This window comes from Diabrotica virgifera, chromosome 3, assembly GCF_917563875.1.
Source record: "Diabrotica virgifera virgifera chromosome 3, PGI_DIABVI_V3a".
Lineage (NCBI taxonomy): Eukaryota > Metazoa > Arthropoda > Insecta > Coleoptera > Chrysomelidae > Diabrotica > Diabrotica virgifera.
Window position 1 is genome coordinate 11,540,988 of NC_065445.1, and position 205,817 is coordinate 11,746,804.

At 33.0% G+C, this 205,817-nt stretch overlaps 2 protein-coding genes and 1 non-coding gene across 46 annotated transcripts; 1 reads left to right on the forward strand and 2 right to left on the reverse strand.

The window, feature by feature from the left end:
- Nucleotides 1–14,859: 14,859 nt before the first annotated feature.
- On the reverse strand, nucleotides 14,860–56,520 carry LOC114324158 (uncharacterized). Its single transcript, XM_028271908.2, has 6 exons — nucleotides 56,125–56,520; nucleotides 34,541–34,755; nucleotides 26,842–26,960; nucleotides 24,831–24,952; nucleotides 17,537–17,675; nucleotides 14,860–15,232 (listed from the first exon to the last, which is right to left on the reverse strand). The coding sequence occupies exons 1-6, from the start codon at nucleotides 56,329–56,331 to the stop codon at nucleotides 14,934–14,936; spliced, it is 1,101 nt and encodes a 366-aa protein (XP_028127709.1). The 5' UTR covers nucleotides 56,332–56,520; the 3' UTR covers nucleotides 14,860–14,933.
- Trnav-uac (transfer RNA valine (anticodon UAC)) lies at nucleotides 18,598–18,670 on the forward strand. The gene has a single exon. It is a non-coding gene; the product is annotated as a tRNA-Val (tRNA).
- Nucleotides 56,521–62,444: 5,924 nt separating the features above from the next.
- LOC114349448 (uncharacterized) lies at nucleotides 62,445–203,115 on the reverse strand. Of its 44 annotated transcripts, none has more exons than XM_050646299.1 (43): nucleotides 202,905–203,115; nucleotides 194,793–194,918; nucleotides 187,675–187,865; nucleotides 183,526–183,834; nucleotides 182,094–182,313; nucleotides 174,649–174,948; nucleotides 171,788–172,099; nucleotides 165,575–165,898; nucleotides 159,495–159,812; nucleotides 157,391–157,708; nucleotides 156,948–157,274; nucleotides 156,508–156,834; nucleotides 156,071–156,397; nucleotides 155,633–155,959; nucleotides 155,195–155,521; nucleotides 154,770–155,096; nucleotides 153,184–153,426; nucleotides 152,655–152,741; nucleotides 152,213–152,542; nucleotides 151,770–152,099; nucleotides 151,328–151,657; nucleotides 150,886–151,215; nucleotides 150,444–150,773; nucleotides 150,006–150,332; nucleotides 139,376–139,699; nucleotides 130,740–131,057; nucleotides 126,906–127,229; nucleotides 122,908–123,222; nucleotides 117,415–117,738; nucleotides 115,933–116,256; nucleotides 115,020–115,361; nucleotides 112,305–112,484; nucleotides 107,272–107,415; nucleotides 105,110–105,286; nucleotides 99,502–99,663; nucleotides 98,537–98,716; nucleotides 95,692–95,847; nucleotides 87,805–87,978; nucleotides 83,446–83,601; nucleotides 69,024–69,206; nucleotides 67,773–67,896; nucleotides 67,120–67,215; nucleotides 62,445–62,840 (listed from the first exon to the last, which is right to left on the reverse strand). In XM_050646299.1, exons 1-43 carry the CDS (start codon nucleotides 202,969–202,971, stop codon nucleotides 62,594–62,596), a joined length of 11,004 nt encoding a protein of 3,667 aa, XP_050502256.1. In that variant the 5' UTR covers nucleotides 202,972–203,115; the 3' UTR covers nucleotides 62,445–62,593. The 44 variants fall into 44 exon arrangements, with proteins under 44 accessions (XP_050502256.1, XP_050502253.1, XP_050502244.1 ...); XM_050646296.1 differs by having other exon boundaries at nucleotides 150,444–150,530; nucleotides 150,973–151,215; nucleotides 152,655–152,984; nucleotides 153,097–153,426; XM_050646287.1 differs by having other exon boundaries at nucleotides 152,655–152,984; nucleotides 153,097–153,426.
- Nucleotides 203,116–205,817: the final 2,702 nt, after the last annotated feature.

A 205,817-nucleotide genomic window follows, 5' to 3' on the forward strand; every position in this document is an offset into this window, starting at 1 on the left:
TGAATTCGAGGCCAATATGCCCGTTAAGTTCAGACCCAAACGATCTTAGTGCGTTAACTCCAGGACATTTTTTGACCATGGAGCCTTTGAGTGCTCCGCCCGAAGAAACGTTGCTCGATGTTCCGCACAATCGGTTGAATCGTTGGCAATTATTAAATAAGTTGCACCAACAGATTTGGGAACGGTGGTCTAAGGAGTACCTCCAAACTCTTCATCAAAGGGCTAAATGGAATTCTCCGTCTCCAAACGTCCAACTAGGTACCTTAGTGGTAATCCGCCAAAATAATATTCCCCCGCTACAATGGCCTTTGGGCCGTATAATTGAGGTTCATCCTGGATCTGATGGTATAGTTAGAGTGGCCACAGTGAAAACTAATAGTGGTATATATAAACGCTCTATAGTAAAATTATGTCCTTTGCCTTTTGAGCCGTAACAATACTGCGTATTGTGGTGGGCGGTTGTGGTTCGTCCACATAAGTAGGAATAACAATTTTTAATTTTCTTGTTTTTGTAAAGAATATTTTAATTCATTTTCTTTTCAATATTATGGGACACCCCGTATATACGAGTAGGCCAATACCTAATTCAGTGAGTATGTATTAATTTTTATCATTATTTTCAAGTAAAAACCTTAAAGTTTTTTGTATGTAATTACCTGCCTACTCGCCTCATTTTAAAAAGACAATTCGCCAACCAACTCTCTTGGTTAACAGTCACTTACAATCATTCCGAAAAGTGTATAGAAACTCAATATAGTCCTCGCGAGTGATTTATACTTTATACTACTCAGCAATAGCAGTACGAAAAATAGCAGGCCTGCTCCAGCTTGTGCAACGAGAAATGACAAGGTAGGAAATATTTTTATTACAATTTACTTTAAGGTCTGGTTTTTTTACTGTTATTTTTTTTATTCTATTTTAAATTCACCCTATGCTAAACAGTCCACTAATAAAGCTCACTGAGTTAGTAATCTCCTCCAAGATGATTTAGCGATTATAATCAGAATAGGGTCGTAAATTTAAATTTCTTGAAAATGATTCCTGAATGCTTAAACTGCTTGCTGGCAAGTTTCGTTTTATCCATATAACTTTTTTATATCTGAGTGTTACTAGATTAAAACAAAGAATTCGTTGGATAGTTTTTTATCATACAAAGTGTAATTTAATCTACTTTGGGAGCGTTCAGGTTCAAGTATTACGTAACGCAAGTTGGGGGGAGTCATGTAAAACGTTACGGCGCGTTACACGGGGAGGGGGTAGGATGGTTCGAACAGCGCATTACGTAATAGTGATGTAACAAATGTCATTTTTTGAACATTCGCGAATGCGAATGCGAATATCTAATAACGACATTCGCGAATGCGGATGCGAATGCGAATGCTCAGTTTTTTTAATTTGTTTTTATTTTTGAAATGTTTTCTAAGTTTGTAATGAGAAGTTAATTGATATTTAGTGTAAATCAATCTGAATCTTAAGCTTTATTACATTATGCCAAATAATAAAACAACGTGAAGGCTGATAATCTGATTATACCAGGTTAAGTTACCTTTTTTTAATAAAAAAGATGAGAAAGAGAATGCATTTTGATTTTATTAATCTAACTTTATTTTCAAATTATTATTTCTCTTCTCTGATATTCATATTCGCAAAACATTCGCACAAATTTTGCGAATGCGAACGCGAATGCGAATATGCAAAAAGATGCGGATATTCCCGAATGCGAATACGAATACGAATATTCGTTACATCACTATTACGTAACATTGTTTTTTTAACTTTAATAAAAAAAAACTACCGAATCACAATCTTCCACCTTTTCAACTTTCGTTTATATTTTACATAGAACCCCTGGATTGTATTATATTGCCCCCTCACCTCCGCTCATGTTACAATAGGACAAAATAGTATTCGAGTGAAAAAATCTTAAAATTTGTATTTAGCAGTCAAGCACAGTAACATGTGTTTCAATGGACAGCTCAAAATAAAATGATTTGGAATTTTTATGACTTTCTTTTATTAAAAAAGGCATTTAAGGGCCAGTTAGAAAAACATCTGGTTACATACCAATCTGCTAGTTCACTCGAAAATACAATACAAACGTATTGCTGTATATTTGTTGGTATTTCTTTAAAATTCAAAACTAACCATTGGGTTATTAGACCTGGATCCTGCGTACCAAAAAAAGTTGATTAATAGCAAGCCGAAAATTTGTTAATAGCTTAACGGTGCCTAGTCGGACAAACTTAGATGTACGGGAACACTGGAACGGTGGAAGTTTTAATTGTGGAACAGTTTAATAATTTGGAACGTCAGATTACGAAAACGTCCCATGTATTTTGTCGGACAAAACATCCAATTGATTTGTTACCCTTTCATTAAACTCTCATGCAAAAATCAGACTGCTATTACTAACCAACATGATTCCTGTCATTTGACATGTTCTTCATGTTCCACTCATTAAAATCCCCAGGTGGTGATAAACACTAGTCTGATTTTTGCATGAGAGTTTAATGAAAGGGTAACAAATCAATTGGATGTTAATCAATCGGAAGTTCTATCCGACAAAATACATGGAACGTTTACGTAGTCTGACGTTCCAAATTTTTAACCTGTTCCACAATTAAAACTTCCCCTGTTCCAGTGTTCCCATACATGAAAGTTTGTCTGACTAGACACCGTTAATCTATTAACAAATTTTCAGCTTGCTATTAATCAACTTTTTTTTTGGTACGCGGGATCCAGGTCTATATGGTTTTACCTACATTTATCTACAATTTAAATTTTTTTCGGAGACAGGCTACAAATGTTGGGTTTAAATTTAAAAAAAATTAATGTATAAATATGCATTAATAGTATGGTATAACTTATAACTAGACCCAAACGCAGACATCCAAAGTGAAAGTTATCCTCCAACACCAAATTGTTCTATATGGTCCACATAATGGTAAGAAAAAAGTCACACACACCATTTTCAGCGTTGGGTTTGGGGGGTGAGGGGGAAGAAATCGGTAAATTCGGCGATTTTTACGTTTTTCGTCAATATTTCTAAAACTATGCGGTTTCTAAAGGATTCTACATAAAATTTAAAACAAAAAGGTCCTATACATATATGTTATAAAATCAACGGTTCCAGAGTTGGGTGAAAACTGGAAGTTTTCGATACTTTTTATATTTTTTGGGAAATTTATAATATTATTATACTGATGAAAGAAATTTTCTTTAACAGGATTGTGTTTTGTAAATAAAATTTGCTATTTCAGTGGCATGTTAGTGATAAGCCCTCGAAGAAACGTCAACCTCACCACCCAAAATCATCATCAATTGCCCAAAAAATATAAAAAATATCGAAAACCTCCACTTTTCACTCTCCGTAACTCTGGAAGCGTTGATTATATAACAATTATATATAGGACCTTTTTTGTTTTAAATTTTATGTAGAATTGTATAGAACATTGTTTACGCTAAAGTATAGTTTTAGAAATATTGACGAAAAACGTAAAAAAAATACTAATTTACCGATTTCTCCCCAATCTCCACTTTAACCCGGACGCTCAAAATGGTGTAAATTTTTACTGCACAATATGTGGACCATATAGAACAATTTGGTGTTGGAGGAAGACTCTTTCTTTGGATGTTTGGGTTAGGCCTTTTTTTGACCAGTTATACTATACTACCTCCGTAACTTTGGAACCGTTCATTTTAGAAGGATTATGCAATGGGCCTTTTTTATTTCAAATTGAATGTAGAACATTTTTGTATAAAAGGTTGTTCATGCTAAATCGCATAGTTTTAAAAATATTGACGAAAAACGTAAAAAACTACGAATTTACCGATTTCTCCCCCCTCTTCCCTTCAAACCCGACGCTCAAAATGGTGTGACTTTTTTCTGAACATTATATGGACCATATAGAACAATTTGGTGTTGGATGATAACTTTCACTTTGGATGTCTGGTTTATGCCATTCTTTGGATCAATTGTATCATACTATAAAACGCTATAAGCTTTCTTAATAATTATTATCCTAACTGGAGCGCTTATTGGGTTTTATTTGTCTGTCTGCGGTTTAAATATCATATCAGCCAATACATTTCTGTTTATTGAAATTTGTCAAAAAACTTTTTTTGGACCTTGTTGGGATTGGGGGATTTCCCCTACCCCTCCCCCACCCATTACTCCCCCCCGTTGATCCGCCACTGAACAAATAAACACGTTGCGTAATATTCAAACTTTTCAAACTGTTTGAAGATGTTTGAATTCAAGTCAAACCTAAAGATATCGAAATCAAGTCAAGTCAAACTTTTTTATACAAAAAGTTTGATTTTCAAGTCAAGTCAAGTTTGTTGAGTAAAATCAAACTAGTTTGACTTGATGCATCTCTAGAACGAGTAGACCAATCTGACCAATATTCATACCTTGGAACAATGATCAACTACACAAATGGTTACTTCCAGGAAATTAAAATCAGAATAGAAAAGGCTAGAGCAAATTTTTACAAAATGAGAAAAGTGATCTGCACAGGAGATTTGAAGTTGGAGCTACGAGTTTGTTGGCTAGGTGCTATGTTTTCTCGACTCTGTTTTATGGAATGGAAGCTTGGACATTTAATGCGTCATCAATGAAAAAACTAGAATCATTAGAGCTAGAAGGTGTACAGAAGAATTTTGATAACATCGTGGACAAAACACGTCACAAACAAAGAGGTTATGAGAAACATCAATAAAGAAATGAAAATATTAAATACCATGAAAACAAGAAAACTAGAATATCTCGGACATATTACACGTGGAGAGAGATACAACTTGCTCCAACTCATTATGCAGGGAAAGATTCAAGGAAAAAGAAGCATAGGGAGACGCAGAATATCGTGGCTGCGCAACCTGACAGAATGGCACGGATGTACATTAAATGAACTTTTTAGAGCTGTCGTCTCTGAAGTCCGAATAGCTACAATGATTTCCGATTTCCGTCGCGGAGATGGCACTTGAAAAAGAAGAAGGTGATGATATTTCCATCTTTATCGTTTGCTTCCGTTATTTATTTTTTGCCATTTACTATTTTCTCCTTAGAACTCTGAGGCTCTTGATATTTTCAATCGTCTTTTGGATTTATTCACTTTAATGCTGTCGGTTGTCCGTTTTAATAGATTTTTGTATTCTTTTAATTATCTTTTTGGTATTATTTGCTTCTATTACTTTGCATTTTTCTGTTCTCTTCCATGAATGCTTGTGTTTGGGGACTTATTCTTTCATTGTATGATTTATATTGGCAATGCATCTTCTGGTTCTTTTCTATAGCTTCTATTATAATACCATTCAGGCAGTTAACATTTAGGTCTGTAATCAATTTTATATGATTAGGCTCTGTCTAGGTAGGTGTAGACTTCTTTTTGATCATGTGGTATCTCGCTTTCTCAAGCTCAATTTCTATCGTGGCTTTTACCATTCTGTGGTCGCTATCTACAGTAGGAAAAATGAAAGAATACCTATGAACGAACATATAAAACACGCTGTATTTTCCTGTCACCGTGTCACACAAAAAATTGGCCAGCGCAAGTACATGTAATAATTATATTATTACATGTACTTGCGCTGGGCAATTTTCTTTGTGACACGGAGATAGGAAAATACAGCGTGTTTTATATGTTCGTTCATGGGTATTCTTTCATTTTTCCGACTGTATTGAAAACTAGTTAAGTACTGTAACATCTCTAAATATTTGCCCCTTATTAGTGATAATAAAATCGACCTCGTTGATCTACTCCGTCACGTCCATCTCCGATGTTCTTTTTTACAGAAAAAGTTGTTAATTTGGAATAGACTTTTTTCCAGCAGGAAACTAAGTAAAGTTTCACCGTGATGAAATCTTCTTAGTGATGTTTCTGTGTCATCTGCCTTTCACCCCGTTTTAGCGTTAAAGCTATTTAAAAAAGCTATTAAAAATTAAAGCTATTTTGCTATAAGTCTAAGATAATAAACTTTACAAGGGATTATCTATAATTGATTATCGTTTAACATAAAACTATTTATCTGAGTTATTTTCCAAATAATTCAGAAATAAAAAAATCTTTATCTCAAAAGACAAAAACACATAATTATATTGCATTAGGTACTTTATTATCTAATCACAAGTGTACAATAAATAAATATTTCGTTATAAAATATCGAATATAAGCTATGCAAAAATTTATAATTACTATAGATATAGCCTCGATAAAGTGACTATTCATATAAAATACAGACGACTGGAGCACGTGAAATGAGGATCACATTAAAAAACACTAGAAAATAATACTTGAAAAAACTGGTACAGTAGGCGACACTGCAGACTAGAGCGAAGCCTCATACTATTTTTTCTGTATTTTCAATTTTGTTTACAAGTTTTTTCGCTTTAAAAATAATATTCAAGAATTACATAAAACCCCTGTTAGTTAATAACGTTCTTATAGATTTTAATAAAATTGAAAAAGTTCACATGTTGTATAACGGACTCCCATCGTCGCGTAAAAGCTCTCTTCGAGAATCTTTTCTTACAAACAGCTGGATACGGCCTCTCAAAATATGTTTTACTGGTATGGGCGTTGTGATAATGTTTCAATAATCCCGCTGAAAATGCGAAATTCCACAATGTTGACAAAACTAATTAAAAAATATTCATTTACAGTTTTTTTACAGTACCTACTCTGGATTAAAATCTCTTCAGTAACTACTGTCGAAGACTGTCTAAAACATATGATCTAATGAAATCATGGCTAAAATTACACAGGTCGACAAAATTTGACCAATATTCAGAACCAGAGATCAAAATATACTTTTTCTAAGGTTTTTTGTGTGCTGAATCCGATCGTGCTTCAAATTGTCAAATTGCTTTTGTTTTCTGAAATATCCTAACCTAAAAGTGTAAAATTACCTGTTTCGGGCAGTTTTTGAGGTAATGTAGCATAGTAATATAATTTTTCTCCCAGAAAATGTTAGAACTACTATCTTAAAGTATGTCTCAGTCTTTGAAATTACGTTGAATTTACTCAGATATCTTCGTTTTTCGCTGAGCTATCGCATTTTAAAGTTTAATAGTTTTAAAAAACCTACAAATCATATGATTATCCCAAACCAAATGGTTATCAAAAATCCCAAACCATTTGATTATTAGAAATCCCAAACTCACAAAACCAAATCACAGCATAATAAACGAAACCAGCAAGGACACTCCCTGATGCCGCCTTTGAAGTTGAAAAGTACAGGGTCGCCATTTTTCGCGTAGTACATCTCAGTGGTGATGTGATGTGTTGGTTCATCAGTGTTGCCGATATCACCAACTTTATTACTCGTGAGAGATTCTTTTTGAATAATTTCTGGAATTTATGCAAAAGATTAACAATACAATCGCCATTCATCGTCAATATTTTGTGTTATGTCCCAATTATTGACATAATTCTTACAGGCATACGTATAAAATTATGTTAAAAAATATTTAATATTATCAGAATGTCATAAAAGTTAAGTAAATCTGATAATTATGTACAAATCGGCAACACTGTCGATTTTCTACATTGTCTGGTACTACGCACAAAATGGCCGACGATCTGCGCCGTAATAGTGCGCGAACTTTTCCCGCCTACTAGTGTGTCACTGCTGTTGCGTTTTCTATGCTGTGACCAAATCAAATAAACCCAAATCCAACAATCTCAAACCTGCACCTCAAACCCAACCAACCGCTAGAAATAATCCCTTTATAGAAAAACCATAGAGACCGCAAATAGATAGGTTAGGTACCTTATAAGAGTAGATAATAATAGAACACCTATTTTAGTACCCTTAGTCAGTGGCGTATTAAGACGATTGGGGGCCCCTGGCGGGAAAAATTTCGGGGCCCTTCGACAAAACCGAATAGCCTTAACGATAACGATTTTATGGATCTTTTAACTTGCCAGTAACCAATTTGTCTGCAACTAGCAGTCGTTAGTAGGTGGTTTAAAAAATACACGCATGCGATTTTGAACGAAACAAAATTATGTTTATTCTGAAAAAAAAACATTTACAGTAGGTAGTATGTACATATGACTTAATAATTACTATTGTTATATAATATATAAGTACATACACTTTCCCTGAATATACATACGCATTTCAAATGAATTTACGCCTTACTTTTTCTTTTGAAAATTCATCAATTATTTTGTCGGTCTCAATTTTATCCAATATATCTTGTTCTATATACAATATAGCCATATTATTTAAACGTTCCTCCCCCATCGAACTTCTTAAATAGTTTTTTACTCTTTTTAGTACAGAAAAAGATCTCTCGCCTGATGCGTTCGAAATTGGTATCGTTAAAAATATTTTTAAAATTGTCTCAACATTAGGAAAAGTCGATGACATTTCTTTGGCAGCTCGGTACATATCTTTTGCGGTGGTCATTAACTCGTTATTTTCCTGCAGGAAGAGTAGAAATTGGTTTAATTCGTCTTCGAAGTTGGACACATCAATATCGTTCTTGTAAATTTCTTTCAGAGAATTTACTGCGGATGTTTTTGATTCGTCTGACAATGCTTTATCAAAAAATACCATAAAATGCTTTAGGTTTGCATCGTATGTCTGATTTCTCCGAGTTAACTCTGCCTTGGTGTTGTCACATATAACGTAAAATGAATTTACAAGGAAATTTTCCTTCTTTCCAAATTCGTGTTCACCTCCTTTCACTTCGTCATGAAAAGTTTTTCTCTTAAGAGGTCGTCGACTTTGTCCGTCTTCTTCAAATGTCAGGCCTGACAAATCAGTTGCATCTTCTTGTACTTTTTCAAATTCATCTCTGAAATTGTCAATAAAATTGTACAGAGACTTCAGGAGAGATGAACCTTTTGACAATTCACACTCAACTGATTGAAGTGATTTACTCGTAGCGTTTAGTCGCTGTAGAATCGTGTTCCAAATCACTGTCATCAGCGCGGTTTCAAATTTGCCCATTTTTTTCAAAATTGAATTTGCCTCGATAATCGTGACTTTTTTCTCTTCGCTCGAATTGCAAATCTCAGTTAATGCCGCTTTTATATACGTGTACCCAAGTCTTATAGCTCGTACAGCATCCGCTCTTGCTGACCATCGTGTATCTACGAGTCTCTTCACCGAAACGGCATTTTCACATTTATTTAACTGTTTGCACAAAATTTGCCAACGATGAGTTGATGAAGAAAAAAAAGTAAATAAATTCTGCACAAACATAAAATATTCAATCGCCTAGTTGCAACTTTCTGCTGCAAAATTTCCAATCAAATTTAACGAGTGGCTGGCACAAGGGATATATGCCGCACTCGGACTGTGTTGTTTAACCCGCGCCTGAAGTCCCGAGTATTTTCCTGACATATTGGCAGCATTGTCAAACGATTGCCCCCGACAGTTTTTAATATCTATTCCCAATTTGTCCAACATATCCAATATTTGTTGTTCCAAATATGAACTTGTATGCCCTTCTATTGGTATAAATCCGACAAATTTTTTTCTGTTCTGGCAGTTTTTCATTTTTAAATGTAGCTTTCTATCGCGATTTCGGGGCCCCCTGGAGGCGTGGGGCCCCTGGCGGCCGCCAGGTACGCCACCCGTTAAACCCGCCACTGCCCTTAGTGGAACTACAGTGAAACGTCTACCAGTAGGAAGACAAAGGAAGAGATGGATAGACGAAGTGAGGAAAAGATATGTTTGGGCATTAAGAAAGGCCAACTTGGGCTGGAGCGTCATTGGAGAGACAGAGAAAATACCTACCTTTTGTATATTTTTGATTTGACAAAATCAAAAATTTAAAGCAGGAAGAAACACCACCAATCCACAACTATATACTAAAATATTACCTCTATTTTTTATGTTTTCTAATTATTTTTTTATATGCGTTAATTCTCAGGGTTGAGCAAGTAAGTCTGCTTCTGGTTGATAGAGGTGGTTTCTAGGGATTAATATTAATTTTGCTATTTAGACCAGGGCGCATCTGTAAAAATATTAGTACATTTGGACGTTGAGAGGTGACTCAAATTTTTTTGCAGATATTGCTTGAAAATAACTCAAATAATATTATTTGAGTTATCCTCCCTCTCAAAAAGGTCCGGAACATTGTTTAAATAATCAAAATGTCAAAAAATTAAGGAAAAATTCGATTTTTTTCTTCGTTTTTTAATTATAACTTTAAAAGTATTCATTTCCGAGAAAAGTTGTACTAACATAAAAGCTGTGTAATTAAATTTCCTACAATATAGAATTGGTTAAAAATTTAAAAAATAGTCACCCTTGTTGCAAAATAGCAATTATTGTGAAAAAAACATACAAAAACAAGTATTCGTATTTTACGTTTTTCAACCATTTATGCTACACTTAGGACCTTCATATTTCATCCTGAAAAACTTTATGATACAGTAAAACAATACCGTAAATTTCATTAAGATCGGTTCAATAGATTTTGCAAAATAAATTTTGCAATCCAGCTTTCGTAAAAAAAATTCATTTTTTCAAAATGGTCAGGACTAAAAATAAAGCAGATAGCAAGTTGAAAATTTTTTTGCGTATAGAAGTGTACTGTACCTTTCATTCGCAATTTTACAAAATTAAAATCGATTAACACCACGGCGGCAGGAATTTTTTTAAATAAACATTAATTATTGGTGCTACGCGCAGGACAGCGGATAGTTTGCTCTGATTGGGCATTCCAATGACCTTTGATAATGATTGATACATTTTAATTTTTATAACATTTCGATATAAATAAATAAATTTGTTTATTGCAAAATAAAAACACATACTCTATCCTTTGATATAACAATTTTATTAGCAAAAACTTTCTTTGTTCATATATTTTAACTTAAATAATAAAAGTTTATTATTTTTAAACATATGCAATTGTTTAAACAATATTTCACAAACAATAATAAAATTAGTTTGATTTTTGTGGAATTAAAATATTAAAATACAACAAAATATAGAGTAAGAAAATAATATTAGACGAAGATTGGAAGACATTTTGGTGGAAATCAACTTGTGTGAATCGAACACCGCTGTTCTGCGCGTAGCACCAAATATTATTGTTTATTTCAAAAATTTTTTTCTGACACCGTGGTAATTAATCGATTTTAATTTTGAAAATTGCAAATGAAATGTACAGTACACTTCTATAAGCAAAAAAATTTTTAACTTGCTATCTGCTTTATTTTCAGTCCTGTAACATTTTGAAAAAATTAATTTTTTTTGCGAAAGCTGGATTGCAAAATTTATTTTGCAAAATCTATTAAACCGATCTTAAAGAAATTTACAGTATTGTTTTACTCTATCATAAAGTTTTTCTGAGTGAAATATGAAGGTCATAAGTGTATCATAAATGGTTGAAAAACGTAAAATGCGAATACTTGTTTTTGTATGGTTTTTTCGCAATTATTGCTATTTTGCAACTAGGGTCACTATTTTTTAAATTCTTAACCAATTTTATATTGTAGGAAATTTAAATACGCAACTTTTATGTCAGTACAACTTTTCTAGAAAATGAATACTTTTAAAGTTATAATCAAAAAACGAAGAAAAAAATCGAATTTTTCCTTCAATTTTTGACATTTTGATCATTTAAACAATGTTCCGGACCTTTTTGAGAGGGAGGATAACTCAAATATTATTATTTGATTTATTTTCAAGCAATTTCTGCAAAAAAATTTGAGTCACCTCTCAACGTCCATCTCAAAACAGATCCGCCCTGGACTAATTAATCTTTCAAGTTCCTGGTTTAGTATATTTTTCTGCTTGTGGATTAAGAGGAATGGAGATAACAAAAAAAGTAGTTTTTTCTACGGCCGTGCTAAAAGAGCCACTTTCCCGCACGCATTTAATTTCCGAAGGTTGCACTTTCCCGCACGGCGTGCGTAAAAGTAAATTTTCCCGCAAGACGTGCAGGAAAGTAAAATACCTTGTAATATGGTATTATAATATATTATAATACATGCAAAGAACTAATATTTAGATATTATTTAATAATTTATTTCAAATTTATCTTATTGTGTTCATGTTTTAATTAAATTAGCGCGATTATTTCATTCATAGTAGATTCTGACCAATAGAAAACTACAAAAATAAAAATTAAACGGATAATTTTTGATATTATCCCGTCGTCAAGTATATTACGTCAGATGCCCTTATTTGCTACGAAAAAATACATTCAGCGACATTAATGACAATTAATGTTTTAAAAATTATTATAAAAGTGATGACTTTCAACCGTCAAATATTTATAACAACTGTGTGTTTAATTGTACTAATTTGTACTTACATAAATAAATTACATTAAAATTTTGGTTTTGAACAGTTTTATTCATGAAATAATCGCAAGAAATTGAACTCGATCTCTAAAATTATTATCGAATTTTTGCCCTCGTGACACTTTGACATAATTTTCCTCCCCTTCGGGTCGTGAAATTAAAACTGTCAAAGTGTCACTCGGGAAAAATTCGATAATTCGATGAAATAAAATTATTTTGACATAATATTTAAAAGTCAGATCAGTAGACAATTACAACGGTTTTGAATCATCGTCATGAAAACCAATATCGTCGTCGTGATTACCCATTATATTCAGGCGCGGATACAGGGGGGGTCAACGGGTTCATGGACCCCCCTATTGTATTTAGCCTATAAGTATTTTCTTATTATTTATTATTTTTTTCTGTTAACTCTAAACTTTAAGCCATCAGTACAACACTAAATTACACGACAACCGCTTCCAAAGAATTGAAAGAAGCCATAAAATCTAATAAAACACCCTTCTCTGAAAAATAATCTGCAGGCGCGTTTGTTTGGGTACCGGTGGAACCATAAACAACGGAAATATTTTTCTCAATTCAAAGAATAATAAAAATTATATTTTAAAATGCAAATATATTACACTGGGTATAAACCTTATCTCATGAAAAGTCACGTTTCAAATTTGCGATACAATAAAGTTATAAAAATTTGTATTTTACTAGATAATCCATGGGTACCTACCCATTGATGGTAGAAAGGTTAATCTTTATCGTAAAGAACGACCAGTGAGATTAATAGTCGTGAATTGTCTATCAATCCTTTTGATACCGTAGGTATCTGGGATTATATTATAGTGTATTTTATCCTTAGAGTAAGTGTGAGTCGTATGGCTAAATCTGGAAAATATAATTGGTAAGTCTGCCCCCCCCTATTATGAATTTCTAGATCCGCGCCTGATTATATTGAAAGTTTGGTTTTGACAACCTTGTGAAATAATTAATTTGTGTATTTTCACTCCTAAATAAAAATTGGTATAACTCTATTTTTTGTGGCTTTTTTCCAAACGTACGGCCCTAGAAAAAATATTGTTCCTAACTCATACGGAAAGTTTCTTCCCCGCACTCGACTGCTTGCCTGAACTTCGCTATCGCGTCGTTCGGGCCAACGGCAGTCTCGTGCGTGAAAGTATCACTTTCCGCACTAGTTAGGAAAATAACTTTTAAAATTTGGGGGTTAGGTGGGTTTGCCTGCTTGTTGACTGAAAGGTGGTTTCTAGGGTGGATTGGATTAGGAGTATTTTGGTTTGACAAGTAAACTCTCTTGCTTAGGGATTCCCGGATTAGGTCTATTTGTCTGCTTGTGGAGTCAAAAGGGTACGTTCTAAGGGTTGGTTGGCTTAAAGGTGTATTGGCTTGACGAATAAATTGCCATCTAACTAGGTAGCCTTTCCTGGTTCTGGATCAAAAGGGGTTTTTGTAGGGGTTGATAGGGCTAGAGATGTTTCGATCAATAAACACAATTACTGTCTGTTATTTTATTTTGATGTGATACAATAAACACAACATCTTAGGGATCTTGATCAGACCAGTCTAATATAATAGAAAAGACTAACAGGTCAGACAGCAGTTTCTCGTCGGCCATGATGGTTGGATGTACACGCCATGAAAACATTTTTAATATGTTTGTACCGTTTTTGTGGCCGTTTGTTTTCTGTTTGGGGTTTGTACAGAACACAACTCTAGTTCATAAATGATTAACTAAAAACTTGTAATACAACTTTTTCGATGATGACAATTTTGTCGAAACCGCTTACCTAAGGAAATAAATACATTCTACACACTTTGACATAGGTACTATTTTTTCACTTCCTTTTTCCTTGATACTTGTTTCTATGATTTGCTCTGTGAACTGCAAACCATAGGATCCCTTCCAAACTTTTTTCCTTCTGATGGAACAAAAAGAACTGGAACTAACTATAGGGGAACTGAGAGTAACGTAGTTTAATTTTGGAATATGAATAAAGGATTTATTCCAATTTTTATGAATAAACTCATTCGGGTACTTTTCAAGAATTTGGTTATGTATTTCATATGAATGGTTTCCAAAAATTCAAAACAATATTTTTATCAAATATGTATATTCACACACAAATCTAATATCTATATAGAGTAAAAGTGAGCAAATATTATTACTTGTACAATAAAAATTACTCTAAATAAAATTAAGAAATAGGTAAAATACCATTGTATAAAAAACAATATAAAAATTATATCATTTGTAGCTGATCTATTGTTAGTGAAACACAGATATTAATAAGTGCAAGAAAGACATCATAAAAAAGTGTTTTTGTATTTTATTTCTATTTTTTAGTGATTAAATATTCTAAATGGGAAATAAGCCACAATTTTACTAAAAAATGATTTTATTAATGGTTTACTAACGATTTTTAATTTTATTAACGATTTTTTTTAGTTAAACTGTGGCTTATTTTCCATTTAGAATAGTTAATTACAAAAATGCCACAAGGAAATAGCTTCGAAACAATATTTTTTAGTGGTTTAAAAAGTTTGGGGAACAATTCGTAACTTATAATTTCGTAAATTTCAATATTAAATTTAATGTATTATTTAGGAGTAATACAATATCAACTACAAACTGTTTTTTTATAAAAACTTCTATTCAAAGTTGACCATCTTCGTAATGGCAACTGAAGGATTGGCGACAATTTCTTTCCAAAAGCTACTATTCCTGTCAATTTCTATTTTTCCTAATAAGGTTTTCTTTCCTACAATATTTCTTGACATAAGTCTTATGAGGATCTTCATGTCTTCCAAATTGTATTTGTCTACTGTGGCTCTTAAGGTGGACGTGTTGGCCTCTAGCTTTAAACTGATGGTAGGCTCAAACTTGTCGCTCTTCATTTTTTGAACGAGGTCCTCGTCTTCAAAAGCTGTGATTTTGATATACAGTTGGCCTGAAAAATATTGTAATTAGATATATGGTTTTTACTATTTTGAGAATTGAAACAAAAGCCAAAAACTACAGCCCCATAGCCTCACTCAGAATGGTATTATAAATTATTGGAATAGCTTCACCTCAACAGAATTAGTCACAGGATACTTGAAAATGTCCCCACTAAACCAGGCTTTGGCCCTCATCGAAGCTGTACGCAGTACGCACCAAGTCTTATCACTAACAACTTTCTAGAAGCTAGTTTTCAAAAGAGACAAAACACAGCCGCATCATTAATAGTTCTAACAGCAGTGTTTGGAGACAGGGATTAATATATAAACTGCCCTGCATTATTTCCTACAGAAAGATAATCAACTACATTGACAACATGCTGACAAACAGAATCTTCCAGGTAATAACGGGAAAGAATATGAGCAGACAAACGAAACTTAATCATGGCCTTCCACTAGGTTCTGTGCTTGCCCCTTTACTTTCAGCCTCTGTATTGCTGACATGCCTGCAACCGAATTTCGCAAGTTTAAATAAGCTGACAACTGGACTCTTGGACAACACGAATGATCCATCCATCCTCAGAGAATACTTTAAGAAATGATGAGTACAACCAAGTAGGCACTACAAAAACTGAAGTAATAACTTTTTATCTCTACAACAGGCTGGCAAACAAAAAATTACGAGTGTATCTATTCTAATAACAAACTATTGATACAAAATAAATACCCGAAATACCTTGGGGTTACTCTAGACTCTAGACCAGTGGTTTCCAACTTTTTTTCCATGATCGCCCCCTTAGACACGTTTCACGAGTTGTGAAATTGCCCCTCCCCAATTAAATTAAAAAAAATAATCAGTACAATATTTATTTATTTTTACATTTCGTAAAATTATAAGTAGTTAGTAATAATAATGGTTAATTTCTCCCTTGCCTGGTGTCCCTCACATAATTTCTTTATGGCTGGCTCAATGTTGGTTAATAGCAACCTTAAATCCCCTCTTTTTATTATGTCGAGCCTATTTCTTTGTCTGTTTTCAATACACATACAGAACTAAAACCTTTCTCCAGTAGATGTTGTGGGAATGTTAAAAAGAATGTATGTGTACTTTGTACGCACGTAAGAAGTTATACCTCTATTATATAATTTCAACGAAATAAATATACTTAACAGGTTATTTGTATTTTATTTAAATATTAAACTAACTTGCTTATCTACCACTGCGCTGATACATACGTATCTTGAAAGATTAGCAACGAACTACATACTGTCTGTGTGTGCATGCGCCCGGGATTATAAAATTTCACTCTCGATGGTAAAGAAGTATAACTTCAATAATAGTAATTTGATTGCATTCCACAAGATTGGATACACTTCTTCGAGGTTAAAATCTTTCATATCCACCAGGGTCGATAAACCAAGTTGGCATTGTTTGACTATTCAAATCTTGGAATCGAGACTGCAGATCTTCTTTCAATGTTTGAAGGTGGAGGCAATATGTTTGAAGATCCTCAGAATCACCACAAGAAAATTTCAAGTTGGGAAATTTGGTCAGACCTCTTCTCTGTACTTATATGTTCTTCAAAAATAGATTGTTTGTCAATGAATGCTCCGACTACTCCCTTCGCTTTGGCCATAATTATGTTCTCTTGTAGTTGCAGGTTCGTTTCATTTAATTTTTCAAAAATATCTGATACGTAAGCGATGTCATGTCGCTTCTCTTATAGTGCTGTACTCAGTGTACATAGCAGTGTACTCAGTATGGGGTCAGTAGTATTAAGAAATTCAATAAAAGTATCCATGGGACTGAAGAACTTCCGTAAGCAATTACTTTTAGAAACCCAGCGGACTTCCGTACTTATTAAAATGTATTACCTATAGAATTAAATTGTATCATGATTCATATACCACTATTACTAGAGATGTCTGTGTTATTATTACCTGCATTGGTATTGGTATACATATTTATAATACTGTTTATTATCCTGTGGAAACCCAATCGAAAGTATTATATTTTTCTCTCAATTACTCATTTCTCGTTTCTCGGATGCGAATCGCCCCCTTTTCTCTATCCCCCCATATCGCCCCCTTAGCTCTATCGCCCCCCTGAAAATCTCAAATCGCCCCCAGGGGGGCCATCGCCCTCCAGGTTGGGAACCACTGCTCTAGACTCTAGACAGAAGTCTCACATACAGAGAACACTTGAGGAAAACAGCAGAAAAACTAAAAACAGCTAGCAATACAGAAATTCTGCAGCACTACATGGGGGTCCACAGGGTCAACCTTAATACAATCGCATCTACCAATATATTTACCTCCAATTTTCTCATGAAGCTGCATTGTTTGTAAACTGCATCTAAATTTGGTAACTGTAACTTCGACTACATCGTTGGTTCCATCTTCACTTACGCCATATTGTAAAGTCAGTTCTATGCTACCTTTTGGTCCATCCCTCTAAAACATAAATACGTTTAATAATACAATGCTCAGAAGAAATATTCAAAACAGAGAGTCAGAAAATGTAACTTAAATAATTTATGATTGGTAGAATTTTTTATACAGCCTCACACGAAATGTAAATATCTAGTGTTGACAGTTGAAAGAGCTAACTGGAAAATAAAAAGACATTCATCAACAGGCATAGGCGTAACCAGGGGAGTTTTGGGGGTTATAAGCCCCCCCCATTTGGATGTACTTTGAGCTCTATACGCTTAACACTATTACTATTCCATACCCCCCAGAGACCATCAAGTAGTTGTAACCCCCTTAGGATCATCCTAGTTACACCTCTGGCAACAGGAAAACATTTCCTAGTACATAGTCAAGCTACAATAAAATGGTCTCCTCGGTCAACAGACTTCACTCCCTTAGATTGTTTCTAGATCCCCCATTTTCTTTTTCAATCAATAGTATTTTTGGTCAGGTCGTCAGGTTCATCTCCCCCATGTATATTGGAACAAGATGTACTTGTATGATTTATAGGTAGACTATGTATATCTAGTATTTAAGTAAAAATATTAATTTGTTAAAAAGTTTTCATTTATTTTTCTTATTATTAAGTAAATACTTATCAGTCGATTTTATATTTTATAAATTCGTTTTGTTAATGGCATTAACTTAAACTTAGTTTCAATTATTTATTTTTATATAGCTTTAATAATTACTAATTATTTATTTGAATAATTATTAATTATTTATTTTAATAATTATTAATTATTTATTTTAATAATTATTAATTATTTATTTTAATAATTATTAATTATTTATTTTAATAATTATTAATTATTTATTTATTTATTTAGATAAATATATTATCGACGGATTCACACCAATACTGACTACTTGACGTATCCATGCTGTTGAAGGTATTTGTATCGGTTCCGTAGTGTAGCGGTTATCACGTCTGCTTTACACGCAGAAGGTCCCCGGTTCGATCCCGGGCGGAACCACGTTTTTTGTTTTTCTTTCTTTTTTATCTTTTTAAAAACAATCTCAAATTAACCCGCTAATAACTCTGGAGTTATTAGGGGAGGTGCGGTTAAAAAAAACCAAATTAAAAACTAAATTTGTGATGTATTAGCCTAGATACCAGTCTAGAATCCCATTTTTTTAATTTCCCCAAATTTGAGATAAAATTAAATTGTTTAAAAACTATTGTATAAATCGTTTTTAAATTTACGTATTTGTGCACTACAATACAAAAGCCTTCTTTTGACTTAAAATTAAAAGTTGATTTTTGGAATATTATATTCGAAGTCCTATTATAGTCCAGGCGACATCTGCCGAAAAAGCAGACCATAATGGACATTTTCCATACGAGTTTATTTTTTTACTAGAAGTACTTCAGGATTGAGCTTTCAGCAAACATTGTGCTTACTTTTTTATTTAACAAAATCTGAAAAAATTCGAAAATTTCGCTTACAAAAAAATTAGAGAATGTAAAAGTTTTGTTTTTTAATTTTACATAATATTTGACCGGCTAGAAATTGAAAATTTAATGTTTATTGTTTAAAAAATACTACTAATTGAGAAAAGGTGCAAAGAATTAAGTTTTTCCTTAAAAAAAAAACAAAACTTACAGCCTTTATGTTCCGCCTAGAAAAACTTATAATACGACTGAAAGGTGTGCTAAATTTCGTTAGAATCGGTTTAACAGTTTTAGTATAATAATTTTGACATCCACCGAAAAAATTGCAAATTTTCAGTAGTAATTGCACAAGAGTTCTTAGGTCTGGATCCCGCGTATGAAAAAAAAGTTGATTAATAGCAAGCTGAAAATTTGTTAATAGCTTAAGGGTGTCTAGCCGGACAAACTTTGATATATGGGAACACTGAAACAGTAGAAGATCTAATTGTGGAACAGGTTAAAAATTTGGAACGGTCAGACCACGAAAACGGCACATGTATTTTGTCCGACAGAACAGACTTAAACTCTCTGAACAGAGAAAAAACTCTCATGCAAAAATCAGACTGCTATTTATCACCAAATGGGCGTTTTAATGAGTGGAACATGTAGAATATTTCAAATGACAGGAATTATGACAGGTGATAAATAGCAGTCTGATTTTTGCATGAGAGTTTAATCTCTGTTCGGAGAGTGTAAGTCTATTCTGTCGGACAAAATAAATGTGCCGTTTTCGTGGTGTGACCGTTCCAAATTTTTAACCTGTTCCACAATTAAAACTGACCCTGTTTCAGTGTTCCCATATATCAAAGTTTATCCGACTAGACACCCTTAAGCTATAAACAAATTTTCAGCTTGCTATTAATCAACTTTTTTTTCATACGCGGGATCCAGACCTATAAAATTATCGAATTTTTCCCGAGTGACACTTTGACAGTTTTAATTTAACGACCCGAAGGGAAGTGAAATTATGTCAAACTGGCACGAGGGAAAAATTCGATAATAATTTTAGAGATCGAGTGCAACTTTCTGCGATTATTTCATGAATAAAACTGTTCAAAACCAAAATTTTATTGTAATTTATTTATGTAAGTACAAATGACTACAGTTAAACACACAGTTGTTATAAATATTTGTGGTTGAAAGTCATCACTTTTATAACTTTTAAAACAGCAATTGTCATTAGTGTCACTGAATGTATTTTTTCGTAGTAACGAAGGGGATCTGATGTAATATACTTGACGACGGGATATTATCAAAAATTATCGGGTATAATATCACAAGAGAGTGAGAATAAATTGAAAATAATGCGACAGTTTTTCGAAAATTTGTTGTCTGGCAATAGACACGAGAGCCCGCAGGGCTCGATTGGCTATTGCCCAATGACAACAAATTTGAGTAGAAATGAAGCATTATTTTCTTATTTATTCTTACTGTCGTGTGATATTCGTAAGATTATTTTTTAATACGTATATTATGGATATTTTCTTAAATGTGACAGTTGTCAAAACTAGGAAACCGGTTGCCATTAAACAGAAACAATCTACTTAAAAAAATTCTATCGGTAATTTTCTACAGTAGATAATTCTCAGTATAATTTTAATCTGATTGGACAGAATTAAACACCTGATCAAATATCTTACTATACGATTGGAAGTTAAAATCATCAAAAAATAATCAGTTTAATTTTTATTTCTGTAGCTTTCTATTGGTCAGAATCTCCTATGAATGAAATAATTAAAATTATGCTTGGCCCAAAATAAACATTTTAAAGATGAATGTTAGAAATTTTTCTCCAATGCTTATAACAACATGTATACCATCTTGGAAAAAAGTTACGGGGCAAAAAGGAACATAGCGTTTTTTCGTTTTTTTTCCTCGCTTTTTGAATGTATTTTTGTCAAAAAGATTATTTTTGATAGAAAGTGATATTTAGATAGGGAAATTAAATTTTGAACCTTTTTTTTAGACGTACCTACACTTTGCGGCAAAATAAACAGTACTAAAATGAATATTGAAATGTTTACGATTTTATCTAGTATACATGATACAGCCTTGCAAATATTCACGACGAGGCACGTTCCCGATAAAACATATATTAAAGATGCCCTCTTTCCCCTCTGAAGATTTCCCCCGTACGAACATAAAAATATATATTTCTCGAAAAAATCTTTAATTCTGTTAATCCGCAATCCCGAAATGGCAGACGGTGGATCTGTCTGACTCCTTCAGCATTCCCTATATGTACGCATCTGGTGGCGTTAGTTCTGGTGAGTGGCAACTCCCAAAATGATCGCACAGTATTCGAAGGGCCTCCCTGGCAGTGTGGCAGGTTATCCTGTCCTGCTGAAACCATTGTTGATTTTAAGCTTGGACCATTTTCGTGACCTTTTCCGTATGACCGAAAATAGTACTCTACCATAAAAATTTTTTCTGCAAAACTGAGAACCATTCTTAAGCACCTAACATTATCACGACATTCACGTACTTTATAATGATGTTCGGAAGCCACTCGGTAATTTTTGGGCGCCTAACACATACAAATTTGAGGCGTGCGAATTTCAGTACTGTTTATTTTGCCGCATACTGTAGGTAATATATTATGTACGAGACGTGCATAGAATTCGCCCTAATGCACCGTAGGTCATAGTGACTAATTCTACTCTTTCTCAAAAAGGCACCCCTTTAAATGGTAGCACTCCGCGGTTTTTCATATTTAGAGGTCCATTGACCATACAAAACAATAAAATCCCTTTAAAGTTGTAGTTCCTCTTAGCCCCCCTTTTTTGAACATAATAAATAGCTGATAGTGTTATTTATTTAATCTACATAGAAATTTTCGATACCAACCAATAAAACTATCACTTCATTTTGCCCGTTTACTTTCTTATCACAGTTATCCGCAACTTTGTAGGTCAAGTGGGTAATTTTATGCAATCATACCAACAATACAATCAGATTAAGTCCATTAGTTATCCTCGTAATGTGCAGCATCCTTTTTTAATTTGCAAATGATGAAAATTTATCGCTTATAAAAAATGTAACGCGAAATTACTGGACTCACGTTGAAGGAGACGAATGCAAAATGAGCATCGCATTTACGAATTGTTGTAGGATGTTGGAGATTACATAAATACATAACTTCCACTATTTATGTCACAGATAAACCAGACTGAGTTGGTAATTTCTTGATTTAATTTTATCTGATTCAAAATTAAGAAATGCAGCACCGCAATTTGATATTGGGATCAATATGAGACACATAGAATACTATGGAATTGGACTTTAGGAATTTTTTTGTATTTAAAAGTATTTTGCAATCTTTTGAGTATCAATAATAAACAAAAGTAGTGACATTGAAGTGAAAGACGTAAATAAACATGCAGCTACTCTCAAATTTGCAGGACACAACAGTAGACAAAGACAAGGAAGATGGAATGAAGCGATAACCCACTGGCGACCTTGGGACCATAAAAGAGGAAAGAGCAGACCACAGATGAGATGGTCGGATGATCTAAAAAGATACGCAAGGACCGGATGGACAGGATTAGCACTGAACCGAGAAGAGTTGAAAAATAAGGGGGAGGCCTATGATCAATTTTGGACAAATGAAGGGCAATAGATAGATAGTGACATTGACTAAAGACAAGAAAAATTTTGCTCACTGGTAAAATCAAAGTACCTACAGTTATTATAAAGTTACTAGGAAATAGATACATTATACCGGTTGTAACTACTAACTACTAACTAATTAGTTTACAAGTTTACTATAAATGGGCCAAATGGCAAGTCCAGTGGTTTGAACCTCTTTAACCCACGCAGTTCTTGGGAATTGTCTAAATGTATGCAGTGCTACGTTTTTTGATGACTTCCTGTGCAATATCTATTTTAAGATCACGATGAATAATTCGGGTGTTGATATACCACGGTGCATTGGTGATAGTTCCGAGGAATTGGTTGGAAACGTTAAATGAGTTCGATGTAGGAGTGACTGGATGTTCCCGACCCATTGTTCCAACCCATATGTCCTGATTGCTCTAAAAGTATTGACTTATAGAGTAACAATTTGTTACCCAGGAATCACCTTGATGAAAGAACCATTAACCAATACATATTGCTGCATTGGAGACTAGTTGCTTTCTCTTGGTCCAAATATATTTCCTCCATATGTAACACTTCTGTCCAAATCAACACCAAGATATTTTACCTCGTTGGCTGAAAGTAATTGATGATTATTTTAAGTTACAAGTTCCTCTTCGTGTTGTAAATGTAAAACGAATAGATTTTCCTTTGTTGACTTTAATTTTCCATCTCAAAAACCAATCTTCTGTTTATTTACGCTTGAAGGGAATATGAGACAAAAATAGAGTTAGCAAGTGAGGCTAGGATTGCACTATAGTTAGCAAACGTTCCTAGTAGCATCATTTCCTCTGTAGATGGTCTCTCGTCTAGTGGTTTCCGAAGAGTTGTGTAGGTATATCTGTGGTAAACAAGAGACACAAGGTAGGTCCCAGCACGCTGTTACACCAGTTTTGATAGAATAGAAGTTAATCAAGTAATAGGTTTAATTAACTAACTCCTACCTGATGAATATGACTATAAAAGAATGTAAAAGTTGTGGGGTAATGTCCTTTGTAGCTTGTACAGGAGGTCTTCATGTCACACCTTGCCAAATGTCTGCCTAACGTCCAGAAACGCCGCTGAAAGTACCTCTTGGCCTCAAAATCGGCATTTATATGTTTTGCACTCTATGAACTTGTTGGATTGTGACTGATGAGACCGAAATCCAAACTGGTGGCCTGGAATTGATTTTTGATCTAGGGTTCGAGTCTTTTGACTAATAGTTTTTCGAACACTTTAGACGTGATTTTTCAGAGGCTGATTGGTAGTTTTTTTTGAGGTTGGCCCGGTTTTAGAATTGTTATTATCTGGGATATTTTCCATTAATTGGAAAAGTAACCTAAGTTTAGTATGCCATTAAATATGAAAGTTATAAGTTTTATGCATTTGGAGAGTTATTCTTTCAACACTTTTCCTCTGATCAACTGATCAAGTTATACCCTGGCTGGAGTAACAATTTAAATGATAGAAAAGCTCTCGTTGAAGGAGACGAATGCAAAAGAGCATCGCCTTTATGAATTGTTAGAATAAAATCACGCAAAGAAAATAAACTTTTCTTTTTTTTCGGCATTTCCCCATTATGAGTTTGCCGTATTTGCTAATGGAGGCAATAGCGACATCTATTTAAACAAACAGAAATCTAAAGTACAAAATTACTACAGACCTCTTACGCCCGAAACTAATAAGTTCGTATTATTTTGCTTACTAGACAGCTTGGAATTGGTTTGATTTAGAGCGGACCACAAAGCCGTACCGACGACTCCTAGAGAAAGAAACGTACGTAAACGGAAGTGTGCATCTCTGACGCAAATTAAATCTTAAGCTGTCTCTCATTACCTTAGTTATACTTTGAGTACTAGGAAGCAAAAACTCGTTGGATTTTTAGCTAGATAAATAGACGGGTTGTGGAATGCAATTGTAGATTCCTCCATTGTCTATCATTTATCGGTCCGTTTCCCTTGCAAATTTTAGAAGGTTCGGATTGGAGGTTGTTATCAAAATATTTGCTTTCTTGGGTAAGAGATATATAGTGCTTCTGTGCTTTAAATTTCTCTTTGTTTAATGATAAAATATAAATGACTTACCGGTTGCGTTTGTATTCCACTAGTAATCTCGGTAATATTTCTCCAAATATCTGGCGTGCTAATCTCGCCTGTCCTAAGTTTCTGAGTAAATAATTTCCTATCTAAATTGTAAGTCACAGCTCCTGTAAATAAATAAATCAATTCAAGTCACATATCAATCAATCAATAATATGGATAAAGGTTCGTATCTCCTTCGCTACTGCTGATCTATAGTACTGTTACTGAATGTTACTTAAGATCTTCAACACCCAAGGAAAAAAAGGAAGAATTAGAAATTAAGTTCAGAAAGATGTACTGGTTAATGGGGAAAAAATCCACTCTGTTTACTTATAACAAATTGTTATTGTATAAGCAAGTCCTTAAATCAACAGAATAAAGTGTTAAGGAACATCGTCAACGCTCCATGGTAATTCAGAAACTGTGATCTTCATCGAGACCTCCAGACTCCAGATGGATACGGTTAGTCAGACAATAAGTAGGTAAGTTCGTCGAGAGTCATGAACAAAGACTCTCCAACCATGTGAATGTCGAATCCATCAATCTCCTAGACAACGCCAACCAGATAAGAAGACTTAAGAGAACGAAGCCGTTTGAGTTAGTGCTAAATTAAATAAGTGCGTTAAGTGAAAAAGCAGAGCAAAGTGCGGCTATAGTGTACACGTTAGCTAGTAGTACTATTATGTATTAGAGCCTAAGGATTATTGCTGAATATGACCTTAGATATGTTTTTTGTAATATTTTGTAGTTAAAACAAACTAACTTGCTTATTGATCATTGATTGATCTATTGATCAGATAGCAATAATCATAAGATTCCTGTTGGAGTTTTATTAAATAAAAAAAGATCCTCAACGAGTCTTATTTAGACTAGACCTTCTTCCTTGTCTTTTCATAGTGAATAATATATTATTTGCATATTCTATTACAAATTTTAGTGTCAATCTTACGACTTGCACTGTCACGTTTTTCATTATTTGCGACTTTTCTAATCCACTTTCCTCCTCTCAATCTTTACTTCAGAATTCATCGAGCCCTTCATTCTGTGAAATTGTTAGAGCAGCTGTAGATGGAGACAATTTAGAATTTTTTTTAGGAGAACTTGAGGAAATCACAATCCTTAGTAATGGGGAAACGTCGGGGGAGAGTGGTTACAGGTTAGTAATGTAGCTTATAGGTAGTATGGGTTGTCGATGGTCATTATGCAATAAAACTCTGAACATTCTCCACTGATCCCGGAGAATGAGTTAGAGATTTAAGAAATAAAATCTTCCTCTGACAAGAAACTCTACTCTTATTATTCCCTAAGGCTTAGTGCAACGGAATCAATATACGTAAAGGATGTACGTAACGCAATTGACAAGAGGGGAAAAAGAGTTATCCCTACCATAACACTTGAATTACTTACAGTTTGGCAATCTGTACTACCACATTTCAAAGGTCGTGAGTGAGACTTTTTGATGATCCAGATTTCTGCAGCTTAGGTTGCGATAGAAAAGGAAGCATACCAGTCGTAGTTTGGAATTCTTAGTCATGTCCGTATCTTTCAAATTTTAGTAATTTTGACTACTATTGATCTGGCCATTGAAAGGCATCGACGTATTTCTTCTTTCCATCCTCTATTGTTTGTGATAACCTGATAACAGATCCCAAGTAATTTTAACGACTTACCACTTTATGTCCTGCTACATTTCTTATTTCGGCTATTTGTTTCTAGTTCTATCAATAATCATCACTTGGGTCTTTTGTGCAATAATTTTAAGTCCATATTCATGTCAGTTCCATTTCAGCGTTGTAATTCTTTTAACTGCGTCCGTAACACCAGTTTTTCTCCTATTTTATTTAAAATTCTGTCTCTAAGGATTATATTCAACATTGACCTCTCCATTGCTCTCTATGCCACTTGTATTTTATTGATTACGTTTCTTGTAAGGGTCAATGTTATCATAAGACTTACAAAATCAAATAATGACAGAAGATACACTGATACACAGTAGTAATATTAGTGGTCTTACCTACAGTCCTTCTGTTGCTCAAACTATTATTATAACTACTTCTTCTCTGAGAGCCAGATCTTCTAAAACTATTGTTCCTTAACGATATAATTTCTTCGCCATCACTAAACGAAAAGTACCTAAAAATAAGAAGAATTTTAATAATCAAGTTTAAAATTAAAAGCAAGAGCAAAATAATTTGTGACAATCTCAATTGGAAAATTAAAACAATTAGACCAGGGCGCATCTGTAAAAATATTAGTACATTTGGACGTTGAGAGGTGACTCAAATTTTTTTGCAGAAATTGCTTGAAGATAAATCAAATAATAATATATGAGTTATCCTCCCTCTCAAAAAGGTCCGGAACATTGTTTAAATAATCAAAATGTCAAAAAATTAAGGAAAAATTCGATTTTTTTCTTGGTTTTTTGATTATAACTTTAAAAGTGTTCATTTTCGAGAAAAGTTGTACTGACATAAAAGTTGCGTAATTAAATTTTCTACAACATAGAACTAGTTAATAATTTAAAAAATAGTCGCTCTTGTTGCAAAATAGCAATAATTGTGAAAAAAACATACAAAAACAAGTATTCGCATTTTACGTTTTTCAACCATTTATGCTATACTTACGACCTTCATATTTCACCGTGAAAAACTTTATGATACAGTAAAACAATACTGTATATTTTATTAACATCGGTTCAATAGATTTTGCAAAATAAATTTTGCAATCCAGCTTTCGTAAAAAAAAATTCATTTTTTCAAAATGTTACAGGACTGAAAATAAAGCAGATAGCAAGTTGAAAATTTTTTTGCTTATAGAAGTGTACTGTACCTTTCATTTGCCATTTTGCAAAATTAAAATCGATTAACACCACGGTGTCAGGAATTTTTTTAAATAAACATTAATTATTGGTGCTACGCGCAGGACAGCGGATAGTTTGCTCTGATTGGGCATTCCAATGACCTTTAATAATGATTGATACATTTTAATTTTTATTACATTTCGATATAAATAAATAAATTTGTTTATTGCAAAATAAAAACACATACTCTATCCTTTGAAATAACACTTTTATTAGCAAAAACTTTCTTTGTTCATATATTTTAACTTAAATAATAAAAGTTTATTATTTTTAAACATATGCAATTGTTTAAACAATATTTCACAAACAATAATAAAATTAGTTTGACTTTTGTGGAATTAAAATATTAAAATACAACAAAATATAGAGTAAGAAAATAATATATTAGATAAAGATTGGAAGAAATTTTGGTGGAAATCAACTTGTGTGAATCAAACACCGCTGTCCTGCGCGTAGCACCAAAAATTATTGTTTATTTCAAAAATTTTCTGACGCCGTGGTAATTAATCGATTTTAATTTTGTAAATTGCAAATGAAAGGTACAGTACACTTCTATAAGCAAAAAAAATTTCAACTTGCTATCCGCTTTATTTTCAGTCCTGTAACATTTTGAAAAAATGAATTTTTTTGGCGAAAGCTGGATTGCAAAATCTATTAAACCGATCTTAATGAAATTTACAGTATTGTTTTACTGTATCATAAAGTTTGTCTGAGTGAAACATGAAGGTCCTAAGTGTAGCATAAATGGTTGAGAAACGTAAAATGCAAATACTTGTTTTTGTATGTTTTTTTCGCAATTATTGCTATTTTGCAACTAGGGTGACTATTTTTTAAATTTTTAACCAATTTTATATTATAGGAAATTTAATTACGCAACTTTTATGTCAGTACAACTTTTCTCTAAAATGAATACTTTTAAAGTTATAATCAGAAAACGAAGAAAAAAATCGAATTTTTCCTTCAATTTTTGACATTTTGATTATTTAAACAATGTTCCGGACCTTTTTGAGAGGGAGGATAACTCAAATATTATTATTTGATTTATTTTCAAGCAATTTCTGCAAAAAAATTTGAGTCACCTCTCAACGTCCATCTCAAAACAGATGCGCCCTGGACTAAATAGTAATCAGCAAATAACAAATCAGATGTAAAGTAGAACTTGATGGCATCAGTATTGAACAAGTAATGGAAATTAATTACCTTGGAATTACACTGTCTAGCTATGGAGATTTGGACAAAGACGTAAGAGATCAAGACCTTTAACAATAAATGTATCTTATTGAGCGATAAAGATATTAGTCTAAGATACGCTATAAGGTCGATTGGCACCGATCTGTTTAATGGACAAAAATTATTGGATATGCAATTTAGCATATTAACAATTACAAAAAACAAGGGTTGCCCGATCTAATCCTGTTCTTACTATAATTATTAATTAATAATTAAAAAATGACATTTTTTTACAAATAAAAAAAAATTCGACCCGGTCAGATATTATTTCAGTTTTTTAGGTCATTCTAAACAAAAAAGGTCTTTTGTAATTTTTCTCTAAAGTTAATCGTTTTCCAGTTATAAACAATTTAAAACTGAAAAAAGAACGAAAGATGACGATTTTTAAAGCTCAAAAACATAAGTATAAAATATCATTTTTAAAATTACGAAGTACCTAAATTCAAGTTCAAACTTTATTCTATCAGTTCTTGATAAGTCTTTTGGACTTATTTCATCATGAAACATTGTTTTTTAATTGTTAATGCCCGTCTCCCCATAAGAAACCTTCCTCATTAACAATTAGAAAAATATGTTTTAGAATAAAACATGGCTAAAATTCTTATCGAGACCTGATAGAAAAAGGTTTGAACTTGAATTTATGTACTTGATGTAGGGATGGCGGTTTTTGACAAAACACCGGTTTTCGGTTATAACGGTTTTGTTTGCTTACGGTTTAACCTGGCTGTTATAACCGGTAGATCTGGCGGAAAAACCGGTTTTCGGTTTTTTTAATCCAATAGGTTACAAAGTTACATTTACAATACACTTTAGTTTGCGATACTCCATTCGACTCGATATCAATATGATCAAAATTAGTACTATCGAAAGAACATATGTATTACATTTAACACGTTTGTATATTTGTAGAATAGGTAAATTTTAACTCATTTAATACTTCCTGTATGAGTGTATCCTTTTGAAAACGTAGCGAAATTCTTGGAGATTCGTATTCGTAATCAGTAATTCGATATTCATAGTCAGAGCATTATTTTTGGTAATCAGAAAAAGCATTCACCCACTTTCAATGTCAAGAGTTAAGTGTGAAAAATAGATGATGTTTGCGTCTAATTCAACCAGATCACTTCTTATGTAAATATTATGATTACAAATACCTTTTCAAGGAAATATTATAATAAAACTTAATAATTGTTTCTGGCTGATGTGAGATTGCACTTTCAGTTTGCTTCTATTTATAAAATAAAATAAAATTTGAATTATGGTTTTGTTTGGAATAATTACTTGAAAATAATAATTATGATTGGGATCCAAAATAATACCTAACCTAATCCTAATCGTCGTAAAAACCTAAAAACCGGTTTTTACTTTAAAAAGAAAAAACCGGTTATAACCGGGACAAAAAACAACCGGTAAAACCGGTTATTGCGCAGTAAAAAACCGGTTTTAGGTTTAAACCGGTAGATTTTTCCCATCCCTAACTTGATGATTACAAAAATGATATTTTTTACTTGTGTTTTTGAGCCTTTGATACGTTTTTGAGTCTATGATACGCTATAAGGTCGATTGGCACCGATCTGTTTAATGGACAAAAATTATTGGATATGCAATTTAGCATATTAACCATTTTACAAAAAACAAGGGTTGCCCGATCTAATCCTGTTCTAACTATAATTTTATTAATTAATAATTAAAAAATGACATTCTTTTACAAATAAATAAAATTTCGACCCGGTCAGATATTATTTCAGATTTTTTAGGTCATTCTAAACAAAAAAGGTCTTTTGTAATTTTTCTCTAAAGTTGATCGTTTTCTAGTTATAAACAATTTAAAACTGAAAAAAGAACGAAAGATGACGATTTTTAAAGCTCAAAAAACATAAGTATAAAATATCATTTTTAAAATTACGAAGTACCTAAATTTAAGTTCAAACTTTATTCTATCAGTTCTTGATAAGTCTTTTGGACTTATTTCATCATGAAACATTGTTTTTTAATTGTTAATGCCCGTCTCCCCATAAGAAACCTTCCTCATTAACAATTAGAAAAATGTTTTAGAATAAAACATGGCTAAAATTCTTATCGAAACCTGATAGAAAAAGGTTTGAACTTGAATTTATGTACTTGATGTTGGGATGGTTGTTTTTGACAAAACACCGGTTTTCGGTTATGTATAACGGTTTTGTTTGCCTACGGTTTAACCTGGCGGTTATAACCGGCCAAAAGAACGGTTTTTGGAAAAACCGGTTTTCGGTTTTTTTAATCCAATAGGTTACAAAGTTACATTTACAATACACTTTAGTTTGCGATACTCCATTCGACTCGATATCAATATAATCAAAATTAGTACTATCGAAAGAACATATGTATTACATTTAACACGTTTGTATATTTGTAGAATAGGTACATTTTAACTCATTTAATACTTCCTGTATGAGTGTATCCTTTTGAAAACGTAGCGAAATTCTTGGAGATTCGTATTCGTAATCAGTAATTCGATATTCATAGTCAGAGCATTATTTTTGGTAATCAGAAAAAGCATTCACTCACTTTCAATGTCAAGAGTTAAGTGTGAAAAATAGATGATGTTTGCGTCTAATTCAACCAGATCACTTCTTATGTAAATATTATGATTACAAATACCTTTTCAAGGAAATATTATAATAAAACTTAATAATTGTTTCTGGCTGATGTGAGATTGCACTTTCAGTTTGCTTCTGTATTTTATAAAATAAAATAAAATTTGAATTATGGTTTTGTTTGGAATAATTACTTGAAAATAATAATTATGATTGGGATCCAAAATAATACCTAACCTAATCCTAATCGTCGTAAAAACCTAAAAACCGGTTTTTACTTTAAAAAGAAAAAACCGGTTATAACCGGGACAAAAAACAACCGGTAAAACAGGTTATTGCGAAGTAAAAAAACGGTTTTAGGTTTAAACCGGTAGGTTTTTCCCATCCCTAACTAGATGATTACAAAAATGATATTTTTTACTTGTGTTTTTGAGCCTTTGATACGTTTTTGAGTCTAAGATACGCTATAAGGTCGATTGGCACCGATCTGTTTAATGGACAAAAATTATTGGATATGCAATTTAGCATGTTAACAATTACAAAAAACAAGGGTTGCCTGATCTAATCCTGTTCTAACTATAATTTTATTAATTAATAATTAAAAAATGGCATTTTTTTACAAATAAAAAAGGGTTGCTTGATCTAATCCTGTTCTACCTATAATTTTATTAATTAATAATTAAAAAAATCACCCTCTATCGCCGGTAAAGAAGTATAACTTCAAAAATGACATTTTTTACAAATAAAAAAAAATTCGACCCGGTCAGATATTATTTCAGATTTTTTAGGTCATTCTAAACAAAAAAGGTCTTTTGTAATTTTTCTCTAAAGTTGATCGTTTTCTAGTTATAAACAATTTAAAACTGAAAAAAGAACGAAAGATGACGATTTTTAAAGCTCAAAAACATAAGTATAAAATATCATTTTTAAAATTACGAAGTACCTAAATTCAAGTTCAAACTTTATTCTATCAGTTCTTGATAAGTCTTCTGGACTTATTTCATCATGAAACATTGTTTTTTAATTGTTAATGCCCGTCTCCCCATAAGAAACCTTCCTCATTAACAATTAGAAAAATATGTTTCAGAATAAAACATGGCTAAAATTCTTATCGAGACCTGATAGAAAAAGGTTTGAACTTGAATTTATGTACTTGATGTAGGGATTGCGGTTTTTGACAAAACACCGGTTTTCGGTTATAACGGTTTTGTTTGCTTACGGTTTAACCTGGCGGTTATAACCGGTAGATCTGGCGGAAAAACCGGTTTTCGGTTTTTTTAATCCAATAGGTTACAAAGTTACATTTACAATACACTTTAGTTTGCGATACTCCATTCGACTCGATATCAATATGATCAAAATTAGTACTATCGAAAGAACATATGTATTACATTTAACACGTTTGTATATTTGTAGAATAGGTACATTTTAACTCATTTAATACTTCCTGTATGAGTGTATTCATTTGAAATTGTAGCGAAATTCTTGGAGATTCGTATTCGTAATCAGTAATTCGATATTCATAGTCAGAGCATTATTTTTGGTAATCAGAAAAAGCATTCACCCACTTTCAATGTCAAGAGTTAAGTGTGAAAAATAGATGATGTTTGCGTCTAATTCAACCAGATCACTTCTTATGTAAATATTATGATTACAAATACCTTTTCAAGGAAATATTATAATAAAACTTAATAATTGTTTCTGGTTGATGTGAGATTGCACTTTCAGTTTGCTTCTGTATTTTATAAAATAAAATAAAATTTGAATTATGGTTTTGTTTGGAATAATTACTTGAAAATAATAATTATGATTGGGATCCAAAATAATACCTAACCTAATCCTAATCGTCGTAAAAACCTAAAAACCGGTTTTTACTTTAAAAAGAAAAAACCGGTTATAACCGGGACAAAAAACAACCGGTAAAACCGGTTATTGCGAAGTAAAAAAGCCGGTTTTACGTTTAAACCGGTAGGTTTTTCCCATCCCTAATTTGATGATTACAAAAATGATATTTTTTACTTGTGTTTTTGAGCCTTTGATACGTTTTTGAGTCTATGATACGCTATAAGGTCGATTGGCACCGATCTGTTTAATGGACAAAAATTATTGGATATGCAATTTAGCATATTAACCACTTTACAAAAAACAAGGGTTGCCCGATCTAATCCTGTTCTAACTATAATTTTATTAATTAATAATTAAAAAATGACATTCTTTTACAAATAAATAAAATTTCGACCCGGTCAGATATTATTTCAGATGTTTTAGGTCATTCTAAACAAAAAAGGCCTTTTGTAATTTTTCTCTAAAGTTAATCGTTTTCCAGTTATAAACAATTTAAAACTGAAAAAAGAACGAAAGATGACGATTTTTAAAGCTCAAAAACATAAGTATAAAATATCATTTTTAAAATTACGAAGTACCTAAATTCAAGTTCAAACTTTATTCTATCAATTCTTGATAAGTCTTTTGGACTTATTTCATCATGAAACATTGTTTTTTAATTGTTAATGCCCGTCTCCCCATAAGAAACCTTCCTCATTAACAATTAGAAAAATATGTTTTAGAATAAAACATGGCTAAAATTCTTATCGAGACCTGATAGAAAAAGGTTTGAACTTGAATTTATGTACTTGATGATTACAAAAATGATATTTTTACTTGTGTTTTTGAGCCTTGAAAATTGTCATCTTTCGTTCTTTTTTCAGTCTTAAATTATTTATAACTCGAAAACGATCAACGTTAGAGAAAAATTGCAAAAGGCCTTTTTTGTTTAGAATGATCCAAAAAATCTCTGTGCGGGTCTAAATTTTTTTTTTAATTCATTTAAAAATGTCATTTTTTAATTATTATTTAATTATAGTTAGAACAAGATTAGATCTAGTAACCCTTGTTTTTTGTAATTGTTAATATGCTAAATTACATATCCAATAATTTATATCCATTAAACAGATCGGTGCAAATCGACCTTATATCGGATCCTCTACTATATCTACCATAAGCGAATACTAATGAAAGAATACTTTTAAGATTTCAATGATCTTTACCGTTTTAATATACTTTTAGGCTTTTCCTTCTGCCTTTGCTCCTCTTCTTCTTTTCCGAGAGTGGCGTATACAGTAAAGGAAATAAACTGGCCCTTAAAGAAGTCGTCGATTCTTTTTACTGGTAGGAGTATACAGGAAAATTCTTCGTTTATCGTTGGCCATGAGTCTTTCGCTGTTTTTGTTTCGAATTTTTGTTTACTTGGGTAGAAGGTTACCTGGAACAAAAATAATTTTAAGAAAATCTCAAAAAAACAAATGTTCTAGAAAATCTAACTTTTTTCAAGCATGCATGTCAAATTTTAGTGCAATGCGACCATTGGTATATTTTTGACAGCTGTATGAAGTTGACCTGTTTGAAAAAGTAACGCATGCATGTGGAGAAAAACGATTTTCGAACAAAAAGGCGAAGAAAAAAAAAAAAGAAAAGCTATGTACATATGAAAAGAGAAGAAGAAGAAGAAGAAGAAGAAGAAGAAGATGTATAATGGAAAAATGTGGTGACAAACCTGGATAGTCCATAGCGAACTCTAAGGACCTCATTCCCTTCTTTATGTATGAATAGGAAAAAAAGTTGTGACTGGCTAATTGACACCCAAATCTATTCCATAAAACCAAAAAAAAAATAATAATAATGCTAGTAATGCTTCTTCAGACTAGACTGATAAATTTTGGTTTCGCGAATTTCGTAATGGCCGTATATCAACATTGAATGAACCACCTACTGGACGACTCACCGATGCAGTTACAGGGGAAAATCTGAAGAAAGTCCCTGAAATGGTTCTAGCTGATTATAAAATGAAGATGCATAAATTGATGCATTCAGAACGTCTGCTCATAAACATCATAGAGAGGAGAAACACGGAATACCTCGGCCACATAATTAGAGGACCTAAATACAATCTACTTCGCCTTATAATACAAGGAAAAGTGGAAAGAAAGAGATGGATTGGTCGAAAGAAATTTTCATGGCTGCGTAATATGTATTAGACAATGGTGTGGTTTACAGACACAGCATCTAAATAAGAAGAAGAATTGGAAGAGGCCACAATTAGTAAATAGCGCACTAGTCATATTATAGAGGAAGTTTTAAATATGACAAAAATTATCCTGCCGATGGGTGCCGAGTTTGCTGACCATTTACCAAAAACATGATGGTGTGACTACTTACTACTTCTCACCAGTGTTTGTACCATATGAAGCGCAAATCGTCAGGCAATTCGTCAAACTTTTGGTTGATTGATAAAACTTAACTACTACATAACATAGAACAAAATGAACGCACAGCAGTGGATTGAAGACGACCAAAATGCTCCGAAGCAGCCAAGCGTCGCGCGTCGATCAATAAATCGAAAAGGTCATGTCGACTGTATTTTTGGAAGGCAAAATTTTTATCTTGAAAAAGGTACAACTATCAATAACCAATATTATTGTGCGTTATTGGACAAACTGAAGCAGGAATTCAGTGAGAACCGGCGCCATCCGGAGAAGAAAAATTTGTTATTTCTCCAAGACAATGCACCGACCCACAAAAGCGTGGAGCTGGGCTTCGAATTGCTTTCTCATCCAGCTTATTCTCACGGTTTGGTCCCCTTCGCTTATTATGTGTTTCCAAATCTGTAAAAATGGCTCGTAAATCAAAAATTCAGCTCAAACGAAGAGATATTTGACGAAACAAACATCTTTTTTGCAGAACTTCCAGAATAGTATTATTCGGATGACACAAAGAAGTTGAAAAATCGCTGGAATCATTGTATTGTGCTAAAAAGAGACCAATATTGAATAAAACAAAAGAATTTTCAGACCATCCTTCAATTGTCTAATTGTAGCCTCCGATATTCGCTGTCTGGTTGCAATAAATCTTTATAATACAAAGCCGTCTTCAAAATATACCAAAATATTTAGGAAAAACCTTCGTTTAAAATTAACTGGTCTGTAAATAAAGTTAGAAAACTTCTAATACCAATAAAACGTTTATGGTCCATAAAAGTAACTAGTTTCCAAAATTAGCAAGTTTCCCGTATTTATTCTGTTAGACGGAATTGTATAATATAAAATAAAACGTTTAATTATCTCGGAACACTGTCCTTCTGTTGCTATAAATAATTCTATATAGTTAAATTTTTTTATTGAAGACATAATTTTAAAGTGCTTTAAAACTATTCACCTGGAAAGGTTTTTTTGACAACGATTTAGTGTGAAAAAAATGTCACCAATCCAAATTACCGAGAAACTACTATAAAAACGAGCCAAATTCACGGAAGAAAGAATGTTGGTATGAAGCGCCTTATTTCGGTGGTAATAATCAGTGATATCATTTTTTTATACAATAAACACCAATAAGATGATTAAGAAAATATTATAATCTGATCAAATAATATGATCAATGAGCAACTTTTTCTATCCTAAAGGTAGCCTTTTTGAGCTTCTTTTTACTATTAAAAAAATATTAAAAAAATATTAAGAAACGCTTTTCTTTAGTACCGAGTAACTAAAATTAAACATATTATAAAAAAATCAACTAAACAGCAAAAAATAAAAATAAAATTGAAAAAATCTAACACATTTGTCAAAGAAAAGCGTGGAGCGTCTTCATCGAATAAACGGTTTTCGCACCACGCTTTTCTTTAACGAATGTGTTAGATTTTTTCAATTTTTTTTTATTTTTTGCTTTTTGCTTGATTTTTTTTATAATATGTTTAATTTTAGTCACTCGTAACTAAAGAAAAGCGTTTCTTAAAAATATTTTTTTCATATTTTTTTATTTTTTACTTTTTAGTCTTACACTTTTCAAACATTAAAATATAACGTCATGTTTATTAAAATATGTATAAAACATATGATGTACAAACATGAAAAGTAGTCGGAATCGGCAAAAAATTTAAAACTTTATTGTTTATTTATGAAGCATAACGTTAACAATTAACGTAAAAAGTGAAATTATGTATAGTTCATATAATTAGCTACAATCGGTAAAAGTTTCAAGTTTCTTCATTGTAAAAAATAAGAGAATTTAAGCAATTTCCGTTAAAATAGTTTTTTATTTAAACAATTAATAAACAAAAAAAATTGTTATTGACTATTCGTGTATTGTTCCCGCGAATGCATATGTCTGCAAATTTTTAGTCATTTGCATTGAAAAAAAGGCAGTCAAATTAACGTCCAAAGATTTGACCCAAACGATTGAACTAAAGAAAAGCGTTTAATTAATTAATACGACAAAACGAATTCTAATGTTAATTGTAGCACAAAACGTCTCTACCGGTGGTTTTTCTAAGACTACGATAAAAACACGAATTTTTTTAATTCGTGTTTTGGTTAAAGTTTTGTTTCGTATCGCATTGAAATTTGACACGAATAAACGCCGATTTATATATAAACAAATATATGAGCGTTCAAAATTTGAAACTTTATTGTTTATGAAACATAACGTAAACAATTAACGTAAAAAGTGAAATTATGTATAGTTCATATCATTAGCTACAATCCGTAAAAGTTTCAAGTTTCTACATTGTAAAAAACAAGAGAATTTAAACATTTTCCATTAAAATAGTTTTTTTTATTTAAACAATTAATAAACATAAAATATTTTTTTTATTGACTATTCATGTATTGTTCCCACGAATGCATATGTCTGCAAATTTTCATTCATTTGCATTGAAGAAAAGTCAGTCAAATTAACGTCTAAAGATTTGATGCAAACTATTGAAGTAAAGAAAAGCGTTTAAAAACACTAAGATTAAGGACAAACTCACTAGTATTCCTTAGGTTCTGTTAATTTATTGTATAACTATTAACCTGTACTCACCGGAGGGACAGCAGACGTTCGGATACAATTAGCGTCTCTTTGCAAAGACAATGACGTCGACTTTGCAAAGTAACAAGACACTTACTCAACACACACACACACTACACATTACTCCCCTGAGTTAGTGATAAGTTATACAATTACGTGGCTAAAGGTTTTAGTTCTAAACCAACGCCAGAATCAGAGAAAAAAAACTATTAACCTGTACTATCACTTGCACTTGCACTATACATACTCTGCTTTTCACTCAACTAACTCGAAGGGTTTCTTCCTCTTCACTCTTCTAGCAAGGTCCGTGTTGTCGAGGAGCTGGATGGCTTCAACATTGACTTATTGAGGAAGTCGTTACTGGTCGTCCCGAACAGCAGGAAGATACTGGATTCAATCAAAATAAGAAGACTACAATATTTGGGTCATATAACACGTGGTGACAGATTTATGAGCTCCTAAAATTAATAATACAGGGAAAGATTCAAGGAAGGCGCAGCATAGATAGGAGAAAAATGTCCTGGCTGAGAAACCTTATAGAATGGTTATGGATATGCAGCTCGGATATGGCACGTAAGGAAGAAGTCGTTGTTCTTGACTCTTGGCAAATTTTTTAGTGGTCTTGTTAACAGTATACATTTCTAGGTTCTTATGGAACTACTGCCACTGTTCCTATACATTGTACCAAAGAGTGTTGACCATGCTCTTTAGCACTTTGTTTTGGCATCACTGGATGATGTCTAACTAAAGTACTCTTACTAGCACAAGTCCGCAGCTAGAGGTCAGATGTTCATATAGGTTATATCTGTTTATACAAAATATTTTGTTGTAGATTGACATAGTGGATTGTCTTCCCAATAGCCAATACATTTTTTATACTTGATGTTAAGCTGTTCTCTTTTCTTTTTAACGTGGTTTCTCCAGCGTAGCCTAGAGTCTAATGTAATACCTACCCAAATATTTTTCGGTATGGGCATATTAGTCGAGGAAATGAAGCATTTTGGCTCGCAATTTTTTCGTCCAGCATGGATTTACTTGAAATTTTCACAGAAGGTAGGGAATAGTCCAAGGATCATTTTCTATATCATGCTGCTGTACGCTTAAACCTTGGGGATAGTTGCCACCCCATCTCGGGGGTGGGAATTTTTTATTACATTTTAACCATGTAAATCGATGTAAAAAGTCATTTTAAGAAAATATTGTTTTTTACATTTTCTTCGTAAAACTAATATTTTTCGAGTATTCGTGGTTGAAAGTAACAGTTTTTCGACGGAAAAATCGACTTTTTTACAGGGTTTTTTGAGAATAACTCGAAAAATATGTATTTAATCAAAAAAACTGTAGATATCAAAATTGTATCTTTTAGTAACACAAACGAAACTGTTTCTTTATAATATTTTTACGACCAATACAAACCGAAATACGGCATGTTAAAGGTTAGTTTTTTTCGTCAAATGCATAATTTGAAATAATCAAAGCCAAATAACGGGAAAACTTTGCATTTTTACAGGAAAACTTACATGATGTTTTTTCAAGCATATAATAAGATCTTTCAAAAAAAAATAATAAAAAGTTTCTAGCCTAAAAATTGAGCAATTTATGATCAAATAAAGTCGGTACCTATTTTTCTCTACGAAAAAAACAGTGAAAACAACCCCCTACCTACCCTTGTAACTAAAAATTCGTCTTCGCCTTTCTGTAATTCCTTTTATATTTATATTATCAATACACCCAAGAAGTTTGATTTATTTAAAAGGCATAATTTTAGAAAAATTAGAGTTTAAAAAAAATTGATTTTTTGAAATTTTTTATTTTTTATCATTTTCTTCAAAATACCTCCGAAAATACTGGAGATACGAAAAAAATGATGAATTACTAAATTGTAGCTTTTTTAATAGCTAAAATTTCCTTATGCATAGATTATTATTACAGTGACCAGTTAGCGAGATATAGCTGTTTAAAACATCTATTTACGAGCTAACATCCCCTTATTCGAGCCCTTTAAACCCACCTCAATTAAACATTAAGGAATCTTAGGCAGGCCGCACATCAAAGAAACATGAAACGTAAATTACGTTTCATGGAAATAAAACAGTGCTAAACAAATAAACGTCCGCCCATTTATGAAACTCTCTGAAAATAAAAATGTGTCATGAGCATGAATTACACTCGTTTCATTGGTAGGCGGACTTTGAGATTTGTTTAGCAGTGTTTTAGGTTCATGAAACATGTTTTTCGTTTCATGTTTCATGTTTTTCGTTTCATGTTTCTTTGGTGTGCGGCTTGGCTTACGGAATTTAATTTACACAGTCTTATTACTCTTAAAAAATCCTACAAAACTGTTATTGAAAAAATTTTTATCGCCAAAAATGAAGGAATGTTTATAAACCTAAATTCGAATAGTCCCCTTAGGCAAGCCGCACACCAAAGAAACATGAAACGAAAAACATGAAACATGAAACGAAAAACATGTTTCATGAAAAGAAAACACTGCTAAACAAATCTCAAAGTCCGCCTATCAATGAAACGAGTGTGATTCATGCTCATGACACATTTTTATTTTCGGAGAGTCTCATAAATGGCCGGATATAGATTTGTTTAGCAGTGGTTTATTTCCATGAAACGTAATTTACGTTTCATGTTTCTTTGATGTGCGGCCTGCCTTATAGAGCATTTTCAATATATGTACCTATATAATACCACAGCCGGTTCGTATACTGGATGACTAAAAAACTATTTGTATGTGTATTTTTATATATTTGTAAATTCGTATTTTTGTGTAAATAAATGTTTTTGTAATTCTTTAATTCTACTTTTTTTTCTGTATAGGTCTATTAAATTGTCTACTTACAAAAATTGCAATGTTATTAAGGGTGGTTTTTAAGGGTTGAAATAGTATGATATTATATCCTAAAGCATAAAACAATCAATATTTAACCAGTAAAAAACCAAATTTTACCTATATTAAAGTTTACAATGTTTTTATATAATTCTTGACAATAAGGATAGTTAACACCCCTAAAAATAATCAACGCCCTTGAGCATGATATAGAATATGAAGTACAGGGTAAGATGATCCTAACTCCAAATTTTTATGTAAATTGATGTAAGTCGAAATTATTCTTTTAGGATAAGTAAACTTTTCATATATAGCTCCAACAAGGGTGGTTTTAAGGGTTAAAATATTGTGATATTATATCTTAAAGCACAAAACAATCATTATGTAACTAATAAGAAGCAAATGTTGACAATATTAAAGTTAAAAATGTTATTTTATAGTTTTTTACAATTAGGGGTGGTTTTCACCTTTAAAAAACCAAAAGCGTACAACGGCTCAATATAGAAAATGAACTAGAGGGTGAAATGAGCCTAATCAGAAATAGGTTTTGCCATTTATCCAGCTTCATTTCCTCGACTATATGGTATCTTTTATTGGGTGTATATTTACTCCAGTTGTTAACTCTATTGTTATAAAATATTATCAGCAAAGGTAGCTATTGTGTTATGATCTAATTCAGGGATATCCTAGTGCAAGGTACAGGACTGGTCGTATCACACTACCTTGTGGTACACCTGCAATAATTTAATACACTTACATTACAGAGATTGAGATAGCTGGGACACATATAGAGAAGGAAAAACGACCTACTGATTAAGAAGTTCACCAGACGGAAGGCAGAAACTGAAATTTTTAACAATATTTTATTAAATAAATATCTAAAGAAAGGTCTGGTATAACTAGTGTGACCAACTCCAATTCAGTTGAATTCGGGACAAGACTGAAAAAAATGCTTGAAATCCGGGACTTTCCAATGAAAATCGGGCCATTTGTTATTTTTTAAATATATGACTTTAATATCATCATTTTATTGATTATTTAACATTTTTATGTTGACAATGATATGTTTAATGGGATTACGCCACAATTGGTTATAATAATAATTATATTTTTGTTAGTTTTTGACGTTTCGACTTCCAATCATTCTCAAAAAAGGAAAAATTAGAAAATAAAGTGATGTTGGATTTCCATGTAAATATAACCTAGGTTAAAAATATAATTGCCAAACAGGCCACAAAAAAACAGCTTCAAAACATTTAAAAATCAATCCATTCATATTTTAAATTGACCTCAACAAACAAAATATGATGTATTCTTGCAATCTAATTCTTTACATTGCTTATTTTTTAAAATCATAATTATTGTCGATTTTTTTTTTCGTCCCAATAATTTAATTTGATGTGTTTTCTTAAAAGAATAACGAAAAAAATAGAATTTTACCAAAAAGTTGAAAATTCGGATGGCCCGGAAGCCTTTTCCGGGACGCCGGGACACGACTTCGTAATTCGGGCCATGTTCCGGATTTTTCAGGCTAGTTGGTCACACTAGGTATAACGAAAACCAGAGATATCGTCATAATTGTAATATTTACACAAGAAAAATTATTTCACTCTGTATTAATTTCACTTCTAATTAATACAATTAGTTATTTGTCTGCTACTAATTTGTTACATCCGCGAAAAAATTGGCGAACATTTTCGCTGACGGCATATTTAATTAAGCTTGTGAAAACAAAACCAAAGAAAAAATGAGAATTGATATGCTTTCAACATTCAACAAGATGTAATTGGATCATGTATTGTATATTAAATAACGAACAGCTCGACAAAAAAAAATTAAAACAGCTGATACCATGCAGGAACGAAAAAATGTGTCGAACTGATTTTATTATTAATTTATAGTAATTTTGATTTATTGATTCTATTAAAGACAAACGGTTGTCTAGGTTTTTTGAACGGATTATGATCCAGTAATGTGGCACGTACATAATTTTTCAGTTATAAAATAGGACCATTATGAATTCATTATCGAAGCTAGGACAAATAATCCCGGACAAAATAATCCCCACAAATTTTTTTGGACAAAATATCCCCACAAAAAATCCCGGACAAAATATCCCCAAGAAATATTTGCTGCCGAATAGTTCTCTAAAAGTTTTTCCGTGAATGTAATCCATGCAAATGTTTTTCAGCCTCAGTGCATGAGAGTTATACGTTATACAGTATGTCCCTGTAAGTTGTATCCATATTATGGAAAACTTTTTTATTATTAATTTTACGAAAAAAAAGTTATTCTTCATAAAAAGCTCTGCATGGTCCAAAACCTAAGATTCAACCATCAGATATCAAATTTTATGAATATTATACAAGGTATGTCAAAAAGTTTGAATTTCACTCAAGAGTAAAGTAGTTCACAATATTGAAAATTGCTATTATGAAAAGTTGGTTGGAATTAAAAAATATATTCTAATATGCAATTATATCCTTCTAATTGAATTTTTTTTGAAAAATTATGGATAACTAACGTTATTTTCAGTAATTTTAATTCTAATAACTCGTTTATTATTAATTTTACGAAAAAAGTGATTCTTAATAAAAAGTTCTGCATGGCATAAAATACTCTAAAACCTAAAATACAACCATTTTATGTCAATTTTATACGAGGTATGTCAAAAAAGATAAATTTAGATCAAAAGTAAAGTACCTTTATCCTTCAAAATATTTCAATTAGAAGGATGTAATTACTTTCTGCAACATGGTTTTTAATTCTTAATAACTTTTCATAATAACAATTTTCGATATTGTGAAAAATAAAGGTATTTTACTCTTAGGCCAAATTCATATTTTTTGACATACTTTGTATAAAATTGATAAAATTTGACAATAATATTTAAGCCTCCTGTATTTTGGTTTGCCTAACTTTACTTCATCAATTTATATACACCTCATTGATAATTATGGAATTTCAAATTCGCCCATTATTTTATAAATCTTAGATAATTTATTCTCACTAAGTTCTTGTAATTTTATAATTCCAACACAGTGATGTTAGCTGTTATCATTGCTTGTACCATAAATAACTTTAATTTTAGTAGCTGCGTAACCAACATTTCATAAAACTTCAATCATTGACATTTGTCGTCCTGACATCAGACAGATTCGCTTTTGAAGTCTCATCTCTTAGTTGCCTGCCACCTCTTATAACATAATGACCTAGTTACCTTTTGACCCACTTACCACGTGTGGGAGTCATATGTTGCCCTAGGGCCGTATCCTTAGGAATTTTATCCATCCTTTGGATTTTTCGATGTATTTATTGATATTAGACTTTTGTCTGTTTTTTGAAAGGCTTTGACCTTGTATTTTTTGGTTGGCTCACCGTGTTCTTGTAAGTTTAACCAAACTTTTCTTTTACTTTGGTCATCATTTTAACTATAACATTTTGCTTTAATTAATATGGTTATACTTATTTTAGGTAACACTGATGATGCTCTTGTTACAGAGCGAAAACGTTTTGTATATGTTTGTAGCCCTTTAGGGCTTTTGAAACTAATATACATTTACCAAGAGGAAATTTTTTTATTAAATTTCACTTGTAATTAAAGGTATACAGCCAACTACAGGAAGTTCTTCCTTGTGGGTAGCTAAGGAACTCAAATTTTCTCTTCTCTATAGTAAATATAATTTCAGGTTGAATATTCAGTCTTTTCAAACTTTTGGATTTGTAATTTTGTTAACCCTGGTACACTTTAAATGTTTTCACACAATTGTTTCCAGAATTTTTCCTTAGTGGATAAAATTGTCTCATTATGGTTTTCAGTTTAGCCTTGTATGCTTCCCAGTCACATGATTTCTTTGCCATGTTACGGAACCGTGTTGTTTCTTTTTTGCTCCACTAAGCAGCTTGTCTGGGGGTGCGACTTTCTTTTAACAGACCATTCTACTGCCAGCTCAACCTCAAGATTAGATTTTGCCTTTTAGCATAATTTCATACCCAGAATCGCAGTCAGTGAAGGAAGCAAGCCAATAATATTTAGAGTGTCACCAAGTCACCACTCCCTGATAAGGGAATGAGGAGAAGAGAGAGAAAAAAAAAAGAATGTGTGTGTACTTTGTACGCACGTAAGAAGTTATACTTCTATTAAAATATAATTTCAACGAAATAAATATACCTTACAGTTACAATACAAAAAATTAACAATAAATACCAAAAATGAACCAAAACTTAACAATGCCAAATATTAAAAAAAAAGAAAAAAATATGAATCGTCCGGGATTTGAACCCGCAATCTCGCGATTTTTTGATCTCTGGTCCAATGCTCTACCAACAAGGCCATCAAGCCGCATGCTACTTACCTTTCAGATATACATAATTATACATCACGGTGACAAGTGAAATATAAAAATACATGTTTTATTATTTTACGCCCAAGGAAGACAAATCCAAAGACACAAAATTATAATAAAAAACCTTTTAAACCACCTTTTTCAAATTGCGCAAGTTGTATTATTAATATTAATGTTAATAAATGAAATATAAATATTTTGACGTTTCACAATTTGACAATTCACTTTTAACTGCAGTGCCTTAAAAATTTTAAAGCACTAGTGCCTTAAAGTAGCATTTTTAACGCTCCTATGGAGTCCTAAAAATTGCATTTTTAACACATTTGTAGAAAAATATATTTAAAAACACTAATATATTCTTTCCACACCTTTTCTGGACTGACACATACATAAATTAAAACATTTTGAAGTATAACTTCCAAAATATAATATGAAAACTATTTAAAAAGGCAGTATAACTATTAACTAACCTTTGTTGTTTCTCTTCCCACAAATTTTAAAACGCAACAACCATACATAACCAAACCGTCAACCGTCCAAACCACAGCTGCGCTACAGCTGCCATATTTCATAATTTTTGACATGTCATTTGAACATCCGATCAGAACAAAGTTATATTGCGCATGCGCCGGGATCGTAGGTTTTAACATATAAAAATTCACCCTCATATCGCGTGTAAAGAAGTATAACTTCAAAAATTAAACTATTAGAAGAATTTTTAGCGCCCAATAAAGTATTTCTAACTTTACAATTGTGATGAATCCCCAGTATTTATTATTTAACAAAGATAATACACGTTACTTTATTCTGTTGTCTAGTAACCTTGATATAATAAATTTTGGCACTTCTTTTAATCCAGGATTATATCATCTGAATCATCTTATCTTATCAGTATTGTTAATGACGTATCATTTGTATTTTATTCATTTTTTTTAGTTTAATATAAAAAACCTTATACCTATTATATTTTATACATTCCATTTTTAAATATCAGTGGTGTACAAAATGGTTCTTTTATTGAAAAGAGAAAAATGTAAAGAGGTTCTTAACTGTTTTCTTGTGGCGTGGCATATTGAGTAAATATGGTATCTATATGGGATTAAGTCACAATTGATTGTAATAAAAATTACATTCATTTGTTTTTAATTGATTTACGGTCATTTTTGTTGCAATCAATTATGGTTTAATCCCATATGCTTTAATAGCTTAAGATATAACTTAATAGTTTTAGCATTTATCTGATAGGCACATATGATTTTCTTACTTTGAGTTCGTTGTCATGTTGTTATGTAATAAAAAAAAATATAGGCCTGGATCCCGCGTACTAAAAAAGAGTTGATTAATAGCAAGCTGAAACTTTTTTAATAGCTTAACGGTGTCTAGTCGGACAAACTTTGATGTACGGGAACAATGGAACAGGGGAAGTTTTAATTGTGGAACGTGTCATCCTGATAAGTTTATGATTGTGAAAAGTAGCAGGTTGTTTTTAAGTTTATTCAATAGCAAACTTTATAAATAGTATATGAAAAAATGTTTGTCCAACAAATATGTTGGGCATTTTAATAAGTCCAACACGTAGAACATGTCAAACGACAGGGATTATATTGGTGGTAAATAGCAGTCTGATTTTTGCATGAGAGTTTAATGAAAGGATAACAAATCAGTTGGAAGTTCTGTCCGACAACATACATGACATAGGACGTTATCGTAGTCTGATGTTCGAAACCTGTAACCTGTTTCACAATTCAAACTTCCCCTATTCCAGTGTTTCCATAAATCAAAGTTTGTCCGACTAGACACCGTTAAGCAATTAACAAATTTTAAGCTTGCTATGAATCAACTTTTTTGGTAAGCGGGATCCAGGCATAATAGCTTGGCTTTAACTGCCAAACTTGCCTAATTTTAATTTTGTTTGCGGTTTGATGTTAGTCCAAACCATTGGCGAAAGCAATGAGTGTCTTCTTATTTCGGGTCCGCGTTTGCTCTCTATTTGACCCTGTATTAACAGTTGCAGTATACCATATTTATCATGTCTTTTATAATATGAACGAGGTATTCAAGGTATTTAATTTTTAAGAATTTTAATCCCTCAATCAATTAATTTTAAATAGATTAATATTATCTTCTATAAACTTATGAAGGTATAGGTAGGTATATTTTGTTTTAGCCACTATGTAAATGATTTCAATCATGAAATTGTGACAACAATATATTAACTATAAATTGCATATTTTACAATTGTCTAGCTAGATAAAATAGGAAGTAATGACGATACAAGAAAGAGAAGTATTCTTTATTGTTTCAACTGCATAACACCGTAAAGTGTTTTCATTAGTAGGCAAAATAATAAAACTTCTTGTCAGTCAAACTTATTTAAAGGGCGTCATTGAATTTTTTGTTAAAAAAATAGTCAACTTCATTCGTTTTACGAATTAGAAAAATAACATATTTCAGACTAGAACAGGAGTAGAATATGAAAATAAATATTAACAAAACCAAAGTGATGTCAATCCGAAAAAAAAAACAGAATGTACCTCAACCTTGCACAATAAACGGGCACATTTTAGATGAGGTCAATAAATTTAAGTACCTGGGGTGTTGGATCGATAGCATCCTAAATCCTGATCTAGAAATAAGATCAAGAATAAAATAGGCCAGAAAATCGTTTGAAAAAATCAAAAGACTGCTATGTGATTCTCGAACTAAACTCGAAATTCGACTACGTTTATCAAAATGCTATCTTTGTCGACATTTCTCTATGGAGTTGAAACATGGACTCTTAAAATATCAACGTTAAATAAATTGGAGTCTTTGAAATGTGGATCTATTGGAGAATCATCAAAATTTCACGAACCTGGTGATGTTAGACAAGTTGCAAAATTGAAATGGAGATTTGTCGGACACAATATAAGACAAAAAGAAGACCGGTGGAACAAAATTCTTATAAATTGGAGACCGTGGGAATATAAACGAAGCAGAGGAAGGTCCCAATTGAGATGGTCAGATGATATCAAAAAGCACGTGGGCTCTAGTGGACGGCAGACAGAGAAGAATGGTAAAAGATTGTAGAGGGCTATGTCCAAAGATTGATCGAAGAAGGCTAATTAGATAGATAGATTAGGAATTAGATTGAAAATATTTTATTCTCTAATCACACTGTGCTGTAATAGTTTAAATTAAATTTGGGAAGGATTGTAAAAAAATGGCAAGTCCATAAATAAACATTACACTGCATTACATGAATTATATAAATTATATTGAATTATTATGAAAAGAATCGATTAGATAATATTAGATGCCATGACGTAACTTTGACTCATTGTTTAAGAGACGTTATACAAGGTGTAACAAAAATGCAGGTCATAAATTAAATCACATATTCTGGGACCAAAAATAGATCGATTGAACCTAACTTATCTTAGTACAAATGTGCACATAAAAAAGTTACATCCCTTTAAAGTTACAAAATGAAAATCGATATTTTTCCATAAGTCGAAAACTCTTAGGAAATTTTTTATTGAAAATAAACATGTGGCGTTCTTATAGCAGGAAAATCTTAATAACAGTGAAATTTGTACACCCCATAAAAATTTATGGGGTTTTATTCCCTTAAACCCCCCAAACTTTTGTGTACGTTCCAATTAAATTATTATTGTGGTACTATTAGTTAAACACAATGTTTTTAAAACTTTTTGCCTCTTAGCATTTTTTCGATAAGCCAGTTTTTATCGAGATGAGGCTTCTTTTTTAATATGTTTACATAAAAATTTTATGGGGGTTTTGTTCCTTTAAACCCCCAAAATGTTTGTGTACGTTCCAATTAAACTATTATTGCAGTCCTATTAGTTACACACAGTGTTTTTTAACTTTTTTCATCTTAGTATTTTTCCTGTAAGGCACATTTTATCGAGATGTGGCTTCTTTTTTAATATGGTTCAAAATATACCTAAAAATGTAAATTATAAATAAATTTTCATATTATTACCATCTCTGTAATCGTTCTTAATCTTCTTAACCATACAAATATGTGGTGGATTTGACCAATATTCAAAATATTTCGATAAAAACTGGCTTTTAGAAAAAGTACTAAGAGGCAAAAAAGTTTTAAAAACATTGTATTTAACTAATGGTACCACAATAATAATTTAAGTGGAACGTACACAAAAGTTTGGGGGGCTTTAAGGGAACAAAACCCCCATAAAAATTTTATGGGGTGCACAAATTTCACTTTAATTTTTTTTTAAGACGCTACTGCCATAAGAATGTCACCTGTCCATTTTCAATAAAAAATCTCTAATAGTTTTCGATATATTGAAACCAATCGATTTTCATTTTGTAACTTCAAAGGGCTGTAACTTTTTTTATGTGCACATTTGTACTACTTCAATCGAACTATTTTTGGTCCTAGAATATGTGACTTAATTTATGACCTGTATTTTTGTTACACCCTGTATATTTTGCACTAAATATTTGCGTATTTTTCCAAATATTTACGAATCAGATTAGAAAACAATCCAAATATAAACTATGGAAAAGAACTAATAAATGTCAGACATATTTTAATAAAAAAAACTACCAAAAAGAGGAAATCATACCCTTGAGGTTTAACACTACCGTAGTCAGTAGGCAGTTGCCTAGCACCTATAACTTTCACTTTAAGTTCCTTAGTACTTTCACAAAACGAAATTCAACAGAAGAAGACAGAAGAGATGAAGAAACCAAACAATAGAAGAGACCAGGATGAATATTTTGGAAGAAGTAAAATTACAAAGTGAACAACTAAAAGTGACACGGAGAGGAAGGAAGAGAAAGAGGATATCATAATTAAAATGATGCAAAATTAATGAAAAAAAAAAAATGCAGAAATAGTGAATAAAATAAAACAATTAGGGAACGAACAAACAGGAAGCAATAAACAACTAAAAGAGATAAAAAAAGAAAACAAAACATAAAAACGACGTGAAACAACACAGAACGGAGCAACTGGAGAAAACAACTAAAAAGAAAACTTTGATTATAAGGGATTTAAAAATTGGTTCAAATGATGATAAGAAACTAAAAGAAAAGAACTGCAGGTGCAAATAAAACTGATGAACGTAACAAAAAAAAAAACAGTCAATCGCAAGGAATGTGAGTCTACGTGACAGTAATCAGGCCTACAGTGATGTATGCCAGCGAAACGTGGATTATAGTCCAGGAACCAAAGCTTTTCACCTCGCAATTTTTACAGAATGGATCAATTTGCTTGAAAATTTGAAAATAAGTAGTGGATAGTCAATGGATCAAAATCTATATGATGCCGACAGGCGCTTTTACCATGGGGGTGGTTGCCACCCCATCTGTGGGGTGGAAATTTTTTATTATATTTTGACCGCAAAAATTAATAAAAAAATTCATTCTAAGCAAAAAATTTTCTATACATTTTTTTGATAAAATTAATAGTTTTTGATTTATTCGCTATCGAAAGTGTTCGTTTTATATCTAAAAATCAATGTTTTTCGATTATACTCATATACTGTTTCGGTATACTCATTTACGATTCACTCAATTTTTGCCGTAGAACAAATTTTATCAAACCAAGTTCTTGGGAATTAAATTACCTACAATTTCATATTTAAACATTTTTTCGTATATCTGATGCTAATCTTTCTATTCTGAAGAAAATGGCATTTTTTACCAAATTGCAAACATTCGTTATTCGCTTTAAACTTCAGTTTTTTTAAAACTAATCATTCTAAGCCAGTCAAACTTAACTAGAACCTATTAATAATACATAAATAAAGAAGAATAAATAAGGCCAATGACTAAAAACATCGCTAACTTACGTTATTATGCTTTGAATTGGATTTCTCTTTTTTTTTATTATATTGATTTTATAACAGTAACTTTTTTATTTTTTATCTTAGAAAGTTCGTTAAAAAAGAATTTTGTAGGTTCTTACAAGATTTATAAGGCTATTAATATTCAATACTTTTAAAATTCTCAGTCACAAAAAGAGGTGGCATTGAAAGGGTTGGTAAAGGTGGTTTTTGCATGATATTACAAGTTTTAATTTTGTCAATAGCTCACTCAATTTTTGGCGTAAAAAATTTTTTGCAAACCAATTTCTTGGAAATTAAATAAGCTACATTTTATATTTAAATATTTTTTCGTATATCTGATGGTAATTTTTCTATTCTGAAGAAAAGGGCATTTTTTACCAAACTACAAAAACTCGTTATTCGCTTTTAACTCCATTTTCTTAAAAACAAATCATTCTAAGCCGATAACTTCTAGAACCTATTAACAATACATAAATCAAGAAAACCAAATCAGGTCAATGACAAATTTTAATTAGGGTGATGATGGGGGGGTTGTTTACGATCAATTTTTTGCTGAAAAAAATAGGGACTGACATTCTTTTCATTATGTCACTTAATTGTTTAGCTAGAGATTTGTTGTTATTTCTGGAGATAGATATTTTTAAATACTTCAAATTAGTTACAACAAGTTGTCCTCGAAAAATGCATAGTTTTCCCGTCTTTTGACTTTGAAACTACAATATTTAGCATTTGACGAAGAAGAGCTAACATATAATAAAGTATAGCTCGATTACTATTGGTCTTAAAGAAAATTAAAAAAAGGGTAAAAAAGGGGTTCATATAGGGGTAAAATATATTGTAAAATCCGGAGATATGGGATGCAGCCAGAAAGCAGTTTATTAACGAAAAATCTTGGATTTAAAATATTGTTTATTATATTTTTATTTCAATTATTCTAATTGTTTAAAAAGTAGTAAACTTTGTATCTAGGGCTTTTCGTTTTCCTCGTAATACGAGAGATGTCGCTGTATTGCGTCTCAAAAGGCGGGTTCATCGCATCGCGATGGTTTGCTTTAAAAGAGGCAGAATGTTTGTATTCCCTTCAGAGTTGTGACTGCATAATCTTCACTGATGATGCATAAGGATGCTGAAATAGTTACTATATGGAGATGGTAGTCCAACTCTGAATCGAATATAAACAAAACCTGCCTTGAACCCTTTTTTATCTTTTTCATTTTTACTCAATTTGTGAGTATTTAGAAACTGTCTTTCGGTCCTTTTCCTAGACGAAGAGAAGGTAAATGCGTGGCCTAAGTGTCCTCTATTTGCTTTCTCCTATTTCGTCGTCTCTATGTGATTTGGTCATAAATTATACCACAGATTCTGGGGTCAAAAATAGGTTGATTGAACCTCACTTACCTATATACAATAGTGCACACAAAAAAAGTTACAGCCCTTTGAAGTTACAAAATGAAAATCGATTTTTTTTCATATATCGAAAACTCTCAGAGATTTTTTATTGAAAATTGACATGTGGCATTTTTACGACAGCAATATCTTAAAAAAAAAATTAAGTAAAATTTGTGCACCCCATACAAATTTTACGGGGGTTTTGTTCCCTTAAACCCCCCCAAACTTTTGTGTACGTTCCAATTAAATTATTATTGTGGCACTATTAGTTAAACACATTATTTTTAAAACTTTTTTGCCTCTTATTACTTTTTCGATAAGCCAGTGTTTATCGAGATATTTTGAATATTTGTCGAATCCACCACATATTTGTATATGGTTAAGTACGGTTATAGAGACCTGTTAATAATCTGAACATTTATTTATAATTTACATCTTTAGGTATATTTTGAAAAAGAAGCTACATCTCGATAAAAGGTGACTTATGAACAAAAGACTAAGAGACAAAAGTTTTAAAAATACTGTGTTTAACTAATGGTACCACAATAATAGTTTAATTGGAACGTACACAAACATTAGGGGGGTTTAAAGGAACAAAACCCCCATAAAATTTTTACGTAAATATATTGAAAAAGAAGCCGCATCTCAATACAAACTGGCTTATCGAAAAAATACTAAGAGGCAAAACAGTTTTAAAAACATTGTGTTTAACTAATGGTACCACAATAATAAATTAATTGGAACGTACACAAAAGTTTGGGGGGGTTTAAGGGAACAAAATCCCCATAAATTTTTTATGGGGTGGACAAATTTCACTATAATTTTGTTTTAAGATGTTCCTGACATAAGAATTATACATGTCCATTTTCAATAAAAAATCTCTAATAGTTTTCGATATATTGAAAAAAATCGATTTTCATTTTGTAACTTCAAAGGGCTGTAACTTTTTTTGTGAGCACATTTGTACTAAGGTAAGTTAGGTTCAATCGAACTATTTTTGACCCCAGAATGTGTGGTATAATTTATGACCATTCTTTTCGGGACACCCTGTATATTGTAAAATCCGGAGATATGGGATGCAGCCAGAAAGCAGTTTATTAACGAAAAATCTTGGATTTAAAATATTGTTTATTATATTTTTATTTCAATTATTCTAATTGTTTAAAAAGTAGTAAACTTTGTATCTAGGGCTTTTCGTTTTCCTCGTAATACGAGAGATGTCGCTGTATTGCGTCTCAAAAGGCGGGTTCATCGCATCGCGATGGTTTGCTTTAAAAGAGGCAGAATGTTTGTATTCCCTTCAGAGTTGTGACTGCATAATCTTCACTGATGATGCATAAGGATGCTGAAATAGTTACTATATGGAGATGGTAGTCCAACTCTGAATCGAATATAAACAAAACCTGCCTTGAACCCTTTTTTATCTTTTTCATTTTTACTCAATTTGTGAGTATTTAGAAACTGTCTTTCGGTCCTTTTCCTAGACGAAGAGAAGGTAAATGCGTGGCCTAAGTGTCCTCTATTTGCTTTCTCCTATTTCGTCGTCTCTATGTGATTATATATTGTAAAATCCGGAGATATGGGATGCCGCCAGAAAGCAGTTTATTAACGAAAAATCTTGGATTTCAAATATTGTTTATTATATTTTTATTTCAATTATTCTAATTGTTTAAAAAGTAGTAAACTTTGTATCTAGGGCTTTTCGTTTTCCTCGTAATAAAAAAAGGGTTTTGTTTATTTTTTCTGTTTAAAGGTTCTGTTTTTTTCTGTTAAAAACTGTTTAAAGGTATATTTTTGTTAAGTAAAGTTGTTTTGATAGAACGAAAACTTTTTGAGTTATTAGCAGAAAACTGATTAAAAACATTGATTTTTTTGATACAAAACTAATACTTTCGATAGTGAATACATAAATCAAAAATTATTAATTTTATCAAAAAAAATATAGAATGTTTTTTGCTTATAATGAATGTTTTTACCAACTCTTGCGGTCAAAATATAATAAAAATTTCCACCCCCGAGATGGGGTGGCAACCACCCCATGGTAAAAGCGCCTTTCGGCATCATATAGATTTTGATCCTTGGACTATCCACTACTTATTCTCAAATTTTCAAGCAAATCGATCCATTCTGTAAAAATTGCGAGGTTTTGTCCTATTTTAAGCTTCATTACTTGGACTATTATGAACCAGCAGGAAGAAACGAAAGTAGAGATCTGGAAAAGACTCGAAGAAAGGTGCTCAGAAAAATCTTCAGAGGAATACAGACAATAGAGAATATTTGGAGAAGACAAAAAAATTAAGAAATAATAAGGATATTATGGAAAACCAATAATTAGGGCAAAAATACGGGGTCTAGGACATTTCGCCGTCGCCGTTTCGCCGTCGCCATTTCGCCGTCGCCGTTTCGCCGTCGAGCCATTTCGCCGTCGAGCCATTTCGCCGTCGCCGTTTCGCCGTTGAACCATTTCGCCGTTGAGCCATTTCGCCGTCGCCATTTCGTTGTTAGCATTCGTACTTGTAATTTCGGGATGATCATTACTTGTATATAAGTTTTGAATGGTTTTCGAACGATTATATACATATAGGGTAGGGACGTTCACTATGAACAATAATTAGTTGCTGGAAATCTGCCACCCTTGAAAAAGAAAAAATATAGGGGCGCGGATGAGCGAATTTTAGAATATCTTAGAGGACTTGCCCATAATTATGAAATGTAACTTTTTAAATATTTTTAATACTGTAAATATTTTATTTTTCAGACGAAAACAATGTATAGTTGAATACGAAAATATAACTTGGTTTTACTAGCAACATCAGCATTTTATTTATACTGACAATTAGTATATAAAAAAGTTAATATGTTATCACGTTCTTGCGACATTTAGTATAAAAAAAGTTAATATGTTATCACGTTCCTGTAAACTTAACCAATGCCGGTATGGCGACGGCGAAACGGCCGACGGCGAAGTGGCTCGACGGCGAAACGGCGACGGCGAAATGGCCACGGCGAAACGGCGACGGCGAAACGTCCCAGTCCGAAAATACGTGCCCAAATAGCTTGGTTACGTTATACGAATGACAGCAAATTGAAATGTTAAAACAGTGCTGTGGCAGGGACAAGAAGGGGGGAATAAATGGTGAAAAAAGAATGGGACGTCCAAAAAAGAAATGGTTGCAAGTAGGAAAGCAAGACTTGTCAGAATTAGACGTGATAGATTGGAGATATTGGAGAGAAAAAGCAAGGAGCCGGAAAGATTGGAAGAAATAATCAAGTTGTTGAAAGGCGGAAATACCTAAATAGTTATTAGTAATTAATAATTTTAATAATAAAAAAGAATTTAATTTTAAATTTGCGTATTTTTCTAAACATTATTTTAAAAAAATTAACCATCTCACCTTGACTAAGTACCCTTGTGGTTTAACATTCCCGTAGTCAGTAGGCAGTTGCCTAGCACCTATAACTTTCACTTTAAGTTCCTTAGTACTTTCACAAAACGAAATCCGGAACCCAATCTGTGGCACTCCGCCAAACCTTTGAACAAACTCGGAATCGTTAGATTTTTTTTTGAAATAGTTTTTAATATTATTTAGCCGATCTTCCATGTCGATGTATGTTGTTCTCTAACACATGACTGACCAATCAAAGGCAATTTAACCCAATTGTTGGAATTGAAAAGGACAACAATACGCTTGTTTGTTAAGCCGAGTTTTTTTTCGTGTCGACGTTCGATGGTACTTGCGTGTGATATGATCTGATAAGTACTGGAGTTATCTCGGTTTATCTTATCTCGCGCTTTATTGAGATCATTTACTGGAAAATTATTATTGAGTAGTTAATTAGTTTCTCTAATATAATGCGGGTTGTGTTTAAAGTGGAATTTACAGGGAGTGGTTGATAAATTTTACATCATGCTTACAAGAAAAATGATATAATTTGTAAATTTTTAAAGAAACTATTTATTTTATTTATTTATTAAATACCTGGATATATGTTTTTGTTGTTTTTCTTTTTCTTCTTCTTCTTCTTCTTCTTCTTTTTCTTCTTTTTCTTCTCAGATCTGTATCACTCTCACCAAAGATCATTTCAGATCATTCTGATTGTTTTAAACTTGTAGTGGCATTCCCTTTCAAATAACCTATCCTTCTTCTTAACGTACATTATTAAGTCCTCTTGATGTTGGCGATTAACAAAGCGAAACTGTCTCTGTCTCGAGCTATTCTAAATACTTGCTCTGCTTTCTTTATTCTACCAATTCCTCTACGTCAGCGGTGCTCAGACTTATACTGCGTGGGATCTACCACATAAACTGCAAGTGTCAAGCGATCGACTGCTAGTAAAAAGCAATTTTGAAAATAAAAAGCTTTATTGTTCATTTGATAAAAAGTTGTAACTAGAGAGAGTTGTAATTAAAGTCATGTTTTTCATCTTAATTTTATTTGGATGTCGATGTAGGACAGTGCATATCATCCGCAAGTTTTTCATGATGGTACGTAACTAACTACCTTCATTTGGGAAAATGCAGACTCACACAAGTACGTTGATCCAAAGAATGATGTGAGCTGCAGAGCTACTTGCTTCAAAGACGGATATTTGTCAGACGTTATGAAAGGCCAAAATTTCGAATCGGTCGCTCTGGACATAAGGTTTATATCTGAAATTATTTTCAGTACCTCATTGTGGACGGAAATGATCTCCTTATTGAAAGTAATACATATTTCAGTGGCAATTTTTTCCGCGTCTTCACAAGTAAATAGATTAGACATGAATGTTACAATATCTGTCAGTTTTTGAAAATCAGCGAAGTTTCTTTCAACTCGCTATGAACTTCTTGCAGCTCCGTTTCGTAATAAACATAATTTAAATGTGCGGTTACCCATTTTTTCAACCATAGAAAGTTGTTTAAATCCTTTCTGTTCATTTGATTACTCAATAATTTCAATTTGTTGACAAACGAATGTACTGCGCTCATCATATCGACAATTGTTTTATTTTTACCCTATAGTTCCAAATGATGTGCTAAATCTGATACGAAAGCCAGATCATTGAGCCATTTTTTGTTTTGAAGTAGATGAGGGTCGTTCTTCTAGAAAAGAAATTATTTCGAGAAGTAACTCCTGGAACCTATCTAAAAATTTTCCATGGCTCAACTACCTCATATTCTCATGCAGGTAGATCAGGATGTTCCGCAGAGTCGCTAGCTTCCAATTGCGCTTTAAAAAGACATCGTTGCAAGCTTCGCGCTCTGCTCTGATTTAATTCACAATTTTTATTATTCCAAATTTGGGCAAAGCAACTTAAGACCGAAAAACGAGACAAACACACTTATCTTTACCACATAGTAAACAGGAATTCTACTTCCCATGCAATATTAAAATGATATGTTTTACTTTTTTTACCGCACTCATATCGTGTTTCAATAATGTTAACATAGTAATGATTGATTGACTAAAGGTCGATTCATATTATACGTTTTCGGCACGTAGCGTAGCGTTTCCGAAAAATATAAAAACCTGTTTTAACAAAGAAGTGTATGATACGATACGCTCCGTATAGTATGAATGGTTCATATTTAAAACCATAAAAACAATATTTTTCGGAAACGCTACGCTACGTGCCGAAAACGTATAATATGAATCGATCTTAACAGCAATACAATGTCGAATCGGCATTATCGCAACTTTTGGGTGACGAAAGGCCATATTTCGATCATGCGCGTGTGGTAAGTCAGGGCAGTCCCCGTATTTTCCATTTTTTGGGTTTTTTTCTCTGAATCGCGATCGCCTTTAAAAACTTTGGCGATCGACCGGTCGATCGCGATCGACCCGTTGAGCACCGCTACTCTACGTCCTTCGATTTTACCCATCACAGTAAAGGTCGCGTCATATTATAATGCACGTCGCGTTTTCGGCACGTAGCGTTTGCAGACCGGCAATCGGACTGCCCATTCACATTATCATACATAGAACGTTTACGTTGGTTTCAGTTTGGTGCGGTGTAGATGTGTTTATTGTCACAACACATGTTTACATGACAAATTGCCTCGAAAACTACTTTTTAAATTAGACCGGGCAGTATCGTCGCCCCGGCTAGCGAAATTATTCCGATTCGATATTTTTAAACAAACTTACTCAAAAAGAAGTCCTTATAACATATCCACAGGGTGCCGGGCGGTACCGTGGTCGAAAAATTGTTTAAACATTTTTTTTAAACAAATTCACAAAAATATTTTTTTCGTTTCGAGCAATATATTTTTAGATAAACTGGGTCATTCTGGCCAAAAAAGTCTCGTGTCATTTTTCTCTAAAATTGATTGTTGTCGAGTTACATGCGATTAAAAATTTGAAAAATGCGAAAAGGCCATTTTCAAGGCTTAATAACTTGGTTAAAAGTATTATTATGAATTTCAATAAGTGACCAAATCAAGTTTCATACTCCTTCTTCAAGGTCCCAAAGAGATTTTTGTCATTATTTTACTACAAAGCTGTTATTTTTAGTTATTAACAATTAGCGCTATAGTCCAACTGTATCGTCGCCCCCGTTAGCGAAACTATTTCGATTAGATTTTTTTGCACAAACTTACTCAAAAAGAGTCCTTATAACAAACACATCCACAGGGTGCCGGGCGGTGCCCTTGTCAAAAAATTGTTTTAACAATTCTTATTAAACAAATTCACAAAAATAATTTTTTCATTACGAACGATTTTTTTTTAGATAATTTGGGTTATTCTTAGCAAAAAACGTATCTTGCAAAAATGCGGAAATGGCCATATAACTCGACAAGAATCAATTTTAGAGAAAAATCACAAGAGACCTTTTTTGCCCAGAATAACTCAAATTATTATTAATTTGGGTTTAATTAAATTATTCATAAAAAATTATTTTTGTGAATTTGTTTAACAAAAATTGTTTAAACAATTTTTAGACCACGGCACCGCCCGGAACCCTGTTGATGTGTTATAAGGACCTCTTTTTGAGTAAGTTTGTGCAAAAAAATCTAATTTCGCTAACGAGGGCGACGATACAGTTGGACTATAGCGGTAATTGTTACTAGTTAAAAATAACAGCTTTGTAATAAAATAATGACAAAAATCTCTTCAGGACCTTGAAGAAGTTGTTTGAAACTTGATTTGGTCACTTATTGAAATTCATAATAATAATTTTTAATCGAGTTATTAAGCCTTGAAAATAGCCATTTTCACAATTTTAGAGAAAAATTACAAGAAACCTTTTTTGCTCAGAATTACCCAAATTATCTAAAAAAAATATTGATCGAATGAAAAAATATTTTTGTGAATTTGTTTAAAAAAGATTGTTTAAACAATTTTTCGACCACGGCACCGTCTGGCACCCTGTGGATATGTTATAAGAACCTCTCTTTGAGTAAATTTGTGCAAAAAATCGAATAGGAATAATTTCGCTAGCGAGGGCGACGATACTGACCGGTCTAAATACTCTGTATCAAATTCAAAGAAATACCTAAATAAACAACGAGGGGAAAACGACCCGTAGCTGTCAACATCCGAAAAATATTGTTTTCGAATGAACCGAACGCAGACGTAACGTGTCTTATACGCACAATATGAATGGTTCAATTTAAAAACCATTAAATTATATTTTTCGCAAACGAAACGCTACGTGCCGAAAACGCGACGTGCATTATAATATGAGGCGACCTTAAGTTTAAAGAATATTATATCGGTCTCCCCTTACTACGTGTCCAAAATAGGCCATCTTTCTACATTTGATGTTGTATACATATTTACATAGTAACTATACGATATTTTTTAAACTGTCCTTATAGCTTCTGCTGCGGAAACTTCACAGTTTAAACTATCTGTAAATAAATGGAGTAGTTAAGGAAACATCTGGCAAATCTTGTTAAATACATTTCAAGATTTCAGCCATAAATTTAAATGAATGGTTTCTAAAATACTTGAAGTGCGGATTCTAAGCCAGAGATTTGCAGATAATATTATTTCTTCTTGTAACGGAACACGGAACACTGATTCATTATTATCGTTGTTGTCTGTAAGATTATTATCTGAGAATCTGTGGACTTATTTCTTTAGAAGAGATAATTTTCAGAAGAAAAATTTGAAATAGATTAATAATTTAAGATATTAGATAAACTTAAATAATGTCCATCCAGAAGAAGATGTCAGACAATAGGATATATAATCCGGTCTGTATTAATAATTACCGGTATAGTAACCGTAGCAGCTGGTCAATGTGATTAATAATGCCTTTATAATTAGATTTACCGGTTATTATTAATACATTCCTAACAATTATGGTTAATGTAATAAAACGCATTTTGGGCTTCACTATTGTTTATTAATGAAATTTGATAATAAAGTTAAACACTAAACAGAATGTATCAACAAAAAACTCAACTCGACACCTTATAAGTAAAAACAAACTCATACACACGCATTAGGATTTAAGTTACTAGACTATAATTACTTGTTTTTATAGGAAAGGCTCTTGTGGCACTTAAAATTACAAAGAATGCTTAATTTTTTACGTTTGCAGCGTTTTTAATTGCATTGGCCACTACAATAATTGCCCTGGCGATATTCTTGACTGCCTAATTCGAATCTTTACGAACGCATTCACTGAAACTTATCTCAGTATATCAGGCGCTTCATTAACTGAAATAAGTGTTTCCTTGCAGGTGGAAAATTAGTTTCTTGCATGAAGCTGGTTTAAAATGCCATGCTTATTGCCTAGCTTGTATAGCTTTTCATCTATAACGGAAATAATAATGGCAATGATGTTTCGGCTATCGGCCTTAGCTCTCTCAACTTCTGGAATTCGCACTCTAACACTTTGACCTACTTTTTCAACAGGGTTTCTATCATTAGAATGCTTTAACATTTTATCAGAATCTTTTTTATTCTATATATACTATCTCCACAAATATTTAATATATATGAGGAACATACTAAGAGAAGAGAATATACGGATGTGAATCTTGGACCCTAAGACAAGCGGAAAGAAAAAAGGGCAAATGCTGAGTTCCACTCCGACAATTCAATTTGGACATGTTATGAGAGCAGGCACAGAAAACCTGGAAACACTTATTATTTAAGGAAAGGTAGAAAACCCAAGATCACGAGGAATATCTCTAACAAGACCGATCTAACAAGATGGATCTTGGGAGAAGGATAATACCCGACTACCACTGGATTCCCTCCGGGGGGTCAAGACAAGATTGATTCTCCATGTGGGATGAAGGTTATGGTAGCGGTGCGGTTGCGGTTGCTACCCCATAACCAACACACGACTGTCTTCTTCGGCAGACCAGGAACAAAGTGGCCCTCGGGAATAAGTTTGATTGTTTGAAAGTTGCATAACTCTTAACCAATTGTGATGTGTTCTGCTAATTTTATTCGTACTACCGCCAATTAGATGTAGTTATGGTAACATTTTTGAGAGTAAAGTATACAACAACACGAAGACACAGAAAAATTCAGCTTAGGTCGAGGAGTAAGGCAAGGAGACAATATTTCTCCAAAATTGTTTACGGCAGCTCTAGAGTCAATATTTAAGAACACTCAATGACAAGATTAATGTATGGGGAAAGATTAAATCATCTGATTTAAGCATCTGAACTGAGGGAAGCCTGTGTCTAGCAGTGGACACGAATGACTCATTGATGATGGTAACAGCAATTCCATCTTGTTGTGTAGAATGTTAAAATAATAAACACCTAAATTAAAAAATAACTTTATTTTTAAAATAGATTATTCCTATCACAATTCTCGTATCTACTATTAGGTAATACAAAACAAGAACATCCGTCCGAAGATCTATAATACAATTTTGCTACAATCTGCATTTACACAGCAGCAAGAGATGCTTTTATTCAACTTTAGCTGATGCTTCCTCGCTTTTGTCTTCTTCTAAAGCTTTATCGATGTCATCGTCGTTGACACTGTCTATCTGGAGCTTCTCTACGTTTTCATCGAAAGCTACCGATTTTTTTCTTTCTTTCATATCCGGATCTGTGCTAGAATCCCTCGGTTCTTCTTCTCCCAATTCTGCAAGGGTGCTGTTAAAGATAAAACCAGTGGGTCGTCTTTCTTCGATTGAACCTGATCGAATTGTTCTAAAAGATAAGTAATAATTATATTGATATTGTGTATGACAAATAGTAGAATTAAAAAACGGAATCTTGAAGAATGAAAGAATGGGGAAGGTTGTATTTTTAGGGTGCAAAATTATTTTTAAATTCCTAGCTGAGCGCTTTCGGCTTACAAAGCCATCATCAGAGATATGGTAAAACTTTTATAATTCATACCACTAAAAAGAGAGAGAGGTTTCCATCTTGAATGGCCAGAAAAAGTTCTTTTTTACTTTATCGTACTACATACGTAGTATAATATTACTTTATCATACTACATACGTAGTATAATAATATTACTTTATCGTACTACATACGTAGTATAATAGATAAAGTTATAGGATCGTGCAAAATAATTTTTTTTAGATTTCACTTTTTTTGGACGTTTTCAGTCCCACTGAGTCTAAAAAGCAAATAAAAAACATGTCGGAAGTATGTACGTACGTACGTATGTACGTACGTATGTCGCCACTGCTCAGCAAAAACTACTGGATCGATTTCAATGAAATGCAGTATGCGTAATTTTAAGAGAATTTTGTCGAGAAACTAAGCTTTAAAAAAAACCTCTCAAAGGGGGGCCGAAATAGGGTGGTTATTTAGGGCCCATTTTTGCAAATTTTGACCGAAACGAATGAAATTTAACTCAAAGTTAGCTCATCGATAGGTAAATAGAAATACGGAATTTGACATTTCCAAATTCAAAACGGCGGCCAACATGGCCGACCGCCCACTCGATACATTTCCTTACTTATCTAAAGACTTGTTTAAGATAAGTTTAATTTGAAAAAGTCGTTATATAGCCTAAAGATGGGGCTATAAGAAGAATATTATTGTTTTTTTAGAAAAAGTTATGGGTTGCCTATATTTAAGGGGTGAAAATTTGACATAACTTTGAACTAGATTTTCTCAAAAATGGCTTCAAGGAATTTGTTTATTTTCTAACATATTTTTGATGTCGTATCGGTAAATTGAATGACATTAGTCAGATTTTTTAACTCCCCACAGAAGGGGAGTTATGAATTTTTTATAAAAAAATATTCGAGTGCCCGTAACTTCCTCTGTAATAGAAACTAAAATTTGAAATTTGGCAGACATATATGGTATTTTATTATCTATTATCACAATAAATTTTACCCAAAATATGGCTTCCGGTTGAACGGGAAATGAAAAAAAAATCGTAATATTTTACATCTGCCTTATATATTTTTACATATTTTGAAAGAATGCAAAATTATCTTTCCAATGACATAAAACTCGTTCCTGTAGCTCAACAACTCGAAAAGTTACAGTAAATAGAAATTTTGCTATAATCTTGTATGTGTGTCCTGTCTCACGCGATCATAGCAGAGCATTATTATGGGGCAGTCAATGAGGGTATTTGACTCCGAATTCCATGCTACTACATCGATGTACTCTATATTTTCACAGTAAGCAGGGAATAGGTCAAGGAACAAAATCTACCCTATATACTATGGCGCTTTTATCTTGGAGCGGTTCCCACCCCTTCAAGGGGGTGGAAAATTAGTTGGTCAAAATAACCACGGAAGTGGCTAGAGAACCTATTTCTAAGCAAAAACTGATCTATACTTTTTTTTTGAGAACTCAATACTTTTTGAGTTATGCGTAGTTGAAAACTGGCCATTTTCATTGAAAAATTTCACACTTCACACCTTTCACACAATTCACACCTTTTCGGACGGTTTTTTTTGTAAATACCTTAAAAACTATGCATCGAACTAAAAATACTATATAAAACATTTTTTAGATTATAAATAACAAAGAGATTCGTGCCTTCGTAAATCTTCTATTTATAATACAAAAAGAGATATGGTAGGTGAAAAGGGTTTGTTTTTTGGTGCATGCTTAATTTGGTGTATTCAACTTGAAATAACAGAGGAACGGTAGGTTTTAGGTGTATAACGCTACCAACGCCTTTTGTAGTGTTTGAAAAGGCCTTTAAAACGAGCACCGTTAAATGTCGGTTACATTCAAACTAAGCGAGATATGGTGCAAAAAAATATATAACTAATGTACTTTAAGGAAAAATACGTACATACATATATTTAACCCCTCATCCACCAGAATTTAAATGCATCGTTTTTCTTCTGCAATACCTTTTAATATAGTGTTATTTCTACTTTCAAAACGTTGAACGGGTTTAAAATGAAAGGTTTTTGAAAAAAATAAGATCAAATTATAGAGCGCATTTTTAAATTTTCCTAAAAATCTTCCTTTTTCTCCATGTAATTCGGAAATAAAAATGTTCCACTCCCGAGAAGGGGTGGGAACCGCCCCCATGATAAAAGGGCCATAGTATGTATATAGGATAGACTTTGAATTAGGCGATTGGGCTACTCCCAAAATTTCATTAAAATCGATGCAGTAGGATAGAATTCGGAGGTAATATCTTGTTCTTACTCTCGCGCATTGACTGGCGTAATAGAAATATAATGAAAGTGTAAATATTGTAAACTATTAATTTCTCTGAAAAATGAACTAATTTGAAATGAAAGTATGACTAATATTCTATTGATTTATGCAATAATCTATAGTATGTCCCCGAAATATGGCATCGAACATTTTCTCAAATGCAGGAATTAATGATGCGTAGAACCATAAAATATTTTCAAGTATACAAGGTGTCTCTAAAATATCAAAATAACGAGTAACTTTGTTATTTTTATAGAATGCTAGTATCTAGTACGATAACGATAATAGATCGGTACGATAAAGTTCTCGGGCGGCCCTTCCGTCCAGCGTTTTTTACAATAGAAAAACTTCCTTGTTGGTTGAAGATTTTAATTGTAAATAATAAATAAATAAGTAGTCAAAACGAACTCGGTCGTGTATAAATACAAAAAACATCCAGGACATCACACAGGACTTAAAAAAACTGAAATCTGAACTGTCCGAGTATAGGCGGTAGAATCATTCATTTGTCAGAAGTTTGTATAAAAACATAACAGTCTCTTCAACTGGAGTTTTAAAGAATTCGAAAAACCTCACTTAACTTAATCTTCTTCTTAAAGGGAGAAGAAAAAAAGGAAGACATGGTTGGATGACATGACGTGCAAGACGACCTGAAAACTATGAATGTAAGGAAATAAAGGAGAAGAGTACAATACAGCTTTGAATGGAAGAACATAGACAGACAAGCAAACACCTTCCAGGGTTATGATACCAAAAGAAGAAGGTTTATTAATTTTTATTTCAGTTTGTCTGCTATTGTCAGTTTTGATGCATCTTTACGGTTTTCTTTTTATTTCTTTAGTTTTTCATTTTTATGTTATGTGGTTCTGTTCTTTTGTTGTACTGTCAACTTTTGATCAGTCATTCTGTCGATTTTAATATGCCGTTTACACCTCGTATCATTTTATCCTTCAGATTGTTTCGTTTTTACTTAGTATTTCAGTTACTTTACCGTTTTTTCTATATTTTGTTTTCCCTTTCTGTGCGTCTTTTGTGTGTCTTTCTGCCCATAATTTCAGGTGTAACCAGGAAGATCCTAAGGGGGGGCTACAACTACTTGATGGTTTCTGGGGGGTATGGAATAGTAATGGTGTTAAGCGTGTAGAGCTCAAAGTACATCCAAATGGGGGGTTATAACCCCCAAAACCCCCCACCATAGGTAGAAACATAGGCCTTTTGTTTGGATTCTATTATTGTTGTTTTATATCACAGTTATCAATCCTATAGGATACTCTTCTCCTCAAGAACTTTCCCAATAACGGAGCTTTATATTTTTGATCATGCGAGTTATATATGGTCCCTGCAGGAACAATGTGGCAAATGAATGGAGGAGCAGATGCAACAATGAATTACAGACTCCCTTCGGGCAGTGAAACATCGTGAGATACATGAACGCCAATAGACTAAGATGGACAGGCCACGTGGTACGGAGTGATGACGACAGACTGATTAGTAATATCTTTTGGGAAAAACTAGACGGTAGAAGACCGGCAGGATGGCCTAGAAAACGATGGAAAGATGTATACAGAGAAGACCTAGAGAAGATGAAAGTAAGATCATAGGAAATAGTAGCACAGGATCGGAACCAATGGAAGACAATAGTAAACGCAGCAAAGACTCACGAAGAGTGGTTAAAGTCAAAGAAGAAGAATGACGGAGCTTTAATGTTGATATATCGAAGACATGAGGAGGCGTAATAAATTGCAGTATGCGAAACGGGCCGTCCGTGGTAGAATTAATTGATTGCTCTAGGAATTGATTACATAAACAATATAAGTATATAAGAATCACTTACGAATCTCTGTTTGATGGCCTTTTTAACGCACTTTTGTCAAATCGAACTTTGGTGTTCATATATTCGTCTTCGGTCATTTTGTCGTATCTCGATTTCCTACAAATTAAAAATAAAAAACTTTGTAAATAGTTTAAAGTTTAAACAATACTTTTTTATTGTTTTTTTATTATATTTTTTTATATGGGTTTATATATCTATACCTATTATAACGAGTTACGATTTTTTTTCTGCCCTTACTCTGTTATAATTCCTAAAATACGTTAGCTTAAGAACTAAATAGCTAGACTTCAGGCATAATTGTACGTATGACGTTCTTCCTAAAACCTAGTTTTATTAAGCGCAGCTAAGCTAAGCCACAACTTTAGTTTGAAATTAAGTTTATTTGACGTTTCTATTTCGATTTGACGTTTATTTGTGTCAGCTGAAACAAATAACATGGAACATTAAAACAAAATGTTTTTCGACGTCATACGTATAATAATTATGACTGAAGTCAACTAGCCACCTATAAGAACTAGCTTTGTCTCGTACTATCTCACAACTTATTATGCTTTTCATCCCTTGCGTTATGATACCACTTATCACTGTATAACCGGTGGCTAAATTTGTTGGGACACCTTGTAGATGAAGCCAGTTATAAATAATCGACTTACCTGAATTTATAAAAGTAAAATCCTGCTGTTCCTGCTAGCAGGATAAACATCAAAACTGACAGAATTGAAATAGCCACAATATAACCAGTCGTATTCATTTCTTTATCTGTCGTCTCACTCTGATCTGCAATAAGTAGTATATATTAAATCTAACAATAAAACACTGAAAACGTTTGTTTTCTATACTTCCACAAAATTTATTATATCTAAGTGACTACAGCTGTTTCGGCGGAGTGCCTTTCTCAAGTAATATAGTTTACAATGTGTTTGCCTTTTTAATCTTCAACTGAAGAGGTTGAGGAGTGGGGAGCTGTTTGTCTCGAGTTGGTCATTCAGAATTATATCTGTATTTTTCAGTTTATTAATTTCCATAGATTCTAAAAAAGATAGCTTAAGGCCTTTATTTTGAATATGTAGAATTTGAAACTCTTCAACATATTCAAAATAAAGGCCTTAAGCTATCTTTTTTAGAATATATGTAAATTAATAAACTGAAAAATACAGATATAATTCTGAATGACCAACTCGAGACAAACAGCTCCCCACTCCTCAACCTCTTCAGTTGAAGATTAAAAAGGCAAACACATTGTAAACTATATTACTTGAGAAAGGCACTCCGCCGAAACAGCTGTAGTCACTTAGATATAATAAATTTTGTGGAAGTATAGAAAACAAACGTTTTCAGTGTTTTATTGTTAGATAAAATGAACTTCCATCAAGTAACGGTCGAATCCATCAATTGTATATATTAAAATTTACTAGTTTATTGTATATTAACTAAGAAGTACTATATACTGTGGAAACAAATTTCGATATCCATGAGATGGCCCGCCTTTTCTATTGACTTCCCCCATATATTTCAGTTAAAAAATAGAGGCCAGTAATTTTTCGATTTTAAATGCTTTATGTCTTGAAGTAAGGACATCTTTGTAAATATATTTTAAATCTTCGTAGTTAGTTCTCGCCCTAGTAACATCCCCTAAAAAGACTCCACGACCCAGCTTTCCAACTGAAACACTGAGCGCGGTTCGCATATGAACGATTGATTGCTTGCTCTATACATCATCTTCCATGTCCCATATCGACGCCCTATTTAAATAAATATTATTTCAGTTGTTTCCCTTATGACTGACCCCCACCTCATCTTCAGAGTAAGTAATCCTATCGTTACAATTCTATAGTGGCAATGCGATTCATTCTCATAACCATAACCAATTAACCACTAACAGTCTGTATATTTTTCATACTTACGTTTAAGCTCAATGTTGAGTATAGCATCTCCATAAACACCTTGTCTATTCTTGTCAGATATAGTGACTTTCAATGCAATGTTGTTCAATTTTTTGATTTCGTCTTTAGGTAGTGTCCTATAAAGAGTTACTTGTACTCGTGTGTGTTTATAATTACATTGGAAGTATTTTTCATAATGGTAATCTAAAAAAACAATAAAATGAATAAATATCTCGATTTCTCTTCGTCAGTATTTATCACAAAACTTGCCAGTTACACTATTTATAACTCAAGATTGGCTGTACCGATTTTAATGATATTTAGTGTTTTAATGGATGTCTTAAATTGATAGGATGTCTTAAACACACTATCTGGCGCAACACACTACGGAGAGAAACAAAGGCCAATATTAAATAAAAATATATAAATTTTATAGGACAGTAGTTAGGCCAATTATGACCTACACTGCGGAAACAAGACCTGACACCACAAGAACAAAAAGACTGATATAAACGTGAGAAATGCAAATAGTCCAAGATATCACAGGGAAATCATTATGGGACATACAACGTAGCACAGACCTCAGGTAAAGCTTGTATCAGGATTATATTAAGACATAGTCATTTAATTTTTAAATGTCCTAGGAAAACAAACACCACGTTTGTTTTCAATTAAGTATGTGACACAGATTTCTCAACACAAGTACACTAATCGGCAATAACGCTTTGTCAGAGCTAGTCAATATTATTGTAATTGACGGCCACGTTGTATCAGCATTTAAAACGACAGCACCTTACACTTTATTTATACATCCAGCAAAAGAAGCGTGATTCATTCTAATTCGTTCTGTTATCAATTATCATTCGTACTTCTGATACATCAGTAGATGGTTATACCTTAGCACACCAACTCGTTACTAATATATTTACATAGTAGTGTTCAATAAATAAGTATGAACAAGTAGTGTTTTATCAAACCAACCCTCACCTCCAGTTAATCAACACCCCGTATTTAACGAGTTCTATTATAAGCTGGAATCAAAGAAGCTGGACTACAATGACCTCAGGATTATATCGAATTTATACTATAAGCAACGAGCAAAAGTACGTGTTAACGATCAGCTGTCAGAGGAAATTGAAATCAGACGTGGAGTGAGACAGGGATGCGTGTTGTCGCCGGTTCTTTTTAATGCCTACTCGGAAGAGATCTTGAAAAAAGCTCTTGAGGGTGAAACAGCTGGAATAAAGGTAAATGGAGTTCCCATTAACAACATTAGATATGCGGATGATACTGTCATCTTAGCTGAAAATATTGAGGATCTTCAGAGGCTGGTGACCAGAATAGCAGAGTTTGGAGAAGAATACGGGCTAACAATGAATGTCAAGAAGACAAAGTTTATGAGAATATCGAAAACTCAAAGAAATAACGAAAATCTGGTCATAAACGGATCCAATATCGAACGAGTCGATCAATATGCATACCTTGGAACAATGATCAACTCTACAGGAGATTACTTACAGGAAATCAAAATCAGGATAGAAAAGGCTAGAGCAAATTTTAACAAAATGAGGAAAGTGCTCTGCACAAGACATTTGAAGTTGGAGCTAAGAGTTAGGTTGGCTAGGTGCTACGTTTTCTCGACTCTGTTTTATGCAATGGAAGCTTGGACCTTGAATGCTGCATCAATGAAAAAACTAGAATCATTCGAGCTGTGGGTGTACAGAAGAATTTTGAAAATATCGTGGACAGAACACGTTACAAACACAGAGGTTCTGAGAAGGATGAATAAAGAAATGGAAATCCTAAATACCATCAAAACAAGAAATGTGGAATATCTCGGACATATTACACGTGGAGAGAGATACAGCTTGCTCCAATTGATTATTCAGGGAAAGATTCAAGGAAAGAGAAGCATAGGGAGACGCAGAATATCGTGGCTGCGCAACCTGAGAGAGTGGTACGGATGTACATCAAATGAACTTTTCAGAACAGCCATCTCTAAAGTACGAATAGCTATGATGATTGCCGACCTCCGCCTCGGAGATGGCACTTAAAGAAGAAGATTATAAGTTCCAATACAGGGTGTTCCATTGGGAAAGTAACATACGTTAAGTGCAGAAAGAGGACACTTAGGAGGTCTCAAAAATACCATACTTAATGGGTCTTACTCCATTAATAACAAAGATACTGAGTGTTTTATCTATTTTGCCATTTTCTTAATTGGTTCATAACTTTTTAACCACACCGTATATTTATTTTATATTTGGCACGCAAATATCGTTTAAGGTGTATAATAAATTAATTTATTTACAATTGTAAAAAATCCAGGTCCAAATTAAAAAAAATTGGAAAAATATTCCAACCCAAAAACAACACCCTGTACATTAAATTTTTTTTAAATGGATTTTTTAGTTGAAATGAGGATGAAAATCTAAATTTAGTGGTATACTTTGAATTTTTGGCAAAATGATTTTTCTGGTCAAATTTTGAATTTAAATTCTGTAATTATGTGAATTTCGAGAGTTCTAAGTAGAAAAAAATTGAAATACAGCTTACAACTTGTCAACCGCACTGTATATTCATTTTATATTTAACACGCGAATATTCTTTTAGGTGTCCAATCAATTAATTTATTTACAAATAAAAAAATCCAGGTCGGGATTAAAAAATATTGTATAAATGTTCCGACCCAAAAAACACCCTGTATATTAAATTTTTTTAAAATGGATTTTGCATTTGAAAAGAGGATGAAAAACTAAATTTAATGGTATACTTTGAATTATCGGCAAAATAATTTTTCTGGTAAAATTTTGAATTTGAATTCTGAAATTATGTGAATTGCGAAGCTCAAAGTAAAAAAAATTAAAATATGATTTAATTTTAATTAATACCATTATTTAATCTAAATTGGTAAAATAATAACATTTTGACACATAATAATTTTTGATGGTGGTAATTTTGAATAAGTACTTTAGTTTTGAATAGTTATGCTGCACATGTCATTTTCTCTGTTTTGTTATAATTTTTAGATACTTTGTTGATTAAAGTGATGTATTCTTTATTGACTCTTTATTATTTATTCATTATTTAAAGATGAATATTCGCCATAAACTATTTGTCACAGATAATAAAAAAACACTGAAATGTTTTAACATTTTACCAATTTAGATTAAATAATGGTATTAACTAAAATTAAGTCGCATTTTAATTCTTTCTACTTAGAGCTCTCGCAATTGACATAATTTCAGAATTCAAATTCAAAATTTTATCAGAAAAATCATTTTGCCGAAAATTCAAAGTATACCACTAAATTTAGTTTTTCATCCTCAATTCAAATGCAAAATCCATTTAAAAAAAAATAATATACAGGGTGTTCTTTTGGGTCGGAACATTTTTACAATATTTTTTAATCCAGACCTGGATTTTTTATAATTGTAAATAAAATAATTGATTGGACACCTAAAAGAATATTCGCGTGTTAAATATAAAATAAATATACAGTGCGGTTAACAAGTTGTAAGTTGTATTTAATTTTTTTTCTACTTAGAGCTCTCGCAATTCACATACATAATTTCAGAATTCAAATTCAAAAGTTGACCAGAAAATTCATTTTGCCAAAAATTCAAAGTATGCCACTAGATTTAGTTTTTCATCCTCTTTTTGACTAAAAAATCCATTTTAAAAAATTTTAATATACAGGGTGTTTTTTTGGGGTCGGAACATTTTTACAATATTTTTTAATCCAGACCTGGATTTTTTATAATTGTAAATAAAATAATTGATTGGACACCTAAAAGAATATTCGCGTGTTAAATATAAAATAAATATACTGTGCGGTTAACAAGTTGTAAGTTGTATTTAATTTTTTTTTCTACTTAGAGCTCTCGCAATTCACATAATATCAGAATTCAAATTCAAAATTTGACCAGAAAAATCATTTTGCGGAAAATTCAAAGTATACCAGTAAATTTAGTTTTTCGTCCTCTTTTCAACCAAAAAATCCATTTTAAAAAATTTAATGTATAGGGTGTTGTTTTTGGGTCGGAACATTTTTCTAATATTTTTTAATCCGGGCCTGGATTTTTTACATTTGTAAATAAATTAATTTATTATACACCTTAAAGGATATTTGCATGCCAAATATAAAATAAATATACGGTTTGGTTAAAAAGTTATGAACCAAATAAGAAAATGGCAAAGTAGATAAAACACCCAGTATCTCTGTTATTAATGGAGTAAGACCCATTAACTATGATATTTTTGAGACCGCGTAAGTGTCCTCTTTCTACAGTTAACGTATGTTACTTTCCCAATGAAACACCCTGTATAGAGAACATAAATGACTGGACACTGAAAAGGAAAAAATAATGGTATAGCCATATAAGCAGAATGGGAGAAGGAAGACTGATTAAGATAGCACGAGACAGATCACCAAACGACCGAAGAAGTATAGGAAGGCCAAGGAAGAGATGGAGTGCAAACTGGATATCTGATGAGGAGGCATCCGAAGATGGAACAGGCGCGAGCCTATTAGGAAAGTAGAAGGAAGAAGAAGAATAAATGTTTTGATTAGACTCAGCCCTAAATAACAGAATAACCAGTAAAATATCGTAAAATTATCGCAAAATATTAATCGTGATCTTATGGGTCTTTTTTAGAAGTTGATATTTTTACATTCATGTAACGTAAATAATCTTGTTCTTACACTGTTCAGCAAAGGACACGTTGAAAACGAAGTAAGGGTTCAAGTAAATATAGCAAATATACTAGCAGAATGCCTTAATAACACTACGGCCCGGACGGTACTTTATGTCTCGATTAACAGCCGGTTAGTTAACCGGAGTTTAATCGGGACCTCTTTAGGGTCTCTTGCGTTGTAATAAATGCATAGTTACACCCGAAAATCAACTTGAAACCATAATAATTGTGACAGTTCTCATATTTATGACATTGCATCGCAAATTCCATTTGAGAAAATTTGCTATACATTTTTGGACATTTTTTTGGGTTTAAGTTATTTTTTGGGTGTACCTAACTACAGTGATATTATGCAAAGAATTATAGTCCAGGGTAATAAGGTTTTTTCCATGACACTCGAGCAGCCAGGGTACTGAAGCATTTTTTCGACAGGTAATACCTATAAGAGCAAATTGTAACTATTTCCTGCATAGGATCTAGCGGCCATTTTTATTTATAAACAATTAAGTGTCAAAAAATGGCATTTTTCCCTTTTTTTCGAATCAATGGAAAACAGGGAAACTTATGATTTTTTTAGTACAAATATCTTTGAGTTTATGGAAAAAGCTTTAAAATGACGTATTACACAGTTTGATATACTCATTTATTGTTAATATAATTGCGAAAAAAGGTCGGAATTGCAAAAAAATTAATTTCGCAATATCTATTGTAAAAATTAGTGTACAGCTTTGAAATTTTTGTCATATAAGGATTCTTTGGTGCTTAATATGTGATAAAAATTTCAATGCGATTCATTTAATTGTTTAAATTTTATTCAAATTGTTTATCCCAGAGAGCATTTTTTTTGAAATAACAAAAGTCAGAAAAAAATGAAGTTAGAACCAATCTACAGGTGTCAAATGAAAAAGCATGAGCTATATTTTTAACTTGGTTTGAAAAAAGCGAATAAAAAATGGATTTAATATTAATAAATAATTATGCAAAAGTATCGTAAATCTTTCCTTATAAACTGTCTATTTTGTTATATAAGAAATTATATACATTTATTACAATTTTTTATCAATTATGATATCAATAACATTACTTAGTAGTTGTGCACTTAAAACAGGGTAAAAAAGTTAATTTTTTTTGGAAAAAGTTATTCAAAAAGTTTATAAGGAAAGATTTACGATACATATTTACGATGCATAATTATTTATTACTAACAAATGCATTTTTTATCCGCCTTCTTTAAACCACGTTGAAAATATAGCTCATGCTCGTCCATTTGACACCTGTGGAATGGTTCTAACGTCATTTTTTTCTGACTTATGTTATTGCAAAAAAATGCTCTCTGAGATAAACAATTCGAATAAAATTTAAACAATTCAATGAATCGCTTTGAAATTTTTACCTCATATTAAGAGGATGGGTACGTATTTTCGGCTACAATGTTATTCAAATGGGGATTCATTTTTTTCGATTCCTGAGAAAACTAATAAGTATTTTTGAAAAATTTAAACGCAGAATGAAAGATTACGTTATTAGCTAGGGCCGAAAGTCCCTGAGAACTTCTATAATGTTTATTTTAATAACTTACAGGGGTGAAAAACTAAGAGAAAATTTAGTGTGATTTTTAATTTCAAATATATCATTCAAAATAAACCTTTTATTTATTCTAAGAGACTTTCGGCCCTCGGTAATAATTTAGTCTTTCATTCTGCGTTTAAATGTTTCAAAAATATTTATTGGTTTTTTCAGGATTCGAAAAAAATGAACACAATGCCGTGGTAATATTTTCCAAATCTATCTTTGTCTTACAACGCACTCAGCTGAATATAATATCATCAGCATATTATATTGTCAGTCAGACACTGACAATCAGTGACAATTTTAAATATTTGACATTGCATCGGGAATATGTTGAGTTATTGATAAAATTAAATAATTGATTTAAGACGTGAACTTAATAAAATGTTATTTATTGTGTATTATTTGTGGAAGATCCAAGCAGAGAATACATCAGGATAATATATTCTGTGATCCAAGTATTTTGTTGTTAAATATGTTCAAATTTGTAAGCGTTCCATAATATATTATTAAAAAATCACTTTAACACTTTTCCTCTTTTCTCGATTGAGTATTAGTCTTTGTTGTACAAATAAATTATTACAATCACTGAATACATAGTGAAAAAATTATCACATTTATTAACTGAATTAATAATTTGCAATTATAAAAATAACAGTTATCCAAGAACATTCAAAACCCATCTCTTTAAATTAAGGATGACATTTTCAAGTAGAATGACATTCTAGTAATGGTTTCATATACATACCAGTGTGAATTTTACTACACTTAATTTGCCGTGTAAAGACAGAAAAAGTAGGGATACACGTAAAATATTTGCGAATTATGTACCCATAGCCTTAAGCACCAAAGAACCCTTAGAGCAAGGACACACCAGGCGGCACGCGTCGAATCGACGTCGAGGCAGCGTAAAACACATGGCGCGGTATAACAGCGGCAGCTATGCTACGATTTAAAGTATTTGTATTTCGTTGTTGCCAAATTTAGTCGCGTGTTGGCTGCTGTACGATAAGATGTCTGAAAGTTATGACGATTTGTCTTTTGTAATAAATACAAGTGTATTTTATCTTAGATTAAAAAAAAAAGAAACGCAGATATTGGATACATCCGATCATAAAGGAACGAAATTATAAGGGATTTTATACACATTATATTAACATTAATAAAATAATTATTAGTGAGTATTACTATATTTTATTATTATATTTTTATAATATTTTATTTAGATTAAAATCCATTTTATTATTAAAATAAAAGCCGTGTTCAAGAAATAACACCGTTATGAGGGAAAGCATATCACCTAAGAAAAACTATTAATAACGCTAAGAGGCATTCCATTCTATGGTACGCCACTGAGCAAATACAGGTGTTAAATTAATTAAAAAAATTATTCAAATTAAAGCCAAAGTACGTATCGAGAAAGACGAAAACCAGAATATACAAAACCGTAATAAGAGCAACAGCCACCTACAGATGTGAGACATGGGTGCTAAATAAAACAGAAGAAAAAAAGATATAGAGTTGAGAACGGAACGTGCTAAGAGCTATTTTCAGGGGAAAGAATACAGATACAGAAGACGGCTGGCATAGAAGCACCAATCAAGAATTAAGGATGCTTTACAAGGAACCAAGTGTAACAAGATACACAAAGTCATAAAGAATCAGGTGGGCAGGTCATGTCGAGAGGATGGATAAGGGAAGAATGCCAAAGATGGTACTGCACAGAAGACCAGTTGGGACTAGGAGACGAGGTAGACCAAGAAAAAGACGGCAAGAAAGTTTCAGGAAGGTGTAGTATCGATGGAAATTACACACTGGAAAGAGGAGCTGAAAAATAGGATATAGTGGAGAACCATAGTTCAGCAATTTTTACATAGACATCAAATAAAATTATATATAAATTATTAGCATAAACTGTATTATCTAAAATTGTAAATACAAGGCCTGTAGAGCATAATAAATAAAATAATAAATAAATAACTAAAATAATAAATAATAATAAATAAGGTTTTTTTATTATTTTGTTTGAATATTCATCAATGCGCATATCCCAAATAGCTGGTCTCATCTGAATTTCATTAATTAATTTTTCTACATGTGTATTTCCCATCACAAAAACACGATCTGACAACACTCACTACAGAATTCGATAGAAAACAGCTCAAACGTGTGTGTCATACAACGATAGACGCATTTATGATATGCCGTCGAAGTCATAAAACCGATTGGCGGTGGATGGGTTCCAGGATATGTCGCCAGTAAGCCGCTGCATGGGTTATATGCTGTGTTACCTCTTAGAGGTAACACAGACGGGGCGGCGTACGTCGACTGAACCCCCGCTGAGATGTCGACAGCGACGCATCCCTTACTATACTTTGATGCAGTAACACACACCAGACGCTCTTAAAATTTTCGATGCAGCGGCTTACTGGCGACATATCCTGGAACCCATCCACCGCCAATCGGTTTTATGACTTCGACGGCATATCATAAATGCGTCTATCGTTGTATGACACACACGTTTGAGCTGTTTTCTATCGAATTCTGTAGTGAGTGTTGTCAGATCGTGTTTTTGTGATGGGAAATACACATGTAGAAAAATTAATTAATGAAATTCAGATGAGACCAGCTATTTGGGATATGCGCATTGATGAATATTCAAACAAAATAATAAAAAAACCTTATTTATTATTATTTATTATTTTATTTATTTATTTATTATTTTATTTATTATGCTCTACAGGCCTTGTATTTACAATTTTAGATAATACAGTTTATGCTAATAATTTATATATAATTTTATTTGATGTCTATGTAAAAATTGCTGAACTATGGTTCTCCACTATATCCTATTTTTCAGCTCCTCTTTCCAGTGTGTAATTTCCATCGATACTACACCTTCCTGAAACTTTCTTGCCGTCTTTTTCTTGGTCTACCTCGTCTCCTAGTCCCAACTGGTCTTCTGTACAGTACCATCTTTGGCATTCTTCCCTTATCCATCCTCTCGACATGACCTGCCCATCTGATTCTTTATGACTTTGTGTATCTTGTTACACTTGGTTCCTTGTAAAGCATCCTTAATTCTTGATTGGTGCTTCTATGCCAGCCGTCTTCTGTATCTGTATTCTTTCCCCTGAAAATAGCTCTTAGCACGTTCCGTTCTCAACTCTATATCTTCTTTCTTCTGTTTTATTTAGCACCCATGTCTCACATCCGTAGGTGGCTGTTGCTCTTATTACGGTTTTGTATATTCTGGTTTTCGTCTTTCTCGATACGTACTTTGGCTTTAATTTGAATAATTTTTTAATCAATTTAACACCTGTATTTGCTCAGTGGCGTACCATAGAATGGAATGCCTCTTAGCGTTATAAATAGTTTTTCTTAGGTGATATGCTTTCCCTCATAACGGTGTTATTTCTTGAACACGGCTTTTTAATACTCACTAATAATTATTTTATTAATGTTAATATAATGTGTATAAAATCCCTTATAATTTCGTTCCTTTATGATCAGATGTATCCAATATCTGCGTTTCTTTTTTTCTTTAATCTAAGATAAAATACACTTGTATTTATTACAAAAGACAAATCGTCATAACTTTCAGACATCTTATCGTACAGCAGCCAACACGCGACTAAATTTGGCAACAACGAAATACAAATACTTTAAATCGTAGCATAGCTGCCGCTGTTATACCTCGCCATGTGTTTTACGCTGCCTCGACGTCGATTCGACGCGTGCCGCCTGGTGTGTCCTTGCTCTTATTTGACAAAAATTTCAAACCTGTACACTAATTTTTACAGCAGTTATTGTGAAAATATTTTTTTTGAAATTTCGACCTTTTTTGGCAATTATATTAACAATAAATGAGTATATCAAACTTTGTAATATGTCATTTTAAAGCTTTTTCCATAATCTCAAAGATATTTGTACTAAAAAAATTATAAGTTTCACTGTTTTCCATTGATTTGAAAAAAAAGGGAAAGATGCCATTTTTTGACAGTTAATTGTTTATAAATAAAAATGGCCGCCAGATCCTACGCAGGAAATAGTTACAATTTGTTAATATAGGTATTACTTGTCGAAAAAACGCTTCAGTACCCTGGCTGCTGAAGTGTCACGAACAGGGTATATTTTTGTTTTATTACCCTGGCCTATTATGGTGCCTTGCAGATTTAAAATACGTTTATCTCGAAAACGGTTGAGTTTAGCGAGATGAATGTAGTATACATTTTTTAAGTAAAAATATTAAGAGAATAAAATTTTTGAGTTTTTCATAGCCTTTCAGGCACCACATACGCCTGAAAGGCGTATGTGGTGCCCTCTGGGCAATACATAATTTTTGGTGGTGAATTTAGATTTCTTGTCCCGAAAAACCTCCGCTTACCAAATTTCGTGCTATTACCCCATGCCTGTTGGAAAATATTCAAGAATAAAAATAAAACAAACCTTTAATTTTGACACTCTGTATTTCGGTTACTATCAACTTTCGTACTAAGGTAAGTTAGCCTTATTCGACCTATTTTAGCCTCAGGAACCTAAGGTTAAGCTATGGTCCATTCTTTACCAAACACCCTATATAAGGCCAGTATAAGAACAATAATGACGTACGCATCACAAACAAGACCCAAGATAGCTAAATCACAGAAACTGATAGAAATAGCAGAAATGAAAATACTCGCTGAAGAAGAATTACAGGAACCACGCTGAGAGACCGAATAAGAAGTGACGACATCCAAACATGTAATGTACAGGGTATAACCGAATAAATACTGGATAGAAAAAAAGAATGGAACAATGACATCAGTCGTTAAAATAGCAAGATGCAAATGACCAAGTTGTAAAAAACTATTGGGCGACAGCGCAATAGACGAAGTGACAATTTTCAATAGAGATAACCATTGTCATAAAGGAAGAAGAAGAAGAGCACCAACAAGAAGAAGAAAAATATGAAGGTCATTGAACAATGACACTCCTGATTTATTCAATGTTAAAACGTTCCATAGTCTTTTTATGGAGGTTTGATTCTGTCTAATGATGGATCTAATTAATAAAATCATTTCAATTCCAAAATCATACAACAATAACAAATATCCTACAAACAAGATACCAAAACCATGGTGGGATAATAACTGCGAATTAGCTGCAAATAACCGCAAAACAGCATATAGACATTATAAAACAAATCCTAATCTTCACAATCTAATTGAATACAAAAAATTAGATGCCTTAGCAAAGAAAACTTTTAAAATTAGAAAAAAACAAACTTGGATAAATTACTGCGAAAGCTTAAACTCCAACACTCCAATCAGCGACGTCTGGAAGAAAGTAAATCGCTACAAAAACCGAAAGCAGTCCAATCAACTTCCGATAAACACCGAAGCTGCATGGATAGAAGAGTTCCATTTCAAGATTTCACCTCCTTGGGTTCCAAGTCAGATAAATGAAGCTACAGTTACCGTACCCAGAGAAAACTTCAATCTAGAGAAACCATTTGAATTATGGGAATTAAATCATGGACTCAAGCAAAAAAATAGTTCATCTCCAGGGATGGACTGTATACCATATTCTATGCTATATTTTCTACCTACAGAATATAAACTATTATTACTACAAATTTTTAACACTATATGGCAAAACAAAAATTTAATTCCCAAAGCATGGAAGGACTATATTGTATTACCTATAAAAAAGCCAGGAAAGGCAGATAACAAAGTTGAATCTTACAGACCTATATCTTTAAGTTCCTGTATACTAAAAACTCTAGAGAGATTAATCAAAAATCGGCTTGAATACTGGCTTGAGTCCGAAGATATCCTTCCCAAATCTCAGTACGGCTTCCGAAAATCCAGGTCTACACAAGATGCGCTCACTTCCCTAGTCTCTTCTTTACAGGTCAATTTTACAAATCAGGCGTCGACAGCTGCAGCATTTATAGATGTAACTTCAGCGTTTGATAACATAAATTTAGATATTCTTTATAAAAAATTAGTACATCTTGGAATGCCACTTAAAATTTCAAATTTCATTGTATCCTTATACAAGAATAGATGGACTTACTTAAAAATAAACGAGAAGCTTTTACCACCAAGGTTAACGAGTATAGGTATACCACAGGGTAGTATTTTAAGTCCACTTCTCTTTTCATTGTACAATATAGATTTAGAGCATATAGTACCTCCACACTCTAATATTTTACAATTTGCAGATGATGTTGTGTTGTACACCTCCCATTCTTCCCTAGACATTTGTAGACGTCAACTTGAATTTACATTAGATTGTGTAAAAAGTGATTACCATTCTCTAGGCTTATCCATATCAACCACAAAGATTGAAATTTGTTTTTTCTCCAAAAAACGCCAAATTCCTCAAGGCACCTTCAAATTAGGTAGAATAGAATTTCCGATAAAAAATTGTGTTAAATATCTTGGGACGTATTTGGATCGTAAATTGTTATGGAAGGATCAAATTCATTATATTATAAAGAAATCAGAAAATTCTATGAATATCCTTAGAGCTTTTTGTAGAACCGGTTGGGGAGCTGACCCGAATATTGCATTGCTATTCTATCGCTCAATGATTCGACCAATTTTCGACTATAGTTGTCATTTATATGGGTCTGCGTCAACAGGATATCTTAATAAAGTTGAAATCCAAAGGAATAAATGTTTGAGACTCTGTCTCGGTTACTTAAAATCTACTCCTATTACTATTATTGAGATTGAAGCTAAGGAACCACCACTTACTCTACGTAGACAGTTTTGTACAGATACGTTTGTAGCTAGAGCTATTTCAAAAAACGTCAGCTACTTAAGGACTATTCGTAACTTGAATATATTAGATTTAAGCCATAAATATTGGTGTACTAAAAAAACTCCCATATACGTTGAAAGCTACAGGAAGTTGACAATGAATGAAAACCAAATGTACAAAAATAAAATACCTTTAATTTACACTAAACCTCCTGAAACTCTCTTTTCCAAGGTGATACAAACAAACTACATGGATTCAAACCTTCCAGGCAATATTATCAACAAAATAATTAAAGACCTTGAAACATAGGTGGCCTATGTTTCAATATATTTTTACTGACGGCTCCAAAATTCAAAATAAAACCGGATGTGCAATATATCACTGGAATTCTGAATACAAAGAATCACGCCGATTGCCTAACGAAGCTTCAATATATACTGCCGAATTATCCGCTTTATTACTTGCGTTAAAATATATAGCCTCTGTTGGTATGGACAATTATATCATTTTCACCGATTGTAGAAGTATTGTGGATAAACTCACTTCTATCCAATCGACAAAAAATCTAAACCACATTGAGATAGAAATTAAGAGTCTATATTATGATTTTACTTCCTCGGGCAGTTCAATTATTATTTGTTGGGTAAAAGGACCTTCTGGAATATTAAGAAATGAAGAAGTCGATAAATTAGCTAAATCTGCAGCTTTAACCAAACAAAACATAAGCAACATACTTCTACCAGTAACCGATATAGATAATATCAATAAAAACCATTGCAAACAAAATTGGCAACGTGTATATAACCAAAGTACAACGGGAATAAATTTTAGAAATTTCCAGCCACTAATTCCCAATGAGAGATGGTTTAAACAAGAATCAAATAGGCTATTTATAAAAACAATAAACAGAATGAGGTCAAATCACGCACTAACCCCAGCATACAAACACAGCATAGGTATTAGTGATAACCCATATTGCACCTGTGGTGGAATAGGAGATCTACAGCACCTCATATTGGAGTGTGGACTGTACAGACAAAATATGAAAGTAATGTATGACAAGTTAATTGATCTAAATTGTCCTTTACCTGTCAATTTAAACGAAATTCTTTTTCCAAAAAATAAGCAGACGTTACAATGTCTTTACGAATATGTAACGTCCTGTAAATTTAAATTTTAAATAGGCTTAGATAATAAAATTATAAAATTGTAAAAATATCACACAAAATTGAAAAATGTATCCATTAATATAGTATAACACTCTGTAAATTTAGATAATAAGTAGGCTTAGATATTAACTTAAAATTGTTATTGTAATACCGTACAAAAAAACACAAATAGTCTGGCTAATTGGCTCTGTCAAAGCCATTAATAAAATAAAAAAAAAATTAATAAAACTTAATAAATTACATTCTATTCTTACCATTTGATAAATCGCATTCTATATATTCGTCTAAAACATTGGTGACAACAACCATATCGTCACTGCTGAATTCTCCTTTGGACACGATATACTGAGCGTCATTGATCAATTTCGGGAACTGAATAGATTCTGTAGGATTATTGTCGTTGTCGTAATCTGTAAAAAAAAACATTATAAATATTACAAATCTGTGAAAAAAGAATAAATAAATTGTACTAAGTTGGTCTATATAGATTTTTTTATTTATTTTGTCATCAGCTATTCTATCCATCGCATCGTTGGATGTAATGCTCCCTTAGGTGTATCAACGGCGGATCCAGCAACCTTGCAAGGAGGGGGCAATGAAATAAAAAAATTTCCGTCACTCGCGTACGCAGGATTCTTTTTCGGTATGGGCAGTTACTTTATTTTTCTTCATTTACCATGTCCTTTCATAACATTGGTTACTATCATAGCTATCTTAATTTTATTCACTGCCACCCTAAATCAACCACGAATTGATTTTTCGTCCTGGACTGCGTTTGCTTCTATTTTCACTTTTCATAATATTTTGTAGCAACCTTTATTTGAAACTTCTCATCACATAACCAAAATACTCCACTTTTCTCTTCTTGATGCCTTCTATAATATCAGTAGTCTTGCTGAGACGTTCTAGTATTATTGTGGAGTTTCGAATCTTCTTCACCCAAGATACTTTTAAAATTCTTCTATAGAACCACATTTCGAAAGCCTGCAGGCGATTTAGGTAAGTAGATCGATTTTATTCACAGTCCAAGACTCGACACCACACAGTAAGACCGAGAACACGTACTTTGAAGAAGGAATTCTGTTTTATGTTTCATTCCGTTATTCAGTTATCAACAGGACACAAAACCCACTACTTATTTTCAATCGTAATTATCTCTTTCTTAAAAAAAGGCGGCACCAGGCGAAGTCTCAAGGAGGGGGCAATTGACCCCATTGACCCCCCCTTAGATCCGCGCCTGAGGTGTATCCACTCATTTCTGTTCGTTGTTTTTTGCAGTCCTTTTTGACCAGATATTTCTTTTGATATCATCAGTCTATCTGATACCACGCAATACACGGTACAATTCCTGAAACGGATTAAGCGTATAGTGTGGAGTGAAACGCTACAAATTATTTTCGGACCGTTACACTATGTGTCCAATTTGGCTATGTCGATGGCAGGGTGTGAGCCGGTGCGTTGTCAAGGTGGAAGAGCACTTAGGTAGAACAACGTAGAAACTCCTTCAGATTACGCTTAATTAGCTTCAAAAACTACCCTGAGCCTGAAAAACTACTCTGAAGTGGTTTTACGGTTGCGACGGTTGTTTGCCCATCATGTCGACAGCTTTCTCATGTCCAAAATTTCATTCAGGATATGACTCCCATGGTCTTTTGAGATTTTACTGTCTCAGATATTTGGCGCGTCTTCATTCAGCGGTCTGCCAATAAGAAATCGTGGATTTTTTCACGTTATCCTCCGTGGTAGCCCTTTTCGGTCACCATGACTTCTTAAAGACCGACGTGCGACCACGTTGAAGCGCGTTAAACCAATTTTTGATGGTCGCCATCGAAGGACAAGAGTCATTGTACACTGCAACTAAGCGTTCTTTTTAGAGTCGACATCCGACCGATATTGCTCTTTTTCATTTTCTTCTTCTTCTTCTTCTTCTTCTTCTTCTTCTTCTTCTTCTTCTTCTCTTTGTATAGACATGACTTTGTCTGTTTTTTCAATGTGCCTCTAGTAAGTTGTCGTTCCATCGTTTTCGTGGTCTTCCCACTGATCGTCTTCCTATTGGGGAACCGTCTCTCGCTGTCCTGACTACCCTATTTGTTGTCATTCGGCTTATGTGGTCATTCCATTCTATTCTTCTGTTTCTTACCCAGTTGTTAATGTTATCCACCTTGCATCTTCGTTGTATATCTGTACTTCTAGCTCTGTCCCATAGAGTCTTACCATCGATTTTTCGAAGGGTTTTCATCTCCGCTGTTTCGAGCAATCTTTTTGTCCTCTCTGTGTCGGGTCGTGTTTCTGCCGCGTATGTCATTATTGGTCTGATGACTGTTTTGTAAATTCTGCCTTTCATTTCTTTTCCGATATTTTTATTTCTCCATATTGTGTCATTCAGGCAACCTGCGGCTCTGTTTGCTCTATTCACTTGATCTTCCACTTCTGTTTCGAGTCTTCCGTAGCTAGATAATGTGATGCCTAGGTATTTAAACTCGATCACTTGTTCTATTTTCTGACCTTCCAGCTCCAATTGACATCTTATTGGATCTGCTGTTATAACCATGCATTTTGTCTTTTTTGAGGAAATTAACATGTTAAATTTTCTGGCGATTATGTTGAATTGGTGCAGCATACGTTGTAAATCATCTTCACTTTGAGAGATAAGTATTGCATCGTCCGCATAGCAGATTATTTTAAGTTGTTTTTCTCCCATTTGGTATCCTTTTTTAGTTCTGACTTTTTTTATTATTTCGTCCATGATCAGGTTAAACAATAAAGGATTCAAGGAATCCCCCTGTCTTATCCCATTCAATTGGGTTAGTTAGTTCATCTTCCAGTTTTACTTTTATTGTGTTGTTCTGGTAGATGTTTTCTATCGTTTTAATTATTCCCAGAGGTTCCTCTCTCGAGTATAACAAGTGGATAACGTCCTTTAATGTGACCCTGTCAAATGCTTTCTTAAGGTCCACGAAACATAAATATGCAGGTTTGTTGTATTCCAACGATTTCTCTTGAACTTGCCTCATTATAAATATAGCGTCAGTGCATGACCTTCCCGACCTAAAACCTTGTTGTTCTTCTGCTAATGTTATAATTTCATTTAACTTGTTTGTTATCACTTTTGTTGTTAATTTTAATGTTGTGTTTAATAAGTTAATCCCTCTGTAATTCTCCGGGTCTGATTTGTCTCCTTTTTTGAAGAGAGGTATTGGGATGCTTGATCTCCATTCTTGTGGTATTCTGTTTTGTTCTATTATTTTTTGTATTAGTTTTAATAGTTGTTTAGTTAGATCTTGTCCTCCGTACTTTAGGAGTTCGTACGATATTCTGTCCTCTCCTGGAGATTTTCTATTTTTTAATTTTCTTAATGCTTCCTTTACCTCTCCCTCCTCGATGTTTATTTCTTCGTTTGTCGTAACTTCAGGTGTTGGTGGTTCATTATCGTCGCCTGGGTCCCGGTGAATTCGTAACTATTTTAATCCCCTATCCTAATTACAGGCCAATTGGTAACTCTGGCCTCAGGTAATTTGTCGGTAATAAACCAATCAACTACCGGTGAATTCGTAACTAAATAAAGGTATAATATTTTAGACTTGAAATAAACATATGGAAAATCTCTTTGCTTTTAAATTATCAGATGGATTTAAATAATTTATCATTGCTAAACATCTAAATTTTGAATTTACAATTACTTGATAAAAACCAAGCTCGTGTAGAGCTATACTAGATGGAAATAATATTTATAACACGTGTTAATGAAAGACTATAATATTGTTTTAGTTATTTTATTAAGATGTTTCAATTTTTGCTATTTTTTATAGGTACATATAATACAAATATATAATGTTTTTAAGCAAACCAAGAAACATTCGGTTTAGATTTAAGGTATTAGATTTAATCAATGGTTTCGAATTCACCTGAAGAAAGTTCGAGTTGGCAGGTCAGGTAATAGAAAAGTTACGAATTGGCCGGTGTACATTTTGATTTGAAAATTTTTGTCATTAAAAGTTACGAGTTGGCGCGTGTCCCGTCGCCTTTAGCAAATAGAGATCGGAAGTAGTCTGCCCGTGTTTCCTTCTGAATGTGTTTCGCTTTTATTAATTCGTTCATCTCCTTTCTTTGCCCTCTGATCATTCTCCATACTTCTTTTTGTGTTCCATAGAAGTCGTGTTCCATCTGTTTTGAGAAACTCTGCCAGTGCTCCCTTTTTATTTGCCTCACTAAAGTATTCATTTCGTTTCTGATTCGTTTGTAGTGGTTGTATACCTGTTGTGTTTGTTTTCATTTTTTTCAAGAACAAAACTAACAGATCGATTCACAAATTATTAATACTATAATGCTTCTCAGAGACTTTTTTCAGTGCGTCACAAGTGACAGAAAAAATGGTACCTCCGTGATTATACACATTTATAACATTTATTCTAGTTGTTGATAGATTATCTATTACATACATAGTATCTATACGGCTAAAATCTAAAGTTCTTCTCAGTTTTTTAATGTGCAATTAATTTTAACGTCATATTTATATGAATGGACACACCTAAGGGAGAATTACATCCGACGATGAATGGAATAGCTGTTGATGATGATGATGATGATGATGATGATGGTGAAACCATACTTACCTCTAACTTGTAAATTTACCACTGTTGTTGCTGAACGGGTTGTAGTCTTGACTTGTGCATACAGTACTACTGGAATATTCGTTAAACTTCTAAGAGTCGTACTGGCAGCTGTATCCTTCAGACTGATACGGACCACTTTATTGGTATAAAGTACATCGAAATATTCATTGTATGCTGAAAACAGAAAACAATTAGGAGACATAATAAATCAATGTTGAAATAAGCTAAATTTCATAAAATAATTATGTAAAATTTGAGTGGTTATTTTACTTTAAAAGTATTATTAAAGTATCCTTTATAAAAGGTATATTTAGTTTAAAAGAACCCTTTCGGGCTAAATCACAGAACGTTTTCGGCATAGATATCCCATCTTCAGTGCTGCAATTAGGTATACATGTTTAAAACCACTAAATACGGATGAAAACCCTTTAAATGTTATCAAATCGGTATTAGATTACATGGTTGCTGACAATTTTATGCGATGTTAAAACCTTAAGTAGATTCACTTCCTTGCAACGTAAACTCACAACCAGAGACGGCTCTAGCCCATGTAGCGCCCGTGTGCAGTCAATGCCATGGCGCCCTTTGGTAGACACCCAGTCAAAATGGAATACATAGTTGAATAGGTACCTACCTAGTACTATAGTCCGTCCCATCTTGACTTTACAGTATAAGGAACATAGGAAATGGAGTCTTTATGAGAGTTTTTAGCTCGGTGATGCCGATTTTATCAAAAATAATTTGTAACGGACCATTAGAGAGATTAAATTAAAACTATTTTAGAAAGGCCATCCAGAATTTAAGGATTCATATGCGTAATAACTATAGTATATCAGATAAACTTAAACGCACACGAATCCTAAAATTGTAGAGTTCCTTTCTAAATTAGTTTTAATTTAATCTCTCTAATGTTTGATTACAAATTATTTTTGATAAAATCGGCATCACCGCGCTAAAACGCTCATAAGGACTGCATTGCCTATGTTCCTTATACTGTAAAGTCAAGGTGGGACGGACTATAGAATAGTCGGTTCGCTAAACTCAGACACAACTGGCTAGTGATTTTAGTCGGTAATTTTTTTGGTTTTGGCCAATTTTGCCAAAACTGGCAAAATTACTAACTAAACTATTTAGTAATTATTAACTATTTAGTAATTACTTTTTTTGCCAATTTTATCAAATTGGCAAAATTAGTTACCAAATTAACTAGCCAGTTATGTCTGAGTTTAGCGAACCGACTATACATAGAGTATTAGAGGATATTAGGTACGTTTATAATGTAAACAAAAATCCGGATGCAAATAGTGCAATATTACATGATGTTGGCAGCCAATATGTATTCACGGCATCAGAACAACCTGCCCAAATCTGTTAAAAATATTTAATTAAAAATGAACTTTTTTTATCTATGAGGTAAGGTTGAAAATTATGGTTGGGGAAATTTGACAGGTATGAGTACACGAGTAAATAGTTCTTATAGGAAGAAATTGGTTAGATGAATAAAAAAGAACAACTTTGTGATTTGTGATTATTTAAAAAAATAATAATTTATTAACGAATCATTTCAGGAAGCACATACTACAACATTGTTACGATAAATTCACATTGTCACAATAATTGAAATATCATTGAGATACATTAGAGATACATTAGAGAGTAAGAGAATATGAAGCATCTTCAGTATGACTTAGATGTTAGATGAAAAGAGAGATAGGAAATAGAGGATAACAAAAGAGGACGCCAAACAAGTTTTTAACGGGGAAACAGGTAAAACAAATAGAGAAGATAATTATTAGGTAATAAAATATTAAAGAAAATAAAATAAAATAAAAAAATTAAATAATTATTTAAAAATAAAATAGCAAAAGATGTGACGTTTATAACGTTACAACATATACTTATAAAAAAAGATACTTTTCGTGCTTTTGTATTAGTAAAATCTTGAATAATATCATTTACTTCAATTTTTAGTCCCAAGCAATTTGACCTTTATAGGTTCCACAACTGAATTAGGAATCATTGTCGGTATGTCTTCGAACGAATCAAAAGATTGCCGCCCGTCCGATGGACGCATAGCCTGGCGGGCAGCAATCTATAAATCGCGTGTCGCAAAGTGCCAATGTAATTTTTCATTAATCGTTTTAAAGCATATTTTATGTTAAAACAAAGTAAAGGACCCGCTCTTTGGCGCTCGGCGCCCCCAACATCCCGGCGCCCGTGTGCACCGCACACCCTGCACAATAGGTAAAGCCGCCTCTGCTCACAACGAGGATTACTGGCCCGGAGACATAGTCTTTAACCGTACATTACGTGGCAACATGGAATAATAGACTAATACAGTTTGTCTAATTTACTTACCGTTGCACGTCATTATCTGTGTCAGAGATCTAAGTTGACATTGTTGCCAAAATATAAAAAAATTCTGAATCCATTTTAAATCAAATAGATCACATAATTATTGCAAACTTGGATTATACAACAAAACAAATTAATATTCAATGTAAATAAATAAAAACATTAGAAATAGAAAATTAGAATTAAGTTATAATCTTACCTTAAAGCAGCGGTTCTCAATCTTTTTGAGTCATGTACCACCAAATACTTTTTATTATTTTTGGTACCACCTAACTGAAATACCTATCTAGCTGAATGATCTGATTAACTATAATAGTGGTGCTGATTTTGGCTGTTTTGTGTTTTGTGTACCACTACAAATAATGAAATATACCACCAGTGGTACATGTACCACAGATTGAGAACCGCTGCCTTAAAGTAAATAATAAAAACAATAAATATAATAAAACAAATAGGTACTTAGAGTAAAGAATAAAAACAAATCTAAAGTGTCACCACCGCAACTGTCAAATAAATGTTACTATATATATATATATATATATATATATATATATATATATATATATATATATATATATATATATATTGTTATATTTCTATTTGATATGAAAATTAAAATTTGATAATTATAAACAAAATTCAATTTAATATAAAATATTTTCAATTTTCTCAACCACGGGCATATAAATTTAGAACAACCTGTATACAACAAATTGTTATATTTAATTTTAAGAAGTGATTAGAAAAAGCTTACGGAACTCGGGACAATGCGCTTAGAAAAAACAAAGTGAATGGCGCATACCATTATCGTTGTTCGCGGAAGGTTCGATCATTAGCCTATGCTAAATAAAACTCAAGTGAAATCGATAATAGGTCATTATCGTTGTTCGCGGAAGGTTCGATCATTAGCCGATGCTAAATAAGACTTAGTGGAAATAGAGAATAGGTCATTAAATTTTGTAAATAGTAGAAAGTAATTTTAGAATGGGAATTAACTATTTTCTTTGAAATCCATTAAGCATATTTAGAAAGATTAAAAATTGGTTTTGAGGAAGACTGCGAATGAGAGTTGGTGGTGGAAGGTTGATTTGTGAATCTGGAAGGGATATTTAGAAAGTAGGGGAATGAATGACAAATAGAGATCAGAATGTTTTGAGCTGTCGAGAAGTGAAGTCCAGTAGTAGACGGTAGTGTACGGAGAGTGAGAAAGCCGGTGTAGTTCCGTGAGTGTGGAGTATCTATCGTGGAACGAGAGGTAGGCCAGGTTGAGAGTAAAAGAACCTCCTTGAGCCAAGAGTTCCCGGTAGCTGATTGCAGTTTCGAAAAAGGTAGAACACAGCATCACGACAGAAGCAGGAAACGAGAGCTATACGAGCTAGTTTCAAAGGAGAACATTACTGGAAGCCAGGACGAGGTTTTGATCGCAGCCAAGGATAGCAGGAAACGGGTCTTGTGTGAAGACATTCTCAGTTCACCAGAAAAAGGTCAGTCTCATTTGTTTGGACATGAATGTATGGGTTTTTCGTATTAAATACCACATTATAAATTGAAGAACATAATAAATAATATCAGAAAAGCTTCATCAAACTTAAATAGAATTGTTGCTAATAAATCCTAATAGTTAAATGTTAATAAAAACTTTCAATTGGAAACCAAAAGGAAATAAGATTCCCATTTGTAAATGTTATGTTTAAGAAAAATAAGATCTAGCAAATATTAAGCAGTGATTGCCATTTAAATAAAATAAACAATATTTTGATTATAATTGTAACCCATATATGTGTATTATTTTACACTTTTCTTCCCTATCCCAATTAGGAACCATTGAGAAATACTTAGAAGCCACGAGAGTAAGTAATTAATTTTATAATTCGCCCTGAGATTGAAAACATATTGATATGTGATCTGGTAAATTAATTAGATTATTATTAATACATTGATTAAATTAAATGACATATAAGAATATTATCTCATATCAATAATCAAGATCACATCAATATATATATATATATATATATATATATATATATATATATATATATATATATATAATGTTCTTGAACTCCTAAGTGGAGCATAGAGCTTCAGTGAAAACGCGCCATCGGGTTCTATTTTGCTCTAGGGCCTTCACCTCATTCCAAGACTTTCCTTGACTTCTTATCTCGTCCATGATGGATCTTCTCCAAGAGCGACCTCTTTTTCTTTTTCCTTGGGGATTCCACTCTAGGGCAGTTTTTGCAATACTGGAACTATCTTTTCGGAGTGTGTGACCTATCCACCCCTACTTTCTGGATTTTATTTCATTTTCTACCCTATTTTGTTGGGTCAGGTGTAGCAGATCTTCGATTCTGATGGTGTTTGGCCAGAAAATACGCACAATTCTTCGTAGACATTTGTTAACAAAGACCTGCAATTTGTCTGTAAGGGATTTTGTCACTTTCCAGGTTTCACATCCATAGAGTAGAACAGATATCAAATTTGACTGGACTATTCGGATCTTTGTCCTTGTAGTATATTCCCCAGACTTCCAAACAGGGTTAAGCATGCTGAATGCTTGTTGAGCTTTTCGTATCCTCATACGAATATCGTTTTCTGTACCTCCGCTTTCTGTTATGACACTTCCAAGGTACGTGAAGTTTTCCACATGTTCAATCTGCATGTTGTCAATATTAAATAGCGTGTTGTTCCTTGCGTTTATTCTCATGGTTTTGGTTTTACTAATATTGATTTTTAAACCTATTTTAATAAATTTAAATAAATGTTACTAATTTATGCCAAAATGTCAGCTTCGTTCGATTACAGTTACAGTGTGTTCCGAACAAATGTGCTTCATAAAAATGCTTTATAATCCATTCATCAAAATTAAACGAAACATATAATTGTGTATTTCTTTAAGTTAACATTAATAGAAATCTTCAAATATTATTTCTACGCGCATATAATAAAATATGTCTAGTGGCTGTAATTCCAGTGTACTCGAACACACCTACCGTCTAAATATTTCATGTTGATATCATGTGACGTCAGGGGCTATGACGCGGATGACGTGCAACGGTAAGTAAATTAGATGGAGTATATACAAAATATGAGTGAGACATGACCAACTAATTGAAATTCTACAAAGCATAGGAATTGATGATAAGAACATCCGAATTGTAACAAGTCTCTACTGGAATCAGACAGCCAGGGTAAAAGTCGGCAATGCGTTTACAGAGAGCATTGATATCAGAAAAGGTGTGCGACAGGGATGTGTTCTCTCCCCTCTTCTTTTTAATATCTATATATATGATCGGTTTAGAACGTCTTGCGGCATTGTCCGATTCCCAAATTCCATTCCTTCCTATTTTGCCACAGGTCATCCCTGAGGTCTCGCGCGCTCATCGCTTTCCGGATGTCGGTGGTCCAATTAACTTTCGGTCTCCCTCGCTTCCGATGTTCAGGAGGTTGCCATTCCAGACATTGTTTTGGAAGTCTCTCGTCATTCATTCTGTTTACGTGTCCATACCAGATTAGTTGTCTTCTCTCTATATCTTTCATTATTGTTCCTTCTATTCCCATTTGATTTTTAATGTCTTCATTTCTGATATGTTCTCTTCTGGATATACGTAATGACCTTCTGATTGCATCCATTTCCACTACTTCAATTTTGTTTTTGTTTTTTTCTGTAAGCCTCTAAGTTTCAGCATCATATAATAAACTACTCTTAATCATAGTCTCGTAGATATTAAATTTTCTCTTATTCGATATTGGAGTACTCCAAAGAATATTATTGAGACACCGGATTGCTCTTTTTGCTTGTATAATTCTGGATGTAATTTCTTTGTCATCAGTTCCAGTTTTATCAAATGTTACTCCTAGATATTTATAATCTTGGCAGGCTTTAATTTTTTGATTATTTTCCATAGTAAGATGAATATCGTTCTCTTCTGAACCAACACATAAGTACTTTGTTTTATTTATATTGACGTCCAATCCCCATCTTGAATGTTCCTCGACCAACTTACGCATCATGTATTCTATGTCTTCCCTGTCGTTTGCTATTACGACCTGGTCGTCCGCGAACTGGAGCGTGTAGAGGCATGTATTGTTTAGCTCGATGCCCATTCCATTTACTTTCCTCTTCCAACCTTTAAGTGCTGCTGCAACGTAGATTTTAAACAGGGTCGGAGATATGCAACATCCTTGTCTAAGCCCCTTAGTTACTGGAAAGCTGTTAGTAAGTGAGTTTCCTATCTTTACTCGTGAACGTGATCCTGCATATAGATTTTTTAATGCATTGGTGAAAGTGTAGCTTACTGGTGAAGAATGTAGAATTTTTAATATCTACTCCGAACAAATTTTAAAAAAGCACTGGATGAAGCAAACGAAGGCATAAAAATCAATGGAGAATTGACAAATAACATCCGATATGCGGAGGATACAGTCGTACTTGCCAGTAGTATCGATGAATTTCAGTATCTTATGGACAGGGTACAAAGTGCGAGTGAATAAAGAGGACTTAACCTCAACACAAATAAAACAAAATGGATGCTGGTCAGCAAAACTCAAAAACCTGCCAGACAATTGAAAATAAAAAACCAACTAATTGAACACCTTGACTCGTATATAAACCTTGGAACAGTCGTCAACTCGAAATGGGGTCAAACAACCGAAATACGATCTAGAATTGAAAAGGCCAGAGCAACATTTAACATGAAAAATATATTCACCCATTTCGACATATCTCTCCCACTAAAAATACGGCTATGCTAAAGTGCTATGTATTTCCAGTCTTGCTGTATGGCGCAGAGTCATGGACACTGACGGAAACATTAATGAGACAGCTGGAGGCATTCGAAATGTGGGTGTATCGACGTATCTTCAAAATATCCTTGACGACTCACACCACCAAAGTAGAAGTATTGCGCCGAATTGGAAAACAAAAAGAAATCTGTTTCACAGTTAAGAAACGGAAACTTGAATACCTCGGTCATATTATGAGACATGATAAATATCATATACTTCAACTGATAATACAGGGTAAAGTAGAAGGCAAACGCGGACCCGGAAGAAGAAGACACTCATGGCTTCAAAACTTACGACAATGGTTTGGACTAACATCGATCGAGTTATTCAGAAACGCCGCAAACAAAATTAAAACTGCTATGATCCTAGCCAACGTCCGCAACGGACAAGGCACATGAAGAAGAAGGAGAATATACAAAATGAGAGAATATTGATAAGCGGGGCAATGACACCAGTAGAGACCTCGTACCTCGACGACTGGAGTTTCAGGATCCGGACAGGATAAGTCATGTCCCAATAAGGATCCCCGGATGCCAGAGTACCACAAAGGGCAGTCTTGTCACTCGTAGTGCATGGACTGAAAGGACCGTAAATTTTTTGTAACCATTCAATTGACCAATTCTTGGCCCAGAATATGTGGTCTACCGCTGTGGTACTTCCTGATACCACATTTGAGAACCTACTTCTTTATTTTGAAACGTAATTTTTGTTGTAAAATAACAAAAAAGTAATGAAAAATCTACTTACGTCCCGCTATTTTCACTTCCACATTTTCATCTGTTTGGTCCGTGGTTACAGTTATTTTTTCATAATCTAAATCAGCCATATTGTTCGATACATTGTAGAGACCTTTGTAAGCAGGATACTCAAAGGATATGTGTTTATTATCATTACCTCCATCATCTAGAAACAAACAGATTCTCATGGTCACATTATCAATCACATTAATAATAAATTATTAATAAAAGTCCTTTATTAATATTTAATTATTTAATACTAATATAATAATTTAATATTGATATATCTCGGGCTACATTGCAGAACGTTTTCGAAATAAAGATTTCATCATCAGTGCTGATAACAAGTTTACATTATTGAGCCACCAAAATTTAGCGGAGAAAACCCTTTAAAATGATATAAAGTTTTAGAAATTTACATGTTTATATAAAATTATGTGTGATGTTTAAAATATTCCTAGATTTTACATTAGGTAACGTAGAACTTCCCACAAAACGTAGGTTGCTAGTCCTGAAGGTCAGAACCTCACATTATGGATTCAATATAGCAACTACAACAAGGTTAGGAGATCAAGAGCAAATTTGGTGTTTAGAGTGCTTTTCTGACTCTCAGAACTAGGAACCCACGTATTGTGTGGTGGGGTATCCTACGTTGCCTGATTTAAAATCTAGGAATATTTTAAACATCACACATAATTTTATACTACTACTGCTATTGGTTTACAGCATTCTCCGCAGCCTTCTGACTCTTAACCACCATTTTCCTATGTTTAACCATATACCAGGAGGGATTTCTCTTTCCTCTAGTCCTTTTTCAATTACCTCCCTCCAGATTCTTCTCGACCTTCCTATTTTCCTTTTCCCCTGTAGTGTCCACGCCAAAATCTGTTAAGAGATCCTATTATCTGGCATTTTCTGTACATTAGTTTACAACTATACATGGCCATATCATATTAGTTGTTTTGATTTTATGTCATCCATTATTGTATATGTGACTCCCATGATTTCTCGTATTCTCTTACTTGGTATCCGATATCTTCTTGATTTGCCTGCTACTCTTCTCCAGAAGTCCATTACTATTACTAGTAACATTTTCTCTGTTCGTTGTTTCAGTGGCCAAACTTCACTGCCATATGTGATTGGACTTTAAGTATGGTATTGTGTATGAGCTGGTTGTTCGATTTAGATATTCGTTCCCATAGAATGTCGTTCACCACGGATATGGCTTTTCTTCCCAGTAGGTTTCTGTCTTTTATAGCAGCATCGAGTGTTCCACCTTGAGTTATCTTCATACCCAGGTACTTATATTCATCACAGTGTTTAATTTATACTCCATCGTCTAATGTAAAGTACTGCTTTGTGCCTCCAATACACATGGCGTCAGTCTTCTTAATGTTGACTTCGAGACCACATTTATTATATTCTTCTATTAGCTTCCGCATCATGTAACTCAAGTCGTCATGATCCTGAGCAATCAGAATTTGGTCATCAGCGAAACATAAAGTGTATATTGTTGTCTCGTCATTGAGAGGGATTCCCATGCCATTACATTTTCTTTTCCACAGCTGGAGTGCTTGTTCCAGATAAATTTTGAAAATAGTAGGCAAAAAACAGCAACCCTGCTTCAATCCTTTCGTGACCTTATATCCCTGAGACATCCTTGATCTTTAGACCTTGATAATACCATGTTTAATGCTGGTTTGCTGTAGGGCTGACAATAGTTTGCCGAGGGGCACACTGTCATATCTTTTTTGTAAGTTTACGTACACCAGGTGAACTTCTTTATTGACAGCGGTTTTTTTCTCAATAACTTGCGTAATAGAGTACAGGTGGTCGACTGTGAACCGCTCAGCTCTAAAGCCTTGCTCCTCTGCTTCGTAATCTTTATAGTCATTTTCTATTTTGTTTTTAATAAGTTTCCCATACATCCTACTTATTGTGCTGTTTAACGCAATTCCTCTGTAAGTTTCACACTGATCCTTGTTGCCCTTTTTTGTGGATAGTTGACGTGATAGATAATTTCCATTCTTTTGGTAATTCGGCACCATTTAAGCAGTTTTCAAAGAGTTTTCTTAGCTGTTTCTGGAGTTTGTCTGTACCGACTTTCACTAATTCTGTAGGGATGTCACCAGGACCAGGGGATTTTCCACTTTTCAGGGATTTGTTTTGAACCGTAGTTTTAAACATAATTTTATATAAACATGTAAATTTTAAAACTAAGAGTACCTGCTGTAATACAACCGATTGAGCGTACCACAATCTTGAATTATCTAAACATTTGATTTAACTATTTACAGTAAAACCCATTATCTGCAACTGCGAAGAAAAGACACGACAGACGTTCGTTTTTTTTGGCTTGTACTATAGTCATTTAGCCAGTCTCAATCAAAAGTAAATATATTAAAGATATTGCCAATTAGTGAAACTTATTTTACCTACTCATTACAGCTAACTAATGTACATACTATGTTAATAAATATTATAAATATATTATACTTAATGTTTATAAAGAACACAAAGTGTAAAAATTTTACCAATAAAATTATTAATGTTAATATTTAAAATAAATGCATTCTTTTTTGTATTTTTTTGTTTTGTTTTTTTTTGTCACTACGATAAGATGTCAACCCGGATCAACCCCTCGGAAGTTTAAATCCTCTTAGTGTTTTTTTATTATTTTTTTTAAATTTTTTTTAAATTGTTTTTTAAACATATTTTACAAATACCTGTAACTAATTGCAATAATATTTTACTATCCATGTATGACATAATGACATATGTATAATGACAGACGTTCTTTGATGCGGTGCAAGTGACCTTGAGGGGTTCAGTTAAATGTGTTCAGTTATACTTACTGTTCATACGGATGTTTAGCACAGCTGAGGAGCTTTGTTGCGACTTTGTAATAGTAGCGATCATTTCTAACGAAATATAGGCATTAGATTGGAAATCATCATCTGACAGATCCTCTTTCTTTTCCACTGTTACTACTTGATCTTTGTAGGAAATGCTAAACTTATCTTTAAACTCGGAATCTGAAACAAAATTAAGACTACAGAGTTAATGACAATAGCTACAGTCGATTTATTTTATATACAAAAAACTCTTATTTACCAATTTATGACAACTAATTTGGATAAAAAACAACTCATTTTGTGTAAACATAATTAAGGAATTAGCGGAAATTGAAAACATCAAAAAAGAAGCCTTGATTATGATCTAGAAGGTGAAGTGCGTATGTAGAGTTTGTTTTTCTATTATTGATACCCCTTTTGTGTTGTGCTATACGTTTATTAAAGTTCTGCCAGTTTGACTCACAAGCTTGCATGTGGTGACTGGCCAAAAACTTACATCGGTCAAACTGACAGAACATTTAACACACGTATAGGAGAACACAAAGTTCTTTCAATATTAGAAAAGTATATTTTACTAGATCTATATCATAATTATTCTTTTAATGAACAGTTTCAAATTATTGATATTAAAAATAAAGGCCCTAAGCTATCTTTATTAGAATCTATAGAAATTAATACATTAAAAAATACACATATCTCTCATTCTAAATGACCAAATTGAGACACACAGTAAAATAAATCACTTGAGAAAGGCACTCTGCCGAAACAGCTGTAATGATATTAATTTGTAGTACATTTTGAAGAATTATTGAAAACAAAGGTCTTCACTGTTTTATTGTTAGGTAGTTAAAAATATTAAGGAAAGGAATAGAAAAAAAAAATAAGAAACTTTAAAATCTGCAAGAATAATAGAAAAACTTTTTTAGAATTTTAAGTTTTCCAATATACACTTTCTTCAAACTTACCATCGCTGAATTTCACTTCTATTTCATCGTTTTGCCTATCTGTAGTAAGTTTGATCTCCTTATCTTCTTTAAATTCGCCTTTTCCATTTACTACGGAATATTCGCCAGTATTTATAGTGTTGTCAAAACTTATTTTTCCTTGCTCTGGTGTCGGAGTATCATCTGAAAATTAAAAGTGTAATATGGATGAAGTACTAATTTAATCTATTTACATAAGATAAAGAAATGGTAAAAAATTGAAAGTAAAGATCATATCGAAATAAAGTAATAAAAATATATCATAGAGAAAATATACAAATACGAAACAAAAGAAGCTACTAAAAAATACATTAAAATACATAAAAATGTATATCTAAAACCCTTTATTTCAAGTTTACACTCAATAAATTCCAGGGGAAACCATAGGAACATCCACAGACACCAATCTCCTGCTCAATTCATCGCTTCTACGAGGATGTGATTGGGATTAATCTTCGTTATATAAAAGGTGTCATTGCCAAAATCTACAAAACTCTCAAATTGAATAGAACACAGACAATATTTACTCCTCAATAAAAACTCTTGTCCGATCTCTCAAATATAACATTCCAAATGTACAACCTTCTTCTTCTTCTTCTTCTTCTTCTTCTTCTTCTCCTTCTTCTTCTTCTTCTCCTTCTTCTTATTCTTCTTCTTCTTCTTCTTCTTCTTCTTCTTTTGTATAGACATGACTCTGTTCGTTCAATGTGCCTCTAGTAAGTTGTCGTTCTATCGCTTTTGTGGTCTTCCCACTGATCGTCTTCCTATTGGGCAACCGTCTCTCGCCGTCCTTACTACTCTGTTTGTTGGTATTCGGCTTATGTGGTCATTCCATTCTATTCTTCTCTTTCTTACCCACTTATTGATGTTGTCCATCTTGCATCTACGTACAAGTCGTACAACCTAGGGTTTATAAAATTACTTGTGAAGCTGCCTACGATCTGACATAGGTTCAACCATTCGGAGAATCCAAAATAGGATCTACAAACATTCTATTTCCATCTGTAATTCTGATACAGTTTCGGTCTTTACACAGATCACAGAAATATAGCCTCCGTTCAATTTTATAAACCAAGAATTATCTGAGAAGCCATGGAGATCTAGAAACGTCAGATTTTTTTCTATAAAAGACATGACGGTTTCCGTTTTGCCTTCAAAATGGAGGTTTCTCCTCCATTCCAATGAAACTCTGTCCGTTCCATCTACTAATCCAGTTCTCGCCATCAGAATTTTCCGCTAATTCTGCACAAACGCCTCGTCAGTGAACGAAGTCCCATTGGCGCTATAAATGTATCGTCCCTCGTCCCAAGCAGTAGTAGTGCAGTGAACACTAAATAGTGTAAACGTTAAGTGATCTAGATGCTCGGTGACTTGGGAAGCCATGATAAAAACTTCAGGGAGAAAGTCGAAAGCTCGTTGTACCCAAATTCGAAGCGGTTTAAACCTGGAAACCAGGTGAGTTTGATATTACACCAAGCTTTCCACATCCTCTTTTCCCCTGATATGGTGGTCTCAGTCTCCTGAGGCCCGGTCTCTTCTCTACACTGTTTACTCCTCACTGCACTACTACTGCTGGAGAAAGTGTGCGCTTTATTTATACTGTTGATGATGATACCGGTTCACTGACGTGGCGTTTAGTTGGGGATTGGGGCGAAGATACCCGACGAAGGAATTTGGTTGGTAGGTGAAACGGATGTTTTCTTTAGAAGAGGTTTCCATGTCGAAGGCAACAGGGCACCGTTATCTCTTTTATTGAGATAATTCGGCGGTTTTCCAATCCCTATTTCTTCTCGGGTAGTTCTTGGTTTATAGAGACGGACTGGGGCTATGGTTCTGAAGATATCAAATTCAATTTTGTGACCTGTATGAAGACTGGTGGAAGGAAACTTTTGTTTTGACTTAGACTTGGAAGACGAGAATTTGGTTATCTATTGCTGACCTTTGAAAGAACATCCGATTCTGTAAATTGAACTAGTTCCGGCAATTTTGAACAGTGTAAAGTGTAAAAGAAATTTTGTGAGTAAAAGTTTAAAAATCGGTAGTAGTTCTGAACATTATTGCATTGTGTGTGGCCTAAGTTTGGGCTGAAAACTAAAATGTATTACATTTTTACACAATTTTGGAATATGTTTAATTACGTAGACTAATTTTAACAGTTAATTCCAATACAGATTTCAATCATCTTCAAATAGTTTCTAATGTCTTTTGATGTAAAATAATTATTAGGGAAGCTGGAATTCAACAGATCACAATTTTACATTGAGTTAATGCAAAACTTTGACGCATGTCAAAGTTCTCAATGTGTTTTAATTGTATTCATTTTTTTCGAATCCTGAGAAAACTAATAAATATTTTTGAAAAATTTAAACTCAGAATAAAAGACTACATTATTACCGAGGGCTGAAAGTCACTGAAAACTTCTATAATGATTATTTTTATAAGTTACAGGGCTGAAAATAAAAGAGAAGTGTGATATTTAATTTCAAATATTTAATTCAATAGAATCTGCTTGTTTATTCTAAGGGGCTTTCCGCCCTCGGTAATAATGTAATCTTGGAAAATTTTTCTAAAATACTTGGTTTTCTCAGGATTCGAAAAAAATCATATTACGATTCAAATGACAGTAAACTCTCGTGACGTAATCTCACCCTTAATGTTCATTGGTTAGTCGATTTAGGCAACCGTAGTAATGTCTAAGAACCGTGACTACGGTTGCCTAAATCGACTAACCAATGAACATTAAGGGTGAGATTACGTCACGAGAGTTTACTGTCATTTGAATCGTAATATGATTTTTTTCGAATCCTGAGAAAACCAAGTATTTTAGAAAAATTTAAACGCAGGATGCAAGATTACATTATTACCGAGGGCGAAAAACCCCTTAGAATAAACAAGCAGATTCTATTGAATGAAATATTTGAAATTAAATATCACACTTCTCTTTTATTTTCAGCCCTCTAACTTATTAAAATAAACATTATAGAAGTTTTCAGGGACTTTCAGCCCTCGGTAATAATGTAGTCTTTCATTCTGAGTTTAAATTTTTCAAAAATATTTATTAGTTTTCTCAGGATTCGAAAAAAAAAATGAATACAATTAAAACACATTGAGAATTTTGACATGCGTCAAAGTTTTGCATTAACTCAATGTAAAATTCTGAACTGTTAAATTCCAGCTTCCCTAATAATTATTTTACATCAAAAGACATTAGAAACTATTTGAAGAGGATTGAAATCTGTATTGGAAATAACTGTTAAAATTGGTCTACGTAATTAAACATATTCCCAAATTTTGTAAAAATGTAATACATTTTAGTTTTCAGCCCAAACTTAGGCCACACACAATGCAATAATGTTCACATTTTTGAACTGTCAATATTTTTATTTTATCATCTATTGTTTAAAAACAATACAGTTGATAAGATACCCTCAGTTGCGGAGAAAGGATTAATAATAAAGATTTTTGTATTCAGTCAATGGTGTGAGCACTGTCAATTAAATAGTAACGGTGGCCTTACTTTTACACGCATACCTATTGTGGCAAATGTATCATATTTTTCAAAATTTTGGAATGCATTTAAATCGTAGAACAATTTTAACTTTTGATTGTAATACAGATTTTAATTCTCTACAAGTATGCTCTCATGACTTTTGATGTAGAATAATTAGGGAAGCAGGAATTCAACAATTCAGAATTTTACATTGAGTTTCCTATGGCCCTTTTTACGATTCACCACCCGGTATAAGATAAAATGTTTACTATTTGTCTTATTATTTCATAATAACACAAATAATACACATATATACACAATAACACACATTCAATGATCGAAAATAATTTAAAAAAATGGGAATGTAAAGTCTTGTGACGTAAAGTCAAAAATATAAGTCTCCCCACCACCGTCGGACAAGACAACCGTAATAAAGTCTAATAACCGTGGTCTAAAATATAAAAAATTCTTAAATATTTTAAGTTATGTATTAATGCAAATAAAGTATGAAATTCTATTTTTGTTAATTCGATTATATAGGACGGTGATAGATATTCACTGATAACTTGTTAGTAAATATATTTATTTAGATTTTCTACGATTCATCAAGGGAAAAGCAACTGCGGGAGGCTAGACTTCATAAACAATGACGCAATTATTAAACGTTATATTTAATTTTTGGTATTTTATTTTAAGCATTAAAATTAGTCTAATTTTTAAACAAAAATACAATTAAACTGTTTAAAGTATATTTATTTCGTAGAAATCATAATAATAGAAGTAGAACTTCTTACGTGCGTACAAAGTACACACTCTTTTTTTTTATTAGTGTTAATGTTTTTTACGATTGGCGATATTTTGTATGCACCACGTCAGTAAAGACTCTTTATCGAACTCGTCTGTTACTCGTCTCGCTTGCTTCGTTCCCTCTGCTCCTAATATCAGACTCGTTCGATAAAGGGTCACTTTACTGACTTGGTCATAATAGTTATTTATGTACCAAGTCAGTAAAGTAACGCTTTATCAAACGAGTCTGATAATATGAGCAGAGCGAGCGTTAGCAAGCGAGGCGAATAACAGACGAGTTCGATAAAGAGTCTTTACTGACGTGGTGCATACAAAATTTTATCGCCAATCATAAAAAACATTAACACTTACTTAACACTTACTTAATTACATCCTAATGAAAAAAGAGTGTGTGTACTTGGTACGCACGTAAGACGTTATGCTTCTATTATTATAATTTCAACGAAATAAATATATTTTAAACAGGTTAATCGTATTTTTATTTATAATATTAAACCAATTTTAACACTTAAAATAAAATACCAAAAATTAAAAATACCGTTAATAGTTACGTTATTGTTTATGAAGTGTAGCCTTCCGTAGCGCAGTTGCTTTTCCCTTGATGAATAGTAGAAAATCTAAATAAATATATTTGCTAACAAATTATCATTAATATCTATCACCGTCCTATATATAATCGAATTAACAAAAACACTATTTCACAATATATTTGCATTAATACAAAACTTAAAAGATTTAAGAATTTTATTAATTTTAGACGACATAAAAATTTCGTATGACAGTAATGACGATGACAGTGACAAAAAGCTTTTGCATGATGGCCGATTTCGATGTTTAATCGATAGTTGTTCAAGTAATCAATATTGAATAAGTACATAATTACTAAATCTTTAAAGTTTCGATTTATGTTTTATGAATATAATTGCAAAATACTACAGAATTTCAGTTTCTGACATAAATTTAATTAATAATAACGTAAATTTTGTACAGTATTTTTAATAATTGACGTAAATAAATTTTAAGTTCACTCAAATAAATAAACGATTACTGCCATCGACCGCTTACATTCAATCTCAGTTAATTTGATTAATCGCGGCAGGTAAAGTAAAGTTCTTCTTTCAGTACAATAAAGTGTTACTTTACTGCCGCAAATGGCGTCAAATGAGTACAATAATGAATGACTTTAGTGACGGTTGGCGATAAATAACTATTATTTGTTAATATTAATTTTACAGCCGCATTTTGGGACAGGATTATGTAGAGGTTAATAAAAATTTTCTAGAGATAACTTACCTGTGATAATCAATAAGTTTATTACAGTGTTGTCCTCGACTTTGGAATTCTTGACCGTTGCTTTTAATTGTATAGATATTGTTGAAATTTTCTTAAGATCAGCTATTGGTATATCGGCAGTTTTAGTTATTGTTACTTTAGATTTGTCGTATGAAGCTTTAAAATATTTGTGGTAGTCTAAAAGAAAATAACAAATAAAAAAACCTTTAACAATTGAGAACAATATAACATTAAAATTCTCCTGTTAGTGATTCCATAGTAACTCTTGAGGAAAAACCAGGAAAAAACCCATGATACTATCCCGACATGGTAAGTATTTGGTCTTACATTTAGTTTACTCTCAAAATTAACACCAAATTCTGATTTGTTAGTGTATTTTAAAATATAAATGATGTATCCTCGATATGTTATTGACTTACTAATCGTGGTATTGTCTTTCTATAGATTTCCTCTTTTTATATAGGTAACCATATTCTACTGCATTCTGCCCAAGAATTTGCTACGCAATTGATTTCACTTAACATAATTAGAGCCGCTCCTTTGATTTTTTTCTTTTTAGCATCTGTCCCTTTCAGGACTATACTTGAATATTTCTTCTGCACTATATGTTCACGTGTTTACATTATTTAACATCTATCAAATTCTCTACTTTTAATATAAGATTGATGTTAACTTATTCTAACATTCGAATATCTTGATGTTTGACCTATATAAAAATGTTTACATTCACAAGGTATACCTTGTGGTAAATGTGATCACTATCGGCGTTAAAAATTAGTGGGGTTAGTAAATTTACATCCTTGTCTCACTCTACGTGTTAATATTATTACATCTGAAACTCGGTCTTGCATTCTTATATTTACTCGCTGATTCCAGTATAAATTCGATGTAAATATTATGATCCGAGCCAACATCTGCCCCTGGGTATGTAGTCCTGTCGCCAGGGGGGGTACAACGGCCTCCTTAATTCAGATGGACTTACCCAAGTTTTTTTTATGTATTTTGACCCCTAGAACACGAATTTTTTGGGTAACAGTTGATCCGGATGTCGATAAGATTGTTATAAACAAAGAACTTGAGGAATTACATAGCAGCGATTTTTTGCAAAACAAAACATTTTTTTGTATTTTTTGGGTGATTCTCAGTAAAAAATGGTCTTACACGATTTTTCGTAGGATGCATAGTTTTCGAGATAAACGCGGTTGAACTTTCAAAAAATCGAAAAAGTGAAATTTTTGAACCGGAATAACTTTTGAATAAAAAATAAAATAGCAATTCTGCTTACTGCATTTGAAAGTTCAAGTCAAATTATATCGGTTTTGATTATTTGCATTGCTAAAAATTAAGTTTTTATTTGTCAAACAAAGCTATAAACACATAGTGTTTCCCGTGCCAAATGCATGCGTTTTAATGTACGTAATATATGTAGAAATTCTGTATGCGCGCCTACTCGTTCGATTTCAAATCAGAATTGCATTGAAAACACCATTCAATCACTATGTGTTTATAGCTTTGTTTAACAATAAACAAATTATTTTTTAGCAATGAAAATAATCAAAGCCGATAGAATTTGACTTGAACTTTCAAATGCAGTAAGCAGAATTGCTATTTTATTTTTCAATCAAAAGTTATTCGGGTTCAAAAATTGCAATTTTTCGATTTTTTAAAAGTTCAACCTCGTTTATGTCGAAAACTATGCATCCTACGAAAAAACTTGTAAAAACATTTTTTGCTTAGAATGACTCAAAATATACAAAAAATGTTTTGTTTTGCGAACAATCGCTGTTATGTGATTCCTCAAGCTCTTTGTTTATAACAACCTTATCGACATCCGGATCGACTGTTACCCAAAAAATTCGTGTTCTACGGATCAAAATACATAAAGAAAACTTGGGTAAGTCCATCTGAATTAAGGAGGCCGTTGTACCCCTACTGGCGACAGGACTAATGTTTTCGTACATGTGACGGCGTTAAGGTATCTGATGTAGTCTATTTTTGATTTCACAAAATTGGAGACTACCATTTTCTAAACCAACACAAGCAAGTAGAGTGCTTCAGAATTCTGGAAGGGGTGTCATGGATAAATAAAAGATGTATAAAAGTAATAAAAATAATCAACTTTTTTAAACTGGAAATTAAATTTTTATCTTGGAATGTCTTACCGTTGTCTACATCAACCGATATATGATCTGCATCTTGATCTGTCGCCAATGCAATCTCATCAACATATATGGTAGCTTCTCCCTCTTTAACAGTGTAGTTTCCATTATAAAGAGAAGAACTGAATTTTACGGAACCTTTATTATCTGAAAAATAAAAAAAAATTAAAAAATAAATTCAAATGTTTTATAAACTAGAATTATCCATTGTGAACTGTATGACATTTTACTGAAAATTAGTTTTCCTTACAAATGGTCTTTTTCTTCTTAAAGTGCCTATCCGTTCCGGATGTTGGCGATCATCATGTCTATCTTGACTTCGTTTACCGCAGCGCGGAACGGTTCAGTGGTAGTGTTATACCACTTTCGTAAATTTTGAAGCCAGGAAATGCGTCTTCTTCCCGGTCCTCTTTTACCATTTACCTTCCCTTAGCTTAGAGAATCAGTTGAAGAAGACCGTAGCGTTCTTGATTTCTCATTACATATCCTAGATATTCTAATTTTTTTGTTTTTTTTACAAATGGTACTGATTGTAATCCCCCATAACTTTTAATAGACTTTTATTTGTTTTATTGTTCTTTCAAATCCTTTTCCTCTTTTCATTTTTCATTAAACTTCAACATTCGCATAATGATCCCACATGAGATCTTTGGAAAGGAATTAAGTAAACAACCAGTGGAAGAAACATCTTCTAAGGGTAACCAGAACTGGTAGGATAATTAGTGTCCAACTGAATATTATGCTGGGGCCATAGTAACGTCTAATGACGTTAATTAACGTATTATTTGCATTACAGTGTAACGTGGTCGTTGCGTTTGTTGCTCCAGGTAACAAAATCAGCCGAAGACAAAAGTTCACTTTTTAAGACATTTTTATTTGGAATCAAAACATACAAAAGATAAAATAAGTAGCCTTAATTACTCGTTAATTTCGTTAATAAAATATATTTATAATCTACGCATCGATCTTTCGGTTCGGGTCGATGTGACGATATTTTGTACATGAATGAATGATTTTGACTATCGCGTGGATTAGGAATTACTTTTATTAATACGAAATGGACGTATAAGGACAGGAAATCTCGCTCAGCTCGCCAGAAGAAAAGACATTTTGGGAAATACGATCACCGCTCGTATAAGGATAGGTAAAAGGAAAACCGTCGAAATTCGTTCAGCACACCAAAGACGACGGGGGTTGTAGGATTGCGGAAAATGGTCGGGATATACTACTTAAACTCACCTCTTATACCTCGTTGTTGTTTATTATGCTTCGATCAACGCTCCAAGAATAATAATCAACTAGGCTTTTCGTTCCGACTTTTATATCGTCCGAGACGGTACAAAAACATGTTTTACTTAATTCATTGGCGTACTCTAGGCGATAAAATAATAGTATCGTCACAACAGAGATGGCAAATTATGCGGTAATTAACGTCACTAGACGTTACTGTGGCCACAGCATTACAGGCAATGCCTACGTAAACATCATATTATGTGTCTACACCCCACAGGTAGGGTGTAACTTTGCAGTGGTATGTATGAGATTTGGCTGTGATTGATATGTTCTTTGTGAAGACCTAAGACTAGTTATGTTGGCTATAGTAGTGGGGTATATAGATACATTTTGTTCTGTGTAGAAGTGACTGATGGAAAGGCATCAGCAATGTTGTGGTACAAGTGGGAGAGGAAAATATGGAAAATATTGGAAACAACGTAGGAAAAACATCTGGAAAAGGCAGACAAAGAAACTTGACTGTGAAGCGATGAAGTGCATCAGGAGGATAGGGAAAAAGATAGAAAGAGGTATGGCAGTTATAAAAGAGAAGGAGGAGGAGAGAAGCAAAGCACGCTGTAGCTACTGCACAGCTATACGAAGGGTTGAAAACATCCGAGGGATGAAAAGGATATAATGCATAAGTCATCAAAGGACTTATGTACGGCAGATTAAGAGTGCGGATGGAAAAGTGTTAAGAACTGATGTTGAACTAAAGCAAAGATGGTATGGGCATTTTAAAAAGTTGCTAATTAAAAAACACCAGAGGAGAGACAGATGATATGGGACCCCAAATGAATGAGAATGTAATGCCAGGCCAGGGATAACGAGAGATGAGGTTATCAAAATGTTGAATAGGATGAAAAGTGGAATACCTGTGGAGATTTGAAAAAAAAATAGAATACTAACGATATCTGCCATCTATTGTCCTCCAAAACACAATAATAAGAAGAAAAATTACGAAAGGTTTTTCTGCACACTCGGAAACAGATTCCTGGCTGGTGGCGACTATAATGCCAAACATCCAGAATGGGGTTCCAGATTAACAACTATAAAAGGGCGAGCATTGATCTCAGAAATGAAGGCAAATCATCTACAGCAAATATCTACTGGAGAACCAACATACTGGCTATCTGACAGGAACAAGATTCCCGATGGTATTGACTTTTGCGTCACAAAAGGTGTTGACACCAAAAAATACATAGCGAAATCCTGCCATTAGTTATCATCGGATCATTCTCCAGTGATAATATCAATGTATTCAAAAATATTGGATCAGTCAAAACAACCATCCCGATATAATAATAAAACCGATTGGGGAGTATTTAGGGAAAAATTAGATCATTTAATCACCTTAAATCAGCCATTAAAAAAATGAAATTGACATAGAAGTAGAGGCAGAAAAGTTGACCAAGATTATACAGGAGGCGGCCTGGCTTGCTACCCCACACTATGAAACGCGTCAAGGAAAATATGAAATATCTCCTTCAGTCAGAGAAAAAATTGCCGCAAAAAGATACTTGAGGAAACAATGGCAACAAGCTAGGACCACAGAAAACAAGAAAAAATTGAATAAAGCCACCAAAGAATTGAAAGAGTTAATCATAGCAGAACAAAATCAGGGAATCCAGTGTTACCTGGAAAGCCTTACACCTACAGAGGCCATAGATTATCCGCTGTGGAAAGTAACGAAAAAATTAAAAAGGTCTTACTTGCCTAATCCACGAATCAGAAATGATAATGCCTGGGACAGAAATGATAAAGAAAAATCTGAAACTTTTGGCAAATATCTGAAAAAAGTCTTTATGCCTTTTCCTTCAGAATTATCTGCTGAAGAAGAACACGAAATTACTGACTATCTAAATGTACCCTTCCAAATGGACCTGCCTCATAACAAGTTCACTATTAGAGAAGTCAAACAAACAATTCTGGAAGAAATTAACATAAAAAAGCTCCTGGTTTCGATTTGGTATTTGGAAAAATTCTTCAAGAACTATCCGAAAAGTGCTATAGACTTATTACTTATATTTTTAATTTTATACTAGACTAAATTATTTCCCTAGCATCTGGAAAGTTGCCCACATCGCTATGATAGCCAAGCCCGGGAAGAAAACAGAAGAGTTGTCTTCCTACAGACCGATAAGTCTACTGCCAATTCTTTCTAAGGTTTTTGAGAAGCTATATGTTAAAATGCTAAAAACTATAATAGACGAAAAGAAGATAATTCCAGATCACCAATTCGGATTCCACAATAAACAAGGGACAATAGAGTAAGTTCATAGAGTGGCAAATCAAATCAATAAGGACCTAAATAGTAAAAGATATTGTTCAGCAGCTTTCCTCGATATATCTCAGGCTTTCGACAAGGTGTGGCATCAAGGATTGCAAGTTAAACTAAAGAAGCTACTGTCCCATCCCCACTTTCAACTTCTAATATCATACCTGACAAATAGGCACTTCCAAGTAAAACATGGAAGTGAATATACAGAGCTGCATCCAAAAAATTTAGGAGTTCTACAAGGTAGCGTACTTGGACCGATTCTGTACTTATTGTATACTGCAGACGTGCCATCAACACGGCTTACCACTGTTGCGACATTTGCCGATGATACAGCCATTTTGGCGTCCCACACTGACCCAACATCAGCCTCTAGGAACCTGCAGACTAGTCTAAACAAGGTCCAAATCTGGCTAAAAAGATGGCGTATTAAAGCAAATGGATTGAAATCAACACATTTGACGTTTACCCTCCGCAGAGAAACGTGTTTACCTGTTCAATTTATTGATTGTCAACTTTCACAATCTGATAGCGCCAAATACCCCGGAATGCACCTGGATCGACGACTGACTTGGACAAAACACATATTCACTAAGCGCAAGCAACTTTTAACAAATTTTTTTCTGTGTAGAAGTGACTGATGAAAAGGCAACAGCAAAGTTGTGGTACAAGTGGGAGAGGAAAATATGGGAAACATTGGAAACAACATAGGAAAAACATCTAGAAAAGGGAGAAAAAAAAACTTGACTGTGAAACGATGAAGTGCATCAGGAGGATAGGAAGACAAAAAGGATAGAAAGAGGTATGGCAGTTATAAAAGAGAAGGAGGAGGAGAGAAGCAAAGCACGCTGTAGCTACTGCACAGCTATACGAAGAGTTGAACATCCGAGGGATGAAAAGGATATAAAGCATAAGTCATCAAAGGGCTTATGTACGGCAGATTAAGAGTGCGGATAGAAAAGTGTTAAGAACTGATGTTGAAATAAAGCAAAGATGGTATGGGTCTTTTAAAAAGTTGCTAATTAAAAAACACCAGAGGAGAGACAGATGATACGGGACCCCAAATGAATGAGAATGTAATGCCAGGCCAAGGATAACGAGAGATGAGGTTATCAAAATGTTGAATAGGATGAAAACTGGAAAACCTGTGGAGATTTGAAAGGATTTAGAAGAGGGAGCGTTTGATGTTTTGTGGTAAATGATGAATAGGATATATGCGGAAGGAAGGATACCCAATTTATGGAGAGAGTGCGTAATGGTATCACTGAATAATGATAAAGGTATCATTTAGGACTGTTTCATTTCACAATGAAAATTTGGGAGGGAAGAGTAGAGTTTATTTTAAATTGTCTCTAAGAACTGAACTAGCGCAAAAGATTACACAACGTAGTTAAAGAATGACAGTGTTTTTACCAAAAATACATATTATATAGGCTAAAAAAATCTTTATCATTACAAAATATATGCATTCATAGGAAACACTTACATTCTATGTTGACATTGACGACGGTTTTTCCAACTTTCTGTGTTCCTGATGATGTAGCTTCAAGAGCTAGGGGAATTACAGACACCTTTTCATAAACATCAGAAGGAATTTTAGCTTTTACGGTAACAATAACTTCATAATTGTCCTGTTTAACGTCAAAGTACGCTCCATATAAAGAATCTGAAAAAAATTAACATTTATAATTAATACATTTATAATTACTAACAACTTTATCAGATGAACAACAAGGATTCAGATCCGGAAGATCCTGCGTAGCGCCGTATTTGTACTGAGATAAATCACAGAAAAGGCCATCGAGTACAATAAACCAGCATATCTATGTTTTATAGACCTGACAAAGGCTTTCGATCGCATCCAAGTCGAAGACGTCTTACACTTACTGTAGACAAGAAACATATTACCAATCAAACACTTACCAATCAATATTATACAAACCATCGAAAACATCTACTTACATAATCGAATACAGGCAAAGATACATGGAAAACTAACACAGTTTATCCGGAGGTTTAACACACTTTATACAAAGCGGAGTTAGACAAGGTGACTCGTTAAGCCCACTTCTGTGTAATATCATAATGGACGAAATAATAGAAGCAGTAAGTAAAGGTCATGGTTACAGAATGGGTAACAAAGAAATCCAAATATGCTATGCAGACGACGCCACATTAATAGCCGAGACAGAAGACGATCTCCAAAGATTAACACACATATTCAATACAACAGCTAAGAAATACAATATGATAATATCAGCAGAAAAAACCAAATGTATGACAACATCTAAATACCTACTACGATGTAAAATCTAAATTGATGGGAACATAATAAAGCAGGAAGCAAGGTTTATATATCTGGGAATAGATATAAACAGTTACGGAGATGTTGAAGAGGAAGTACAACAAAGCTTCAAAACAAGTAAAGCGGCGGGATCTCTTAATGACACAATCTGGAAGAACAAACACCTAAGACAAGACACAAAAGCGAGAATCTATAAAGCAGCAATTAGACCTATATTAACATACACGGTAGAGACAAGACCTGACACATCTAAAACGAGTAGACTAATAGAAATAACAGAGATGAAAATACTTCGACGAATATCAGGGAAAAGTCTGTTGAATAGGGAGAGAAGCGAAAACATAAGAAGATTATGCAATGTAGTAGACAGTAGACATAAATGGATGGGTGACAAAACGGAAAGAGGAGTGGAACGAACAAATTAGTAGAATGGCAGAGGATAGGATAGTACGAATAAGTCACCAAATGGACGAAGAAGTATTGGCAGACCAAGAAAAAGATGGTGCGATAATTTAAACAATTTAGGAGGCTAATATTGAAGAAGAAACAGGCTTTAAAGCCTACATACAAGAAGGAAGAAGAAGAAGAAGACATTTATAATTAAATATTTATAATTGAAGTGAGTGTCGATAGCGATTAAGGTAAACTGCAAACTCAGATTTATAGACTCTAACACTGTTACTAATAAACGAAGTATAAAAGTTATACTGAGAATAAATCAGGTATAGGCAAAATCACTACCAATAAACATGGAATAACTTAGGTATAGGTTGTACTTGGTATAAGAATTTAGTCCAAGTTTATACCGACCCACACCCTTGTTTAAGTCTGGTATAACCTATTTTATGACTGTCAAAGTCATCAGAGACAAAAATATATTATTTTTTGATTTGTTTTGTGAGTAGATATACAATAAAAAAATGTGTTTAAGAGGTATTGCGGCTAACGAGGAAGTTGATAATTTAATTAACATGATGGAAAATACACGAAAAAGGAAAACTTTCAAAGAAAGCATACATTCTTTTTCAAACAAAGCAGAATAAAAATCCGGTTTCCTAATGATGATGTAAGATTTTTAGAAAAATTAGTAGGTGATTCACTTATTGTGAACAAGCGAGGAGGAGGAGAATTATCCTCCACTCTACAAGAAAAATAAGGTCTTTATTTTCTATAATATGTAGAAAATCTCTCACAATATTCTTCAAAATATGCTGAAATTAACATATTTACATTGCATTTATAAGTCAAATAAATAAAGTTTACTTTTTCTTCACTTTCCCATTTAATGTAACGTTCTGTTTTATTTGAAGCCATTTTATGAAATGCTCAAACATAACATACAACATACGAAATAACGATTTATTACAATACAGCAGAAAATACAAAGTTCCTTTTATTCGAAGCCATTTTATGAAATGCTCAAACTCAATATACAATATAAGAAATAACGATTTATTAAAATATAGCAGAGAATACAACGGCCATAGTCCATCAAAAAATTATGTAATCTACATATTTTTTGAGTTTATACGACTCATAAAGGGAAAAGCAACTGCGGGTAGTTCATCAAAAAATGACGGAATTTGGTGTATTATTTGTAGAGAAAAGTCAAAATTGACATATTTTACCCAATATATCGTTGTTTTATGCATTTGTGTAGAAGATTGCGTCGTTGCCAAACTAATATTTCGGAATAAAGTGGGAATACTTCGGGAATAACTAACTTATACGGAGTTTATTGGTAACAAATTATTTTTGTATTATATCTACCTTATACTTAGAATAACTATTCTAGATATAAATACGGAATAACCTTAGAATAAGAGTAATTTATTAGTAAGGCAGATAGAGTATAACTTAATTTTTTTAATATAAAAATAAATTTAGAAAACTTACCAGGCGAAATTAGAACTTTGAGATTACCAGCAGCTTCTTTGGTATCAATAGTGATTCCTTCGGTTCCAAATGAACGTTCATCATCACTGCTAATAGTATAGTTTGCTTCATATAAAGCTTTCTTGAAATCTATCGAATTACTCTCTCCATCTACTGGAAGATCAATTACCAAAGTAGCGAAGGCCTTGGGGAGTTGATCCAGTGATGCTTGCAGAACTACACTCAAACTGTGTGCTTCTAAGATCTTGTCGGGCAGTTCCTTTTTACTAGAAATGGTATAAACGCCTGCAGTTCCTGTAGGATTAACGCCAAAATAGTTGTTGGCATTAAATTCATCAGTAGCTGTAAACAAAATGGTTTAATTTATTATATATGGTTTATAAATGGTTTTAAGGGCACTGGATGGGCATGATATTTATTAGGTATAAAATATCTGAGGACGCCAGTCAAAAAGAAATAGATATAATATTCCACTTTAAACAAAGTATAAAAAAAATTAAATAAATAATCATTTCGTTGTAAAAAGAAACAACAGCCGTCTTCTATTTGAGTTCGTTCAGAGAGCACCATAAGCACCCTAATCGGTTTCAAACCTTATTGGGATATCATTAGAGAGTGCATATATCATTATCTTTGAACAAACGAAAAATCCGGCTGATAGTTTTATGCTAACACCTTCGTGGTTTCTAAAATTTGCAAACCAATGAATTGGCGTAGCAAAGAAGGCAGAGGGAGATCTAAAAGTTGCATCTCAGTTCTCGCCTGTCAAGCGCGGTAAAATTCCAACGAAAAATGGTCCCGCATACTCAGTTAGGAGTAAAACTAATATAAATAAATAATCATAAATAAACATAAATAATAATAAATGATATTTTAAAGATCGCAGAAAAATAAAAGTAAAAGTACTACTCACCTACAAATTCAACAACAGCATCTTTCAGGTCCTCACTCGATTTCAAACTAATGTCTTTATCTAACTCAATATCTGGTAGAGGACTAGACTTGATATAATCAGCACTGTAGTAGACATCAGAGAAGGTTAGGTCAGACGTAACCACATTATCTTCCAAGGCAATTATGACAGTGGCGTAGCCTATTTCGTCGTTATTCTTTTCAGTTGCTGACAAAGTCAAAACCAGCTCAGTTTTTCCTTTGATATCATCATCGGGGAGAGGATCTTTTAAAGTTACTTTCCATACGTTGTCCGTGAGAGTGAACTTGAAGTATTTTGAAATATCTGTAAAAATATGTCAGAACATTTTTAACATAACTAAAAGTCATCCTAGTAAATGCTAGCATGACTTCTTAGCTGAAAAATAGCTAGTCATGCCAGTTTCAGTGATAAATGAAGAAAATAAATCAGTTCTATAGAAAAACAGTCTTATGCCTTTGCAAATTTTTAACAAATTTGTTCATTTTTTTATAGTAACATTTTTTAAATTTTTTATATATTATAATTCGAACTAACTGAGCAACACAAGTTTAAATCCCCAAAAAAACCTCCACGTTTTTCCACGATCAAATCCACGCTGGTCTATCAGTGTTGTGAAAAGAAAAAATTAATGGAAGGTACATATTAATTACATTCAGGTTCATTTTTGTCCTTATTGACTGTCCATTAAGCACGTGATGTTTTTTTGGCATTTTTAACCCCCCACCCCCTTGGTGATGCATGGTGAGGTTTAAGGCTAACCACCCCCCCTACTCTATATCACGTGTATTTTTTAGTATCTACAAAAAATCTATTTTTAGGTATTTTTAAAATAAATACACGTACCATCTATAAGTATCATCTAATTTTATTATACAAAATTAAAACTACTGAAGAATTAAAACTGACCTATCAACCCTGTTTACGCATGTATTCAGTGTCAAAACCACAGAATCACTGACAAGTCTGCTAATTCATCAGATAATAGGTATAATACATCATGTACAGACTACAACCTCATAAATAAAATAGGAGACGGCGACAGGGTCAGTATTCATAGTGGAAACACATGGTAAGAAACAAAACACTTCGCAAGTGTCCCTTATTATCTTAAGAATTTAAGATAATTTACCATGAAGAGTAGGTATCCCATGTCGCTTTAATATTAACATCCAATATTAATAAAACTATTTATAGAAATTTGGGTGAAAGGAACGAAAATTAATGTGTTGTTGTATTGTAGAATATTATGAATGAAAATTATTTTTTTATTAGTCACACGAATGCCGCTTTCGATTTTTGAACACTTGTGACGAAAAAATAAATACACGTGATGTATTACTACACCCTCCTCCCCCTTGTGATGTTTCGTGATTTTTTATGGACCCCGCCCCCTCTTTCCAGATTCGAGCCTCACGTGATTAATGGACAGCCCCTTATTTAATACAGATATTTAATGCTTACCTGAATCACTATCTAAAGACAATTTGAGTTGGATGTCATCTTGCTTGTCTTTGTTGGTAATTTTAATGTCACCTATTTCGAAAGAACTTACTTCTGCAGCTTTGTAGCTACCGCGATATTGTATAGACGAGAATTTAGGAGCTGTCACTGCGAGGAAATTCAAGACTAGAGCTGCTTGTCCAAGTTCTTCGTTCCCCTTTTCTGTAGCTATCAAAGTTAAGAGTAAATCGTTTGTAGATGTTTTAATCTTTGGTACTGACAGCACCGCTATCTTCCAAACTTTGGCTGCATCGTCAAAAGTGATGTTGAAGTTATCTTTATAATCTAAAAGAGTATGTAAAATATCATTTATTGTTACATAATATTACACAAAATTTAAAAATGGGAATATAATCTCTATAACCTACACCTAGAAGATATAATACACGCATTAAAACCAAGGAAGAGTAGAGAAAGTCCTGGACCTGACATGCTTCATATCGGTACCCCATCAAAATAGCCCCGTCGAAAAAGCTCCGACAAAATAGCCCCGACATAATATCCCGCACACAAAATAGCCTGCAGACAAAATAGCCGCGGAATAATAGCCCGCCCACAAAATAGTCCCGACAAAATAATCCCCACAAAAAGCTCCCTTGAGAATTCATCATGAAATAAGCCCTTAAAAATATATTTTTTCGGAAATGGTAATTATCCTCTATTCAGATGTTTATCTTAACCACATATTAAATAAAAATGGTCTTTTCAGAGAACTCGAACCCCGATTTCTGTTTCGATTAAATGTGTTCTGCTTTTCGATTAAATTCAATGTTCAAGCCGGCTGCGGCTCCCGCCAGCCATCTGCCTCTTGGAAGTTTGAGCATTTAATTTTAGCGAAAATGAATGTTTATTTGTGATATAAACAATTTTGTCTGATTTCTGACAGCAGTAAAATGTATTTTGAATTAAATAAATTACATACATTCTTCTTTTTTTTTGTCAAATAATTTATATTTTTAAATAGTTAAAATTTAATTTAAAAAAGATTTTGGACACCTTGTATAAATAATTATGTAAATGTTTATATTACTGAATAGAGAATTAAATAACCTTTCAAATGAGCTAGCACACGACCCCTATTCTCATTTAAAAAAATCATCGATTACGTCATCACGCCCAGATGGATGACGTCACTAGTATGACATGTGAATGATTCAGATTAAATTAAATTATTAGAAGAATTTTTTTACTAACGAAGAATATTTTTGTTTAATTTATTAATATTTGGTATTTTGGCAAGCGACGTCCGAAGTCGAAGTCGAAACGTTAATAGAATAATTTTTTTTTAAGTTAAATTGTGGCTTATTTCCCAATTATTAGAATAGTTATTTAAAATAAATGGTATTCCGATAAAAGGTAAAACTTTTTATTTGGGGTGTTGTCGCCGGGGCTGTTTTAGCAGGGGCTGTTTTAACCGGGGCTGTCTTGACCGGGGCTGTTTTGTGTGCGATCTATTTTGTCGGGGCTATTTTGTTTACGGGCTATTTTGTCGAGGCTATTTTGTAACCAGGCTATTTTGATGGGGCCATTTTGACGGGTCACGCTTCATATCATATCGAATTAATAAAAATTATAGATGAGCACCATATTAATGTTTTAGTGATACTCTTGAACAAAATTTATAGAAATTTATAGCTCAGGCACATTACCCAAAGAATGGTTAACATCGATCTTTATTTGTCTCAAAAAGAAAAACGCAAGAGGCTGCGATTACCGCACTATTAGCTTGATGTCCCATGTGCTAAAGTTGCTACTGAAAGTCATCCATTACCGAATATATCACAAAGTGGACATACTTATACATTAATAATATCTACGCAATTTGGGTTTAGCAAAGGCCTAGGAACGCGTGAAGCTCTTTTTTCATTTAATATACAATACAAAGGTGCCTGGACGTCAATCAAGATATATACAGAGGATATTTTACTTCAAATCAGGCCCGAAGCACTACACAATTTTCGGGCCCCTAAATATAATTTAATAATACATAATAATAACTTTTTTAAATGTATTAATTATTTAATAGAAATATAGTTGCACAAAAAAATAAATTTTTTATTGACAATAAATAAAATTTATATTTAAACAATTAAACATTGTTTAAGAGGATAGGCGCAAACTTTCGGCTTCAATGCTATTTAAATGCATTCGTTTCTTTCGAAGCCTGAGAAAACTAATAGGTTTTCTCATGCTTTTGTAAGTATTTTTGTATTTTTGAACAATTTAAACGCAGAATGAAAGATTACGTTACTACCGAGGACCGAAAGTCCCTTGAATCTTCGATAATGTTTATTTTAATAAGTTACAGGGGTGAAAAAAAGAGAAAATTGAGTGTGATTTTTTAATTTTAAATACATATCTTATTCAAAAGAAACTTTTTATTTATTCTAAGGGACATATTTGACCCTCGGTAATAATGTAATCTTTCACTCTGCGTCTAAATTTTTTTGAAATATTTATTAGTTTTTTGAGGATTGGAAAAAATGAATGCATTTAAAGAGCATTGAAGCCGAAAGTTTGCGCCTATCCACTTAATTATAACTCTTATGGTTATTATTTATCATTGCCTGTTCGTAAAATGAAAGAATTTTGAAAATTTGTTTTGTTATTGTAATAAACATGTTTTGTTTGGTGATCTTTCCGGACCCCATTCAAATACGGGCCAGAGGTAGGTGCCTCACGGGCCTAGTGGTAAAATAGGCCCTGGATATATATATGCATGTTTTATCGACTATAATAAAGCATTCCACCAAGTACGACATGAACAATTAATGCATGCCCTGAAATCAAAGAAGATAGACTACAATGTCTATTAGAATAGAATTTATACTAGAAGCAGCGAGCAAAAGTGCGTGTTAACGAACAGCTGTCAGAGGAAATTAAAGTCAGACGTGGGCTGAGACAGGGATGCATGTTGTCGCCAATTCTTTTTAACGCCTGCTCGGAAGAGATCCTGAAAAAGCTCTTGAGGGTGAATTAGCTGGAATAAAGGTAAATGGAGTTCCCATTAACAACATTATATATGCAGAGGACACTGTCATCTTAGCCGAAAATATTGGGGATCTTCAGAGGCTGGTGACCCGATTTGCGGAGTATGGACAAGAATACGGTCTAACAATGAACGCCAAGAAGACAAAGTTTACAAAAATATCGAAAACTCAAAGAAATAACGAAAATCTTTTTATAAACAGAACAATGTCGAGCGACTAGCCAGTGTTTCCCAACCTTTTTTGCCTTTAGCCTTTCTAAAGTTCTTATGCAACTCCTATGTAACAAATATAATATTATTATTTAGTATTAAAAAATTTAATTGTTCATAGATTTTTCTATATTAATTTATTATTTTAATTTAGTGAGATTCTTGTACTTGATGCCTTGCTACACACATATTTCATATTGGGTCCCAATTTGGTTAGCTTCAGTCTCAAGTATTGACATTGTGTTATATTCAGCCGATTTATTTTTTACCAGAAAATCATTTACAGCACTTATTTCACATTCAGCTAAATATGAAGATGGAAATGGTAGCAATAGCTTTCTTGCACATTTGGTTGACTTTGGAAATTTACTTCTTTTTCCTCGTTTTTTATTAAACACACTTTTACCTGACTCATTATTTTGCAATTCTGCCAGTTCTTCATGATCATGATACTGCACATTTGATATATCAGGCAAATCCTTTAATATTGGCTGCATCATCCATGTTTAAAATCAATTTGTTTTATATCTAAAAATCTTTCTTAATCAGCCGATAGAATTTTCAGATGATTGACAAAAACAAGTAAAGCGGTAACTGTTCAAACTTTTTCAAAAATTATAAAACTGAGTCACAAATCTTTTCAAGCATTTTAGCCATTTTACTTCAGTATGAAGTAAAAATCACATTGGGTCTTCATTTTGTTCTTCACAAAATAGCTTAAAGGGACGCTTTGGCATTAGTTTTAATAGTATTAACATACTTTATCACTGAATGCAGTAAAATCAGTCGAGATGTTTTAGCTGCCAAGTTTTCCCTATGGATAACACAATGCAAAATAATCATTTCTGGATTCGCATCTTTCATCAACTTTAAGCAGCCATTTTTCTTGTCCATCATATAGGGAGCACCATCTGCAATACAAGATGTTATATTTTTATTGGTATATCATTGACAACAAGCAGTTTTTTAGCTTATTATATATCTTTGAAATTAGTGGTAGTTTTTTACAGAACATCAATTTTTCAACAAACTTTATTTATCAGTATACCTTACGTAAGTTACCAATACTGCCTCACTGTCTCTTAAAGTTGATCCATCCATTTTCACTGACAAATTTCTTGTTTTCAGCTTTTCAACAACTTGTTTTTCAATAGCTTCACTCATTTCGTCTACTTTTCTGCTAACAGTATTGTTACTGAGTTGCACAGCTTTTAGATATTTTTGTCATCTTTTTCAAGAACTGTTAAGAAATGCTGCTATTGATGGTGTTATTAAATTCTCTCCTATAGTATGATTTTTTCCTGTTTAAGGGCATATATGCAAAAAGTCGCCTGTCAAAATATTCAATGTGTTTTAAATGTATTCATTTTTTTCGAATCCTGAGGAAAGGAATAAGTATTTTTGAAAAATTTAAACGCAAAATGAAAAATTACATTACTACCGAGGGCCGAAAGTCCCTTAGAATAACCAAAAAGTTTCTATTGAATGAGATATTTGAAATTAAAAGTCACACTATACATTATTTTTTTGTCACCCCTGTAACTTATTAAAATAAACATTATGTAAGTTTTCAGAAACATTCGGCCCTGGGTAATAACGTAATCTTTCATTCTGCCTTTAAATTTTTCAAAAATACTAATTAGTTTTCTCAGGATTCAAAAAAATGAATACCCTTTATGCCCTTAAGCGATTAATCAAGAAATTGGACAACTATCCTCAAGAACACGATTATTAGTTGAAGTATGAGTAGTACATAGATACTGTAATGTTGTTCTCTTTTCAAGATTTTAAGTTTACTTGAGGCGCCAAAGATATAATTGAAATTTTCTTATAGCGAAATAATAGATAATACCTAATAATTATTTACCGCAATTATTTAAGAATTTGCTTTTTTCGTTCCTGTACCGAAACCTAGCATTGCATTTAAATGACCAGTACCGAAAGGATTTAACTCGTGTTGAGTCCATTTTCGAATTGCCCCCTGCGAAAAGCCACGTTGGGAAACACTGGACTAGACCAATATGCATATCTTGGAACAATAATCAACTCCACAAATGATTACTTCCAGAAAATCAAAATAAGAATAGAAAAGGCGAAAGCAAATTTTAACATAATTAGAAGAGTTCTCTGAGATTCTGAGTGTAAACTATTCAGTGACCACATCCGTACCATGTGCTATTCTATAATGGATGTTCAAATCGAGTGGAGCTGCAGATAGAGAACTACCAACATTTACAAAATAAAACATTACTTACCTTGTTCAAGGATACTGACATTAATATCCGATAAATCATCTTTATTGGTAATCGCTATTTCTGCATCCAAACTTGTGGTAGCATCATCGCATTCAGACTGATAATAAGGCTTATCGAATCTAGGTGCATCTTTGCTATTAATTTTCGGCAGCGTCATCAGCAGAGTACATTCGCCTACATCCTTGGTGGTGGAATCTGTAGCTATGACAGACATAACTATATCATTGGAGTTTAGTGTGTCTGCATCTAGATTTTGATCAACGGTTATAGTCCATTTTCCATCAGTAAATTTTATAATAAAGTTTTTCTGGTAGTCTAAAATAACATTTATGTTAGAATAAATTTTAGGCAACAATGGTATAATACATTAAATATTGTGTTTGGCCACAGTTGCTTGTAATGACAATAAAATTTGTAAAAAATTTTGACGTTTTCATTACCACTCCTGAAATCGTTTTCAAAAAGATTAATAAGAATAAACATTTTCAATTTCCTTGCAACCCGAAACCGCAGTCGCATTATATTTCCAGTTCAATCAGAGACTACATCAAGAACCGGTTTCGGGGCTTCTTAGTCCCTCACCAGGAGATACATATGCTCTTCTCTCTGAAGGAACTAGGATAATACTTCTCGTGTCGAACGATTGCAACGACCGAAATGGCAGGGATGTCCTAGCGACATCTGGTAGAAAAAAGTTCAAGTTTTCAATCTAATAGCACATAAAATGATATTTAAAATACCATTTTATATCCTACCAGATTAAAAACAATGGAAAAGCTTCTCTGGTAACACCATCCGAGACTTCTAAAAATTCAAGCCATGTGGATTCTGAGACTATAGGAAGATCAGGGAAGACAAGAAAAATTGTGTTTAAAGCGTATATAACCGCCAAGTTATTGAGAAGGATATGTGTTATTAAAATTAACGTTGATATACTTGGGCATGGTATTGTAGGCTACAGCCATACTTGGCTGAAAAGATCTGAGGGTGGATGTTTTATGTCCTATGGTACATTAATTTCTGATTATTTTGTGTGGTTCGGCATTATTTCTCTGTGGTTTATGCACACTGAAATAATGCAAAACAATATTGCGTTGTGTATTGTGTGTTGTATATGTATTGTCTATGATTGATGACGTGCGTTTAGATTTAGAAGGATAGGTCCGAGTGTGTTTAATATTTTAAATGTTGTTATGATATTGTACTGGTTTCCTGCCTTCCAGCTTCCAGCAAGCATATGGTAGAATAAAGAGGAAGGAATAAAAAGAGGCCATTGTAGTTCAGAGAAATAAGGGAAAAAATATCCTGTTGGTGACACAACCCCCTCCAGGCCGAAACTAAATTTTTTGAGTAGTATGGACATCTATATTAATAACCTATATGTTTCCTGCAGCCGATTTTGATGATATACATAGTTATAAACAAATGAAAATCAAAAAACGGTAAATTTTTGCTTTTTTCGTCTATAACCAAAAAGTTAAGTATTTTAAACAAATTTGAGAGTGAGAAACTCATAAATCGTATAAAAAACTTCAATATGGCGTTCGCTGAATATGTCAAAGCTTATTGGTTGCTTAGAAAATTGCAAAATATATCATAAATTTTGAGTTTTTATAAATATTCATAACTTATGTAAAAATTAACTTAGAACGTTCTTATTACACGAAATGCTGAGACTTCTGGTGCTTAAATCATACCCTAAATTTCAAAGTAATTGGTCAAATAGTTTAAAAGGTGCTTAATTTGTTTAATTTTTTTTGCAACGCTATAAGTCAGAAAATGATGAAGTTACACTAATACTTTGGATAGTTTATGAAAGAAGAAGATTTATACTAATAACTTAATTAAAAAGAAATGACAAAAATAATTCTAAATACTGCAAAATGATTTTGCAAAAACATGTGAATTAAAAAAAGGGGGGGCTAACTTCGTCCCTAATTGTCTTAGGACAATTGTTTTTCTTTCTAAATGTGTATAAAAATTCAGTCTTTCTAAATATGAAAAAATAATTTTTCTACATGTAACGGTTAAAAAGTTATTCTAATTTTTTATAAGTAAGCAAAAAATCGACGTGTTTTTGCAAAATAATTTTACACTGTTTAAAATTACTTTTTGTCATTTTTTTTAATTAAGTCAATAGTATAAATGTTCGTCTTCCATAAACTGTCAGAAGTATTACTGTAACCTCATAATTTTCTGACTTATAGTGTTGCAAAAAAATGAATTTGGGATAAACAAATTAAATAACTTTTAAACTATTTGACCGATTGCTTTGAAATTTAAAATGTAATTTAAGCACCAGAAGTCTCAGCAATTTGTGTAATAAGAAGGTTCTAAGTTAATTTTTACAAAGTTATGAATATTTATAAAAACTCAAAATTTATGATTTATTTTGCACTTTTCTAAGCAACCAATAAGGATAAACATATTCAGCGAACGCCATATTGAAATTTTTTAGACGATTTATGAGTTTATTACCCTCAAATTTGTTTAAAATGCTTAACTTTTTGGTTATAGACGAAAAAAGCGAAAATTTACAGTTTTTTGATCTTCATTTGTTTATAACTATGTATATCATCAAAATCGGCTGCAGGAAACATAAAGGCTATTAATATAGATGTCCATACTACTCAAAAAATTTTGTTTCGGCCTGGAGGGGGATGTGTCACGAGAAAAATCTTATTTCTCTGGACTATTGAGGAATTGGGAGTTAGCAGACGATTACGCTACATGGTACATCTTACTTTAGAGAGTACAGAAAACAGGGTCAAAATAAGCAATCAATCATTGGACAAATTTATAGTAAATGAAGGAATAAGATTTTTGTCATCAATACTTTTCAACTTATGCCTAGAAAAAATATTGCGAATAGGGAAAATCAATAGAGAAGGACTTCTATATAAAAAATTACACCAAGTTTTGGCATTTGCGGATGATGTGGTATTGCTGGCAACACTACATACAAGAAATATAGGTGATAGAACAGAGACTAATAAAAGCAGCGAAGAAAATGTGACTGTACATAAATGAAACTAAAACAAAATGTATGGATGGATAGATGATCAGTTCAGAAATAGAGAAAATTTTAAAGTAGAAATCGAAGAAGGAAAATCATACGAAATATGAGTAGTAATATCATGTAAACTGGACATTAAAGAAGAAATACAACATAGAAGCTAGAATAATGGCAGGCAGTAGAAGTGTACGTACGCTTAAAGGAATATTGGAAAGCAAGTTTTTATCAAGAAAGACAAAAATACAGTTATACAAAACAACTATACGATCAATAGTAAATTACTGCAGTGAGACATGGACAATGACAAAAAATGAATAAAAGTTACTAGAGATATGCGAAAGGAATATCCTATGGCAGATATATGGAGAAATAATAAAGGACAGTTTATGAATCAGATGAGTTAAAGGTTATATATCAAATCTAATTTAATAGTAGTGATAAAGGCACAGATATTTAGATGGCGAGGTCACCTAAAAAGGATGCGGAACATGAAGAATCCAAAAAGAGTACTATGGCCACAAAAAAGAGAAAAGGAAGACCGAAAAATGGATGGAAGCAAGAGATCGAAAAATATATGGAGAGAATAGGGTAGAAAGCCAGAAATAGGAAGAACTGGAGAAAAATCACATATCAAGCCAAAGCAGATATCAGTACTTAAAAAAAGTGAAAACGAGGAATGAAAAAACTTCTTAAGCCATGGGCGTCTAAAGCCCTTAGGGCATTTGTAAATAACATATAATATAATGTTGTTATAAAATATATCTATACGATACGATACAACAATGAAGACCATGGACAGGAAAGAGAGCAAGAGGACGACCCCAGATGAGATGGGGAGATGACCTTAGAAAGATAGGAGGAACACACTAAAAAGAGAAAGCACAAAACAGAAGCGAATGAAGGACACTGGGGGAAGCCTCTGTTCAAAATTGGACGAATGAAAGGGCAAAAGAAAAAGAAGATATAATATAGTTTTACTTACTATCAGTGGTTAAAGTAACACTCTTTGGGTCATCTCTGTTACTGAATGCGAACTGCTCGTCAAGAGTTACAGTAGCCTTGTTGTCTCCAGATACAGTGTAGCTAGCGGTATAATATGTTTTGGAAAACTTTGGAGCATCTTCAGTGTTCACATTAGGTAATTTGAGATCGATGACAGAAAAGCTGGTCAGTTTGGTGGTTTTGTCAGTAGCTGTAATGGAAACTACTAGATCGGAGCGATCCAGCTCTTTAAGGTCCAGTATGCCGTTTGTAACGACTTTCCATTGTTTCTCCTCGTAGGTAAATGTAAAATATTCTGAATAATCTGTAAAATTAAAAAAGGAAATTATTTTTATATAATTTTTTGTGTTTCTATTACTTTAATGGAGCAAGGAAAGTGTTTCAAGTATGTACATGAAAAAAGAATGACAGTTAGCTGTATAAACGTCCAGGCTCCAGGTATATATAGAGTTCCAAGGAGTTTATAAAATTCCGTGTTCAGATTGTCCCCGAACTTACATAGGTCAAACTAACCGTAGAATCCAAAATAGGATTTATGAACATCCCATATTTAACTAGTTTTGATGGGAAATAAGCCACAATTTTACTAAAAAATGATTTTATAAACGTTTCGACGTCAAAATCGGATGCCGTTGTCAAAATACAAAAAATATTAATGAATTAAACAAAACTGTTATTGCTTAGTAAAAAACTCTTCTAATAATTTATTTAATCTGACTCATTTATATCGGCAATTCAGACATATATTGTACATTTTAAAGTAGAAGACTTTAAAATGATATCGCCAATATTTATGAGTTGCGTTCCTGGGACGACTTTACTAAAAGATAGTTCATTCGATTACATGAAATCAATCCCAACTCAAGAATATCCGTCGCAAAAAAATCATAGCATGTGATCTGTCTTAAAAAAGACAACCAAATGCAACGATGACAGTAAAATTCTCGCGTTAGACTAATTTTACGTATAATTTTACGTTAGTAAAATTATACTGTCATAGTATATGATATTGCCAATACTTGTGAGTTGCGTTCCTGGGACGACTTTACTGAAAGATAGTTCATTCGATTACATGAAATCAACCCCAACTCAAGAATAACCGTCACAAAAAACCATAACATGTGATCTGTCTTTAAAAAGACAACCACATGCAACGGTGGCAATAAAATTCTTGCGTTAGATACCATAGTAAATCACGAGGAAAAAACAGGAAAAAATCTCGTGATACTATCCCGACATCGTGAGTATTAGGTCTTACTACTTTTGTTTACTCTCAGAACTAGTACCAAACTCTGACCTTAATATGTACATATGTTATTTTAAATAATTAATAATACATATATATATATATATATATATATATATATATATATATATATCATCATTCTCTTTGCCTTATCCCTATGCGGGGTCGGCTTCCCTAATTGCATTTCTCCACACAATTCTGTCTTGGGTCATATCAATGTTAATCCCCTTTACCAACATGTCCTGCCTTATCGCCTCCCCCCAGGTCTTCTTTGGTCTTCCTCTCCTACTCCTTCCAGGAATCTGCACTTCAGCTATTCTTCGTATTGGGTGATTAACGTCTCGACGTTGAACATGACCAAACCATCTTAACCTATGCTCTCTCATTTTGGCATCAATTGGTGCCACACCTAGACTTCCCCTAATATACTCATTTCTAATTTTATCCTTCTTTGTCACTCCACTCATCCATCTAAGCATTCTCATTTCCGCCACATGCATTCGTTGTTCCTCTTTCTTTTTCACTGCCCAACATTCAGTTCCGTACATCATAGCCGGTCTTATGGCTGTTTTATAGAATTTTCCCTTCAGCTTCATTGGAATTTTTCTGTCACACAACACACCACTCGCTTCTTTCCACTTCATCCATCCAGCCCTAATTCTACTGCATGCATCTCCATCTATTTCTCCATTACTCTGTAATACCGATCCTAGGTACTTAAAACTATTGCTTTTCACAATCATTTCACCATCCAAAGATACCATTTTATTTGTAGTAGCTCCATCTTTAAATGAACATTCCAAATACTCTGTTTTTGTCCTACTAAGTTTTAAACCTTTTTCCTCCAGAGCTTGTCTCCACTGTTCCAGTTTTTGTTCTAGGTCTCTTTCACTATTTCCTACTAACACGACATCATCAGCATACATTAAGCACCATGGAATGTTACCCTGTAGTTTCGTTGTTATCTGGTCCACAACTAATGAGAATAAATACGGACTAAGCACAGAACCTTGGTGCAGTCCTACTTTCACATGAAATTTATCAGTCTCTCCCACACCTGTCCTAACACTAGTCGTTACTCCCTCATACATATCCCTCACAATCTTTACATATTCACCAGGGACTCCTTTCTTATTGAGTGCCCACCACAGAATCTCTCGAGGAACTCTATCATATGCTTTCTCAAGATCAATGAATACCATATGAGCGTTTGTTTCTTTACTCCTGTATTTTTCCATCAATTGCCTTATAATGAAAATTGCATATATATATATATATATATATATATATAAATATTACCAAAATATAAAATCTGTACTAGCTCGATATGTTATTGACTTCCTCTTTTAATATGGGTAACCACATCCTACTGCATTCTACCGAGGAACTTGCGACACAATTGGTTTCATTTAGCATAATTAGAGCCACTTCTTTGATTTTTCTCTTTTTACTATCTGTTTCTTTCAGGAAATCTGTTTCTCTATGTTTATTATCCCATGCGTGTTGACATATTTGAGATCTATCAAATTCCCTATTTTTAATATAAGACTGATGTTCACTTCTTATTCTAACGTTTAATGGTCTTGATGTTTCACCTAAATAAAATTGTTTGCATTCACAAGGTATTTCATAAATACAATTCTTTGTTCTTTTTTGTTCACTGTTAGGTTTAGTTTTAGATAGAATAGATCTCAACGTGTTTGTTGCTTTGAATGCTGTTGAAATGTTGAATTTATTTCCTATTGTATTAAGTTTCTCGGATAGTACTTTTATATATGGTATTCATATTTTCCTAGTATTATTTCTTGTGAATGCTATAGGATCCCGCTATAAGTTGTTCTGTTCCATTCGATCCAATCTTGACAATTCCTTATTTGTAAACGATAAAGGATAATCATTTAATAAAACAGATGTTAACAATTGTTTTTTTTTCTAAGCATGAATTTTCGTTAGAACAAGTCATTTTGACTCTATCATACCCTCTATCAGTATCCTTCTTTGAGACTAAAACATCGAGGAAAGGTAGTCTCTTCAGAGAGCACATATTTGATTCTCTCTGAACCACTAAAATTCTGGCTGTCAGCCTCTACCCACAAACGAAAGATTATGATGATATGGATGCCGTGGTGGCATCTGCTAAAAACGAACGAAAGTTATACTTTTAATATTAACAATAATAAAAATAAAACTTTATCAGAACTAATCTCCTGATTACACCATTCGGGGCTTCTAAAATTTGCAAGCCAACGAATCGCCGGAGTAGATGGAGATCTATTAGTTCTAGATCGAAAGATTAGTTCCCAATACTCAGAATAGGAGTAGAACTAATAAAAATAATAAATAATCATTTATTTATGAATCGAAACAAGAGCCGTATTACTATAGTTAGTTCAGAGAGCGTCATAAGAGTTGTGTTTGGACCCCCCTCATGCTCATTTCCTGGCTACGTGCCTGGTGTCCCGGAACCCATACCAGCCTAACCCTCTTGGTCAAAGCAACAGAGCAAGAGTAAGGTGTAAGGTGGGTAAAAACAAAAGTAATAGTTAATAAAAACTATAATTATCTTACCATTAGACGTTATGTCAATGTTAGTATCATCAACGTCAGCACCAAATCCAATTTGATCTATCAAATTTACAGTTGCTGTAGTGCCAGAAACTTTGTACTCTGCTTGATAATACGGTTTGGAGAAGATAGGAGCAGTAAGTTCCGGAAGTTTTAAAGTAAATGCAGCCACTGGTTTATGCTCGTCATCTCCGTCTATTGTAGCAGATAATGTCGTTATGACGGGTCCAGTTACAGCGTTTAGGTCTAGTGGTTTAACGATGGTTATAGACCAGGCTGTCTTTGTTGTATCGTAAGCAACGCTGAAGTAATCGGTATAATCTAGAATGAAAAAAGAGTTATATTATGAGGATACTATTATGAGTTGTGCTTGAATCTCTAAAAACACAGGCATAGATTCGAGATACACTAATCAGGGCAGCCGCCAGAAAAAAATTTAGGAAGGGGCAAAATTTTTAAGTCGCTTTTTAGACCAGGAAGGATCTGTTTTTAGGTGGATGTGAGAGGTGGCATTCGGATTTTTGCGGATAAAGTTAGGTGATAGCTTCGTTAATAATAACTGACTTATGCTCCTTCTCAAATATGCCCGGAACATTAATAAAAAAAAAATAAAATATTTAAAAATTTCAAAAAATTTCGATTTTTTTTCTATTTTCTTTGCTTATAACTTTAAAACGATTCAATTTGGAACAAAGTCGTATAGAAATAAAACAAAGATAATTAAATTTTCTATCAGATACGATTGGTTAAAAATGTCTTAATTTAACACCCTTGCTGCAAAATAGCAATAAATATAAAATAAGGGGGCAAAACAAGCCTGTCCTTATTCAATGTTTTTCCATCACTTAGGTTACACTTGGAACCTTCCTAATTCGCTTAGAAAATTTTTGTAATGTGCTAAAACCGTCCACCAAATTTCATTAAAATTGACTTACTAGATTTTGCATAATAATTTTGCAATCTAAACTTTTTTAAAAAATTAAAATTTTTTTTAAAATTCTTTACACTTTACAGAATTGAAATCGGATTATTTAAGCAGCCTCAGCAATGTTTTAAAGTTATAAACAATTTTTTGGTTTATAAACAAATTAGTGCTGTGTCCAGGAGGGGGTGCTACGGGCTCCTTTATTTATATGGACTTACCCAAGTTTTTTCTATGTATTTTGACCCGTAGAATATGAATTTTTTGGGTAACAGTTGATCCGGATGTCGATAAGATTGTTATAAACAAAGAACTTGAGGAATTACATAACATCGATTTTTCGCCAAATAAAACATTTTTTTGTATTTCTTGGGTAATTCTAAGCAAAAAAATGTTCTTACAAGTTTTTTCGTAGGATGCATAGTTTTCGAGATAAACAAGGTAGAACATTCTTTTTTTTTTTTTTTTTTTTTTTTTTTTTTTGAAAAATGGCCAATTAGCCAGACTTGTTTGTGATTGATTGCAGATCCATAGTCATAAATTTCTTATAAACATAAGTACATTCTACAATATTATTTTTATAGATACAATGGTACATTGTGTAGCTTTTTTTTTATTTTGTTTTTTAACTATTTTACTGTTTTTTTAATATATTTTAATTTGTGCAAAACACTTCTTTTTTTTATGTTTGTTTCTAATTCTTTTTTCTTTTTTTTATGTTTGTTTCAATTTTTTTTTTCTTTTTTTTTATTTATTATTTTTTTGTTATTATTTTATTATGTGTTTTTTTTTATATATATATATATATATATATATATATATATATATATATATATATATATATATATATATATTTTTAATTTTTTCAAACCACATTAACAAATTATGCCTATTATATTACGTTTACAACTTGTACGGTGGAACATTCAAAAAATCGAAAAATTCCAATTTTTGAACGAGAATAACTTTTGATTAAAAAATAAAATAGCAATTCTGCTGACAGCATTTGAAAGTTTAAGTCAAATTATACCGGTTTTAATTATTTGCATTGCTAAAAATTAATTTTTTTATTATTAAACAAAGCTATTTGTTTATAAGCCAAAAAAGTGTTTATAATTTTAAAAAATTGCTGAGGCCCCTTAAATAATCCGATTTTAATTCTGTAAAGTGTACTAGATAGGTAGAGCTCGTCTTTATATGTAAAAAACTAGCCAACTTCTAAATTTTCTACTTTTTGTTCAGAAAGATTTTAAAAAATTTGAACTTTTTTAAAAACATTTATATTGCAAATTTATTATGCAAAATCTATAAAGTCGATTTTAACGAAATTTGGTAGACCATTTAAGTAAGTTATAAGAATTTTCTAAGCGAATTACTAAGGTTCTAAATGCCATCAAAGTGGTTAAGAAACATTAAATAACAACAGGCGTACTTGCCCCCTATTTTGTATTTATTTCTATATTGCAGAAAAGGTAATACCTTTTTAAGGTAAGACTTTTAAAGGTAAGACATTTTTGACCAGTCGTATATAGTATTTTTACTACAAAAACGTTATTACGTAGGTCAAAATTTTTGACGTAAGAGAACTGTCAAAACATTGGAATGTGACTTTTCATTATTGCTATGTTTATTATAAACACGGCAATAATGAAAAATCACATTCTAATGTTTTGACAGTTCTCTTACGTCAAAAATTTTGACCTACGTAATAACGTTTTTGTAGTAAAAATACTATATCATATAAAATTCAATTATCTTTATTTTATTTCGCTACGACTTTATTCCAAAACGAACCGTTTTAAAGTTACAAGCGAAGAAAGCAGAAAAAAATCGATGTTTTTCGAAATTTGTAAATATTTAAATTTTTTAATTAATGTTCCGGGCATATTGGAGAAGGAGCATAAGTCAATTAATATTACTGAAGGTGTACTAACTTTATCTGCGAAAATCCGAATGCCACCTCTCACATCCAAAAATACACGTTTTTTTACAGATTAGTCCTGGTACCTATATTTCTATTTATCTGCGAAAATCCGAATGCCACCTCTCACATCCAAAAATACACGTTTTTTTTACAGATTAGTCCTGGTACCTATATTTCGATTCTAGAAATGAATGAAAGAACACGAAAAATTTATATTTTAATAATCTTATATAATACAAAAAAAGATTAATCGGTAAATAAAAACTGTAATCTCCTTCGATCTTGACCAAATTGATCAATAACCTTGTTTTATCTTAAGGAGTGATTATCCAGGGGGGTCGGCTGACGCTCCCTAACCCCCTTTGTCGGCGGGCCTGACACTAATGCAATTAAACACATTATATGAAAATATTGCTGGAGGAAAGCACAAAAACAAACCCCACAACACTACAACGGGAAGTGACATAAGAAGAAGAAGAATACTGACATAACCAAAAAACACAAAATTACTCCTTGTTCGAGGATTAATATTTATTATCGCCACCAAGCATGGACAATCAAAAAGTTAGAATCGATGCGTGTAATTGCATTTGAAATGTGAGTATACCGTAGATGTAGAATGTTGCGTATACCATGGACCGCACATCGCACAAATAATTATTCAATATCTACTAGAAGAACTTAACGTAAAAGCTAGACTCTCCACAACTACCAACCAAAATATATTGAGATATTTTGGATATACAGAGAGAGTCTGTAATTTGGAATAAATTCAATATCTCAAATACTAATTGTTTTTTAAAAAAATGCTCAGACCCGTCGATTAGTATTTCAAATTGTCCTATTTGCCATACAATAATAATGTAGGTATACAGGGTGTCCCAATTTAGAGATATGACGTCATCGTTGATTTTCTTAAATGGCAACATTGTCATTTTGATAGCTATTTTGATAGGGTGTGTAAAGTTATACACAACTGCAAAATATCAAATTTTTATTCTCTACCATTTACAAGATAATAGAAAATAACAAAGTTATGTCTGTAATTTGGAATAAATTCAATAATTATAATACTAATTGTTTTTTTGAAAAATGCTTAGACCCGTCGATTATTATGTCAATTTTCATGTTTGACATACAATAATAATATATACAGGTTTTCCCAATTTAGAGATATGACATCATCATTGATTTTCTTAATTGGAAACACTGTCATTTTGATAGCTATTTTGATAGGGTGTGTAAAGTTACACACAACTGCAAAATTTCAAATTTTTATTTTCTACCATATACAAGATAATAAAAAAATAACAAAGTTATGAACAAGTAATCAAATAATTGAGTTTAATTATTTCAAATAAGCAAATGCTCATAACGTTGCCCATTGACAATTTGAAAATAATTGAGGACAACATTATGAGTATCTGCTTAATTGAAATAATTAAATTCAATTGTTATTTGATTACTTGTTTTTCATAACTTTGTTATTTTTTATTATCTTGTAAATGGTAGGGAATAAAAATTTGAAATTTTGCATTTATGTATAACTTTACACACCCTATCAAAATAGCTATCAAAATGATAGTGTTGCTATTTAAGAAAATCAACTATGACGTCATATCTCTAAATTGGGACACCCTGTATACATTATTATTGTATGTCAAAAATGACAATTTGAAATACTAATCGACGGGTCTGAGCATTTTTTTAAAAAACAGTTAGTATTTTAATTATTGAATTTATTCCAAATTACAGACACAACTTTGTTATTTTCTATTATCTTGTAAACGGTAGAGAATAAAAATTTGATATTTTGCAGTTGTGTATAACTTTAGACACCCTCTCAAAATAGCTATTAAAATGATAGTGTTGCCATTTAATAAAATCAACGATGACGTCATAGCTCTAAAATGGGACACCCTGTATACATTATTATTGTATGACAAAAAGGACAATTTGAAATACTAATCGACGGGTCTGAGCATTTTTCAAAAAAACAATTAGTATTTGAGATATTGAATTTATTCCAAATTACAGACTCTCTCTGTACATATAACTAGAAGAGGAAAAAGCATGAAACGAATGATAGTTGAAGGCGTAGCGAGGAAAAGATCCATAGGAAGATCTTCAGAACGATGGTCGGACCATCGTTCGAACACTAAAAAACATTACTGGTTACTCATTTTCCGAAGCAAACGACACGCACTGAAGAGAGATAATTGGACAGAAATACTCAAACAAATGACGAAGGTGGAAGATGTAATTGGAAGAATTGCGCAAATTAAATAGAACTGGGTAGTACACGTGGCACGACAAAACATCGAAAAGTGGATGAGTAGCACTGTACGTTGCAGACCACGCGAGCACAGTCATAGTAGAAGAAGTCCACAAAAACGATGGCTAAATGACATCAAAGCAAAAATGGGGAGAAACTGGCACCAAATAGCACAAAACAGAGAATAATGGAGAACTTGTGGGGAGGCCTTTGTCCAGGAGTGGAAGCAAACAGACTGAAGAAGAACAAATTACATAATATCACTAGATCCTTACGAATTAAGAAGGAGAAATGAAGAGAACGAAGAAGATTAATATCTTCATGAACAGTCAGGCAGACTCAGACACGGACATTTAAATGAAATACTTTAAGACGTCTGGAAGCCTTTGAAATGAGGTTTTATATTAGTTTAATAGAATATGGTACAATCATCATCATCATCATCATCATTATCCAACTTTCTGCATTCAAAGTTGAAAATAATAGACTAAGTTTTCACTCTAATGGCATATAGCATATCCCACCAGAATGAAAACAATGGGAACCTTCTCTGGTATTCATATATAATTGAAAATGGTTATTCATTTTTGAAAATAATAATTTCTTCCCATATTCGTCATTTCACGAATTTTATTGGGGTGGCAAAACCTACCGGGGGAAAAATAGAAGGGTTTAACGCAATGTATACACTATTTTTTATAACTATACACACTGGCTGTACACATCCTGATTTTCGACTTTTTACAACATCTGCCCCAACCTTGTAAATCAACCTAGGATTCTACTGGATACAGGTCTAAATCTTATAAATTCAATACAATAATTCAAATCTTTAATAGGCTTTTATTTACAATAGTATTTTAGTAAGATAAGAGAAACATTGGGTGGAATGCATAAAACGTAGTACCTGCTAATGCTTCAAGTATGTACTATATTTTTGAAGATTTTACTACACTTACAAAGCATTACTACGCTTACAAATGCTTTGTGAGTGTTTTACTACACTTACAAAGCATTTAATGCTTTATAGGTATAGTAAAATCTTCAAAATTATAGTACATACTTGAAGCATTAGCAGGTACTACGTTTTATGCATTCCACCCAATGTGTGTTTTAGAGGTGATGGATTCAAATCTAACTTGAAATGAAGTCTCCTTTTCCGAATATTAAATACATCGATGACACGTTCAATATTGACTGGGATTTTCCTTTCAATGGCTAAAAGCCCCAATGCAGACATTCTTTTCTAGCCGCTTGCGTTTCTGGTGTAGGTTTTTAATCTTCTCAGGCATGAAAAGGTCCTTTCACACCCAGCTGAGTTTAATGGTATCGTGAAAAATAGCCTGAATATTTCAAACGCCATGGGCAAGACATGTTTTAGAGCCTTTTCCACAAAAACTGACGATTTTGCTTCAACTGTTATGTTTCTCATTTCTTTCATGTTATGAAAAATTTTCATTTCGCAGAAAAGTAATGTTACGGTTGAAAGGTCTTTTTCTCAAAGTTCTTGTATAATTCATAATGAATATCAAATTTTGATAAGATGTATAACAAGTTGTATAGCTATTAGGCCTTATTTAACATTTAAATAGTAACGGAAATATTAAATACTACATTTTATTTTGATTGGGCTAAGTTCAAGGTTTCTGTCAGGTTCGAAATAGATAATTAATTTGAGGCTGGTCTTCGTTGATTGCTTGAAGTAAAAGCATGGTTTTTTAAGTAAACCGATCAGACTTCGATCAAAATGTGCATATATTATCACAAATTATATTTTGGATTATTCAAAAGATTACATCAGTTGTGGAACATCGTATGGAGTTAGTTTTCCGATTCCTTGTTGGAGATTATAGAATCTAGTTTCTGTGAAAGCCTTCGTTAGCCATACATTTTTTGTACGAAGAAAAAACCACGCGTTTCCACAGCATAGATTTTCCAGAATTTTGTATAGAGGCTGTGAAAATTATATTTGAAATATTAGTTGGAGACCTTTGTCCGCTGAAGTCGGATATTTATTCCAATTTGATGTTTGCCGAAATGCAGTAATGATGTTGTTGGATGCAACTTTTTCTATTGGTTGTTTGTAAGAATGTTGATGGTGTGAAGATGTTCAAGTTTTGGAACTAAAGGTTAGTGAAATTATTTACATCACTACTTTCGCGTAGAAAAGACTATTCTTTTGTTTTTTTATTTGAGAGACACTTCAACATCTCACTAGTCAATCTGTTCCTAAGATAGATAATATTTTATTACTTCATTAAAGTCATAATAAAATTATTATTCAACAGTTTTATTTTAAAATAATGTAAAGAGCTCTTAGGGAATTTAGGTACTTTAGTTGAAACCTCTTCGAGGTGACTTTTTAGCAAGTATTTTTCTCTTTCATTTCAAACACTGTAACGATATACTTATTATATTGATGTTTATAATAAATAATATTTGTTTTGATAATAAAGTTATATGTATTTACTATTTAATTTATAATTCTCACATATTTTTGCTGGCGCCCTGTAATTAGATATTCCTAAAATCTACTTTGAATAAATCATTTTAGGCCAGACTAAAATGATTCCTTCTTATGTTTTCTAACCCACCCCAGAGAAGTCTCAAATCTCTATGGTCTGACTTTTATTTGTTTGTTTTCTTTAAATTAACTATAGCTGTTACAGAGAAAGCGTCTTTCTTGGTAACAGTAACTCCTCATCCAAAGAGTAGTATTTTGAAACAAACTTGATGTTTTCCTCCACTACTTCATGTCTTCCCAACAATTGGCTCAGGTGGTTAAGTACATTCAAATTGTTTTCCTGCAGCCTATTTTCAATTTCCTGCTCCAAACTCACATTTTTCAGTAATTTTAGAGCAGTAGTCAAACATTGGTCTGTCCTAAAACTTTGTAGTATCTCAATTGTTCTGTTCTTGACTGATTTCAGAAAGTCAAAGGTCAGGCTGACTGATTGTAGTGTTTTTGACAGTATGTCACATTGTAATAAGACCTGTTTCAAGAGAAGAAGATTGAAGACGAAGTTGAAGTCTTCCATGCTTTTTATCAAAGCGCTGGCTTGACCACCAGTGTCTGGGTCAGTGTTTTCTATTTCTTGTAGAGTCGAAATTGTAGCTTCGAAGTTGTCCAGCAATGAACGTAGAGCTTCGACTCGGCAGGCCCATCGCGTGTCACTGAACGACTTTAAAGTCATTCTCCCTTTAACAAAACCTTTTGAGCTGGCTTGAATTTTTTTAAAAATAGCGCGACGTTTTGTTGATCTTCCAATAAAGTTGTAAATACTTTGAAGTACAAAAAATGTGTTCCTTATGGAGGTTATGATCGAACAACAGCTGACTATGCACAAATTCAATTGATTTTTATACATAATTTATTTATAAAATTTAGTTTTATGGGCCAGTCTTCGGCTTCCTGCAACCAATTCCCAGCAAACCTTTTGACGTCGTTTGTCTATCGTGTAGGTTATAGGTGGACAATGGACATGGTACAATAAGAGGAGAGAAATATTTGTACTTACCAGAAACTACTATGTGAACCTTGCTTATATCAGCTATATTTTCGAAGTTAATTTCTTGATCAAATGGAATTGTTCCTGAGCCCTCCTTAGGATATTCGGCGGAATAATAAACATCTTTGAATTTTGGAACTTTATCATTAACAGAAGAACCTGTCAATTTAATTACAAGTACCGACGAACCCTTTGAAGTTATTCCAGTTTCACTAGCCTCCATCACTAAGATCAACTCTGTTGTGGTGTCGAAAACGGAGTCATCCAGTGGTTTGGTGATTTTAATCCGCCATTTGTCAGAATCGTATTCAACATCAAAGTTAGCAGTATAATCTGTAAAATAATATTACAGGTTACTATTTATACGAAAATAAAAGTCATTTTAAATCAAAAATGAATAACCATTTTCAATTTCGTTGCAACATAAAACTACAGCCGCATCATTAATCCAGTTCAATCAGAGAGTGCAGCAAGCACCTCTACCGGTTTCAAAACTTATTAATCTCTCATCAGGAGGCACATATGCTGCTCTCTCTGACCTAACTAGGACAAACCTCGGCGTGCAGTCACGGATTGCAATGAGAAATGGCAGGAATGCCCTAGCGGCAACTGCTAGCAAAAAACATAAGTTTTCAATCTAATAGCACATAAAACAACATCCAAAAATGTTATTCTACATCCCACCAGACTGAAAACAATGGGAACCTTCTCTGGTAACACCTCCGAGGCTTCTACAATTTACAAGCTGAGCAGATGGGACGTGAATTATAAATTGTAAAATTTCTACATCTTCCTTAGTCTCAGCATCCCTTATGGCCGAAACTGAAACCAGTGAGAATGCGACAGTGGCAGCAAAAGAAAAGTAGCAGCATTTACCAATGCAGGATAGTGGTCATAGTAGTACTAGAGGCGATACTGGCACTAGAGGGAGCAGGAATTTTTTTAAATTGAGGTGGACAACAGTACCAATGGCAAAAACAAAAATGATAAGTTATATGATAAGCTATGTGATAAGATAAATGTATACCGTGTTTCCAAAAACATAATAAAAGAGTTTTCCTAAAACTGAAAAATTCTGGGACTTCCGGGTTAAACAGACACTTAAAAGCATAGCATGGGATGGTATTTGACAAAGAGTTTTCTCAAAGAGAACCTAATCGAAGCAAGTTTCAATGTTCTGCTTCAAGTGAAAGTAGAAGTATTAGTATTTTATGTAGATTGGATGAACCGAAGTTAGTGTAAGGAAAATGTAGGTTGATATTTAATAGCATATTTTATAAATATAATACTTACTTTTTAAAATTAGGGACATATATTGTGGGGAAGGGGTCTTAATGTAGTTGAAGGGGAGTGATATAATGCAAGTTAATCATTTCTAGAATTATGAAGTGGTGAAGAAATTCATTTTACAAGATCTTATTTAGATTTCTTAATAAGCTCAAGATTTCTTGACAAGAAATTGACTTTAATGTGTAGGGGGGTTCAGTAGAAGCTTAAGTTCAAGTTTTTGGGGTTGAGGCCCTTGTCCCCCGGCCGCTATCTTGGAAAAAGAGGTGCAAAGGGCTTTCGCGCTGTATCTCGTAAACTAGCTACCCTACAGAAAATTTAATTTAACATAAAATGAAGCAAATTAAATTTTCTACAATTTCATATTCATTACTTTTTATCATAAAGTGACCAACAAAAAAGTTATAAACAAAAATAAGAGAAAATTTTGTAAGAAATGTCCTTTTGGAAGTTATAACTTTTTTTACGTTCATTTCACAATAAAATAACATCATAGCGATTTTGTAGAGGATTTTTCAATAAACAATTTTCACTATAAAGTTGTTTAATTTTATTTATTATCTAGGTTTTACAGCGCTCCAAACTTGACCAGATTCTCGAATTCTCGTAGAAAAATAATAATGCTTTTCTATCTACGAGCGGCATGGCATTCCGTTATGCCAGCCACGAAAATCAAATTTAAGGTGAATGATCAATTTTGGTCTATTTTTATGTTTTAGAGGTCGCTGAATCCAAATATGAAGTTTATTTTTATCTAGAGTTGGTGGAACATGTTAAAAAAATAAATTTTATACAAAAATGCCAAAAATCAATTTTGATGATTTTTCAAATTTACCTCGCTGTATCTTTGGTCGCTGTAAATATTTCCTTTTAAAAATTTTACTGTGTCATCTTTGAAGTACGTAGATAACAATAAAATTTGTCCAAAATGTTTAAAAAGATTAAAAAAGGAGTTGTTAATTTATTAACATTTTGTCATCATAATTCGTTAGTTTCATGTTTAATTAAAAAAGTTGAGTGACAAACTTTTTAGTTTATAATTTTAACCAACACAATAAAAAAATATAGTTCATGAAGAAGTTTTTTGGAAAATTTTAAGTCAAAATATATAATAGGAAAAAAGTTATGTTACTTCATATACAAGCGGCACACCCCAAAAACGCTTATACAGTGATGAGCGCGCTAATAACCGGCAAAATAGCTCAAAAGATGGAAAATGTGTTAAGTTGTGAGATAAAAAGAAATGCAACTAGTGGAGGTGGGATTTTATCGGTGTTAACTTATAATTTACATTACCATTATCGATAGTTTCCACCTTTATTCCTTTAAACGTCAGCTAGTTAACTTCGGTCATAATTCTACGTATGACGTTCTTTCAAACCTAGTTTTAAGTTATGTATGTCTTCCTCTTCTTTTGTTTATTGGCCTCTACCTGCATGGGTATTTGGCTCGTCCATCGTCTTGGAATAAAGGAATAATCCCTTATTCACCTACAATTTAGAGTTGATATCGGACAAATACAACAAAGGTAAAAACGTTTCTCGTACAGGGATAACTGCCGACCATTACACAATCTGCTTCTACTTCTTCTCGTTCTTTAGTTAATTGGCAAATTGTCATGGGACAAATACAACAAAGGCAAAAATCTTTCTAGCACAGGGAGAACTGCCGATCATTACAAGATTTCCCTGGTGTAAGCTGGGCGAATTATCGCGAGGGATATAACCCAATAAAGGAAGAAGAAGAAGAAGAAGATCATTACAAGATCTTGTAATGTGGCCTCGGTTAGTTGAAGTGAAGAACCCAGATGATTACAGACAGACTGTTATTTATTACAAAATATTGTATTGGGATTTTACCCAGATTTGAATTATCTAGTCGTATGTAAATTTTGACATAGTGCTCAAATTATTTATCATTTTATCCATTTATTTTCAATATTTTGCTTTCCTCGTAACTACGTATGACGTTAACATGACATTAACATTTTTTTTTTGATTTCGCATAAAGTAAAAATCAATTGAAGACAATAATAAATCAAAATAAAAACAGTTTAATTAGTAGTAACTTTTTATTCTAAAATTAACTTAATTTCTACCATGATTTTAGACGTCTCGCATTCACTCATGTCACTACAGAATTGTCGAAGGTTGTTTTAAATCCCACATTTATGACTTTTTTGCAATAATTAAATATTAAAATTTGAAATTATTGAGTTATTAACTCTAAATTGTAGATGATTAAGGGATTTTTTCTTTATTCTGATAGGATGAGCTGGCCAAAATACCCATGCAGGTAGAGGCCAATGAACCAAAGAAGAAGAAGACATACATAACCTGATAAAACTGAGTTTTAAGGAACGTCATACGTAGAATTAGAATTATGACCGAGATTAATTAGCTGACGTTTAAAGGTATAAAGGTGGAAACTATCCATAATGGTAATGTAAATTATAAGTTAATACCGATAAAATCCCACCTCCAGTAGTTTCATTTCTTTTTATCTCACAACTTAATACATTTTCTATCTTTTGAGCTATATTGCCGGTTACTAGCGCGCTCATCACTGTATTTCGAGATACTTACAACGGTGTGGTGAATAGCTAATTTTTATCATACTTTATGATTTTGATATCAAAAATCGTTTTTTTGCTCTGCTTAAGAATTTTGCATTTTGCGGTTGCGTCATTCTTCTTCTGAAGCGGCGAATTTTTCCTCAAACAACTTCTTGGGCCTTTTCTATATATGCTAAGAGTTATAAGTTTTATAGTGGGAAGAAAATACAAAAACAGATTAATAATAGCATAGGAATGTTAAAGTCATAATAAATTGTATGAATAAAAAATATATATAGATAGAAAAGTAAGCCTAACTTTTGTTTTTATTGTATCCCTATGAGCAGTCGAGAATCTGGTCAATTTTGGAGCGTTGTAAAACCTATATAAATAAATATAATTAAACAACTTTATAGTGGTAATTGTTCGCTGAAAAACCCTTTACAAAATTGCTAAAATGTTAATTTATTTTAAAATGAACTGAAAAAAAGTTATAAGGTCCAAAAGGAAACTTGTTAAAAAAAATTTACATATTTTTGGTTATATCTTTTTTGTTGGTCACTTGACGATAAAAAGTAATAGAAACAAAATTGTGGAAAATTTAATTTGCTACATTTTATGTTTAATTAGATTTTCCGTAGGGTTAGTAGTTTACGAGATATAGCGCGAAACCCCTTTGAACCCCATTTCCAAGATGGCGACCCCAAAAACTTGAACTTAAGCTTCTACTGATCCCCCCTACATACTAAAGAAACAAAATTGACTCCTCTAAGAAATGCAAGGTACGGCCTAAAAAATGTAACATTTTAATGGACTATAGGTATAATTGTTCTATCTATTGAATCATAGGCTTGTTTAAAATATACAAAGATATTGTAAACGTCCATCAGTGGCGTAGCTAGCCCCACGGGGGCCCCATATCAAAGTTTGCCGCGGGGCCCTTTCCCCCGCGACAAAAGAAGCAAAAACGCTTGTATAGAATCGAATAGAAATATGCTTTATTGTCATTGAAAATTTTACAATTTTATGGACAAAGTTTACAAAAAGTCGAAAAAAAAAACAAAAACAAATACAGTTTGTCGAAATTACATAAATCGTCAATATTAGTACAAAATAAAAGATAATGAAATAAAACAAAACACACAAAACACCCAAATATAGATAATAATAATAAACCTAATAAATTTTAATTAACCAAAGTCGAAAAATAGATTTGAATTGTCGAGACTCATTGTTTGAAAACAGATTCAGCTTTTTCAATGCAAGGATGAATGAGCATTGCAAATGAGTTTAAACAAAGAAGCTCTGTTGTTATGGTATAACGACGAGCGACAGGCAAATACACTTCTTCAAGAAATTAACGTATGTACCACTTAAAAATTAGTCATTTTTGATGTCTCGAATTTCCTGAACCTGTTGTATGATTTAAGTGATTTTTTAATATGTTATAGCCTTATTCTTTAACAATATCATTGTAATAATATTGTTGCTAGACAGATAAATTGTCATTATATACAGGGTGTGCCAATCAAACTGTGATTTTTTCTCTCAAAGTTCGCGTTACCCTGTGGAATATTTTAGCATTTGTAAAATGCTGAAATTAAAACCCGACTACATAATTATAGTCTAGTAGTAGTAAAACAAAATTATACTACATGTAAATCAAAATGTAAATTCGTACAGGTTGGAACAAATTTTTTATCAAAGTTTAGGTGAGTACAAAAGATATTTTCAAGAAAGTATCAAAATCATATAAGGGGATCATTGTTTAGATAATTAAAAAAGGGTCATTTTTGCACCATATTTACTTTTTTAACTGCTGAGTTAATTCACGTTTTAATGAAGGTGTTTAGAATATTTTTCTGCAAAGCTGAAGAGTAAGTCTTTCACCTAAATTCTTTCTACTAAATTCAATTTGACTCCCTATTTATTTAAATAATTTTATATAAAACTTTAGAAACAAATTTGCAAAAAAATAGTATTTGCGATTTTTCAGTATTAAGCAAAAAAAATTGGTCGAAAAATATTTAATAATTTATGAGATATTGAATTTGTTTATTAAATGTCACTATATTTTCAATTGCAAAAACGCGGTTGTTGCCAAAAGAATTTAAACCTGCAAAAGATCTCATTATTTTTATTTTTATGTATGTTTTCAATAAATGTATTAATAAATTCAAATTTTAATTAAACTCTCCTCTAAAATGGCATTTAAAAATTGTTCTAATTTGTTTATTACTTCTTTTTTAAACAACGTCGCTGGGGTTAAAAAATTCAATATCTCATAAATTGTTAAACATTTTTCGACCAATTTTTTTTGCTTTATACTGGTAACATGAACTTCTAGTATAAAATAAAATATTTTATGGTGCATATTTTATTTGTGTTTTAAATTTTGAATATAATTATTTAAATAAACAGGGGTCAAATTTAATTTAGTAAATCTTAAGTGAAAGCTTTATTCTTCAACTTTGTAGAAAAAAAAATCGTATAAAATCTTCATAAAAGCGTGAATTACTGCAGAGAAGTGAAAAAAGTAAATATTGTGCAAAAATGACCCCTTTTTAATTATTTAAACAGTGATCCCCTTGAAGAATACAAAAGATATTTTCAAGAAAGTATCCAAATCATATTATAATTTGGATACTTTCTTGAAAATATCTTTTGTATTCATCTAAACTTTGATAAAAGGCTGTCCACAATATGTCTGCAACGAATTCTGCAATTCTTTGGTCACGTGGTTCGCAGAGGTGACGACAGTTTGGAGAAATTAATTGTTTCTGGAAACGTTCCGGGAGAAGATCAAGAGGACGATCACCAACAAGAGGTCCGACCAAATAAAGAATTCAGCTGGAAACTCATTCTGCGAAGCTCTTAGAGAGGCTGAAGATAGAGACCAATGGAGAAACATTGTTAAAAATATTGGGGAAATTACGATACCTCAGTAATGGGGAAACGACAAGAGAGCAAGAGAGAAACTTTGACAAAAATTTAGTTCCAACCTGTATTTAGTACGGAATTACCTTTTGATTTTTTTTATTTTATTAAGCTATTATAGCCAACATTCTGTTATTTTATTAATTATCTTTTGGTTCATTCATTCTTATGTTGGATAATAAAAAAGTTAGGTACTTTAACAACTAGCCCTGTTTTTCGTCAATACAGAGTGTTTTTAAATAAGTATGGCAAACTCTAAGGGGTAATTCTGCATGAAAAAATAATGACAGTTTGCGTTTGTTTTATAAACCTGCTAGTGTGCAAATGCTTCGTCTCCGAGATAGGGTTATTACAATTTTTCTTACAATCTGACGATTTATTTATTGTCAATTTAATATTCATCTTTGGGCGCATACGGTTAATATGACCCATGTGTGCGCCAATGGTAAACATGAAATTCTGTTAAAACCCACCAAATTTCATTTGCATATATCAACTGGTTTTAGAGTAATAAATAAATCGTCAGTTTGTACGAAAAATGTCAACACTCCCTTTCTCCGACATACGTTTATAAAGCAAACTGTCATTATTTTTTCATGCAGAATTAAATTAGCCCTTAAAGTTTGCCATACTTATTTAAAAACACCCTGTATCGATGAAAAATAAGGCTAGTTGTTAAAGTATCACCTAACTTTTTTATTATCCAACATAAGCGAATGAATCGAAAAACAGAATGTTAAGAACACATGAGGCTATAGTTGGGTTTTAATTTCAGTACATATTTTATGAATGCAACAATATTCCACAGGGTGTGGTGAACTTTGAGAAAAAAATTACTGTTTGATTGATACACCCGGTATACAATGACAATTTACCTGTCTAGCAACAATATTATTACAACGATATTATTCAAAAATACGACTATAACATTTAAAAAAATCACTAAAATCGGAAAACAGGTTTGGGAAATATGAGACATAAAAATGACCCATTTTTAAGGTGGTACGATAATCTCTTGGAGAAATGTATATATACATAAATACAATTATAAATAAAGAACAGATTATACGAACATACATACTAATATACCCGAACAATACATATACTGTTTCAAATATTCAAAGATAAAGCGATTACAAAAATTGCAATTCGGCATTCTTCAATATATTATACAATAACTCACCACAGCCAACGGAATTGACAATGAGAGGTACTTTGAAAACAATAAAGCTCTGTTCTTATGGGGCAGAGAATAGATAATAGATAGATATGATTTACATAGGTATATGTATATTATATAAAGAATCCACTACACTATCCAAACAACATACACTGTTCCAAAGCGTTTTAATAGTGAAATAATTGTAGAATTTTAGTTAAATCTGTAAATGGAATTTTGTTTCGACATGCCGCGATGGGGCCCTTGAATGTCGGGGGCCCCGTATAATTGATACGGCTGATACGGCGGTAGCTACGCCCCTGACGTCCATGTCATATTCCCATGCTTTGGCTAGTATTTGTTTAACTGTAAATAGTTGGTCAATGGTAGATCTATTTTGCCCACACCCTGCTTGATATTCCCCGATGATTTTTTCCGTGAGAGGTTGAAGTCTTCGATTAAGGATGTTTGTGAGTATTTTGTATCCCGAACAAAGTAAAGGAACAAAGAAATCTTGGTATTGACATAAAATTTCGTGTCTTATCTTGAAATCTAAAATTACTTCTTGTCTTGATCTTATCTTGAAATCAAAACAAGATCAAGATAAGATCTTGAAATTTTCAAGAACTTGGCGACCCTAAGAAAAACTAATGCGGAAATACTAAGGATGGTCAACAAAGATAGAGAAGTTTTAAATACTGTTAACTACCGGAAAATGTCTTACCTATGACATATAGTGAAGGGAAATTGATATAGAATAGTACAACTAATCATTAGAGGGCCGTAGAGGTGTAGGCTTAACTACAGGTTACTACAGGGCTTAGGTTATTGTAGACTTAACAGAAAAAATTAATAGATGGAGTGAATACATAAGAGAATTGTTTGAGGACAACAGAAATAACATTGACAAGGTAAATGGTGAAACGGGACCTGAAATCCTAAAATGTGAAGTAGAAATGGCACTTAGAAATTCCAAAACTGGAAAGGCAAATGGACCCGATGAGGTTCCTACTGAATTACTAAAGCTCTTGAATGATGAATCAATAGGTATAATATTGCACTTATTTAACACAGTATACAATACTGGTATTATACCTCAAGAGTGGCTGCTGTCTACATTCGTTACACTGCCAAAGAAATCCAATGCAAAAGAATGTTCAGAACATCGAACAATATCTTTAATGAGCCATCTACTAAAGATATTTCTAAAAATCATCCACAACCGAGTTTATCAAAAGTTGGAGTCAGATATTAGTAATACACAGATGGGGTTCAGAAAAGGACTAGGTACTCGAGAAGCTCTCTTCGGTTTGAATGTTCTTACACAAAGATGCCTAGACGTTAATCAAGAAGTACATGCATGTTTTATCGATTTTGAAAAAGCGTTTGACAGAGTACGCCACGATAGACTAAGAGACATTCTTGAAAGAAAAGACATATATAATAAAGATCTACGAATAATTCTCAACTTATATTGGAATCAGAAAGCTAACATCAAAATAGAAAACGAGATATCAAAAGCAATAGAAATACGTAGATGAGTAAGACAGGGATGCATTTTGTCACCACTGCTATTTAATGTATATAGTGAAAGCATCTGTCAGGAAGCCCTTTTGCAAGCAAATGAAGGAATCGTAATCAATGGAGAGGTTGTAAATAATATTCGATACGCAGACGACACTGTACTAGTTGCAAGAACAGTAGAAGAATTACAACGATTACTTACAAACATAAATATTGCTTGCAACAATTATGGCATAAACATTAATTTCAAAAAAACCAAGTATATGGTCTTCAGTAAAATCATGACACAACCAGCACATATTAGTATAAACGGCATTCAAATTGAAAAAGTATCAAGTTATAAATACTTGGGAACTTTAATAAACGAAACTGGAGACCAAAACAATGAAATAAAAAGACGTATCGAAATTGCCAGGGCCACCTTCATAAAGATGAGAAAATTCTTCTGCAACAGAGATATAAGCATCCCTCTACGATTAAGAATGCTAAGTGGCTACGTATTTAACACGCTATTATACGGTGTAGAGGCCTGGACTCTCAAACAGAACAACATAAAAAATATTGAAAGTTTCGAGATGTGGTGCTACCGTCGAATGCTGAAGATAAGTTGGGTTGAAAGAATCACAAATCTTGAAGTAATACGAAGGATAGGAAGAGACCCAGAAATTTTATTAACGATAAAACGAAGAAAACTCGAGTATTTGGGTCACCTGATGAGAGGTCATAAATACGCATTACTTCAAAATATAATGCAAGGAAAAATAGAAGGAAAACGGAATCCAGGCCGTAGAAGAATGTCGTGGATGCGGAATTTGAGAGAGTGGTTTGGCTGCACCACTAATGAACTTTTTAGGTCAGCTGTAAACAAAGTCAGAGTAGCCTTGATGATTTCCAATCTCCGATAGGAGTGGCACAAGAAGAAGAAGAAGAGGTGTAGGAAGAAAACTTAAAAAACGTTCGTGAATGGACTCAAATATCAAATGCAGGCTATCTAATAATTATGCCATGTTGCAGGAGATTGCGAAGCATTCGCAATGGTGATCGCCAACATCGGATAATTCTAATATGGTAGGTGAAGATGATGAAGTAAACGCCAAATAAGTTAAAATAAAAGAAATTACTAACTAGTATTTTTAACGCTCTTAAAAAATATTTCTATATTTTGTTCAATACATTACCATTAATTGCTATCTTTAAATTTTTGGGATCAATAGTTTCGGTGAAAGCAACATCTGTTTTAAAATCTATATAATCTGTTTGGTCTTTTTTATATTCAGCTTCATAATATAAGTCCTTAAATTGTGGTCCCACTTCTGTTGTATCTGTTTTGAGTTCGATAACTAACACAGACCTTCCTGTTTTAGTCACGCCTGTTTCTGTAGCTTCCATGGTCAGTATGATTTCTGATAGAGAGTCAAAAACTTTAGAATCTAGAGGGTCTGTTATTTGTATACGCCATTTCTTTTCAGTTGTATCGTAAGTTACCGCAAAATTGTCCTTATAAACTAAAAAATTAACAAAAATTCAAAGATCTAATGGAAGAATATATCAATGTCATATTGAGCTGCAGAGTGTCAGTGTAAATTGTTGGTATTTTGTTTTAATCGAGCACTTACCATCATCCACTGATATTTTCACATTCTTTGGATCAATGTCTTGTTCAAAAGCAAGAGCTGTTTTAAAATCTATATAATCAGTTTGACCTTGTTTATACTCCGATTGATAGTACAATTCCTTAAATTGTGGTCCCACTTCTGTTGTATCTGTTTTAAGTTCGATAACCAACACAGATTTTCCTGTTTTAGTAATGCCTGTTTCTGTAGCTTCCATGGTCAGTACGATTTCTGATAAAGAGTCAAAAATTTTAGAATCCAGAGGGTCTGTTATTTGTATGCGCCATTTCTTTTCAGTTGTATCGTAAGTTATCGCAAAATTGTCCTTATAAGCTAAAAAAATTAACAAAAATTCAAACATCTAATGGAGGATTATATCAATGTCATATTGAGCTGCAGAGTATCAGTGTAAATTGTTGGTATTTTGTTTTAATCGAGCACTTACCATCATCCACTGATATTTTTATATTCTTTGGATCAATGTCTTGTTCAAAATCAAGAGCTGTTTTAAAATCTATATAGTCACTTTGACCTTGTTTATACTCCGATCGATAGTACAATTCCTTAAATTGTGGTCCCACTTCTGTTGTATCTGTTTTGAGTTCGATAACCAACACAGATTTTCCTGTTTTAGTAACGCCTGTTTCTGTAGCTTCCATGGTCAGTACGATTTCTGATAAAGAGTCAAAAACTTTAGAATCCAGGGGGTCTATTATTTTTATGCGCCATTTCTTTTCAGTTGTATCGTAAGTTATCGCAAAATTGTCCTTATAAGCTAAAAAAATTAACAAAAATTCAAAGATCTAAGGGAAGATTATATCAATGTCATATTGAGCTGCAGAGTATCAGTGTAAATTGTTGGTATTTTGTTTTAATCCAGCACTTACCATCATCCACCGATATTTTTACATTCTTTGGATCAATGTCTTGTTCAAAAGTAAGAGCTGTTTTAAAATCTATATAGTCACTTTGACCTTGTTTATACTCCGATCGATAGTACAATTCCTTAAATTGTGGTCCCACTTCTGTTGTATCTGTTTTAAGTTCGATAACCAACACAGATTTTCCTGTTTTAGTAATGCCTGTTTCTGTAGCTTCCATGGTCAGTACGATTTCTGATAAAGAGTCAAAAACTTTAGAATCCAGAGGGTCTGTTATTTGTATGCGCCATTTATTTTCAGTTGTATCGTAAGTTATCGCAAAATTGTCCTTATAAGCTAAAAAAATTAACAAAAATTCAAAGATCTAATGGAAGATTATATCAATGTCATATTGAGCTGAAAAGTATCTGTGTAAATTATTGGTATTTTGTTTTAATCCAGCACTTACCATCATCCACTGATATTTTTACATTCTTTGGATCAATGTCTTGTTCAAAAGTAAGAGCTGTTTTAAAATCTATATAGTCACTTTGACCTTGTTTATACTCCGATCGATAGTACAATTCCTTAAATTGTGGTCCCACTTCTGTTGTATCTGTTTTAAGTTCGATAACCAACACAGATTTTCCTGTTTTAGTAATGCCTGTTTCTGTAGCTTCCATGGTCAGTACGAGTTCTGATAAAGAGTCAAAAACTTTAGAATCCAGAGGGTCTGTTATTTGTATGCGCCATTTCTTTTCAGTTGTATCGTAAGTTATCGCAAAATTGTCCTTATAAGCTAAAAAAAATTAACAAAAATTCAAAGATCTAATGGAAGATTATATCAATGTCATATTGATCTGTACAGTGTCAGTGTAAGTTGTTGTTATTTTGTTTTAATCGAGCACTTACCATCATCCACTGATATTTTTACATTCTTTGGATCAATGTCTTGTTCAAAAGCAAGAGCTGTTTTAAAATATATATAATCAGTTTGACCTTGTTTATACTGCGATTGATAGTACAATTCCTTAAATTGTGGCCCCACTTCTGTTGTATCTGTTTTAAGTTCGATAACTAACACAGATTTTCCTGTTTTAGTAACGCCTGTTTCTGTAGCTTCCATGGTCAGTACGATTTCTGATAAAGAGTCAAAAATTTTAGAATCCAGAGGGTCTGTTATTTGTATGCGCCATTTCTTTTCAGTCGTATCGTAAGTTATCGCAAAATTGTCCTTATAAGCTAAAAAAATTAACAAAAATTCAAAGATCTAATGGAAGATTATATCAATGTCATATTGAGCTGAAAAGTATCTGTGTAAATTGTTGGTATTTTGTTTTAATCCAGCACTTACCATCATCCACTGATATTTTTACATTCTTTGGATCAATGTCTTGTTCAAAAGCAAGAGCTGTTTTAAAATCTATATAGTCACTTTGACCTTGTTTATACTCCGATCGATAGTACAATTCCTTAAATTGTGGTCCCACTTCTGTTGTATCTGTTTTAAGTTCGATAACCAACACAGATTTTCCTGTTTTAGTAACGCCTGTTTCTGTAGCTTCCATGGTCAGTACGATTTCTGATAAAGAGTCAAAAATTTTAGAATCCAGAGGGTCTGTTATTTGTATGCGCCATTTCTTTTCAGTCGTATCGTAAGTTATCGCAAAATTGTCCTTATAAGCTAAAAAAATTAACAAAAATTCAAAGTTCTAATGGAAGATTATATCAATGTCATATTGAGCTGAAAAGTATCTGTTTAAATTGTTGGTATTTTGTTTTAATCCAGCACTTACCATCATCCACTGATATTTTTACATTCTTTGGATCAATGTCTTGTTCAAAAGCAAGAGCTGTTTTAAAATCTATATAATCAGTTTGACCTTGTTTATACTCCGATTGATAGTACAATTCCTTAAATTGTGGCCCCACTTCTGTTGTATCTGTTTTAAGTTCGATAACTAACACAGATTTTCCTGTTTTAGTAACGCCTGTTTCTGTAGCTTCCATGGTCAGTACGATTTCTGATAAAGAGTCAAAAATTTTAGAATCCAGAGGGTCTGTTATTTGTATGCGCCATTTCTTTTCAGTCGTATCGTAAGTTATCGCAAAATTGTCCTTATAAGCTAAAAAAAATTAACAAAACTTTAAAGATCTAATAGGAGATTATATCAATATATCGTTTACTCAAAAATGGGAAAGTACCTTGGCAAAATATTGAATCCTATGCTGAATGACATTCCGAATACCAAAACTGTAGAAGAAAGCAAAAATCATAACTATACTGAAGCCTGGTAAAGACCTAGAAACCAAAAAGGGTTACTGCCATATATATAAGCTGTGTGGAAGACTTATCCTGCACCTCGTGGAGAAAGCGGTTGACTCAAAAATTATCGCACAACAAGCTGGATTCAGACCTGGGAGGACACTTTAAGCTTTGAAGAGATCAAACAGAAGTTGAAACCTGCTCTGAACTTGATGTCTAATTATTATGAAGAAAATTCGCTTAGACAAAATCGAACCAAAACTCACGTCTGCCCTTTCCATTTTTAGTCCAAAATGAAACTCAACATCGCCTGGAATAAAACTTTGCTAGAGCACACCGAAAGGCCAATATACGTCGGAGTTACATTAGACCGATATTTAACATACAGGATCCATTGTGAAAAAACCCGAAGAAGGATGGATGCGCTCAACAACGTCTTAAGGAAACTTAGCAATACTAGGTCGGAAGCAAAACCCACACTACTAAGACCAACAGCGCAGGCGCTGTTTCTGGAAGAATACGCATGCCCGGTATGGAAGATCTGCGCAGATCACGAAATTAAATGTCAGTCTGAACGAAGCTTGAAGACTTATTGCCAGCAGTATGAGACCCACCCCTCTGGATAAACTGTAAAAAGCCTCAGGCTTCTCGGATTCTGACTCCCGTGGAACGGCCAACGTGTTCACCGAAAGATCCAAACCATCCACAACCGTCTCTCCCTTTGGCCAAAAACCGTATCCTGGCAAAATGAAATCAAGAAAACATTTCCCTAGCGCCCTGATAGATGAATCACCACCCTATTATCCACCAACAGAAACTCTAAAAAGAGAGATTTGAAGCAACTGGTCGATGTGGCACATGCTGAACCGTTTAAGAACCGGCGTAGCAACGATCTAAGTCAAAACTTATTAAATAGGGACTGCTGAAGGAACGGGAGTGATAACAAGTGTGATGACTGCGGAGCAATACCAATACGGAACTTGGAACATCTACTAGACTGGCCTGCCCAAATTGACCGCATAGATGCACCATCGATGACGTATGGACAGGCAAACAACTAGCATTGGGCAAAACCCACTAATGGGCTCAGGAAATATAATTTCCCGGACACAAAAAAATAAATAAAGTGAGTATATCAATATAATGTTGATCTGGAGAGTGTCAGTGTAAATTGTTGATACTTTGCTCTAATCCACCACTTACAATCTATTGTAATTTCTATATTCTTTGGATCATTGTCTGCTTCAAAAGTAACATCTGTTTTAAAATCTAGATAATCAGTTTGGCCTTGTTTATATTCAGATTGATAGTATAAGTCCTTAAATTGTGGTCCCACTTCTGTTGCGTCTGTTTTGAGTTCGATAACCAACACAGATTTTCCTGTTTTAGTAATTCCAGACTCTGTAGCTTCCATGGTCAGTACGATTTCTGATAAGGATTCAAAATCTTTAGAGTCCAGAGGGGATTTTATTTTTATACGCCACATTTGTTGAGCTGTATCATAAGTTACCTCGAAATTGTCCATATAAGCTAAAAAATTAACAAAATTTCAAAGATCTAATGGAAGATTATATCAATATAATGTTGATATGTAGAGTGTCAGTGTCAGTGTTCAATCGCCCACTTACAATCCATTGATATTTTTATATTCTTTGGATCAATGTCTCTTTCAAATGCCACAGGTGTTTTAAAATCTATATAACGAGTTTGGCCTTGTTTATATTCAGACTGATAATATAAGTCCTTAAATTGTGGACCCACTTCTGTAGCATCAGTTTTGAGTTCGATAACCAACACAGATTTTCCAGTTTTGGTGACCCCTGATTCTGTAGCTTCCATGGTTATAACGATTTCTGATAAAGATTCAAAATCTTTAGAATCCAGAGGAGATATTAGTTGTATACGCCATTTTTTGTTTGTTGTATCATAAGTTACTGCGAAGTTGTCAGTATAAGCTAAAAATTTAACAAAATATGAAAGATCTAATAAAAGATTATATCAGTATATTGTTAATCTGTAGAGTGTCAGTGTAAATTGTTGATATTTTGCTCTAATCGACCACTTACAATCTATTGATATTTTTAGATTATTTGGATCATTGTCTTCTCTAAATGCCACAGCTGATTTAAAATCGATATAATCAGTTTGGCCTTCTTTATATTCAGCTTCATAATATAAGTCCTTAAATTGTGGCCCCACTTCTGTTGCGTCTGTTTTGAGTTCGATAACTAAGACAGATTTTCCTGTTTTGGTAACTCCTGATTCGGTAGCTTCCATAGTTATAACGATTTCTGATAAAGACTCGAAATCTTTAGAAGTCAGGGGAGATTTTATTTGTATTCGCCATTTCTTGTTAGTTGCATCATAAGTTACTGCGAAGTTATTAGTATAAGCTAAAAATTTAACAAAATATCAAAGATCTGATGGAAGATTATATTAGTATATTGTTGATCTGTAGAGTGTCAGTGTTAATTGTTGATATTTTGCTCTAATTGACCACTTACAATCTATTGATATTTTTAGATTATTTGGATCATTGTCTGCTTTAAATGCCACAGGTGATTTAAAATCTATATAATCAGTTTGGCCTTGTTTGTACTCAGCTTCATAATATAAGTCCTTAAATTGTGGACCCACTTCTGTAGCATCAGTTTTGAGTTCGATAATCAACACAGATTTTCCAGTTTTGGTGACCCCTGATTCTGTAGCTTCCATTGTTAGGACGATTTCTGATAGAGATTCAAAATCTTTAGAACTCAGAGGGGAGTTTATTTGAATGCGCCATTTGTTTTGAGCTGTATCATAAACTATTGCAAAATTGTCCGTATAAGCTAAAAATGAACAAAATGTCAAAGATCTTATGGAAGATTATATCAATGTAATGTGGATCTGTAGAGTGTCAGTGTAAATTGTTGATATTTTGCTCTGGTCGACCACTTACAGTCCATTGATATTTTTATATTCTTTGGATCAATGTCTTCTTCAAAAGCAACATCTGTTTTAAAATCTATATAATCAGTTTTGCCTTGTTTATATTCGGATTGGTAGTATAAGTCCTTAAATTGTGGCCCCACTTCTCTTGCATCTGTTTTGAGTTCGATAACCAACATAGCTTTTCCTGATTTAGTAACGCCCGTTTCTATAGCTTCCATGGTCAGTATGATTTCTGATAAAGAGTCAAAAACGTTAGAATCCAGGGGGACTGTTATTTGTATACGCCATTTCTTTTCATCTTTATCATAAGTTACCGCGAAATTGTCAGTATAAGCTAAAAAATTAACATGATTTTAAAGATCTTATCGAAGATTCTAATATAAATATAGTGTTGTTCTGTAGAGTGTCAGCATAAATCTTGTTAGTTTGATTGAATAGACAACTTACAGTTTAGAATTATTTTTAAATTTTTTGGATCAATATTTTCGGTAAAACCAATATCTGTTCCAAAGTCTAAATAATCAATTTGGCCTTGTTTATATTCGCATTGATAAAATAATTCATTAAATTGTGGTCCCACTTCTGTTGCGTCTGTTGTGAGTTCGATAACCAATACAGATTTTCCTGTTTTGGTGACGCCTATTTCTGTAGCTTCCATAGTAAGAACAATTTCTGATAAAGACTCGAAATCTTGAGAATTTAGAGGCAATTTAATTTCTATCCGCCATTTTGTTTGAGCAGTATCGTAAACCACTGCAAAATTATCCGTGTAAGCTGGAAAAGATATAACATTATAAAAATCTAAATGTAGATCATGATGAATAGATATTTTAGTGTTGTTCTGTAGACTGTCAGTGTAGATTGTTGCTATTTTGATTTGCCAAACTTACAATCAATTGTTATCTTTAAATTGTTTGGATCAATATTTTCGGTAAAAGTAACATCTTCTTTAAAATCGATATAGTCTTTTTGGTATTGTTTGTATTCAGACGCATAGTACAATTTGGAAAACTCAGGACCAGTTTCAGTTATAAGTTCTATTACCAATACAGCTTTTCCTGTTTTATTGACTCCTGACTGAGTCGCTTCCATAGTCAAAACGATTTCTGATAAAGACTCAAAATCTTTAGAGCTCAGGGGAGATTTTATTTGTATGCGCCATTCCTTTTGAGCTGTATCATAAGTCACTGCGAAATTGTTGGTGTAAGCTAGAAAAGCAATAAAATGTTAAAGATTTAAATATAATTTCAATGAAGTTAGTGTTGTTCTGGAGTTCTGAAAGTGTTCTGGAAGTGCAGAGACAATATATAGATGGGAAGAATATATAAATGAGCTATTTGAAGATGACGAAAGAATTCAGACAATAGAACCAAGAGGATGGACTTACAATTACCAAAGGGGAAATAATTGAATACAGCGAGAAGTTGAAACGCGAATAATGGCAGGAAACAGATCTATTTTGCAATGCAACGTTTAATGAAGTCAAAACTTCTTTCACGAGGTGCAAAAATCCAGATATATAAGACCATAATACGACCAGCAGTCGCGTATGAAAGCGAAACATGGACGCAAACAAAAAGAGAAGTAGCTAAATTGCTGGTGTGAGGACGTAAAATCTTTCGAATGATATATGACCCTTGCAGAGACAGCGTGACAAAAGGATGGAGGCGCAGATACAATAACGAGTTAGTCTGTATTCAGAAAGAAAAATCTAGTCAGATATATAAAGGCAAATAGACTCAGATGGGCAGAGCATGTGATACGCAGTAACGACAATCGCCTTAGAAACAATGTGTTCTGGGAAAGGTCAGATGGAAGAAGGTCTGTAGGACGGCCTAGAAAAAGGTGGAAAGATGCAGTCAAAGAAGATCTAAGGAAAATGGGAGTGAGACAATGGGAATTGGTGGCACAGGACCGTCAAACCTGGAAGGCAATAGTAAACGCGGCAAAGACTCACGAAGAGTTGTAACGCCATTGATGATGATGATGAAATAGTTGAAAAGAGCTAAAACGTATAAAAAATGATAATGCCATGGCACCAGATGAAATACCTATAGAATCTTAAGACCACTATAGATATCACAATAGATATTCATATGTCTAGTAGACTTTGAGAAAGCCTTCGACAAAATACAACACATAAGGCTTGCAAACCTATTACGACACACAGAAATAGATGATCAATATTTAAGTAAGAATCATTACAAATTTATACCGATATCAGAAAGCCATAATACGTATTAATAATACCAGTAGACTAACAAAAATCTAAAGAGATACCTATGAGAAGAGAAGTCAAGGATGTATGCACTAGAAGACATCAATGAAGGAATATCAATTAACTAGTGGATCAATTACTAGTGGATAATCTCAGTTATGTAGACGATACAATACTGCTTGCGGACAGCAGAGAAGGGTTCCAAATTTTGGTTGTTCGTACAAAGCAGTAATGCGAGAAGTTGGAATGGCTCTAAACACAGAAAAAAAAACAAAAATCATGACTGTCAGTAAGAACAAGATTAAAGACGGAACAATCTAGGTGAAAGAAAAACCTTTAGAGGAAGTATCCAAATGAAATTACTTGGGATATGGGCTAAATGAATAATGGGACCGCAGCCCTGAAATAAAGCGACGTATTGAGATGACCAGAAGCTCTTTCAATAAGATGAAAACAATATTAAGTAATGAACAATTGGGAATGGAAATTAGAACTACAATATAGAGATGCTACGTACTCTCTTCCTTTTTATATGAAGTTTAAGCCTAGACAATTACGGACGCCACAGAAAAAAGATGCACGTGTAGGTTCAAAAATTTAAACTAGTGTAGTGGAAAAACAACAACAGAACTCTTCAGATTTCAATTCAGAATTGAGAGAATAAAATGGGCCGTAATCCATGATCGCCAATGTTCTTAAATGATGAGTCACACGAAGAAGTGTTGTTCTGTGAGTTATCAGTGTATCTTGTTACTATTTTGATTTCCAAGACTTACTATCAAGTGTTATTTGTAAATTTTTTGGATCAACCTCTTTTTCAAAAGCAAGAGCTGTATGAAAATCTATATATTTCGTGTCATTTTGTTTATATTCAGCTGAATAATACAATTCAACGAACTGAGGACCGACGTCAGTTGTAAGGTCTATTACCAATACAGATTTTCCTGTTTTAGTGACTCCTGATTCTGTAGCTTCCATTATCACAAGTATTTCTGTCCAAGAATCGAAGTCCTTAGATGTTAACGGATCTTTTATATGCACTCGCCATTTCTTTTGACTTTTATCATAAACTATTTCAAAATTGTCACTGTATGCTAGAAAATATTTATCAGATTATAATACTGTATAGAAAGGATTTAAGATGGGTATGCACATACAACGGCAGAAAATGAGACAGACATATTTAAAACGACGTAAAGTACATTCTCCAAATATAACTACCAATATATCTCCAAATATAAATAACCTATACTTTATTCTTTATTTCACGTTAAGAACGAAATGTTTGGCTGATGCAAATCAGTGTTGCCAAAACTCTCAGGCACGTGTTGCTAGTAGACTGCCGATATACGATTAATTCTAATCAGACGGCGTGGCATCGGCGCTCTTCTAACGTCCGTAAGAAATACATTGTCCTATCTAAGCAACGTTCCTAACGTGAAACGCTCTATTGTTATAAATGCTTATGAAAGTCCCTGAATCATTTATAATTATGAAGTATTGTCTTCTTTTTCTCCTTCCTGCTTCCTTAATAGGCTCGCACCTGTTGCATCTTAGGATGCTTCCTCGTCTGATATCCAAGTTGTCACTCCATCTCTTCATTGGCCTTATTACACTCCTTCGGCCGTTTGGTGATCTGTCTCGTGCTATCTGTACCACTCTTCCTTCTCCCATTCTGCTAATATGGCTACGAGTATACCATTCTTTTTTCTTTTCAGTGTCCAGTCATTTATGTTCTCTATATTACAGCTTTGCTACGTTGTCTGTCCCATAATGATTTTACTTTGATATCTCGGATAATTTTCATTTCACACGTTTTCATTAGTCTTTTTGTTCTTGTGGTGCCAGGTCTTATTTCCGCAGTGTAAGTCATACTTGGCCTAACTACTGTCCTATAAATCTTAGCCTTTGTTTCTGTCCGTAGATGAGTGTTTCGCCAGATATTGTGTTTAAGACATCCTGCTATTCTGTTGGCTTTGTTTAATTGTTGGGCAAATTTCGCTTCTTTATCTCCATAACTGTGCATTAGTACTCCCAGGTAGCTGATACTTCTTTCTTGCTGGATTATTTTGCTGTCCACTTCTAGCTTGCATCTTATTGGATCTTTAGAGATTACTATACCTACTTCTCTGGTAACAAAATATGACTTTTTGTTAAGTGAATCCTTCTTTGAGTTTTCCTTAGTTTATAATAAAAATCTTAATCTTTACATTATTTGCATTTATAGATCACCTGATTCTACCGTGGAACTATTTTTTCAGAACCTGCTAAATTTGTTAGATGACCTGCCTCATAAAAGCAGAAAAATTCTATGCGGTGATTTTAACATTAATTATGCTGCTGCTAGTGCTACCCAAGTGTCCCTGGCAAACATATTTGAATCGTATGGTCTCTCAATGCACGTTGATTCTCCTACAAGGATTACAAAAACTACATCTACCATAATCGATTATATTGTCTCAGATTTCTCACCCCTTGATGTCTGCTCTACAGTTATTAATGCGGGACTATCTGATCATGAAGCAGTGTATACGAAGTTTAACATCTTCAGCAAACCCTCCTCAAAAACCCGACGTTTAGGTAGGATTTTTTCCGCCCGGAATTTTCGTAAATTCCAAAATTTATGCTTAACTTCTGAGTGGCAATTTCCTTCTATAGACGTGGACTATAATTTCAGTGTTTTTCTAGATAAGCTTCTCCACATCTTCAATAAGGCATTTCCTTTAATTTCTATTAAGCCAAAACATCGGAAACCTTGGGTTACGAAAGGTATTCGCATATCAGCTAAGAATATGCGTTCACTACTATACATCAAGAAATTTACTACCAATGTTGCTGTCACTGAATATATCATAAAGTACAGGACAACATATCTAAAACTTGTCAGGTCAGCTAAAAAAGCCTATTATCAAAATCGTCTGGGAAGCTCTAAAAGTGTTGCAAAAGAGACTTGGTCTATAATAAACGATCTTCGAAATAAAACTCACACAGCTCAATCATTTTCCCTTCCAAATCCTGAAAGTCTAAACGACTACTTCGTTAATGTGAGTAAAAATATAACATCAACAATTTTGCCGCAACAAGATCCTATTTCCTATCTTCCTAATTCAAGACAGGTCTCGAATTCATTCTTTTTACGACCAGTCGATAACTCTGAACTTATCCAAACAATCAATTGTATCAAAAGCAAATCATCCTGTAGTACTGATGGACTATCTATAAAAATTTTCTCTAATCTCACAGAAAATGTGTTGGAAATCCTCCTCTCACTAATTAATGATTCCTTCGAAAAAGGTAAATTTCCAGAGTGCCTAAAGACAGCCATTATTATTCCTCTTCATAAGGGTGGCGAAGAATCTGATGCCTGCAACTATAGACCTATTGCCTTACTACCGGTACTCTCCAAAATTATTGAGAGACTCATTAAAACTCGACTTATGTCCTTTATCGTTGATAACAACATTTTATCACAAAATCAGTTCGGCTTTTTAACAAATAAATGTACCACTGATGCCATGTTTTCTGTACTACATGAGGTTTACCAAGCACTAAACAATAATCTTTATACTGCCACTGTTTTCTGCGACTATGCCAAAGCTTTTGATTGTGTAAATCACGACATCTTGATTACAAAACTAAATTTCTATGGAATTCGAGGTATTTCTTTGAATTGGTTCCAATCCTACTTGAATAATCGGAAACAACTAGTTAGAGCAAATGATACTGACTCTAGTCTCAAAAACATCGTCTGTGGAGTACCACAAGGTTCAGTATTGGGTCCTATACTGTTCCTTATCTTTATAAATGACATTACTAATTTAAAAATCAATGGGAAAATTTTTCTTTTTGCTGATGATACCAGTATCACTTGGAGCAACTCAACTATTGCATCTCTTCATGAAACTATAACTTCGGATCTACTGACGATAAAGACCTGGTCTGACTCTAATTTACTCTCTTTTAACGTAAATAAAACAGTAGCATTATCCTATAAAGGAGCTCTTCAACCTTTGCCACTTCATAACAGCCAGATCAGTACCGTTGATTCTGTAAAATTTCTTGGTATTTTTTTAGACAGCAACCTCAAATGGTCCCTTCATATCGATTCGTTAAGTAAGAAACTCGCCTCAGCTTGCTATGCAATACGATCTGTCTCAAGGGAACTCAATTTAGCATCTTCTAAAATAACATATTTGTCGTTGTTCGAGTCTCATCTTCGATATGGTCTCCCTTTTTGGGGTTCTAGTACAGCTGCTCAATTTGATGTCATTTTTAGATTGCAAAAAAGAGCAATAAGATATTTGTTTGGCCTCAGAAGATCTACACATTGCAGAAGTTACTGCAGAGATCACGAAATTTTAACACTTCCATCTTTATATATTCTAGAAACGGTTTGTTTAATTCGTAAACACCTTCATGTCTTTCCATCAAGGCCCAATCATCTTTACTCCACCAGAAATTCAATCTTTGATATTTATTTACCGATTCCATCCACTGAGTTAGTAAAGAAATCTATATTATATTCCGCAAAGAAACTGTACAATCATCTTCCGTTACAACTTAAATCTGCAACATCTTTCCCTAAGTTCCGAAAAATGACAAAAGCCTATCTATCCAAAAGACCATATTATTCAATAGAAGAATTTCTTAATGAATAACTAAGAAAATTGGGTTCCATGCGCAGTAGCATAAACTTGTCAGTTCCTTATGTTGTACCTATTTTATTTTATTTGTTGTATGTTCAATTTGCAATTTATATATGTTTTGCAATAAATTGTTTTTGTCTTGGATTTTATATCTTATACTGTACATTGTTGACGATTTATCTAATTTTAGTAAATTGTAGTTGTTATTTGTTATTTATATTATGTTTTTCTTTTGACTGTTCAAAATGTTTGAATATTCTATTCTATTCTACTTGTTGTTTTATTTGGTGCTATTATTATGTTGAACATCCTTGCTGTTATATTAAATTGATATAAAAGTCTTTGAAGGTCATCTTCACTCTCTGCAGTAAGTATGGCATCATCTGCATAGCATATTATAGAGATAATCTTCTTCATCCATTCTGTACCTAATACAGTCGAACCCGCTTATTGGAATAGTCTTCGTGCCAAGCAAAAGTATTCCTATAAACGGGATATTCTAATAACCGATCATTGGTGGCTAGTAGAAACGTTTCGGGACCTCAAATTTCTATTCCTTAAACCGGGATATTCCTATAACCGATATTCTAATAAGCAGGTTCGACTGTACCTAAGGATACCCAATACCTCAGGACCGACAACAATGGAGGGAAATAGTAAACGCGGCCAAGACTCACATAGAGTTGTAGAGCCAAATGATGATGGTGATTCTGTACCTAATACTCAGGTTTTTGACTTTATGAATCATTTCATCCATGATAAGGTTAAACAACAACGGGCTCAATGAGTCTCCTCTTTCAACTGGTATCGGCTGTGTTAGTTTGTTATTAATTCTGGCCTGTATGTTATTCCTGTTGTATATGTTTAAGATCGTTTTGATAACATCTGACGGTATGTTTCGTTTATATAACAGGTGAATTACGTGATTTAGCTCTCCAAGGTCGAATGCCTTTTGTAGATCTTTGAAGCAACAGTAAACAGGGACGTATTCTAGTGATTTTTCCATGACTTGCCTGACGACAAAAACTACATCGTTACAGGATCGTCAGGATCTAAAGCCTTGTTGTTCATCTGCTAGATCTATTTCGTTAGTGATTTTGGTGGTTATGAGTTTGTGGTCAATTTCAGAGCGGTACTGAGTGGGTTTATTCCTTTATAGTTTTCGGGTACCGTTTTAGCACCCTTTTTAAACATTAAGATCGTTGTGGTAGTGCGCCAGGTATTCTATATCCCGAAACAATTTTTTGTACAAGTATCCTTAGTTGTTCAATTAATGTGTTTCCACCGTATTTCAGCATTTCGTTTGGGATCCTGTCCGGTCCTGACGATTTACTGTTTTTCAGTTTTTCTAATGCTTTAGTAATTTCCTCCGTTGTGACGATGTCATTTTCGGTTGTTATCTCAGGAGTTTCTGGTAAGGTCTGGTCTTCGCCTGTCTCAAACAATTGAGCGAGATAGGAGGTTCAGGTTGAGATATTGAGGGTGGACAACTCGAGGAGAGCAGCAAGGGACAGAGATACTTGAAAGCGGATGTTGGGGAAGTCCAGGACCCGATTTGGGCGGTAGCGCCATAGGAGAGAGAGGAGGTCCAGGTATCGACATCTATTTTGTTGGTTTCTGATAATTGGCTTATTTCTTTTCTCTGCGTTCTAGTAAAGAAGTAATGTCACCCGACTGTTTTCAGCTCCTGGCTTGTTTGCTGAATTTGATTTATTTTTTTGTGAATGCTTTTAGAAGGGGCAACTTTTTAACAGGTACACACCTTGATATTTCTTTTTCATTCTAGAAAATGCTTATTTGATATGTATGTAAATAACCCTTCGATTGTTATTCTAGAATAGTATGAATTCTTCCGTAATAATCTTTCTTATTCTGGAACATTGTAATAATGTATAAATAGGGGTTTTTGGAATTTGTAAGTTTGGTTGTGAATTTGAAACCGTTGGTGTACTTTGATAAGTAGCGGACGCGGTATATTTTTTGAATTTGTAATTAGATAAATTATTAGATTTGGTGAAATAAATAAATTAGATATCGTAGTTTGTAAAATAAAAGATATAAATTCAGTGTTTTTCATTTGTTTAGAAGTAAGTTATTAAAAATACTAAAACTAAACATTAGTGCCAAAAAGATCATAGAAAAGACAGTTTTGCAACAGTAATATTGAATACCTGCGTTATAAAATAAATCCAAATCTCAAATTAACTTACCATCTAGACTAATTTTAACTTTCGATGGATCATCCACGTTATCAAAAGTTAAAGGATCCGTGAAGTCCAAGTAATTATCTGTTTGGTTTTGCTTGTATTCAGATTTATAATAGGATTTGGTAAACTTCGGCGCCTTTTCATTGTTAATTTCTGGCAGGGTGATCTTGACAACTGCTTGCTGGGTATTCTGGTAGCCATCTTTTGCTGTTATGATGACTGCAATTTCTGTCTGCTTGGAGAGAATCTCATCCGGTAGCGGTGTAGTTGTGGATTTTATTATATAGCTCTTGTCCTCCTGACTTACGACGAAATATTTCTCATAATCTAAAAAACACAATGTTAACACAAATTAATTGAAACATGTGTAATTGGAGTATTAGCGACTTCGTTGTTAGAGCAGAATACCTTTGAGCTAGTGGAGTCACTGAAGGTTTTCACCTCCGATTTCGTTCAACTTTCATCGATTTTCATGAAAATTGGTGCGTACTTAGAAGATACTTCAAGGAACAAAGGTGACATGATACCAACTTGCGCTTTTACCTTGGGGGTGGATGCCACCCCTTCTCGTGGGTTAAATTTTTTTAATAAAAAATACCAGAAATCGATAGAGGGGCAACTTCTAAGCAAAATTTGTTATATAAAGTTATTAACATAAATCAATACTTTTTGATTTATTAAAATACTCAAAAAAATTTTGAGTATTAAAATACCAAAAATTTTATTTTTTCTTAAAAAAATGCATATTTTAAAGCTGTTTTTACGTATTATTCAAAAACTATAAGCTTTTGTAAAAAAACTATTATTATTCTCCTTTTCATGAACATTTTTCAGTGCGTCACAAATTATAGAAAAAAAGGTAAGTCCGTGATAATACACATTTATGACATTTATTCTAACGTGGCATTTTAGTTAAATCTGACAGTTGTCAAATTTTATTTTCAATTTGGAATAAAACCAAATCAATTGTGTCTATTGCATTTATAAAATGGTATTTTCTTTCATTTGTATAGTCTTATAAATTGTACAGATTATATTGATAATAGTATTATTTTATTTAATAAATAATTCTTTTTTGATTATGGCGCCATCTATCGACAACTAGAATAATCACCAAACTAGAATAATTACCAAAGTATTCACAGACGTGCCTTTTTTTCTGTCACATACAATTTAATGCGTTAGAGAGAAATCGAAAAACTGTGACGCACTGAAAGATGATCATGAGAAAAAGAATACTAAAATTAAAGATAATAAAAAATTTAATATAATCCCCACTTAAAGAACTAAACTAATGTTATTTTAAAGTGAGTTATGGGTAATTGAATGTATATTTTTTTCGACGAGTACTCAAATCTAACTATTCAAGCTTACATAACGGGAAAACGATGCATTTTATAGAATATACTTGTTAAGCACTTGTCAAACTACTTCGGAGTATATACCTATCAAATGAGCTCCAGTAGAAGGCTGAAGTAATAGCATCAAAATTAAGCAAGTTATGATGAAAATAAGAGAACCCTCTCGATTTTTTTAGGAAAAAGTGAAAAATAAAACATACGCCATTTCCACAAACATTAAAATTTGTAGTAATCCTCACAAGAATTTCTTTAGGTTAACATAGTTAATGATTTCAACAATGTTCACCGGTTTAAAATGCATATTTTTGAAAAAAAAAATACAATTTAAAAAAAAATCAGAATTTTTAAAATTATCGTACTTTCCATTTTCTTTTGATAATAACTCCAAAAATACTCAATATACGTAAAAAATTATATATAACTAAATTTTAGTTTTTTCTGTTCCAAATACTTTACCCATTTTATTATTTCCGTAGAGAGTAAAAAATAACCGAGGTAGAAACGTTTAAAATTTCAATTTTGCTGCGAAAACCATGTAACCGGGGCCATTTAACCTTTTATTGTTAAAAAAGTGAAAGGTTTAAAAGACTAATTTCAACAGTTTTTAATAGCTCTTAGAACCAACTTTTAACTAGTTTTTAGGTGAACCTGATATCTTAAAAATTAACGGAGTTATTTACAAAAAAACAATAACATTTTTTGGAAAAATTTTTAAAAGATACATTTTGACAAGAAACATTTTTGGTGCATAAATTTTAATGCTACCAACTTGTTCGAGGGCTTATTTGATAGATATTTCTATGAACTTTGACAAATGTTTGATAAGTTTATGTTATAAAATGCATCATTTTGCCGGTATTTTGAATACTTAGATTTGGGTACTCGACGAAAGAAATATACATTCAATTACCTATAACTTACTTTTAGTTAACACTAATTTTGATAATAATAACTTTTTTGTAAAAACTTATAGTTTTTGAGTTATTTATGAAAAATCGGTTAAAAACATGCATTTTTCTCACGAAAAATTAAAATCTTTGATCTTTAATAACTCAAAAAGTTTTGATTTATTTTAATAACTTTATACTTACAACAAATTTTGCTTATAATTTGTCCCTCTATCGAATTGTGGGGTTACTTTTAATAAAATAATTTTCACCCCCGAGGAGGGGTGGCGTCCACCCCCAGGGTAAAAGCGCAAGTTGGCACCTTTGGTCACCTTTGTTCCTTGAGATATCCTCTAACCACTCACCAATTCTGATGCAAATCGATGGAGGTTCAACGAAATCGGAGGTAATAGCTCATATCCACCTTCAATGACTGCACTAAGCTGTTAAGGTGTGGATGATATATGCAGTGAATAAATAAAGCATCTAGGTCAAGGAGCAAAAAACTGGACCTTGCAACTTTATAACACGTGCTGCAAAGACCGGGAAATTCCAAAATCATGGAGAAAATCTAAAGTAAAAGAATAGTTAAAACCAGGAAAGGACCCAGAAAATTCCAGTAGCTACAGAACTATTTCGCTGTTGTGTCACTTTTTCAAACTATACGGGAGACTTATCTTCTCCAGAATAGAAAAAAATGTCGACAAGCACCACATTTCACAACAAGGAAGATTCAGACCCGGCAAATCTTGCACCGGTCAAGTCATCGCACTAATAAAACACATTGAAGAGGGCTTTAAAGAAAGCTTATAACAGGTGGTGTTTTCGTAGATTTGATAGCAGCCTATGACACACTAAGGCTCCGCAAATTATACGACACTTTCAATGACCACCATCTTTTACTATAATACAGACGTTTTTTCATTATGCTGGAGGGCAAATTAATTAGGTGGAGAGTTCAAAAGAACGGCCTCTAACAGGGAAGTGTTTTAGCACCAATGCTCTTCATTATATTATTATGTATCACTTTATCAATCAAAGATAGAGTAAAAATTTTAAATTTTTAATTATAACGCTGGCACATAAATTTGATACACCCTGTATATTGATTTGTAACTATTTAGTAGAAGGTAGCATTTACGTAGTGGGTTTCTCCTTAATGAGTTTTCCCTGAAGACTTAAGACATTTGTAAATAAAGTGAAGTGAAAAGACAATTTATTTCGGATTATAATTTAAAAAGATTGTTTGTTACGGGAAAGATAAAATCCACAGGTTGCTGTAATTATTAGTTTTTAGAAAAATAAAGGTAGAGAGATTTGGAATTTTAAGGCTTTTTGTTTAAGCACAAGAATATTTGTATAATTTCCGGAAAGTGATTAGGATGAGTAGAAGTATTGTTTGAAAGAATGCCTGGGTTTTTCGAATGAAAAAGAGGAATGTGGAAAGAGAAATGTTTCTGATTGGCTTGGCAATTTGGAATGGGGAAAGAGAAGTTTGAATGTTGAGACAGTTTGAAAAAGAAAGGGTATTGTGTGGCCGGCATCCGAGAAGGGCAGTCGAAAGTTTTTGCGGATAGTTTCAGAAGCAAGTACTAGTAGTTGTTTGATAGTGGAGAGTAGCTGAAAAGTGGAACGAGAGACAAATCAAATTGAGAAGGAAAACCTCTTTGATTCTGTAAGGTCCAAGAGAGTAAGTTACAAGAACTATAGTTATGAAAATTATTTGTGACACCAAGTAAAAAAGATACTTGGGTCTCAGGAGATTATTATTGAGAGAAAGAGAGGAGAGAGTTTTGGAGTTTATTGAACGAGTACTGGTCAAAAGAGGCCTGGCTTGTGTTTTGGAGAAATAGTTGCTGGTATTCTGCTGGATTGATGCTGAGAACAGAAAGGGCTTTGATTGGTAGCCTAACATAATCAACAAGGAAGAGCTGTTTGGGTCAAGAGGAGACATCATTGTGTGTGAATCAAAAAGGTCAGTCAATAACTTATGTGATAGATGTTCTTTATAATCAGAAGTTAAAATTTTTGTGTAAAAGCATATGAATTAAGATTCCAACATTTCAAAAATTTAATAGGAAGTATATAAGTAGTTTTGCAAATACCTAAATTTGTTTGTTTATTTTATTTTATTAATGGTATAAGGAACAAAGCGATAAATATTTGTCTGAATTAGATTAACTATATGGTAAAAGTTTCATTTGGACAATTATGCCCACAGGATTTAATTGATAGACTTTCAGAGCATTGCTTTTGATAATAAAGGTATTTGTATGTGCTTATTTATGGTCTTTCTATTTATTCCCTTTTCCTATTTTATCCCGATAAGGATCAACTAAGAGACACTGAAGCCACGAGAAAGGATAAGTATAACCTAAGATAATTTAGTTATTTTTTTTATGACAAAAAGGCACCCTGAGACTTTCTCTTAATTTTTTTATGTATGATTTGAGTCAATTCAATAATTAATTAAATAAATACTAATTAATATAAAAGTAATAGAAAGCAGATCATAACAATATATACAAACGACCAACCTACGCCGACTGAAACCAAGTACTTCATATATGCTGACGATCTTTCAGTATCTGCTCAAGGAAATAGTTTTGATGAACTAGAAGAGGAACTCTAAACTGCATTAAAAACAATGACAGCGTACTATCTGTACAATTCCCTGAGACCCAATCCCTCTAAAACCCAAGTCTGCGCCTTCCACCTTTTCGCAAAAGAAGTCAAGTGAAAACTCCAAATTGCGTGGAGTGGTAATACATTGGAACACACAGAGCAACCTATATATATCTTGGAGTAACTCTGGACTCGTCTCTCACCTACAGACAACATTGCATAAAAAAAGAGGGAAAGTAACAACTAGGAACAGCTGGCGTCTTAAGAACAAGGGCACAGGCACTGTGTTTCTCAACTGTTGAATATGCATGCCCCGTTTGGGACAGATCTGCCACAAACAACTAGTTGATCTCCGTTCTCAAGTATATATAAAGCAGCGGGTTTTGCAGAATCCTCAACACGCAGAGGCGTTGCAGAGCACATAGAGGAAATTAAATAGATAGCGGACGAGCGGTATGCCCTATACAAAGCTCGAACACCACGAATGCGACTAAAATCCAGGAAGAGCATCTTTGGAACAGTGCAGGATGAACTGATTATTTTCCTCTTCCCCAGGTTCAATGGACCGGCCAGTACCTAGATTAAAAAACGTGGAAAACTATAAATAAGATAAGAACGAAAGGATGGTAAAATGGGTAAAAAAAGACCAAGATGATGTGGACTGTGATCGTGGAGAAACATCTTCTCTGGAGAGACTCTCCTCATCGGTGTACCCTCGAAGATTTGTGGCTCGCCAACAGAGATGGAACCGATGTAACCCGATACTGGGCCAAAATTCTATGAATGACATATCTGACCACGATAAAGTAAAGTAAAGTAGTTGAGCCGAGCATGGAACCGTTGACAGAATGAAAGGTCGAAGATAAAGAGGAAGATCTCTAACGCAATGAGTCAATGACCAAATGAGAACTTTAGTGGGAATATCCCGACATGATGTCGTTCATTTGACACAGGATCGCAGCCAATTGAAACAGCAATCTAACAATATTCAAAAGTGTGACCACTCCCTGAGATGGACTCAAGGAATGAGGAAGAAGGTATTCATGATACTGTGACGAAAGAGAACTCTTGACCGACCCCCGTATAACTGTACACAACTCGAAACATGTAAGAATGTCGCTATCGAATGTTCGAGAACGTACCTCAAGTAGGCGTGACGAGCTAATAACTAGAGATGGGCAGAATCTTCGAGAAATAACGGCCGGGCTATAAATAGGAACGGATTTTGTAAATAGGTAGAAAGAATACTTGTATAAATAAATTAATAAAGTCGTATATAAATACGAATCGCTCGTTTGATTGTTACAATATTATTTTTGTAATACCTACGTTAATTTACTTACTTGTATCGACGGTTATATCTACTACTGTATCTTCATTTGTCGTAAACGTAATCTTATCAGACATGGTTACAGTATTATCTTCATTGTAAGTAGCTTCATATAAAATTTTGGAAAACTGCAGTACATGGGAAGGAAGTTTGACCAAAAGGCTTGCCGTGTCTTTGCCGTCGATGTCGTCTTCAGTAGCAGTCAGTACCAGATTAAGATATGTATATCCTTTTAGTTCGTCTGCTGTTGGAGCGGGGGTAGCTACTTTAATAGACCAAGTGCCGGCATCAGTGCCTTTGACTGCACTGAAATACTTTGCCAAATCTAGAAAAATAAATATTTATAGGTATAATACAAGACAGAATGTGCTTAAAATATTTTTAATATTTATCTTATACAGGGTGTTTCATTAATAATTGTCCATATAGTAACTGGAGAAACCTTAGTACAAAATATGAAGATTTAACCTAAAACACTTAAATAAAATGTGGTTCCTTACTGAGTTACAGGGTGTTTTATCTAAAAATTTAAAAAATATTTTTGCTCGGCATTTTAAAACTATTAGACGTATCATTTTCATACCTGGCAGGAACTATAGGTACTATACAAAGTACTAAATTATGTTAAACAAACGTTTCTGTCTATTACCAGAGGCGTACGACGGGGGAAAGTGAATGGTTGATCCTTTCCAATTTCTACGCCACTGGCGGAATTTCTATTTTAGTTCAATTATTGGATTCTCCAATATATTCTATGAAAATAATATACTCTTCATTCATAACGATAAAGTCATTCGTTTTCGAGATCTTTGAAGATAAAAATGAAACGACACAGTTATTTTGATTAATGTATTGTGTCGCTTCATTTTTAATTTCAAATATCTCGAAAACTAATCATTTTATCGTTACGAATGAAGCGTCTATTATTTACATAAAAAGTATTAGAAAATCAAAAAATTACACTAAAATAGCAATTTCGTCAGTGGCGTAGAATTTGGGAAGGGTCAACCAGCCACTATCCCCTGTCGTACGCCTCTGGTAGTAGCTAGAAACGTTTATTTATCTTATTTTAGTAGGGTATACAGTATTTACACTTTCTGTTAAGTATGATAAGGATACGCCAAATAGTTTTAAAGTACTGGATACAAATAATTTTTAAATTTTAATCATATGAATCATAGCATAAATTAATCAAAATAACTGTGCCGTTTCATATTTAACTTCAAATATCTCGAAAACTAATGACTTTATGGTTACCAATGAGAAGTACCTATATTATTTACGTAGAAAGTATTGGATAATCTAAAAATGGCACTAGAATAGTAATTCCTCCAGTGGCGTAGAATTTGAGAAGGGTCAACCATTCACTATCCCCTGTCGTACGCCTCTGGTAGTCGCTAGAAACATTTGTTTATCATAATTTAGTAGGGTGTATAGTAGTCGCACTTTGTGCCAAGTATGAAAAGGATAAGTTGAATAGCTTTAAAATGGTGAGCAAAAATAATTTTTAAATTTTTAGATAAAACACCCTGTAACTCAGTAAGGAACCACATTTTATTTAAGGTTCCTCCAGTTACTATATGGACAATTATTAATGAAACACCATGTATAGTCATGTTAATTTGACATTTTTTCCCTTTATATAAAAGATAAAGCTGTTATATGATAGAGATCAAATAAACGTCAAATTAAAAGGCAGTTTATTTAGAGGTTCTCTTAAAAATTATTAATTTTTAAGGTTTTTTCTTAACTTTTTCGGTATTACTAGTAGTATAAAGAAATGCTAAACTAGTGCTCTGTAAGAAAGTGTGAAATTTCCCGCCTTGAAGTTAAATTTCAGAAAACAAATAATATGGAAGGTATACCACCGGAACCTCCAGATAGAGGGAAATTTTATGTAGAATTGGAAGGAGATAGGATGATGGAATATGAGAAATTAAATAAGCACCAAAAGCAAACAACTAGCTATACTTCTTAGGGTTTTCTCAGAGAGCGCATATTTACTTCTCTCCGAACAACTAAAATTCAGGCCGCCAGCCGCGGTCCACAAACGAAATATCATGATGACATGGATGCCGTGGCGGCATCTGCTAAATACGAACGAAAGTTTTACTTTCAATAGTTTTTATATTTGATATTTTAAATATTTACTTTCAATATTAAAAATATTGAAAATAAAACTTTATTAGAACTAATCGTCTGGTTACACCATTCGTGACTTCTAAAAAAGGCTAAGGGAGATGAGTGCATATTGTTAGAGTCCTTTTCGCTTTCTTTATTTGTAGTCTGTTGTCTTATAAATTGTTAAAGTCAGAGATTAAGGATTTTACCAGAAAGGGGTTCCAATAAGAAAGGTTTCAGATATAAATAATTATTTATTATTATTCTAAAAATGAATTTTGTATCTTGGAATTTTCTCTCTTTTCTTTAAGAGATACCCCTACAGCGTTCTAAAAGTGGATTTTAAACTATTTTTGAAATTCCACTTAAATAGACAGTTTGGTTTCGTTTTGATTCAGAGGTGTGCATGCAGCTCCACTGAGGACGTCGTAAGACAGAAATAGCTGTCTGGAGATTCTGTATCGCCTCTGAATCGAAAGGAAACATAAACTATCTTTCATTTTCACTAATACAGTCTGTTAAGTGTTGGATTAGATATAGATATAGCCCACTGATGAAAGCGCTAAAATCGGCAACATTGCTTATGGGAATAAGTTGCATTGCCAGTATAGAATGACGAATGATTGAATGGATCGGCGCGAATCATGTGTATTGTGTGGGAAGGGGGAAAGCAATGTTGCCATGTATAGGGTATATATCTAATTGAAAACTGAACAGTCTGTATATGATCGATAGAAAATACTTAAAACTTACCTCCAGCAATTTCAATATTAACATCAGATTTGCCACTACTGGTTATTGTAATCGACTCATCCAAATTGACTTGATTTTTTGCGTCATCGTAACTTCCAGTGTATATATGCTTATCGAATTTGAAGATAGAACTGGTCGTAAAGTAAATAATAACTGGAGTAGAAACAGTCACTTGACCATTATTGATATTGAGTGTAAGAACTGTTAATGTTACGGTAGGATCTTTTATTTCCTCTTGGACGCTTAAAGTGATTTCCTTTGCGTTTGAATCGTATTCAATAGAAAATTTCCCTTTCATGTCTGAAAAAAAAAAACAAAAATAAAATATAATATCTTGGTTCGTTCAGGTATTTTACAAATTTTCTGAGTAAGACGGAAGCACGGAAGCTACAACAATTTGGGGCTCTTTAACAATATATATTTACGGGGGTCCTACAGCTTCTGCCGCTTTCTGCATTTCGATCTCCACCTTCTTTGGTTGGTCCATTCCTCCAGGTCCATCTCTTATTATTTCTATGATTTCTTCTCTCCATTCTAATGCTGGTCTTCCTCTCATTCTTCCATTCCATGGAACATAGTTTATGGCCAGGTTTGGATGTACAGTGGAACCTCGATAAGTCGGCCCCCGATAACCCGTAAGTCCGGCTAACCCGGACCGATTTTCATCGGACAAACATTTCAACAATAAAAATGTATGTATTATGTTAAAACATTTTATCTGCAGCCGCTTCTGGAATGTCTTAAAAATATCGAATTTCATTGATAAAACTTCCCTTCAATCATAATATAATATTTGAGAGATAATGGGTATCTGTGTAATTTGAACTATATGATAGTAAAAATGACTCATGCACACGGCGGCGGCAGAGCGACATTCATTATCGCAAACAACAGGCACCTGTTATTCCTTTATTTATTTTCACCTGTCTTTTAAAAAATTGTTTTTTAAACAATGGTCTTTTAAACAATGAAAGAGTCACTGTTCTTAAATTACATAAGCAGACCAGACGAAATTATTGACACAACCAAACTGACTGAGTTTTTTTACCTAGAAATTAATAATACTCTATATTGTCTATACTAAACTCTATACAACCATAGGTAACTGTGCATATATATTTCATATTATTTTGCTTATAAGGGACTTTATCTATAAGTATACCGTATTTTATTAATTTTTACCATGCTCTCCGGCTAACCCGGATTTTCGATAACCCGGATCGGCCGCGGTCCCGATTAATCCGAGTTATCGAGGTTCCACTGTATGTCCTATAAAAGTTGTTTGGATTCTATAGTATCTACAGTATTGTAAATCCTTGATGTCTTTCTTCTTATTTCTTCATTAAGGATATATCAAGTCTGGATATTCGACACGCTCTTCTTTGATAGTAAATTTCAAGTTACATCCAGTTTTTTCTTTTCTTTCATCGTCATTTACCAACATTCAAATCCATACGTCAAAATTGGTTCTACAACCGACTTGTATTAATATTCAGGGTGTTAGTAAATAAGTATGAAAAATTTTAAGAGCTAATTCTATATGAAAAAATAATGCCGGTTTGCTCTATAAACATATGTCCGCAAATGCTTCGTTTACGAGATACGGGACGTTGAAAATTTTATTTCAAACTGCCAATTTATTTATTGCTCTAAGACCAGTTAAGATATGAAAATAAAATTTGGTAAGTTTTAGGAGGTAGTTAGTGCACATTCTTTGACATACAATTAAGAATTTTGGACTTCATCATTGGCGCGTATACGGGTAATAGTCTAAATTTTTTAAATATAAAAATAGTACGCCACTGAGATATTTCAAATTAAAAATTATTTTTAAATTCCACGTTTAATTTTTAATAAAAAACCTTTCTTTCCCTTTTTTTACATGATGCACCGTTTTTAAATAAAAAAAAATAAAACTTCAAGAACTATCCAATATAATAATACTAAACTAGAACAATAACAGAAAATATTACTAATAAGATTTCACCTAGGTACAAAACTGCAAGAAATGTTTAAAATGATCTCTTTTACAGAAAATTTTTTGCTCAATTAGAAATCCAATGAAATCAATTAATTTGTGGTCATCTGATTGAATACAACCAATAAAACCAACATTATACTGAAAACAGATCCCATGGGCTGTTTTCACTCAATCATGTAGCTATGGATACCTACATTTCGTTTCATTTCGATTTTGACATTTCAAATATTCAATATTTCAAAATGTCACGATTTGGTTGTAATACTGATGAGAATATTAATGAAATTATCGAATCAAATATACCAAAGAATACTGTTTACAGTAAAAAATTTGTATGTTAATTGCACATTTAAATAAATTGTTTCTGCTCTGTATTTTTTTTTCATAACCAGCAAAAAATTTTCTATCCGAATAACCCTCGAACATTGATAAATGCTCAACAATTTTTTAACAACTTTCTCAAGCTTCTTGCTTACAGGCAACAGACCTCCGCCTACGGCGTCGGTCTGTTTCCACGCAACAAGCTTTCGAAATCTGTTATAAAATTTTTTCGAACAATTATCAATGTCCTTGGGTTATTACTACTGATAACAGAAGAATTTTATTTTCATCATTGGCGCGCGTACGGGTAATGGTCTGAATTTTTTGAAGAAAAAAATAGTTCGCCACTAAGATATGTCAAACTAAAAATCATTTTTGAGTTCCTCGTTCATTTTACGACAAAAAATCTTTCTTGCCTTTTTTTCATACAATGCGCCGTTTTATACAAAAGAATAAAACATCTTAACGCTTACAAAGTGTTTGAGGTAGTTCCATTTGCATAGAAACTTAGTTCAAATACTTTGTAAAAGTTAAGATGTTTTATTTTTTTTTCCATTATTTTTCCATTATTTAAATTGAACCAGCAATTCAAAAATGATTTTTAATTTGACATATTTCAGTGGCGTACTATTTTTGTCTTAAAAAAATCAGACCATTACCCGTATGCGCGCCAATGATGTATATAATATTCTTCTATAACCTCTAAAGGAGGTCATTTTTAACATTTGTTTTAGCTTGGCACCTAGTTGAAATCTTATTAGTAATATTTTCTGTTATTGTTCTAGTTTAGTATCATTATATTGGATATTTCTTGATAATGTATTAAAAAAATGAAAAATACGCGCCAAGATGTTTTATTTTTCTGCATAAAAACGGTACACCATACGAAAAAAAAGCAAGAAAGGTTTTTTATCATAAATTAGACAGATAATTTAAAAATAATTTTTAATTTGAAATATCACAGTGGCGTACTATTTTTTTCTTTAAAAAAATTCAGACAATTACCCGTAGGTGCGCCAATGATGAGTACAAAATTCTTAATTGTATGTCAAAAAATGCGTAATGATTACCCCTTAAAACACACCAAATTTCATTTACATAGCTTAGCCGGTCTTAAAGCAATAAATAAATTGGCAGTTTGAAATAAAATTCTTGTGTAGAATTAGCCCTTAAAATTTTTCATACTTATTTACTAACACCCTATATATATTTGTAGCTCAACAGGCCTTAAAGGCCCATGGCTTGGAATTTCTCCAGGATTTTCCTCTATTTTCTCCTGTTCATGGCCGCAGTTATCCAATTTGTTATGCCGATTATTTCCAGATCTTCCTTACACGCTTCTAGCCACTTTTTCCTTGGCCGTCCTCTTCTCCTCTTTCGTTCCCCTGTCGTCAGCGGGTCCTTTGCCCACCTTCCGTCCGCCATTCTCGCAAGGTGACCTAACCAACTAAGTTTCTTTGTTCTGACTATCTGGCTTATTTCTGGTTTCCTGTACAGCTCTCTGATCGCTGCATTTGTTTGTCTCCTCCAAACGTCTTCATCGTATTTTACTCTCCCGAAAGTCTTTCTCAGGACACTGCGCTCCCAGATATTAAGCATATTTTCTTACTTCTTGTTCATGACCCATGTTTCGCTTTCGTAAAGGACTCTAGACTGGATTACTGTTCGGTATAATCTCAATTTTGTCTCTCTGGAAATATTTTTTGCTCTTAGGAGTTTGTGCAGTGCTCCGAAAGTCTTCCTTCCTCTCGAAATTATTTTCTCAATTGCATGGCTTTCTTCCCCCTTACTTGTCAGAGTTACTCCTAGATACTCAAACTCCGTCACCTTTTTGAAGAAATACTCTTTACTGGCGTTGTCTGTGGTAATCCTCAGTGGTGTTTCTTCATATGCGGTCTGTCCCATTTCCATATACTTTGTTTTTCGCTCGTTAATCCTCAGTCCATACTGCTTATCCTTTACTTCAAAGAGTTTGCAAATCCTCAGCAGTTCCCTTTCAGTTCTTGTTATTAGCACTACACCGTGCGGAAAGGCCAGAGCCTGGCTTCTGTTGTCATAGATCATATCTTTCGTTCGTATTCCACTCTCTCTCTCTCTCAATATTGTTTCCAACAAGAAATTAAAGAGCACCGTGGACAGCAGACCTCCCTGCTTTAATCCCCTTTTAACTTCAAATTTTTCTAAAAATAAAATATTTTTTTTTTATTTTTAAGAAAGCAGGGAGAACAGGGAAGCCATGGAGAACAGGCCTACGTTCTTTCCGATGAGGCTCCAATAAGAGCCGAAAATCGCGATTCAGAGGACTGGACTGCGCTCCGTGTTCTAATTGAAAAGTAAGATTGTTTTGCCTTCGCATTGCAACTGAATTAAAAATAAAATTTTTATTTTATTTTTATATTGGTCTTTACTCCTTCGAGTAACTAGGTCCATTTTCTGTTGGAATTTACCAGCTGAACAGACGGGGTCGTGAATTGTAAGTTTTTTGAATTCCCTCTTGTCTTCTTCGCTTCAGCATCCATTTGGCTTGCAAATTTTAGAAGCCTTGGAGGTGTTACCAAGGAAATGGACCAAAAGTTTTCAATTTAAAAATCTTTTAGTAATATTTTAATATTTTTTAAATATTATTAATAATGCTATTAGGATCGAAAACTTCATCTTTCAAATTTTTCTGTTAGGCTTCCTTCTATTCTTACCCTATTATCGGTCTTCATTAAGGTCATTTTTACTAGACTGATTATGTTTGCCGGAATTCCGAGTACCCTTTAGAGCCTGGTACAGATGCCTTCTTAACACAGAATCGTAAGCTTGTTTGAAATCTATAAAGAGGAGGTTTAATTTTAACTGTTGCTCATACGTACTGCTCGGGTATTCACCAACCTGCTCGTTTAAGTGCCTTTCCAATCTGCTTCTTATGACTCTGGAGAGTACAACCGACTTGTAGATTGTGATTTTTGTTCGTAAACTAATTTTAGGAGACCAAAGTAATGAGTTTAGTATTTGTGCCACTTTTCGGCCCTATTATATTTTCTGCTGGATGTCCCGTTTTGATATTCCAGGCTTCGCTATCACCATCCCTAGGTATTTAAATTCTTCGCCTCTTTTATATCTCTTAACGAGAGTTGTGGGTCTCCTTCGTTCTTCGTCCTAATTTTTCGTATTCTTTGGTTAACTTTCGAATCATGTCTTCCTCATCGCTTGCCACAATCACTTGATGGTCTGCGAAGAAAAGGTTCGTTATGTACCTGTTTCCAAGTTCTATTCCTATTTCTGTGCATTTTCTCCTCCAAATGCTTAATGCCTGTGGAATATACGTAAATTTTGTTTGAATAGAGTTTGAAGGACAGAGAGCTATCAGAGGCCTTCTCTAAGTCAACGAACACTAAATGAGCCGGTAAATTTCTGGCTGATCTTTTCTCTATTATTTGTTGAAGTACAAATATATTACACAGCCCAACAAAAAAAAATTTTGTCTTGCTGCCGAAAAAAAAATCAACTGATTTTAGTTAATTCATATGTCCTGATTCCAAAAATACAAACCTTTTCTTTGTATCAGCTCTAGTTTTCGAGATATAATATACTCATCAAATACTTAAATATTCTTACATTTTTGTATATTCCTCCACTATAATTGCAATATGTTTGTAAAAAAAGTTAACAAATTCCAAGACAAATGGGCAAATGGACAAAAGGGCGTATTAAAACTATTTTGGTGTTCATTTAGGAGATCAAGATAAATCCTGGGCTCCATATATAGTGTGCAAAACTTGTCTTGAAAACTTGCGACAGTGGACGAAAGGACAACGAAAGTGTTTAAAGTTTGGTGTTCCAATGGTATGGAGGGAACCAAAAATCATTTTGACGATTCAGCAAAGACCATCCTAACCTTGGTTCAGCAATAAGACCAATTCCACATCAGCTTGAGCAGATACCCATTCCAATATTTAGCAGTCTACCTACGCTACCAGAGGATAATATCAAAATGTTATCTGACGAACTACAGACTAATAGATTTGAGGAAGACGACAGTGATTTTGAAGGGAATTCAACACGTCCTGAGCGCTTTACTCAGGAAGAGCTAACCGATCTTATCAGAGATTTAAACCTTCCAAAGGACTCTTCCGAGTTGCTTGCCTCCGGACTAAAAGAAAATAATGTTCTTCACTCAGACACCAAAATTCTATACTACCCTAATAGAGAAAAAGACCTTTTGCCTTTTTTTCTCAGCAAGATTATATGGTTTTTTATAACAATATTAAAGGACTGTTAGAAGAAATGGGTGTATCGGAATATACAACAGATCACTTGGCGACAAGTGTGTCCTTCTACATAATGGCAAAAAATATGGAAGTATATCAATTGGTCATTAGAGTGGAAGAAATGCTCAACAACTTTAACAAACACGGTTGTCATATGAGAATTGAAATACCTCTACAGTCATTTAGACCGTTTCCCAAAAAATCTTGGTGACCTTAATGAGGAACAAGGGGAACGCATCCACCAAGGTATCAAAACGATGGAAAAGAGGTATCAGAGGAGATGGGGCAATCACATGATGGCAGATTACTGCTTCAATCTTCGAAGAGACCGTCCTTTTAAAGCCTTGCAAGAAAATTATATAAAAGGAAGTTTTTAGGTGACGCCGAATAACACATTTTTGCTGCGAAGCTTGTAAGGTTAGATGGAAAGTTAAGTTTTTTTTGGCAGATATGTGTCATGATTTATGTAAGTATATTGTTGTACAATAAATATCTTACTTTTTATTCGTGTTTTGTGTATTTCATGGGTAGCAGCACTACATATATGTAGGTAGTGCTGCGTTAAATTACCCCATATGTTAGAAATGTGATCTGTTGTCGTATTTTCTGAAAACGATCTGATGGAGCAAATCTGGTGGCATTTTTGGATTCAGGAGACCCAAATTACCTAGAAACAGTCAAAAAATTTTCGGCAGCAAACTGTGTGTTTACCAGTGTTATCAACACAATATCTGCCAGCACGCAATTCACTCCACGGATTCAACCAGCACGGAAAGCCAGTCCAGACATCAATAGACCGTACCACCTCCTCAGTGAACTATGTTGCTTATACCACTGTAATTTTTACAGATATTAAATTATGTTTTATAGTGTTACTTAATACTTACCACCGAGAAGTTCAAAGTTTTTCGTAGTTAATGAATGTTGGGTATTCAACTTAATAGATCCAGATAACGGTTTCAATGTATTATCGCTTTGGTACTGAAATGAGTAGTCAGTCTGACTGTCCTGGTATTCGAAAGATGGAATATCCAAACTGTTATCTGCGTCGATTGTAAATGTAAGACTAGCAGTTTGGCTAAGAGGTCCTGGATCCGTACCTACATCCTACAATTATATAAATAAGCCAATAATATATTATACAGTGTGAACCATTTATATTGGTGAGGGTCACAGTGTGACACTAAGTAAACTAATGCAAGTAGTAAAATCAATACAGAAAAATGTTACAGCAAAAATAAAAGTCAGAGGAGAAAGATCACAAGATTTTATCCATAAAAGAGGAGTGAAACAAGGAGATAGCTCTCTTTTTCTGTTTATTGTGCCTTCTTCTTTCAAAGACAATACAATTATTGTATTTTTTTAACAATTCCAAAGTTACTAACAATGAGGCTCATGAGTAAACACAAAGAATCATGGCTAGATTAATAAAAAACGAGATATAGTCCTAATAGTGACTATACAATCACAAGAAGATGTAAAACTTAGTAAACATAATATGGATAGAAGAGATAGAGAAGTTAAATACCTACATATGACAATAAATATTGACATATAACTATTGTGATACGAAGAAGGATAGGAATATACAGGGACTTTCTTAAATTCAATGGAAGAACGTAAAGTACACTATATTACAAATGCTAGATAGCGGTAGACAACGAAACAAAGATACGAAGATGGAAAGAATATACATATACAAGTCTATAGAAGAAGAAAGAGTATATAGGAGACCTCTTCGAAAATGAAACAATGTACCGATTGTTTCATTTTGGAAGAGGTCTCCTATATACTATACCAGAAGAGCAAGACAACGGAACAATGATAATAAATAAAGAGGGGCCCTATGCGCCGAAGAATGCGAAAAACAGATCTTTTTTGGCAATGCAACATCTAATGAAGTCAAGACATCTCTTACGAGGTGCAGAAATCCAGATATATAAGACCATAATAAGACCAGCAGTCGTATGAAGAAAAAGAAAACTAATGGTATGAGGACATAAACTCTAGTGATATATATGACCCTTGAAAAGATAGGGTCATAAACCAATGGAGATACAGATACCACAACTTTCTTCAGAACCAACCTTATAAACAATGTGTTTTGGGAAAGACCAGATGGAAAAAGGCTTCTACAACGGCCTAGAAAAAGGTGGAAAGATACAGTTAGAGAGGATCTGAAGAAAATGGGACAAAGAGAACAATGGGAAATAGTGGCTCAAGACCGACAAACAGGGAACGCAATAGTAAACACGACAAAGACTCACGAAGAGTTGTATCGTCCAGTGATGATGATGATATATAGGAATAAATACTTACTGTAGCAGTCAAAGTATACGTGGTGGTCGTTTCCTTCAGTTGGACTACACTTTTAGCTCTAATTTTGGCCACAAACGTTTTTTTATTACTGTCAGTACTGTCTGCTGTTGTATCAATAACGAAATGTGGGGGATCCACTGTAAAAATAATATTATTATTGGAAAAATCCAAATCGGTGGCTTTGATGACATCCCCTTCTAAAGTAAAGTCTGTATGAGGCATAATTGGTGAAGCAACGGTGTATGTGTAAGTTGCTTGAGAAAATTCTGGCTTGTGATTATTATAATCAGCTATTTTGACTGCTATACCCTAAAACAAAAAAAGGAATGGTGTATTTGTTCAACTTTTACTCAGGCAATTTAGTCCAGAGACTAGCCTTTAGATCGTATTGTACGATAAAAGAGGAAGAATTTTATTTATTACTTATAAGCAAATATATTTTTAATGTCAGTTAAAGTGCGCGCACCGTTACGCGCCGAACGCCTAGGAACGTCTAGCTATGAGAGTCTAGGCAAGGATATAAATTTTAGTACGATTTTATTTTTTACTAAAATTAATTATAATTAACATATTTATTTTATTTAACTTAATTTATTTCTTACGTATTTTCTTACTTATTTCCTATCTTTGATTCTTATCTTTAATTTTATATCAATTTGTTTAGATAAAAATGCTCAAAAAATAGTATATTTTCTACAAACGTGTTATAAATGCTATTTTTAGCACTCCATAAGGAGCTTTAAAAATGTTACTTTAAAGCACTGAGTGCTTTAAAAATTTTAAGGTACTGCAGTTAAAAGTGAAATTATGTCAAATTTGAAAAGCAAACGACAAAATATTTATATTTCATTTATTAACATTAATATTAATATTAACAGTTCAATTTGCGCAATTGAAAAATGAATTTTAAAATGTATTCTAAATTTAATTTAAACTGTATTATTGCATTTTTAACGCGTTTGTAGAAAAAAACTATTCCAATGTTAGAATATACAGAGAGAGTCTGTAAAGTGGAATAAATTCAATATCTCAAATACTAATTGTTTTTTTGGAAAATGCTCAGACCCGTCGATTAGTATTTCAAATTGTCCTTTTTGACATTCAATAAAAATGTATACAGGGTGTCCCAATTTAGAGATATGACGTCATCGTCGATTTTCTTAAATGGCAACACTGTCATTTTGATAGCTAATTTGATAGGGTTTGTAAAGTTATACATAACTGCAAAATATCAAATTTTTATTCTCTATCATTTACAAGATAATAGAAAATAACAAAGTTATATCTGTAATTTGTAATATATTCAATAATTAAAATACTAACTGTTTTTTTGAAAAATGCTCAGACCCGTCGATTAGTATATCAAATTGTAATTTTTGACATATAATAATAATGTATACAGGGTGTCCCAATTTAGAGATATGACGTCATCGTTGATTTTCTTAAATGGCAACACTATCATTTTGATAGCTATTTTGATAGCGTGTGTAAAGTTATACACATCTGAAAAATTTCAAAATTTTATTCCCTACCATTTATAAGATAATAAAAAATAACAAAGTTATGAAGAACAAGAAGTAATCAAATAATAATTGAATTTATTTATTTCAATTAAGCAAATGCTCATAACGTTGCCCATTGACAATTTGACAATAATTGAGGGCAACATTATGAGTTTTTGCTTAATTTATTGAAATAATTAAATTCAATTATTCGTTGATTACTTCTTTTTCATAACTTTGTTATTTTTTATTATCATCTAAATGGTAGAGAATACAAATTTGAAATTTTGCAGTTGTGTATAACTTTACACACCCTATCAAAATAGCTATCAAAATGACAGTGTTGCCATTTAAGAAAATCAACGATAACGTCATATCTCTAAATTGGGACACCCTGTATACATTATTATTATATGTCAAAAAGGACAATTTGATATACTAATCGACGGGTCTGAGCATTTTTCAAAAAAACAGTTAGTATTTTAATTATTGAATATATTCCAAATTACAGATATAACTTTGTTATTTTCTATTATCTTGTAAATGGTAGAGAATAAAAATTTGATATTTTGCAGTTATGTATAACTTTACAAACCCTATCAAATTAGCTATCAAAATGACAGTGTTGCCATTTAAGAAAATCGACGATGACGTCATATCTCTAAATTGGGACACCCTGTATACATTATTATTGAATGTCAAAAAGGACAATTTGAAATACTAATCGACGGGTCTGAGCATTTTCCAAAAAAACAATTAGTATTTGAGATATTGAATTTATTCCACTTTACAGACTCTCTCTGTATAAAAGTAGATGTTATTCTATAGTTGTTTGATTTACGTATTGACAGCATAGGCAGTTTTGATGTAATGTCAAGAAAAATATAAAAATGGAATGTCAGTCAAGTTCAAGTAAAACTTTTTGTAGGTATTGTCCTGTAATTGAGAATGAATAAATTATAATTTTTTATATACAAGACGTTTGTAGAAAAATATTGTATGATATACGTGTTAAAATTTTTAAGGCACTCATGTAAATTGTAGAATTCGCTTCGCTCATTCTGCAAACCTTCACATGCGTGCCTTAAAATTGTACTTTTAACATTTATATCATAAATAACTATTAGTCCTGTCGCCAGAGGGGGTACAACGGCCTCCTTTATTCAGATGGACTTACCCAAGTTTTTTTATGTATTTTGACCCGTAGAACACGAATTTTTTGGGTAACAGTTGATCCGGATGTCGATAAGATTGTTATTAACAAAGAACTTGAGGAATTACATAACAGATTTCTCGCAAAACAAAACATTTTTTTTTTGTATTTTTTGGGTCATTTTAAGCAAAAAATGTTTTAACAAGTTTTTTCGTAGGATCCATAGTTTTCGAGATAAGCGCGGTTGAACTTTAAAAAAATCGAAAAATTGCAATTTTGAACCCGAATAACTTTTAATTAAAAAATAAAATAGGAATTCTGCTTACCGCATTTGAAAGTTTAAGTCAAATGTTATCGGTTTTGATTATTTGCATTGCTAAAAATTAATTTCTTTATTGTTAAACAAAGCTATAAACACCTAGTGCTTAAGTGATGTTTTCAATGATCTATCATTTAAAATTGAACGAGTAGATAGAGTAGGTGCAAGTACAAGCGAGACAATTTCTACGCAGCATGCGTGTAAACGCATGTATTAGGCACGGGAAACATTATGTGTTTATAGCTTGGTTTAACAATAAAAAAATAAAATTTTAGCAATGCAAATAATCAAAACCGACATAATTTGACTTAAACTTTCAAATGCGGTAAGCAGAATTCCTATTTTATTTTTTAGTCAAAAGTTATTCGGGTTCAAAAATTGCAATTTTTCGATTTTTTGAAAGTTCAACCGCGTTTATCTCGATAACTATGCATCCTACGAAAAAACTTGTAGGAACATTTCTTGCTTAGAATGTCCTAAAAAATACAAAAAAATGTTTTGTTTTGCGAGAAATCTCTGTTATGTAATTCCTCAAGTTCTTTGTTTATAACAATCTTATCGACATCCGGATCAACTGTTACCCAAAAAATTCGTGTTATACGGGTCAAAATACATAAAAAAACTTGGGTAAGTCCATCTGAATAAAGGAGGCCGTTGTACCCCTCCTGGCGACAGGACTATATTATGGCAACACGCATTTAATGATGGTCATTATGAAGCGAGTATGACGGATACAAACACGAGCCGCGTAGCGGCCAGTTTTGTATTGAGTACGAGCTTCATAATGATAATTAAATGCAACTTGTATACACGATTTTTTCTATGATCATTCACAACAAAAAATATATTCAAATTTATTAATTTTGTACGGCAAACAAATTAAGTAGTTTGTCAGTTTGTTTATATATTGAGAACTGTCAAAGCGTATGTATTTGACTCGTCATTGGTCACTGCGCGTTTGCCATCTTTATCTCGAATGCCATATCGCGATCCTATTGGTTAAAAATCTGTATCGTACTGAAAATCTTTATCATAATGAAGTTCATTATGATACAGGTAGTGACATCATAATTGATATATTATAGTATGAGAATAGAAAAATATAATTATCGTTCAGGTGTTTTTTAGGAAACTTAAAATTCCTTCTTTTCAATTATTTGATCAAATATCCTTACCAATTGACTCTGTCCAGCATCGCAGTTCATAGTACACACATAATTGAGATAAAATGGTGAGCTAGTTTGAGCAGTTTCCTCATCCAACTTTACAATATCTGCAGCAGTTTTTATTGTAAATTTTCCGTCTTTTGCTTCAAAATCCACATAATTGCTTTTGCCCGTTGCGCTAGGCGTACATGACAAGTCGTCTAAAATAATAAGTAAATATATTTTTATTATGTTTTTAACGATAGTCTAAGAGCTGGAAGCGGACTTTGTGCGTGATAAGTAATATGGAAAAACTATATGGGGATATGTTGAATTAGTTGTGTACATGACTTTCACCAACGGCCGGAAACCACAGTGGGGGCCGAGGGTAGTTATAAGGGGTAAAAGTCGCGGTTTTTATTATTTTTTTTATGACACTCATGATCGAGATAGTACACCAAAATTTGGGAATAAGTAGGTCATGACGTACCTAAGTAAAATCTCTAGGGGCGCAATGCTGCGTGGCCGACAAAGGGGTGGGGCTAGGGGTGAATATAAAAAATATAAGCGGTTTTTTGCGACGTTCGTGATTGAGATAGTGCACCAAAATTTGGGAATAAGTACACCATGACATAACTAAGTAATATCCCCAGAGGCGAAAACCAGAGTGGCGGACGAGGGTAGTTATAAGGGGTAAAAGTCGCGGTTTTTATTATTTTTTTTGTGGCGCTCATGATGGAGATAGTGCACCAAAATTTGGGAGTAAGTAGGTTATGAGGTAACTAAGTAAAATCTCCAGGGGCGGAACGCTGCTTGGGGTACAAAGGGGTGGTAGGCAGGGGTGAGTATAAAAATTGATGGGGGTTTTTTTGCCGTTAGTGATCGAGATAGTGCACCAAAATTTGGGAATAAGTAGATCATGACATTACTAAGTAAAATCTCCAGGAGCGGAACGCTGCGTGGGGGACAAATGTTGTGCCGGGTCACAAAAAATAATACATACTGCGACTTTGACCCCTTAAAACTACCCTCATCCCCAACTCTGGTTTCCGGCTCTGGGGATTTTACTTAGCTAAGTCATGGTCTTCCTACTGACCAACGGCTTCGGGCGGATGAGTCGGTAGGTAGTAGGACACTCTTTTGTCCTGGAGCTGAGAAATCGACTCCAAAGGCGGAAGAACCAATAAATTGGTTAACGGCAGAAGAATGCAGAAGGCAACGGGAAACCACTGCATTAAAGGTTCAACAGAACATCCCTAGTCATTCATCATGGCAAATACGCAAAAAAGTCAAGCCGTTACTGATCATGGAATTCGGAAAACAAGATCCGGCAGGGAAGGAAAAGATCATGTAAAAGACGAGTCCTTCCAGGTCGAAAGCAAGCAAAATCCTCGTTTGGATAATAAAATTAATCGTCTAAGAACACACAAATGTAGACCAATAAGACTTGCAACATGGAATGTAAGAATCTTGTACCAGCCAGGAAAATTAGATAAATTAATACAAGAAATGACCAGAATGGCATGATGTATTATGCTGGGAACCGGCGATTCCGAATTATGAATTTCGGACCTTTCTGAATCCGGCGGCTGAATGTGAATGTGAGAGGCTGGAGAAACATTACGTCAAATGGATGTTTTCACACAGGGATTCTTTTTAGTCTAAGAGCTAGTGAACCTTTTGACTAACGGTCGTCCTGTAAGGCTAAAAATTTGTAGAGTGATAATTCATAGCACACCAAAGCTAAAAACCATGACCTGGCAGGCCTCAGCGGTGCACGTGTATCTACCAGGTGAATCGAAAAGTGCAAATTTAGGGGGTAAAATAAACTTTCTCCTGTAAGGTTTAAATTTAAGTATGTGTTTGATTAAGTCATTTAGAAGAAATGTGTACAATGACAGGCGATTCTGAAGAGCATAAGACCTTGCCAGGCGAGGGGAAAGATTAGGGGTTTTTATTAAAATTATTCTTTTTGCATCGAACAAATTTTTTTTAGGCTTTTTGAATCATTCCAAATAGAAAAGGTCCTTAGTTATTTTTCTCTTAAGTTAATAGTTTTTGTTATATAAGCGATTGAAAATTTTGAAAATTGCGAAATCGGCCATTCTTAACCCAAATCGGACATTTATCTAAAAATTTCAATATTGGCAAGGTACGCAGATATTCCTTAAACATTGATTGATGAAATCCCGAAGAGTTTTTTGCAATAAAATAACGAAAACCGCTTTGTTTTTTTAATTGCTAATCAAGCGGGCGCTACACTGTAGTATAATTGAGGACGTTTGAGCTTGCATAAATTCATTATCTCGAGAATGGGCAAATTTGAAGAGAAATCCTCAGACAGGTCGATTTTTATTTTTGAATTAGGACTTTTTGGTATATATATAATACTAGTGACGTCATCCATCTGGGCGTGATGACGTAATCGATTATTTTTTTAAATAAGAGTAGGTGTTGTGTGATAGCTCATTTGAAAGGTTATTTAATTCTCTAATCAGTAATATAAACATTAACATAATTATTTATACAGGGTGTACAAAAAAATTTTTTTCTTCTATTTGTCAAATTTAATCAAAGTTAATTTAATAAAAAAATAAATAAAATTAAATAATTATGTTATTGTTTATATTAGTGAATAGAGAATTAAATAACCTTTCAAATGAGCTATCACACAACCCCTACTCTCATTTAAAAAAATCATCGATTACGTCATCACGCTCAGATGGATGACGTCACTAGTATTATAGATATGCCAAAAAGTCCTAATTTAAAAATAAAAATCGACCTGTCTGAAGATTGCTCTTGAAATTTGCCAATTCTCGAGATAATGAATTTATGCCAACTCAAACGTCCTCACTTATACTACAGTGAAGCGTCCGCTTGATTAGCAATTAAAAAACAAAGGGGTTTCCGATATTGTATTGCAAAAAACTCTTTGGGATTTCATCAATCAATGTTTAAAGAATATCTACCTACCTTGGCAACTTTGAGATTTTTAGATAAATATCCGATTTGGGGTTAAAAATGGTCGATTTCGCAATTTTCAAAATTTTCAATCGCTTATATAACAAAAACTATTAACTTAAGAGAAAAATCACCAAAGACCTTTTCTGTTTGGAATGATTCAAAAAACTTAAAAAAAATTTGTTCGATGCAAAAAAAATAAATTTAGGAAAAACCCCTACTCTTTCCCCTCGCCTGGCAAGGTCTTATGCTCTTCAGAATCGCCTGTCATTTTACACATTTCTTTTAAATGACTTACTCAAACACATACTTAAATTTAAACCTTACAGGAGAAAGTTTATTTTACCCCCTAAATTTGCACTTTTCGATTCACCTGGTAGATACACGTGCACCGCTGAGGCCTGCCAGGTCATGGTTTTTAGCTTTGGTGTGCTATGAATTATCACTCTACAAATTTCTAGCCTTACAGGACGACCGTTAGTCAAAAGGTTCACTAGCTCTTAGACTATTTGTACTTAGTTAATAATGCAATAAATAGGTATACTCCTTCTTAGAGGCATCTTTCAGTGCGTCACAAGTGACAGAGAAAAAAGAAGGTCCGTGATACATACACATTTATAATATTTATTTTAGTTGTTGGTAGATGGCGCTATAATCGGAAAAAAAGATTTAGGTATTTACCCATTATTTTTACCTATTAAATATCTATACGACTATAATTTAAAGTTCGTCTCAGTCTTTCAGTGTGTCATTAATGATATGATGTATACTAATATTAAGATAAGATTTAGAGTAATATATGATTTTAAGAATTTAGAGAATCATAGCATGACATTATAGTTAAATCTGACGGTTGTCAGAATCGTAATCGTAATTTGGTATAAAAACAAATCAATTGTGTTTATTTAATTTTTATAAAAAGGAACGTTCTTTGATTTGTATAGTCTTGTATAAATTGTACAAATTATAGTCGTATAATAACGTGTGATCCAAAATTATTGTCACCATAGGTGGCTCTGAACGACAGAGATAGCTATACAGCGCGTGTTTATTATTAATTCGGATATACTTTCCAGTTTACGTCAACTTTGACAGATACTTGTCAGTGTACGTACGTCAACTTAAAACACTATAATTGAACTTAAAAAGTAGCAGAGGAAGCAAAATTTTAGCTATATACGAATTAAAAGGTCTTGAGATGGGTATCTTTTCAACCTGTTTTCAATCTTTATTCTTTATTTGGAAAGTGAAAGTAATCATAACAACACTGAATATAGCCGCAGTTCGCCGTGACGTCACACTCCGGCTGTCTTTCAGATTAAAACAATACATACGTAATTTTTTGCACGGATTGCTTTGATCCCAATAATCGGGAACTTGCACATCTTTTTTTATTAGATAATAATGTACAGTTTTGTTTAAAAATAAGATTTCCAAAATTTCACTCTTCAAAAACTCGTAATAACTAAGAAATACATATTTAAAGTCTTCTGCGGTATAAAATAGTTCAAACGGCCCGTGACGTCACATAGTTTTGCATTAGTTTTGATTATGGTTATATTTCGCTATGTCTAGGTACACGCTAACGTGTATGCAAATAAAAAAGTTAGGTAGACGCGAATTAAACTTCATCAAGCCAGCGACGTCATTATTTAGCTTGCGCAGTGACTATACATTTTAGTACATGCTATTTTGATATGTTTAGTGTTTGTTTGATAGAAAAATATTTGTTAAGGGAAGGGAAGCAGAACTATTCAGATGTTTCAAACTTAATTGTAATAAATCACTGTATATATATAAAAGTATATATTTAGGTTAGCAAAATAATTATATGTATTTAGTTGACATGACATGTAGGTACAAAATATTGTTAAAATAATTTTTATATGTAAGTGAATTATTATAATCAACTATTCTAAATGCAAAATAAGCCACAATTTAACTAAAAAAAATATTTTATTAACGTTTCGATGTCCAAATCGGATGTCATTGTCAAAATACAAAAATTAGTCAGATTAAATGAATTATTAGAAAAAATTTTTTACTAAGCAACAACATTTTTGTTTAATTTAATAATATTTTGTATTTTGACAACGACATTCGGTTTAAACGTCGAAACGTTAATAAAATCAATTTTTTAGTTAAATTGTGGCTTAGTTCTCATTTAGAATAGTTGATTACAAAAATTCCACAAGGATAATAGCTTCAGAACAAGTTAATTATTATTGTGAAACCTTTAGGTCTTCCTTTTATTTTAATCTTGGACGGTAATACTATTTCATTTATAACTAAAAAATATATATTAATTTATAGTCTCTTATCTTTTTCGTACTGTTTTGAAATGTTATTAAACTCGTTAAAATAACTAAATAATTGTCCACACTCCATAGTTAATTTAAAAACAAACACTAAACAAATAAAACATAAGAAATCACTGACACTCTAACTTTTTATTTGCGTACACGTTAACGTATACCTAGACACAACCTTATATTTAGGTATATTCTTCTTCTCCTTCTTTAGTTTATTGGCCTCCATCTACTTGGGTATTTGGCCAGCTCATCGTCGTGGAATAAGTCAAAAATATTTATATTCTAATGACATTTATCGTATGTCATTGTAATAATATATACCAGTTTGTTAAAATTGGAGTTTTATACTGTTTTTGAAGGAAAGGAACGAAGGTTTACTATTGAAAATAAAACCATTTTGTAAAAGTAAAAATTTTCTATGAATAGTTCAAACGATCAAAAACACTTGTAACGTCACATAAATGTATTTTCTACTGACGTTTATAACGTCTAATTTAAAATTCTGTTTACTTTATTGGACAAATGTAAATGTACAACCCAGTGACGTCACGACGCGTTTTGGACCACCTGTTTTAATTTGAATAGGGGCCAAACGAAAGACAAACAAATTTTTTTTTATCTTTGATACATGTTTTAAATTATGTTCTGTTGTGATTTATAACATTTTTTTCGAATTTAAAAATTTATGCAAGTTCCCTATTGTGGATCGCTCGTTATGTAGATAATACATAAATCGTTTTTTGTTCGATTATAGCGCCATCTATCAACAACTAGAATAAATGTTATAAATGACTTTAATCACGGACGTACCTTTTTTTCTGTCACTTCCAACTTAATGCGTTAGAAAGAAATCGAAAAACTGTAACGCACTGAAAGATGCCTCTGAGAAGGAGCATAATATATTGAATTCGCTCGGCCGAGACACAACTGTCTAGTGACGTTGTTAATTTCTTTTTTGGGAAGTTAAGTTGCTAGACGTGACTGGAAATTACTTACAACCAAACATACCCGTTCACAGCCAATATTATTATTAATAGTAAACAGACATAAATAACATAAACCTTGCGCCAATCAATAATTATTCATTTACACCATTATAATGTATTGATAACAAAAGAGAAAATTATTTATTGTACAAAATAAAAATATTTTGTAGAAATAAATCCACAAAATTTTATGGGTTTAGTATACATTTCCACTATTTCCAATAATTATTTTTTTTAGTGAAAGAATAAGTTGATTTGAGCAGTTAATAGTGTGAGGTAGGAATTTTTGTGCTGTATGTTTCCTATCCCGTATGTGTCAAAGTGATTCTTGGCTGAGCGAATTCAGATATACGCTCTGAGCTTCGCTGGTGTCGCTCCTAGCGGTTACTAATTCAATTTTACCGGTAATTTTTAAATTTATTATTTAATTGTTATCGCTTAATATTTACAACGCAAAAAAGTAATTAAATTGTAATTGATTTTTTAAGATTTTTCTAATCATTTTGACGTTCTATTGATAAAATATCAATTTCTTACTTCGGATACTTTGACAATAATCGTGTAGATGGCGCTAAGATTATAATAGATTATTTATAATTAGATATTACGGAACATTAAAAAAACTTAAATTCAATATTTAAAACGTAAGTATATTTAAGGTAAAAATATATACCACAGCTTTGACCAACTAATATTGTTTATAATTAATGTTTTTAATTTTAATTTTAAATTAATCACTTTGACATTTATGTCAAATTTCCAGTAAACGTTTACAAACTTGTCACTACTGGCGTTCGCGAATTTGTAAATATCCCCTCTATGTACGAGCTCACAGCGTATAAGCAATAAATTTAATATTTATTGTAGTTTCATGTTTAATACTTACCCAACTTTCCAGTAAAAGCTCCGCTAAAGATAACCTCATCTGCCGCTTCGTCGGTAACGATGGTGTCAGGTTTAAAAATTACCGTCCAATCACTGGGTACAAAACCTTCGATTGAACAATTTCCATCTAAAAAAGATTCATGTGTTTATGTACCTTATCTCGTCGTATAACCGTAACGTGTCAAATTTAAATACGTTACGTCTTCCAAAATTTTCGTTATTTTATTAAAATTTAAAAATACACCCTGTATATGATTTGAATATATGTAAAAGTTCCCAAGAAACTAAACTTACGTGCATAGAAATCGGCCCACTTAAAAATTTGGCCATTTTTGATGTCTCATATTTCCTAAACCTGTTGGCCAATTTAAGAGATTTTTTAATTATGTTATAGCCTTATTCTGTAACAATACCGGTGTAATAATATTGTTGCTAAACAGGTAAATTTTCATTGTATACCGAGTGTACGAATCAAACTGTGATTTTTTCTCAAAGTTCGCATCACCCTGTGGAATATTGTAGCATTTATAAAATACTGAAATTAAAACCCAACTATAGTCTCAAGTTTTATTAACATTCTGTTTTTTGATTCATTCATTTATGTGGGATAATAAAAAAGTTAGGTACTTTAACAACTACACATGTTCTTCATCAATACACGGTGTTTCTAAATAAGTGCGACAAACTTGGCGTGCATAGGGATATAAACATTTTAGATACATCCCGTATGCACGCCAATGGTGAATACAAAATTCTTAATTTTATGTCAAAAATAAATAAAAATAAAAAAATAAATTCTGTGCAGAATAGCGCAGAAGGTGAAGCAATTTGTGTTTATTTCTCGTCAAGGACGACCGATCTTATACTTAGGATTGGTTTTTGTAAAAATTCTCTCTAAAATAAGGACCCTTTTTTAGTTAGGTCAGCGTTTTAACACAGTTGAAGTAAATGTTTCTGAGGAAAAAATACTCAAATGTAATAGGGGTTTTTTTTTTTTTTTTCTTTTTTGGCATGGGCTGTCGCCACTCAGCCAGTCACAATAAGTATATTTTAAAAACTAAAAACTTTTCAAAAATATAAAACAACACAAAAATAAGAAAGATAAAGAAACGTTACCGTAAAGGTGGTTGTTAATATTGTAATTATTGTATTCAGGAGTTAAGGCAGGAATAAGACAGGGTCACTTGCTTCTTCTCGTCTAGGGACCCTTCAAGACATTTCGTTTAGACATAACTAGACTAGGTCGCGGATAGGAGGTAAATACATATGGGATAAAACAAAGGTAAATAATCATGTGTGGATAATGCTTAAAGGTTGATTTTACTTTTACAAATAAATTCCATTAAACAGTCATATATTTTTTTCTTATTTAGAGAAAGTAGGTAACATAAATTATGAGGTGGAAATATATTATATTTTAATAAATTTTCAATTAGTTTATTAGTTTGTTGAGTATACTTTGAGCACTCAAAAAATATATGATTTAAGTCTCCCTCTTTTTGACAGTCTAGACATAGATTTGAAGATAAAATGTTAATTTTCGCCAAATGAAAAGGATAACAGGCGTGCCCAAATTTTATTCTAATAATGGAAGTTATATATCTGCGGGGAACCGAATAATTTTTAAACCAGTACTCAGTAGGCACTTTAGGTTGAATCATCGCATATTGTGAGGAACTATGTTTGCTAGATTCGTTCCATGTTCGTCTCCATTGTTCGTTAACTTCATTTTTAACAATTGCACATATATCTGGATTAGAAGGTTTATGTCCGGTTAACGATCCATGTGTGATGGCTTTTTTTGCTAATAAATCAACATGTTCATTACAGGTGATACCTATGTGTGCTTTAACCCATAGGAAATGCACTTCTCTTCGTTTTTTATAGATTTCATAAAGTATTTTTTTAATTTGGAAGATATAGTTGTTTAAATTATGACTTGGAAATATTATTGTCTGAATAGCTGTCAGTACGGAAAGTGAGTCAGAAACAATTACTGTAGACTTATTTTCTGTATTCATAAAATATAATAAAGCTTGATAAATTGCAATTGCTTCAGCGCTGAATATTGAGAAAGCATTATTTATTTTATACATTTTTTCTGTATTGTTTGATGGGACATAAAAGGCACATCCCAGTAATAGGGGTTAACACAAACACTTTATAAATTGATCTAGTCATCACAGTTTGTAATTAGATATATTTCTAACCAAATTGTATAGGTAATTTCTTTAAAGTAACAACTTATTCGGAGTTATGCTCATAATCAAATCCATAAAGTTTTAAAATGCTTCTCCTCTAAAATCGTCTTTTTTGACTTATGCCTACGTTCTAGCGAAGCCGCGATATCTAGTTGTTAAAGTACCTAACTTTTTTATTATCCAACCTAAACGAATTAATAAAAAAAACAGAATGTTAAGAAAACCTGAGCGTTTTAATTTCAGTATTTTATAAATGCTAGAATATTCCACAGGGTGATGTGAACTTTGAAAAAAAAACACAGTTTGATTCGTACACCCGGTATACAATGAAAATTTACCTGTTTAGCAACAATATTATTATATCGGTATTTTTAAAGAATCAGGCCATAACATATTAAAAAAATCACTTAAATCGGCCAACAGGTTTAGGTAATACGAGACATCAAAAATGGCCAAACGTTTACGTGGGCCGATTTCTATGCACGTAAGTTTATTTTAGGCCGCTTATACCTTCCTAATAAAACAACCGTTAGGTTCAATTACTGTAATAAACCTGTTTAAAAGTTACCGCTGTGCTACCAGAATATAATTTTCTGTTAAGACTACCACCTAGTTGTTTTGACTAAAGTTGTCGGTGGCTTTTGCTCACAAATATAGAACATGATCCCTAAAAAAAAACGCCCTGAAAAATTGTCCCGTTAGTTTGGTGAATTTCAATTTAATCACGTTTTAAACTATGGTATACAGCCAACTATTGAGATTTTCCCATTGATTTTTTTTTTTTTTTTTTTTAATCACGTTTTGTTTGAAAATATTTCTAGGCACTATTCAGACCACACACAAACTCAACGGTCTTCCTATAAATAGGCCTACTTTGGCTATTTTATTCATTTTACCGTCAGATATTGAGTTTGTGAAGGTATATTTTCGCCCGTTCACCAACCTCTGTTAGTTAAATTACACAATTTAGTTTGAATTGACGATTTGACTGACGTAAAAAGCAAATTTCTTCCAAAATTAATACCCGTAGTCCTCGCTACCGCAGCAAATTCCTCGGAGCCTTTGTCATAAGAAAATTGACTGCACAAACAAAAGCTCAACATCCAATCGATTTGCTTTACAGCTCAATATGAGATAATTGGGTAAATACTTTTTTTGTCAGCTGATTTAAATGAAGTTCTTTCTTAAGAAAATATCAAATAGAACAAAAGACTAAATATAGTTACTTAATCGAAACCAATGCTTAACATCTCTTAATGAAACAGTGCATATTTCATTTTTTTTTTAATTATCAAACATTTAATACTTCGGCTAAACTTTACAACCGGTTCATCAATGTTTTTGTTTGGTATTATCCCGACACCATAATATCCGTGTGAACCGTCTTGACTTCTTGAATAGTGAATTGTTTTATTATTAATTTTCATCATTCCTGAATCAAGCCATTGAACGTTACTGATTCCGAATCTATCTATACTCAGTCCTTCGATTTCTTTAACGACATGCATCTTTCCAGTTTGATGTAGACTTCTAACATTCCAAGTCGCTACTTTGCAAGATTTTCGCATGTTGACGACCGTAAAAGCCTAACAGTTTTCATTATCAGTAGAGTGAATGGTTAAATTTTTGTTATGATGGGGTATTGAAGCCTTTAATACATACGTTTGTCGTTGCTTAGCAAGAATTTCTTACTATCATGATAACTTGTGTCCGATGCATCATACAAAAATGGGTATTCTCTGACACTCTCAATGAAAAGTTCTTCCATATTATTTTATTTCAAAAGAAACAACGCGCTTTCAATTAAAAAATCAAAAATATATCTGCTTATTACCAACAATTATGACGCACTGGCGCCGACTGGCCATTCAGGCCGTTCGACTTCAACGGATTTTATTCTCCTCGGAGAATTTTGGCCGTTCCGTTTGCGTGCTGGCCTGTGCCGGGCCGAGCCGGCCGCTCATAATGGGTTACGTTGCATTTAAAACTATACAAATGAATTTGGACTATCCTGTGCCGGGCCGGGCTGTGCCGTGCCGGCCGTTCATAATGGGTTTCTTGCTTTTATGTATCTTCATGCCCGATAGGGCTTACAATACCGGGATTCCGGGATCCCGAATACCGGAATTCCGGACGATTTTTATCCGTTATTAAAAACCGGTATTTTTCTAAAAATACCGGTATTTTGGTATTACATTAGTTGATAAAAATTGAATGTAAAGCAAGAAACCCATTATGAACGGCCGGCACGGCACAGCCCGGCCCGGCACAGGACAGTCCAAATTCATTTGTACAGTTTTAAATGCAACGTAACCCATTATGAGCGGCCAGCTCGGCCCGGCACAGTCCAGCACGCAAACGGAACGGCCAAAATTCTCGGAGGAGAATAAAATCCGTTGAAGTCGAACGGCCTGAACGGCCAGTCGGCGCCAGTGCGTCATAATTGTTGGTAATAAGCAGATATATTGTTGATTTTTTAATTGAAAGCCCGTTGTTTCTTTTGAAATAAAATAATATGGAAGAACTTTTCATTGAGAGTGTCAGAGAATACCCATTTTTGTATGATGCATCGGACTCAAGTTATCATGATAGTAAGAAAAAGGACAATACATGGGTACAAATATCCGAAAATTTTGATCAATGGACAGGTACGTACATTATCTTTTAACCATGAATTCGTTTTTTTAACATGATACATATTCATTAAAATTGTGTAGTTTATGTCTTTTAAAAACTTTTATTTTACGATAGTTTTTAAAATATATGATCATTTTTCCGGTGCCGTGCCGTGCCGGCCGTTACAAATGGGTTTTTGGACGTGCCGGCCTGTGCTGTGCCGTGCCGGGCGTTCATAATGGGTTTCTTGCTTTAGCACAATATAAATCTAATTTAAAATGATATTAATTAATTACAAGAAATTTTTTTTAGATAAACAAACAATTTTATTGGGAACAAATTTTATTAAGGCATATTTATTACACATACCGAGCCGAGTATGGTCCCAACTGGCTGCAACCCAAATATAAAGTGCAAAATCTTACAAAGCTTTCGTATAAACTTCTTCCCAAATTGAATAGTCAAGAAGTTTCTAGGATAAAATCATTACTTAGTTCTACCGAAAATATTTCAGTTACGACAGATATTTGGACATCCGACAGCAATAGGGGTTATATTACGGTAACGTGTCATTTTATCTGCAAAGAATTTTTCTCCAAAGTTTTATTAACTGTAGAAATCTTAGGAATCCAGACATGTGAAAATATTTGCAATAGTTTGAAGGAGATCTTCTGTAGGTGGAATATTCTTCATAAACTCACTACCATAGTGTCAGACCATGGGGTGAATATTAAATGGGTTATAAAGGGAATTAAAAAAAAACATCACCACCCTTACGTAGCACATACGTTGAACTTGAGTGTTAATGATGCTCTTCTATTTTTTTATTAATAATACCGGTTTTAATACCGGTATCCCGATATTTCAAATTTCAAATATCAAATACCGGTATTCAGATTTTAGTTCGGTATTGTAAGTCCTAATGCCCGAGGCATCTTCAGGATCGAGATCATCTCACGGGCAGGTGAGGTTGGTATTTAAATAGGAGAGCCTATACTAGCACTACCCCATACATTATTTTACTGCATAACCTATTCTAATTATTTTTTTTACAGCTTTAGAGTTATAATGCAAAAATAATTGATTTTGTATTTGCAGTATAGCCATAATTTTTAAATAGCGATCACAGTTTCTCTTTGTATTGTAGCATTGTGATAATAATTAATATATTTTATGAATTATATCTAATCTCGAGAAATCGAAAACATTACAGATTAATCTACTTAAAAAATGAGTCTCTAGTTATCCATCGATAAAATTATTTTACTATCTTGGTCTTTGTTTAAACCTGAAATGATTTTAAAACAAAAACGTTTCAAAGATTAATGAGCGGATTTAGAACAATTACGAGCAATAGATTTCGTTTCCTATTACAAGAAATGTAAAAATTATGATACTCTTAGGAAAGATTTTAATACAATCCATAACTGACTGATTGATATGGATACGCGATTAGTTTCAAAAAACCAAGGGATGCATGACGAACACTAGGCAAATCAAATATAAAATTCATTTAAATTCGATAAAACAAAAAATAAAAAGGTAAACTCAAATTTAAATGAGAAAACTGCGAGATCAACAGGGGAATCACAAACAAAAATCAAGAAATTTGCATATGGACCAAATACGTCAAAGAATTATTTGATGATAATAGTTCCGAACAACCTCCATCCTACAAATGTAATGACCACTTACCAATCACATCAGATGCAGTGGTAAAAACCTCATAAAACTATTTAACACCGATGGTACTCAACCCCAAACAAAAATATTTAATGACATATATTTAAGCTGAGTAATGCCAAGAACATGGCTGAAGTTGACGTTTATTGATTTACCAAAGAAAGCAAAATTCGGATCATGCAACCATTTTCGGAACGTCAGCTAAAAATTATAACATCAAAGAATATAGACTGTACAAAGAAAAAATCAGCAGTACACAGTGTTTAGTTTTCGGAATGCAGTGAGTATGAGTGACTACTTTCTTTAGAATATGAGTGTTATTCCAACGATGTAGAACAGCGCATTGCAATATCTATGCATGCTTCATTGATAACCATAAAGCGTTTGATACAGTAAAGCACGACAAGCTGATGGAGATATGAACAAATATTGGAATAAACACCTGTGATTTAAAAATGTTTAGCATAGCAATCTTTACTGGAATCAAACATCGTGTATCTGCACAGAGGCAGGAGAATCTGATGATATCAAAATCAAACGTGGGGTCCAACGGGGATATATACTATCACCTCTACCGTTCAACATATACTCTGAGAAAATGGTTCAATGGTTCAAATAGCAGTAGGGAATGTTAAAGCCGGAATTCGAATTTCAACTCGAAAGGAGCATGTATCAATAACATCAGATAACATCAATACCACATGGTTGTATTCGCTGACTGCTATGAGCGCTACCGGAGTTAATGAATAGGAACACAGAAGAAATCAGAGCTATCGACTTTCACTAAACATTAAGAAAACTAAACATATGATGATTCTGAGAAGGAACAAAAATTTGGACGAATCAGTGTGAACGGTCAACGAATAGAAAGAGTAAAAACATACACCTACCTTGCTTCCACCGCCAATGAACACTGATAACATTCCATAGAAATCAAATGTAGGAAAGAGACAGCAAGATCGGTATTTCCAAATATGGCTAAGCTATTCAAATCATGAAATTCATTTCATAAATGTCATTCAAATATCAATACCCCAAAAAATCAGATTACTACGGAAGATGTTCCCTTAGAAGATATACTGTTGTGTGGAGATGAGTCGTGAACCCTCACAGACACTACCTGCTATAAAATTGATGCTTTCGAAATTCGGCTTTATCGTCGAATCTTGACGAGGTTACTAATCATCAGGACGTCTTATTAAGAATACAATAAGGAAAAGAGCTGTTAACCACAATAAAACTAGCAAAAATCGAATACTTCGGTCACATCATGAGAAACAGCCCAAGATATTGATTGATGCAACTAATCTTACAGGAAAAGTACATGGAAAACGCAGACCAGGAAGGCGAAAGAGTTAGTGGCTGAAAAATCTACGTACTTGCTTTAACACAACACCCACAAATATTTTCAGAGGAGCAGTGTGCAAAGTGCAGATTGTCATGATGGTCGCTAACATCCGGAATTGATAAGCACTACAAGAAGAAGAAAGAGCTAATTTATACTTAAATATAGAATTTAAAGTGTTCGTAATATGCTTGTAATAATTATTTGGCACAATTTCCCAACTTAATTTTATTTTCCTATTAATCACATTAGTATTCACTACACTTACTATTATTATTCTGCGCATTGGATAATCCCAAAACACAAAACAAAAAGATTATTGTCCTCAACCGCATCACTAAGCCTTCATGTCACTCAGTTCCAAAAACAATAACTACTATTTTATGACGGTATCTACTATCAAATAATTTATCTATTCTATTTATCCAAATATTATCGAGAGGTAGTCACTCGATACTGTTTATCGCAGATACTACTCCATTTGGATCAATTTCAGATGTTGCTTTGTTTTATCGGGTGACATTACCTTTCTGATAACGATTATATCGATGGGATTGATAATTTTGATTAGGCAAAAAACAAATTCTTTTAAATACAAGTTTAGTTATTTCAATTTTTTTAAATGGATAAATTTCTCCCCTTGGCTATAATGCATTCAAAAGATGTGTGAACTTTCCAAGTAACTTTCCTGAGCAAATTACCCAGAAATCCCGGCTATAATGCATTCAAAAGATGTTTGGTTTTACCTACTTATTTATAGAAATTTCGAAATTGTTTCTCGCCAAACTCTTGGCAATTGCAGTTATAATTTTAACTTGCAGTTAAAGATAAGTCAGTTTCCACTTGCAAGCCATCGTACCTGGACGCCGCACAGTGGTTCCAAATGCCGAAAACGTGGTCATGAACCTTTAAAAGCATATATTGTTTATACACTTCGGAATTACCTTCTTATTGAAGGATTTTTGGCATCGCTGATTACGAATCTGACATTATTTTTTCTGAAAAACAAAATGGCGAATCCAACATGGCGGAATGAAAATGAAAATATCAATCAAAAAGGAAAATTTTTTGTCAAATTTGGTAGCTTGAGGTCGCTGATTACAAATCTAACATTACTTTTTTTAAAACAACATGGCGGATCCAATATGGCCGAAGGAAATTAGAAAATTTTATTTTAAACGCATATTTTTTTAAAATTTTATATTATAAGGGATTTTTGAAACTGTTGCTTACCAATACATTTTCTTTATGAAGTACGATATTCAGAACCTATTGCTTATGTACAACCGCCCATACATACTCAATAATTGCCAGAATAATGTAATATGCGTCATTTCCCACTTTTGTATTCAAACAATTGCCAGCAATGTATAGGCAGTTATAGGCAGCTAAATTAGAGTGATTCTATATCTTCTTACTATATACTTTAAGATTAATAAACATTAGTCACAGAAATGCAGAATTTTGTACTTTTTGAATGTATCTTTACGAAATTTTGATTATTTCAAGTATAACTTCACTATTTATGAATTACAAATTTAAGGCATTTACTGTTGCTAAATCTTAAGTTAACTTACATCTTACATTACTACATACTTAAAAAAGAAGAATCTGCTTTACAGCGATAAAATTGAAAAACTACAAAACGTTTTACAGCGTTTTCAATATACGCGCTCTTTTTCACTTCCTCTGCCGGTCAAAATAACACCGGCCATGGCTCATTTGTTCCTGGGCTATGAACCAGAATACATCCAGTCTTATCCTTACACCTGTGTATTAGGACTCTACGATAGTGAGAAGATAACTGTAAATATGAAAATCCCTAGATATGGACTTTCTTTTCGCCTCATGACCACGTTTTCAGCATTTGGAACCACTGTGCGCCGCCTTGGTTAGTTTAGAGTTTTGGATGGAAAACTGTGGCGTATTTGAACTAAAAAGTATCATTTTAGTATTCGACTAGTCTGATTGACGCATTTATTGTTTAGCGTTTTCAACTCTCACGTATGTTATATAGTTATTGTATGTCTAGCTTATAGTTTAAAAGCTACACGTTTCTCAAACGCTAATTAGTGACATTTAACAGTCCACCTCGATATTTGGCAGTAATTATTAGATTTTAAGGAAATGCCGAAAGAAGTCGATTTTTATTTTTAGTGCAATTTTTGGACATATATTTCATACTAGTGACGTCATCCATCTGAGCGTGATGACGTAATCGATGTTTTTTTTTAAATGGGAATAGGGGTCATGTAGTAGCTCAATTGAAAGGGTGTTCAATTCTTTATTTAGTAATATAAACATTAATATTATTATTTATACAGGGTGACCAAAAAACTGCTGCTACTGCTGTTAGAAAATATTTAAAAAATGTTTATTTTAAAAACAAACATTTGTTTTCGCTTAAATTAAATCACAAACAGCCTCCAACCTACCTCTTGGCAGTTTGAATATTTAATTTAAGCGAAAATCAATGTTTATTTGCCAAATAAACATTTTTTTTATTTCCTCACAGCAATAGAATGTATTTTGCGTTAAACAAATTACATACATCTTTTTTGCGTCAATGAATCTAATTCAAACATTTTTTTGGCCACTCTCTATAAATAATGATATTAGTGTTTATATTGCTGAATAGAGAATTGAACACCCTTTCAAATGAGCTACCACACGACCTCTATTCTCATTTAAAACAATCGTCGATTACGTCACCACGTTCGGATGGATGACGTCACTAGTATGAAATATTATATCAAAAAATTGTAATTTAAAAATAAAAATCGACCTGTTTCGGAATTTCCTTAAAATCTAATTAATAACTACTGCCAAAAATCTAGATGGACTGTTTTCTTTGGCCCACTCTCAGAGGCGGCTCTAGCCCATGTAGCGCCCGTGTGCAGTCGATGCTCTGGCGCCCTTTGGTAGACGCGCAGTCAAAATGGAATAGTCGAATAGGTACCTACCTATTCCTAGTACTAGTACATAGCGTATTAGAGGGTATTATGTACACTTATATTGTAAACAAAAATCCAGATGTTAATATTCCAATATTAAATGAAGTCGGGAGCCAATAGGTATTCACGGCGTCAGAACAACCTACCCAAAAGAGCCCCCGCACACTGCAGACTTTTTATCAGCAGATAGTTTGCCTTCAAACTAATTTGTCGGTCAAATATCGGCC

Coding starts and splice junctions, on each gene's coding strand:
- LOC114324158 (XM_028271908.2), bottom strand. CDS start 56,331: ATGGAAGATCGGCTAAATAATATTAAAAACTATTTCAAAAAAAAATCT. Junction 24,953..26,841: donor GAGCAACAGAAGGACTGTAG/GTAAGACCACTA, acceptor ATTTATTTACAG/GAGCTGTGACTTACAATTTA. Junction 15,233..17,536: donor GCTTCATGAGAAAATTGGAG/GTAAATATATTG, acceptor AATATTTTTCAG/GCCAACTGTATATCAAAATC.
- LOC114349448 (XM_050646287.1), bottom strand. CDS start 202,971: ATGCGGTTGAGGACAATAATCTTTTTGTTTTGTGTTTTGGGATTATCC. Junction 165,899..171,787: donor AGATATAACCGTCGATACAA/GTAAGTAAATTA, acceptor TGTGTTTTTTAG/ATTATGAGAAATATTTCGTC. Junction 117,739..122,907: donor TGTCAGTATCCTTGAACAAG/GTAAGTAATGTT, acceptor ATACTCTTTTAG/ATTATAAAGATAACTTCAAC.